Source organism: Prunus dulcis, chromosome 4, assembly GCF_902201215.1.
Source record: "Prunus dulcis chromosome 4, ALMONDv2, whole genome shotgun sequence".
Classification (NCBI taxonomy): Eukaryota; Viridiplantae; Streptophyta; class Magnoliopsida; order Rosales; family Rosaceae; genus Prunus; species Prunus dulcis.
The window spans coordinates 9423571-9701760 of record NC_047653.1 but is presented as its reverse complement, the minus strand read 5'-3'; the positions used below and the strand labels follow the sequence as shown (position 1 = coordinate 9701760).

Sequence of the window (278190 nt, the reverse complement as noted above, 5' to 3'; positions counted from 1 at the left end):
ATTATCTTCTAATTTTAAGAATATTTATATATAAAAAAAGGAAAACATATTCACTTGAGGCTTGTTTGAGAGTGATTCTGGATATGCCAAAATCACTTATAGGGTGAAGTTTCCCCATATAATCACTTTAAGTGATTTTGGGGAGAACCATCTCCCATGTGCTTCTCCATAAAATCACTTAAAGTGAATACATAGAGAATTACTTCTCTGTAGAAGTGCTTGTCGGCCTATTCAAAATCACTCTTAAACGAGCCCTGCTGATAATAGATGGGCTGTATTGAAAGGAAACTAGGAAACAACCAAACCAAAATAAATTATTGCTCACTGAACCAATTACCAGTAGGATGAGTATGTAGGTAGACCTAAAAATTACTTTTACAAGATCGGAAAAACAGAAAGAATTAAGGTTACAAGGATTGATTTGGCTCTAGAAAGGTATAAAGGTCTCTTCAGAATGACAAAAGGCCACTGTTGAAGGATTTAAAGATGAAAACGAAAAGTCTTTAACAACAAAGAGTCCCCACTGCCCGCTGGTTTGGTTTCTAAACATTCCTGTCAACCTCACAAGTCACGTTGAGATAGATAGATAGATAAATAGATAGACAGATTAGAAGCATTGAGAGTTTAGTCAAGCAGCAAATAGAAGAGGGAGATTAGATGGTGGCATAGTGCCAGGTTTATTTAAATATTGAATTATCGAACAAAATACTTCCGGCCGAACTCATCATTAGCTTCTTTGAATATTTCGTCTAAATAGACGGTGATGAAAATATTTCGTCTTCAAAATGAAAATAAAATGTTGAATGTCACCAGAAATACATGCACAATACATTACATTCACATGCTACATTATAGTTTACCAATACACAACTAAAAAATAGCGCATATAACTATTAATATGTATACCACATTTATAATATATTTATTTTTGGGACTCACCTAATATAAATACTAAATGAAAAAAGTTTGTGAACACGATTGACAAAGTGAGAGATGAAATAAGCAGAAAGATAAATACATGAGAATTCATTGGGTCGATAATAATTACTAATTGAATTTTTTTTTATACAGAGCATCTCTACGAGGAAGATGCTAAAAAGTAGGTAAATCTCATTTGTCTTGCTATATCAGCATTTTCATGTTCTAAAAGAAGAGGTAAATGGGTAGGTGAAGTATACATACTCTCTCCAATAAGGTAATATTGCATACTTCAAAATGAAGAGGTATACTGAGCCCTACTTGCTTTTTATAATAAAATATAATCTCTACTCTCTCACCTATTTTTTATAAAATATAATAATAAATGTAAAAAAATAAAAAAATAAAAAAGGTTTGTAGACTTGCATTGCCTAGTCTTTTGGAGTGAACTAACTTTTTTCATGAAACAAATGGGTATGCAATGAGAATAACACTATTTTACTATCACCGATCAATAATACTATACAAAATGAAAGTGTTATCACTCGTGTCATAATGTTATTGGCATGAGATATCAAAATAGTGATACTTGTGTCTCATGAAAGTATTTCCCTGAATCCACACTACACCAAACATTGAGACAAATCCAACTAACACTCTATTTGTAGAAAAATATTAAAATATTTTAAAAAGTAAAATAAAGAAAAAGTAGAAGATGTTTCCTGTCATTCGTATATAATTGAGCAATGATTAATTAAATCATAAATACATTAAAAAAAAATCTAAAAAAATCTAAAAAAATCTAATAAAGCCTCCGACTTTTACTATTACAACTCTCGATCTGTCACCGGAAAAACCGCAGGCTCTCTGGCCGGAAGTCAGGACGGGTCGGGTCTATCCACTTTTGACTTTGCGTCTTCACGAAGCTGAAGCTCGAAGCTCAAAGCTGCTTGCTTGCTTCTTCTTCTGCTTCTTTCGGAGCTCTCAATTTCTCTCGTTTTCGTTTATCTCTCTCTGTAGAATGGGTTGTGCTGGATCGTCACAGACCAAAGGAGACGGTGAGGTCACTTTATCATTCTTTGCCTCAGTTCGTTTTTCTTTTGGGTTTGATGCTTTGGCTTCCGTTTGGCTGCTTGGAAAACGCAGGAAACGAAAGTTGAAATCTTTGAAGTGATTGTAAAATAATGATATGATTTACAGAGAAAGGTTGAGCTTAGCTGAGCTGAGCTGAGTCAAGCTGTTGAATTCTTTGTTTTCCCTGAAATTTTGTTCATGCAATTGGGGTTTATGAATTATTGTTATTTTAACTTCAACAATCAGTTTCTAATATGGTTTGCAAGATTCATATGCTTTGTTGTTTGACAATGCTCAAAAGGATGAAGCAGTGGAATTCTTTTGAGAAAAAGAACAGGGAACCTTCATTGCATTTTGGTAGATAGAGTTAGAAAGAGGATTAAGCAGTGGCATTCCGTTTAGCTGAAGAATCAAACATCTGAAATTTGCGGTTATAGAGATCGATGTAGGCCTTTAAATGTGCTTTCAACCATCAAGCTGTGCATTAAAAAGCCAGACTTAGAATTTATGCCGAAGATGGTATTGGGCATTCTTTGATTCAGACAATTTTGTTACTGTTATTATCTTTCTGATCTTAACATCGATGTGTGCATGTTGACATTACAGGACGTTTATGTGATCATAAATGAAAAACATTAGGTGGTTTTATTAGTTTAGCCCCAAATTCAGAAAGTCTTGTATGTATCTTCCTCTTCTCTCTTACCCTTGTGTTCATGCCCATGTCTGCGTGTGCCTGAATGTATGTGTGATCTGTGCTTTTTTATAGATCGCAAGCTGAAAGTTGTGCAATGATATGCGTTAGATAAAATTTTAGTTTATTATGCCATCTGTTATATTGTGAAGTACTACCGGAAAGAGAATTTAGGTCTTATTGAACTTATGAATGTCATAGTTGGAAGGCATACATAATCCAGAAAAAATCATGAGTTTTCCTTTTCTAGACTAGTTTATTGAACTACTTCAGGTTATTATTGGATGAGGATTTGTGGTTATACTGCTTAAGTATTTCTTTTTAGTTCACAGAAGAAAATAAGGGAAAGGAAAGAAGTAGGTTCATCTGTTGGGGGCTTCAGTTGATGGAATAAAGTTGTCACTGTTTTGTAGTTCTTTCTATTAATAAATCCTTGATTATATTTGGATCATTTTCAATGCGCTGAAAAAGTGGTTGATCATTGGAATTTAAAAGCACTCGTAATTTCAGAGGCAATAATTAGAACTTGTATATCAAGCAGGGGCTTTGAAAAAGGTTCGGAAGCCAAAACCTTGGAAGCATCCTCAGCCATTAACAAAGTCTCAGCTCTTGCAGTTGCGCGAAGAGTTTTGGGACACTGCTCCTCACTATGGAGGCAGGAAAGGTAATATTTCCTCTGAATGTATATATAATGACAATGAATAATTACAGAAAATCTTTGGGGTTCTTTTTGTTTTCTTTGGATTGAATTTTGGGCTCTACCTAAGGTTAGCTTACCTGGTATGAAATTACTTAGTCATAATGTTTTTTATTTTTACATTTTTTAAGTTCCTACTGAGATAATATTTTTCTATAACACAAACAGATCTTTCACATTTGTGAAAATCATAGGAAAACCAAGGGGTGGCAACTAAACAAAGGAACAATAGAATGTGTTCATATATGGAAAACCAGGGAAGATATCTGGAAATCTTTGCAATTTAGAATTATATCTTTCATCATAATCCGCCATATTTAATTCATCAGGACAGCCATTTTCTTAAACCTATCAGTAATTATTAGCGAGCTTGATTGTATACACACACAGTAAGAAGGGTAATAGAAGCTCTTATCATGTGAACATTGACTTGAGAAAACAGGATGAAAACTATACTTTATTGCTTTTCTAGTCACCTTTAGATATTCAACAGTTGGTTTGAGACGGGTTTCCTTTCAGTTGTTTGAGTTCAATCCACAAAATAAATTGTAGAACTCTTAGTTTTTATTCTAATTGTCTGTTGATGCATCAATTCAACCATTATATGCACTCATTTGAGATTGAATGACCATTAAGGTGCATAAATGTTCTAGAGAACTTGAGTATGAGATTTTAAACTATAAAATTTTGGTAAGTTTATGATCATCCTGAATAATTCATGAGTTCTGTATAGAAATGAATAGTAAAGATACCCAAATCTTGGTATTGACCCTGAGCATTCTTAATAGTATAGGGGAATCTGATTTTCATATACTGTTGTGTGCTCTGGAGCAGCGCTCCAAGCATGTTTGTATTATTATCTGTATAACTAAGCAGGCTTTGGTCTTGTGCTGGTTGTGTTTCCCTTTTCAGTTTGAAAGAGGGGTGGGTGGAGTTTATCCCTTTAAAGTGTTGTTCTTATGACAGTTTGGAGTTTCTCTCACCATTCTAAAGATTAAACTTCTAGTTCAGTTTGGGTATCCTATGACGGCTCTATCTGTTTTATTCAGAACTAGCATTTGCCTAAGAAGTGTCTTAATTGGATAGAAGGTGTTTGTTTTTGGGCGGTAATTTTAGTGTAAGGTATACTGAGTAACCCAGGAACTTTTCTGTAGAAGATTTTGTAGCTTAAATGAGGGTTTGTTAGTGGATAAGGTCAAGACGAGTGAGGATAAACTGTTAAATGAATGCAAACCAGGGTAGGAATAAGGGGGAACCAATATTGGAGATGATCACATCATGCGAATGCAACGATAGCTAATGGCTGCATCAATATGGATTCTGACATTGAACAAACTACAACGTCATGGGAAGGTTAAAAGAGTGTGGGTTGTCATGGGAAGGACATGATGGCTTATTATTAAATAAAATACAACCTATATGGGGTACTATGGTTGAAAATGATTGTGCTTCATCTTACCCAGATGAAAAAAGGATTAGCATCTTGTCCAAATATCTAAGGGTGGGATTTGTATTTAGTTGAATAAGTTCTTCACTAGTGGGCACCTCTGACCTTCTGATATTACCAATGTAATATCAGAATGTTGCAAATATTACCAATGATCACATGCCACCCAGCGATGGTTCACACAAGTCTTCTCAATATTTTTTTCCCTATATTTTGATGTGTTTGTTTTTGTAATAGGAAGTGGTGTTGTAGGCTCATGCTTCTGACAGAAAAATAAAAAAGGATATTTTCAAAAGAAAAGTGATTATCGTGATCAAGTATTTATTTGACTTTGCATTGCAACTGCGGTTTTTTTTTTTCCCTCTTTTTGAAGTCACATTATTCACACATGTTATATCTGAACCATAAATTTCACTTATACTGGACTTTAGAGATTTGGGATGCACTTCGAGCTGCTGCTGAAGCAGATCTAAGCCTTGCACAAGCGATTGTGGACAGTGCTGGGGTCATTGTTCAAAGTGCTGATTTGACAATTTGCTATGATGAAAGAGGTACTTATCCAATTTGCATTTGTCTTCACAACTATTTGCTGCCTCCAAAACACTCCTATCTATGCAGGTTTTATTTTTTATTTTTAAAAATTACCAAAACTGTATCTTTTTCAAGGTTGTTAGGATTCAGTGGTGCTAAATTACCAAATTTACCTTCATAAGTTCTCTTTATTTTCAAATCCTCTTGGCTTGCCCCCTTACATGACTTCTCGCAGGTGCAAAATATGAACTACCCAAGTATGTTTTGAGTGAGCCAACCAACTTGATTCGAGAGAGTTGACTCAAGGAGAGGATATGACAAACTTTGTTCACAAGATTGAATGTAAATCATGTATATTTTTCTCTCATTCTCTTCCATATCTTTAATAGAGTTGGTCACTTTTTATGCTTTTCCATTTGCATTCACTTGGATTCTTCCTAGTTTGCTGTAATCTTCAGTTGGACAGGAATGCTTGGACTTATTTTATCTCATTTGTTCCTTCTCCCTCCCTCTCTCTCTCTCTCTCCCCCCCTCCCCCCGAAAGAAAACCCCCAGGTTGTACCAAATCTTTGGAACCAACAAGATGCAGATAAACGTATTTTGTGATATTCAAAATTTCATTTTCTGTAAGTAGTTAAGACTCTAAGGACTCTTGTTGGAGCTCTACGCTGTCATAAGCCAAAGGTTATTAGGCTTTAGCGCCATCCTTTGTATTCGAAGTTTGCTTTTGTTTACTGCTTCAAATTGTGTCATTATGAGATCCTTTTACATGAATTCAATTCAATGAATAGTGTGAGTGAACCCCATGAGTAGAGATCATTGCTACTTTTGTAAGTACCCAATAATGACCAAAATATAATTAAGCCCAAAAAACAGATAATCATGATCAGTGGCGGATGCAGGAATTTTTCAGGGGAGGTGCAAATTTTAAAAGGCTAAAAATTTACAAATGACTCAAGCAAGGCCATGGGTTCAAGTCCTAACATACGTGTAGTGTGTTAAAAAAATAAGGCTAAAAATTAAAAAAAATATATATATATATACAACCAAATGCCCTTAGAATTTAACCAATACTAATGTCATTCATAATTAAAACAATAAGAGTTTTACATTTACAACTAATTGATTATAGTCTATATGGATATCAATTAATATGAACAAAATCCTTATCATTGACACAATTAGTTTACTAAAATTCATATCAAATATGAACAAAATCCATGTCGATTACATATTTAATCTAACAAAAGTCAATACCAATTAATCTAACCAAAAGCACATGTAAATTGGAGGTCATGAAACAAAAGTACACATGATTAAAAGTTTGGGGTAATTTTTGGTGATTTTTTTGGCACACATATGAGTTTTTAATGAATTTTTTAATTTAGGCCAATTAGAAATAGACATGTGTCGACTTGCTATTGAACAATTTTAAAAAAATCAAAATCAAAAGCGCTGATGTCTGACGCACGCGGAGTCTTCTTCTTCCTTGAACTGCCTCTGCAACTTAACTTCAAATATTGTAGAAAAACTTCGAAAATTCATAACTTTGGTTGTGGAGCTCCGATTGATGAGCCATTTTCTCCTACATGCTCGTGAGATCGAGCCCAACAATATAAGGTAAATATTCAGGGTCTCACAATGCAGCAAACAATACAACGTCTTAGAGGCATTTAGTTGAACAATTGGTGGGCACTAGCAAAGGGGCAAATTCTGGCATCCCTAAGGAAGTTTCCGGCGAGGGGAGATGCAGCTACACCTCCTTGCGCCTTTGTGGATCCGCCATGATGTTACTTGAGTGCACCCTTCTATTTACACTTCTGTAACTTTGTTGTTGATGCTTCAGTATTAACTCTGCTCAAAATCTTTTTTTATTTTTTATTTAAAAAAAAATTATAACAACATTGCCCAAATTGTTACAAATAACAAAGCCTGTAGACCAATGAACCTGCAAAATACTCGGCCACGTTGTCAGTCCAATTCTACATATTTGGCTAAGTCATCATTACTTTTATCCCCAAAACTAGCTGTTATTAGAGCTATTGGGACAAGAAAAGTATGTCCTTTGACATCATGTAAAGAAATTTTGAAACCGAAAACATTGAAAAGCCAAGGCTAACTTAAAAAGGTGGCCAAAAAATAAAAAAAACTTAAAAGGTGGCCACCCTAGTAAGCTGGACGACACACCTTTCTAACTTCAAGATAAATTCTTGAAATCGAGGGGTGGATCATATCACTCATCTATTCACACACACAAATAAGAGGGAGCACACTGGTCCCACTCAATGAAAAGATCCCCTTTTTTGTGTGTGGCTAGATGAGTTATGTGACTGTGTCAAAGAATCCCTGCTTGTAGTTAAGGTACGCAGAAAATCCCAATTTTGGTTTTTGGTCATAAAGAAACAAGGCAAATACTATTTGTTCTAGCTTCTGTTGGAGTCTAGCTGCCCAAAGGAAAAAAAAAAAAAAAAAAAACCTTCAGTTGGAGTCGAAACAGTTTATTCAATGTGATGAAGTTAAATGCTTCACTGCAACAAATCTTTCAAATGGTGGTCAAATTCTTAATAAATAAAATTTTCATTTATGTCGATGGTAAACTTGAATGGCCGGTGAACCACAATGTGGAATATGCCATCCCTACCTGCATTCATGATCCAAGGTAGAATATGAACACAGGCACATTTAAATTTGAAGTAATCAGACTATCCAAATGGCCCCATGTCTGCACTCTGCTAGTACAAAAATAAACCATGATGGTTTAATGCTGAAATTAAGAGTATAAATCCAAAAGAAGAGAATATACACATTCGAGAACTCGATTAGCAGCAGAGAAGAAAAGCAAACACTCTTCTCTCTGTCATCTTTGAAAATATAACAAGATGTAAGAACCATTATAATCAAACACTGCTGCAGGGATCCTTGGGGTTTGAAAAAGGGCTTAGACCTTCTTGAAGAATGAAAGAATATTGCCTTGCTTAGGGTCCTTGTTTCCACCCTTTTTGCTTCCTGCTTTACCATTTGTTGGAGCAGTGTTTACCACTGACTTCTTAGCTGCAGGAGGCCTGGATTAACAAATCCAACATTAGAGTTCAGGCACCAGGCACAAGCTAAAACTTCAGCAAAAAAAAGTCAATGAAAAGAAATATTTTGGCACAAATGAAGTATAACAAGACTGACTCATCCAAGCTAGGAAGTAAAAGAAAGCACATGAATGCCTCAATTACTAGTACAAGTATACAAGGCCAACTGTGATGATCAGAATTCAAAACAATTGAGATATACAGCATCGGATCTACATGTTTTTCTAACATCTCACTATTTGATGCAGTATATCCAGAACATGATTATTCAATATTCTAGCTGTTTAAGCCTGCACTACCTGGTTGCAACATCAGATACAATTACCCGTCTCTAACACAAGGCAATGACATTTGCCACATTGTTTCAACCCACAAATTTACAGGGAGTTGGAATCAGCACAGTTGAATACGATGTGAACTTTTTTGGTATGTTTATAATCCCACTGATCAAGAATTCACATGATGTGAAAAAGAATAGAGCGTGAAAAACAAAGAAGATGTTGTTTCTTTACAAGCATCCTAGACAAGTAACATGGAAACTTGCAAGTTAAGCAGACTGGTCCTTATCAATAACACAAGTAACATGGATAAAACGGAAATAATAATACCACTAATAAAAAATATAATAATAGTAATAGTAATTGTAACGAATTAAACTAACCTGTTAACAGCACTGGCAACTGTATTATCAACTTTCTTCGTTATACTAGTGTCGGCTTTCTTTGCTTCTGTCTCCTCACCCTCCCAGATTACCTCAGTCACTGTATAAATTAGATTAAAAGTAAATTAGTAATAGATAAAAAATAGACATATATGTCTTGTTCAGAGTGATACAGGAGAAGATTACCTCACAGAGTGAGAAAATATTTATTTTTGATTGATTTCAACTATATATAACCTAAAAGGAAACTAATATTAAACAGTTACAATAAGTTGCAAAAGAAAAACTTACTTATAAACAGTTACTATGAAGTCCATCGTAATTTACTATATTTGGTTGAATAAGAGCAAAGGTTAAATTTTACAGCAGAAACAGCCATGCTAACTTGCCAAGTAACATACTGCAAATGGGACTCTTTGAAAATCGAGGCATCTAAACCACAGCGTACCTTCTCTTCCACGTTCATCAATCACTGTCTTCAAAACTTTTCTTCTTTTAGGTGAACTTGAAGCAGTGGTGTTCAGTTTATCCTTTTTGTTAAGATCTTTTTCGGGAATACAGCTATGTGTCTTCTCTTTCAGGATAATCCCAGCATTTCTCCCTTTGCTGATGCCTGAAACTGAAGAATCTTCTCTGAAAGATTGGTTAGATTTTCGATCAACAGAAACCTCTTCCTTAACCATGGGTTTATCCTCTACCTTGGGCTTATCTTCTACCTTGGGTTTATCTTCTACCTGCTCGTCAAAGTTCAAACTGGTTCCCTCTGGAACCAAAACTTTGCTACTTTCTTTCAGATCTTGGCATGATTGCTCTTTTTGATTATCTGGTGATGCTAAATTAACTGCACCTTCATCTTCGTCATCATCTGAGAAATCAAAGACAACCCTCCTTTTTCTAGTGCCTTCCCCGTTGGAAGCTCTCTTGAAATTGACTTCGTGACCATCATCGTCGCTGCTGACACTGGCTACTGCTTCTTGGGCACAAACTTGAGCGTCTGCACTAGCTCCTGAAGTGGGAGGAAGGACACAAAGATACATTTCAGCCAGCAATACAATTTTTTAGCAAAACAAAACCACCCGTATTGCATCTAAAATGTTTCTCAGAGAATTTTAAATTCCCAACTTATACATCATGGCAAGAGGTAAAAGGATAAAGCAAAATGAAACCAACCAGTATGATTAAGAATAGAATTATTATTTTCTGACAGAGTATTTGACTTTGGCTTGACAGATGCACGACCCCACAAATTTGCCAATGAACCTCCAGAAGCAGAAGAGCTTTTATCATTTTGGACTTTCTTTTTGTTAGCAGGCACAGGAGGAACTTTATCTTTGACTGCTGGTGGTTTGTTAGCCTGATCAAAAGCTCCTGTTCCATTGCTTTCACTTTTGACATCTTTTACCACATTGGGAGCCTGTAAACCAACTTTTGGGCTAGATTGTTGTCCTTTATTCTGGACATGTTTTGGAAATGCAATATTTTGATGAGCTAAATTGCTTTCAGATGGCCCTACAACTGCTTTGGTTTTAAGTTGTGGAGCTTCAATGCTCAATGGCATTCCCTCCATATTACGCTTAACAAAGGAATTGGAAATCCCACAAAACCTGAAGAAGAGGAGCATCGAAAATCAAGGAAGCCAAATATCACATATATAGTTGTATAAATATGTCTTATATCTCTCAAATAGATTAAAGTCCTGTGAAAATAATACATTAAATTCTAGCAAAGAAAACAAAAATATGAATGGAACAATTCCCTCTCAGCTGAGTACACTACCATGCATGAGTGCTGAAAACATAAACTCTAGTATTTTGCAAAGTATAAAAGCCAAATGTCCTCTCCTAGAAGTTTCAGAATTTTAGGAATATCTGATGCAAAACAAAGAATGAGGTTTTGTAATTTCCCATCAGAGAAAAAAAGAACAAAATTTGATTAAGTTCTTTAACCTTGAGATGAACAATTTCATCTTTAAAAATCTAAGAGCAATTTTTCTTTTTTTTTGGGTCTGAATCTAAGAGCATATAGTGATAGATCATTTTGAACTACTAATCTGAGCCTTTTCTTTATGATAACTAAAATGAAATACTGTTAATAAGCAGAAAATAAGTCAAATAAATTAAAAACTCAGAGTGATAGATCTTTTTCATTCACTTTTCTTCATCTTTCTGTGCTTTCTATAAAAGGTTCCAATGAATAAACGGTCAAACTATTAAGTAATCATCACTGAGCAGAAGAATAAATAAAAAAATCTGTTCAGATTCACCAGACTTGGTGCTTTACAGCACCGGAACTTCCTAAATTTTAAAGAAAAAGCATACATTTTATATACAGATGTACAATGAAATGAAATATACCTGTTATCCCTCAAGCAATTTTCAACCGATGGAGCCTGCTTGAAGAGCTCCTCTGCTTGTACAAATTCAGCATTCCACAATGCAGCTGGATCCTTTGGGATGCAAGCTTGCACACTATAAACCTCGACTGAACAGTTGCCTTCAAATTCTTCTTTTGCTTCTGCATAAAAGCTGAGAGACATGAGTTCCATAATATTTCCACTTACCTGATGTTTAATAACAAGACGGACCAAGTCTTATTAAAAAGATGATGATACACAGACGGAAAAGTTATATTAGATTCAACAATTACATATATTTTTTAAAAAGTGAAACCAATGTTGGTATATTGCTCATGAAAGTATGAATAAGTTCAAAAGATATAATAGCATCTATTCCAAACTGCGGAACCATAACTCAAGTACTATGTGTGTACTAGTTATATAATTCTACGCTGCGGAACCATATGCTGTGTATATAATCCTATGTGTGTACTAGTTATAAGGTTTGCGGAAAAAGTACAAAACATCCTATTGGAAATCTCTCTCTCTCTCTCTCTCTCTCTCTCTCTCTCTCTCTCTCTCTCATGTTGCATCGAATAAAACCAGGATGAACATCAGTGATATCAGCATAAGTATATGTGCACACTATTCTATAATTAAATGTTACCTGCAAGTTTAGGCCCAGAAACAAGCCTTATATGGTAGCTCGAAGGATTGCTCTTCAACCAGCCAGCCAAAACATATACCACTTCCAACCCATTTCCATGTTTTTCAACAAACTCATGGAGTAACCTATATATACAAACTGTCAATCACATGTAAACCAAAAAAAAAAAAAAGAAAAGCAAGCCAGAAGCTTTTAAGACAGTTCCCTACCTCTTCGCAGCATTGGAAGACACCAAGTAATTCCGACTCAGCCATTTGTAGGAAACCTGCCCATCAGCATTGAAAGTAGCTTTCTTTAGACAATATTATGAATTCCTATGAGGTTCCTCAAATCTCAACTCAAGTTCTAGTGAAAATTTTCTTTGTTCATCTTTAAAAAACTTCAGGATTATCTATATTCAACTAAACATGCAACTCACAGTTCAATCTCCAAATCAAAATGAGAGGGTTTCCTAGCTTATTTCATTTCTGCAACAACCCATTATCATATCCTTAAAAAAAATTACTTTAAAAAGTAAACTTTTTCAGCTTGCTGAGGCCAGTACAAGATTCGTATAGCAGCAGACATCAATATAGGCACTATATAGCAAGATAACAGTAAACTAGTTGAAACAAAGCGAAATTCAGCAAAACCCTTGTCAGAGCTCCATAATAACAGAGTATTCAGCAGCAAAAAATTCTAAGTAAAAGAAACTCGAAGCGAAATTCATATTGCAAAAACGATGGGCCGTATCAATATCACAGTGAATTAAGATAATAGTTACAAAATTGTGAAATACAAGAAGAAAAACGAGAGATTGAGAAAGGGTGGATTGTTACCACTTGAAGTTGATCGGAGACGAGGGTTTCGATGTCTTGGATGATTCCTAGGGTTTCGATTTGGGCCATTTTTTCAAAAAAGGAAAAACTTGGGTCGTTAATTTTCTCTACGAATAACAATAAGAGCCCGTGAAAAATAGATCTTCAATGATTTTCCCTCCCAAAGCTCACCTCTTTTTCCCGCCATTCTCTGAGTGGTTACAACTTACAACTTACAAGCTATAACTTAATGTTACGTAGTTCGCATAGGCACGTGCTCTGTGGATTGGCACGTGCTTATTTGGGAAGCCATAGTCAGGGTTTGCTCTCCTCTTTTTTTTTTTTTTCTCCTTCCCTACTTTGCTTCGATTGATGCAATCATGCAAATTCCATTTTTAGGTCATGAAAATTCCAATTTACTTATACTTCAAAAAAAAATTTTGATCGACGGTGCTTGTAAAAATATCCCATGTAATTTTACCGTTTTTGTTAAGCCAAAACTTGTAAACTTCAAAGGTAAAACATTTTACCTTCACATTTATGGGCAAGAATTTAGCTCTTGCCTCATCTCCATTGAATAGAATAATAACAGGTCTTCCAATAATATGACGCTAAACAGATGGTTATTTTCTTCATTCCAAGTATTGTATGTTTACAAAGCTGAAATATAATGGGGAAGATAGCACAAGTAAAGGTGCCAATTCTAAATGAAAGCTGTGCAAGAGCCTTGCAGACACGCCGGCCAACACACTGGTGGCGTGGCATAGAAAAGCAGAGACATTTTTAGACTCATAAGAGCACCACTGTCTTATAAATACAATATGTTTACATTTCAAACAGTCTTTACCCAATCTCCATAAACAATCTTCCATGTACATGTTTGATTTACAGATGAGCGAGTGACGGTTGAGTAAAGATGTAAACTTCATCGAATCCGTTCCTACAGTCAGAAAGCATGTCACAATTAAGCTAATAAGTTCATGCACAAATCCAAAATAATAATGTAGTCTCAAGGGCACTTCAGGCTTACCCAGCCTTCCCACAGAAAGTTGGACTGTAATTGTAGATGAGATTGTCAAGGACTTTACGAACAGGCGGCCTGTTTAATGACTTTCTTGCCTCACTGCACCACAAATTCAATTTGGAGTAAGTTTAGGCTTCGCTATCATTCTGGTTGAATAAACTTTGTGGGGTAAGTTCTAGAGGTAAATTCTAAAGGGAGTTGATTTTCCCACTCCTCTTGTCCACTTACACTCCCTTGGTTAGAAATTGTGTTCCCACTCCTTTTTTGTCCACCTAAACTCCCTTTTTTGTTATAGTAAAAACTATTAAAAAACAAAAGGGAGTGTAAGTGGACAAAAGGGGAGTGGGAAAATCATCACCCTATTCTAAAATATGACATCTTTGAAAGTTGTTAGACATAATTCCGCATGTTGTTAGACATAATATCCGCATGTTGAATAAAGGAATAATGTGATTCTCTGAGGCTAACTTTGCAACATCTTCGCGCTCCCAAAGAGTTTTTCTTAGTGCTCCTCAATATTTCAGCCAAAGTTCAATTAAAAAACCATAGTGGTTCACTTGGAGCTAAAAGAAACAGATACAGAAGGATAAAGCATCAGCGCTAACCTGACCAAAAAGTTTGCGACGTGCTGGGTCACTTGAATGGCATCTTCTGAGTGCGGAATCATTGGTGAGCCCCATTCAAAAGCATTTTTCTGCATTGCATTTGGTTAGTCTTCACAATTAGAAACAGATCCATTGGAATTGGCAATAGGTACAATACACCCAGTCCTAGATGACCTTTTTTCTATGCAAACTCTAGTCCTTTTGCTTTTCAATTTTTCTTAATTTACCATTCTTCACTCAATCTGTAGAATGTGCCTAAATATTTCTGTGCAATGCAAATCCTTTTACAAGTTTATGGAAATAATTATCAAAAAAATTTCTTAGACCCCAAATATATTAACATTACAAATGTCTTAAGTGGAAATAGTTATTGTGGTCTTTGTCTTAAATCTTTCATATAAAGATGGATAATAAAGCAAAATCCATTTGTTCATGATTCCACAATAACAGCTTATCCTTCACAAGGTTGTGAGTTATACAGTTATACTCTTATAGCAGAGATCCTTGATGACACCTATTCAAATAAGAGCCTCAAGATGTTTCCATTTTCAAGCGTTGTTTTACTGTGCTATTTGCTTGTATTGCTAAATTTGAAATTAATAGTAACAGTTTAAGACAAGACTGAACAATATTACAGTAATACCTCGGGATGCCATTGGAAGGCAGTCACAGGATAGCTGTATGCATGAACGGTGGAGACATAGACCTGGTATTAGAGTAACTGCAACAATTAGAATCTTCAGGGGAAGAAAAAAGAGATTGAAACTTGATACAAGAGAAATGTGTAATGAATTGATGAAACACATAATGAAGTGAGATAGTTACATTCAGTACCTTATTATCTTTATCAGTACTAGTCGTCAAGATCTTAAAGAAACTTGACAGATTGGGATTCTCCTGCAGCCTCTCTGGTGAGATACCATACTGTTGCATTGAATTGTTAAAAAAAACTCAGGTTAAATTAGAAAGCCTATTCTTCTCTTTGTACGCTAAGGATTATAACCACATAAATTAAAGCATAACTGACTAAACCCAAAATTTCTTAGTTTAAGAAGCATAATATAAGACATTCTCAAAATGGAGCCATTTGTCTCATCAATTTTGTCAGATGATTGGCCAAACCTCAGAATCACAATGAAACAATCTAGACTTTCTCAAACGAAGCTAATGATGTATGTTTTGAAGTGGTTTGCCTTTGGAAAAAGAAATGAACAATGGTAAGATTTAACCAAATAAATAATTTTGAATTGATTGTTCAGGATCAGGCCATGCCTGATTACAATTTACAAGCATGAAGGATAAATTTGTTAACTATGTTTAATACTTGAATGAAAGAGCCTTTAGATTAGAACTTACATGATGGTTTTGCATTACAATACAATCTGTACTCAACTTTTTAAGCAAGTCTGGAGGAAATCTGCAAAAGAATGTGCTTACGTTAGTGGCTGCAGAAATTAAATCACCCTTTGATAAACAGTAACATGACATGACACAAACTTCCCTACCAAAATAAATTTTATAAGTAACAACTATAGATACAGAAGGCAAACTTACACAACTCAGAGAATATCAACCATCCTCCCTTTTAGTACAGATGTCCAAAATATCAAACAGTGATGACAAATATAAATACATTTCCATCATATTTATTAAATTTGATAAATGTGCCATTTCAGTGAACAATTTTCTTATAAAAATATTACATACATCTCTAGCAATAAAACAGAAATGTAGGACTCTCTTCAAAAGAAAATTGTTTTACACAAGAGAACTAAAGTCCTCATCAATTACATACAAATTGAATTGGAAAACCATATTACAAGTTATATGTACCTTTGAAACACAGTTCCTTCAATAATCGTGTTCTCAGTAAACTGTAAAGTTGACGCCATATTTTCTGCACTGAAAGACTCGAGAATTTTCTTGTTCTAGAAGAAAGAAAGAAAGTTGCATCAATCATAAAATCGAGACAACTATATTAGCAGGAATTGTTGAAACATCTATAAGGATAAGAGATTGAAGAGTTTAAAAAAAAAAAAATACTACCTCTAACTGACAGGAAAGGTGATTCAAATTGAAAGGGTGACTATGACAAGCAATCAACTAAGAAAAGAGAATGAATTATCATTCCATAATTCAATGTTCAAGGCAAAGTTGTAAATTCATCTCCATGCTAATTAACAGAGTGTTTATATAATAGTCTCAAGTTGTATGCCAACCTAAAAAACCAAGAAAGGCCATTCAAAAAAGCAGGACTAGCATACATGCAATAAAATAGTTAGAATATCTGATTGGGCATGTCCGCAAATAACATGGCATCCTGTTTTACTTCTTTTAACAATTGAATCATTTAAACCACCTTTGGGAAGAACAAAATTGACTATATTCATTGTTGAAAGTGACAACTTAGACATTCAAGTATTGAAAAAGGGAGAAAAAATATGCACTTTGAATGACAAGAGGCTGAATGCTGTTGGAAAAGCAGTGAATTGTGGGAGGTGGTAGTTTACCTTGCTGATGATCATTGTTAGAAGTTCAAAACCTAAGCAGGTGGCATATAAAGGAAAATGGTCCCCTGCATCATTCTTCTCTATAATTTTCTGCACAAAAGTGGGAACAGAATAGCTCATAAACATGGAAGTATTCTTCAGAAAGCAATGAAACTATCCTGAGTAAAAGTCAATTTACTGGATATCTCTATGATGCAAAACAGCCTTGAAACCTTTGATGTTAGCCAACAATGACAACTATGCCATGGTTGCAATACACAGTCCTGGACTTTGACCTCTAAAATCCCATTTAACTTTTAGGGTTACCACTCTCTCTAACCTGTACCTGTCAAATTTCTTTGGCTCAGTGTTGGCTAGAGTACATGGAGAATGATACTTGATGCTGATGATCTTGGACAGTTACACGATACTAAGCTCAGTATCATGTCAATGCCTTATAAGCATCATAACACTTATCCCTATAACAATCTAGATCGATCCATTTTGCGAATGGTATCTTAACCATTCACCCCATGATATTGCATGAAAGGGCAGCAAGTAGTAGTATTGCATAATGCTGGGCCCAGATGAGCAACTACAAGTGCATCAAGGAGTACAGTCTTCTGTTTGTTGGGTAGAACACTAGCCCCAGAAAATATAAAAGTTTGACTTAACTGGGCTGCCTGGAAAGCCAGGACTATATGCCCATGAAAACTTACTTAGCACAAGTCAGCCTGTATATCATGGACTAAAATGATTATATTGCAAAGATTGTATCATTACCTGAAATATTCTCTCCACAATGTCATAGTACAAACCACTTTTAGCCCAGCCTCCAGTGAAAAGCACGCCATTGACCAGATTGAGCTTCTGCAATGCAGCTGTATATAGTAAGCAACATAACAAAATCACTGGGAGAGGGCAGATTGCTTTAGTGATGAAATAAGAAACTCAGCCTCACATTACTAAAGCAAATGATGGCTAGTAATACATATCTATTTATTGAAAGTTGAAACAAAGCGTATATAAAATATTCACAGCCTTTACTTGAGAAAAAGAAAAAAACCCAATATCACAAAGACCAACTTTAACTTTTGATGACAATGCCAATATAAAAGCACAGCCTTTACTTTGTATTTTTTCTCTAGCTTATGAAGAAAAAAAGCCAATTTTCAGCACTTGCTTTGGCTTTTGAAAAGTTATGATCTTTTCCAAGATAAGAGTAAAATTAACTCAACACATAACGTAACGTACATCTCTTGTTCCGTTCATTCTCAAAAAAGCTAACGTAAAGAACACAGAAGCAACTTCTCCAAACAGCTCAAATTCTTGTCAAGAAAAAAAAAATCATTGTAAAATAAAGTTTCCAAATTTAAAATTTTGGGTGATCACCTGGAACAGAACATCAGGAGGCTCGTTGTAGATGAGAGGAATAACACGAGCCCCAGCAGATTCAACAAACTTGACATAAGAAGCAGCGATATACGACGCCGTCGAGGCGTTGCTGAGCCGACCAGAGGCGCCGTCGCCGGGATGACTGAGGATGCCGATCACCGGCCGGTAATTGAGCTTGGGGTCTAGAGCCGTACACCTAGTGGAGGGGGAGTCGGAGGGGCCGACTCCGAGTTGACTCGGCAAGAGAATCGGGGACTGGGCCTTGGCCAAGCTGAGCTCCTTGGACAAGGAAATCAGGAAAGGAATCCAGAGGTAGTTCCACATCTCTGACGGTGTCGTTTTGGGTGATCGGGCGGCGTTCGGGTTGTCGGAGGAGGAGGTTGGGTCGTCGGAGTTGGGTGTTGGGGTAGAAGTGGGATTAGTTGGGAAATGGGAGGGCATATTGGGAAAGAGGAAATGGGGAGGTTGGGGTTGACATGGAGGAGGAGGAGGGGAAAGTTAAGTTGAAGAAGTGTTTGTTGAATTGAAACGTGATGGAGGAGCAGCGAGGGAGCTTAGCTCAGTGCTTTATAGTACGGCAATTTGGAAGACTGAAGAGGAGGAAGAAGGAGGGTGGATTGTGAAGTTACGTGACAAGGAACCCAACAGAAAAATGTGGAGGCAAATCGTCAGTGGTCACATTATGAATTATGTTTCACAGGGGGGAAATATTTCTGACCGCACGATCACGATAAGAACTTTCCATCGAACGAGAGATATAGACAAGTCTTTCTCCATAATCCCATGTATGTACATTAGATTATGCTTTTTTGAAGACCTTTCATTGACAAAATTGACGCGAGATTCATAAGTGGTTGTCGTCTTGATATTTGATTACCATTGGGTTAATGTGATTAACATTAAGTTTTACCGACTCATTGTGCTTTTACGAAGGGTATTACTATTCTTATGCTATGCCGAGTAAGGGGCTTCTCGAGGGAGTTCAATTTATTAGTCCAATAAAGACTCTGTACTTGATCAAATGACTACTAAGGACTCCTTCAATATAACTCCTCATTGTAACATCTATGATGCCAAACTCGAACAAGTTAGATGGGCCAAAGTCGCAAAAAGAAATCATGTAAACGCAATGCTATTTGCCCAAAGATTATTTATCACCTTAGTCCATGAGCCCAAAGAAACACCAACTTGAGGAGAAGCCCTAATTACCCTCAAATTCCACCGCCGCTTGCCCATTTGCTTCTTCAAGGCTTGTTTGATGCTGGAGAGACAGAGAAATGGGACAAATCCGACCAGGAGGTGGTATGTGCACGACTAAAGGCTTCTGATCATTAAAAAGAGAAGAACAATACATCTTCTAAGTTTGAAAGAATGTTACGATCGGTTGGACATAAAAAAGAATGTTACAATCGGACGCCCATAACGCACACAAGGGAGCAACTTACCTTAGCACTGCTCATTAGGACATGGATGGACCTCAACAAATTATGTCACAGGCCCGGTTTGTCCACTCCAACCTGGCCCTTTTTGGGTAGATGGGATAACATGGATTAGAAGAAAAGGATCGGACCCATTTAACATAACAAAACCCAATTATGACTTATTCTTTTTGGATGAATATCTTAAGTAATTGGATTTGGCACCGCCCAATTATAAACTATAGATTTCTACTGCATATTATAATACTAGGCGACACATCATAAATTTTATTCAAATACAAATGGGCTAAGTAGCTTTTTTCAATCCATGTGTTTTGTTCGAATTTTTAATTTGGTCTATGCATTTTAATTTAATAACCACGTTCGTCAATTTACTCTAATTTTATTGTAATTAATGAGATTTTAATTTGTAACACCATGTCAGTATGTGATGTAGTGTTATTTTCAGTCATAATTTTTTTTTTTATAGTACAAGAGATAGTTTAAACTATAGGGGAGTGAGATTTCTCACACACACACAAATAATGCCATAAAAATTCGAATTTGAGACCTCTTATCTGCAAATCGAGACCTATACATGACATCTTGTGTCAGGGTCAAAGTTTGCAATGCACTTAAAGTGAAAGGTCTTACATCTACGGCTCATCTTTTCCTCAACTATAAAATTGAAACCATGTGAACAACAACTCCATTAGTTCCCCAAGTCCCAAGGTTCAAACCCAAATCCATGGAAAAGCCAGAAAGGAATATATACCAACTTTTAATTTATCACAAATGTCCACAACACTATGATACTCGTTTCAGCATTAAAATTACCAAAAAGGAAGAAGTCATATTTTTTAAGATTTTCCGGGGTGTTAGTTTCCTGGCTGTCTAAGTTTGACCAGCTCGAAGAAAGAGTCACCCGCCACACGTATGCACACTGAGCTTATAAATTGAACCATGGCGCCCTATTTTATAACTCACAAGCTACTAGCTATCAGGCTTAATTTGATTTACTTAGCAAATTAAGCTGTAAACCATACATATATTTCTTCATTAAATTTGCTAGCCATGGCTCTGGTTAACAGCTTCATCATGCCAAAGACCATGCTCCAAATGCCCATTAATTCCAAGCCCTGCAGCCTGCACAATAAGATTGTGATTATGTGAGTGATATATGAATATATATATATATATATATATATATCTCTAGACTCTCTCTCTCTCTCTCTCTTCTTTCAAGCTAGGTTTGATTTCTGACAAATATGAATCTTTGATTATCAGAAGATGCGCAGCGGCGAGAAGGAAAATCACTGAAGGGCCTCCTTCGCAAATTAACCAGGTACTTAGCGTCACTAGCAGGAGTTTGGGAACTGAGAAGGTGAGCCTCAGGAGCAGCAGCTTGACTGGAGAAGATGGAAAAACAAAGGAAGGAAATGCCATTGTTGATGAGGTTAACAATACAACCAAGACTGCTGATGATGCCACTGTTTAATAATATATGCATGGGTTGTTAATAGGTTAATTAATCTGCAGGGAACGTTTGTAGTTATAATATTATGGTGGCTAAGCATGTCTTTGTGGCTGAGTGTGTGACTTGTTAGCACATTATGTACTTGATCATATATATAAGTTCTTCTTAATAATAATATGTTATGTGTTAGTTTTCCATACGGCATATGCTATGAATCTATACGTGCAGACGATTTGGTTTTCATGTAAGCAAAATGTGGGCCAAATTAATTAGCCAAAGGAGCCACTCTCTAGTTTAAAGATTTGTAATTTTAAGGTTGTTTTTGTCAATTTCTAAACAATAAAAACTAAAATATAACTGATGCCATATCAGAGAAGTTGCAAAACAAAACGATTAAACGTGTGTTAGACAAGTTGGTCAATCCTTGCCCCTAAACCCAATTCACTATAATTAGCACAGCAACATGTTACCGTGGATGTCATAATCAATAATTTTTTTTTATGATAAAAAAGTAGTACTGAAGCAATGTTTGATAGTAGTTCAATCGATATGTACAGATCAGATGGGGACAGGTCTCCACCATTAGCAAATTAAAACAAAGAAAATGTGAATGAACCACAACCTTTTTCCTATATATATTTGTTTACTATCCTATTTGTCTCATTTTCTTTTTTGCCTCTGGCTTGAGTACAGAGTAACTCATGAACATTGATCACCACATAATGAGTAATGGTCAACTTATTTATGAATTAGACCAATATATATATATATATATATATACACAACGAAATTTTTTATGTTAAGTAATTTTTTGGTGTGATTTTATATACGATCAGTTCATCCATATTATAACACACATCTTACATGTAACATTATGTGACGGTGTTTCAATCACCATTTGTTGCAATTTTGCCTATAAAAATTAGCCTCTTATGAATACTTTTGAGAAAATAATTGATGCACTAGCTCTTTTGTTCTTTATTATCTACAAGTTTGTTGCTTCTGCAAAAGAAGGTAACATATACCATGCATTGCATTCTATAGTGATAAATTTCCAAAAGAAAAGAAAAACCAACAAAAGGGAGTTCATCATTGCAGGGGCAATGATGAAGTTAAGATAATCCTGAAATAATTAAGAAGGAAGCCCCCTAATTGTTGTTAATTAATTAACAGAGGTGGCCCATGAACAACCCTAGAAAATTAAGTACTATGAGTCATGGATTAAATCAACGGTCAAAGTCATTCTTTGTTTGTTTGTGCTAGCAGTGAGATGACTAATGATTCAATCCAAGTTTGACTGCCACGGAGCAAGTGGCAGACAGTCAATATTTGAATTAGTTATAAACCAACCAAAAGGGTGGGCGGTAACCTCACATTGGTTGAACTAAGTGTCTAATTAGTGTAATTATATATACTTTTCTATTGAAGCATCTTCCAAAATACACAAGATGTGATGAATTATGATCATAAAGAATTCTCATAATCTTATATAGGAGAATATATACGTACACCCTGTTTAGCTAATGATTAGAATCAGTGTGCCACGTGTTTGTAATTGGTTATGTTAAACACGTGAAGGCACGTGAAGGTTGTTAGAGGTTGTTAGCTCAGATGCTTAACTATTAAGCAAAGTCTAAGTATAAAGGCTCTACTGTACGTGTATAGTGGTAATGAGAAAAACAGATTTGATTCCCACCATTCTAGAATTCTCAACTTCTATTTTTCTAAATACTTAGCACACCCAACTCAATCATAGAGAAAGAACATACAGGACAGGACCTTATCTTTCTGTGTCCAATAGGGGAAAAAAGGGAAAGGAAAAGAAAGCAGAACGAAGGGTCCCAGTTCAAGTTGCATTATTGCAGCACCTAGCTAGACTAGAAGCCATGCATATTCACTTTGGCCCTCTCTATAAATCCGAGACTTTCTCTAACTTAGAATATCCACATGCAATTAGTAAGCTGATCACTCTAAATTACTGAGAAGATCAGCAGAGATAGGGAGTTAATTTCTTCAAACATCGATCGATCCGCGGATCATGGCTCTAAGTATGCCTGGCTTAATCGTCATGCCAAAGATGAACATGGTCCAATCAATTCCCAGTTGCAAGTCCTACCAACATCAACCCATGATTATGTAAGTGATCATCTTTAATTTGTTTTCTAATTTGTGCGTTTACCTTCATATATAATATATATATATATATATATATATCTCTGAAAGATTAAATATAAATAATTTTAGTGTTTGTTGCTAATTATGATTGTATTGGTTTATATATGTGCAGGCTGCATCCTCACCACGACCGTATGCATGCCAGGAATATTAGTCACTCCATAATGTATGGTGGTTTCCTTAATTTGCATGCATATATGAGTTATTTAGTTTTATTTTTCCTGGTTACCGTCGCACTAATAAATTACTGCACTTAGACCCTTTTATCTATAAACTAAATATTATGATGATGATTTGTGAAAATATGTGTTATATTAGAGAGAAATAAACATCGTAATTTGTTGGTTAATTATTGTATTTGACTGATCACTGATCTTGGATTGTATATTGTTGGTCCATAAGATGTGGAGCTAAAAGGCCAGGGGGGATCAGCACAGGGAGTGGTGGACAAATTAATGGGACGAAGGGGTTGAGGGAGCAGAATGTTTCTGATCTCACCAGCTCAAGGACTGATCAGAAAGATGGCAAGAAAAGCAAAGAAGATGTCACCGCTACTCCAAAAAAGACTGGTTCTACCAATTGAAAACATATTATCGACAATGATATCGACACTTTATGATAATCCGTCTTCTAATAAATAACGGACGTGCTATGCAAAGAAGAACTGGGATATATATAACATTCTAAAATAGCTATGCTTTTTAATAGAGAGAGTAGCTTGTGAGTAAGATGCATAAGTCTTCCTTCGATCCGGTCTCAACGCGAAGCTCAAAGATGTCTGAGAAGGATATGGCAATTAAAGTAGATGTCATGTTAATGTTAGAAAGCATATTGTATGCATAAATAATAATCATATTAATGGTAGATGTCATGTTTAATGGTTCCTATAAATAATAATCATATGATTAGTGAAGTGTTTTAGCCTGAGTACAATGAATTAAGTTAAGTCGGCCCACCTTCCTCTCTCCCAATGATATATAATTTTTCGATAGAGGAATTTTTAAAATAAATTTATTTGAAGAACACCTTGTAGGATTGAAATGTCAAAGTCGGAATTTTCATACTTTAAAAAGGGCCTCACAGAATATAAAAACTTTTTTGGACTTGACTGAATCGTCCACGCACAAAGATACGATCCAGATTTAATTATCTTTTAACAGTCAAGTCAATGTTATGGGGCTTTTGAAAAGCTTGGGAAAGACTAATCAAAACAAACCATACAAAAGTCACACACATAGGTGATCATGAATTCGCACATTAAAATTCCACACATATACAACGATAATATGCAACCTTGGAATGCAAGTATGTCATAATCATAAATAAAAACAAATAGGATTACCACTGAATTTCTGTTAATGAGTTCCCCAGTCCATGCATGGTTTAAAAAACTTTGGTTGTCAATGGGAAAACAAAGAGGACCGTAGGATATGCCAACTTAATTATGTTGACTTGGATCGATCTGTATTTCAGTAGTTTACATTGAATATGAAAGTTTTGAAAAGTTTTCCACTAACCCCGACAGAAAATCAAAAAGCAAAAATTATTGGATTAAAGAGGGTCATCCTCATCCACACGTTGACTTGGTTTAACATTATTAGTATTACTATCAATTATGAAAAGTTACGTGCCAATTTCTACATATTTAACTTTGAAGAATGAAAATGAAAAATTAGTAGTTTAATTAGTAAAATACGGAATAGGAAAAGTATGAATAAAATACACACATGTTTTATTTGGTAAAATTTTGGCGAGATACAACTAAAAACTTCGAGCAATGTATAATATTTTAATATATATATATTTTAATAATATGTGAAAAATACGTGTATAATATGTGAGTTTAATCTGTATAAAAAAAAAGTGTAATAAAAGTGAAAAATATGTATGTACGTGTTTAATACGTGTATTGTATGTTTGCTTTTAAAAAAAGTGTATTTTATCGAATCTTTAAGACGCGTATGGAAAACGAAAATATTATTAAAAAATACGTATGTACGTATATAATACAAGTATTAAATGGAAAAGAAAAAAACTAAAACAATCTTTTACATATATGTAATTTAATTTGTTGCTCTTGACTTCTCCAAAGGATTGCAAACCAAATTTGAGAAGTCAGAGCTACTCCTCAAGTGACTTTTCTTTTTACATAGATATAAATAATAGCTTTCTAGAAATATCATATAAATAATATGAATGACATATATAGCATAAATATAGTAATAAGTTCTCGATGCATGTAGTTATCAAGCTAGCTAGACACAAACATATATTACATATAAGCATGTAATCTAACACAAGTAGGAAAGTTTCAAAGTCGTTCTTGGCGTAGGACCTCAGTTGACGGGAAAACAAAAGAGGAAATTAATGGATTAGGATATGTTTAAGCTCTTTAATTACCGTAAACTTTAACCGTCAATATGGGACATTCTCAACATATATAATTTTTAAGAAATAGTATAATTTTTAACAAATAAGATACTGACATATGTAACGATGAAGGTCATTTGATAAACCAAGTCATGAGACTCCAAGATTACTGTAGTTGTAATTGGCAAGACAACATATAAAAGAGGCTGATCAGCAGATTAGTTGTGAACCTTATATTAATTTCGAGCAGTGTGGCCTTGTGACTTGACTTAGTCGTCCATGCAAAAAAATTAAGACGGTCTAACGATCAGTAAGTAGATCAAATAATTAATCTCTTCAACAACTAAGTCACTATTCCTGGTCATTTAATTTATTGCGCTTTGTCTTATTAGTCGACTTGGCTAGTTGCCGCCCCAAGATCTGCTACAAATCATTCCAAGTAGCGGCCTATAAATCATCCCCTCGGGCTCAACTGAAGATATAGCAAACTTTGTATATCTCTAATTAGTTGCTAACATGGCTGTTGTTAGAGGCTTCATGTCAAAGGCCATGCTCCAAATGCCCATGTTGAAAACCATACAATGGAAATTTATGACTCTGTAAGTTGACTGCTCTTCCTATACGTAGTCATTTTTCCCACATCTTTTATTTTATCTTTTGGTGATGAATTTTCCCCTCTTCTTTAGAGTTTGGAAAACCATAATTTTTTTACACGGTTATTTATAATTAAAGGTCATATGAGTAAGAAGGTTGATATTTTTTATCCCGTTTGGACTAGATTGGAGTTGAGTCCAAACCAGTCCTTATGAGTCTCACTCTGTGAGACTTACAAGGCACAATATGTTGGATTGTTGTCCAATTTAATAAGTTCGAGTCTTAATATTTATAAGTTCACTAAACAGTGGCCGTTACACACTAATCCACTCCAATTCCAACCACAAAACATGTAATTCTCATTTCTTTAAGTTCCATTTTACATATAATTATTTACACAATATTCCTTTTTCTGTTTCTTTTTCTTTTGTTTAGAAGATGTGCTTCTGGACCTACAAGGCGAGATATTACTGAAGGCCCCCCTCCACAAATCAATGGAACACCTAAAACGGAAGCTGTGACGGACGAGGACAGGCCAGTTATTACCACAGGCCCCCCTCCACAAATCAATCAAGTACCTCAAAAGAATGGTGTGACGACGGATGAGGAGCAGCAGAACGGTGCCAATGGCTCAAATCGAAAACCGATTCCAGCACAAGTTCTGAAGAACCTCTGATTAATGAATAAGCTTATAGTTCTCTTGCTATGCTTGTGATATTGGTCAACTTTTAAAGTCTTGTGTTACAAATTCAATGGTAATCTTATATATCCTTGAGTTTTTAAACTCTCAACCGTATAAGAGAACATTTGGATATGTAATATGCTGACTCAAATTGAAAATCAAGTCATGCAAGACAAGCAGAAATCTCAAGAGTTAACGGAATCCTCTTGTAATAGCTGTGACTAGCTAAGAATAATATCTCAAGAGTTAACGGAATCCTCTTGTAATAGCTGTGACTAGCTAAGAATAATAGTCTTTCTTTCTTGTTTTATTTTCTCTTTGCATCCTTTTGTAATTCCCCCAGTTCATTTTTATGTTTTTTTTTTTTTTTTTCCATTTTGTTTGCCAATAAACTTTGTATTTCTTGATTCCGTTAATTTATGATGATTTGAAATAAAGATTGTGTATGCTGGATGATCGGAGCAAAAACTTTCCATTATTTAACTTTGACTTTTAAAATTTATTTTATTTGCAAAGTCTTCCTAAAATTTTACTCGAAACAAAAGATTGTGGAATTAAATAGTGAAAAGCCAAAATTATCGGAAGCTCTTTTTCTTGTCTGGCTACCCTAACTCTCTTCACACGCTACGCTACCACCAAATCAAACAGGAAACATTTGTCGCCATACGCTTGTCGCCACAGCTCAGGCCGCCAAAAAGCTGATTTTGTCGCCTCATATTCTGGTATTTGACGCGACAAAACTCTTTGTCGCGAGAACCGGCGAAACTTCGTCGCCGAAAGTCGTCGGGACACTATTGTTGTGTTCGTTCATGCTATTTAGGCGACAAAAGATTCGTCGCTTGAATGATGTTGCCTGACGAAGTTGTTCGTCGCCGCTGCATGCCTTCATCTGCCGAGAACTCGAAGACGAATTCCTTCATCACCTCTTTGATCTCTGCTGACAAAATGTTCGTCTACTACCACACTATTCTTTTTTTTTTTTTGGTGCTTAATATTTATTAATGCTTTATATTCCCCCTCATTTGTTTATATTATGTACTTATTATTACTTCATATTTACCTGTATACATTTATCTAACATGAACTTTTGATAAATATGATAATAAAAAACACCACAAATTCTGAATATCCCAACTTTGTATATAAGTAAAATATATGTTGAAGTATATTGCAAAAGAACCTATTTCTCTTTTCTTTCATCCTTGATGCACTTGAAAAACCATCCTAGAATTCCCCTTTCAATTCTATTGTGTTTAGGGTTCTCTCTTAAAAATTATTTCTCGAATTTTCCTCTCTATAATTTAACCTAGCCCTAAAAATCCTATTTATAATGTATATGACTTTTGCTACAAGTTAATTAGGAATAGGAAACTAAAACCCTTTTAAATAAACCCCAAAATAATAGGAAAAATTATCCTAAAATGCAAAGGATCCGCTCTAGATTCACAACGTCCGGTTGAGCGGCTGGGCTTGGGCAGAAAATAGTCTCTCTGCCGCTCAAGCGCCTGTAGCTTCCGCTCGAGCGCCAGAACCCAGAGCACTGGTTTGAAATTCATTTTTCTACCATTTCTTCTTCCTCCTTTCACATCTATATGGCGAGCCAACTTTAACAATCCTATCCCAAAAAAAAAAAATTCACAGCATAATCAAACAAAAGAGATTCACAAACTTTCAAGGGCAATGAACCAAGAACAATATACCCATTTTTTTTCAGAACAAGATACAATGAACCAACAACAATATACCCATTTTCAGAACAAATGCAGAAAAATTCATCAGGAAACATATTTAAAGAAAAAACAAATTGGCGTCTAGGAATTGATAGAAACCAAGAGCGAGAGGGTTACTGGAACGAAGAGAGAGAGAGAGGAGACAAACCAACCCAGATTCTGCAAAAATAAAAATAAAACTTAGAGCCCAAATACGAAATAAGGGATTGAATTCTTGAAATGGATACTTACAAAGCAATCATACTTCTTTTTGGAGACCATGTAGCCACACAGAGAGAGAGAGAGAGAGAGAGAGAGAGAGAGAGAGAGAGAGAGAGAGCAGAGAGTGGGTGTGGGAATTTTAGTGTTTGGGTCTAGAAAAAAGATAAGGAGAGAGGAGGAGGAAAGTAGTTTCAATTACCGTAAACTTTAATTGTCAAAAATAACATAATTTTTAAGAGTGTTGTTAAACGAATCATAAAATTAACTGAATACACCATATGATCTAAGTATATCATAATATTAAAATTAAAATATAAAATTAACTAAGTTCACCATATTTAAACCCTTCTTAGCACACCCCAATACACTTTATCAGAAGTCATATAATAACCATCAAGCTGGAAACTGAACAAAGAATATAAATATAATAAAGAGAATAGTAGAATTGACTTTATCCTAAAATTTCAAGTCTCGTTCATTGTGGGTGTGGCCCTTAAACTTTGTATACCGTCACTTATCATGAACTTGATCAAGGAAAGAGTGGAGGTGTTTCACCCAAATCTGGGGCAAATCCTCTGTCACACCAAATTTGGAAGAAGTAACATGATTATCTCAGCTATCATCTTGTCCATCACATTGTAGTGTTATATGGCCTCAAATAAACTTGGGATTTCCAGGACATGAAGAACCAGCAAAACAGAAAAGTCATATTGGATCTATATAGACGTTTGTCAATGGTGGAATCATGGCGGATCTAGTACTGCAGCGATGACAGTGGTGCGGCTAGGATGATGTTAGGGTTTGGTTGTTAAACTAATTAATCAAATAAATTTTAAAAACATAAAAAAGCTGATTAAATTAAAATAGATGATCCATGTCATGTGACACATCAGTTGGTAATAAAAAGTTGGTGTTTAAGTTGGTTCCCGTGGCATTACTGCTATTAAAATTATATTTTTTCACAATTCAATATATCTTTTTTTGTCATTTTATATTAGAGTAAATTAGTAATTCAATAAATAATTTAGTAGTAAAGTGTACTCAGTTAATTTTAAAGTTTGTTTAGCAGCACTCATTTTTTAATAAATAAGATACTGACATATGTTAAGGAAGACAAATGTCAGTTGATAAACCAAGTCATGAAATTGGCAAGACAATATATAAAAGAGGCTCAGCGGATTAGTTGTGATACGTATAGCACTGTGGACTTGTGGCTTGACTGAATCTTACGTCCATGCAAGAGAGAGTCGGTCCAACGATCACATCAAATAATCAATCTCCTTAACAATCAAGTCACTATTTGTGGGATTTAAAAAGCTTGGGAAAGACTAATCAAAGTCACAAACACATGCCATCGACGAGGAACAAGAATTCACATTAGTTTCACCATTTGACTTTAAATTAATCAGTTCCCAAGTCCATGTGGGTTTAGAACATCTCCGTGGTCAATGGAAAATCGATTTAAATCGATTTATATTCATGTACTCTTGTCAGATTATAAAAATACTGAAAATGCATATTTGAGATGGTATTCTAATTACTGATGAGTTGGTTTTTGTATTTGGGATAGCAATGTTTTTACCACAAGATCTCTGATGCCTATAAATCATCCCTTGGGCTCAACTAATAGATGCCACAAAAAGATATAGCAAACTTTGTGTTATTCAGAAAACTGCAAACTTTGTGTTATTCAGAAAACTTTGTGCTACAAAATCATTCAAAGTATATCTCTAATTAGTTGCTAATATGGCTTCTGGATCCAGAAGGCCAGGTATTACTTCAGGTCCTCCTCCACAAATCAATAAAACCTCTCAAACGAATGCGGTGACGGATGAGGACAGGCCAGTAATTACCACAGGCCCCCCTCCACAAATCAATCAAGTACCTCAAAAGAACGGTGTGACGACGGATGAGGAGGAGCAGAATGGTGCCAATGGCTCAAATCGAAAACCGATTCCAGAACAAGTTCAGAAGAACCTCTGATTAATGAATAAGCTTCTAGTTCTCTTGCTGGTTGTGATATTGGTTAACTTTTAAAGTCTTGTGTTACAAATTCAATTGTAATCTTATATCTTTGAGTTTTTAAACTCTTAACCGTATAAGATAACATTTGGATTTTGTAATATGCTGACTCAAATTGAAAATCAAGTAATGCCAAGACAAAGCAGAAATCCCAAAGTAACTGAATCCTCTTGTAATAGCTGTGACTAGCTAAGAACAATAGCCTTGTTTTTGCATCCTTTTTGTAATTCCCCCAGTATCATTTTTATGTTTTTCTTCTTCTTGCGTTTGCTTTTTTTATTTTGTGTGCCAATTAACCTTGTAATTCTTGATCCAAGTATGATGATTTCGACTAAAGTTTGTATGATTTATTGGATGATAGGTGTCAGGTTTGATAACACAATTAATCACAATTAAGGACCGTGGCAAAACCGACCTTATCCCACCAAATATGATCCCCGCATCAGCGATTTGTTGATCATCGGTAATAAGTTGGTCGTCAATAAGAACCGTGGTGGAAAGGTCCTTTGCCCGCTAGAGATGGTTCCCCTTGGCCGCAATACGATTACGTCTTCACTTTTGAAACTCGGCTGCCCAGTTGGTATCCTTTTTCATTTTTCGTTCAATTTAAGGGTTTGTGACAAAGATTATTTGCAATTTAATTACTTGGACATTATTTTATGTCTTAGCTCAAAGACTGATCTCACCAGCTCAGAGGGAGTGGCAGACAAATTAAGGGGACGACGAGGTTGAGGGAGCAGAATGTTTCTGATCTCACCAGCTCAAAGACTGATCAGAAAGATGGCAAGAAAAGTAAAGGAGATGTCACTGCTAGCAACTCCAAAAAAGACTGGTTCTACCAATTGATAAAATGTCGGTATATTTGTCATAATCATAAATAATAAAAAATAAGAAAACCTCTGAATTTTTTAGAAAAACTTTGGTCGTCAATGGGAAAACAAAGAGGACCGTAGGATATGCCAACCTAATTACGTTGACTTGGATCGATCTGTAATTTAATTTGCTGCTGTTCACTTCTCCAAAGGATTGCAAACCAAATTTGAGAAGTCAGACCTACTCCTCAAGTGACTTTTTCCTTTTGTTTTTTTGGACATCTATATATAAATAATAGTTTTCTAGAAACATCATATAAATAATATGAATGACATATATATATCCTAAATATAATAATAAGTTCTCGATGCATGTAGCTTTCTAGCTCGCTAGACACGGAATATGTACACAAAAAATATTTCAGTAACTTTCAGCAAAATAAGAATGGGAGATTCTACAATAAGTATATGTTAAAGATTAGTTACATATTTCTAATTTTAATTGTTGGATTGTATTTATTAAAGGTATTGATAGTCTCTTAGACACAAATCAACTTAACTGTAAGATCCCACATCAACCAAACGGAGAGGGGGGTGATGTGCCTTATATGGCACACCCGCATCCATCTAGCACGAGGCCTTTTGGGAGCTCACTGGCTTCGGAGTTGTAAGAACTCCGAAGTTAAGCGAGTTAGAGGCTGGAGCAATCCCAGGATGGGTGACCACCCTGGGAAGTTGCTTCGTGAGCTCCCAGAAACAAAACCGCGCGGGCTGGTGAGAATGTAAATAAAAACAAATAGCTTTGGCTAACTGAATATCCTGTTAGAGCCGAGCCGTTTAAAACTTTGGTGTGACAAGTTTGGTATCGAGCCACTGCAGGGTGTAGTTATGTGTGCACGCGGGGCGCCGGATCCCTTTGTGGATTGGAGTTACATCGATAAACGGAGGGGTAAAAGCCTTTATATGGCAACCCGCGAAATCATAAGCGAGGCCTTTTGAGAGTTTCACTTGGCTTGAGTTGTAAGAACTCCAAAGTTCATGAAAAGTTACGGTGAGCCAATCTCACCACCCTGGGAGGTTGCTCTGTGAGCTCCCAGGAACAAATCCGTGAGGGGGGGCGTCGGCCCAGCCCAGAGCGGACAATATCTTGCTAGGTGGAGTTGGGCAGTCCGCTGCACCACTCTGAACTTAGAAGAGGCCTTTTGGGAGCTCACTGGCTTTGGAGTTGTAAGAACTCCAAAGTTAAGCGAGTTGGAGGCTGGAGCAATCCCAGGATGGGTGACCACCCTGGGAAGTTGCTTCGTGAGCTCTCAGAAACAAAACCGTGCGGGCTGGTGAGAATGTAGCCAGGCCCAAAGCGGACAATATCCTGCTACGGCGGAGCCGGTCCGGGGTGTGACAATTTGGTATCAAAGCCACTCTGCCGTGTGGTGCGAGTGTGCCGACGAGGACGTCGGATCCCTTAAGGGGGGTGGATTGTGAGATCCCACATCGACCAAACGGAGGGGGGGTGATGTGCCTTATATGGCACACCTCGCATCCTCATAGCGCGAGGCCTTTTGGGAGCTCACTGGCTTTGAAGTTGTAAGAACTCCAAAGTTAAGCGAGTTGGAGGCTAGAGCAATCCCAGGATGGGTGACCACCCTGGGAAGTTGCTCTGTGAGCTCCCAGGAACAAAACCGTGCGGGCTGGTGAGAATGTAGCCAGGCCCAAAGCGGACAATATCGCGCTACGGCGGAGCCGGTCCGGGGTGTGACAGGAACGATATTAAAAATATGGAAAGGGGTTATCAAAATATTGTCTTTGAAAGTGATGCTCTCCAGATCGTTACAGCACTTCGAAATCACTCCATAGATAGGTCCGTCATAGGATCTGTGGTGGAGGATACCAAGAGCTTGCTGACACAGATCACTGGGGAAGGTTTTACCCATATCCGTCGTACTGCTAATGGTGTGGCTCATCGTTTAGCTCGTTTTACCTTGCATATTGGGGGTTCTTTATACTGGTTCAAGGAACCTCCTGATTTTATTTCTGATATATTGTACGAAGGTTGTAATTCGTGACCAAAGAATTTCTTTTGCCCTTGATACGAGTTCAAACTTCTTGTATTACCTTTTTTACATCAATAATATTCTATCGCTTATCATAAAAAAAAAAAAAAATTATTATTGGAGAATCTCCCAAATAAAAAAATATCGAAAAGAAATAGTTGTCTTATATATGTTGACTAAGCAAAAGGGAATTGAAGAATCTCCCAATTCACGAGACTTCAAGATTATTGTAGTTGTAATTGGCAAGACAACATATAAAAGAGGCTGATCAGCAGATTAGTTGTGATACTTAAATTAATTTCCAGCAGTGTGGACTTGTGACTTGATGAATTATAATCGTTCATGCAAGAGAATTATTAAGACGGTCTAACGATCAGTACGTAGATCAAATAATTAATCTCTTCAACAACCAAGTCACTATTCCTGGTCATATAATTTATTACGTATTGTCTTATTAGTCGACTTGGCTGGTTGCCACCCCAAGATCTGCTACTAATCATTCCAAGTAGCAGCCTATAAATCATTCCCTCGGGCTCAACTGAAGATATAGCAAACTTTGTATATCTCTAATTAGTTGTTAACATGGCTGTTGTTAGAGGCTTCATGTCAAAGGCCATGCTCCAAATTCCCATGTTGAAGACCACACAATGGAAATTTTATGACTCTGTGAGTAGATTGGTCTTCCTATACATAGTCATTTTTCCCACATCTTTTCTTTTATCTTTTGGCGGTGAATTTTCCCCTCTTATTTAGAGTTTGGAAAACCATAATTTTTTTACACAGTTATTTATAATTAAAGGTTATATGAGTAAGGAGGTCGGCATTTCTTACTTCGTTTGGACTGCATTGGGGTTGAGTCCAAACCAATCCTTATGAGTCTCACCCTATGAGACTTACAAGGCACAATATGTTGGATTGTTGTTCAATTTAATAAGTTCGAGTCTCAATATTTATAAGTTCATCAAACAGTGACCATTACACACTAATACAGTCCAATTCGAACCACAAAACATGTAATTCCCATTTCTTTAAGTTCCATTTTACATATAATTACTTACACTAATATTCCTTTTCTATTTCTTTTTCCTTTGTTTAGAAGATGTGCTTCTGGACCTATAAGACGAGATATTACTGAAGGCCCCCCTCCACAAACCAATAAAACACCTAAAACGGAAGCTGTGACGGATGAGTACAGGCCAGGTATTACCACAGGGCCCCCTCCACAAACCAATCAAGTACCTCAAGCAGAAATCTCAAAGTAACTGAATCCTCTTGTAATAGCTGTGACTAGCTAAGAATAATAGTCTTTCTTTCTTGTTTTATTTTCTTTTTTGCATCCTTTTGTAATTCCCCCAGTTCGTTTTTTATGTTTTTTTTTATTATTATTTTGTTTGCCAATAAACCTTGTATTTCTTGATTCCGTCAATTTATGATGATTTGAAATAAAGATTGTATGTGATTGATTGGATGATCGGAGCAAAAACTTTCCACTATTTAACTTTTAGACTTAAAATTTATTTTACATTTGCAAGGTCTTCCTAAAATTTTACCCCAAAAGGAAACAAAAGATTGTGAAATTAAATAGTGAATAGCCAAATATATCGGGTGCTCTTTTTCTTGTCTGGCTACCTTAACTCTCTTCACACGCTACGCTACCACCACACCAAAACAAACAGGAAACCGCAGCCTGGTAACCCTAAGTCTTCTATTTATTCTTCTGGTTATTTACGTACAGAGTCTTCTTCTTCTTCTTCAGGATTTCTTATTATTTTCTTAATTTTTGGTTATTTACTGAGCGCTCTTCGTTTACTGAGTGAGGGTGTACTTGAGGCTCTGATTTATTCTCAGGTATCAATTCTCTTTTTGGCTTCAAAAACATATTTTGGTTTTTCTGTGAATTTTAATTTTACTCCCGATATCTGCAATTCTGCTGTGAATTAGCATATTTTGGTTTTGCTGTCAGAAGAGCAAGAACCCATCTTTCCAGTTATAAAAACAATGATTCTTATTCATCTGCATGTATGTCTAGGTTACTAATAGAAAAAATCAAAAGAATTGACATTGGGTGCGTGTTAAAATAATAAAGATTAAGAAAGAATTTATATGGGCTAAGTTGTATGGCGCACTTAATTTTTGTTGCTATAAAACAAATTTTTATTGGAGTTGGGCTCCTAATTGGAGTAGGCTTTTGATTCTTTCTTGACCAAAGATGCTCATCCATTATAAATACATGGCTTCTTCTTGTCTTGAGATTTGATTTGTGATTTTCTTCCCTTTTTGTAGTTGCTCAGCCACCATGTCGTCTAATGAGGGAAGTAGGTCGTTGGGTTCACAAGTGCCTTTGTATTTGTGGGGCGGTTCTCAGGTTCATAAGAAGAGGTTTGTAGCCAATCTACATCGCATCACAACTGAGGCGCAATTCCAAAAGTGGTGCGCTAGTTTTGCTTCTGCCATACCAAATGATGTGCATGTCAGGTTGGTGGAGCCTTCGACTGATGATGTGGCTCGCAAGGACCCGAACGATCCGGACGCGAGGATTATCACCTTTCGCCCATTTTAATTTTCCTTGGGTTTTAAGTTCCCCATGTCAAAGTTCTTCAGGAAGGTGTTGCATGCTATAGGTTGTGCTCCAAGTCAGTGTACTCCGAATGTCTACCATATTGTAATATGCTTTGACAATCTGAATCGCTTCTTCAGGTTGGGCTTAACTTTGAGGGAGTTTTTCTACTTCTTCGAAGTGAGACGCTGTAATAAGTATGCTCAACTTTGCGTACACAAAGAGAAGATGTTCGACATCCTTAGCGACGTTGATCATGCATGGAGTACTGACGTGCTGGAGGTTAGTGGAAAATGGGAAGGCGTCGCAGATGATGGTCCACAAGTTCCCATCACTTAATGTGATGGTATGCCACGATCTATTATTCTGCTTCACTTTTACTTGAATTTTTTGAATGTGTGACTGACTGACTTTCGTCTCCTGCAGGTGACGACATCAGAAAAAAGATTGATCTTGAACCGGATATGGCTAGGATCCACCAAGCCATGAACATTACTGTGAAGTTCCGCGAGTGGCGTTGGCTATTGAACGAGTATCGAAGGAAAGATTGTGGTTTGCCCCCTGCCAGAGACATTGAAAGATGGAAGCGGTATGGTCCCAACTCAGATGGTCAGCCTGATGAGCAGGATGAGTCCTTGACCAAACTTTCTGGAAAGAGGAAGGTTGCTCCTAAGCTTTCCAGGGATGAAGTTGCAACCTCACGAGCAAGACATGTATCCTCCTTGAAGAAGAAACGTCATCTTCCTTCTGCTGTGATTAAGCCTTCTTCAAAAGAGGTCTCATATACTGAGAAGACTCAAGTGAGCCCTGCCCCTTCATCGTCTGCCAAGGTCAAGTACGCTGTAGGTGCTGATAGCAAAAAGGTGCATGACATGCGAGATATTATAGATGCAATGCTCAAGTCTTCAGTTGAGAGGTTCAAGATCAGTGATCTTCCTTGCAAAGATGTCTGCGCCAAACCTGGTTCTTCTGCTGAGAAGCAAAAAGCCGCTGACTTTCCTCATAGAAGTTTGAGTCGTCTGCATCAGTCAAATGATGAGGATCGAACTGAAAAGGCTGCTACTTCACTTGGTAAGCATGAGCCACTTGCCGAATTGCAAGAAACCAAGGGTAGAGCTGATGCAGCATTGTTGACTCCTTTAGAGGCAAGGATCGCGGTGGTCAATGTGGAAAAAGAGTTTCCTGCTTGTTCTAACGATTCAGATGATCTACCTCAAAGGACCAAGTTTTGCCTACTAGGGATGTGTGCATGTCTGACCTGCTCAAGACTAACTTCCTGGCAAGTTCGTCTGCCTGTGCTGGGCTGGTTGATCATCTGTGGCAAGCTGTAATCTTGGTACTTTTCCAAGTCTTAGTCCAGAAGAGCAAAAGAATGAATCCATTGCTTTGCTTCAAAAAGGAATAATTTTTGACGTTGAGACTATCCGAAACTCGTCTATTACTGCCTCATTTTCTGCTGAGTTTGAAAAGCTAGAGAAAAAGAATGCTGCTTTGTCTGACTTACTCTCAACCGAGCAAACTCGCCAAAATATGAAGATTTTAGACTTGAAGAGACAGGTATCCCTGCTGAAAAGCTTCATTGCTTTGAAGGATGGCAATCTCGATTCCTTAGCTACCGCCCTTAATGAACGAAAGGAGGCATGCCTTCGTATCGAGCATGAGTTTGCTTACTTGTCTCAAAGCTATGATAAGCTGCTGTCAAAGTTTGAAACCTTCCAAGAAAACACTAAAGAGTTAGAGCCGTCGAGCAGGTAACCGAAGCTAATAAGTAGGCAACCGAAGCTAATAAGTAGGCAACCGAAGCTAATAAGTAGGCACTCGAACTAGATGAAGTTGGGAAGGCTTGGATGGCATGACTGAAGCTGAAGACAAGGAATTGCATGCTGAAACTTCGCAGTAGATGAAGATTTATTTATCTTTTTTAGCTTTGTAACTTTGCTTTATTTTTCTTCTAAGTATTGGTCTCAGTTGACCATATTCTTTTTTTTGAACTTAAGCCAGTTGGCCACTTCGTTATGGAAATTTTAGTTAACTTTTTAACCAAAATTTGTCTTGAGTTTTGTGAACTACCTGAGTGGCCTACTGGAGCCTTGGTTGGGCAACTTGCGTGAACTGTTTCTTACATGGACATGTCGGCCTTTTGGTTGAACATCTCTCTTGGAATGCTAGAATGTTTATCAACCACTTACGTAAAGGGTGTCATTGAACATCTCGGTTAAATGCTAGAATGTTTATCCACCGCCACTACTACAAAAAAGCAAAAAGACGACGGTAAACCACCGTCGTGTATTCGATTTTTCAATGGTCGTGGAATCCACCGTCATCTTTTCCCTCATAAACCACGACGCTAAATCACCGTCGTTGTTAACATATACAACGTCATCAACAAATAAAAAACGACGTCTTTGTACTGCAAAAAGAACTAAAAAAGCAGTCGAGGATGAGAATAGACGACCAACTCTCTAAACAAACCGTCGTAAAAAAGGAAAAATATAACACATATTAACAGAACAAGGCCGCAAGATAGACATACAACGACGAAAACTAAAATAAGACGCCGTTAAATATCATTTTCACGACAATAAAAAATATGACGTCTTTAAATACATAAGAAGACGACGTTATTTAATCCTACTACGTCGCCTATATACAAACAGCCGTCGTAAAATAAATTTTTCACTTCGATTTTTCTATAAAATAGTTGTCGGTGTCATTATTTACGACGTATGTATTTATAGAGTAGACGTTGAAAAATGAAACAACGTCGGTTACAAATATATGGGAGTCGTATTACAAAATTTATACGTCCTATCTTCAGAAACAAACAACGACGATAAATATTAGACGTTGTTAAATAAATCAACATCGAAAACAAATAAAAACAGACGTGTTTAGTCTGCTAAAGTTTTAAAAATTTGTCGAGGATGAGAATAGACGACCAACTCAAACAAATCACCGTCGTTAAAAAGGAAAAATATGACACATATTGAAAGAACAAGGCCGCAAGATAGACATACAACGATGAAAACTAAAACACTACGCCGTTAAATATAATTTTCACGACAAGAAAAAATATGACATCTTTAAATACATGAGAAGACGACGTTATTGAAATCTACTACGCCTCTTATTTAAAAATAACCGTCGTGAAATAAATTTTCCACTTCGATTTTTCTAAAAAAGATGACGTGTAAATAGTTGTCAGTGTCATTATATACGACGTATGTATTTATGTAGTTGACGTTGAAATGCGAAACAACGCCGGTGGCATTTATATAGTGGACGTTGTATTTATATGTATTCATTACTCACGACGCACTTATTAATGTAGACGACGTTGAACTTCTAAACAACGCCATTATTTACGACGCACGTATTAAACAACGTCGGTTCCAAATTAATGTTCAGATAATTTATCTCGCTTTTTAGACGTCGGTATTATGGGATTGGAGTCGTGTTATTTTGAATTACATGGCGGTTCTTAATCCTTCCCCGCCGTGATATCCTGGATAATTGCTCCACAATAGCGTCGTGGTTCTTCATTGTTACGTTGCTTTAAGACGTCGGTAAATATGCTGAATAAATGGTTAACCATAACGTCGTGTTTTATTTGAACAGACGCCGTTTTTTATGCAGAATATAATGATGTAATCTGGATCCAGTATTTTTTGCACTGATTGTTTTGTGGCCAAAACCTGTATAATGAAAGTGAAGAAATGACATTACAATATATTACAAAATTAATGTCATACACCGCCAATTACATAAGCATCATTCAATCCATATATCTTCACACCCACCGCGAATATTTTGACCACCTAACTCACCCACCAGTTCATCAAATGTGTCAACATTTGGCATCCCTCTAGTAAATGGCTCACACTCAATTATCACATCACCTAAGACTTCATCACCAATAACATCATTATATTCTCTATTAGGCATTGATAACACTACCGACCAACCACGATGCATCGGGTCGTCAACAAAAAAATATTTGTTTGACTTGAGAAGCCAAAACAAATTGGTCATTCCTATGTCCAATTTTACTCAAATCTACAAGGGTAAATCCAAGTTCGTCGACTACAAGACCAGAACTATCTATCCAATCACACCTAAAGACTGGGATTGTAAACTTTTGGTAGTCAAGGTCCCAAATTTCTTGAATGACACCATAGAAACCCATATTTGAGAGAATTGGGTTTTTATCCTTGGCACTAGCAACTTGCATGGTATGTGCAAGTAAATAAACTCCACTATTTTGAGTTGTCCGCACATCATCTTGTGCCTTGATATTGAATTTAATACCTTTAATAAGATAGCTCCTATATAATGGCACTGCCATGTTTGGACCAGCTGCTAGCCACCTTAAATTTTCTGATACGCCATGATTGTCTTCCTCAAGTTCACTTTGAACCTGCAAATTAATCAAATCTTAATTCAATCTAACATAGAAATAAGAAGAAAATTAAAAGAGAAATATGTTATTCAACAACATATACCTTGAAGCGTAGCCATTGAATGAAAGTGCTATTGTGCTTATCCTGCAGCCACTTTGTTCTCTTTCTAAATTTTGGATAAGCAGCCTTGATGTGGATCATATGTTGCCTACATGACACGAAAAATTCAAGCATTACGGTCCCAAATATATAAGATAAACATAAGAAATAATTTAAAATGGAAACTTAAAGAATAAAACTCATACGTACTCGATATAAGGTAGGACTTCCTCCGTATTCTCCAAGACATATAGATGTGCTTGATTCAACAGGTCCTGATCAACTACGCTCACTGTGCAACCTGATAATGGCTTTGAAACTCCCATCTTTTGGCTTGAAGGCACTCCAACTGTACTAACATCAGATAAATGCTAAGTACAAAACTCTACCGCTTCTTCAGCTATATACCGCTCAGCAATGCAACCTTCGGGACGAGTACGATTCTGAACATACCCCTTCAGCACTTTCATATATCTTTCAAACGGATACATCCACCTAAAATATACTGGCCCACATAGACGAACTTCTCTGACAAGATGTACTACTAGATGAACCATGATATCAAAGAATGAAGGGGGAAAGTACTTCTCAAGCAAACACAGAGTAACTACTACATCTTCTTCCAACTTATCTAGCTTGGAAACATCAACAGTCTTTGCACATATAGCATTGAAGAAGAAGCACAAACGAGTTATTGCATACCTTGCAGGCTTCTCCAAAACAGAACGAATTGCCACAGGGAGCAATTGTTGCATTAAGGTATGACAATCATGTGATTTAAGGCCAAGAAGTCTTGAATCTTGTAAAGATACAAGATTTTTAATATTTGAAGAATAACCTTCAGGGACCTTCATACCATAGAAAGAATTGCAAACCTCTCTCTTCTCTGCTCTTGACAAATTCCAAGGCCCAGGAGGCAAACGAGTACGTCTTTCTCCATACTCGGGTTGCAAATCAGTTTTGACCCCCATGTTCAATAAATCTAATCGAGCAGCAATCCCATCTTTATTTTTTCCAGGGATCTCCAGCAATGTACCAATGATACTATCGCAAACATTCTTCTCAATGTGCATAACATCTAGGGCATGCCTCACAGGAAGGTATTTCCAATACTCGAGATCAAAGAATATTGATTTCTTCTTCCAACAAACTCTGTCACCATTTTCAACCATATGCAGCACTTCTTCTCCGGTTAATGGCTCGGGAGGTATGCCATATTCAGGTTTCCCATTAAAAGCTGCACGTTGCCTCCTATATGGATGATTGATTGGTAACCATTTTCTATGCCCAATGTAACAAATTTTGTGGCCATTTTTCAACCTGTGACTAGGTGTATCATCGCCGCATATTGGACAAGCTTTATATCCTTTAACAACACAACCAGATAAGTTTCCATAGGCGGGGAAATCATTAATTGTCCACATTAATGCAGCTCTGAGTGTAAAGTATTCTCCATTATGTGCATCATACACTCCTCTAATCCCAACCCACAAAGATTTTAAATCATCAATCAAAGGCTCCAAGTAGACGTCTATATCATTTCCGGGTTGTTTAGGACCGGAAATCAATAAGGTTAACATCATGAACTTTCGTTTCATGCACAGCCATGGAGGGAGATTATATGTAACTAAGATAACCGGCCAACAACTATATCTGCTACTTAGAGAACTGTGGGGATTGAATCCATCAGATGAAAGAGCCAATCTCAAGTTTCTCGGCTCATTACCAAACTCAGGCCATTTATCATCAAGAAGTTTCCAAGACGGGGAATCCGCCGGATGAGACATCTGACCGTCAATTGATTTTCTAGCAGCATGCCAAGTCAAACTCTTAGCTGTCTCATGTGATTGAAACATCCTTTTAAACCTTGGAATTGGAGGAAAATACCACACCACCTTCGCTGGCACACCCTCTTTCAAGATTGAATCTTTGCCTTCCTTCCACCTTGAGATACCACAAGTAGGACAATTAGTTGAATCCTCATACTCCTTCCTATACAAGATGCAATCATTGGGGCATGCGTGCATTTTCTCATAACTCAGCCCCAATGCACACAAAGTCTTTTTAGCCTCATACATAGAGGTTGGTATTGTATTTCCTTCTGGAAGCAAATCGCCTTGAAGTATCAATAATTCTGTAAAACAGACATCACTCATCCCATGTTTTGCCTTCAAATTATACAACTTCACTAATGCCGATAACTTCGTGTACTTTCTACAACCAGGGTACACTGGTTGATCTCCATCCCCAATCACATTGGCAAACTCATACGGATCGGAACCAAAATCACCAAAATCATTATCATCCATATCAATTTCTTCAGACACAAAACTGTACCTACTATGGCCATCATCTTCTTCAACATTTCTACTAGCATTAGTAGTTGCTTCCCAAGGTTCTCCGGTAGTCCCAGATTGAAGCAAGATACCACACCCAACCACCAAATTTATCTAGACACCCAAACTACCATTTTGCTGAAACACAAGAGTCGACCTGACGAAGAACATGGGGTCACGAAAATTACACACTTGCCGGCAAGGATGGTGCTGTAACTTCCGGAGTCGAATTTTTGATCGTTGAAGCTTGCCCTACAGCTCTAAAACTTCCCAAACCAAACCTGCCGTTCGGCAGGGATATGCTACAGTCTGCTTCCCCATAAAATAATCCCCGCACCGGCCTCACGATCCCAAAGGTGCCAAAGTGGGAAACTCACCTTCCTTTCAAAACACCCTTGCCGTACGGCAAGGGCTGAGCAGAAGCAAATGGGAGCTCGCAAAACTGTCTTACCGAATGCAACTCAGACCGTACCCAACCAAAGTCAACAACGAAGCGACAAAACCCAAACCTCACGGCGCCCAGCTCCAAACCGGTCCGATTCGTAAGCCCAGAATGGTTTCTTACCGAACGTTACAAGGGGCCAGCTCCAATTCCCAGCCCAAGCTCTTGCCGACGATGAAGCCCAGCCCCAAGCTAGACCACTGAATGGTAAACACCGTGCAGAAACAATGGGGACTTACACTACGAATTAAGGGCTCAAACCGACAGTACGCTGAACCCTCCTTCGACAATAGCCCAGCTCAAGGTGATCCGTGACTCAGCCACCTTGCCAACACCTACAAAACATGAGGACTCAGCCAACCTGCCGAAGATTCAACAACAAACAAACGGGCTTGCACAAAAAAAAAGAAAAAAAAAGAAGAGGAAACTCACCCTTGCCGAACGGCAATGGTTGAGCAGCAACGAAATTGTGGCCTCCAAAAATAAAAACTTACCTCAACAAGAGGCCCAGCTGCACTTCAAAAACGGAAAGGCCCAGCCCCAAGGATTCCGAATTTGCCTTCAAGGCCCAACTCCCAGCTCCAAATAACACCTGCCGAAGATATACATATGAAGCAACAAGCACACAAAAACTACTCAACCCGCCCTTGCCGTTTGCCAAGGACTGAGCAACAGAAAAGAAAAGCTTCGCAAAATGCCTACCTCAACACTCACCGAATCCGATCAGGCTCTCCTTGTCGAACGGCAACGCTATACAGTAGCTCCTCAAATTCTTAGAAGCCAACCCTTTTGGTCTTCTCCTTGGAAGCATACCAAAGGAACGACAATTTACGACCGCAGGGGCATGCCAAAAGGTAGGACCCATGAACCATCATCTTGGACTCATAAAAACAACATAGCCCAACCTATTTGCCGATGAACACGAGGACTCACAAGTGCTCCCCAAGACACCCTTGCTGACGCTTCAAGACCCCAGCCCCTGCCGAAGGTACCCAGGCCCTAGAGAAAATCATTTCCACTGGACCATGCCGAACGGCAAGGCCCATGTTCAGGAAATGGCTTACATCATGAAAAATTTATCTTGCCTAACCCCTTGCAGCCCAGCTCCACAAAGCATAAACCCTATGCATTTGTCAAAGCCCAGGTCACGAGGCCCACCTACCAAGAACTTGGAAACTTGTGGGATCAAGCCCCTCAAGTTCTTGTCGAAGCCTTGAAGGCCCCGCTTCAAGGACCAGCCCATGCCGAAGCCTGGAAGGCCCAGCTCCAAAGACATGCCGAATGCCCAAATGTCCACAAGCACCCTCGTGCCTTCGGCATCTCCTTTGCGTTCGGCACCTCCGAGCCTAGCTCTATTGTCTTGCAACATGCAATTCTTATGCCTTTGGCACCCTCGTGCCTAGGCACATTTGCTTGCGACATGCAAGCTTTGTGTCTTCCGCATCCTCTTTGCCTTCGGCACCTCCGAGCTTAGCTCCATTGCCTTGCAACATGCAATTCTTATGCCTTCGGCACCCTCGTACCTAGGCACATTGCCTTGCGACATGCAAGCTTTGTGACCCTTCGGCATCCCCTTTGCTTTCGGTACCCCCTTACCTAGGTCTAATGTCTTGCAACATGCAAGTCTTATGCCTTTGGCACCCTTGTGCCTAGGACCATCACCTTGCGACATGCAAGCTTTGTGCCTTCGGCATCCCCTTTGCCTTCGGCACCCTCGTGCCAAGTTCTCTCCCTTCCAAATGTCCTTCTTACCCGGGGACTTAGGGGACTATGGACAGTGCACTATACAGCTTGGAAGATGAACTATGGTGTTGCTCGGCGAGTGCACTTAAAATTACAAGTCCTCAACCAAGAAGTACCTTCTTACTCGAGAACTTGGGGGACTACTGTTTGTACCATAACTGACCGAGCAACTAGCTAGGCTAGATCATTCGAGTGCCGTGCTTTGAGAGGTCATCACCTTAGCCAAAGAAGCATCACCACAAATCACAACTCTAAGCAAAGCAAGAGGAGTCCCACATATGAAAACTACAAGCACCCTCGTGCCTTCGGCATCCCCTCTGCCAGTGCTCACCGATGCGCATCGCAGACATGGGAGTTTCTCAAGTCACTTACCCATCTTTCGAGTTATAGAAACAATGATTCTTATTGATATGCATGTATGTCTAGGTTACTATTACTAATAGAAAAAAATCAAGAAAGAATCGACATTGGGTGCGTGTTAAGATAATGAATTTAAGAAAGAATTTATATCGGGTAAGTTGTGTGGCGGACTTAATTTTTATTGAAACAACCTCCTTCTATATCGGGCCCTTTACTGAACGTATCCTCCACTACCACCAGGAGAAAGATATCCAGCCACTCCCCATCGCTTTCTACACTGGCACGGAGGACCCTCTCACCCACATCCACTCCTTCTAGTCTGCCCGTGGGTGCAAAGGCCTCATTGATGAAGGCATGTGCCTCCTCTTTCCTTCCACCCTCAGCGGCGCGGCCCTGAATTGGTTCTATAGGCTCCATCCCCGCATTATGAACTCATTCGATAGTCTCAAGCAGACGTTCCTGGATCATTTAATGATCCAGACTGATCGTCTATACTCTGCCGACGACTTGTATACGCTTCGGCAGGCTGAGGACGAACCCTTTCGGAAATATGCAGCTCGGTTCAGTCACGAATACTCTCGTTGCCCGAACACTGACGACCGCGCTGCCTTCGGCGCTTTTAAGAGCGGCCTCCGCGAGTCCAACTTCTGCTACCTGGTTCATAGCAACAATTGGAACACATATACAGAGCTAATGAAATAGGCAGCGATCCATGCTAAGGCTGAATACTTCAATTCCAAGCGTGGCCCAGCCAACCTGGCGCGCAACACTTTCGCCAATCCTCCACCTGCTTCAGCACCCGCCTCAGCCCCACCTTAGCATTCTACCTCTGCCCCGAGTACCCAGGGTAACCAACAACAAAAACGGAAGGATAGCTACCAGCATCCCTTTGGCAATAACAAACGCGGCAGACATGGCAACCACCACCACTCTAACAGAGGCAACCCTCCCAAGACTGGTGATCGGGCCCCTCTTCCCTTCACACCCAGGCACAGGTTCGAGGTTTTTATTACCCTCAACACCACCTATGAGAACGTCCTGGTGCGTGAAGCCCCCACCATCCCCAAGCCACCCCCTCGGAGACCATCCAGCAAGCCTATGCCAAACACGGGGGTCTTCTGCCGCTTTCATCAATTTAGCAGCCATGACACCGAAACTTGTGTTGCGTTGCGCAACATAATTGAAGGGCTCATCCGTGAGGGAAAGCTGGACAACTATGTGCACAAAATATCACCCCCGCCTAACCCTCACCAACGGCAGATCAACATGATCTCCACCATCAGTGGAGGTCCTACCCTGGCTGGCACCTCCAACAACTCCATCAAACATTATGTCCACTGCCACTTTCGTGCTCCCCCTTATAATGCCAGCTACTGTCAAAACAAATAAAACAATTACATTAGTCACAACACCAAAAGGCTCAGCACACAACTAATAAAGATAACCCAGGTACTTACTTCCTTGAAGAAGCCCGGACTCCAGCAAATTCTTCTGAGTGACTAGGTTCTCGCACTCACGCTCGGTCTCCGACAGCTGCGCCCTCACCCACTCAACCTCGTCTTCCTGCTCCTTGGAAATAGGGCCCCACTTCACTGAACCTGCATCAAAGGTTAGATACTACTTGGCCATTTACACTAGCACAGACAAAATACAGAACCAAGAATAAGAGCCAAAGCAAAACACAATCAAGCATTAGACAGTCTGAAGGGATGGGGCCAAGGACCTATAGACTGGAAGTGGGTAGGAATGTGTTGGGCAACGCTCTTCCCTGGCGGACTCTCCCAGTCCCCATAAGCCATGCACCACCTGTTCTTCCAGGACTTTTGCGTAGTTGGCTTGTGCCTAATAAAATAACCCCTCTCCTTCGCCTTTCGGTAATTAGCCTGTACCCAGCCAAAATTCCCCTGCTGCTTTGAAATGGAGTACAAGTACATAAACTGCTCAAACGTTGGCTCCCCCAACCCAGCCAACCACCAAGCGATGTACTCCCATGAAGAAGAATCCAGAAGTTGGGATTATACTGCCCCGGCGCATACCCCAACTTAGCCAACATCATCTGCACCCACGGATGAAAGGGTTGTCTGAAGCCATGCCGATACATATCCGTAAAAATCATCACGGAGCCATCCGAGGGATATCTGACTACATCAGCCGCAGTGGGTAACCTCAAGCCCACATAGGTCGGCACACAAAAGTCTGTCTGCAGCTGGGCCAATTTCGCTTCTGTAAGCGTATTCTGCCTCGGCAACGAGACACCAACCTGAATGTCTACTCCCTCTGAAACCGAAGACACGGCTATACCCACAGACCCTGATGGTGATGCCTAGTTGCTCGAACCCACCTCTTGCGTATGAGGCAAGGCTAGAACCCGGTTTGCTATAGCCTCTAACTCTATATAATTCCTCTGCATCTCCCTATATGCAGCCGACCCAGAGTCTCCTGATGGCTCACCCCTCTCACCCCCACGCCCTATCATCCTACTTTCTATAATGCCTTCTACCATACCCTCTGTCTCTGAACTCTCCTCTTCAGAACAAAAATATTGGCTGGGCTCTTCACTCTCAGTGTCATCCCCACCAAAGGCAGGGGGTCAGGACTTTCTCTATCAGAACTTTCAGACATCTACAATATGCAAAAACAAGAAAAAGGAACTAATGCACATGCAAGGAGGATCGAACCACAACAACAGAAAAATTTGGCAAATCTTCATGCTTGTTCATACCAAGCAAGAATTCAACATGTTCATACAAATGTTCAACGTGTTCATCATATTCATGCTTATGTTCAATGTGTTCTTCCTAGCCTTCAACATGTTCATGCAAAGCAAGACATTTCAATTCAAAAGTTCAAGCGAAATAAGGTCTAACCTTGTTCGTACCACCACGTAGAAGTCGCCGGAAATCACCTCAGCCACAAGCACCGCCACAAAACCTTCGCCGGAAATCTCTTCCCCTCATCCTCAAGTTCTCATAATTTCTCTCCTCAACTCAAGTGTGGTGCCTTCACCACTCCAAGTTCCTATTTATAGCCAACCAAGAGTACCCACGCCTCGATTCACGAGCAAATCCTAGCACCCTTTCATCTTCCCCCTTAACTGTCAACTGTTTCTCTAATGTTAATTGCAATTTAACAAATATAATTAGACATTGGCCCATTTCTTAATGTTTTAATTAATTGTAATCTTCGCAACTCTTGTTTTACATTTTATACTTATTCCGCCGGAGAGAATATTACTCTCATGTATGCTGCTGAAACAAAAGAGACAAATGTGGCAAAATAATAATAGTTAAGGGACATAGGGCCGCATGGAATTTACATTGATCATATGCCTAACATTGAGAATTGACAAGAATCAGAAGCCAAAGCCAAGGAAATCTCACAGAGGCTCCCTCTAAATTCTAACATGGAGCAAAGGAAGGGTTTGAGATTGATACTGTTTCCAATGCCCCTTCAAGGCCATTTAAACCCCATGCTAGAACTGGCCAACCTTCTTCACCACCAAGGATTCTCCCCATCATCCACCCCCAATTCAATCCTCTCAACCCTTCAACCTATCCACACTTCACCTTCCACTCAATCCCTGTTGCCTTAACTCAAGCTGAGGCCTCCACAAGCGATATTTTGGCGTTTATTTCTCTTCTCAATATTAAGTGTTCTGAACCTTCAGAGAATGCTTGGCTAGGTTGCTATCAGATAATCAGGAGCCTGTTGCTTGCTTGATCTCTGACCTTCTGTTTCAATTCACTCAACCTGTTGCTGAGAGCCTTAAGCTCCCAAGGATTCTATTAAAGACTTCAGCTGCCTTTTCCTTTGTTGCTTATGCTGCATTTCCACTTCTGCTGGAAAAGGGTTACCTCCCCCTACAAGGTGTGGTTTTTTATTAAGCTTCTTTCTTTACATGTTTCGTCACGGATTCAGATCCTCTGCTTATCTTTGTTCAAAGTACATAAATTTCATACCAAGAATACGTAAGATGTTAGGCATATCCGCTCAGTATCGATAGGTTTTGAGCTAGATGCTTTAATTTTATCAATTATTGTTTTAAATCTAATTCGCTTATTAGAATTCTAATAATTATATTGTATTTTTATTTAGATGGAAAAAGTCCTTTGATTTTAATAAAAAATTCAGTTAAAAACAAAAATATCCAGACAGAGAAAGTCCAAATTCCCTGGCTGTTTGCTACAAAATCTACATGCATTGTTATTTGCTGTTACACTTGACAATTACTTAAATTTTTGGGTGACAACAATTACCTATACTTTCAATTACTTCATATTTTGGGCACGGATCCAGATTCTCTGCTTATCTTTGTTCAAAGTACATAAATCTCATATCAAGAATACGTAAGATGTTAGGCATATCCGCTCAGTATCGATAGGTTTTGAGTTAGATGCTTTAATTTTATCAATCATTGTTTTAAATCTAATTCGCTTATTAGAATTCTAATAATTATATTGTATTTTTATTTAGATGGAAAAAGTCCTTTGATTTTTAATAAACAATTCAGTTAAAAACAAAAATATCCAGACAGAAATTCCCTGGCTGTTTGCTACAAAATCTACATGCATTGTTATTTGCTGTTACACTTGACAATTACTTAAATTTTTGGGTGACAACAATTACCTATACTTTCAATTACTTCATATTTTCATTACTATAATTTTTTCTTGGCATCGTTAGATTCTCGACTAGAAGAACCAGTTATAGAGCTTCCACCTCTCAAAATCAAAGACCTTCCGGTGCTCAAAACTATGGACCCAGAAAAATACTATGAACTAGTGTTAGCCCTGAAGAAGGAAACTGAGGCCTCACATGGGATCATTTTCAATACTTTTGAAGACCTTGAAGGAAGTTCACTGGCCACAATTCGCCAAGAATTCAACATCCCAATTTTCCCAATAGGCCCATTTCAAAAGTGCTTCCCTGCAGCCTCTGCTTCTTCTTCAAGTAGCAGCTTATTATCACAAGACCAAAGCTGCATTCCATGGCTAAACTCCCAAGCACCAAAATCTGTCATCTATGTCAGCTTTGGAAGCATTGCTGCAATAAGTGAAGCCCAATTTTTGGAGATGGCTTGGGGCTAGCCAACAGCAACCAACCCTTTTTGTGGGTGATCCCACCCGGATTAGTACATGGGTCGGAGTGGCTTGAACCACTGCCAAGTGGGTTCTTAGAGGCCCTGAATGGGAGGGCCCACATTGTGAAATGGGCTCCACAAAAGGAGGTGCTTGGCTACCCAGCTGTTGGAGTGTTTTGGACTCACAATGGTTGGAATTCTACATTGGAGAGTATTTGTGAGGGGGTCCCTATGATTTGCATGCCATGTCTCAGTGATCAAATGGCGAATGCAAGATGTGTAAGTGATGTTTGGAAAGTAGGGTTGCAGTTGGAGCATGGGATGAAAAGAGGTGAGATTGAAAGAACAGTTAGGAAAATAATGGTGGAGAAAGAAGGGGAAGAGATTAGAGAGAGAATCTTCCAGCTAATGGAGAAGGCAAATGTTTGCATCAAACAAGGTGGCTCTTCATACCAATCCTTGGAGGGCTTGGTTAAGCACATTTTGTCATTAGAAAAATGATAATTTGCTTTCCAAACTCGGAGTCAATGACTCTCCAACTTGGTGTTTTGAGGGCATTGGGAGGCCTTGTGTTGTTGTGTGTAGTCTAAAATTTTTACTACTTGTAATTTAAACCTAGAGATTTTAACAACTTTGTGCCTTTATTGGAGGGGGATTGTGTATCGCCTCAATAATCGATTCTATGTGGTTTTTTTTTTTTTTTTTTTTAAATAAATTTTTTTACAAGCCATTTGGGGAGGGGAAATATTCATTGGGTGCCTAGGAGTTTCAAACCTCTGCCCATAAGGATATATGTGGAAGAACTCAATTAACTGAGCTATACCCCACTTGCTTGACACCATGTAGTTAAAGGTTATTTAGATAGAATAGTTTCAAACTGGTTTTTTTTGGGCTGATTTTTTAATGTTGATTTGAAAGCTCAAACGGTAGAGCCCAATAAGGGAGCCGAAAACCGAAATAACACAAAGGCAAAGCCAGGCCCACAATAAAGACAAAAGTAGAGGTGAATAAGGATTTATAGGCCCCACCAAATCTATTATGACATGTTTACGAATTCTTAATTGGATTAGGATGAATTGAATTGAGGATAAGTTGGATCAATGAGAATTAGATTCCGGATTCCTATTAAAGTTGTTTATTAAACCATATGAATTGAGGAAAGTTATATTCGGGATTCCTATTGAAGTTGTTTCCTAAACTATATATGGAATTGGGGTAGAAGTGGTGCTAATTATTAAAATGTCCTCATTGTTGGGTTAAAGTATATGGCAAATTTGGAATTTTTAAAATTGTGTGAGGATATAATGGGTAAAAAAGATGAATTTCTAATGCCCTAGTTCTCCAGGAATTAGAATACCATCTCCCACCCAAGAATTGAATTCCTCCGAAATTAGGAATTCAATTCCTAATTTTGTATGGGCCCCACTTACTTTTTAATTTCTTGATGTGAAGTAAACACATGAATCCTGCATAGATGAAATTCAATTCCTAATAAGAATTCTAATTCCTGATTAGTAAACACACCATTAATAGAAATTAAGGAGGCAACCAATCAAATCAAGTTTTCCACAAAAAATGTCCTTTTGCCAACCAGCAAGAAACTAGGAAAATAATAGCTTTGGTTTTTATATGACCCAAATTGATAAAAACTCAAAACGAAGTTGGAGTCTCAAGCCGTACTTGTCTCAGGTTTGCAAAGAAAAATTTATATTTGTGGTGTTTGCTCAGCTGTTATTTTCCTACAACTTGCTTCAAGATTTTTATTTCTTTACAAGTAAGATTTTCTAATGTTATAATTTTTCCCTTCTTATTACTTATGGTTCAGTATAACTTTTTTATGCATATATAATTGCTTTGTGCCCTGTTAATGCTGAAAGATTGTAAAATTTTTTATATGCATTTGGTGCACATGAAATCCTAGCTCGGCTAACAACATTCATGATTTCTTTTTCTCAGATTTTCTCACTGTTTATCAGCAACCAATCACAGTTCGGCCCCTATACTGTATTTTGGCACATTACAACTTAAAAGTTCGGCCCCTATACTGTATTTTTTAAATATATATTATTTTTAATCAATAATATATGAGTGTATACAAGTGTTAAACATGAAAAACACGTACGTACATGTATAATACGTAACCTTCGAGGTCTCTAAATGTATTCATTAAGCCCTTCAAGACCTTAATTAAAGTAATTCTAGGGCTTCAAATATATTTTCACATTGAACTTCAAGCACTTACTAATTAAAGTAATTCAAAAAGGCTAAGATATAAATTAATTACATATATGAAATTAAAGAAGTTGGCAAAAAAAATCAAAAGTAAAGAAACTGATTTTATATTTTCAAAATTCGCTAGGTTAGCAGGGTACAGCCGAGCGGCTATACTATTTTTAAAAAAAATTAAGAAAATCTAGTATTGCTGTGCGGCTATACTATTTATATACATAATAGGGATCCAGCCAGCACCTAGGCGCCACGTGTCAAACCATGCGGCTGTACTGTTCTGAACATTTAAAAAAAAAAAGTTTTAAAAGCGAGAATAGCCGCGCGGCTATACGATTTTTTAAACAATTTTAAAATTTTAGTATAGCCGCGCGGCTATACTATTTATATACATAATGGGGATCCCGCCAGCACCTAAGCGCCACGTGTCAAGCCATGTGGCTGCGGCTATACTATTTTTAAAAAAAATTAAAAAACTAGTATAGCCGTGCGGCTATATTATTTATAAGCATAATAGGGATCCAGCCCGCACCTAGGCGCCACGTGTCAAACCATGCGGCTGTACTGTTTTTAAAATTTGGGAAAAAAAAAAGGTTAAAAGCGAGTATAGCCGTGCGGCTATACTGTTTTATATTTTAAAAAGGGTCAATAATGTTTTTTAAAAAAAAAAGGTTATTTTTAGTAATTAAACAATATCTTAGCCTGATTTAATTACTTGAATTATTAATTATGTTACAACTATTATTTATCTAGTGAATAATTGGTATTAATTAAATATTTTAATTAACTTCATAAATGATATTACTTAATATATATCTTGCATTTTTGTTAGAACAAGTAAGCTCTCATATTAATATATTACTTAATATATATCTTGCGAGAGTTTCAAGTCGGTGATTCGGTTTATCTGCGTCTGGTAACTTATCAGCACCTTTCCTTGGCTTCGTATCCTTTCCATAAGTTGCAACCGAAATTTTATGGCCCATTTGAAGTTCTTTCTTGGGTGGGCACTGTTGCTTATCGTTTGAAGTTGCCCAGCTCTTCTAAATTGCATCCTGTCTTTCATGTTTCATGTCTAAAGAAGCATTTGGGATTAGATGTTACTATTTCTCCAATTCTGCCCGTGATCATCGATACTTGGATTGTGCAAGATCATCCCATGGCTATTTTGGATCGTCTTATATATGGTTAAGCGCGGTAATGCTGCAGCAACTGAAGTTTTGATCCATTGACAGCATCATTCCAAAGGATGAAGCTACATGGGAAGACTATTATGAGATGCTAGCTCGCTTTCCTGATTTTGATCCTTAAGGACAAGGATTTTGTTTTAAAAGGGAGGGTAACTGATAGGATTATCAGGGTTAATATGGTCTTTTTGTATGTTAACTAAGCTGACAAGGTTTGTTAGGCAATTGGTTAGTTAGCTGGCAATTTGTTTTGTTAGTTAACAGTTGTTATTGGCTTAACTGGAAAGCGATTATATTACTGGGCTTATGCTCATTCCAGTTTCAATAAGAAATAATAGTTCTGATTCTTTAGCATTGGGTTAAGGTTGAAGGGTTCCTATCAATATGATTTTCCTTTTTCCTTTAATTTAAGGTTTTGTAACGAAGATTTTTTGCAATTTAATTATTTGGGCTTTAAATTTTGTCTCAGCTTTTGTGTGTACGAAACATTCTCTTTTTACATTGAAAATATTTACTTTTTGGTGCATTTATGAATTTCGTCCCGCACAATATCCTAGTTTTAATTGATTTGGAAATACTTTTGCTAATTGATCAAGTTAAGCTATAACTGATTTTGGATTGTTGGTAGACAATGGTTAATTACTTTAACTCGGTTTTTTAGACCAGTTTTCTAAAAAAGCTTTTTTATGTTTGCAGTATTTGAATAGTAAAAGGGCCTTATTTAAATGTTTCATCATGCCTTACTAGCCCTTTATTTAAAACCAAAGGCTGCTGCTGCTCACACTTATTCTCCTCTCTTATGTCCTTGTGCTCCTGGTATGCTTTTGACTTTTGTTTTTAGGGTTTGAGAGGAAGATTATCTGGAATTTGCTTGGACTCTGTGTACTTGGAAAAAAAGAAAGTGTTTTTTCTTTTAGTTTAATTAATGCATAAATATTTATACATTCAAGTTATTTTGGTGTGTGCATATTGGATAACCGACATTTAATATTATAGTTATTTTTCACAGACAAAGCCAAGCATTAATTTGCCAACAACAAAGATCGTGTTCATACTAAAACCCAAAATATATAAAGTCATTCTGGTTGGTCCAAGAGAATAATTAAAATAAGCTTTTTACTTGAAGATTTAATTCCAAACAAGTGATTTTACATGGACCTCTATATTGAAAAGCTCAAGGATATATCTCCAGGAAATGAGGTGCAGGTCCAGTCCAATGAGTAAAGAAAAAATAAATTACAAAAATCAATCAATGAAAGGGGCTAGATGTTGGGTTTTAACATGTTGAATATTTCAAACTTTTGGGGAGTTTTGCAAGGGAACTAATAACGCACCCAAGATAAAGGGGCTACACGTGCAGTAAAGCTCCCACCAACTCATGTGTTAGCTTTACCAAACAAAATAGGAGACGTACCAAGCTCATCAATTATAATCCACGGTAGAACTTGAACTTGACTAGGCACATCATGGTCATCAAGATGTTGCGGTCGCATGTGACGATTTTGAGCAAATACTTCATGTTTTCTTCTCACTTCCTCATATGGTTCATCACAAATTGAGCGATGAAAATGTACGAGTCGTACAACGAATGTTCCTTTTAGCCCTATGACAACATTGTAGTTATAACCTAGCAACTTTTCTTTGAACACACCATCCACAAGCACATTAAACTCATGTGTATAGCCCTGATCACGCCTGTACCACAAAAAGATCAATGAATGGGAAAGACACGCAGCGAATTCATCGCAATGATCAAAAAGCGCTTCTAGGACCGATTTGTAATATTCGGTATTAAAGCTAGATTGTGTCAACTTAACCACACGCAGAAATCCACCGCTCATTTCATCAAAAAGGGATGCATATAATAAAGCCCTTTTCATTTTTTCTAGTACGCCTTCAATATATTCTGGCCTCCAAGTCAAAAAATAATCCCAAATATGTGCACCACCGGATCCATTCAAAATTGCGTCGTTATCATTGGATGTGTGGACAAATCTAGAACTACGAACGACGTATGTATGAGGATAAAAGCTTCCATCCTTTTTCTCAAATCCAGCTAAAACAATAGACCCCTGAAATTCCTTTCCATACTCCGATTCCCATTTGCCAATATACTCACGGGCTTTGTTTGCCGCAAGATGGATGTTGTCATCTACTGCCCCATTTGTTTGCATTGCATTTCTTAACTCTTTATTCACATCCATTAACACTTCTACACTTTGCGCGGAATCTCCCGCCATGGCAACTAGGATGTTGCAATAATTGATTAGACATAATTTAGTAGCTTCCTCATTCTCTATAAATCCTTTTTTGTCACCACTTGTACCCCTCGTATCGACGCCAACAAAGATTTCTTGACCACAAATGATGGCGATGTTTGTTGTGCCCCATCCCTCTACCTAAAAACAACAAAGAGGAAGATGCATTTGTATGAGGTTGTTCGGAAAACAAATACGGGAAAATAAGATGACAACAAATGTTATATAACATTACGAAGATATACCAAATTAAAGAATCAGTTAATTATGCAAGCATCCTTCCTCCTAAAAGGAAAATAAACTGTATTTTTGTAAAATAGTGGTAATGTCATAAACCTTCAACTTCTCCTTGGGTTTCTCCAAGTATGCATGTTCTGAAACTACGTTCTGCAATTTTTTGATGATCATAGAATATGCCTCAGTCATTCCCATGTTCCACTGCATACGTGGACAAGTGTACGTATTAGTGCAACAAATAGTATATTGCAAAACATAAGTGCAACCCGACTAGAATCACCAATTTCTTGTTGAAAAAGAAAGGTCAGCTGTTTTGTAAGTCCAAAATAAAAGATATTTTCAACGAGTTAACAGCAGCAGCCAACAATTGTCCAAAAACAACCATATGAAATGTCAAACTTTTAGATCATTATACTATCACGGAACTAAGAGCAAACTATAAAGCAAAGAAAATAGTTAGACTTTGATATAATAACATAAACATAAAGCAAAGAAAATAGTTAGACTTTGATACATCAAATACGTTAACAAGAGAAAGCAGAAACATATTGCTACCCTTTGTTACTGGCGTGGTTACTTTGACGCAGCAGGAGAGAAAGCGATAGAGAGTGGCTGCTGGCAAATAAAAAGAGTCAGTCTTCAACTGATAAGAAAAATAACAAAAAAATAAAAAGGAAATAAAGAAAATAAAAAGGGCAGTCTTGTGCTCACAAGTGCAGTTTCGTGATGGGTGAGATGCAGTGCAGAAAGCGAAAAACAAAAACCAAAACCCAAAAGCTTGCTGTAGTTCGCTAAAAAAAGGAGGTACTACTGCAGTTGCTATGTCTTTTTGGCTCATAAGCCAGAGTAGTCCGTCTATGTGTGCAAGAAAGTGCCGTGTGTGGCCCCTTTACTGCGGGGGGAAAAAAAAGAGTTATTCTATACATGTAAAACGAAGAAGGAAAAAAAAAGTGAGAGCATAGCAAATAGGTGCAGTTTCTTACGTACCCCCAGGCGATTCAGTTTTGTTACAGGCCAGGATGTAGCAAAGAGAGAAAGAAAGCTTGATGATGTCTGCTGCAAGCACGAGCCTTTGATTGTGTAGTTGGGTTAGGAACAAGTACCATGCCACCCTTTTATAAGAGCAACTAGCGTTGTTTTGTTAACTAGGAAAGTAACTCTTCCTACCGTTTGGACTAAGACTTTCCACAATTGCAATTCAAGAAATCATAGAACAAAAAGAGAAATATCAATATTGATACTAGATTTGTCGTAGGTGCAAATCATGTGGGGACCACTTCGAATATACTTTGGTTATCTGGAAGCAGAGTAATGCTCCTCTTTATCATTATATATGTGGTGTCAAATATGTTGAATCACACTGTTAGAGCATCCAAAGTGGGGGTAATATTTTCAAGGGTGTAAAGCTATTTTTACCTTTCTTTTACATATTAGGATGTAAATATTGTTTTTCCTCCAAGGGAATATGTAAATTCAAAGATATATATTCGATTTTTTTATGTTAATCCAAAGAAGTTTATTTTACATTTGCAAAGTCTATGTGTGTGTATATATTTTTTAATTTAGGAAATTCTTGGCTGATTTCATGAAATCGATGATTTTCAAGTGATTACCCATCACACTCAAATTGATTTATTTTCTACTTTTCATCGTTGGGTTTGTTAATTTCAATCGCAGTCGGAGGTGGTGGTGGATGACAAGAGGTGCAAGAACGAGTTCTTAGTTTTCTTTTGTTTTTTCTTTCTTTCTTTATTAAAAAAAAAAAACAAACAAACAAATCAAGTTTTCTGGGTTTTCTACTGCGTGTTTTGGTGTTGAGCAATTTTTTTTTATTTTAAAACTTTTAGTTTTTGTTAAATTATTATATAATACCATAATCGAAGAGAGAATGAGAGAAAAAAAGAGAGCACCAAAAGAGAGAGAGGAGAGAGAGAGAGAGAGAGAGAGAGAGAGAGAGAGAGAGAGAAGGAAAAAGAAAAAAGGAAAAAAAAAAAAAGAGAAGAAGAAGATAGAAAAAGGAAAGAAGAGGAGAGGAGAAAAAGAGGAAAGAGAGATGATGGAGAGTGGAGTGGTTGGGCTTGTTGAAGAATATAAGTCCGACATTGGAAATTTAATTAAATAAAATAAAATATATAATGAATGGTTTCATTATTAATATCATTAGTAGTAGTTAAGTTGAGGACAATATCGGTGTTATGAGTAGTGGGCTGCTGACTCGTCTCTCTAAAATTTAACAGGAGTTATGAGAAATGGCTGACGAAGAGTGTTACAAACAAGGATTACACAAACAAGGATTAAAAACATTTTACTCCTTCCAAATTTATGTGCCATATCAAAATGGGCCCTAAGGTTTCAATTTGAGACTCAACGTTTCTAAACCTGACCAATTAACATAGTTCGAATTGACCACCTCCAATGTGGGATCCGCCACAAAATTAATTTAAATTTAATAAATAATATTAAAATATTAAATAATGAAAGGGAAAAAAACAACAAATTCTCTCCCTTTCTCTCAATGAATGTCAAACTTCTTATTACAACAGCAATACTGATAATGTGCAAATTCAGGGAAATGATCCTGTGTGCTTGCGTAATTTTTTTAATTTTTTTTGGTGCAAAAACTCCACGGAAACTCCTCATATGTGAATTCATGATCCTTCCCATTTTGATGAAGCTTTTTGTGGTTCATATCTTTCTTGCAGATACTTGAGAAATTATAGAATACTAATCACTCCAGATACTTGATAGGAATTGGGTGCAGGGTGAGACCTTTTCTCCTTATTGCTAGCAACAGCTTCTTCCTCCCTCTACCCCACTCTCTGTCCACCATATCCATGGAGACCGAACCAGCCGCTCCACCTCCACAACCAAACTCACCCACTGTTTCGTACTCTCTCTCCCCTTCATCATTTCCCTTCACCCTCACTCCGTTTTGATTCTCGAATATATTAAACATAACTCCATCAAATTACTTAAAATGTTCATAACTTTCTCAATAACAATTACCTACATGAGAAAATTAAGCATGAAACTAACTAGGTTGGATTGGATTGACTTCTCACAAGAAAATCCATCATCCGATCAAATCATGTCGGTTTTTGAAATTAAGGATATCCAATCCAATCCGTCAAATCATCAACACCGATTAAAATTGAATTGAATCAGTCAATTTGGGCTGATTGGATTGGATCTTGCACACCCTTATAAGTGATGGTCCATCCTTAATATTTAAATTTTTAGACTTTTTAAATTTTATTTTACATTTGCAAAGTCTTCCATATTGGGGGAGGGGGATAATGGGCCCTTGCGTCAATCCAACCAGCTCTAGGTCGCACGTTTACTCTAGCCCTGGGTGTGGGAGTAGCCTCTCCCTCCCCTAAACTTTTGTTCATTAAAAAAAAAAAAAAATTTGTTCTAAAAAGGAAACAAAAGATTGAGGAATTAAACAGGGAAAAGCCAAAATTATCGGACGCTCTTTTTCTTGTCTAGCTACCCTAACTCTCTTCACACGCTAGGCTACCACCAAAACAAACAAACAAAGCCTTCACCTTCTACCAGGAGGAAACCGCAGCCTGGTAACCCTAAGTCTTCTTCTATTTATTCTTCTGGTTATTTACATACAGAGTCTTCTTCAGGATTTCTTATTATTTTCTTATTTTGGTTATTTACTTAGCGTTCTTCGTTTACTGAGTTAGGGTGTACTTGGGGCTCTGATTTATTCTCAGGTATCAATTCTCTCTTTGGCTTCAGAAACATATTTTGGTTTTTCTGTGAATTTTAATTTGACTACCCGATATCTGCAATTCTGCTGTGACTTAGCATATTTTGGTTTTGCTGTCAGAAGAGCCAGAACCCACCTTTGGAGTTGTAGAAACAATGATTCTTATTGATGTGCATGTATGTCTAGGTTACTAATAGAAAAAAAACCAAGAAAAAATCGACATTGGGAGCGTCTTAAAATAATAAAGATTAAGAAAGAATTTGTCTAGGCTAAGTTGCATGACGGACTTAACTTTTATTGCTATAAAACTAATTTTTATTGAAAAACCTCCTTTTTTAATCTAACAATTTACAATCTCATCTCTATGTGAAGCTTGAACCCTAATAAATCCAACGCTCTGCAGGTAGGCATTCTTCTCTTTCGAAACAGACTCATCCATGGACCTTGTCTCATCCTTAGATTGCCAGAAATCGAATGCTCAGTCGGTGGGGTTCGTTGAGGACCACGGCGGAAAGAAACTTTTCGCACCAGATATCCCCCGCATCAGCGATTTGTCAATCTGTGGCAATTCAGTTGTCGTCAATAAGAAAGGTGGCAGAAAGGTCCTTTGCCCACCAGAGATGGTCCCCCTTGACTGCGATACTTCTCCACTTTTGAAACTCGGCTGGCCAATCGGTATTATTTTCTTTTCTCCTTTAATTTAAGGGTTTCTAAGGAAGAATTTTTGCAATTTAATTACTTGGGCTTTAAATTTTATGTCTCAGCTTTTGTGTATGACAATTTCTCTTTTTACATCGAAAATATGTACTTTTTAGTGCATGTATAGAATTTCGTCTTGTACAGTATTTTAGTTCTATTTGTTTTGGAAATACTTTTAGAGGGAGATTAGTTTTGAGTTCGTTGTGCATTTGGTTATTTGGGTGTATTTTTTAGACAAATTTTTGTGTTGCACGTTGTTTCTTTTTTATTTTTTGGAAGTAATTGAAGAATGGTGCCATGCCTTTGCTAATTGATCAAGTTAAGCTATAACTGATTTTCGATTGTTGGTAGACAAATGGTTAATTACTTGAACTCAGTGTTTTGAGACTAGTTTTCTAAAAAACCTTTTTTATGTTTGCAGTGTTTGAATGAGAGAATAGAATAGTAAAATGGCCTTATTTAAATGTTTTATGCCTTACTCGCCATTTATTTAGAATCAAAGGCTGCTGCTGCTCACATTTATTCTCCTTTCTTATGTCCTAGTGCTCCTGGTATGCTCTTGACTTTTGTTTTTACGGTTTGAGAGGAAGATTATCTGAAATTTGCTTGGACTCCCTGTATTTTGGAAAAAAAAAAAAAAAAGTTCTTTTAGTTTGGTTGATGCATTCAATTCTGTTTTTGAAGACAATTTATGCATTCAAGTTATTTTGGTGTGTGCATATTGGATAACCGACATTTAATATTATAGTTATTTTTTTATGGATCATAAATCTCATACCTTCTAACTTCTCTGACATCATCGCCTTTTTTTGTTTTTTGTTTTTGTTTGTATTTAACAATATAATTGCAAATAGGTAGCAAAGTTGAAGAAACAAAGGCTGGTCCTGATGGCACCTACATTCCTTTCTTCCAGCTCCCTCGTCTTGATATTGGTATGCCTTTGAGTTTAGAGAGAGAGAGAGAGAGGAAAAAAAAATTATATAGCTCCTCCTTCCACCTCCTAACCAACCCTTGCCTCCCCTTTCGTCTGTAGCTTCTCTATTTACAATTTTACATATATTTCATCAAAGATTCTTGTTATTCAATATCATGTGCTCACAAGACCCATATTTGGGTTTTTTCATCCTCATTCATTCATTTATTTTTTCTATAAATAATTATTTTTATTGTTTTTGTTTTTGTTGTATCTAATAATAGATTTACAAACTGCAAACAGGTGAATGCGAGTATTGTTTAAAGGTGGGTGAGCACATTCCACAACGATGCCCTTACAAGGATCGTGTCCCAAAGAATGCAATTCTTGGCAATGGTTGTGATGTAGTTTGTAGGGTATGTGGTTGGTTCTTTAGAGGGTCCTGTTGTGGCCAAGATGAAGGACGTGCGATTCTCAAGAATTGTGGTATCTGTTTGACCACAGGTAAACACTGGTCTGCATCATGCCCGACTCTTCCACCCGCCAGGAGGAAAGATATTCCTTCTGAACCATGTTTTTCTATCAAGTTTGTCTGAAACTGAAATAATAGAGAATAAAGAGTTACTGTTTCTCTAACGTTAATTACAATTTAACAAATATAATTAAACATTTTATATTTCTTAATGTTTTAATTAATTGTAATCTTCGCAACTCTTGTGTTACATTTTATACTTATTCCGCCGGAGAGAATATTACTCTCATGTATGCTGCTGAAACAAAAGAGACAAATGTGGCAAAACACTAATAGTTAAGGGACATAGGGCCACATGGAATTTACATTGATCATATGCCTAACATTGAGAATTGACAAGAATCAGAAGCCAAAGCCAAGGAAATCTCACAGAGGCTCCCTCTAAATTCTAACATGGAGCAAAGGAAGGGTTTGAGATTGATACTGTTTCCAATGCCCCTTCAAGGCCATTTAAACCCCATGCTAGAACTGGCCAACCTTCTTCACCACCAAGGATTCTCCATAACCATCATCCACACCCAATTCAACCCTCTCAACCCTTCAACCTATCCACACTTCACCTTCCACTCAATCCCTGTTGCCTTATCTCAAGCTGAGGCCTCCACAAGTGATATTTTGGCGTTTATTTCTCTTCTCAATGTTAAGTGTTCTGAACCCTTCAGAGAATGCTTGGCTAGGTCGCTATAAGATAATCAGGAGCCTGTTGCTTGCTTGATCTCTGACCTTCTGTTTCACTTCACTCAACCTGTTGCTGAGAGCCTTAAGCTCCCAAGGATTCTATTAAGGACTTCAGCTGCCTTTTCCTTTGTTGCTTATGCTGCATTTCCACTTCTGCTGGAAAAGGGTTACCTCCCCATACAAGGTGTGGTTTTTTATTAAGCTTCTTTCTTTACATGTTTCGTCGCGGATCCAGATCCTCTACTTATCTTTGTTCAAAGTACATAAATCTCATACCAAGAATACGTAAGATGTTAGGCATATCCGCTCATTATCGATAGATTTTGAGTTAGGTGCTTTAATTTTATCGATCTTAGTTTTAAATCTAATTCGCTTATTAGAAGTCTAAGAATTATATAATGTATTTTTATTTGACTATATCAAACCTATTTAACTAAGATGGAAAAAGTCCTTTGATTTTTAATAAACAATTAGTTAAAAACAAAGATATCCAGACAAAGAGAAAGTCCAAATTCCCTGGCTGTTTGCTACAAAATCTACATATTACACTTGACAATTACTTAAATTTTTGGGTGAGAACAATTACCTATACTTTCAATTACTTCATATTTTCGTTAGTATGTTTTTATCTTGGTATCATTAGATTCTCGACTAGAAGAACCAGTTATAGAGCTTCCACCTCTCAAAGTCAAAGACCTTCCGGTGCTCAAAACTATGGACCAGAAAAATACGATGAACTAGTGTCAGGCCTGAAGAAGGAAACTGAGGCCTCATACGGGATCATTTTCAAAACTTTTGAAGACCTTGAAGGAAGTTCACTGGCCACAATTCGCCAAGAATTCAACATCCCAATTTTCCCAATAGGCCCATTTCACAAGTGCTTCCCTGCAGCCTCTTCTTCTTCTTCAAGTAGCAGCTTATTATCACAAGACCAAAGCTGCATTCCATGGCCAAACTCCCAAGCACCAAAATCTGTCATCTATGTCAGCTTTGGAAGCATTGCTGCAATAAGTGAAGCCCAATTTTTGGAGATGGCTTGGGGGCTAGCCAACAGCAACCAACACTTTACATTTGAAAAATATAATGTTGCAGAGAGAGAGCATATGAGAAAAGTGGAAAAAGGAATAAGAGAGGTATCAAAAGGGAGAGATTAGAAAAACTTGCCTGGGAGCGGTCAATGTTGAACGAAGGAGTGGCAGAGTCATGAACGCAAAAGAGAGAGAAGTGGAGTTGCGTGTTCTCAGTTTAGCGAAGGACTTGTTTTGCGAACCGAATTTTAGGCTCTCTGTATAAGGAGAGCGAGTGAGGAGGTTTTTCTACTGTTGGACTCCACAATCTCATTTAACTTAGTCCTCTATCTTACCAAACACGGGCTTAGTCCTATTTAGCACAGTCCAAGGGAGTGAGATTCCCCTTAACACATTGACCTTATGATTAAATTTTTCGGAAACAAAATTCAAAACACATTCATCAAACCCAAAAGCAAAATTAGTCTTTTACGCCATGTTTGGTGGGCTGGATTGAACTGGATATGTCAATTAAAATGAACATGGGTCCAGTATGTTGTTTGGTGAGTTTAAAATACATAATCATGGATTGAATATGTTTATTGGACACCAATCCAAAATAACAGGGTTTTTAGAACCCATCGATAGATTATGGATTTAGAACGAAGCCTTCTCTTCTCTCACCGAAAGTGAACGATGGGCCTTGTCGACTTAGTTGAGGTACTGTGCGTCGACGGGCCTTCTCTCATTGCAAGCTTTTCAGATCTGGAACTCATTCACATCTTGGTTTCGTTTGTAATTTTCTTCTTTTGAAAATGTGCAGTCAAACCTCTGTGATTCCTTGCGGAAAATGGTTCTCTTTACAAGGGCTGGCGATCAGAACCAGAAATTTGATCTTCTTTTTGCTTTAGTTGTTGGATGGGTTTTGCTTTTGAAGTAATGTTTTTGTTTTTTGCTTTCTTGGTTTTCTTCATAGCTTCATACTATCGATTTTTTTTTTCTTTTTGTTTCAATTTAACTTTTTTTTTTTCTCTTCTGTTTTGCCAAGCTACAATTTTGTTTTGTGAAATTTAATAAATAAATATAAATTTTCAAAACTACTATGTTTTCCAGTCCAGTCCAAAGTTAAGTATAACACCAAACAACATACACAAAGTCTAATCCAGTATCATCCAGTCTAATTCAAAATATAAAGTCTAATCTAGTCTTGTCTAATCCAGCCCACAAACGGGGCTAGGATATCCTTAAATAGGAGCATTATTCTGCTTCCAGATCCAAGTATATTTGAAGTGGGCCCTACATGATTTGCACCTACGGCAAATCAAGTATCAATATTGATATTTCTCTTTTTGTTGTATGATTTCTTGAATTGCAAGCATGGAAAGTCTTGGTCCAGTAGGAAAGAGTTTTAACTTTCCTAATTAACAAAACAACGGTAGCTGCTCTGATAAAAGGGTGGCATGGTACTTGTTCGTAACGCAACTACACATTCAAGGGCTCGTGCTCGCAGCAGACAACATCAAGCTTTCTTTCTTTCTTTGGTACATCTTGGCCTCTACGTAAGAAATTGCACCTATTTGCTATGCTCTCACTTGTTTTTTTCTCTTCTTTTTACAGGTATAGACTAACACTTTTTTTTTTCCTCTGCAGTAAAGGTGCCACACACCGCACTTCTTTGCACACATAGTTGGACTACTCTGGCTTATGAGCCAAAAGACATAGCAACTGAAGTGGTACTTTTTTTTTTTCCCAGCGAACTACAGCCGGGTTTTTTTGTTCTTTGCTTTCTGCATCTTAGCCATTGCGAAACTGCACTTGTGAGCACAAGACACCGCTTTTTTTTTTCGTTCTTTATTTTCTTTATTTTTGTTATTTTTCTTGCCAATGAAGACTGACTTTTTTTATTTGCCTGCAGCCAAACTCTCTCTCTCTCTCTCTCTCTCTCTCTCTCTCTCTCTCTCCCCTACTGCGTCGAAGTAACCACGCCAGTAACAAGAGGTAGCAACATGTTCTGCTTTCTCTTGTTAATGTATTTGATGTATGTTTATGTTATTATATCAAAGTCCTCTATTTTCTTTGCTCTTTTAGTTTGTTCTTAGTTCCTTGATAGTATATATGACCTAAAAGTTTGACATCTTATCAAGTTGTTTTTGGACAACAATAAAGCTTACCTTTATTTTTCAACAAGAAATTGGTGATTATAGTCGAGTTGCACTTGTGTTTTCCAATATTCTATTTGTTGCACTGATGTAGGTACACTTGTTGACATATGCAGTGGAACATGGGAACAACGGAGGCATATTCTATGATCAATCAAAAATTGCAGAACTTAGTTTCGGAACATGCATATTTGGAGAAAGCCAAGCAAGAATTGAAGGTTTATGATATTACCACCACTTTACAAAAATATAGGTTTTTTTTTCTTTTTTTTCTTTTTTCTTTCTTTCATGAGGAGGAATGCTTGCATATAGTTTACTGATTCTTTAATTTGGTGTATCTTCCTAATGTTGTATAACATTTTGCCATCTTATTTTCCTGTATTTCTTTTCTGAACAACCTCATACAAATGCATCTTCCTCTCTGTTGTTTTTTTGTTTGTTTGTGTAACGTCTTTAATGTCTTTTGAATTACTTCATTCTAACTGCCTAAATATTTTTTAATTTTCTGACAAAAATAAATTATTTTTTAATTTAGAAAAGACAAGAATACTCAATAAAATTCAAATTTTACACAGGTAGAGGGATGGGGCACAACAAACATCGCTGTTATATGTGGTTAAGAAATCTTTGTTGGTGTCGATACGAGGGCTACAAATGGAAATGGTGACAAGGAAGGATTTATAGAGAATGAGAAAGCAATTAAATTATGTCTAACCGATGATTGCCACATACTTGCAGCAATTGCGGGAGATTCTGAGAAATGTGCAGAAGTGTTAATGGATGTGAATAAAATGATAAGAGATGCAATGCAAACAAATGGGGCAGTAGATGACGCCATCCATCTTGCAGCATACAAAGCCCATGAGTATATTGGCACATGGGAATCACAGTTTGGGAAGGAATTTCAGGGGTCCGTTATTTTAGTTGGTTTCGAGAAAAAGGAAGGAAGCTTTTATCCTCATACATATCTTGTTAATGGTTCTGAATGCGAACACACATCTGATGATTATGACGCAATTTTGAATGGATCTGGTGGTCCACATATTTGGGATTATTTTTTGTATTGGAGGCAAAAATATTTCGAAGACGTATTAGAAATCATGAGAAGGACTTTATTATATGCAGCCCTTTTTGATGAAATGAGCGGTGGATTTTTGTGCGTGGCTAAGATGACACAATCCAGCTATAATTTGGAATATTGCAAATCAGTTCTACACGCGCTTTTTGATCATTACGATGAGTTCACTGAGTGTCTTTCGCATTCATTGGTCTTTCTGTGGTACAGGCGTGATCAAGACTATACACATGAGCTTAATGTGGGTGTGCATCAAGTGTTCAAAGAAACGTTTCAAGGATATAGCTACAATGTTGTTGTAGGGCTAAAAGAAACATTCGTTGTACGGCTCGTACATTTTGATTGCTCAATTTGTGGTGAACCATATGAGGAAGTGAGAAGAAAACATGAAGTATTTGCTCAAAATTGTCACGTGCGACCGCAACATCTTGATGACCATAATGTGCCTTGTCAAGTTCAAGCTCTACCGTGGATTATAATTGATGAGCTTGGTATGTCTCCTATTTTGTTTGGTGAGCTAACAAAGGAGTTGGTGGGAGCTCTACTGCACTTGTAACATCTTCACCTTGGGCATGCACTCCTTTAAATAACTGCAAGAATGCTAATTAATTTTTTTTTTTTTTTTAAAGACTAGTTGGTGAGATAATTATGGGACGTAATTATCGGTTCCCTTGCAAAACTCCCCAAAAATTTGAAATACTCAACCTGTTAAAACCAAACATCTAACCCCTTTCATTTATTTACCTTCTGTAATTTATATTTTGTTCATTAACCACTGGACCTGCACCTCATTTCCTTGAGATATATCCTTGAGCTGTTCAATATAGAGGTGCATGTAACTTCATACTCAAGTAAAAAGCTTATTTTAATTGTTCTTTTGGATCAACCACAGTGACTTTATATATGTCGGGTTTTACAAATTAATGTTTAGCTTTGTCTGTGACACTAATTTTATCAACCCAATCTAGTTTTATCTTCTTTCTAAGTTTTCCTCTCGCTTTGAATGCGTGAGTGAGGTCCATAATGGTACTTTTTCTTTGTTTACCTGCTGCATGCCTATAATGAAGTGTGTAATTCCCTTTACATTTTGGAAATAAAATAAATAAATAAAAAATGGGTGATTGTAATCAAATTTTAAAACCACCATACATATATAGGATCCACAATGGCAAAGAAGTTTCTCCAATTTTGAAACCAACCATAATACACATAGGATGTAAATTTAATATTGGGTAAAATCATAAGACCCAATCCATGATCCAAGATGTTGAACTTCATGATTTTCACAATAGCATTAGGCTGAAATTCAATTAGACTTAATTACATACATACCTTGAATGATTAGTCTTCTACCATATCAAGATATTTGTCTTGAGCGATCCGTAGGCGAGCCGTCAGTGTAGAGGAAATAAATTTCTCTTTATAGCCTTTTGCACGTTAGAAAAATCCTAATACGTGTTTTCATTAGCGTACACATAAGATGGGTACGTATGTGCACTATTATAGGCAGAGAGATGACCGTTTCCTAGTGAAATCCATAATCAATTACCACCCATCACAATAATAACATAAGAAACTGCTTCTCTATATTTGACCAATATAATTATTCTAAATAATATTTATTAAACCAATTAAACAATCTATTTACCACATAGATCACTTCATGTGGGCCACACATAATATTTATAAAATATTTTTACATAGGATCCACAACAGTAATATTACGTAACAATTCAAAGGAAATACTCAAATATAATGTATGTTGTAGAATTTGGTTCTGCCATGATGAGCAATTTCTTGGTTATCCACTCCCACTAATTTCACCATTTAAAATGAAACTGACGTTACTGATTTCAATAATCTCATACCCTGGTTAGGATAATAAAATCTATATCATTTGGACTTTTCTAGGTAACCAATAAGGTAAGCAGAAAACATTTTGAAGGTCCAATTCCTTCTCATGTGAATAGTAAATTCTTACTCCCACTAAGCAATCCAAAACATAATGGTGCCTCAAATTGGATTTCCTTACTATAAGATGTTCATACCCTTGGAGCGAATTTTGAAACCAAGAATGGTGTTCAAGTAGAGGGAATGGTCCCTTTGTTGTTGGCTCTCCCTTTGATGTTGATTCTCCACCTTGTAGCTCTCCAAATAGGTACAAAGATATGCACCTCCCCAAAGCTCTTCACCAATGATTGAATGGGATGAGAGAATGAGTAGACAATAAGTGAAGAGTGGTGCTAGTACCGTCACTTGACGTGACCGATTCAAGGGGTTAGGGAGAGAAAGCTTGATGTTTTCTCTTTTCCAATTTCTCCCATTTGAAAACCCTAGGATGATAGGATACTATAGCTACACACTTAAAGGATAAAAAATGTCACAAAAGTAACAAAAATATCCCCAAGCCCTGGTAGCCACACCCCCCCTCCCTTCTGTGTCATTTTTTTGCTATCTTGGTTCAACACATTAATCCTATAATGTCTCACATATGTGCCTAAGTCCATATTGTCAACTCCCTTTTGAATTTCCAAGTCATATGGACATTTAATTAAAGTTTCATAACTTTAATTGAATAATTAAATTAATCTAATCAATTTAATTACTCTAGTGATTTAACTAATTTAATCACTCACTTGTCTAACGAGTGTTAGTCTCAGTCATCCTTAGTTGACCGCGTCAAGTGTCGGGTCAACTATTTGACCTTTGACCTTTGACTTTTGACTTTCACATTGACTTTGACCAAGTCATAAAATCATTCATTCTCTTCTTAATTTCTCAATCAATTCCTTTTCGGTGTGCGATCTTATAAGTTCTAATTAGCAAGGCAGTGGATATGAATGATTCACTATGAATCAAGTGTGAATTGTATCCCTCCATATAATTCTCCCTATTGGTGAAAGGCTAATTATAATTAGTTTTTACACGGCTTCTACAAGCCATGAGTGACACCTAGTAGTATGTCATGGCTACCAAAGCTAAAAAGAATTCATTTAGAGAACCTAGTCAGTTTGTGATTATAATGCAATTCGATCATTCTCTAATTCAATACTCTATGTTATATTCTCGAGATATGGTAAACTTGTGTCAAAATCCCTAATATGACATCTTTAGAATTCTTTTTTTTAACACCTGTGAGTAAGACTTCCATACAAGAATTCTAGAGTTGAACACATTCAGTGGACTCCATCTTCTATAGAGCACCTACACATCTGTCTCAGTGTCTCTACGCGAATGACTTGAGACTAGTCATCCTCCCAATTGAGCAGACATAATGTGTACCAGTTTTTGTGGGTCACCATTGTCCAATTAGTGATCCTATGACCAGGAACATTTTAGGATACGGTATTCACATGTATGGAATAGTCTCGTGCATCTAACTTCTTTAGACCACTTTCCATTTATGTCTTAATCTATGGACTTGTTACTTTGTGCACGTTATATATCTAAAGCAACGTTCTTGCCCCTTTAATTATTATATATTATTTCCTTAGAAGTTTTCATTTTTATATTGGCTTCTAGGGCATATATCTAACAGTTTCCTAGTTGCACGTAAAGCCAATTAGCCACATAATGTGTTTGACCTGAAGTCGCTTATAAAGCTATAGCCGATGTGTTCTAGACTTTTATGATCTTTGCCATATCAACTTTCTTTTGCCACTTAGAGACAATCAACGTCATGAGTAACCAACTCATTTATATAACGTTTTCTCTGAATTTTAGATGCCTGATGAGACTTGAGTTCCTCAGCTTGAGCTATTGCCCCATGAGACTCTAGAACAGCTTCTTAGAGTTTGTTTCCTGTAATATAGGAATTAGGATCCGACCAGAGTTACTCAGGTGTACGCTTCCACTCCGATGCTCTAATACTATTCTCTTCGCATACTTCGCATTTTGTCTTATAAAAGACATACTTATCAGTTGTCCAAGTTCTGATCCTGGGTTATCATCTTGTTGTCCTTAATATACTTTTGCATTAAGTGCAACTTGCTATAGTATCTTGGTCATATCACACAGTTTCTGTATGACTGGTCATCCTGCCTATCATCTCTAGACTCAGATTCTCCCTCATTAACTACATGAACTCTAGCAAGGAGTTATGAACAGAAACATCAAGGGCAAAATGATTTGCCTTTTCATTAGATGAAGTGATAAACTTGTTGAAATCATCACAATCATTATCACTCCATTGTACACTAATTGACTGTTCTATCCCTTTAGTTTCTGTCATGTGGTTATTTGCACATTCCACACCAGCGCCACCATGTATGTAGCATTTTACAAGACCCTTCAAACTTTTGTTCTCCATAAAGCCATAAGAATCCAAAAAATTCCTCTACTCAAGAACGTTGTCTTGAGACACACATGCAAAGGAACAAGGAGGATTTTAACAATTCCTAGTGACTTTGGTTTTATTTTTTACAACCCTTATATATTTTTTAACAAACAAACTAAGCTCGTCATGAATTCAAGGAGCAATTTGATCCATTTTTATGTTTACAGACCTAGTACCAATTAGCACCCAAAGGATCTCTCTATTTATATTAAGAGCTAGTGCTCTGATACAAATTGAAATTGGTACTTAGGTGACGAGGGGTAATTTAAATCCTATTCAAGCAGACACAGTGATCTTCACACACTTTAAACCTTGACCAAATATACTTATGACTAGTCAACTACTAGTCTTGAGAAACCATAACGAAGAACACACACATAGAGCATAACAATCTTTACATGATAGCCTAGCAGATTACTAGTGACAACTTAGGCACTCAGAAGGACCCATCAATCTAGGCATACCCTGTGAAAGCAGCAACTATGGTGAAAGTGTGTGAAAAACATCATAATCAAGTAAATAGCAAACAAAATATAATGATGACTAGTCAACTCCATGAACACAAACCCAGAAATGCATGAATATCATGCGATGACTAGTCAACTATCAAGAACACAAACCTAGAAAATAACGAAGCTGCAAATCAGAAATTGTTCACCCAAAAACCCACCACTGGGAAAAACTGGGGTCATCAACCGACCAGGCAATCCACTAAGCAAATAATATTCTTACAAAGAAACACAAGCAAGCTCAAGAGATCCTAGATCTATTTTTAGGAAGATAAGCTATACCTTCTTTGTGCAATTTTATCCAACTTAGCAAAACTAGCAAGTTAGTTCTTCTGGCAATGAGAGCTCATTCTTTAGCTCTTTCATCCTATGGCACCAGCTAGCCAGCTCAAACTCGAATAGAAACCAACAATTTGGATTTAAGGAGAAAAGATCAATTTCTTCAAGAAACCATACTCTTGAAGAAACCTATCTTGAATCTGACCTAGATATATATGAGAATGTGTTTGTTCTAGCTAGAAGCAGATTTCATATTTCAAAAGCATTTTTCGAAAATTAAATTAGAAAACTCATAGATGAAAATGGTGGTTAAAAGAATGGAAGAAATCTTTTCAAAACCTCACCTCAAAATTCACGACTACCAAATGAGGAATCATTTGGTTTTTACCCAAAAATTCCTAAGTTAGAATAGTACATATGGCAGCTAAGAAAATTCATAGAATAATACCAAAAGTTTGGTAGGATCCAGCTGGAAACCATTGAGCTAGAAAACTTACTGATGCAAAAGATGACTAGTCATACGAAAACAAGATGACTAGTCATAATCTTAAGAAATGTAATGAATGCATTGATGCAATGCACAAATTACCTTTGTCAATATGATTGATCTTTCAAAAGATAGCAGCCAAATAAGAACACTTAGAGAAACTATTCTTAAACTAAACTTGAGCTCGGATGTTTACAATGTATGTCATATTACAATATTGTCAAGGGAAGTCAAAAGAAAATTTTTAAAAGCATACACTCAACATATCTGGAAACAAGAAGAACGAGTTGTAGATAGTTTTGGATGTTTTGTTGTTTTAAAAAAAAAAAAAAAAAGCTAAGAGAGTGTTTCTTTCTTGTTTTTTTTGCTTGTAAAATTACAATGTAAATTACTTTGATTTAAATAAAAGTTTATGTTTAGTTTTCATGTTTCTTGTTGTTTGAATATTTAGTCTCAGTTTTTCTTTTACCTCACACTTCTATAAAAAGGAAAAATTTGGGGTGTGATAGTAACCTTCTTACATGGAGGAGTAAGAAGCAGAATGTGGTTGCTCGATCAAGTGCAGTAGCTGAATATAGAGCTATGGCATTGGGAATTTGTGAGATCCTATAGCTTAAACTATTACTACAAGATTTCGGTTTTGCACTACAATACAACAAAATGTTGCTTTAGCGAGGATTTTTTCAGCTGAGGAATTATATTTTCTAGTAGAAGCAGTCTTTCAGCAAGGAAAATGTTAAATTCCTGTAGAACGTGACTTGAATTTCGTTTCCAAATTGGACCAAGTATAGCGACGATATGTTGGATGCAGCGACAAACAATGTGGGCGTTGTAGATTTTCACAGCGAAGAAATTATTTTGTGATAATCAAGCTGCTCGTGAGAAGAGGGGTTGCGGTTTGGCTAGATGGGATGGGTAACCAATTTGGTTGGGTGGGTAGGTGATTATTGGTGCTCAAAAGAGAAGGGATGGGGGTGGGCGGGTGAGAATTGGTGTGGCTAAGGATGGGGGAGCTGGGCGAGCGTGGGTGGGTGGAAGGATTTGGGCGGCTGGGGGAGTCGGTGGGGGCTTGTAAGGTTTTTTCTGATTATTTTTAATTTTTAATTTTTAGAATATTTAATTATGTTTTTATCTATGCTTGTTGGTTGACTTTTAATCTAAGTCTTGTGCTACAAATTCAATGGTCATCTTATATATCCTTGAGTTTTTAAACTCTGGACTGTATAAGAGAACATTTGGAAATGTAATATGCTGACTCAAATTGAAAATCAAGTAACGGAATCCTCTTGTAATAGCTGTGACTAGCAAAGAATAATAGTCTTTCTTGCTTGTTCATTTGTATGTTTTTTTATTTATTTATTTAAATTTTGTTTGTCAATAAACTTTGTATTTCTTGATTCCGTCAATTTATGATGATTTGAAATAAAGATTGTATATATATGTCACTGATTGGATGATCGGAGCAAAAACTTTCCACTATTTAACTTTTTTAGAGTTTTAAAATTTATTTTACATTTGCAAAGTCTTCCTAAAAGGAAACAAACGATTGTGGAATTAAATAGTGAAAAGCCAAAATTAACTCTCTTCACACGCTACGCTATCACCAAAACAAACAGGAAACTGCAGCCTGGTAACCCTAAGTCTTCTTCTATTTATTCTTCTGGTTATTTACATACAGAGTCTTCTTCTTCAGGATTTCTTACTATTTTCTTATTTTGGTTATTTACTGAGCGTTCTTCGTTTACTGATTGAGGGTGTACTTGAGGCGCTGATTTATTCTCAGGTATCAATTCTCTTTTTTAGCTTCAAAAACATATTTTGGTTTTTCTGTGAATTTTAATTTTACTACCAGATATTTGCAATTCGGCTGTGAATTAGCATTTTTTGGTTTTGCTGCCAGAAGAGCAAGAACCCATCTTTCCAGTTATAAAAACAATGATTCTTATTGATCTGCATGTATGTCTAGGTTACTAATAGTAAAAATAAAGAAATAATTTATAAGGGCTAAGTTCTATCGCGCACTTAATTTTAATTGAAAGAACCTCCTCCTTTTTTAATCTCACAATTTACAGTCTCATCTCTATGTGAAGCCTGAACCCTAATAAATCAAAGGCTCTGTAGGTAGGCATTTCTCTCTTTCCAACAGACGCAGCCATGGACCTTGTCTCATCCTTGAAGTGCCAAAAATTGGATGCCCAGTCGGTGGAGATGGATAAGGACCGCGTCCAAAAGGACTTTTTCTGGCCAGATATCCCCTGCATAAGCGATTTATCAATCCGTGGCAATTCGATTGTCATCATTAAGAAAGGTGGCGGAAAGGTCCCTTGCCTGCCAGAGATGGTCCCCCTTGATCGCGATAAGTCTCCACTTTTGAAACCCGGCTGCCCAGTCGGTATGCTTTTTCTTTTTCGTTTAATTTAATTGTTTGTGATGAAGATTATTTGCAATTGAATTACTTTAAACATTCTCTTTTTATATTGAAAATATATACTTTTGGGTGCATATATAGAATTTCGCCTTGTACAGTATCCTAGTTCTATTTGATATGGAAATACTTTTAGAAAAAAAAAAAACAGTTCTAAAAATAGTTTTGAGTTTGTTGAGCATTTGGGTGTATTTTTCAACAAAATTTGTGTGTTGCACGTTTTTATTTTTGGGACGTAATTGAAGAAGATGGTGTGGCATGCCTTTGCTAATTGATCAAATTAAGCTATAACTGAATTTGGATTGCTGGTAGACGAATGGTTAATACTTGAAGATGTTGTGCTTTTTATGTTTGAATGAGAGAATAGAACCAAAGGCCGCTGCTGCTCACACTTATTCTCCTCTCTTATGCCTTAGTGCTCCTGTTATGGCATTGATTTTCCTTTTCAGGGGTTTGAGAGGAAGATTATCTGGAATTTGCTTGGACTCTCTGAATTTTGGAAAAAAGAAAGTGTTTTTATTTTAGTTTTGTTGGTGTAATTAGACGATATGTAGTATGTCAAAAATTTGAATCCAGTCAAGTTAATTTGGTGTGTGCATATTAGATAACCGATATTTGATATTATAGTTATTTGTTTATGGATCATAGATCTCATTTCTTCTAACTTCATTGACATCATCATCCTTTTTTTGTTTTGTTTTTTGTTGTCGTTGTTGTTGTATTTAAAAATGTAATTGCAAACAGGGAACAAAGGTGAAGAACCTGTTGAAGAAAAATGTGAACCTCCCAAGTCAAACCTCAGGGTGCCTACGTATCCTTCACGGAAATCAGAACCAAAGGCTAATCTTGATAGCACCTACATTCCTTTCATCCAGCACTCTCGTCCTATTGGTATGCCTTTCATTTTAGAGAGATAAAAAAAAATACAGATTTATATAGCTCCTCATCCTACCTCGTTCCCCCAAACCCTTGCCTCCCCTTCCACACCCAGACAATTTCATTCAACCCTTGTGTCTGCAACTTCTTTATTACCAATTTTACATATATTTCATCAAAGATTCATTTTATAATCTTCTTACGACATAATATCTATAGATTTGTTATTCAAAATCATGTGCTCACAAGATTATTATTTGGGTTTTGTCATCCTCATTCTTCTTTTTAATTTATTTTTAATTTATAAATAATTATTTTTATTGTATCTAATAATGGATTTACAAACTGCACACAGGTGAATGCAAGTATTGTTTAAAGGTGGGTGAGCACATGACGCAACTATGCCCTTACCAGGATCGTGTCCCAAAAAATGCAATTCTCGGCAGTGGTTGTGATGTAGTTTGTAGAGTATGTGGTTGGTTCTTTAGAGGGTCCTGTTGTGGCCAAGATGAAGGACGTGCGGTTCTCAAGAATTGTATTTCTGTCAAGCGTTGTCTGAAATCGTAGAGAATGGAGAGCTACTGTTTCTCTGAAGTAAATTATGATTTAAAGCATAATTAGACATTTTATTTTCTAATGTTTATTAACTGTAATCTTCTCCAACTCCAACTCTTTGTGTTACAAATTCAATAGCTGTTGTTTGTTATTCTATATGTCATAACTTTTCTGTGTTACAAATTCAATGGTTATTTTGTATATGTTTAAGTTTCTAAACTCTCAACTGTGTAAGAGAACATTTTTGGAATTGTAATATATGCTGACAGAAATTAAAAATCAAGTAATGCCTAGAGAAGCAGAAATTCCAAAGTAAGTGAATCCTTTTGTAAAAGCTGTGGCTCGCTAAGAATAGTCTTTCTTTATTTTAATTTTTTTTTCTTTTTGTATCCTTTTGTAATTCCCCCAGTTCATATTATTTTTCTTCATCTTGCGTTTGCTTTTCTGTTGTGTTGTAATTCTTGATCGATGTATGATGGTTTATATTAAAGTCTGTGTGATTGATTGGATGATAGATGTCCCGTTTCATGATGATGATGATGATATATATCAGGTAAAGGTAAGAAAGATTATTTATTGTTGAAGAATATAAGTTCCACATCAGAAACTTGACTAAAAATCATACATGGTATCAGAAGGTGTTGATTGAGTGGGCCTAGATTACTGGGCATTTACCTTTACCTGTCACATGCCCCACACCTATTAGACTTTGTAGGTGATTAAGTTTGGGGCAATATCAGTGTTACGTGAGTCATTGACCGGTCTATCTGAAATCTTGACTATACACAAATAAACCTAATTAAATCTCAATTTTCCAAAAGCAAAAAGACAATCCAACGAAATGAAATCTGACAGTGCTCACCGATGCCCATCGCAGACATGGGAGTTTCTCAAGTCACTTGCCCATCTTTCGAGTTATAGAAACAATGATTCTTATTGATATGCATGTATGTCTAGGTTACTATTACTAATAGAAAAAATAAAGAAAGAATCGACATTGGGTGCATGTTAAGATAATGAAGTTAAGAAAGAATTTATATCGGGTAAGTTGTGTGGCGGGCTTAATTTTTATTGAAACAACCTCCTTCTATTTTAATCTCACAATTTACAACCTCAACTCTATGTGAAGCCTGAACCCTAATAAATCCAAAGCTCTGCAGGCAGGCATTCCTCTCTTTCCAACAGACTCATCCATGGACCTTGTCTCATCCTTAGATTGCCAGAAATCGGATGCCCAGTCGGTGGGGCTCAACGAGGACCGCGGCGGAAAGGACCTTTTCACGCCAGATATCCCCTGCGTCAGCGATTTTTCAATCTGTGGCAATTCGATTATCGTCAATAAGAAAGGTGGCGGAAAGGTCCTTTGCCCACCAAAGATGGTCCCTCTTGACTGCGATACATCTCCACTTTTGAAAATTGACTAGCCTATCGGTATGATTTTCTTTTTTCCTTTAAATTAAGGGTTTGTAACGAAGAATTTTTGCAATTTAATTACTTGGGCTTTTATGTCTCAGCTTTTGTGTATGACAATTTCTCTTTTTATATCGAAAATATTTACTTTTTGGTGCATGTATAGAATTTCGTCTTGTACTGTATTTTAGTTCTATTTGATTTGAAAATACTTTTAGAGGGAGATTAGTTTTGAGTTCGTTGCGCATTTGGTTATTTGGGTGTATTTTTGTGTTGCACGTTTCTCTTTTAATTTTGGGAAGTAATTGAAGAATATGGTGCCATGCCTTTGCTAACTGATTTTGGATCGTTGGTAGACAAATGGTTAATTACTTGAACAGAGTGTTTTTAGACCAGTTTTCTAAAAACGCTTTTTTATGTTTGCAGTATTTGAATGAGAAAATAGAATGGTAAAAGGGCCTTATTTAAATGTTTCATCATGCCATACTAGCCCTTTATTTAGAACCAAAGGTTGCTGCTGCTCACACTTATTCTCCTCTCTTATGTCCCTGTGCTCCTGGTATGCTCTTGACTTTTGTTTTTAGGGTTTGAGAGGAAGATTATCTGGAATTTGCTTGGACTCTGTGTACTTTGGAAAAAAAGAAAGTGTTTTTTCTTTTAGTTTGATTGATGCATCCAAGTTATTTTGGTGTGTGCATATTGGATAACCGACATTTAATATTATAGTTATTTTTTTTATGGATCATCGATCTCATTCCTTCTAACTTCTTTGACATCATTACCTTTTTTTTGTATTTAACAATGTAATTGCAAATAGGTAGCAAAGCTGAAGAAACAAAGGCTGGTCCTGATGGCACCTACATTCCTTTCTTCCAGCTCCCTTGTCCTGATATTGGTATGCCTTTGATTTTAGAGAGAGAAAAAAAAAATTTATATAGCTCCTCCTCCCACCTTCTTCCAAAAAACCCTTGCGTCTGTAGCTTCTCTATTTACAATTTTACATATATTTCATCAAAGATTCTTGTTATTCAATATCATGTGCTCACAAGATTGATATTTGGGTTTTTTCATCCTCATTCATTCATTTATTTTTTCTATAAATAATTATTTTTATTGTTTTTGTTTTTGTTGTATCTAATAATAGATTTACAAACTGCAAACAGGTGAATGCGAGTATTGTTTAAAGGTGGGTGAGCACATTCCACAACGATGCCCTTACAAGGATCGTGTCCCAAAGAATGCAATTCTTGGCAATGGTTGTGATGTAGTTTGTAGGGTATGTGGTTGGTTCTTTAGAGGGTCCTGTTGTGGCCAAGATGAAGGACGTGCGATTCTCAAGAATTGTGGTATCTGTTTGACCACAGGTAAACACTGGTCTGCATCATGCCCGACTCTTCCACCCGCCAGGAGGAAAGATATTCCTTCTGAACCATGTTTTTCTATCAAGTTTGTCTGAAACTGAAATAATAGAGAATAAAGAGTTACTGTTTCTCTAACGTTAATTACAATTTAACAAATATAATTAAACATTTTATATTTCTTAATGTTTTAATTAATTGTAATCTTCGCAACTCTTGTGTTACATTTTATACTTATTCCGCCGGAGAGAATATTACTCTCATGTATGCTGCTGAAACAAAAGAGACAAATGTGGCAAAACACTAATAGTTAAGGGACATAGGGCCACATGGAATTTACATTGATCATATGCCTAACATTGAGAATTGACAAGAATCAGAAGCCAAAGCCAAGGAAATCTCACAGAGGCTCCCTCTAAATTCTAACATGGAGCAAAGGAAGGGTTTGAGATTGATACTGTTTCCAATGCCCCTTCAAGGCCATTTAAACCCCATGCTAGAACTGGCCAACCTTCTTCACCACCAAGGATTCTCCATAACCATCATCCACACCCAATTCAACCCTCTCAACCCTTCAACCTATCCACACTTCACCTTCCACTCAATCCCTGTTGCCTTATCTCAAGCTGAGGCCTCCACAAGCGATATTTTGGCGTTTATTTCTCTTCTCAATGTCAAGTGTTCTGAACCCTTCAGAGAATGCTTGGCTAGGTTGCTATCAGATAATCACGAGCCTGTTACTTGCTTGATCTCTGACCTTCTGTTTCACTTCACTCAACCTGTTGCTGAGAGCCTTAAGCTCCCAAGGATTCTATTAAGGACTTCAGCTGCCTTTTCCTTTTTTGCTTATGCTGCATTTCCACTTCTGCTGGAAAAGGGTTACCTCCCCATACAAGGTGTGGTTTTTTATTAAGCTTCTTTCTTTGCATGTTTCGTTGTGGATCCAGATCCTCTACTTATCTTTGTTCAAAGTACATAAATCTCATACCAAGAATTTCAAGTTTTGCACTATAGTATATGTAAGATGTTAGGCATATCCGCTCAGTATCGATAGGTTTTCAGTTAGATGCTTTAATTTTATCGATCATTGTTTTAAATCTAATTCGCTTATTAGAAGTCTAATAATTATATTGTATTTTTATTTAGATGGGAAAGTCCTTTGATTTTTAATAAACAATTCAGTTAAAAACAAAAATATCCAGACAAAGAGAAAGTCCAAATTCCCTGGCTGTTTGCTACAAAATCTACATGCATTGTTATATGCTGTTTCACTTGACAATTACTCAAATTTTTGTGTGACAACAATTACCTATACTTTCAGTTACTTCATATTTTCATTACTATAATTTTTTCTTGGCATCGATAGATTCTCGACTAGAAGAACCAGTTATAGAGCTTCCACCTCTCAAAATCAAAGACCTTCCGGTGCTCAAAACTATGGACCCAGAAAAATACTATGAACTAGTGTCAGGCCTGAAGAAGGAAACTGAGGCCTCACATGGGATCATTTTCAATACTTTTGAAGACCTTGAAGGAAGTTCACTGGCCACAATTCGCCAAGAATTCAACATCCCAATTTTCCCAATAGGCCCATTTCACAAGTGCTTCCCTGCAGCCTCTTCTTCTTCTTCTTCAAGTAGCAGCTTATTATCACAAGACCAAAGCTGCATTCCATGGCTAAACTCCCAAGCACCAAAATCTGTCATCTATGTCAGCTTTGGAAGCATTGCTGCAATAAGTGAAGCCCAATTTTTGGAGATGGCTTGGGGCTAGCCAACAGCAACCAACCCTTTTTGTGGGTGATCCCACCCGGATTAGTACATGGGTCGGAGTGGCTTGAACCACTGCCAAGTGGGTTCTTAGAGGCCCTGAATGGGAGGGCCCACATTGTGAAATGGGCTCCACAAAAGGAGGTGCTTGGCTACCCAGCTGTTGGAGTGTTTTGGACTCACAATGGTTGGAATTCTACATTGGAGAGTATTTGTGAGGGGGTCCCTATGATTTGCATGCCATGTCTCAGTGATCAAATGGCGAATGCAAGATGTGTAAGTGATGTTTGGAAAGTAGGGTTGCAGTTGGAGCATGGGATGAAAAGAGGTGAGATTGAAAGAACAGTTAGGAAAATAATGGTGGAGAAAGAAGGGGAAGAGATTAGAGAGAGAATCTTCCAGCTAATGGAGAAGGCAAATGTTTGCATCAAACAAGGTGGCTCTTCATACCAATCCTTGGAGGGCTTGGTTAAGCACATTTTGTCATTAGAAAAATGATAATTTGCTTTCCAAACTCGGAGTCAATGACTCTCCAACTTGGTGTTTTGAGGGCATTGGGAGGCCTTGTGTTGTTGTGTGTAGTCTAAAATTTTTACTACTTGTAATTTAAACCTAGAGATTTTAACAACTTTGTGCCTTTATTGGAGGGGGATTGTGTATCGCCTCAATAATCGATTCTATGTGGTTTTTTTTTTTTTTAAATAAATTTTTTTACAAGCGATTTGGGGAGGGGAAATATTCATTGGGTGCCTAGAAGTTTCAAACCTCTGCCCATAAGGATATATGTGGAAGAACTCAATTAACTGAGCTATACCCCACTTGCTTGACATCATGTAGTTAAAGGTTATTTAGATAGAATAGTTTCAAACTGGTTTTTTTGGGCTGATTTTTTAATGTTGATTTGAAAGCTCAAACGGTAGAGCCCAATAAGGGAGCCAAAAACCGAAATAACACAAAGGCAAAGACAGGCCCATAATAAAGACAAAAGTTGAGGTGAATAAGGATTTATAGGCCCCACCAAATCTATTATGACATGTTTACGAATTCTTAATTTGATTAGGATGAATTGAATTGAGGATGAGTTGGATCAAGGAGAATTAGATTCTGGATTCCTATTAAAGTTGTTTATTAAACCATATGAATTGAGGAAAGTTATATTCGGGATTCCTATTGAAGTTGTTTCCTAAACTATATATAGAATTGGGGTAGAAGTGGTGCTAATTATTAAAATGTCCTCATTGTTAGGTTAAAGTATATGGCAAATTTGGAAATTTTAAAATTGTGTGAGGATATAATGGGTAAAAAAGATGAATTTCTAATGCCCTAGTTCTCCAGGAATTAGAATACCATCTCCCACCCAAGAATTGAATTCCTCCGAAATTAGGAATTCAATTCCTAATTTTGTATGGACCCCACTTACTTTTTAATTTCTTGATGTGAAGTAAACACATGAATCCTGCATAGATGAAATTCAATTCCTAATAAGAATTCTAATTCCTGATTAGTAAACACACCATTAATAGAAATTAAGGAGGCAACCAATCAAATCAAGTTTTCCACAAAAAATGTCCTTTTGCCAACCAGCAAGAAACTAGGAAAATAATAGCTTTGTTTTTTATATGACCCAAATTGATAAAATCTCAAAACGAAGTTGGGAGTCTCAAGCCGTACTTGTCTTAGGTTTGCAAAGAAAAATTTATATTTGTGGTGTTTGCTCAGCTGTTATTTTCCTACAACTTGCTTCAAGATTTTTATTTCTTTACAAGTAAGATTTTCTAATGTTATAATTTTTCCCTTCTTATTACTTATGGTTCAGTATAACTTTTTTATGCATATATAATTGCTTTGTGCCCTGTTAATGCTGAAAGATTGTAAATTTTTTTATATGCATTTGGTGCACATGAAATCCTAGCTCGGCTAACAACATTCATGATTTCTTTTTCTCAGATTTTCTCACTGTTTCTCAGCAACCAATCACAGTTTTTTTTTTTTTGCCATTCGTTTCAACTACTTTTTCTTCATAACCCTATGACTTTGTAAAGTCTTGCCCCTTGCGTTGTTTATCTGTGAACAACTTATAATCTTTCTTTCAGTTGTTAATCTAGAAGATAGCTGTGACGGTATGGTTTAGAGTTTCTAACTAGAAAAAATGTACAGGGACATAAAAATGGGTACGAAATCAAAGCCTGTCAGACTAAAAAAGAAGCCAAAGCGTCAAGACAGTGTTAAAGATAGGATCTGTGAGTTACCAGATGCTTTTAAAAAGGGTCAATAATGTTTTTTTTTTAAAGAGGTTATTTTTAGTAATTAAACAATATCTTAGCCTGATTTAATTACTTGAATTATTAATTATGTTCTAACTATTATTTATCTAGTGAATAATTGGTATTAAATATTTTAATTAACTTCATAAATGATATTACTTAATATATATCTTGCATTTTTGTTAGAACAAGTAAGCTCTCACATTCATTCATAGTTAGTAAAATACGGAAGGGAAAAAAATGAGAATTAAATGCGTATGTGTTTGATTCGGCAATATCTTGGCACATTATAACTTAAAAGTTCGGCCCCTATACTGTATTTTTTAAATATATATTATTTTTATTCAATAATATGTGAGTGTATACGTGTGTTAAACATGAAAAACATGTACGTACATGTATAATATGTAACCTTCGAGGTCTCTAAATGTATTCATTAAGCCCTTCAAGACCTTAATTAAAGTAATTCAAGGGCTTCAAATATATTTTCACATTGAACTTCAAGCACTTACTAATTAAAGTAATTCAAAAAGGCTAAGATATAAATTAATTACATATATGAAATTAAAGAAGTTGGCAAAAAAAATCAAAAGTAAAGAAACTGATTTTATATTTTCAAAATTCACTAGGTTAGCAGGGTACAGCCGAGCGGCTATACTATTTTTTTAAAAAAAATTAAGAAAATCTAGTATAGCTGGGCGGCTATACTATTTATATACATAATAGGGATCCAGCCAGCACCTAGGCACCACGTGTCAAACCATGCGACTGTACTGTTCTGAACATTAAAAAAAAAAAAAAAAAAGGGTTAAAAGCGAGTATAGCAGCGCGGCTATACTATTTTTTCAAAAAATTTAAAAAAATCTAGTATAGCCGCGCGGCAATACTATTTATATACATAATAGGGATCCAGCCAGCACCTAGGCGCCACCTGTGAAACCATGCGGCTGTACCGTTCTGAACATTTTTAAAAATTAAAAAAAAAAAAAAAGAAGGGTTAAAAGCGAGTATAGCAGCGCGGCTATACTATTTTTTCAAAAAATTTAAAACGCCGCGCGGCTATACTATTTATAAACATAATAGGGATCCAGCCAGCACCTAGGCGCCACGTGTCAAACCATGCGGCTGTACTGTTTTTAAAATTTGAAAAAAAAAAAGGGTAAAAGCGAGTATAGCCGTGCGGCTATACTTTCCTTCATTCCAACAAAATATGCTGTGAGAACTAGCATTCTGTCTACAAGATGGAAGAGGATATGGGCTTCTGTTCCCGTTCTAGACTTCGAATATAAAGCTTTGTCTGTTTTGTTTCCGTGGACAGAGGGATATAAGTCTGAGTCCTATGGTCTCTTTTTAACTTTTGTTGATCGTGTTCTTTCCTCCCGTGACCCGTTAGATATTCAAAAATTTCGTCTTCATTGTTACTGCAGCGATGAGGATTTCTCTCGCATTGATGGTTGGATTCGAACCGTCATTAGGCATAATGTTGTTGAACTTGATCTTCATGTTGAAATAAATAATGATGAAGGTGGCCAGATTGTGGAGTTGTCTCAATGCGTTTTCATGTGCAAAACACTGGAGGTTTTGAGGATGAAGTCAAATTGTATTGCATATGCTCCTCCTACATCAGGGTGTTTTCCAAGTCTCAAATTCCTACATGTCAGTGTTGATTATCCTGATAATGACTCAATGGAAAAGATTTTTTCTTGCTGCCCTGTTCTTGAATGTTTGACTATAGATGGACTTCTTGGATTCAATGATGTTTTGAATTTCAACATCTCTGTGCCTCAACTAACGACGTTGAGACTGGAATTAAACCAAAGCTGTTTTGGTCAAGATAGTAAGCACACTTTTTTTATAAATTGCCCAAAGCTTGAAAGCCTTGATATCAAGCAGGATATTTTGTCAAAGTATTCATTCGAGAATGTAAAATCTTTGGTCAAAGCAAATGTCAATCTCTGGTGCCATTATGTGAATCACCAGCATGCCTTTTCTAACAGAGCAACTGCGCTTCTGGCTGGATTTTCCAATGTGAAGTACCTGTCTCTTTCAGCTCATTTTTTGGCGGTCAGTATGCCCTAACTCACTCCTTTTACTCAATGTTTAGTAGAGAGGAGTATAGGAAGGAGAGCAGGGTAGCATGCAAGCCCATATTTTGAATCCCTCTAAGTTGGACAGATTAAAGACATAAATGGTTATTTGGTTTTGGTTTAGGAAGGAAATAATTAAGAAATAGAAAGCAACTGAAAAATCTGTAGACATTTCCTTCCATAATATTCTAAACTTCATGATAAAAAAACATATCCCTAGCAGGCATGTCCCCCTCCTCTTGTAGTTTAGATTATCGCTTGTTTTTTTTATATAAAAAGGAGTGTGTGTACTGAAAGTAGTGTCTTCCATTTTGGTGTTTTATGATTTGCAATAGCATGCTGCTATGCATAAGTAAATGTTTAATTCATGCATGAGTTTATGTTTGATTAGTATTTTATCTTTCACGAAGGGTGGCTGTCTGCCTGCATTTGATAATTTGAGCGAATTGAAGCTGGTTCTTCATGATTGCTATCACTGGGATTTGCTAACAGAGCTGCTCAAGAGATCACCTAATCTGGAATATCTTGTCGTGGAGCATAAAGAAGTAAGATGCACTTTCACTCATGCTAAGTCCTACCAACATGCATCTCTTTACTATTCTCATTTCATTCATACTTTACAGAACATATCATGTTCTGGGGATTACAAAAAGCACGAAAACTACTCGAAACATGTCTTATACTCAGAGCATTGATGGAGAAAGCCAGAATCTGTGCCTGTTTGTCTGATATCACACCTCAAGACTATCACCATAAGGGGATACAAGGGATACCCGCATGAGAAGAAAGTGGCTAAGTATTTGTTGAAGAAGGGTCAAGTTTTGAGTGAGATGACTATCTGTAACGACTTATCCAAAGATTTTGCAATGTCTCGAAGGGCTTCAAGGGCTTGTCAACTTGAATTTATCTGAAGTTTCTATTTTGTTAGTCCAATATTGGGTTTTAGATGGATTCTGTTATCAAAGTTGTAAATCAGAGAAACCCCCTTTGTTGATCATAAGATGGATCGATTTGCCGATGTTTGTTTTGTATTTTGTACATTTCTTATCCACTTTCTAGTTCTATTAAACTTTTCAATGGAAGGGCCCGGGGTTAATTCATCTTCATTGAACCATATTTTGCATTTCCTTTTGTTTAGAAGGAGATATACAGGGAATTGAAGGTTTGCAATGTAGGAGCATTAAGCTGCTTCGAATTAATTGTCGTTAAATTTTTTACACAAGTCTTTCTAGTCAGAATAAGAGTATCAAATGCTATTCATTTTATTCACTATCCCAAAACGTAATTAAGTTGGTTTTGGTTTGAAGCGTAAACAAGAAAATCAACAGAGATGGTCAAATTGGTCAATATGTTTTACAAAGTTTACAATTTATAGACATTTTGTTATTTTTCATTAAGTTGAAATCAACAAGTTGCCAATAAAAAAGCCAAACCAAACTAATTTAAAATCAATAACTTGCCAATATATTTTAGTGTTTAATCACCTTGATTTCGACTCTTTGCCATATGAAATCTCAATACTAAACGTGCTTCTTTAAAAAAGTAAAAATAAAAACTGCACTTAAAAGAAAGATAACATAGTTATAAATTGTAAATTGTGGGAAATACAATGATCAATTTGGCTAAATTTCCTTAGTGATTAAGATGAATTTTTGTGCAAAACCCATTAACTATTTAACCCTTGAATTTAATGATATTCATTTCTTATTCCAATGTTACAAAATTCTCTGTTTAAATGAGAAAAATTGGGGGTGCAAAAACCGAAACAAATGCTCAAAGCCAGACCCAAACAGCTGTTATCAAGAGAAAAGTGCATAAAAGGCTCGAGATTTCTCAAAGAAGCCTTCACACACCAACACGGATGGTCAAAGCGTCGTCGTACCTGTGGTTATCATTTTATTAGCCTTTCCCGCCGTTTCTCGATAACCAAGCAGAGCTTTTACTATTCCCTCTCACTAGGGCTTTAATCAGCTCTCTCAGAACGTTTCAGGTACTTTTTCTTCATAACCCTTTGGCTTCTTCCGTACCATCTGTTTGGTTACAGAGAAACTGAGAAATGATTCATGGAAATTTCAAGTCTTTCCCCTTTGCGTTGTTTATCTGTGAAGAATATAATATTTCTTTCGGTTGTTAATTCTAGATTGAATATGGGTTCTGGAAAAATGTTGTCTTTTCTGGTTCTGTTTGTTTCCATTGAAAAACCTTCTATGGAAAGTAGAATTTCATGCGTAGATAGCTGTGAAAGTAAATGAATGGTTTAAAGCTTCTATGTAACTAGACGGGGTGAGCTGCGTGAACTAAGATTATTAGTATTTAATTTTTTTGAAAAAATGTACAGGGACATAAACATGGGTTCGAAATCAAAGCCTCTCAGACTAAAAAAGAAGTCAAAGCGTGAAGAAATTGTTAAAGATAGGATTAGTGAGTTACCAGATTCAATTCTTTGTCACATGCTTTCCTTCATTCCAACAGAATATGCTGTGAGGACCAGCATTCTGTCTACAAGATGGAAGAGCATATGGGCTTCTGTTCCAAATCTAGACTTCGAATATAGAGATGACTCTGTTTTGTTGGCAGATGAATATGATTCTGAGTCCTATGCTGGCTTTTTCACTTTTGTTGATCGTGTACTTTCCTGCCGTGACCCTTTAGATATTAAAAAATGTCGTCTTCATTGTGACTGCCGCAAAGAGGATTTCTCTCGCATTGATGGTTGGATTCGAACTGTCATTAGGCATAATGTTGTTGAACTTGATCTTATTGTTAAAATAGGACTTGATGAAGATATTGACCAGCCTTTGGAGTTGCCTCAATGTGTTTTCATGTGCAAAACACTGGTGGTTTTGAAGGTGAATTCAAATTGTATTACATACACTCCTCCTACATCAGGGTGTTTTCCAAGTCTCAAGTTCCTACATGTCAGTGTTGAGTATCCTGATAATGACTCAATGGAAAAGATTTTTTCTTGCTGCCCTGTTCTTGAATGTTTGACTATAAATGGAATGCTTGGATTAGATGATGTTTTGAATTTCAACATCTCTGTGCCTGAACTAAGGAGGTTGAGACTGGAATTGAAACTGGACTGTGTTTATAATGTAGATATTAAGCACACTTTTTTTGTAAATTGCCCAAAGCTTGAAAGCCTTGATATCAAGCAGGATATTTTGTCAAATTATTTATTCGAGAATGTGAAATCCTTGGTCAAAGCAAATGTCGATATCTGGTACCATTTTGAGCATGACCAGCATGCCTGTGCAACTGCGCTTCTGGCCGGATTTTCGAATGTTAAGTACCTGTCTCTTTCAGCTCGTTTTTTGGAGGTACGTATGTCCTGACTCACTCCTTTTACTCAATGTTTAGTAGAGAGGAGTATAGGAAAGAGAGCAGGGTAGCTTGAAAGAGAAGAAAGAGAGATATGTGATCCCTTCATCTGTAGGGAGACTGGAGGGTTGAGGCATGCATGCAAGCCCATTTTCGAATCCCTCTAAGTTGGACAGATTAAAGAAATAAATGGTAATTCGGTTTTGGATTAGGAAGGAATTATTAAAGAAATAAAATCACATACAAAACAACTTACGAAAAGTTTGTCGACATTTCCTTTCATGATATTCTAAACTGCAGAGGGAAAAACACATCCCTAGCATGCCACCTTTTCCATTCCCTTTACTTTATGTAGGATGCATGTATGTTTTCTATGTACCGAAAGTAGTGTTTGTATCTGAAAGTCTGCCTGTGTTCCAATTTGACAATATATGATTTGGAATGTTTTGCCATGCATAAGTAAATGTTTCATTCATGCATGATTTTATGTTTGATCAGTATTTTTTCTTTCACGAAGGGTGGTTGTCTGCCTGCATTTGATAATTTGAGCGAATTGAAGCTGGTTCTTTATGATTGCTATAACTGGGATTTGCTAACAGAGTTGCTGAAGAGATCACCTAATCTGGAGTATCTTGTTGTGGAACATAAAGAAGTAAGATACACTTCCACTCATGCTAAGTCGTACCAACATGCATCTCTTTACTATTCTCATTTCATTCATACTTTGCAGTACCGGGGATGTGATGAGGATTACGAGGAGCACAAAACGTACTCGAAACATGTCTTATACTCAAAGCAGCGATGGAGAAAACCAGAATCTGTGCCTGTTTGTTTGATATCACACCTGAAGACTATCACCATAAGGGGATTCAAGGGATACCCGCATGAGGAGAAATTGGCTAAGTATTTGTTAAAGGAGGGTCAAGTTTTGAGTAAGATGACTATTTATAATGACTTAGCGAAAGAATTTTCAATGTCTCAAAGGGCTTCAAAGGCTTGTCGAGTTGAATTTATCTGAATGTTTTATTTTGTGAGACCAATATTGGGGTTTAGATGGATTCTGTTATCAAAGTTGTAAATAAGAGAAACACCTTTGTTGATCTTAAGATACATTGGCCTATGTTTGTTTTGTATTTTGTAAATTTCTTATCCACTTTTTATTTCTATTTAACTTTCAATGGAAGGGCCCGGGGTTAATTCATCTTCATTGAACCATATTTTGCATTTCCTCTTATTTAAAAGGAGATATACAGAGAATTGAAGGTTTGCAATGTAGGAGCATTAAGCTGCTTCTAATTAATTGTCGTTTAATTTTTATACAAGTCTTTCTAGTCAGAATAAGAGTATCGAATGTGATTCATTTTATTCACTGTCCCAAAATGTTTAGGCCCCGTTTGGTTCATGGAAAAGGAGGCTTGGGAATGGGAATTCAATTGCTTTCTCATGTTTGGTAAGTCCAGGCATGAGAAATGGTTGCCTGGCACGTGGAAAAGGATGGGGGAAAGTGAAGCCCTTCTCTTAACTTGAGTTTTGTTTTCCCTTCTCATGAGAAAGTTTGGAAAAATGAGCCAACATTCAATGCACAATTTTCATGACTATTTTGTCCATATGAACAATTTATAATTACAATGTATCATTAAATGCATTCTTTTTTTATTTGATTTAATATGGGTGTAATTGAAACATGAGAAATGAAACAAAGTGAAATCTCCCAGTTACTTTTCCAACATTACCAAACGTGGGAAATGAATCTTTCATTCCCATTCCTTAGGAAGTAACATGGGAAGTTATTTCTCCTCAAATCCATTCCATGGACCAAACAGGGCCTTAACATGCAAGCATTAAAAACGTAATTAAGTTGGCTTGGTTTGGTTTGAATCCCAAACGCTTAACATGCAAGCATTAAATGAAAGAGACGGTGCATATAAGGCTCGAGTTTTCCTGGAGAAGTTTCACATTTTTCATTTCGTAGTCGCAACTCGCAACTCGCAACAGAGATGGTCAGAGCGGCGTCGTACCTGTGGTTACAATTTTCTTAGCCTTTCCCGCCGTTTCTCGACAACCAAGCAGGGCTTTTACTATTCGCTCCCACTAGGGCTTTACTCGGCCATCTCAGAACGTTGCAGGTACTTTTTCTTCATAACCCTTTGGCTTCTTCCGTACCATCTGTTTGGTTACCGAGAAACTGAGAAATGATTCATGGAAAGTTCCAAGTCTTTTCCTTTGCATTGTTTATTTGTGAAGAAAATGTAATCTTTCTTTTCAGTTGCTAATTCTAGATCGAATATGGTTTCCAGAAAAAATTTCGTTGATGATCTTTTTTCTTGGGTCTGTCTGTTTTCATCGAAAAGCTTTTCCCTAGAAAATAGAATGTCATATTTCTTCATACATGAATAGTTTAATGTTTCTAAGTAACTGAACAGAGACATAAAAATTAGGAGTTTTTAGTTTTAATTATTAATTTTTTAATCCAAATGCACAGAGACATAAAGATGGGTTCGAGGGTAAAGGGTCTCTTACTAATGGGTGGGAAGATACCAAATAAGAAGTCAAATCCTCCAGCAAGAGTTGAAGACAAGATCAGTAAATTACCAAATGAAGTACTTTGTCACATCCTTTCGTTCCTTCCAACAAAATATGCTGTGAGGACCAGCATTCTCTCTACAAGATGGAAGAACGTATGGGCTTTTGTTCCCAACCTAGACTTCAAATATGTAGAAGCCAAGTCTTATTTTTTCAACAAAAAGAAAGACAAGTCTACCTCTGCTGCTTTCTTGACGTTTGTTGATCGTGTGATTTCCGTTCGTGGTTCAGCTGATATTAAAAAATTCTGTCTTCATTGTTCCTGTGGTAGTAAGGATTTCGCACGTATTGATGGTTGGATTCGAACTGCCATCCAGCATAATGTTGTTGAACTTGATCTTTGTTTTGAAACAACAGATAAAGACCTGGCTTTTGAGTTGCCTCAATTCATTTTCATCTGTAAAACACTGGTGGTTTTGAAGTTGAGGTCAAACTGTATTACCAATGCTCCTCCTGCGTCAGGGTGTTTCCCAAGTCTCAAGATTCTCCATGTCAGAGTTGAATATCCTGTTAATGATTCGATGGAAAAGATTTTTTCTTCCTGCCCTGTACTTGAAGATTTGACCATAGATGGACTTTTGACTATAGATGGACTTCTTGGATCAGATGATGTTTTGAATTTCAAGATATCTGCTCCTGAACTAAAGACGTTAAGATTGATCTTGCCTCATAGAAAATGGGTTGGCGATCATGATCATCAGTACTGTTTTCTTATTAATTGTCCTAAGGTTGAAAACATTGATCTCAAGCAGGATATTTTATCAAAATATTTATTCAAGAATGCAAAATCCCTGGTCAAAGCCAGTCTTAATCTCTTTAGCCATGCTGTGGCGGATCTACAGCCCGACTTTTCTAACCGTGCAAATGCACTTCTGGCTGGAATTTCCAATGTTAAATATCTTTCTCTATCAGCTCATGTTTGGGAAGTAAGTATGCCCTAACTTGTTCCTTTTAAACTTTGTTTGTAAAGAGGGTTATAGGATGGGACGAAGGGATGGTTGGAAGAGAGGAAGGATATGTGCTCCTTTTGTAAAGAGGAAGACTGGATGGGTGAGGAATGCATAGGGGTCAATATTTTCAATCACTTAGAAGTTGGACATATTGAAAGAATGAAACAAATTAAATAGTAATTTGCTTTTGGTTTGTATAGGAAGTGGAAAAGATGTTGATCTGTAGTTACATGAGGAGATTCTCATTTTATCTCTTATTTTCTTATCTTCCTTTTGGGAATCATCTTATTCCCTTTTACGTACCAGAGAAATGAAGAAAATCTTTGCCGAGGGAAAAACACTTCACTTGCATGCCCTCTATTCTATTTCTTTTAAAAATTTCCTTACTTATCGATCTTTTTTTCACTTTGTACCAAACATAGTGTTCGTAACTGAAATCCTGTTTCCATTTTGGCAACTTATGTTTGATCAATACTTCATCTGTTATGAAGGCTTGTTGTGTCCCTGCTTTTGATAATTTGAACGAATTGAAGCTGGTTATTCATGATTGCTACAACTGGGATTTGCTAACAGAGTTGCTCAAGAGATCACCTAATCTGGAACATCTATTCTTAGAACATGAAAACGTAAGATGTATTTCTACTCATGTTATGTGATATCAACAGCAGATCTATAAGGTTCCCATTTCATTCATTCTTTTAAATGATTGTCAGGATGAAGAATGTATATGCTCGGACGAAGAATACTCAGAGGATGGATCCTCAAAGGAAGAATACTCGGAGGATGGATGCTCAAATGCTGAAAAATGGAATACCCCAGACTTTGTGCCTATATGTTTGGTGTCACACCTCAAGACTGTCTCCATAAGGGGATTCCAAGGGCACCTGCATGAGAGGGAAGCGGCAAAGTATTTGTTAGAGAATGGTGAAGTTCTGCGTAAGATGACTATTTATACAGGTGATTTTCTGCCTGCAAAAGAGAAGGTATACAAGGAATTTTCAATGTTTCAAAGGGGTTCAAGGACTTGCCAGGTAGAATTTATCGAAGAAGCAGGTTCTAGCTTTGACAACGATTATGTTTACTAATTCCAATTCTGGGTTTTAGAAGGAGTCAAATTTATACAAGTGCAATTTTTAGCTTTTGTAACGATTTTATTTTGGAAGTCCAATTCTGTCTTAGAAGGATTCTGCTATGAAAGTTGCAAATTCAAGAAACTTGTTTGTTGATCTTAAGATGAATCTATGTGCATTTTTTTTTTTTTTCCACTGAATTTCTTATCCACTTGTTTAGCTTCTTTGAAGATGGTTAATCTGCAATGGAGGAGTAGATGGTTAATTTCCATTAGTGTAGGAGCATCAAGTTGTCTCTGATGCCTCTCCTCATGACAAATCATTTAGGAGCCAAGTATAGACAAGCAGAATCAACAAACCAAATCTACAAAATAGCTATTGGTCTAGCGATATATTTATTTCCATTTTGTTGAGAGAGGTTCCAAATCTACATAAACAGTTTCAAAAATAAAAAGTTTTTTTGGCAGAGTCAAATTTATTTATTTTAATACAAGTGACTGTCTAAACTTAAGAAGAATAGTAGTTTCTCATACAGTAGTACTATTATTCAGGTGTAGTAAATTTTGAACCTAAAACCACCAGTCCGCAATCTACTGAACTAGACCTTGTTTACACAGTCAAATTTATATTTTGTCCAGAAAAATTTCTCAAAGAAAAAGGAGGTTCCAACCACAGTATTAAAAATCGATATTTTCGCCGAAATATCGGCGAAATTATCGTTTTTTTTGTCCAGCGATATTTTCGCACAAATCCATTCATATATCGTCAATATATCGATAATTTCGACGATATTTTCGTTCAATTGGCAACTTCAAATGGTCAATATATCGCGATATTATCGATAATATCGCGATATGAACTTTCAAAAATTAAACAATTAAACTCACTCACCCTCTTGCGCACGCTGTGGCTCGAACCCAGCTCCCCTCCGAAAATTGCAGCCTCTTAATCACCACACTGGTCATAAGTTTGTGGTTATAATCTATGTAATCTAATATATATAATACACTACTTCCGAGCTCGTTTTCAAGTTTCAACTTTTCAACTATTCACCACGTTTCAACTTACTCATTCACCCCACCATTCAACCACACACCTAACTAATTAGTTTTCATTAATTACTACATATTTTCTACACTCACAGTGTTTGTCAGCTCGCTATATAATCAACTTAAATTAATTAAATCCATCATGCAATGCATTTCCTTCCAATTTTTTGTGATAAACTAATAGACAATTGACTAAATAAGCATCCTCCAAAGTTTCAATAAAAATTTCCAAGTTTTTCTTACAATTTCCGTGGTTTTTATTCAATTTTTGTCGATATCGATAATATCCAGATATTTCCATCGAAATTTTCGTATTTTTGAACTATCGATATTTCCAATATCACCGATATTTTAGACCTGGGTTACAACAACAACAATCACCCAAAAAAAAAAAGCCCAAGAGGCTAGGCCCCTCCGCCTGGATCCCACATCAACCAAAAAACCAAAAGGTCATTTTAAAAAAATTAATAATAAATTAAACCAAAAAATTAAAAAAAGAGAGAGAACGAGCAATAGGGTGAGTTTTCAGAAAGAAGCCTGGAAGGTTCGCACTTCATGGTTGCAGCAGAGACTGCTAAAACGCTGTCGTTTCGATGCTCCTCTTGTTCTCATTAGCTTTTCCGGCGGTTTCTCAACGACCAATCACTGCTTTTATTCTTCGCTGCCAGTAGTGTACTACTGGACCATCTCACAACGTTTCAGGTACTTTTCTTCGTAACCCTTTGACTTCGTTACCATCTGTTTGGTTACCGAGAAAACAGAGACATGATTAATAGAAAAGGATTCAAGTCTTTTCCCTTTTGCGTTGTTTATCTGTGAAGAAAATATAATCTTTCTTTTCAATTGCTAATTCTAGGTAGAATATAGTTTCCCAAAAATGGTTCCATTGATTATTTTCTTCTTTGGGCTGTTTGGATCCCTTGAAAAACTTCTCTCTAGAAAGTAGAATTTCATGATATTTGTGAAGATCAATTAACAGAANTTGCATGCCTACATTACGAGTTTTTGTTTTTTGTTTTTAATTTTTCATCAAAATGTACAGTGACAAAAATGGGTTCGTCGCAGTCAAAGCCTCTCATACTGGCAAAGAAGCCAAAGCCGCAAGCAGTAGTTACAGATAGGATCAGTGAATTACCTGATGCAGTTCTTTGTCACATACTTTCCTTCCTTCCAACGAAACTTGCTGTGAGAACCAGCATTCTGTCTACAAGATGGAAGAACATATGGGCTTCTGTTCACAATCTAGACTTCGACGACGAATACGATCCCTGGATAGAGAGGGATGACTCTTTCTCGATGTTTGTCGACCGTGTACTTTCCTTTCGTGACTCAGCCGACATTCATAAGTTCCGTCTTCATTGTTCCGGTGTTAAGGATTTCTCTCGTATTGATGGTTGGATTCGCACTGCTATTGACCGTAATGCTGTTGAATTTGATCTTCGTGTTTACTCCTATTCCGATTTCCAGATTTTTGAGTTGCCTCAAAGCTTATTCATGTCCAAAACACTGGTGGTTTTGAAGCTAAATTCAGATTGTCTTAGATATGTTCCTCCTAAGTCAGGGTGTTTCCCAAGTCTCAAGTTCCTCCATGTTACAGGCGATTATCCTGCTGATGAATCAATAGAAAAGTTATTTTATTGCTGCCCTGTGCTTGAAGATTTGACTATAGATGGAGTTGTTAGACATGATGCAGATGTTTACATCTCTGCGCCTGAATTGAAGACGTTAAGAATAAGTTTAAGTGGTGAAGATTTTTCTCCTCAGAACAGTTTTTCTATAAATGCTCCAAAGCTTGAAAAACTTTATGTCATGGAGAATGGTTTGTCAAATTACATTGTGAAGAATCCGAAGTCCCTGGTCAAAGCCATTGTTAATCTCTATTCACATTATTCATGTTCACACCGTGACTTCTCTAAGTTTTCAAGTGCGCTTCTGGCAGGAATTTCCAATGTTAAATATTTATCTCTTTCAGCTCATTTGTTGAAGGTAAGCATGCCCTGACTTGTTCCTTTCATATTATTTGGTAGAAAGGACTGTAGGAAAGAAAGTAGGGATGGTCGGAAGAGTGGAAGGAAAGGTATGTATTCCCTTTGTTTGTAAAGTGGAAAATTGGAGGGGTGAGGCATGCATACAGGCCCATCTTTTAAATCCCTTCAAAGTTGGATAAAAGAGAGGAATGAAAGAAATGAATTTAGTAATTTGGTTTAGGTTTGGAACGAAAAATGAAGAAATAGAACAGTAATTATATACAGAAACCTTTTACCTACAAAACAAATGAGAAAAAGTTGTGCACCTTTCCTTCCATGATATAAACTATACTAGGGAAGAACCATCCTTGCATCTTGCATTTTTCCTTTCCTTTTACCCTATCCATTGATCTTATTAATCTTTATTTGTACCAGACATAGTTTGTAACTGAAAGCCTGTTTTTCAGTTTGGCAATTTATGATTTGAATTAGTATGTTGTGCACCAGCAATGTTTATTTTCTGCGAGAGTTTATGTTTGATCAATACTTTATCTTTCACAAAGGCTTGTAGTGTGCCTGCTTTTGATAATTTGAGCGAATTGAAGCTGGTTCTTCATAATTGCGACAATTGGGAATTGCTAACAGAGCTGCTCAAGAGATCACCTAATTTGGAGTATCTTGTCTTAGAACATAATGAAGTAAGATTTATTTCCCCTTGTGCTGCGTGATACTAACATGCAGCTCTTTACTGTGCTCATTTCATTCATTCTTTTACTGTCAGGTTGCGTGTACTATATACTCGGACGATGAAGAATACTTCGCGGAATACTTCGACCATGAATGGAATACACCAGAGACCGTGCCTGTTTGTTTGTCCGCCCACCTCAAGAGTATCACCATAAGGGGATTCAAGGGAGACTCTGATGAGATGGAAGCGGCGAAGTATTTGTTAGAGAAGGGTAAAGTTCTGAATAAGGTGACTATTTATGCTGGTGATTTGCTATGTAGAAGAGAGGAGTTAGACAAGGAACTTGAGTTGATTCGAAGGGGTTCGAGGACTTGTCGAGTTGAATTTTTCTGAGATGCAATTTCTAGCTTTTGCAACAATTGTGCTGTTGAAAAGTCCAATTCTGGGTTTTAGAAGGATTCTGTTGTCTTTTATTTCTTTTGGGCGACTAAAAGGATTATGTTATCAACAAAGTTGTAATATTTAGCAACCCTTTTTTTTTTTTTTTTTGTTGATATTAAGATGAGCCTATTTGCAGTTGTTTGTTTTCCGTTGCATAAATTTCCTATCCACTTTGTTTAGCTTCTGTAACGTTGAAATAGCAGAGCTCTTATATCGAATTGAGAGATAGACAAAAGGCTGGCTTCCTCAAGCTAGAAGTCCAAACCCACTTTTTTTTTGTTTTTTGTTACAAGCAATAATCTATTTTAATCTAATCTAAATTACTGGGGGCGGGATTCGAACTCAGATGCAGAGTGGGGTGCACATTCGTTCTAGCCAATTTGATTATGCCCACAACCACTTTTAATGTACTGTTGAGAACTTCTACAGCCGTAACTTAACTATCAAGTCATTTCAAATGATTTTTTCCGTAGATAAAACTCATAATTGGAATTTATGAATTCTTTCATGCTCGTCTCTTTACCATTTCATCACCAGTGAGACATATAAGTTTTAGCACTTTTATTATTTTTTTTTTAAAAGGTATATTTTAGTACTTTTCAAATCTTAATTCTTCAACCAGGGGTATGTCGGATTAATTTGCAGTCAAGAGCTCCTTGCTTTATGTTATATGCCCCAACGAAACCCTCCAAGGCCTAAACCCCAAAAACCCTTCAAATCCATCACCCATGTCTCCCTTCAGAACCCTCCTTTCCCACCACCACTCCTACTCTCTCCTTAAACCCCAAAACCCTCTTTCCATTTCCCAAATAACCCGCAAACCTTTCTCATTCTCCTCCATCTTCCAGAGATTCTATAGCTCACACCAGACTGAAAACCAAACCAAACCCAGAAAGCCTTTAGACCTTCTCTTCAAAGAGGCCGTAGAACTATCACCAAAACCCGAAAACTCCGAAAGCGAAGGTGAAACCGAAGACAGCCCATTGAAGAAGGGCTCGAGGGAGTTGGAGAAAGAAGTAAAGAGCTTGAAATCGAATTCGAATGGCGAAAACAAAGCGAAGAAGAGTGAAGTCGAACCTAAGAATTCTAAGGGTGAAACTGAAGACAGCCCATTGAAGAAGGGCTTGGGGGACTTGGAGAAAGAGGTAAAGAGCTTGAAATCGAATTCGAATGGCGAAAACAAAGCGAAGAAGAGTGAAGTCGAACCCAAGAATTCTAAGGCTATGGTCAGCTTGTACGAAGTGTTCACAAACAAGGCGGCGGCGGGGGATGAAAGGAAGTGGAAAGAGTTGACAAGAGAGAGATCAAATGTGTTTAAGGCTTTGTCGCAGGATATGGAAGTGGTTGTGAGCCATTTGTACAAAGAAGGGTACTTTAAAGATGCCAATTTCTTGTCTGTGAATGATGGTAGGTTGGATTTTAGTTGCTTTAACAATGGCTATGGCCGCGGTTTCGTAAAGTTTGCGGTGGAGAGGTTTGCCAAAGACAACCAAGTGATTGCAAAGTAAGTATTTTTATATGATTCTGTTTTTAATTCCATTCTCTTTTAGATTTATTTCTTAGCTCTATTTTCTTCTGTGTTTTCATGTTGGAGGAAAAAGAAGTGATTATGAAGGTCTACATTTTATAGTTGTTGTCCAATGTTCTTTCAATTCCTGGTAAATTGGTTTTCTTTTCCCTGTTTTCTGGTAATGTAAAATTCATCTCATATGATGCAAATGCAATCAATTGTCCCAGTTGTCTCTATGAGTGAAAGGCTTGTGTTTCTGAATCTTTCCGGTTGAAGCTTTAAACATTTTAATATGTAAATTATAAAGAGAGTAGAGAATGACACAATTTATAGCTTGATATTTTTAGCCACGGAGCTGAGCTTATGGGGATTTCCATCATTTCTCATTATTACACTTCTTAGTTTTCAATTTTCCAAAGGATATGTAACTTATACACTGTTATTAGTTGGATGGGCAATGCTGGGACTTATTTTGCTGGCCACTGCTTCACTAGAAGAGGAGCTGTGTTTTCTTTTTTCTTTGAGGGGGAAAATTGCATGAATGAAACATGGAGCTGGCAGAAATGCTATTCGTTGTTTCGATCTACATATGTTTGAAAAGGCTTATGTCAATGTTCTACTTTTTTGCCAAGGAAGCTATGCTAATTCTTTAGAAGTCCACGGGTTCATGATTGGCATTCAGTTGGCTGTACTATGAGTATGAAAGTGTACTCCATGATGTAAGTATGTTGGGATCAATATGGAGCTATATCTTCTAGCACATTGACTGGGAGAAACCACAAATTATGTGATTTCACTACCAATTTAGGACTACACTTTACATACAATGTCTAATCTTCACCAGATTGTCTTTAGTGAGACTAATTTGGTACTGCTTGATGATTGAGTTGAGAAATCGTACAGTGGAGGCCTAGGAAGAAAGAATATAAAAGATGATTTCAAAAAATCTTTTCGTTTGCCTACACGCACCATTCCAGCAGCCTTAAGAAGTACAGGAACCATTTAGACAATCTGACATCCTGCTTTAAACTTCAAGATTTACATTTGAGTTTTGTGGATTCAAGTTTATGAGTTCATGGTTTCATGGTTTCAACAAGTTGATTTATTTTTTGAATGTGTAATTTTTTTTTCATTTTTTTGTTGGTATTTCTCTTAATTTGATAGTCTCTTAATCAGTAATCTCCATCTGCTCTTGAAATTTTGTTTTTCAGATGGTTGTCAGGCTCTGACTTGAAAAAGGTGGCCCTTGTTGGTTGTCCTTCCCTTGCAAGAAAGAGTGTTTTCAGTGCTAAAAGATTGCGTAAATTTTTTGATATTCAAGAACATACTGTGAGTCAATTGTCCTATTAGTTTTTCTCTCTCACACTGACTTCATTTCACTCAATAAATTTAAATATTGTATAAATTTATTGTTTTGTGTTTTGGTCACCTTTAGGTTTGTAGCAAATGTGTCTTAAAACAATCATGCAACTTTGCGAATCAGAATGTGTGGAATAGAGGCGCCAAGAATTTGGATCTGGCTGATGTTATGAATACTATCACTTTATATGCTCTGGATGCTGTGCCTCCACAGCTGGTTGTGTCTGATGAAGTAAAGTCTTCTGTTAGTCGATTGCTCAAGGAGGTGTTGAGGCTAAGTAAAACCACTTCATGAGGCAAATTTACTATTTGCACGACATTGTTCAAGGTAGGTTGAGGCTTATTATTTTCGGTAATTGCGTTTTTTGGTTCCAATTTAGACTCCTTTTCTTCTGAACCTTGTTCCTTTTATATAGGGTGCACATGTGGGGGATCTGAAATAATCCAACCCAATTTGGGTAAAGTTTTCACTCTCCGTAGCGGGTTTGCACAGGTCCTGGAATTCGATGAAAGAGACTGTGTGGGGCTTCATATTCTATATCCTTGTCTTGATCAATGCTCAACCTGATGCCAAGAATAATGCATATCTCCAAGGTGACTTTCCCCATATTAATGTGAAACTGTTATCTTGGATGAACCATAAATCCTTAACACATTCTTAAATCCCTCAACAGATTTTGTATACCACCTTCAGTCTTACATTTGGGTTTGCTTGCACACAGTTACATTGCATGCATTTTTACTGGTTTTATGAATTTAGTTTCATCTAAGTTCTTGCTTGCTTCCTCTGGTCGCCAGTGCGTCCTGGAATCTCATATCTCACCGACCATATATTCTGTTCAGAAACAGCAGTTGAGTTCTCTTGAGCGCTAGACTGTCTTTGGTATTATATTTTTAAAAGGGTAAATTACTCAAATGGTCCTCAAATTTGTACCCGGTTTACATTTTGGTCCTTAAACTAAATTATTCGTTCAAATGGTCCACCAACTTTTTATTAATCGGCGCTTTAGTCCTACCGTTATATTTTCTGTTAAATTTAGCTATGTGAGCAACGCATGCTAGGAGTGGGCACAGTTCTGTTTGGACCAGTTTTTGCCTCAAATTAGAACCGATCCGGTACTATTCATCCAGTTTGGTTCGGTTCGGCTTTAATAAAAAAAAATTTCAAAAATTGTTCGATTTGGTTTGAACATGTTTCGGTTTCGGTTCGATTTTGAATTGGATTATAAAAATTATTTTTTAATACAATTCTCAACTGAAATATTATTTTTTTACTTAAAAATTAACAAATTATTCAATTTCATATAAAAATAAATATTAAAGTTAGAAAAAAGAGGTATTTTGAAATTGAACTTAGATAAATATTAGTTTATTTTTTTTGTGAAATTAAAAATATAGCTTTAAATATAAATATATTGAAATTATATATTTTTTTAATTTGACCGGTTCGGTTTGGCTTGGTTCGATTTTTGAAGACATGGAACTGGATCTGAAACAGGTCCAAATAGGTCCGGTTCAGTTTTTGACCAGTTGTTGACATTTTTGTCAACTCGATTTTTTTCTGGTGCGGTTCGACACGGATTTTCGGTTCGTCGGGTTGAGTGCCCACCTCTAGTGCATGCTACATTTTTTAGGGTAAATAAGACTTTTGACTTATGTATCACCCATTTATCACCACTGTATCAACGAGGTACCACTATTTTATCACCTATGTGTGTATCATTATTTTATCACTTATGTATATATCACAACTTTATCACCTGTTTGGGGAACATAGGATGGTTATAGACAGTTTTACCCTTACATTTGACGGTAACATTAACATAATGTAACGGTAGAATCAATGAAGTGATTAATATAGAGTTAATGAACCATTCGAACGAATAATTTAATTGAAAGACCAAAATGTAAATTAGTTATTAGTTTGAAGGTCATTTAAGTAATTTATCCTTTTAAAAATGTTTAGAGACCAAACCGCAGGATCAGTGCTTCCCCTCGGAGATGCATGAATCAATGAGGAGTATATTAATTTAGGCCGTCTGACAAATTTCTGTGATGTCATAATGTATTTCAATAAGATTGTTTCGAACTTTGTGTCCAAATGTTGATTTGATTAAGCATTACATATTGGGGGGTGGTTGACTCTGTCCCTTAACTACTCTTTTTGCAAGTCAAAATGCTGGTTTTAATAAGTGGGGTAGTAGAGTAGTCAGCAAGTTTTATCATTGTCAAATGTAATCTCTGAATGAATGATTTGGACTTGTGGAGGGCTTCGTATGTCGTAGTTATGCAAGTAAATGATCATGTTAGTGCAACAATCATGTGTTGAGGCCTAATTTAGTGATTTTGATTAGATTGGATTAGATTGAATAACTTGCTATATTCCAAGCATATTAAATGAAGAAATGGATTAGTGACGTAAGTAGTTTATCGTTTCCAATTTCAACAAAATATTATAATTTATCGATTTCGTACTACTTCATACTTTGAATTGTGTGAGTTAAACAATCTAATTTAATCTTAGGTACCAAACACGATCTCGGTGAATTGAATTTGAAGTCAGCTGTCAAGCCTCCTTATTTTGGAGAGTAGAATTGCTGGTTATTTTTCCTTAATTTAGCAACCAAAAGCTGAAATTCAATACAACTAAACGAAATTGTTATTTGACATGGTAATGTTTGTCAACAAAGACTTATAAGATTAATTAATTAATACAAATTAATTTAAGAAAAAGAACACTAGGAAGGAAGAGCGCTGACTGGTCTTAGCTCTATTTTTACACGTGCTCCGTTACAGAGTGGGGCCCTCAGGGTGGTGTTGTTGGCGTGGGGCCACGTGAAAGTGCTGTCCTCTCATGACGCATACTCAGAGGCTGGTCCCAGATCCTGACACGTGAGCCGGACTCTGACACGTGCAAGATTATATGCTCATTTGAAAACGAAAAATAATGAATACAAAAACGACGACTGGGTTTACTGTCGTAGACAGAGACGGTTAAGGGACCCGAGCGCAGAGCCTGGACACGTGTCGAGCGATGCAGCGTTTGTCACAGAGGTTGTAACGCGTAATCGGTTTTTTTTTTTTTTTTTTTTCTCTTCTCGGAAGGTAACGCTCCTATAACGTCATCGTTTTGGGGTCGACGTAATTGTCATGTATGAGAAGTGCCATGTGCATGCAGGTGCCAGGTGTTAACCTCCGATCCGATGCTGAGTAAATTTGTTTTGTACCCCAATCACATTGACGCTCATTTTTTTTTAACCTCTTTAGCTTCTTTTGTGAATACATAAAAGAATTTTAAAATATTTACGTAAGTAAAACAATAGTATCTGTATCGTTATCCTAGAAACACTCGACATTATATTTCAATAATTCAAATTGTCTCTTATCGAATTTGAACTTTAACAACACTATTGCTGCTGTACTATAACGTTCTATCTCTGTCAATTTTGTACACAACCTAAACAAAATTAAAGAAAATGAGCCAATAAATTATTAAAGGGCCCCATTTTTTTTTCCTCCTCAGATAAAAAGGGTCCCATTGTAAAAAATTACCTTCAAATTTCAGAATATTTGGGCAATGAAAAAATGTGTACATTTCCATATTTCCTTTTTGCGTTTCTTTTTCTTTTTCAACTAATGCATGGACCAAAAAGCCAAATACCCTCGTCCTTCCCTCCCTTTCTCTCCGTCTCAGAGCAGTAATGGCAGAGTCGTAAAATAACGATTAAATAGGACGAAATACAAGTCCTCCCCAAAGTTCTCTCATTTATATAAACCCCACACATATTCATGCTGCTTTCACTTCTTATTTTCCCGGGGTTTCATCAAAAGTAAGAAACACACAGCTTCTCCCCTTCCGATTTCGACACCGCTTTCCCGTCAGCCTCCTAACCCGACCCGATCGCACAAATATCCGATCCGATTCAGTGATCCTCCACGAAATTCAAGTCTCCGGCGGAGTGGAATTCACTCCAATTCTTCCCCCAAACGTATCGTCCGCGCCGGAGCTTATCTCAGGTTCCGAAGGCTCCGAATTCACATACTTTCATCTCAGCTCTCAGCTTACATTCTCCGCGTAACGGCGTCGTTGCGGTGCGGGGGGCGTTGGAGAGACGAGAGACTGATCGGAGATGACGTACGGGACTCGTATGCCGACGTGGAAGGAGAGAGAGAACAACAAGAGAAGAGAAAGAAGGCGAAGAGCTATAGCGGCGAAGATCTTTGCCGGTCTGAGAATGTACGGGAACTACAAGCTCCCCAAGCACTGCGACAATAATGAGGTCCTCAAAGCTCTCTGCGACGAGGCCGGTTGGACCGTCGAACCGGACGGCACCACTTACCGCAAGGTAAAAAAGGAGAAAAAAAACTCGATTTCTTATTTTACCGTTGTTAAATTGTTCATTAGCAGTATACACCATCAATATCTTTTCTTCTGATAAATTTTTACCGCGGTTGATTGATTCTTAGATAAACTTAAACAAACAGCTGAATTCGAACAGTAGTTATCGTTAGGCTTTTAGCTCCGGCGGACGGCTCAGTTAGCGGGAGTGCTAACATGAGCTGGCGAGCGATGCACGATAACAGGGGTTGGTTAGGAATTTTGATCATGCTGCCTTAGTGGCGCATTTTAGCAGAAGTATCTAACGTAAGCCGGACGCGGCGGCCCACGCTGGCCGGGGCGCTGTCTGGAGTCGAAGCAAAACGGCCTGTTTTGCTAAGATGCGCTGGTGTTACCGGCCCACATTAGCCGGGGTAAACAATCAGTGGGGTTAGATTCGGTCACCGGTGTACGTTACATCTAGTCAGCTCTGTTATTTTGTTTGTTGGCTTTAAGCCTTTAGCTCTTCTTTCTTTTACTTTTGCTTTCTTTGTATGATCGCTTTTCCGCGTGGAGCACTAGAGAAGCACTAGATTCTCTCTATGATTTCTTTGGCTCCCGATGACTCTGTTAATCTGCAACCCCTGTACCTACGTAGATCTCGAGGCGACGAAGATACCCTTTTTAATTCTTCTTTTTCAAAATTTGCGGCCCAAAATACCCACTTGGGTGTGGAAATTCGAGGCTTTTGAGGGGTACTTGTGTGCCATTTTAGTGAACTCTGATCTCTTTTTCTGTGTTGATAGATTTGGTTAGTAACCTTTTACTTTGTTTAGGAGAACACAGGCAGAGCCATTTCTGGGTTGTGCTCAGTTTTCCATTTTGGAGATTTCGTTTCTTATCACAAGTTCATAACTCACGGTTATTAAAAGTTAATAACTTCCTCTTTTTAGAGTCACAGTCACATTGTTTGTTTTTATATGGTACATTACAACTATACATCCTTTGTTAATTCCTCTACATTTAATAAAAGCTTTCTATTATCTTAAACAAAATTGCTTATAAATCTAGCTACTATTTTTCGTTTGGTGTTACGGTAATAGCAAGAGTTCCAACGGAAAGGAAAAGAAATGCCTATAAAGAGTACTTGGGTGTGTGCATATAATTGCACCTTACATGTGTAATTGAGTTCAGTCACCAAACCATCGAAAATGTTGGTTAATTGAAATGGTCCCCTAGAGGCAATACTGGTTAGGTGTTGAAATTTTCCCACTATGGTTTGGATTCAAGTCACGGTAGTGGTGTTAAGTCAGCAACTGGGGGTCAATTTTTCCCCTTGATTAATTCAATTTTAGATTCATGTCTCCACATCTGCCTTTCCAGCATCATAGGATGTTGCTGGTACATGGTTTCTAGAAGGTATCATGGTTGCTTTGGATTTTACATCGCTTGGGAAGTAAAGTAAATATGGCTGGCAACTCGGAGTGATCTGATAATGGTATAGTGACTGTTATACCTGAAATTTTTAGGACACCACTTTGCTTAGGTGTCCTCACGGTATTGCAAGAGAAATGAAGGTTGCCACCAACTGGGAATGTGTCTTATGACTTATCCCTGCATATGATATCATTACTTGATTCAGTGATATATTCCTTTTCTCCCTAAAAGAAAGCTGTAGCCTGTAGGTGCTAGCGCCCAAGCTGGCACCTTGATATGACCCTGAAGAATGGGAAAATAACTACGTGACAGAGCAATTTATTGTTATATTAGGTGAAACACAAGCAACAGATATATATGTATATGCATTTTCTTATGAATATGGACATACATTTAAGGCTGAAACAGATGAGGGTTCTTCTGTATTTGCTTTGTTATCAGCCTAATTTGTTCTTAATGAGCCTCTGACTATGGCTTTATGCAATTACTCTTGAACCTCATCATCTATTTTTGTTTTTTGTTATGTGCAACTTATCATCTTCAAATGTGTGCAGGGATGCAAGCCTGCTGAACGCATGGACGTGGTGGGTGGATCGACACTAGCTAGCCCATGCTCGTCTTACCACCCAAGTACTTGCGCTTCCTACAATCCAAGCCCAGGCTCTTCTTCCTTCCCAAGCCCGGCATCATCTTCCTATGCTGCTAATCAGAATGCCGATAGCAGGTCCCTTATCCCATGGCTCAAAAACCTCTCATCTGGATCCTCTTCAGCCTCCTCTTCTAAACTACCGAATCTCTACATCCATGGTGGCTCTATCAGTGCTCCTGTTACCCCTCCATTAAGCTCCCCAACTGCCAGAACACCCCGAATGAAAACTGACTGGGATGACCAGTCTGCTCGCCCAGGGTGGAGCGGGCAGCAATACTCCTTCCTGCCATCTTCTACTCCACCAAGCCCTGGACGGCAGATTGTTCCTGATCCAGAATGGTTTGCTGGGCTTCGGATCCCCCATGGACCAACTTCCCCAACATTTAGCCTTGTTGCTTTGAACCCATTTGGGTTTAAGGATGAGGCTTTAGCTGGTGGTGGATCTCGCATGTGGACTCCGGGGCAAAGCGGGACATGCTCTCCTGCCATTGCAGCCGGCTCTGATCACACTGCAGACATTCCAATGTCCGAGGTGATTTCTGATGAGTTTGCATTTGGATGCAACACAGCAGGGCTGGTTAAGCCATGGGAAGGAGAGAGGATTCACGAAGAGTGTGGATCAGATGATCTGGAGCTCACTCTTGGGAGCTCAAGAACCAGGTCTGTTGGTCTGTACATTTGATTTGCTAGATCAAATGGATTATTTGTTTGCTCACTTGAACCATATTATTTACAGGTAGAGGATTGCACAAAGTGACCGATCACTTGTCATCGAACTAACTCTGATTCCTTGTTTCTGCAATGCCAGATAAAGGAAAAGGAATCAAGGTGAGCACAACTGGTAGCTCCCTTTCATTTATTTTTTAGATTGTTTCTTTCTAGTTTTTAGTCATATTTAGTTAGTTATTTCAAGGAGTGGGATAGTTTTTTTACAACCTTTTCGTCATTGTCTCTCATTACCTAAATTTCACTGGAAAGGAGTGGTATGGCTCAATGATCAAAGGGGATTGAATTGGGCTTAATAGCTGCTCAAAATGGCCAAACCTTTTCCAACGAGTGAATAGATTATAGAGTGTCTCCTCTTTACCATTGGCTTTTGTACATTCTTTGACAGTATTGGTATGTGTTTGGCATGTTTTCTGTATGACAATTTGTTATTATAAAAAAAAGAAAAAGAAGTGCCTCTTACAATTTTATTAATATGAGAATTTGTCTGTTTGCCACTGAGAATCAAAGATATTGGAATGACCACACAGAGATATGTCGCTTTGAATATCTTCATTTTGTTATCTTTTGACCAATGAAAGCCCTTGGGGTTTTGGGAAAGTTCACCATGACATCTGGATGCGGTAGAAAAAAGCTTTCGTTGGGAAAAAAAAAAAAAAAAAGAGACACAAATTGAGACCCCATCCAAAGTTCATGGTCTAGCAAATTCTAATGTACAAACGTTTATACTCATTCATCAACCACACCACATTTGGCGACAAATGTAAATCACGACTTGAAAATATCAAGGCAATGGCATTTTTATTTTTACTTTTTTAAACTTGGTCTCAAATCCCCAAGGCACTATTAACTTGCCAAAGAATGCACTGGCCATATTAAGCGACGCAGTCAAACTGTCAACATGCATAAAATCTGCGGCTACATAACAACATTAATATTTCTACCAATAGCCCTTTGCCCCAATAGAAGAGAACTTCTGTGTAACATGTTTTATACACTTCTCAAGCGTTCTACTTGAAAGAAAACCATTACACTTCTCAAACGAAAAATATTAAAAAGAATATTTTTATATATCATCCCTCTAATAAAAGCAAAATTCATAATATTTTTATATATCACCCCTCTAATAAAAGCAAAATTCATAATATAATACACAATACGTAAATTTCATAATATGATATACAATTCGTTACGTAAATATGATACCCATAACATTTTCAGAACAGAACTTTTTCCCAAACAAATGTTCAACCTTAAACAAAGGGTCACCATGTATTTTAAATTTTAAAAACTTTAAATCTTTATTAAATTTGTCATTGGTCGGTGACGGCCTCTACATCCACCAACGGTGGGGACCAACATTCCCCCCTCTATCCTCAACTCCACACATCCCCACAACACAAATGACACATCCTTTTACCCCCTGCGTGGCATCAAAGGAAGCTATGTGCGCCCTACGCACCCTGCGCATTTTTCAGGCCACCAATCTCCTTTTTATTTCCTACTACTCCACACTTATTTGTTAACTTGCGATTCCCAAATCAAAAACCCTAATGGCCCAGCCCTTTCATTTTATATTTAGTTGATTCTTTAGAGCTTATAGAAGATTCAAGTTCTAATTTCCCCCTTCACAAACATCGTTTTCTCTTTTCAAAATCAGGATTTTTTTGACAGAAAACCCTAAAAGCTCGAAAGCTTTGATTTTCAAGCTCGGAATTGTAATTTCACGGTTTTGGGTCTGGTTGACATCATCAGAAGCTCGAAAAGATTTGTTTTTTCCATTACAAATATCAAACAGGTGGGGATTTTTTTTTACGATTTAAGATTGAAAACTCAAGTTCGAAAGCTCAAATTTCAAGCTTAAAATTGTTATCAAAACTCAAGAAAGCTCTGGTTTTCCATTATTAGAAGCTCAAATCAAAATCCTAATCTTACTGTTTCTGGGCCATGAAGAACTTGTGACTGTTTCAGAGGAACAACACAAAAAGCTTTCAACTTTTGCTGAAATGTCTGTGGAGAGGCCCTTCGAAGCTTGGGAGGAGGTTCAGCGCCATGGCCAGGACTTAGCGGACCGCCTCGCTCAGGGCTTCACGGGTTTGATTCAGTCCCACATCAGTACGCCGTCGTTCGCTTGGCCTAACCCTAACACGTCGAAGCTCTTCGATCTCGAGTTCCCGAACCAGAGTTTCGGCAAGAGAGACTTTGTTGGGTTGGTGGCCGAGAACTCCGGGATTAATGGGGTTTCCGCGATTCTCAATATCGGTAACAGGATCGGGCAAGTCGGGGCGGATTTCGGGGCGTGCTTGAATGGGATGGTTCAACAGTTCTTTAGGACCTTACCGGTACCGTTTAGGCATGATGAAAATGCTGCTATAGCGGCTGTTCGAATTGATTCGGATAAGGTTAGGCAGAGAGCAGATGCGAGTTTGAGTGGTAAGGAGGATTTGGGGCCATTGAAGGAACGCTTGAAGGATTTCAAGGTTGTGGAGAGTGATGGTGTCTCTGATGGTTTGGTGGATGAAGAACTTGCTGGCTTGAATCTAAGGTCCGCTGGTCTTCTGGGTAGACCACTGGTAAGTTTTTCATCTTAGCATTTTCATTTTGTTATTATTGTTGTTGTCATATGTATGATTATGATCATCATCTTTGTTTTTATCACTTGTTCCTCAAACAATTAGCTGCATTTTTTGGAGTTTTATATGTTTGTCTCGTTATTCTCTCGTCAAATTTCAAGCATAGATAAAAAGGAGTGCCTGAAATTTATATATGTTTGTCAATTTTGTTATTGCTGCAATAACAGGCTGCATTTTTTTTATTTTTTTTTGGGGTTGGGTGATGCTTGTCAAACTTTTACCATAGGCAAGGTCTAAAGAGCACCCGAAACTTCTACATGTGCATTTTTTTTAATTTGTCATTCTTATGGAGTGCAGGGGAGCATAAATACCTCAACAACTTATGATAGTAGAACACGTCAGCTAGAAAGTTCTTTCCTTGCAAGGGGAGATCTATGGAGAGTAGAGGCTTCGAGTGGCAGTTCCACATCTAGAAATGACAATTCATCACTCTTCCTTGTCCAGCTTGGGCCTGTACTCTTTGTTCGTGATGCGACACTTCTTCTTCCGGTGCATTTGTCAAAGCAACACTTGCTTTGGTATGGCTATGATAGGAAGGTATGATTAAATTCATTTGACTAATGGTTTTCTGTTACGTGACAACCAGTTCTTTATCAAACATAATCATAAACATGAATATGAATACTATCTATCTAGAATTAGCATTAAAGTTTGTTTTATGTTTGAGTTGTGCTCTACTTATCTCTTTTTTTTTTTCCCCAAAATCGTATGATCCGTAAACTTGACTGTTTGGAATAGCTTTTCTACCTTGCATTTATACTTGATTGTTTCCATGCATCATTTTTTTCAATGCATCAGCAACAGCATAAGAAAGGAATATTCTTTTACGTAACTGTTTCTTTTGTAAGTCAAAGTCTCATTAGAAGGGACCAGAGGGACACCATCCAAATGCACCAGAAGTACTGTAGAAGAGGAAAACCATGTAAGTATAAAAAAGCCTACAAGAGAGAGAAACAAATTGTGTGGACTATGTGGTGGGACTAATCAAACTGGTTCTCAACAATTGCCAATCAAAACCTTAAGAGAACTTTTAGTTCCTTCAAAAGCCCAACCGTTACCCTCCAACCTGCCAGATTGGTTCTACAATAGAGAGGATTGAATCTGGTAGTCTCTTAAAAGAGCACACAAAGTGACTTCTTAATTGTTTGCTCCTCAATATTAAGGAATGTTTAGTTTCTTAGAAAGCCGGACACTTATACTCGAACCAAGGGAACTACAAAAGATATAAAATGCAACATCTAATGCCTTGTGCTTATTTTCCCCAACAAAATGACAATGCACCCTACTGCATCTTTCCTTGGCAGCACGTAATATTTCCAAAAATTTAAGACAATTAGGTCTTTCAAATAGTACATTAAAGTCGATCATACTTAGCTACTAATTCCATTCTGTTGATGATTTCTTATCCTTCGGATGCTTTTTATGATTTATTTTGCTGATATTTTCACTTCTTTTTTTATCCTTAGTGTTGTTGTCATGGTAGGTCTATATCATGTATAGCAGCTTGATTCTTTCCTTGCTGTGTTCTCATATGCACATTTGTTTTAATTTTTAGAATGGGATGCATTCCCTTTGTCCGGCCGTGTGGTCAAAACACAGAAGGTGGCTCTTAATGTCAATGGTCTGCCTGAATCCATTAGCCTGTGTAAGTTGATTTCTGCGTCTTCGTATATTTGTTTTTCAGTGTCAGCACTATTATCAGGCTTTTGGGGTTGATTCTCATACGCTCTCTCTCTCTCTCTCTCTCTCTCTCTCTCTCTCTCTCTCTGTGCAGTCATTTGTTGATTTACAGTTTCCAAACGGGCAATTTACATTTATATCTGGTGAAGGGCTTTCCACAAGTGCTTTCTTACCTCTGTGTGGAGGCCTTCTACAAGCTCAAGGTCAATATCCTGGAGAAATGAGATTCAGTTTCTCTCGCAAGGTTAGATTGCAAACTAGTAATCTTCTTTAACAAATCATTGTAGTAGTGTTCTCATTTTATATCAGAATGGTCTTATACACACTAGTATTCTCATTAGTTAGTCTTCTTGCTTTAAAAGAATTAAGATAGTTTAAATGTTTCTCAGAATAAGTGGGGAACACGCATCACCCCAATGATACAATGGCCAGACAAGTCTTTTACACTGGGTCTATCACAAGCCTTGGCTTGGCAGAGATCTGGTCTCATGGTGAGGCCTACAATTCAGTTCAGGTTAGGTTTTTTTGCCGTCTCTCTATTAGTAAAGCTGTACATTATTGTCTTTCCATTATTCATTGTTAATACTTGTCTCTAAAATGTTTAACAATGCAGTGAAATGAATGTAACTGTTAATTTTCTGAATCTCATTTTAATATAATGTTAACCTAGAGTACTACTATATGCTTCTGGTCTCGGCGCACTTTGTCTCACAAATAAAAAGCTGCGCTGAAAAAAAAAAAGAGAAAACAAAAAAGAAAAAACACAAACGTAATATTTTTTCCTAAGAGGGCTAGGAGGTCTGGAGGAGTCGGTCTTTGAAGCCACTGATTGGTCCTAGGAGGTATTTTCCTTTTGTTCTATGATTTTATGGGTGGGTTGGTTGGGCCAAAGCATATTCTCAAGTTGAATTGGGGCTAACGAGAGTAATTTAGTGATATTTCATAGATAACACAGGTGATGTATGCATGTGTTGCATGTCTAGATACTGTAGGAAATTGATTGAAATTTTGGGATTTTTGACATGGGCACGTTCAGCATTGGAGGAATAGATGAGGTAAAATTGGTATTCAGCAGTCTCTCCAAAGTCAAATTGTTTAGTGAGCACAATTCTTTTACCCCATAATATTTTAAGGTCCCTGTTGCACTTCTAATGCAATGTGTGAATATTTTAAATCAGCATGTTGTAAATTACTTTCTTACATCCGTGTCGAGCTTGTGCACATCAATTGTATTAGCATCTTGTAACTGGGTCAAGTAGTACATGCACATCCTTCCTGCGTCTTCACTTGTGCTTCAACAGTCATCATACTTGGTGTTGACTTGTTTCATGAAATTTTACAATGGTCAGTTTATGCCCCACTTTTGGTGGAAGCAATCCTGGTTTGCGGGCAGAACTCATTCACTCAGTGAAGGAGGAGCTCAACCTGATATGTGGTTGTGCATTCACACCACATCCTTCTGTGTTTGCTTCAATATCTGTAAGTTATTACTGGCACCAGTGTATATTTTATAATTTTCAGCCTTTACCTATAGGTCTCTGGGCTCATTTGTCACAATATCTAGAACAAGCTTTGTGGCCTTTGATATACTGAAGTTTTTATTTTTATGTAAACATCTCAAAGAAATTTTTTTTCTTTTCATGATTTCCAAGTAAAAAACAAAAGTTATTAGGAGGTTCTAGGATTTTTTTTGTTTCTTACTGTCTTCTTCTTCTGCTTCTTTATGTGGTCTGGCATGTTCAGGTTGGCAGATCCAAGTGGAATGGAAATGTTGGGAACTCGGGGCTAGTTTTTAGAGTGGATACCCCGCTTACCAATGTTGATCGACCTTCCTTCTCTGTTCAGTTAAACAATGTCCTTGAGTTTTGATTGTTTTGGCTCCATAGTCTGCAAATGCAAGTGTATATAGTCTCAAGCTCTGAAATACAATACCACATGTGAATATGTGAATGTTCTGCTAATTATACAAATGTTCCCTGTTTTTCCTGTATTTGGGAGCGGTTTTTTTTTTTTTTTTTTTTTTTTTTTTTTTCCTTTCTTTCTGACCAGCTGCTTATTTTCTTTTGTAATTTTTGCTGTATAATTTTTTCTTTGCATGTAATTTTTATAAATTTAAAATTCGGGCCGCCTCCTAAAGAAAATATTTTTTTCATTATGGTTGTCTTCAGATATGCCTTCGTACCAGAAAGATGAATTGAAATATTCAGTAAAGTAATGAACTGAAGTATTCATTAAATTGCAAGATAATTAATCTGAGTTCGAGTTAGGAACTATTTACACACTACATTTGAACTCGAGTTCGAGTTTTCCATTTCCTAATATTCTTTGATGGAGTTTCCCATTTTTTAGTGTTATTTTCTTTTTGGCAAGGTAATTCCCAAGTCAGTATCTTAGGTTGGGCAATGATTAATTTCATTCAAAAAGTTTGAGAAAATAAAAAATGAGAGAGAATTCAGAAGACGCTTATTCATGCTTGCATTTCCATTGTAATTAATGGTACATATTTAGAAACACTTAGCTGCTATATCCTCATAATCTTCCATGGAAACACTTCGCTGGTTTTGTGCCAGAAGATGATGTTTGAGTGATTAACTTTTTAAACCAATTTTGGGTCTTCCCCTTGGGACAGTTATAGGTCTAAAGAAGGCTAGGATAAACACCTACTCTGTCAAGAATGGCATAATGCTTGTCCACAAATATTGTTCTCCTCCAATACCATACAAACCTTCTCAGCTGAGGATTCTCAGATTGAAGCACTAATGATCCAGCATATATTTGAGGTATGCCTGCAACAGATTGGAACTCTGCTCTTTGTTCTAGTATCACCTTCAAGCAGGCAGTTGGCTCAAGTCCTTCAATGTGATCCCTCATTTTTATGTCCAGAAATTGGGTTTCTGATTGTAAACCAGCAATAAGAGGAGCACTTCTAAGAAAGGTTTCGATGACACGAATTGGCCCTCTTTTGAATTGCAGCATGCAGGGATAGCTTGAACTAGCAGTGACAATACCATTTGCTGACAAGAACTCTTACCCTTACCTTGATGCACAAGAAATGGTAAAGTCATAATAATGGATTTGCAATTAGGTTACAAAAAAATGAGACATAAGCATTGCAATATTGGCTATACAGATTTTAACGGAAGCTCAAGGTTGATCAAAAATCATACCTGAAAGACACCTAGTTTGTGATTGTATTCGGATTCAGGCATGGTCAATGAAACAGCAAGCTGCAGTTTGCGATTATAAGTTATAACACGGTCACCATGGTCACCTGAAAACGACATGAGGGGAACAAAAGCTACAGGACTTGATTTGGTGTAATCAGAGTTCAGGGTCTCCGTGGTCTGAATTGAGTTCTGAACTAGGTGTTTCATAACAAATCCACTCAGTACAAACCCAGAATGCCAGAATTCCAAAAAGCATGGAACAAACATAGATTGACCTGAAGAAGGCCAAACCTACTTTCACTGCAAGTGACTTTTGGGCTTGCAAGCGCTCAGATACAGCTAAAGTGACATTTGTAGATGTGACACTCCACATTCTCAGCAGTTTTTTCATCAAATACCCTCTAATGAGCCTCAAGAGTTTGAAATGGAAACAACAAGAGCATGAAGGAAAAATAGAATAACCGAATTGGAAAAGTGAAGAGGCTGACCATTAGACTAAGTTGAAATCCTATGATTTTCATCAGAAACACCACAATGAAGGCCAAAATGTTCAAAGGAAATGGATTATAGCTTCCTAATAGAGAGTTAGCAAAATCCTTGCATACCCTGTCATCTATGTGAAGCGAAGGAAATGGATTACCAGATTTTCTGCATACCCTTTCATTTTCTGGCCAAGGACTTTTAGCTTCATATCTTCTTTCTTCAATTGCATTGTTGTCACTTGAATCCAAACTAAAACTCCTTACTTCTCCATGTTCACTTAGCTAACCCCGAGCAAGATTCGCATAAAAAAGGATAGTTTTCGGCGTTCTCCGGTCCTTGATCACCTTGTCAGGCCCCATCTAGAGCCAATTTGAGAATAGAACATTTCAACATATTGAACAATCTTTGTGGTTCCACATCACATTTGGGTTCAAACCCCACAAAAACCATCCTGGGTCTGTGAGAACCCATGATCACCATTATCAGCAAGTTCAGCTTGAAGAATTCTTGGCTCTTCTATGGGGATGAATTGGAACAAAAGATTACAACAAGGCAGAGGCACTGGTGAGTGAAAAGGACCGCAACCTACTTGACTGTAGGAAGGACAATTTATAGGCGGGAAGTGATGACTTGGCACTAACTGTTATTTCTCGGGATGCTAAAAACAAGTCGGCTGTTCAGATTGGATGGTGCAACAACCAGTAGGAAGAGCTTTTGGGGTCTAATTCTGCAAAGATAAAGTTGCAGCGTGACACATTCAACACTACACTTGTTTACTGGCACACCTACCCAGGTGTATGCCCAACTAGCTAAATTAGCAATCTCTAAATTTTATTTTGGGTTTTTAGTTCTAATGGTCTTTGAATTTTGACCCAATTTGCATTTTAATCCCTCAATTTCCAAAATCGTTCCTATGGTCCTTCAACTTCAATTTCGTTAGGACAAATGGTCTTACCGTCAATTTTGTTAACTTTTCCTGTTAAATGCAAAGACAAAATGACATTTTTGTATTATTTTTAATTTCCACATTTTGAATATTACTTTCACCCAAAAAATAAAAACTAAAAAACCTTCTTCCTATCCTCACTCAAACAACATGACCGTGGCTACTGTGGCGAGGATAGGAAGAAGGTTTTTTAGTTTTTTCTTTTTTATTTTTTGGGGGAAAAGAATATTCAGAAAGTGGAAATTAAAAATAATACAAAAATACCATTTTGCCCCTGCATTTAATAGAAAATATAACAAAATTGACGGTAAGACCATTTGTCCTAACGAAATTGAAGTTGAAGGACCACGGGAACGATTTTGAAAATTGAGAGACAAAAATGTAAATCGAGTCAAAAATCAGGGATCATTAAACCTAAAAACCCTTTTATTTTTCATCAATTTGATTGGAGTAATGGAACATACACCAAAGCAAATCTTGAAAGTTGGATCTCAAACTGATGTAAGGTGTTAAATTTGTTGATATTTTAGACTTACAAAAACAAAAAGACTTTACTTTTTTGTATAGTGCTTTCTACAAGTGAGTTGTTCAAAAATGGAGAAGGGAATTGAGGTAAACATCAACAAGCATAGCTGCCTTCTCATCTCACCTTCCTCAATCAATTGCTCCACTCATCATCACCTCAATGCTTTCATGTTTAAATATCTCATCTAGGGTGTAACTTTTGTGGCTGTATTTGTGAAGCAATATGCACCCATTCGGAGAAAGAAAATCCAAAATACATAGCTGCCTCAGCTTTCACAAATATACATGAATGAGGCAAAGTGTTTAATTTATTGATATTTTAAGACTTAACAGAAACAAAAAGACTATAAATGTGGGTACAGTTGGAGGAACATAATTTACACATTAACTCTTGTTCAATACTTTCAGAAACATATCTCCTACTCTCCTAGTACAAATTTTCCACTAACCCCTTTAAAAAAATATCTCTGGACTAAATTCAATATAATTGAGTAAAAGAATTTGAAAAGCTTTATTTCATCAGCTTTTCATCACTGTAAATTTACATCATACATATCCTTGAGTAGCTTGGTTGACGAAGAATGTTCCATGGTCTCATCCTTACTCGCAAGAGAAACCGAGGAATCCACCCATGGACCCTCCATTGATGCGCCTCGTACATGACTATCTTGAGAGAATGTGGAAACGTGTGTTTGGCTGTCTTGTGATAGCCTCTCAAAGGCTTTGAACTTTGCATCCTGTTCGGCTGAACCGCGCTTGATTGTTGGTGCTTGAACTGGACTTTTGCCTTCGAGCATACTTACTACAGAAGACATGGGTGGTCTGAGAGTGGGAGATGGGTTGCAGCATAAGAGCGCCAAGTTAAGCATTGTCATGGCCTCCTCTTTAGAGTAGTTTGAACCAAGACTTGGATCCACGAGTTCTAGCATGTTTCCTTGCTCTTGTAGGACATAGGCCTTGAATTACATGTAGAGAAACAAAGACATTTACCACCTCTTGAACTATTCCAAGTGAAAATTGCAAAGCTAACATGCACTTAGAACACACAATTTTTGAAGGTCTCTACTGAAAACCATTTAACAAAATATTTAATCACTTAGAACACAAATTTTTTGTTCATACTGAAGAAATTGTGAATGCGTAGTCTTCAAAAGATCACATAACATAAGATAAAGCTTACCCCATCAAGAAGATACACGAACTCCTCCTTTGGCCTGTAATTTGTGTTGCTCTTTCCACTGACAATTTCTAAGGCAACAATACCAAAGCTGTAAACATCTGCTTTGTCTGTCAAGTAACCTCTCATTGCGTATTCAGGAGCCATATAGCCTCTGCAAAAATAGCAGATAGCTCCAGATCAGTGAGTATGGTGCCATTAATCATTAGCAAACAAAGGCTAAGAGAAGCATATAAGAAATTTCTAAATGAAAGTATCAAGATATCTTTCAATTCATTAGCCATGCTGCATTCATGACCCCGCAACTCATTAACACTAATATTATACAGCAATCTGCTTAATTCAGGGGTTCAAACCGTATACTATATCTTCGCAAATCTGACTCAGAATAGTCATAACAGATACATGTTTCCATATCCCAGCTCTCTATATGCATTTCTTATTATCATTGTCCGATAAACAAGCTCTAGTCCAAAAAATTTCAATTGGCATATTAATACATCTTAGTGAAGCTAAAATATGCGAGAGAGAATGCTCACATTGTTCCAGCTACTCGTGTGCTGATATGCGTGTTCTCTTCTTCATCTAGCTTAGCTAAACCGAAGTCAGATATCTTTGCATTTAGATCCTTATCAAGCAGCACATTGGTTGCCTTTATATCCCTATGAACAATTTTCAACCTTGATTCTTCATGAAGATAAGCTAATCCCCTTGCAATCCCCAAGCATATCTTCTTTCTAGTTTTCCAGTCCAAATTTAGCCGTTGTTCGTCACGACCTACAAAGGTTTGGGGGAGAGAGAGGGAGAAATAAGATACAAGACTTTTTCCAAATTTAGGACATTCTGCTGAAGATGTTGCAAGTATTTACCAAAAAGAGCACGGGCAAGACTATTGTTTTCCATGTACTCATATATAAGCAACAACTGGTTTCCTTCAATACAGCAACCAAAAAGCTTCACGAGGTTTGGGTGCTGCAAAGCAGATATCATGCCTATCTCATTAACAAACTCACGGTTCCCTTGCTTTGATTTGGAGGAGAGCTGCTTAACAGCAATGACAGCACCATCTGCCAGAACACCCTGAGAATCGAGCAAGGTTGTTTCAGAATCACATCTATACAAAGAATATTTCTTTCACTAATCATCAATTATTTCACATTTGTGCAGTGAGTTAGTGCCAAATTCACATGTGGCAAAATAAATATTGTCATGGTAATCATTACCTTGTAAACAGGCCCAAAACCTCCTTCACCTATCTTATTTGAAGGATCAAAGTTACCAGTGGCAGCTTTAATTTGTCGTAAAGTGAAATAACCTGTTTGTAGTTCTAGCCCACGACGCAGCTCTGCCACAAGGAAGGATTTTAGATATTTACCATACAATGAGACATAGTGAAAACAAGAGAGAGAAAACTAGCTCATTTTGTCTCCTATTGTGATGTTGAGGATCATGCAGAATACAATTCACTGTGCTTGGCTACACATCCCCTACTTGCAAGAATTGGTGCAGCAAAGAGCAACTTTATATGCAGAGATTATCCTTACCTTTATCCTCATCTTTTCCCCCTAAGAAACCACTCAGTCGGAGGACTACCAAAACCAATACAAGGGACACACATGACGCTACTACAATGCCGGAAATAGCACCAGCAGATAGCCCCCCAGTATCAACCTTAAAATCTGAAAAGAAAGTAAAAGTTTTAATGAAGTTAAGATGCACGCAAGTAGAAAGAAAAAGTAGAAATCCTAGAACAGGGGTGAAGCTTACTTGGTGTCACAGTAATTGCAGATATGAGAGGTCCATAGACACCTCTGTCAGGAATGGCAGTAGTTCCTTTTCCTGCCCAGTATAAGTGGATCTCTAGAGTGCTACCGTTAACAAGAACATCATATTCTCTGACAATGCCCTTTCCAACGCCTCCTGCTTCCTCCATAATATTGAAATCCTTCAAAACCAAATTCCCCTGTGGAAAAAGCAAATTACAACTTTACAAGCTTCAACCAAATTTACCATATAGCCAAACCAAATCTTGTAAAGAAAAAAGAAAAGATTACCAATCATAAATGAAAATTTGACAATAATACAAACCCACTTTTACTCACTTGAATTGAGACATCAAATATGCGCTTCCCAAGGCTGCTGAATGTCTCGCTATCAGAATACATTATTTCAGAAAAGTGGAGCTTTACTTTGTAACTGCCCTTTATCATGCAAAAGCCATAGTACTTGAGTGAGAGAGGGGCAAGGCGGGCTGTTTGATAAAACTCTGGACCATTCATATTCAGAGACAATGTGTTTCCTGCTATGTAATCTGCACGAGACTTGCCCATGTAAACCCCCGTACTGCTATAACCCCACTTATCAGATGATGAAACGAAGTGTGATATCCCCACACGGGTTAAGTCCTGCTCATATTCATTGCCCTCAAACTCCATCCTTTCCCCTCCACAATTGATAAACAAGGAATGGTCTGCAGGTGTTACGGGAATTGTATTAAAAATTTAGACATGACACCTATCACGTCCACTCAAAAGCTGTTGCATGTTCATGAAAGCAAAATCTCATATGAATCAAAACTTACATCGGGGTTTTGAGGGGCAAGGGAGGTCCTTCTCTAAGCACCATCTATTTGTTGAAAGGATTAAGGCTCAGTCATACATGTATTTTATGAAGTTTGATGAAAAAATAATTATAAGTTTTAGTAAACTCACGATTGTTGTGGAGACGAATAACTAGAAACTAAATTCCTGTTTAATAATAAAAGGAATTAGTAGAGAATATAGGGCAAACAAGGAGCACATGATAAATACAAAGAGTTTTGCGAGTAATGTAGGAGGAATGTACTTAAGTTTGTGGGTGCCTTTGCACAGGCGTGCATGTGTATTCTCTATTAGGAAAAGCTTTGGATATTAAAAAGCTTACACAGTTAACTGTGGGCAACTAACAGAAGGTGATCCCGTAAAATTGTTGTAAGACAAATCCCTGCATCAGAAATTTCATGGCATTGATGACAACTCTAACTCCACATTTTGTGCGTAAAGAAATAAACACAGATGAGCAAAACTTCATAGATTAGTAATAGAATAATAGACTAACAGGTTATTTTTGTTGTTAATTATCCAACTTGGCACTTGTCCGGTCAGTAAGTTGCTGGTCAAAAACCTGCATCCATAAAACTTACAGTAAATGAAAGATGCAGATAATAGCTAATTCAAGGAATAAATAAAATGCAAAGCATTTGCACAACTAAACTAATGCTTGCTTTATTTAATTGACTTACATGTAATCTAGACTATCAACACCCTGAATGTTCTCTGGAATTTCGCCAGTCAACTTGTTAAAGCTCAGGTCTCTACAAGAGAGAAGGAACTATCATATATCAGATATTTGTCTTGATGGGTTGCAAAACATAATTAGAATCAAAATATAACATGAATCTACTCCATTTTCTGAACAGGTTTTGAAAAACCTGCAAGTTTTGTAACAATAACTGATAGCAATTTACAAAACTGAAAATTTCATTTTGGTTCAGTTTGACGATGGTAAATTTAAGCTAAGCACTCACAATGTTGTCAATTTTGTCAGATCGCCAATGTAATCTGGGATTAGACCACTAATTGAGCAATTTCTCAGAGTCCTGGGCCACAGAGATGCAATCAAGAATTAGCAGAATTGCGTTAATAACTACACAGAATCGCAGTTTCAATAGGGTTATGTGATTTTGAACTCACACAGTCTCCAAATTCTTCGTATCTGTCAAATTAGGAAAAGGCATACTTGATCCATTCAAATCAGAAATCCTCCTGATACAAAAGAAACGTCAGAAATACTTATTTGTTTCATTGTAATTACAAGATAGAGGAGCGAGCTCTTACAATTGAGTTAAGTTTTTCAACAAAGAGATGGTGGAAGGAATGGGGCCTTCCATGGATGTGCCTTGCATATCACTGCAACAGATTTAAATTTATTGTTCAGTGCACAAAAATATATAAACATTAACCAACATTCAAAAACTTGATTTAAAGGAGTAAAAGATGGGAGATGAATAAATGAAGAGCAGCACTCACAGTCTTTCAAGATTCGTCCAGTTGCCAATAAAACTAGGTATCTTCCCTGATAATCGGCTCCCATCTATCCTACTGCAGGCAGTAAAAGAAGATGTGAAATTCTCTGTTAAAAAATACTAGACATCCAAACAATTGGGTCATGTTGCATCACTTACAAATCATCTAATTTCTTTAGATTTCCCAATGATTCTGGTATTGTCCCTGTAAAGTTGTTCGCAGAAAGAAGGCTGTAGAAATAAGGAGTAGGTTACATTTACCTCAAACCAGGTTGACAAAAAAATTTCAGGTATTCTATAGATAACAAGGTACTGATATCAATCATACATATAAGTTGCATGAATAAAATTCCAATATATATAGAATGCAAACTCTTTTTCAGTGGATCAGAAAAGGTCACATAGAATCAAAACTGACTTGTCGAAAAGCTAACACTAGGGAGCCAAGAAAATGAAACATCTAATGCATAAATACATTTTACTCGTGAAACAGATGAAAAGAAACTTAGTTAAATGAAAAACAATGACATCAAGAATGAAGTCTGGCAGGAAATTTCTGATTGATCAACAAAAGCTTCCACCATTGGCTGCAGTGGTTGCAGACATAAATGAAAGATTTGAATGAGGAATAGCAAGGCAGTCTTACAGTCTTTCCAAGTCAGTCAACTTCCCGAGACTTTGCGGAAGAGGCCCGTCAAACTGATTATCTTCCAACACCCTGGAAAATGGAATTTGGCAATGACGGTTATGCATGCATATTCCTTCTTTTTATCATTTAGAAAAAGAACATGAATGCAAGACTTACAGCTCTCTGAGCATAGTAAAGTCACCAATTGCCGCAGGAATTGAACCACTGAGTCGATTTCCCAAAAGAGACCTGCAGCATACCAACAGTTACATGCTAATAGGCCTGACAGATATTAAAGAAAACACATGGCGATCAATTAAGTTCCTCAGTGATATGAAGGCATATTAATCACTTACAGAATGCGAAGAGGAGCACGAGAAAGGCTTGCAGGGATTGATCCATTGATGTAGTTACGAGTGAGATCACTGTTTAACAAAAAAGCTTAGTCTTCCCACATTCTATATGGTTGTGATCATTAAACAAAAGAGGTACTATTTCCTGAAGGAGATTCATAATGCATGGAAAATAGGCTGAAATCTCAACTCAATACTTGTTTATCTTTATCTGAAAGAACCATGAATATGGCAGGGCGTCTGAGAGACTCAGAGTCAAATGTTCCACCAAAACACCAATAACAATTCATCTCTATACTCAAGTTATGCACAAGAAAATTCAATAAGCTAAGGAACCAACAAGCCAAAATACGTATCACTTACATTTCTTCCAGATGAGTAAGATTTCCAAATTCATCAGGTATAACTCCCGTTAAATTGAGACCCTTCAGCTCACTGCAATGCCAAAATTTAAGCAAAGGAAACTTTGACAGTGGAATTCAAAACAATAAAACTTCAAGCCAAAAAAGTCGTACATGTTTGTGACATGGCAAGTGTTGTTTGCAAAGGAACAGTTGCAAGTGACATTGCTTAGAATATTGTCAGTGAAGTATCTGTAAAAGCCTGATCCACCACCTTGGCAAGAACTTCGGCTGATGTTCCAAAGAGTGTTGTGTAGTTTTGTGGAAATTGTTTCAAGAGTTCTCACTGTCACGTACAAATCAATTAATAATATGAAGCAATAGGTTCACTATAGAAATAACTAAATAAAGAAGAAGAAAAAAACCTAGTATTTTCAACAGCCAATAAATGCCTCCTTCCGGGGAAGGAGGGAAGCAGTGTCCTTATGCTAAAGAGTGCACGTACTATTGGCACCTATAAAACTACTAAATCAACCCAAGTTTTAAATTTTATGTCAAGTTTAATCTACACAAAAATTACTAAAACGGACCAAGCGTTTCTGAAAAACTTGTTCATTAACTCATCCATTTGAAGTTTTATTAGTCAATGGCATCAAAACGGACTTTGAACATATATTCATAATATACTGAAGAAAAAAAAAAAATTCCAGCGGATTTTTCAGGAAAAAAAGAAAGCAGATTCTTAAAGGCTTCCAAAGCAATAGTCAAATGTCATCTCAGATTAAAAACTGCCCATATCAAGTGTCAGGCTCATCTTTGACACAACTTATAGATCACATGGTCAAAATTCATATGCAGAAACAATGGTCAATTTTTTCATACTAATTAACAATATCATTTTCCTTAGGTCTGACTAACCATTTATTAGTATTCTCAATTCACAGGCGGCAGAGGATATGGTCAAAACTACAAGTAGCCCACGTTCACACTACAAAGCATTTATGTAGCTGTCCCAGTCAACCCTAAAGCTAAAACTAATTCCAGTCGACCAAAACTCATAATAAACAACGAGCTATTCTTATCACATTTGTATACTATATTTTCATATTATTTTATATAACAAATGAAGTGAACAATCATATCAATTAAAAAGTGTTAATAAATCATAAAAGAAAAGAAAATTTTAATTTTAATTGATGTATTGTCCACCTCATCTGTCATGATATAAGAATGTGACATATAAATATGGTAAGAATAGCATTATTCATAAATCACATGCCGTAAAACCATTTGTTTTTTAATTAGGACTCTCTCTATATCCTAAAAAAATAAAAAAATAATGCTAAATATGGTTAAAACCAATTTTAAAAGGGGTCAAAATCATGCAATTATTGGTGCACTTTTAGTAAGAGGCAATCAACACACAACATTTGCTATATGACAAACCAAACAGATAATCATGATAAAAATTTAAGATTAAAATTCCAAATATATCAAATTTGTAAATAAATTTCATGACTTGTAACATCAACGCAACCAGATAGAGCTGCCCACTCTGCAACTTGCATTCATATAAACTGTTAAGGACCATAATGTCCCTCATCACCATTTTTTACTCTCCCCATTGATTGCAGAGCCAACTGGGAGGAACTTACTGAACCAATAAGGCCTGTGATCCATACACCATCACGTGGAGATTTCTCCATCATCATGTGGGCCCCAACTACAGCAACTCTTCTGGGCCCACAAATACATAAATCACTAAGATGAAATGAAAATCAACAACCAAAACTCATTTTCCTCTCTGACCGTGACGATCCTATCAGTAAAACAACAAAAACTGGGGATATTTTCTTTAGCCAAAAAGATTATGGCTTATGATGCGGGCTAGTTCTATCAAGACTAAACTCAATTCTGTACTTGAGCAAAAAGCAGAAGACATTGATAGTGATTCAGAGAAGAATGACAAATCAGATTATACGAATCTCCCGGAGAAAATCTTCAAACTAATTGATAAACTGTGAACTATATGACTTTAACATCGGATTATAAGATCAAAACTTGAAGTGGGTACTGTTTGACTACTGAGAAAATGTTGAGAAAAAAAACTGATGGAGAAAAGATATAATCAATTTCTAATAGATTCTAGAAGTGAAAACACATGTAGTTTCAAAAACGAATACCAGAGAGAAATAAAGTCAGGAACTTTACAAACAATAGAAAACGAAAAAGAGCAGACATTGATGCAGATGAAGTCCAAGATCATTAAGAAAATTCAAATTTCTTTGCTTTCCTAGAGTTTTCTCAGGAACCAAACAGAGTCGTTTTCACTACAAAGTGTATAAACAAACCAAATGCAACGCAGTGCCCAGAACTACAAAAGCATCACAAAATCCGAAAACCCAGAAACGTTTCGTAGCCAAAATCAAAAAATTTGAAGCGAAAATGATTAATTATTGTACTTACCTTCTTCCAAAGGCAGAAGTTGAGCATTCGATTCAAACCCAGTGAAGCAATTCAACGCCAGAAACCCCAACACAAGAGCAAAAACAATCTTAGAGGTCGAAATCACGAACCCCATTTTGCTCTACAACAAAAAGAAGAAAAGAAAAAACTGTTTTCGATGTCTCCAACAAAACCAAAATCTTAGCGTCCTACACTCAACAAAAAGACAACAAAGCAGAGACAGAAGCAGAGAAAAGAAACAGAGGGAGTGGTTAGTAACTTGGTGTGGAGGGAAAGGGACAAAGAAGAGAGTGATTCATGAATGAGATAAAATGATATAAAGGCCAAGCAAGAGAAAAGCGTTCCTCTTGGTTTTGGAAAATGCTAGGAAAGAGATAAACACGAAGAGGTAGGAGAAGAGAGGGGGCCGCCGGTAAGAGGGAAATTTTCTCTGGTTTTTGCTTTTTGACTGTTTTTTGAAAGCGTCAAACTGAATGCCTCCCCCGTGAAAGGACACTGTCATGTCGTCAATAATATATAACGCTACGGTTCGTAGTTTGCCAACTTTATGCATCGCCCCTCACTAAAATCAAAATCAAAATAAATTATTACCCTACTTACTAGTAACTACAGATATCAAATACCTTTTTCCTCCACATATTTCAATTTTGTTTCAATTTTGTTTGTTTATCATAATGAATTTGTTTATCTATATAAAATTTCTCGTTTGACTAATCCATGAGTAAAATGATTTTAAATAAAGAATTTGATAATTTTATTCTTGTGGTAGGATGGTGACGATGAGAGTGATGATCATGGTAAGGTGGTGACAGACAGTTATGATAGTTGTTGAGGAAATAATGATCACAATGGTAGTGGTAGTGATGGCTGGGGATTAATTTCATCATGTGGTTTATTTAGAAAATGTGAATGTAATAGGTTAATTACTGCATGTTTAATATCAAATGACCTTTTTAAACCATTTGAATTCGACATCATTTCTCTTTCAAAATTTCTAAGTCTTCAATTATTATACTCTGTTTTTAAACTATTATTCAATATACAGTATGATGTTTTGTATGATATACGTAAGAGAACATAAAACCTTCGTTCAATTGTTTACAAAAATAAATTGGTTGAATCAAACTACTCACTTAAATGATTGGTTTAGTTCAATTACAAAACCAATTTGAATTTCACTTATTTAAAAGAGCACACGTGATATTGACACAATTGGAATATTAATTTAATGTAATGTGACTCTATAGGAGACTGCTCAGCCATCCAGCACCCTTTCACCATTTTTTTGACTGAAGCTTATGTTTCTTTGACCTGGGACCTGAAGCTAAGCCTATGATTCTTATCCCTGTTAATAAAAAAAATAGATGGGGTTTCCTCGATGAATTTAAAATGGGAAACATTGATAGCTATTTGTCTTGGATTAAGTGAGTCACATAGTCACATAGCTCTCATACAGAGTTAAATATGATTTTTTAACTAATGATATTGTTTTAGTATTTTCTAGAAAGCAATATTTTTTCTTTCAAATTATTGATTGATATATATATATAAATAATTCATTAAAAATACGAAATGAAAATTACACATTAAAAATCAGAGTAAAAAATGTTCCTCTAATCTCGACTTATCTTTTTTGAATAAAAGTAAAAAATAATTCTTTTTTGACAGCTGTGAATTAAGAACCGTGGTTTTTACCTGCGGCTTCAATTCAAAGTCAATAACATCCCGCTTCTGTGCCAATGACTGGTCGATTGGAATGCTGTAAAGGGAATGCTGTGAAACTTTTATGTATAGATTATTATATTTTTGGAAACCTTTATTCGGGTGATTACGTGCGTGTTTTAGTCAAAACAGCTTTTTCCTTTTTTTTGGACGTGTTTGCATGGAGATTTTGGAATTAAAATAATTAATGATTGATGCAAAAGTATTCTGGAAATATATATAAAAAGAAAAGAAAAAAAAAGGATGAAAATTCCACGAGAAATATTCCGCTGGATGACTTGGATTTTTCCACACCGACGTTGGAGAAAATTTAAAACAATATTGAGTTATTTCTACATGCCCTGCATAATGCATTCAAAGTTCAAATTGTATTAAACATATAGAATTTACGTAAGCTTTAGCATACATGGTTTTGATGTTATTCAAAGTTCCAAAGTTCAAATTGTATTAAAAATATAGAATTTACGTGTGCAGATTGGTCCAAGTGTACCCAATTGATAGGGTAAAACTGTTGATATACATGACTGGTGAACCAAGCATCAAAGTTGCATATGGGTTGGGATCACAATGAAAAAGTAGACCTAATTCTTCCTCTTCTTCTTTGAGTGCATTGAAATTCGATTCATATAAAAGACAATCTTGGCGCAAATAAATATAATATTTTCCCCTCCCGTCCCTAGCAAATGAGGAAAAAAAGAAACTAAGCATCTAAGTTTACATGACTAGTTAAATTGGCCAGAAAATGTTAAACAAACAAAACAATCTCTACAGACAATGAAAGGAAACCAGCAAGTTGACACGAAGACTAGACCTACTAATTAATCGTACTATAATTTAACAATCTGATGAACTGGAAATTAAAATGATCATAATGATTGTATATAATAACTAATCTAGATTTATCAATTATTGAACACTCGTTGGAGCTTATTAATTATCTAAAATATTTGTCCCAATTTTTTTTATTAGTACTTAGGTCATGAAATATATTGTACTCTATTATGTCAGTTAAAAATTAGTAAACTTAAGCAACTTGCTTGAAATATTATTTTTTTTTCTGGAAAAAAAAAAGGGCAAACTCATGCAACTTGATTGATAAAGCATATACCAGAACCGCACTCTTCATGCAGATCATCAGATTGTTAAATTATTGTACAATTAATTAGTAGGTCCAGTCTTCGTGTCAACTTGCTGGTTTCCTTTCATTTTCTGTAAAGATTATTTTGTTTGTTTCCTTTCCTTTCATATTCCTATTAATAAGATATGAGGTCATATCTTAAACGTTAGATAGTATATGATCGTTGAGATGGATCCTATACATTCTCAACCACCATCTATGTTGTGATTTAACGCAGAAAATACAATAAGTTCTCAAATTAAGTCAATAATTTAGGTTAGGTGTGTACATACATATATGTTTGAGTTTTCAATTCAAATCTAGTGTGTGATGTATATGCATCTAGCGAGGCCATCCTATACATGGGTTCAAAAAGTCCGGTCTCTTGTCTTTAATTAGTAGTTTGCATGGAAGGAACTTCTGAAGTTGACACTCCAAGTATTCATTTATAGATCATTTCTTAAAAAACTCTGCAAGGTCAGATAATATTCAACCATCTAATTAAATGATGGTTATTTTAGTGTTGTTTTTTTTTTTTTAAAGCATCATATTCATCTATTTATGTAATCACAATTTTATATCTTAATATCTTACGAATTGCCTAATGTTTGTTTTTTCAAAAATGGTCTATGAATGAAGTCTTAAAAATCCAACAGTTCGGATAATTGAAATATAATATAAAGTAAGTCCCACAAAATGTCTCATAAATTTTATAAAAAAAAACCCACATATATTGTTAGAATTCATAGTTTCAGTTTGACTATTTTGGATGTTTGGGAGGAAGGAAGAGATCACAAAGAGAGTATGAAGAAGAGAACGTTGTTTTGATATAGAAAAATGGAGATTACTATTCATTTCACTCCACTAGCCAATATATCGTTAGCAGAGAGAGAGAAGTGAGAGATGCTTCTCTAACGGATTTACATCAAAATTGAATCCTAGCCATTGCTTCTATCATCCTATGAGATGCTTACATTTGTCACTAGCTGGCACTCAAGTCTTAGGTTAGAAAAAGAGTCCACTTGGACTATGATCCAATGGCTCACATTACAAACAGAAATAAAAACATATAAAATGAAATTAGGACAAACTTTGTGACTTTTGGCTCCAAGGTTTTCAGCTCAAGGGTTACACATCAACATATAGGGATAATGCGTATGTATGTAAATATGATGGATAATGCTTATCAACAAATATATTCCTTACTGATTATATTCCACAATTTACACAAATTTTTTACTGATCATAATCTCTATTTTCTAGTTTACCAATTTTTCCCAAGTTCACTTTACATGCCTACTGGAATCAATCCCTACTGAGTTTCATTCACTACTTACCAATTCATCATCAAAGCTTTCTCCTTTTCAAGGTTAGTATGTTGATGGAGCTGTGAGGTAACAAAGGCCAAAAGAAGACACAGCTAGCTACTTGCTGCTGTTGCTTGAGTCACGTGCGAAGGAGGAGATGAATAATCAAGTCAACCGATCATATGTACCTTTTTGATTGTGGGAGAGTACCTGCTCTGCTCATTCAAGTCCTATATTTATATATTCCTTTCCAATTAGAAAAAGAAGCTAAAAACTATGCACTTAATTCAAACCAAAAAAATAATGTGTAGTGTGATTTTATGTAAACGTAAATTTATTAGAAGGCGATTAGATGAGAATAATAATTTTCTATACTCTCGTATATAATTTGAAGTATTTGACTTCAGTTCGTGTCCTTCGAGGTCTACTCCCTCTCCCACCACCCCTCTCTTTCCATAAAAAGCTGTTTGCTGTAAGCACCAATTCTCCTCACAACACAAACCCATTCTCATTTCGGGCACTGGTTTCCTCTTCAAATGTGAAAAGGTTTCCCATACAAAATTAATTGATGAATATGTTCTTCCTCCCACGACTTTTTCTTCATTCTCTCTTGGTGGTTTGCTTTGCAAATTTTGCTTTTGGAGTTACTCGATTGCCACGAGATGAAGGTATACGTATATATGATGCTTGGATTCATGACTTTGTAGTTGTTGTTTATTTAGACATTAATGGTAGTAATTGTATGAATGTGCAGAAATTGAGTTTTATGCATGTGGTGTTAAATTGTTGCACTTTGTTTTATATATATATGTAGTACAAACTTTAGCTGACATAGCAAAGACACTGGGGAAGACGAACTGGGATTTCAGTGGAGATCCAGATCCATGCAACAATCAAAAACCATGGACTGATACCAATCCGGCCAAAGGATTTGAGTATGGCGTCACCTGTAATTGTTCCTTTGCCAATTCCACTGTCTGCCATATTACCAGCATGTAAACCTCTCTCTCTCTCTCTCTCTCTCTCTCTCTCTCTCGGTGAAGAAGTACTACTGATGGTTGTGAGCATGCTTGAAGGCAGGGCTGCTGTTCAGATATTGGTCTCAGATCCAAATGCATCAAATAATGAGATGGATGCAATGAGGAAACATTTTGAATCCACTTTGGGAATGAACACCAGTGAGTGCCAGATACAAACTGCATAAAGTCAAGGTCTCTTGACCGGTTCATCTACATCTGTTCATGATCTCTATCCAGTCATTCCTGATTCAACCTACTAGGACAACAGAAATGAGAGAAACTGAGCAAACTGTCTTGACTCTCGAGCATTTATGTTCATATTGAAGGAAGTTGAGATTCTACCCCAAAACCAATTGGCAATGGGAGGAGTAACCCAACTCCTTTTAAGCCCTTGCAAGGTTTTCTAAATTTCCAATGTGGGACTCTTTACCTTCATATTCTCACACCCCCCCACACGTGTGACGAATTTTCAAGCCTAATATGTAAACAACACATTTTGGGTGACGTGGAGGACGTGTGACCGTTGGGCTTTCACACGTGAGCAACCAGCTCTGATACCACGAAGGAAGTTGAGGTTCCACCTCAAAACCATCATCTCTACTCCCTCTCTATAACACACACATATGAGATATATATTTTTTCTTCGACCTTTTGCTTTATAGAGTTTGTAGCAAGTTTGGACTGAAGCTTATTTTTCTTCGACCTGGACCTGAAGCTAACCTTAATTCCTATCCCTGTCACTATTTTGAGAGTAAATTTGGTTTTATGGATGAATTTAAAATGGGAAACATTAATTGTTTCGTCAATTAGGTAAGTTACATAGTCACATGGCTCTTTACACAAGTTAACCCTATACATATATAAAAGAAAAAAAAAGGATGAAAATTCCACGAGAAATATTCCATTGGCTCCATAATCCATTGGACGACTTGCATTTTTCCATACGTACGTTGGAGAAAATTTAAAACAATATTGAGTTCTTTTCTACACTAGCCTCTCACGTGCCTGCGAGAGGTTTTTTTTAATAAAAAATTAAATTTATTTTAGAATTAAAAAAAGATAATGGGTGGTTGTATTCCATACAAATATGATCTATTATCTGATTTTTCTTTTAATTTTAATTGTTTAATATGAAAAAGTGAGAATTTACCATATTGTCCTCATTTAATAAATAATTTTAAATTTTCTGGTATTTTGAATGTTTTACCATTTTCTACCTTTTGCTTTATATATATATGCACTACATTTAGACACATATAAAGAGTTTTGAACTTTATTAATTTTATATGAATTAACACATTAGTTAACTCAGAGTATGAGTTGACCATGTTATGAGAGTGTCTTGACCATGGACACGACATTGATTGTTGGCAATGGCGAAACCATGAATTTTTCGACTGGTTCAATGGTGCATTCTCTAAAACCACTCCAGCCACCTCATCATTAAACTTTGCTGTGTTCTTTATTATTTCAATAAAATTTCTATGATTTTTAGAATCCAAAGATTCATCATGACCCCTAAAAGCACATGCCTGATTGTAAGCCAATGAACACACTCTATCGTTGTCTTGAGCCGTAACCGGTTCTTCAAAATTTCTTCCTTTGATTGTCTATTAATAACTTTGTCGACATATTGAGATGGGTTCATTAATCCTCCATACATCTTTCACAGATGCAATGAATGGACCTCCGACGTGAGTCAAAAATATACAATTCTTCCATCATTAACTCTTTTCCAATTCTTAAACCCCTCAGTAGTTAGTGCGGGACGACCATTACCAAAAATAAAACATGAAAAACGATAGACTTTATCTTCTAAAGGGGAATACTCTAACCATAAAAATTGGGGGAACCTCAATTTATTTTGTTTAAAGATTTCTTAAAACAAAGAACAAAGTTATCCAATATTGAATTTCCACAAATGTAAAAGAGTACACGTGATCTTGATACAATTGGAATATTAATTTAATGTCAGGTGACTCTAAAGAGACTACTCAGAAACGTTCCGTAGCCAAAATGAGAAAATTTGAAGCGAAAATGATGAATTATTGTACTTACCTTCTTCCAAAGGCAGAAGTTGAGCATTCGATTCAAACCCAGTGAAACAATTCAACGCCAGAAACCCCAACACGAGCAAAAACAATCTTAGAGGTCAAAATCACGAACCCCATTTTGCTGTACAACAAAAAGAAGAAAAGAAAAAACTGTTTTCGTTGTCTCAAACAAAACCACAATCCTAGCGTTCTACACTCAACAAAAAGACAACAAAGCAGAGACAGAAGCAGAGAAAAGAAACAGAGGGAGTGCTTAGAGCATCTCCAAGGGAAATGTCAAATATCAAACGTCAAATTTAAATTTGATGGCTGATGTGGCAATTTGACATTTGCATACTTTTACACTCCACTCGATATGTCAAATAAATAATTATTATAACAGTCAAATTATTTAAGATAAAGATGAAAAATAAATAAATAAATAAATGAAAGAAATAGCCACTTGTCTTTAAAAAATAATAAAATATTCATTTGACATATCTTGCTTTTAGGATGTCAAAAATAACATCTCAACCTCTATCCTTCATTCCACAACAACTTTGATACATCGGTTGGAGATGCTCTTAGTAACTTGGCATGGAGGGAAAGGGACAAAGAAGAGTGATTCATGAATGAGATAAAATGATATAAAGGCCAAGCAAGAGAAAAGCGTTTCCTTTTGGTTTCGGAAAATACTAGGAAAGAGATAAACACGAAGAGGTAGGAGAGAGAGAGAGAGGGCCGCCGGTAAGAGGGAAATTCTCTATGGTTTTTGCTTTTTGATTGTTTTTTGAAAGCGTCAAACTGAATGTCTGCCCTGTGAAAGGACACTGTCATGGCGGCAATAATATATAATGCTACGGTTCGCATTTTGCCAACTTTATGTATCGACCCTTACTAAAATCAAAATCAAAATAAATTATTCCCCTACTTACTAGTAACTACAGAGATCAACTACCTTTTTCCTCCACATATTTCAATTTGGTTTCAATTTTGTTAATCATAATGAATTTTTTTATCTATGTAAAATTTCTCGTTTGACTAAGTAAAATGATTTTAAATAAGGAATTTGATGATTCTATTCTTGTGGTGGTGGTAATGTTGGTGGTAGGGTGGTGACGGTGAGAGTGATGACCATGGTAAGGTGGTGATAGTGAAGGTGTGACAGACAGTGATGATGGTTGTTGAGGAAACAATGACAATGATGGTGGGAGATTTAGCCGGGGTATGGCTTGGGGTTAATTTCATCATGTGGTTTATTTAGAAAATGTGACTGTAATAGGTTAATTACTGCATGTTTAATATCAAATGACTCTTGAACCATTCGAATTTGACATAATTTCTCTTTTAAAATTTCTAAGTCTTCAATTATTATACTCTTTTTTTCAACTATTATTCAATATACAATATGATGTTTCGTATGATATATGCAAGAGAATATAAAACCTTCATTTAATTGTTTACAAAAATAAATTGGTCGAATCAAACTACTCACTTAAATGATTGATTTAGTTCAATTACAAAACCAATTTGATGTATAAACCAAACTATAAATTGGATGGTACACCTACCTTACCCCCCATTTTTATTCTTTACCCATCTTAGCTAATGCCACTTGAACTAAAACTCTTGTCAAAGAGCAATTCCACCTCAATTTATGTCGTTTAAAGGTTTCTTACACAAGGAAACAAAACAAAGGACAAACTTATCCAATATTGAATTTCCACAAATGTAATAGAGTACATTTGGAATATTAATTTAATGTAATGTGACTTTAAAAAGACTATTCAGCCAGCCTGGGGCCTGAAACTAAGTCCATGATTCCTGTCCCTGTCAATAAAAAAATTAGATGGGGTTTCCTCGATGAATTTAAAATGGGAAACATTGATAGCTATTTGTCTTGTTTTGTAGATTAAGTGAGTCACATAGTCACATGATTCTCATACACAGTTGAATATGATTTTTTTACTAATGATATTGTTTGTCGTATTTTCTAGAAAGCAATATATATATATATATTTATATATAAATAATTCTTAAAATTACACTTAGTTTAAAAATAAGGGTAAAAAATGTTCCTTTTACTAATCTCGACTTATCTTTTTTGAATAAGAGTGAAAAATAATTCAATTTTGACAGCTGTGAATTAAGAGCCGTGGTTTTTACCTGCGGCTTCAATTCAAAGTCAATAACATCCGGCTTCTGTGCCATTGACTGGCCCATTGGAATGCTGTAAAGGGTATGCTGTGGAACTTTTATGTATAGATTATTATATTTTTGGAAACCTTTATTCGGGTGATTACGTGTTTTAGTCAAAACAGCCTTTTCCCTTTTTGCGGACGTGTTTGCATGCAGATTTTGGAATTAAAATAATTAATGATTGATGCAAAAGTATTCTGGAAATATATATAAAAAGAAAAAAAGAAAAAAAAGGATGAAAATTCCACGAGAAATATTCCGTTGGATGACTTGGCTTTTTCCACACGGACGTTGGAGAAACTTTAAAACAATATTGAGTTATTTCTACATGCCCTGCATTCAAAGTTCAAATTGTATTAAAAATAATAGAATTTACGTAAGCTTTAGCATACATGGTTTTGATGTTATTCAAAGTTCCAAAGTTCAAATTGCATTAAAAATATAGAATTTACGTGTGCAGATTGGTCTAAGTGTACCCAATTGATAGGATACTGTTGATATACATGACTGGTGAACCAAGCATCAAAGTTGCATATGGGTTGGCACCACAATAAAAAAGTAGATCAAACTCTCCCATTCCCTCCTTGAGTGCACTCGAATTCGGTTAACGTAAAAGACAATCTTGAGACAACTAAATATAATATTTCCCCCTTTCATTCCTAGCAAATGAAAAAAAAAATTGGCCACAAAATGTTAAACAAACAATCTCTAGAGACAATGAAAGGAAACCAGCAAGTTGACGCAAAAATTGGACCAACTAATTAATCTTACAATAATTTAACAATCTGATGAACTGGAATTAAAATGATCATAATGATTGTATACAATAACTAATCTAATTTTATAAATGATTGAATACTCGTTGGAGCTTATTAATGATCTAAAATACTTGTCCCAAATTTTTTATTAGTACTTATTAGGTCATGGAATAACAGCCGATAATGTATATGTAGACATAATTGCTTGCAAGATATTACTCTATTATGTCAGTTATAAATTAGTAAACTTAATCAACTTGCTTGAATTTTTTTGTCCTAAAAAAAAAAAAAAAACAAGCAAACTCAAGCAACTTGATTAATAAAGGCATATATAAGAACGGCACTTTTTATGCATATCATCATGGAAAACTTTATACAATGGGTAGCTCATTTGATTGGCTTAGTTGAAGTTGTATATAAGAAAAATAATCCAGGAGGAATCCAAGTACACCAGTGGGTGTTTAAATATTGTAAATTTCGTAATCGGTTTAGAAAATTAGTAGCCTACTCTTGTCAAAATCACATTGAGAAAGAATTATTTTCTTAATTAGGTTGGCTTCAAATTGTACTATGCAAAGTATATACGTCTTTTTGACATGGGACGAAATTTTGGAGTTTTTGATGTATGATTGGAGTCCATGATACCTTTCCGAAAAGAAAACAACAAGACGAACACTACTGATCACTTTGCCACGATATAAGGGCAATTTGGGTGTTTTAATATCTTTAATTTTTTTTATAAAAGTTTTATGGGTATTTTCATAATTTTCTTTTTGGGTTCTTTCTTAAAACCTAGTTTGGTAGAACTATTTAAATAATCTTTCATCTTATTATTCCTATTAATTTAAAATTAAAAAAAAAAACGAGAGTTTCTCTCAATTATTGGCTGGTGGATTCCATAATTTTTAAAGGTGATCACTTGAGCGTCAAATTTTTTTTTTTTTACTAACCCCATGTAAGGTCATATCTTAAATGTTAGATAGTGTATGATCATTGAGATGGATCTCATACATTCTCAACCACCATCCATGTTTTGATTTAACGCCAAAAATACAATAAGTTCTCAAATTAAGTCAATAATTTAGGTTAGGTGTGTACATACATATATGTTTGAGTTTTCAGTTCAGATCAAGTGTGTGATGTATATGCATCTAGCGAGGCCACCCTATACATGGGTTCAAAAAGTCCGGTCTCTAGTCTTTAATTAGTAGTTTGCATGGAAGGAACTCCCAAAGTTGACCTCGGCATGTGTTCAATATATACACTCCAAGTATTTATTCATAGATTATTTCTGAAAAAACTCAACAAAGTCGAATAATATTCAACCATTTGATTAAATGATAGTTATTTAGTGTTCAAAAAAAAAAGAAGCTTTGTGTTCATCTCTTTATGTAATCATAATTATATATCTTAATATCTTATGAATTGCCTAATGTTTGTTTTTTCAAAAATGGTCTATGAATGAAGTCTTCAAAATCCAACAGTTCGGATTATTGAAATACAATGTGAAGTAGATCCAATAAGATGTCTCATAAATTTAAGAAAACCATACTGAGTTCACCTTACATGGCCCCAAGTACACCTTTTATATAACATACTGAGTTTCATTCACTACTTACCAATTCGTCATCAAAACTTTCTCCTTTTCAAGGTTAATATGTTGATGGAGATGCGAAGGAGGAGGTGAATATATTCAGAGATGAATAGTCAAGTCAACCAATCATACGTGCCTTTGCTTTTGACAGAGTACCTGCTCTGCTCATTCAATAAGTCAAAGTCCTCTCTCTCTCTCTCTCTCTCTCTCTCTCTCTCTCTCTCTATATATATATATATATATATATATATATATTCCTTTCCAATTAGAAGAAGAAGCTGTAACCAATAAAGTGCCACTTGCTTGAGCTAAAAACTATGCACTTAATTCAAACCAAAAAAATAATGTGTAGTGTGCTAGACAGGGACAAAATCCAACAGTGACAATTTAAAGTGATTTTATATAAACGTAAATTTATTAGAAGGAGAGTGGATGAGAATAATAATTTTCTATACTCGTATAATTTGAAGTATTTGACTTCAGTCTGAGATCTTCGAGGTCTACTCCCTCTCCCACCACCCACCGCCCACCACCACACACCCTCTTTCTCTTTAAATAAAAAGCTGTTTGCTGTAAGCACTAATTCTCCTCACAACACAAACCCATTCTCGTTTTGGGCACTGGTTTCCTCCTCAAATGTGAAAAGGTTTCCCTTAAAAATTAATTGATGAATATGTTCTTCCTCCCTCGACTTTTTCTTCATTCTCTCTTGGTGGTTTGCTTTGCAAATTTTGCTTTTGGAGTTACTCGATTGCCACGAGATGAAGGTATACGTATATATGATGCTTGGATTCATGACTTTATAGTTGTTGTTTATTTAGACATTAATGGTAGTAATTGTAAGAATGTGTAGAAATTAAGTTTTGAGCATATGGTGTTAAATTATTGTTGCACTTTGTTTTATATATATATGTAGTACAAACTTTAGCTGACATAGCAAAGACACTGGGGAAGACGAACTGGGATTTCAGTGGAGATGCAGATCCATGCAACAATCAAAAACCATGGACTGATACCAATCCGGCCAAAGGATTTGAGTATGGCGTCACCTGTAATTGTTCCTTTGCCAATTCCACTGTCTGCCATATTACCAGCATGTAAACTTCTCTCTCTCTCTCTCTCTCGCTCTCTTTGTCGGTGAAAGCTTTCTCTTGAAAATCTCTCTTGTTCTTAGACTATCTTAAGATGGTATCGAGTGAATATACGCATGAAGAATCATATCGAAAGTATTTCACATTAGAGATAAAAAGCGTAACATAAAGTTCTTAAATTTTTTTTTTCATTTTTCGCTAATTGATTTTGAGTAGGATGCTCGGATTCTGATATGGCGTAAGTTACTTGAGTTTTGATGTGAAAGAAATAATTAGAGTTTAGGAGGATAAGATACAAATAAAACCAAAAAGCACAACAATTATTACATCAAAGGACAATGTCTAGGAGGCCCATGAGCTATCTCTGACACTGAAATCAGTGCATGAGCTCAGCTGTGATTGGACATTTGGTATTCTGGGGCCTATCAATTATTTATCATTTTCACATTGGCCCCTCAATTGACTTAAAATATCATCCTGCCACCTCCTCTTCCGTATTTTGGCAATGGTGTTTTCCAGAAATAGTGTTTTCAAGACTGGGCTCAGGCGGCTTTGGGTCATGGGTTATGGGTGGTTCATGAGTGGAAGTGGCCTTGAATGGTTTTCCTTTCAATTTTAATTCAAGAAAATGCAGAAGAATTTCTGGCAGACACACTTGATGAATTGATACTCGGTTCTATGATGAGTTAGTAGTTGGTATTACTGCTGTATGCAGGCTTGCCTATGTAACTGTTTGGTTTTGAAAGAGTTGGCTTTCTTATTTATCACTACAGAACAAAGTGCACATGAACTGTCTGCGTAATTGCATGTTAACTATTTTCTTTAAACTCAAAAACAATTTTTGAGCCTTAAACCCATAATTCACGATTGGTAAAGCCGATTTTTCAGAAGTCAAAGTATTTTCTCAAAATAATTTGTGTTTTAACTGTTTTGGTCTCCTTTATGATTTTTCAGAAGCATTTCTTTTTAGTCACAGTATAGCTGCGAGACAGGTCTTTGTTAAATTGCAATTAAGATTTGAAACCTTGTTTTGTGATGAAGCACAGAGTTATGAAAGCTCAGGATTTGCCAGGAACACTCCCAAAAGAGATGGCTAGGCTCACCTATCTCAAAGAAATGTAAGCACGTTGTTACCTTACATGTATGTCTGTTGTCAATGAGAAAATGACTCATTTCTTTCTCCTGCAGCGACCTCGCCCGCAACTACCTGAGTGGTACCATCCCTCCAGAATGGGGCTCCCTTCCACTTGTCAACATGTACTGTCTTTTTTTTTTTCACACTGCATACATGTGTGTGTGTGTGTGTGTGTGTGTGTTGATGTTCTTGTCGTGTTCTTATTGATGGCCATATAATGTTATTGAGCCATTTATTTGATAAAAGTGATCATAAATTGCAGTTCCCTTGTTGCAAACCGTTTGACCGGTTCTATCCCCAAAGAGATTGGAAACATCACAACCCTGAAGAGTTTGTGAGTGTTGATTACGCATTTGTTTCTTCTTTCCTCCAATTGATTTTTTGGAGATCCTTAATGATGATCTTTTTTAACACAATGGAATTGAATTTGCTTTGTGTAGGGACATCACTATGAATAATTTCTCTGGAGTGCTCCCTTGGCAGCTTGGGAATTTGCTCCTCATAGAAAGAATGTAAGATTGTCCTATTCCGAATTTTATTGTGATGAAATAATATTTGGTTTATTATAGCTTGGGAATCGCTTTGCTGTAGACAGGTGCTGGATATTTTCATCAGAAATCATCGACTTCTTTATCTTTAATATAATTGTTATGTCTCCTTCATGGTTAGGCTTCTTACCTCAAATAATTTTACCGGGGAGTTGCCAGATACATTTGGAAATCTTACCACACTAAAAGACTTGTAAGCTTCTGTTGTTCTTTTCTCTTAAAGGTTTCCGAAGCACCCAAATACCGCATTATAGGATTAATTGGTACTGTTTTCCTTTTGCCAATCATTATGCAGCCGGGTGGGTGACAGTCACTTTTCTGGGCAGATACCTGATTTTATAAAGAACTGGACAAATCTTGAGAAACTGTGAGTTTTTGTTGTTTTTGTTATCTTTGCTGCTACTTGATTCTGAATATTATCACTAATTCAAATGTTATGACTTGTTAAAACAGACTGATTCAGGCTAGTGGTTTGACGGGGCCAATTCCTTCCAGCATTTCTCTTTTGACAAAATTAACTGACTTGTTAGTATGGATTTTGATTTTGTATCTACTTATAAATACAAACAGATTAGCAATTCTGTAATCTAGGTTCATTGCTCAATTTTAACATGCAGGAGAATTACTGACTTGAGTGGGCCTGAAGCACCCTTTCCTCCACTTGAGAATATGAAAAGCATGAAGACACTGTGAGTTAATGCTTGCATGACACACAATGTCTGTCTCTACCAGAAGTCTTTTGCAAACTCAAAAGTTTAGTTTTTCTGTTACAGGATGTTGAGGAGTTGCAATATTATTGGACGGCTACCTCCATATCTCGGGGACATGAAGAGTTTGAAAACTTTGTTAGTACAAATGTCCTTGTCCATGTTTTATTTACTGTCTTCAGATAAATTATCTTCTTTCTAGATGCTATTCTAATAACTCAAGGATTATTGAATGACTTTGAGGATGTTGGAGGGGGCCACATGTTTCTGTATGTACAAAGAGAACATGCGCTATTTTTAAGTAATCAGATCATGGCATATATTTGACACTAATAACTTATCTTCTTTCTAGATGCTATTCTAATAACTCACACACATGTATACACGAGCAGATCATGGCATATATTTGACACTTACCTTATTCCTGGAAAGGTTTTATTATTATTTTTAATTTAAATAACGTCTTTCTCTAGGGGAGCATATCTGAAATGCATTTGTAATTGGTTTGTGCAGAGACCTCAGCTTTAACAAGCTAACCGGGGAAATTCCAAGCAGCTTTGTTGCTCTAGCAAAAGTGGATTTTATGTAAGCAATTTGAATTACAAATCTTGGCTTTCTTACAAGAAAACTCAAGCAGACATTCTCCAATGGTTTTGTCACACCCCAGCCCTACAAGCTGGACGTGTTAATCATGCTTACTATATAACTAATGACTCACAAGTTATACTGGAATGAATTGATTTTTTAATTCGTTAATACTCAAGCAAACAACAGAAGATATATATATATATATATTTTTTATCTAGTAATTCATTGCTCATGTCTATACCCCCTTCTAGTAATTTATGCCCTTTTTCCTGTATCAATTATGTTTAGATTCTTAACTGGAAACTTGCTGACTGGACCCGTGCCTACTTGGACGAAAGAAAACTTGTAAGCTTCTCTTCCAAATGCTAATATTTAGTTACGTAGTAAGGAAATTTATGATGTCTAATACTGGATAAAGCACCGTACATGCGTTAACATGACTTTTCATATTGGAGCTTCACTTACAATTATACTCATGAAATAGGCATTAATGTACATTCTTTATTTTCTCATGATCACTGATTTTAAAATTGTTGATAGCATTCTTAGATAGTAGCTATTCCTTTTCATGTCAGATTTTGAAGCCTCATTTTATTTTCTGTCTCATACTGCATTTGGAAAGGAATTTACATAACAGCCCTTTTTGTGCAGTGATCTTTCATATAATAACTTCACCATAGGGGACACAGGTTGTCAATCACAAGGCGGCTTGTAAGAATGTTTTCATTAGCTTGAGTTTACTTTGTTTGTGTCTTGTAGAGAAAATTTAAATTTTCAATTTGTGTTAATTTCTACAGGAACTTGTTTGCAAGCTCTTCAAAGGGAAATAGTTCGTAAGTTACAACTTAATCCTCTGAAAGCATGCGTAGATAAATTTACCTGGCATTCCAATTGAGTATTCTTATTTTATTTTACAACTTATTTTCATTTATGATGTTATCTTGCTGACTTCTTCTGGATCCTGCATTATTCTACCAGAAAAACTGTTTCATGTTTCAGAACTGCAAAATGTCCAAAAAGTAAGTTGGGTTTCCACATATTGCTTCAAGATATATTTATTTATCTTTGAATTTTTTTTTTTGGGGGAGCTATGATCCAAAAGGAAAAGTACCATGTGAAAGAAGACCATTATACACTTGCCTCAACCCATCATGAACCTGCATGTGCAGTCATTCATCGTACCCCTGAATCTTCTAATGCCAAAATGGAATAATAGAAATAATTGCCTTTTTTTTTCTTCTGGGGTTGATTCTTTTTTGTTTTCCTCCTCAATGGCCACTAATCTTTTGCTTTCTGTTGTAGCTTGGTACTCTCTCCATATAAATTGTGGTGGAAAAGAAGTAACTGTTTTTGGGGAAAAAAATACAACATTTAATAGTGACACAGATTCAGTTGGACCTTCATCATTTCGCCAGAGCTCAACAAATTGGGCTTTAAGCAGCACTGGTTACTTTACTGATGATGACCGTCCTCAAGACACCTTTATCCAAAATAATGAATCGATACTCTCCATGGCCAACCCAAAACTGTACATGAATGCACGCCTTTCTCCCATCTCTCTAACTTATTATGGGTTTTGTCTGGGAAATGGAAACTACACTGTAAACCTCCATTTTGCAGAGACAGGGTTTACAAATGGCAAAACATATAAAAGCCTGGGAAGGCGTATATTTGATGTTTACATTCAGGTAAAGGTCAACAGACACTGTTTAGTTCCTGCTTAATTCAAATTTTTATGAATTTCTAGTAATAACATGTAAAAATAGGTTGTCAAGGCTGAAAAAATAAACCACATTACGGTCATGAAATGTTATGTAACAAAACTAGGATATTGCAGGGGAGACTAGTGCAGAAGGATTTCAATATTGTCGATAAAGCTGGTGGGATTAGTACTGCAGTCATAATGAACTATACTGCTGCCGTAACTAGTGGTACCTTGGAGATCCGTTTTTATTGGGCTGGGAAAGGGACGACCGGTATCCCTCTTAGAGGAGTTTATGGTCCTCTTATATCAGCTATTTCTGTAGATCCTGGTAAGTTTACAATGTTCTGAGCTTCTTCTACTTGCTATTTGTAGACCATTGGGAGCTTCTCATATGTAAATATCATGTTAGGCATTAATATTACAACACAATTAAGAGATCCGGCTTTAGGTAGCTGTTTGAATAATGCAATCTCTTATCTATTACATTCGCATTTACTCTAATAAAGCTATTCTTCTTCCGGCAGACTTTGTACCCCCACCAGAACCTGTAATATCACCTGCATCTGGTGGAAGTGGCATATCTGTAGGTGCAGTAGTTGGAATTGTGGCTGGGGGAGTCTTCATTATATTACTGATTTTTGGTATTCTTTGGAGGTGTGGCCTCCTAGGACAACAAAATACTTTGGAGGATGGTATGTGCAGTTTAAGCTGTTATTTTGTATGTACTTTTCATGTATATTTAGGCACACTCCGTAAGTTGATATTTATTTAGATATTGAACTTTCTAACGCCTTCATGCTGCTAGAATATATTATACTGTTGAAACCTTTGATGCGAAGTCTGCCTACCTATAGATCCAGTTACTTGTTAAATTCTAGGCCTTGAATCAGTCGCATGATATTAAGAAATAAAAATGCTACCATTATGAAATTTCTTATATGAGTTTGCTTCTTACACAGATTTAAAGGGCGTGGACCTGCAAACTAGTAAATTTAGCTTCAGGCAACTCAAAGCTGCCACAAACAACTTTGACAAAGCCAATAAGATTGGAGAAGGTGGTTTTGGATCTGTTTACAAGGTATTCTGCAGAACCAATATTTCTATTTATTTATTGCTGTTGGGCTAACTTGACTAATTGTAAGCATTCTTACTAAAGTTGCTCTGCTTTTTAGTGAAGGGATTTTGACTTTGTTTCTCAAATGCAGGGCCTTCTATCAGACGGCACCGTAATTGCTGTCAAGCAGCTTTCTTCCAAATCAAAGCAAGGGAATCGTGAATTTGTGAATGAGATAGGCATGATTTCTGCTCTGCAACACCCTCATCTTGTCAAGCTTCACGGATGCTGTATTGAAAGAAATCAACTATTGCTTGTCTATGAGTACATGGAAAATAATAGCCTTGCTCGTGCTTTGTTTGGTAAATATTACTCTTGTATGCCTAAACTTCACTTGGTTCATGCAGATGGGTATAAAAGATCTTATACATAAAAAATATGTCCCTTATAACTAACTTTGAGTAATTTGACAAATTGAAGGACCAGAACAAAGTCAGTTGAAGTTGGATTGGCCAACAAGGCACAAGATCTGTGTTGGTATAGCAAGAGGTTTGGCTTACCTCCACGAGGAATCAAGATTGAAGGTCGTTCATAGAGACATCAAGGCTACTAATGTGCTGCTTGATAAAAATCTTACCCCAAAGATATCTGACTTTGGATTGGCCAAGCTTGATGAAGAGGATAACACACACATTAGCACCCGTATTGCTGGAACTTAGTGAGTCCCTGTGATATATATTTTTTTTCTTCTTATACTTTTATTTTGATTTCTTCCACCCCGACGATGGGTCCATAGAAATAGGAAACAGATGGTGGTTTCTCTACTTTTTATAAGTTTCAAACTTAACTAGATCTGTACTCTTAAAGAAACTTTGTAGTATTTTTAGTATTTCGCTAAGCTAAATATGGGGAAATGATGAGCGATTTTTTGCAGTGGATATATGGCGCCTGAATATGCAATGCGGGGTTATCTGACTGATAAAGCAGATGTTTATAGCTTTGGAATTCTTGTATTGGAAATTGTTAGTGGGAGGAACAACACTACTTACAGAGCAAAGGAAAAAAGCTTTTATCTTCTTGATTGGGTAACATGATTCTACTGCTTCCTTATTTAAAGTTAAATTTAATCTGATACTGTTGATCTCTATTCTATGTTTGTGGCTGAGAGAAAGTGACTGATACTGCAATAGTTTTAATGATGATCCAAATCAAGCCTGGCTTCATTTGCCATTATCTTTCCCTGACAATATATGTAAGCTCAGTGAAATTATTTGTAAAGACAAATTATCTCTGACAATATATGTTTCTAGGCACAACTACTAAAAGGGCAAGGGAAATTGATGGACCTAGTGGATCCAGGGTTGGGCTCAGACTTCAACAAAGAAGAGATGATGCTTACAATCAATGTGGCTCTCCTCTGCTGCAATGTCACTTCAACAGTTAGGCCTACCATGTCTTCAGTCGTGAGCATGCTTGAAGGCAGGGCTGCTGTTCAGGAATTGGTCTCAGATCCAAATGCCTCAACTAATGAGATCGAAGCAATGAGGAAACATTTTGAATCCGGTTTCGGAAGGAAAACCGGTGAGAGCCAGACACAAACTGCGTCAACTGAAGGGCCTTGGACTGGTTCATCTACATCTGTTCATGATCTCTATCCAGTCAATCCTGATTCAACTTACTGGGACAACAGAAGTGAGAGAAACTGAGCAAACTGTCTTGACTCTCAAACATTTATGTTCATATATCATCTCTACTCCCCCTCTATATACACACGCATACATATTTTTTGTTTGGCAAGATAGCTGAAAGAATAATATAGATGTTTCTACAGCATGGTAAATTGGTAAATGTAAATTATGAATCCCTTGGATCAACTTTGCTACAGCACAGAAGCTGGTATATTATATCTTCTAAGAAGATTGCATTACGATGACATAATTTGCAATACAGGGCAGAGGTTTAGAGTCAGGAAAATTGAATAAATTACTTGGAAGCTAAGCTTTGTTACTGTTTCTATTTGAAAGAGAATGGTGGAAATCAGCATTCTGCTCAATGTGGTTTTGAACTTGTCATGCAATATCAATATGAGTGTTGGAAGGCATGAACTGGCAGATTCGGCTTAGACAGATACAGGAGATGAGAATAAGTCATCTTCCAATGCTCCAATCCAACGACCCCAAGTGGACGGTAGCCTTTTTTTCTGTAACTTCAGAAATCTAAATTCCAAGAGAAATGCGCATTCAATTTTCATGTGTATAATATATGTAGAGTGCTGCTATTTTCACTCACCTCATATTTTTCCACCCACCTTATTTTAAAAAAATTAAAGACAAATCTATCCCTATGTACAATGACTTCTAAAACCCTAAAAAGAAAACAAATTTTAAAAAGAAAATAAATTTTTTATTTTACTCTCCATATTCTTTCCATCTTCCTGACCTCAACAAATTCAGCGAGCATTGATCTACCCATCCCAATCCTTTGAAAAGTTTTTAAAAAAAAATTTCAAATCAAATTCTCAACTCCACCTTTAATATTGTGTCAGGGTTGGTAGGTGTTGATAATAGAGGCCAAATTGTCCTTTAATTTTATTCCATTTTAAAGATTTTTTTAGTCTGATTAACCCACATACGGGTCCTTATTCCATATAACATCACTTCAATTAAAAATCCATTGTAGTCTTGTTGGTTGTATGTTGTTGTGGTGGTGGTGTTGCGGTCGTGAAGCCACCAGTAATGCTAAGGGGTTGATGAGAATATTAATATGGTAGGGTAAGGTCGTGATGTTGAAAACACATGAAGAAGATGAAGAATGTTTTTTTTTTTTTTTTGGGTTAAAATTTTTATGTTTTTAACTTGGAGTTGATGGTGTTTAGTCGAATTAATAATTAAAGGGTATTTTAGGAATAATGGTGGGTGGAAAAGTAGGATTTTAATTTTTCAAATTTACATAGTGGGTGAGAAAATAGGACAGATGGGTGAAAATAGCAGCACCTATATGTATAACAAATGTTATATATATACAGAGTGAGCAAATTGTTGACACAAAGACGTTTCTAGTTGTGTTGGTTTGTAGGGCCTCAACTTCTATTCAGGACTCGACTTCAAAACCTGCTTGTGTTAAAGGCTTGTCCGATGTCAACACCAACATTCAATATCCCATCTACTTTCACAACCACAAACTGAAATAATAAATACCCGATCACAATGAATTAGTCAGTAATTATGCTCAGATATTCAATTTCGCAAAAATAATGCATCCAACTAAGTCAACCAAAATAATTGCATCAAATTAATGATGTTCTTGGAATATTGATACAAAATAAATTAGGTGTTAAAAAATATTTAATATCTGAGTATGACCTATGATGACAAAGACTCATCGTCACAATCATGGTGATTATTCAAAAGGTGTAACATCTCTGACCCAATGTAATCGATTTAATCAAATTTAATTCTTTTGTGAAATTTCAATTTTGTCCTTGGGAGTAGGGGTACCTTGATCACTTGAAGAAGAAAAAAAAACATTTATTGTATGGCATTATATAATGGTGTAAGTTTGTGTTAGCTTATGTGAGGCTCCAATTTAAGGTTTGCACAGGACCTTCAAAATCTCAAGACCGGCCCTGGTTGTAGCCACCCTTTTTACCCAAAAAGAAGTCTGCCCTAAATTTCCCCAGCTGGCAGCCAAACATTGGCTTCACAATGAGACAAAGAACATTAGAATAGAAAGTTTACAGCTGACAAAGGTTGGACTCACGTGAGAATAAAATGTATGATTTTTACCTTCAAGTATCTTGATTCTATTTCAGCTATAACAAGGTTGATCTGGATTTCTATAATCATTTTGAATGCATACTTAAATTAGCCTAAATTTTTTGAGCTTAATTGATTACATACGAGATTACAAGTTTGTTAAAGAAAGCTAAAAACATTAAAAGAACGAAAACTAACAATCCTAACTTAGCAGTAGAGGAAATAAAATATAGCTCCCAAAATACATTGCAAAAACTGTAAAACAATTGTATGATCGGTGCTACTTCCACAATTACATAGTAGATAAATAGACTGTACTTAATGATTTCTGATAGATACAATAAACAAGTAGTCTCCGGGCACATTAAAATCACCATGTGCTTTGTAAGTGCCTGCATCACCAACCAGGAAAGTTCATTGAGGTTATATAAAATTTTTGATAAGTTCTTAGACGAAGAAACAAAGAAAGGACAAGTCATCCAATATTGATATTGATAGAACAGAATTGGAATATTAATTTAATGTCGCTGTAAAGACTCAGTCAGCACTCAGCAGCAGCCTTTCATCTTTTTTGGACTGAAGCTTATTTTTCTTCGACCTGGGACCTGAAGCTAACCATTTAATTCCTATGAATCCTGTCCCTGACATTATTTTGAAAATAATTTTGGTTTTATGGATGAATTTAAAATGGGAAACATTAATTGTTTGGTCGATTTCACATGGCTGGCTCTTTACACAAGTGGCTCTTGTTTCTTTATTTTTTATTTCTTTATACAGCTTCAATGCATTGACTGGTTGATTGGGAAGTTGGAGTCCATCCAAAAGATGAAAATAATGGACACCTGATGAAAATAATGGACACCTGAAAAAGGGATTGCTGTGTAACTTTTACGTATAGATTATTATATTTCGGTGATTACGTGTTTAGTCAAAACAGCTTTTCGATGCAGATTTTAGAATTAAAATAATTAATTACTAGTTTGACAGTCAATTTTGCACGAACACAAATATGACGACACGGATGCACAATACAAAGACAAGGGAAATAATAAATTTCAAAAAATCAAGACACGGAGACATGAGAATTTTTTTTTTAAAAAAAACTTGTATATCTTTTTTAAAAGTAAAAATATTGATGTTCATACTTTAATTTTACAATACTACATAGTGAAATTCAAGCCTTCCAAACTTTTCAAATGTAGTTTATTAATTTTATATGAATTATAATTGAATTAACACATTAGTTAATTTAGAATATGAGTTGATCGTGTTATGAGAGTGTCTTGACTATAGACACAGCGTTAATCACTCTGACACTTAAACTTAATGAAGTATCCATTAAGTTTTCCTTTATAAAAAATATATATATATAGAAAAAAAAAGATGAAAATTCCATGAGAAATATTCCGTTGGATGACTTGGACTTTTCCACACCTACAACAGGGACCCTTTTATTGGAGACTCAAATAAAAACAGTCTCTATAGAATGTTATTAGGGACTGATAATAGAAATAGTTTCTATAAAATGATAATAGGGACTGATTCAATAATTTCCCATGACTAACAATTTTTAAAACTCGTAAAATCCGTGCCTTCAGTATTAAAGAAATTATATGTAATACTTTCATGTCAAATATATATTAGAAAATAAGGCACTGACAAATTAATCAGTGCCCAAGTTCTCCACCATTTCCAGTTGTGGGCACGAATCAACACAAAAACTTAATTAAAATTTTGAAAATATATAAATAAAAGACTCATTATACCAACTAAGTGAAATTATACGTAAACCAAAATGGCTTTCCTCCTTTTTCTCATCCCAAGATTCCTACCTCTCTCTCTCTCTCTCTCTCTTCAATTAACCACACTCTCGTTTTACTTCCCAAGATTGCTACTGTTTCCTCCTTTCTCTCCTCTTTTCCTTTCATTACTCTCTCTCTCTCTCTCTCTCTCTCTCTCTTGTATTTTCTTAACAACTTTCTTGAAACTTCCCTCTTTTTCTGCTTCAAATCTTTACGCACCCCTTTTGTCTATTTTTTTTTTTTTGGTTATAACTCTCGTCTTTTTCTTGGTATTGTGTTGTGTCTGGATTTCTTGGTCTAGTTTTAAATTTAATTCTTGGTATTGTGTTTGTAAATCTAACCCATTTTCTGGTTTGGGCTAGATCTGTGTTACAAATCTTTCATTTGAATGAGTTTTGCTTAGCGACTCATGGTTTTTGTTTGACTGGTAGAAATATGGCACGGAATGATTAGAGGACCCATATAAAAGACACTATTATAAGTCAGTGCCTATTACAACGTTAGGTACTGTTTTCAGTCTCCAAAAATGTATGATTGCCCTTAGTAGTGTACCGTGTACGTTGGAGAGAACTTAAAACAATATTGAGTTATTTTCTATATGCACTGTATTCATACAGATATAAAGAGTTTTGAACTTTATTTTTCTAATTAAATTCTCATTAAGAGTAAGGATAGCGACGGGCCGGTTAGGGGTCGAGTATGACAATACCATTCTTGTTTTCGCTCTCCATTCCCGTCCCCATCCTTGTCCCCGCCCCAATCTCCGGTTTAAGCTTTTCGGGGAATCCTCATCCCCGTCCCCGTCGGGAAAGTGCCTCCCATACCCGTCCAAATTCATATATGACATACTTGATGGCGTACAAAAACTTAGCTTTTTTGTAAACACTTCTGATTTTTAACCTTCCACTTTTATTTCCTCATCATTCATGGTTTGTTTGAGGATTTTGGTTTTCCTAACAACTAATAGAAGCAGCAGCAAGTGGCCAACCCCTCATCTTCATTCTTGTCTATTCATGATCCTCACCATATTAGACCAATCCACTATGTTGTTGCCAAGTTTGGTTAAATAATGTATCAAATAAGCTCATTTGACTATGTCGATGTGCGTGCTAACCCTATGCAATATATCAGGAATAAGGAGCGACGTTAGGGTAACTTCGTTTATTATATTATATTAATATATTAATTATAAATAAATATATTACTTATCGGGCCGGGTTCGGGGATGGGGATAACAATACCATCCTCGGCCCATCCTTGACAGGGGATTTTGCAAATTTGAGAATCCCTGTACCCGGCCCCGATTTCTCCGCGAAAACTCCCCTTTAGGGGCTGGGACCCGACAGGTATTATTGTCACTCCTAATTGAGAGCAGTTCCAGCAGAGAAGGCAGGGGGCGGGCTAGGGGCGTTATGAGCCCAAATCACGTTTCCAGCAGCAAAGGTTTGCCTAGGCAGGAGGTGGGGGCCACGAGCCTGGGCTGGCCCGAGGGGGAGTTTAGCCCGAGCGTGAGCTTTAGTTTTTTGCTGATGTCATCGCTGACGCTAGGCTGGCGCCAGCCCACGCATTTGATTTTTTTTACCATTGCCACATGGTGTCATCTGGGCTTTCAGATTGGATTTTTTCCTCTAATCCAACGACAACCAATTTTTTTTGCAATAAAATACTAAAAAAATTCAAAATTTTCTTTTAAAAAAACCCAAAAATTTATGAATTTTTTTCTATAAATACCAGCCAATTTTTTTTTTAAAATTTATCTGAAATTTGAAATCGAAAATTTTATTCGATTATGAGATATGAATAGTATTGACAAGTAGTAACCCAAAAATCTTGTTGAAAATATTATCCAAATTAATTGTTTAGGTAAAAAAATTTGTGAAAAAAACAAAAAAATGAATAGTATTTGTCCTGGCAAAGGGCGACTGGTGCAAATACACATTACTTTTTGTAATGACAGTCACTGTTCACGTAAATAATAGTTGCCCTAACCCCCTTTACCATGACAAAAGATAAACTGCAGGAAGTGCTCTGACGACATTTAATTTTTAAACTCAAAAGATGTAAATAATGGAAAACTGAGAAAGGGGATGCTGTGGAACTTTTATGTATTGATTATTATTCAAAACAGCTTTATGTACAGTACGTGTGTGTTTGCATGCAGTGTCTAATCTCCTTTTTTTCTTTTTTTCTTTATATATTAAAAAAAAAGGAGATTAGACTATAAAGTGAGTGGATGAGAATAATAATTTTTTTAAAAGTATTTGACTTCAGTTTCAGTCCTTGAAGGTCTACTCGATTTTTCTGTGTCTATAAAAAGCTGCTGTAAGCACCAATACTCTCCTCACAAATCCACCTTTCATACACACAATCGTACGATACCTCTTCATTCAAAAGCTCTCATTTTGGGCACTGTTTTCCTCTTCAAATGTGGAAAGGTTTCCAATAGAAAATTAATTGATGAATATGTTCTTCCCTCGACCTTTTCTTCATTCTCTCTTGGTGGTGGTTTGCTTTGGAAATTTTGCTTTTGGAGTTACTCGATTGCCACGAGATGAAGGTATACGTATATATGATGCTTGGAGTCATGACTTTGTAGTTGTTGTTTATTTAGACATTAATGGTAGTAATTGTATGAATGTGTAGAAATTGAGTTTTGAGCATATGGTGTTAAATTATTGTTGCACTTTGTTTTATATATATATGTAGTACAAACTTTAGCCGACATAGCAAAGACACTGGGGAAGACGAACTGGGATTTCAGTGGAGATGCAGATCCATGCAACAATCAAAAACCATGGACTGATACCAATCCGGACAAAGGATTTGAGTATGGCATCACCTGTAATTGTTCCTTTGCCAGTTCCACTGTCTGCCATATTACCAGCATGTAAACATCACTCTCTCTCTCTCTCTCTCTCTCTCTCTCTCTCTCTCTCTCTCTCTCTCTCACCACCTAACACCAAATGATCTTATCGGGTTTATGTGGTTTACATGGATATGGTGGTGATGGTGTCACCCCTAAACAAAACTTTTTTGGGGAATATTAGATCATTGGCGATATATATATGTATTATGTATATTATTATTTTTTTCCCTTTCAGAATTATCCCATATATATATATATATATATACTCCAAGAAAATTGCTATTTGTATAATACTAGTATACTCACGGTGGCCAAATTTTGATGACTTTAAATGAGCCTTTCTCATGTTGTCGGTGAAGAAGACAGTCGCAGCATTTACTTACTCTAGTCCATATATCTGAAGTCTCAAAATTTAAAGTCCTTCAAACTTTTGTGTTATATACATGGAATCCAACTTTTTCTTTTGATTCTAACAGATTGTCTAACTTTCTAAGGTAGGAGAGCCTCTAATGTTATGCAAGTTACGCAAGTTTTAAATAACGAGAAATTCTTATGTCCACCTGCCAGATCTAGTGGATTGTTCGTCAACCTTCACAAAAGTAAGGATATCTTCCGATTTTAGTTCCACCCAAGGTCTAAAATATCGGTGGTATGAAAACATGGCAATTTCAATGGAAATATCGGAAAAGTGTCAATATCGGTAAAAATTGAATAAAAACTATGGAAATTGTAAGAAAAACTTTGAAATTTTTATTGAAACTTTGGAGGATGTTTATTTAGTCAATTATGTATTAGTTTCTCCCAAAAAAATTGGAAGGAAATGCATTATATGATGGGTTTAATTGATTTAAGTTGATTATATAGCGAGCTGACAAACATTGAGAATGTAGAAAATTTGTAGTAATTAATGAAAGAATATTAAACACACCATAATCATTTATTTATAATGATTTACTATAATATTTTACACTTTATACATCGCATGGTAAGAGACATAAGTGACTTAGTACCACATAAAGTTTCAAAATTTTCACTGTCTTCATCATCTCGATATTTTGGCCAAATGCTGTTGAAGCATGTGAGAAATTATCAATGTCGATATTTTCTAATGTTAATTATATTATATGTGTATGGATATGTTTCAAAATATCATAGACCCGAAAAAAAGATAATATCGATGATATTTCATCAATATTATCGACATTTGAGTCCTTGGTTCCACCTAACTCCACGCTAACCACCTAACTCCACACTAATTCTATCACTATGAGAGTATACTATTGCATACGCTCTTAAAAGCTCCTCTTAAATTAAGTGACATGAGTAGTGTTAGGGTATAGGTTATTTACATATGCTTAAGTTAATTTTGAAGTTGATACTGTTAGGACTATTAGACTAGTCAGTCATATCATCTCAGAATTTTTTGTCTGAAAGTGAAAGTGAAAGAAGAATCAGTGCATGAACCTTCCTTGATTGATTGACCCATGACCATTAGCTCAGCTGTAAGTTTGTAAAGTTTGTAGAGAGAGAGAGAGAGAGAGAGAGAGAGATGCTGATTTGGACATTTGGTTTTCTGGGGACTGCGTCTATAGCAATTAAGTATTGATCATTTTCACATTGGCCCCCCAATTGACTTAAAATATCATCATGCCACCTCCAAAATAACTGGGAATTAAAAGGGACTGTCGGCTTTTCCAAAAACTAAAAAAGGGACTGTCGGCACCGCATGGAGTTGGCTGTTGCCACGTTCAATTTTTGTGAGATTTCTCACGCACGCATTATTAATGTGTAAGAGCACTGGGGCAGGGAGTTGGGTAGGTTTGTTGGTTTAGGCCCAAAAACCATTTCTATCAGCAAGGGCTGGCCAGGACAACTGCTGGGGCTCATGAAACCAAGCCAGCCCTCAAGTGGCCATTGGGCTTTCATTTGTGAACTGATTTGGTTCTGATATTATGAAAGAAGTTGAGATTTCACTCTAAAATCAATTAGTAATGGAAAGAGTAGCCTAACTTTTTATAAGTCTTTGTTAAATTTCTCAACTTTTCAATGTGAGACTCTTTACCTTCACATTCTCACAGTTGACATTGTTTAGGAACTTGTTGACAAAGCTGGCTTGCTAATTATCACTACAAAACAAATGCACATTAACTGTTTGTGTAATTGCAAGTTTTATTCTTCGTGACCAAAAAATTGCAAGTTTCATTCTTTTTAAGGACATTGCCTGAGTTAAAGTCCAGTCTTTACCCTCTAAATAATTAACTGTTTTGGTCTCATCTGTGTGGAAGCATTTCTTTTTAGTCACAGTCAGGTCTTTGTTAAATTGCAATTAAGATTTGAAACCTTGTTTTGTGATGAAGCACAGAGTTATGAAAGCTCAGGATTTGCCAGGAACACTCCCAAAAGAGATGGCCAGGCTCCGCTATCTCGAAGAAATGTAAGCACGTTGTTACCTTACATGTATGTCTGTTGTCAATGGGAAAATGCCTCATTTCTTTCTTTCTCCTGCAGTGACCTCACCCGCAACTACCTGAGTGGTACCATCCCTCCAGAATGGGGCTCCCTTTCACTTGTCAACATGTACGGTCTTTTTACGCTATGCATACATGCGTGTGTGTTGATGTTCATGACATGTTCTTATTGTTTTAGTGGCAACTTCAATATTCTTTAGCCATTTCTTTCTTAAACTACAAATCTACTACATGGATTTTGTTCATATTCATGGCCCTTGAGTGGCCATGAGCCATTTGAATCATAAATGTTGAATCTAACATATTTGTTGCATTCATCTTGATGGCCAAACACATGAGTTTTGTTGCAGTTCCCTTCTTGGAAACCGTTTGACCGGTCCTATCCCCCGAGAGCTTGGAGACATCAATACCCTGAAGCATTTGTGAGTGTTGATTATGCATTTGTTTCTTCTTTTCCCCACTTGATTTTATGGAATGATCTTTTTTAATCAATGGAATTGAATTTGCTTTGTGTAGGGACATCAGTATGAATAATTTCTCTGGAGAGCTCCCTCGGGAGCTTGGGAATTTGACCCTCATAGAAAGCATGTAAGATTGTCCTATTTCGAGTTTTATCCTGATAGACAGATGCTGGATATTTTCATCAGCAATCATCGACTTCTGTATCTTTAATATAATTGTTATGTCTCCTTCATGGTTAGGCTTCTTAACTCAAATAATTTTACTGGGGAGTTGCCAGATACATTTGGAAATCTTACCACACTAAAAGACTTGTAAGCTTCTGTTGTTCTTTTCTCTTAAAGGTTTCCGAAGCACCCAAATACCGCATTATAGTATTAATTGGTACTGTTTTCCTTTTGCCAATCATTATGCAGCCGGGTGGGTGACAGTCACTTTTCTGGGCAGATACCTGATTTTATAAAGAACTGGACAAATCTTGAGAAACTGTGAGTTTTTGTTGTTGTTGTTATCTTTGCTGCTACTTGATTCTGAATATTATCACTAATTCAAATGTTATGACTTGTTAAAACAGACTGATTCAGGCTAGTGGTTTGACGGGGCCAATTCCTTCCAGCATTTCTCTTTTGACAAAATTAACTGACTTGTTAGTATGGATTTTGATTTTGTATCTACTTATAAATACAAACAGATTAGCAATTCTGTAATCTAGGTTCATTGCTCAATTTTAACATGCAGGAGAATTACTGACTTGAGTGGGCCTGAAGCACCCTTTCCTCCACTTGAGAATATGAAAAGCATGAAGACACTGTGAGTTAATGCTTGCATGACACACAATGTCTGTCTCTACCAGAAGTCTTTTGCAAACTCAAAAGTTTAGTTTTTCTGTTACAGGATGTTGAGGAGTTGCAATATTATTGGACGGCTACCTCCATATCTCGGGGACATGAAGAGTTTGAAAACTTTGTTAGTACAAATGTCCTTGTCCATGTTTTATTTACTGTCTTCAGATAAATTATCTTCTTTCTAGATGCTATTCTAATAACTCAAGGATGTTGAGGATGTTGGCGCCGCATGTTTCTGTATGTACAAAGAGAACATGCGCTATTTTTAAGTAATCAGCGTACTCACACACATGTATACACGAGCAGATCATGGCATATATTTGACACTTACCTTATTCCTGGAAAGGTTTTATTATTATTTTTAGTTTAAATAACGTCTTTCTCTAGGGGAGCATATCTGAAATGCATTTGTTATTGGTTTGTGCAGAGACCTCAGCTTTAACAAGCTAACCGGGGAAATTCCAAGCAGCTTTGTTGCTCTAGCAAAAGTGGAGTTTATGTAAGCAATTTGAATTACAAATCTTGGCTTTCTTACAAGAAAACTCAAGCAGACATTCTCCAATGGTTTTGTCACACCCCAGCCCTACAAGCTGGACGTGTTAATCATGCTTACTATATAACTAATGACTCACAAGTTATACTGGAATGAATTTATTTTTTTAATTCGTTAATACTCAAGCAAACAACAGAAGATATATTTTTTTTTTATCTAGTAATTCATTGCTCATGTCTATACCCCCTTCTAGTAATTTATGCCCTTTTTCCTGTATCAATTATGTTTAGATTCTTAACTGGAAACTTGCTGACTGGACCCGTGCCTACTTGGACGAAAGAAAACTTGTAAGCTTCTCTTCCAAATGCTAATATTTAGTTACGTAATAAGGAAATTTATGATGTCTAATACTGGATAAAGCACCGTACATGCGTTAACATGACTTTTCATATTGGAGCTTCACTTACAATTATACTCATGAAATAGGCATTAATGTACATTCTTTATTTTCTCATGATCACTGATTTTAAAATTGTTGATAGCATTCTTAGATAGTAGCTATTCCTTTTCATGTAAGATTTTGAAGTTTTGAAAGTATCCTAAAATGTTTCCTAAGTTTACACAATATCTGTACAAAATGGAAAGAACTAGAGTCATAATAGACTAGGAAATAAATCTCTTAATTAAGCTAGAATCTCACTAACACTCCCCCTCAAGTTGGAGCAAAGATGTCACGCATGCCTAACTTGTCACACGAGTTGAGAAAGATGGTAGTAGACACAACTTTCGTAAATACATTTGCCAGTTGATACTCAGATGATATAAACGGAAAGAAACAATCTCATCCATCTTCTCTTTAATAAAATGTCGATCAACCTCCACGTGCTTTGTATGATCATGTTGCACAGGGTTATGAGCAATCACAATTGCAGCTTTGTTATCACAATACAAATCCATTGGTTTCTAGGGCGCAAACCCAAGATCTCTCAACAATCTCCTCAATCGTAATAACTTGCACATACCTTGAGCCATCCCATGATACTCGGCTTTGGCACTAGACCGAGACACTACTTTTTGCTTTTTACTCCTCCAAGTAACAAGATTACCACCAATAAATGTAAAATACCCAGACGTAGAACGTCTATCAGTGACTGAACTATATCCTTCTAGATCTATATGACCATACTTGAAAAACATTAACCCATTGCCAGGAGTTACTTTCAGATACCTCAAAATACACATCACATCATCCATATGATCTTCACTAGGAAAATACATAAATTGACTCTATTCACTCATTGTATATGCAATATCGGGACGTATATGAGCTAAATAAATCAATTTACCCACAAGTCATTGATAATGTTCTTTATCAGTAGGGGCTTGATCAGGATACAACCCCAACTTATGATTCTATTCACTAAGGGTATCAATTGGTTCACAATCCAACATTCTAGTTTCTACAAGTAAATCCAAAACATACTTTCTTTGGGACAAAAAGATATCATGTTTAGATATGGCAACCTCAATTCCAAGAAAGTACTTCAAATCACCCAATGATTTTATCTCAAACTCAGAAGCGAGATACTCTTGAAGATTTTCCATTTATGCCTGATCATCTCCAGTTACAATCATATCATCAACATAAATAATTAATGCTGTCAATTTACTTTTATGACGCTTTAGAAACAAAGTATGATTTGAGTTACTCTGCACATACCTAAATTTCTTCATAGATATTACAAACCTCCCAAACCATGCTCTTGGAGATTGTTTACTAGGAGGAACATTTATATATATATTTCTTCCTTGAGGTCACCATGTAGGAACGCATTCTTTACATCAAATTGTAACAAGGCTAGTCACGATTAGCAGCCAGGGACAAGAGCACACGTACAGTATTGAGTTTTGCTAGTAGAGCAAAGGTCTCCAAATAATCAACTTCATAGGTTTGAGTATAACCTTATGCTACCAATCTAACCTTGTAACGATCAATGGAACCGGTAGCTTTATGCTTCAAAGTAAACACCCATTTGCACCCAACAGCTTTCTTTTCTCTTGGTAAAGTGACTAAATCCCAAGTTTCATTTTTGTTCAATGCTTCCATTTCAACATTCATAACATCCACCCATTTGGTGTCAGAAAGAGCATCTTGCAGCTTAGTTAGCACACATATACTAGATAATTGACACAAATATGATGTATATGACTTAGACAAAATATGAGTTGACACATAATGGATAATGAGATATTTAGACTTGACATGTATATTAGGAGAATATTATACTTTGGGTTTGCCACGAGTGGTTCATGGCAGTAATTGATAAGTTGACGTAGATAGATCATTAGAAATTACCTCACTTGATGCACTATCACGAGTAGACTAGGGCACTGGCAGGGCAGAGAGGGGTATGGCATCGAGCTAATCCATACAAGAATCACTGTCACTATTTTTAGATAAAGGCAACCGGTCGCTTGCTTCAATGTGACCGGTTATTTTGACACCGAGAGCACTTGCTTCATCTCCAAATATGGGCAATCGGTCGAGTTCTAAAGGACGACTTGTCGTTTCTTCACAGAGACCACATGTTTCATCACAGAGACCACATAATTCAAGACTCTCCAATTCACTTCTCATCTCCCCTTGAATTGGAAAGGAGGGAGAAACATAATAAGGCACTTCTTCATGAAAAGTCACGTCCAAAGTAATATGCACATTTTGGGTAGATAGATGATAGCACTTATAACCCTTATGAGTAGAAGAGTAGCAAATAAATACACAACGTAGAGCACAAGGATCAAGTTTACTCCAATTATGAGAGTATACATGAACATAGGCAACACACCCAAAAACTTTAGGGTGCGACTTGGAGATGGAGACAGGGGAAACATGTTCACTATACACATCATGCGGAGTCTTGAAATCAAGAACTCGGCTAGGAATACGATTAATCAAATAGGCAGCAGATAGAACAGTATGCCCCCAAAGATGATGGGGAACAGATATATCCAATATGAGTGAGCGGGCAACTTCAAGCAATTGTCGGTTCTTTCTTTTAGACACACCATTTTGTTGAGGGGTAAAAGAGGTTGTCGCTTAGTAAAAAAATACGTTGAGCACGAAAGAAATAAACCAAAGTATTATTCACATATTCTCCTCCATTATCAATCCAGAATACTTTGACCCAAGCTTGAAACTGAGTAGACACCATAGTATAAAACTTTGGAAGGATGTAAGCAACATCATATTTATTTTTCAGCAAGAAAACCCAAGTAAGTCAGGTACAAACATCAATAAATGTGACGAACTAACGAAATTCATTCGAAGTAACGCGAGCCAGATCCCACACATCATAATGCACTAAATCAAAAGGTTTTGCAGCTTCACTATCACTTAAAGGAAACACAGTGCGATGACTCTTGACCAAAATACATGTCTCACACTTAAAACTAGACTCATCACAAGAGCAGAATAAAGATGGAAAACAGACGCTGAAAATAGTCAAACGACAGGTGGCCCAAGCGACGATACTATAACCAAATTTGTTGTTTGTCTTTGACATTGCAAATTTGAACAGTACTAACGACATGATCACAAACTGGTGCAGAATGCAATGTCAAATAATATAACCACCCTTATCTGTTTTCCACCCAATCGTCTTATGAGTCTTGAGATCCAAAGTAATGTGTAGGATAGAAAATAGCATAAGCATAAAGTGCATCAAGTAATCGACCAACAAATAACAAGTTATAATGGATATTGGGAACTAGTAACGCACGAGACAAAGACAGAGTAGGAGTGAGAGAGATTGTGCCCTCACCAGTAATTGGAGAGCACTAGTTATGTATGAGTTACAAGTGTTACTAGACAACTCATCAAAAAATTTAGCATCATAAGTCATATGATCAGAAGCACCAGTGTCAATTATCCAAGTATTGGAGCTAGTACCTGGAATATAGTTAGAAACACACAAATTTGTAGAAGCAGCAACAACAACACCAACAATGGAGTTATCACCCGTGATTGCAGCAAAAACTCAACAGATCATGACAGAGTAAATAGTGGAACACAGCAGAGGCACAAATACGATAGATGCACGAAGGCATGCCGAGTACACAGCAGAACACAATAGAGGCATAAATACGGCAGATGCACCAAGACAAGAATGACACGAACATAGTAGAGGCACGAATACTACAATACAACACACAAACCCATGAGGGCACACATGGCACAGGTAGAAAAAAAAAATATGGGGCTAGAACACGGGTGGGCACAACACATAGGTCACTAGAAAGTCGGCTCTGATACTAAGTCAAACAATATGGGTAGAATATTTTCAGATATATTTCATTCTCCAAAAGGAGGTATTTATAATATAAAGTTGTAACCCCAGTAGGGTTATACAAGGAAATAAAAATAAAATCATAATTACACAATATCTGTAAAAAAAAAAAAATAGAAAAAAATAGAGTCCTAATAGACTGAGAAATAAATCTCCTAATTAAGTTAGGATCTCGCTAACAAATACTTACCTCATACTACTGCATTTGGGAATTTTATTTTCTGTTCTCATACTGCTCCTCATTTTATTTTCTGTTCTCATACTGCTCCTCATTTTATTTTCTATTCTCATACTGCCGCATTTGGAAATTTTTGTGCAGTGATCTTTCATATAACAAATTCACCATAGGGGCTACAGGTTGTCCATCACAACGCGGCAACCTGTAAGAATGTCTTCATTAGCTTGAGTTTACTGTGTCTGTGTCTTGTTACCAATTTTTCAATTTTTGTTAATTTCTACAGGAACTTGTTTGAAAGCTTTTCAGAGGCCAATAGTTCGTAAGTTACAAATTAATCCTCTGAAAACATGCATAGATAAATTTACTTGGCATTCCAACTGTGTATTCTTAATTTTTATTATACAACTTATTTTCATTTATGATGTTATCTTGCTGACTTCTTCTGGATCCTGCTGCATTCTCCTATCAGAAAAACTACATGTTTGGAAATTCCAACATGTCCACAAAGTAAGTTGGGTTTCCACATATTGCTTCAAGATATGCCCATAGTCCTTTTGCTTAAGATGTCGACTAATAATCTGACAGTTCCTTTGAAATGAAATAGAAGAGATAAAGAAGAAATCTCTCTGTATGGCCACTAATCCCCTTTTGCTTTCTATTGTAGCTGGGTACGAATTCCGTATAAATTGTGGTGGAGAAGCAGTAACTGTTAATGGGTTCAAGTTTGACGATGACAAAGATTGGGCTGGACCTTCTTCATTTCGCAAAACCTCACCAAATTGGGCTTTAAGCAGCACTGGTTACTTTATTGATGATAAACAACCTGAAGACACCTTTATCCAAACTAATAAATCTATACTCTCTATGGCAAACCCAGAACTGTACATGCATGCACGCCTCTCTCCCATCTCTCTAACTTACTATGGGTTTTGTTTGAGAAATGGAACCTACTTTGTAAACCTCCATTTTGTGGAGACAGAGTTTACAAATAACAAATCATATAGAAGCCTGGGAAGGCGTATATTTGATGTTTACATTCAGGTAAAGGTCAACAGACACTGTGTAGTTCCTGGTCAATTCAAATGTTTATGAATTTCTAGTAATAACTTGTAAACAACATTACGATCATGAAATGTTATGTAACAAAACTAGGATATTGCAGGGGAGACTAGTGGAGCAGGATTTCAATATTGTGGATAAAGCTGGTGGGGTTGGTACTGCAGTCATAATGCACTATACTGCTCGTGTAACTAGTGGTACCTTGGAGATCCGTTTCTATTGGGCTGGGAAAGGGACGACCGGTATCCCTCGTAGAGGAGTTTATGGTCCTCTTATATCAGCCATTTCTGTAAGACATGGTAAGTTTACACTGTTATGATCTTCTTTTAATTACTACTTAGACCATTGGGAGTTTCTCATATGTAAATATCATGTTAGGCATTAATATTTCAACACAATTAAGAGATCCGTCTTTAGTTCTGCAGGGGAACTGATCAGGACTGTATGGTGCTCAATAAATTGATTGCATCCCATCATTGGAGCTCTAAGTCTTCATAATTTTTTCCCTTGTATTGCCATAGAAATGCATCTATGTATTTTCCCCCTTTCTTTATGTTTTACCTAGTTCGAATCAAGTCTTGAAGAAATGATCTCTATTCAAATTTCCGATCACATAACTGATTAATGCAGTTCTTTGTACGGGACTGGTATGTGCTTTTAAATGGAACTTCAAGGATTTTTTATTTTTTACATTAAAATTGTCCTTTTCACCTAAGCAAACATATAATATTTACATGGCAGCGGAACAATTTCGTTTACTATCTACTTAACGTTTCCCAGGACAGTGCATGCAATTCCGTTGAATCTTTTTTTTCTTTGCGCATTGCTTGAATATTGCACTCTCTTACCTATTACATTTGCATTTACTCTAATAAAGCTATTCTTCTTCCAGCCGACTATGTACCTGGTGGAAGTGGCATATCTGTAGGTGCAGTAGTTGGAATTGTGGGTGGAGGAGTCTTCATTATATTACTGATTTTTGGTGTTCTTTGGAGGAGAGGCCACCTAGGACAACAAAATACTTTGGAGAATGGTACGTACAGTTTATGCTGTTATTTTCTATGTACTTTTCGTGTATATTAGGCAAACTCTGTAAATTGATATTTATTTAGATATTGAACTTTCTGACGCCTTGATGCTGCTAGATTATATTATACTGTTGAAACCTTCGATGCAAAGTCTGCCTACCTATAGATCCAGTTACTTGTTAAATTCTAGGCCTTGAATCAGTCGCATGATATTAAGAAATAAAAATGCTACCATTATGAAATTTCTTATATGAGTTTGCTTCTTACACAGATTTAAAGGGCGTGGACCTGCAAACTAGTAAATTTAGCTTCAGGCAACTCAAAGCTGCCACAAACAACTTTGACAAAGCCAATAAGATTGGAGAAGGTGGTTTTGGATCTGTTTACAAGGTATTCTGCAGAACCAATATTTCTATTTATTTATTGCTGTTGGGCTAACTTGACTAATTGTAAGCATTCTTACTAAAGTTGCTCTGCTTTTTAGTGAAGGGATTTTGACTTTGTTTCTCAAATGCAGGGCCTTCTATCAGACGGCACCGTAATTGCTGTCAAGCAGCTTTCTTCCAAATCAAAGCAAGGGAATCGTGAATTTGTGAATGAGATAGGCATGATTTCTGCTCTGCAACACCCTCATCTTGTCAAGCTTCACGGATGCTGTATTGAAAGAAATCAACTATTGCTTGTCTATGAGTACATGGAAAATAATAGCCTTGCTCGTGCTTTGTTTGGTAAATATTACTCTTGTATGCCTAAACTTCACTTGGTTCATGCAGATGGGTATAAAAGATCTTATACATAAAAAATATGTCCCTTATAACTAACTTTGAGTAATTTGACAAATTGAAGGACCAGAACAAAGTCAGTTGAAGTTGGATTGGCCAACAAGGCACAAGATCTGTGTTGGTATAGCAAGAGGTTTGGCTTACCTCCACGAGGAATCAAGATTGAAGGTCGTTCATAGAGACATCAAGGCTACTAATGTGCTGCTTGATAAAAATCTTACCCCAAAGATATCTGACTTTGGATTGGCCAAGCTTGATGAAGAGGATAACACACACATTAGCACCCGTATTGCTGGAACTTAGTGAGTCCCTGTGATATATATTTTTTTTCTTCTTATACTTTTATTTTGATTTCTTCCACCCCGACGATGGGTCCATAGAAATAGGAAACAGATGGTGGTTTCTCTACTTTTTATAAGTTTCAAACTTAACTAGATCTGTACTCTTAAAGAAACTTTGTAGTATTTTTAGTATTTCGCTAAGCTAAATATGGGGAAATGATGAGCGATTTTTTGCAGTGGATATATGGCGCCTGAATATGCAATGCGGGGTTATCTGACTGATAAAGCAGATGTTTATAGCTTTGGAATTCTTGTATTGGAAATTGTTAGTGGGAGGAACAACACTACTTACAGAGCAAAGGAAAAAAGCTTTTATCTTCTTGATTGGGTAACATGATTCTACTGCTTCCTTATTTAAAGTTAAATTTAATCTGATACTGTTGATCTCTATTCTATGTTTGTGGCTGAGAGAAAGTGACTGATACTGCAATAGTTTTAATGATGATCCAAAATCAAGTCTGGCTTCATTTGACATTATCTTTCCCTGACAATATATGTAAGCTCAGTGAAATTATTTGTAAAGACAAATTATCTCTGACAATATATTTTTCTAGGCACAACTACTAAAAGGGCAAGGGAAATTGATGGACCTAGTGGATCCAAGGTTGGGCTCAGACTTCAACAAAGAAGAGATGATGCTTACAATCAATGTGGCTCTCCTCTGCTGCAATGTCACTTCAACAGTTAGGCCTACCATGTCTTCAGTTGTGAGCATGCTTGAAGGCAGGGCTGCTGTTCAGGAATTGGTCTCAGATCCAAATGCCTCAAGTTTTGAGATCGAAGCAATGAGGAAACATTTTCAATCCAGTTTCGGAAGGAACACCGGCGAGAGCCAGACACAAACTGCGTCAACTGAAGGGCCTTGGACTGGTTCATCTACATCTGCTCATGATCTCTATCCAGTCAATCCTGATTCAACTTACTGGGACAACAGAAAATAGAGAAACTGAGCAAACTTTCTTCATTCTCAAACTTATATGTTCATGTATCATTTCTACTCCCTCTCTAAATACACACACATATAGCTGAAAGAATAATATAGATGTTTCTACAGCATGGTAATTTTAAATTATGAATCCCTTGGATCAACTTTGATACAGCACAGAAACTGGTATATTATATATTTTGAAAGAGAATGGTGGAAAATCAGCGTTCTGCTACAAAACAGTGTGGCTTTGAACTTGTCATGCAATATCAATATGAGTGTTGGAAGGCATGAACTAGCAGATTAGGCTTAGACAGCTAAAGGAGATACGATGAAGTCATCTTTGGTAGCCCTTCCAATGAGCCAAGAACCCCAAGTGGACAATAGGCCTTTTTCTGTAACTTTTTGCGTCTCTTCAGAATTCTAAATTCTATGTTGTACAGCCAATAGAAGGGCAATAATGCTAGAAGGAGCATTTGTGAACTAATTTAGAATTGAACCCTTTTGGTAAAGGCCTGACAAATCCAAGTTCCAACCCATTTGTGATCTTAATTATTTTTGTTTTGAAACGTCATTTGTGATCCCAATTAATACAGATGGTGCAACCTATATGTGCATACAGAATCATTTACATACGTAACCATAGTGACAGATCCATGAACTTTTTTTTCGTGAGGGAAGAAATACAATCAATTGCAAGAAACTCCATCAAACACCTTATTTCCATGTTACGAAAAATATCAATGGATGGAATTTCTTGGCTAGATTAATACTCACCCTAACATGAATCCTTCGGTATCTAACCTTCTTAAAATCACATTGTCTTAGGTCCTTGTTTGGTGATGAAGCTATTATTTATTCTCACCAAATTCATATGAACTCTTTTTTTTGAGTTATTTACACAAACACCCCTGAGGTTTTCAGTGTTTTTACAAAACCCCATGAGGAGGTTTCATATTGTTTTTTTTTTTTTTTTTTTTGGGGTAAATAACATGACGTGTCCCCACTCTTAAAGAGTGGGATTAATCCCCCCTCGGAGTTCGGCTTGCCTCTGACCCCAAAGTGCTTCCAACAAGTTTCGAACCCCTGTCATTGAAGTACTAAGTAGCTTGTCAGTTGGATGTGGCAATTTGCCAAAGTGCTTTCATATTGTTTTCACAAAACCCATTTTCGTTGATTTTTTGTCCAAAGATTGATGATTTTATATACAAAAAATTTCTCCAAATGACAATGTTAGCTTGTAAAATTAGATTGCACATGCATTCATTGAGGTTAATTTTGTCATTTGCATAAGTTTTTTTTTAATGAAATGAAATCATCAGTATCATGGGGTTTTCATGTAATTTTTGAAACTTCAGGGATTTTGTCAAAACACCGAAAACCTCAAGGGCTGTTTGTGTGAATAACTCTTTTATTATTTATTATTTATATAATATACCAAGAGGATTAAACTTTAATAAAGTGAGAAAAACGTACAAGGCATAAACATTAGCCAATTTGCTCGTCAAGGCAATAAAGGAAAAGTGAATAACCACCAAATTAGTTATATATAATGGAAAAGTTCTCAAAAGGGAGATTAATTTCGTTCATGTATTTATGGAAAGGAGAAAAGGAAGAAACAGGAAAGTTCCCACCAAATCAGTGTTTCTTTCCGTTATGGCTGCGTTTGGTTTATGGGAAGAGTGCTGCTATTTCCATCTTACTGTCCTATTTTTTCACCTACCTAATCTTCTCACCCACCATTTAAATTTGAAAAAACACAATCATATCTTTCTACGCATCAATATTCTTAAAATATCCTTTAATTATTAATTCAAGTATTTATTCAGAACTCTCTCTTCCTATATTATTAATTTATTTTTTTTGGACGATAATCAAAATATTCATTGAAAAGGAGGCAAAAGCTCCTAAGCACAGCAAGGAATCAAACTACAACCAGTAGCAAATCTGGAATACTGGAAGAAAATAAAGATCCTAAGGTGAAGCCTTCAACACAAGATTAAGATTTCTTGGACTTCTGTTTTCATGTTCTATGAGATTAAGATTTCGATTAGCGCAAACAAACAATACAAAGCAATCTAATTGCCCTTTTAATTATTTGGTAGTTTTGTTGTCAATTCATCTAAAGGCAAAGGATTTCCACTTTTTCATGTTCTGGTGAAAAAGGTCATCAATTATGGGGTTTTTGTTTTTGTTTTTATTTATGGGAATGGTTTCGGATGGGAAATCAATTGCTGGTGAAAAAGTTCCCCACTTTTTTTCGGATGGGAAATCAATTACTTTCTCATGTTTGATAAATTCAGGTATGGGAATGGTTGCCTGACACGAGAAATTATTTCCCATCAAATCTTTTCTGCGAACCAAACGGGGCCTATATGTAAAGAACGCTAGAAAAACTTGTGCGAAAAGTAAATTAAAAGTGAAATGAGAGGCAAAGAGTAAATTGGAATTTATTTTATTTTTCTGATTATATAATAACACTTTTAATGGATTACTTACCCTATTAAAACAAAATAAGAAAAAAGGAAAAGCAAATTGCCAACTTTCCATATGCTCTCTCTCACATCACATGTATAACGAGACTTATAAATATAGGGGAGAGAGAGAGGGAGAAGAGTTTGTAGTCCCATTCCTAACCCTATACTTCTCTCTCTCTCTCTCTCTCTCTCTCAAAGACTGAATGGGTTCCTGGGTTCATAGCAGTTTTTGTGTTGCTAGAATATTAGGCCTGTTGCTTCTCGTTGGTTTTGTTCCTAATGGCGGTGCAAGTGAAGAGGCATCATGTGATTTGTTCAAAGGGAGATGGGTTTTGGACGAAAACTACCCACTCTACAATCCATCGTCCTGCCCCTTCATCGAGCGAGAGTTCAGCTGCCAAAAGAATGGCCGCCCTGACCATTTTTATACCCAATACAGATGGCAACCACATGACTGTGACTTAGCAAGGTACAATATTATTACCACCATTTTCTTCTTCTACTTATTATTATCATTATTATTAATTATTGCTACAAAGTTATTATTTTTGCATACTACAATATATATATATATATATATATATATAAAATAATATATATATTATTTTTGAGACAGAGAGCCCATCATAGACATAGGAATATTATATATATATATAAAGTAGTGCTTCTCTCTCACAATGATTTTCCTGGGAAATTTTGATGTTTGGCTGCATGGAAAAAGTTGGTGCTGGCAGCCTTTGATAGGTCACATTACATCTTTGGTTTGTGTGAACTGTGATTGTCTTCTTGATCATGTGATGACTATAGAGATTCTTTCTTTTTCTTTTTTTGTCAAATATAGAGATTCTTTCTTCAAGTCCCACTCAACTCATGCCCGCTACTCTACTCAAGTGACGATTAATCAAACTCTTTATTAAAGTAGTAATAATAAAGTTCACGGGCCCTTTATACCTACAGATACTGCCATGTACTATTTATGACGTGCACCTTCAATCATACCATAATGAGAAGAACAACCTACTTATATCGGGATGTCATTATTTCAAGTCAATTCAAAATTAATATATTTACGTTTTAATTTTTTTATATAACAGTATATGATTATCTTAAAATACAAAAATATATTCATCGGCCTAGAGGCCCTACGTAAGTCTTCAAAAAAGAAAAGATTGTTTAGGTTATAAAATAAGAAATTGGAGTAAATAAAATCCAAATTATTGTTTTCCTTTTTACATTATTTTTTGTGCATTTACTGAGCCTGCAGCCTGGCATTTTTCTGTCATTGAACTTTTTATACAGTTGTAAGTTGTCACGGAGGTCCCTCCATGATGAATAATAATTGTCATTTTCAACACATACACAAGTGGGCATGGCCACTACTAATTAATTCAGATGTAACATTTTAAAACGTAATTAGTAGTTTGGTTTTGTAGGTTTGACGGGGTTGACTTTTTAGAAAGATTTAGAGAGAAGAGCATCATGTTCGTTGGAGATTCATTAAGCCGAAATCAATGGCAGTCCTTGACATGTATGCTTCACTCAGCCGTCCCAAACGCTAACTACAATGTCACAAGAGTAGACGATGTATCTATCTTCACTTTTACGGTATGTACTCAATCCTGCATTATTTATACGTGCACACAAAACTCTCTTATTAAACTCAATCTTGCATTATTTATACTTGTACACAAAACTCTCTTGTTAAACATAACACTTGATACGTTATCTGACTTTGAATCTAAATTATATTAATCTAGACAAAGTAAAAAAGTTGTTTATCTAATTGCCACCTATATTCAACTGAAGTCACATCGTTTGGGTTGGGTCGGGTGAGATGAATCCATCTTGACATTTTAGACTGGGTTTTCAATTTCATCCACTTCTTTTATTGATTGGCCACTTGCAAAAGTAATGGGAGAATGATAGAGGGAAGATGAAGTCATCTTCCACCAAAAGTATTCATCGCTGGCCCATGTTTAGTCTCGCGTGAAATTAATTCAGCTTTCAATTCCTTGGACAACTTGACATGAACTTTTGTCAAGATTCTACCAAACATGAACCTTGTGGTCCTATTTTTATTAATTGGTTGTGGGTGTGGGGTAAATTTTGTGGTGAAAATTTATGATGGAAAATTACTGCAGGATTATGGACTGAAAGTGATGCTAGACCGCAATGTGTATCTAGTAGATGTTGTAAGAGAAAAGATTGGTAGGGTTTTGAAGCTTGATTCAATTGTGGGAGGCAAGTTATGGAAGGAGATTGACATGCTCATCTTCAACACATGGCATTGGTGGAATCGCAGAGGACCCTCTCAGCCGTAAGCCTAATAACTAAAATCTACAGTTTTCTTATGGTTATTTAATTCTATAAATTAATTTTTGTTACAAATAAAATTATTGTAACACTCAAAACTAATGTAATTTTTCAGATGGGATTATGTTGAAGTAGGAGGCCGGGTCAGCAAAGACATTGACCGGATGGTTGCTTTTGAGAAGGCACTCATGACTTGGGCTGGATGGGTGGATTCAAACATTGATCCTGCAAAAACTAAAGTTTTCTTCCAAGGAATTTCTCCCTCTCATTACAAGTAAGTCCCTTATTTAATAGATTCATTGAAGGTTAAATCCAATTCAACTTTTTCATTTAATTCCATCAACTCGTGAATGGTTGTCAATCTTAAATACGTACATCAATGATTGACAATTGTCCACGTGCACTTACATCAAAAGAAAAAAAGAGTATCTTACCTTGTTTTTGTGAATTGTGATTTTAGTATCTTACCTTGTTTTTGTGAATTGTGATTTTAGTGGGAGCCAATGGGGTGAGCCAAAGGCAAGAAGTTGTGTAGGGCAAAAGGAGCCTTTGCTTGGGTCGACATATCCAGGAGGTTTGCCACCAGCTCTGAGTGTGCTGAAGAACGCCCTAAGCAAAATCACAAAGCCTGTGACATTGCTAGATGTAACAAACCTGTCGCTCCTGCGCAAAGATGGGCACCCTTCAATCTATGGGTTGGGAGGCACCACAGCAATGGATTGTAGTCATTGGTGCCTTTGTGGAGTCCCAGATACTTGGAACGAGATTCTTTACAATTTTATTCTTTGAAACATTTTTCATTTAATTCATACCACCAAATTATAGAATTTGGCGACTTCTTAGAAAAAATAATAATTGATTTATAATGATATTCAGATTTTTCTATGCTACTAATTTTTTTTTTTCAAAGTTGGAACTGCGATATGCAAAATCCCGCTCCAGAAAAAATGTTTGTGACTCGACTGGTTTTGCTTGGACTGTTTATTTATACACTGAGAAAACTTAGGGGAACTTGGTTTGTATATTGAGAGATAGAAACATGTTTTGGTGGGGTAGTTTTTCTCCTATATATGGGATTTTATATAAAGTATTTAACACATTGGGTTGATGTTACGTTTAGTGGCTTGGCTTGGATTGAAAATTTTCAATTAATTTGAATGAACACTTCACATGTTGTTTAGTGAACTTATAAATACTCGAAATAAAAGACTCTAATTCCGGAGAAAACAAGCTCAACCGCCAAAGATGTAGAAGACCCAAATTCTACCGAAAGAGTCTAGCAATTAAAATTGTGGATCCCCTAATCTACTAGTAATTTTTTTAAAATTATTTTGTTACATGGATAAGGCCCAAAACTAATAACAAATTGATCTGGGCCTGGCAACACTAGCCCAATACATTTAGAAGGGTCCACAAGAGTACACGGGCCCAAATCTTCCTCCTAGCTTGCACACGTCGGCTACGCTACTGTGTTTCACATCCCCACCACTGTCTCATCCTACTTTTTCTTCTGCTTGAGCTAGTGGAGACCAAATCTAAATAAAATTGGTACCGCACTAGAGTATTTTCTTCATATGTGGGAGCAGGAACAAATAAAGTTATTGATACAAAAATAAAGTAGGGAAGGCTTTTCTTAGAAGGATGATAATACATAAATTAAGCTTTACTTTACGCCATGACTAACTAGAAAGCGTCCACACAACAGCTACACCAGCAAATGGCCGAACAAGGAAGAAGGTGTCTTTGTCCCCAAGTGAATCCAAACCCACTAGCTGATCACGGGTAACTTACATTACATATAGCTAGTTACTTGGTCTTTCAATCTCCTCAACCAGCTAGCTCTTACTATGGGAAAATTGTTGCATGGCTTTGGCTTAGTCGCTTATGGTCTTGTTCTAATTTTATGCCTTCATGAAGACCAAGTACATTGCTATGCTAAAGTAGATATCAGCAGCAGCTGTGACTTGTTTCAAGGGACTTGGGTTTATGATAATTCTACCTATCCACTCTATGACACCCCCAGCTGCCCTTTTATTGAGACAGAGTTTGACTGCCAGAAAAATGGACGGCCAGACAACCAATATCTCAAATATAGATGGCAGCCTGACGGTTGTGCATTGCCAAGGTAACATTAATCATATATTTTCAAACTTGTATAAATTATATTCTATAATGCAAAGCTTCCATCTTTCGACGTGAAATGAGTCTCTCAACAATATACAGATGCATACCGTCACATAAGTACATTTTATATACGTACTTCGAAACAAAAATGATTGGCAGTGACACCCATTATTGTATTAGTACTTGTAAAGGACTTAGCACTTATATATGTCATATTTTGCAATATATGGTGTGCAGATTCAATGGCCAGGACCTCTTGGGGAGGTTAAAGGGGAAGAAGCTACTATTCGTAGGGGATTCTCTAAGCCTCAACCAGTGGCAGTCACTAACATGCATGTTGCATGCTGCGGTTCCTCAAAACAATTATACCATAACAAGGAAAGGAGGCCTCTCTACGTTTTTTATGCCTGTGAGTTCAACACCAATTAAGTTATACTTTTTAACAAGATACATCTAATTGGGCAATTATACATTGATCAATAGATAAATCACCCCTTGGGTTTTGCAGGATTATGATGTTTCTGTTTTGTTATCGCGCAATGCGTTTCTGGTGGATCTAGTGAGAACAGAGGCAGGCATGGTTCTAAGGCTTGACTCCATTACAAATGGCAATGATTGGAAGGGATACGACATGCTCATCTTCAATACCTGGCATTGGTGGCTACATAAAGGAAGCCGACAACCGTGAGAACCCCAAATTACAATCATTCTGCACTGCAATTCGCAAGTTTATAATCACAAACCCCAAAGAGCATTAATATATATTTTCATATTTAAAAATATGTTACTTCCATCATTCGACGACTAATATATTGTAGATTGTCTTATGATGATTTCAGATGGGACTACATTGAATCAGGAGTACAGATACTCAAGGATATGGACCGCTTGGCTGCTTTTAAGGAGGGATTAACTACTTGGTCCAAGTGGGTGGATTCTAATGTTGATGCTAACAACACCAAAGTTTTCTTTCAAGGAATTTCTCCTGCCCATTACAAGTATGTCATGATTGCCTCTTTTATCAAAGAAAGACTGCGATTCGAATTTGGGAACTCTATGCCATTTTTAGTAGATCAGTAGGCTCTAAGAGCTAATCGGCCTTCTAACTATATATTTATATAATCATCTCTGAATACTAACTACATATATTATTATTATTTGCTTATTTTATTAAATTTTTGTATTGTTGGTGGAGCAGTGGAAAAGAATGGGACGATCCAAATTCAGCAACATGCAGTGGACAAACGCAACCCGTGACTGGTAGAACATACCCAGCAGGCTCACCACCAGCAGCAACTGTGGTCAACGATGTGTTGACTGCCATGTCATCCCCAGTAACCTTGCTGGACATAACTCTACTATCGCAGTTGAGAAAAGATGGGCACCCTTCTATGTACGGCAATGGTGGAAGAACGGGAAACGATTGCAGCCACTGGTGCCTTGCCGGTGTCCCTGATACCTGGAATCAACTTTTTTATGCAACTCTTGTGACCAGTGACTAAAAATGAATTATGATTTCAACTTTAGATTTTGCGGTGTATATTTGAAAATGACCTTTAATTCTATTCACACCCAATGTTTTTCTCATTTCACGCTCAAGAAACTATAGCACCTTTTTCGTTCACTTATGATAGGAGCATGTATAAAAGAAATTAATTTGAACAATTTGCAAGAAGTACAATACAAACTTGTGTTTCATTTGCTGCCGACAATTGTTGCAAAGACTATTTACTTATTTCTCTATTTTTTTTCTTGCATATGACAAGATTTGAAACTACTAGATAAAGAGGATCCAATTTCTCATACTTGAGCTAATGATGATCGACCAAGACTATTTATTACTTGCTACCATATTATTTTTTTCGCATTCTAGTTAATTTTGAAAGCCGAAAAAATATGAGTTATTCGAGAAACAGTAATGCTAGACACATTATGTTATGTACAGTATAGTTGATGTGTACATAACACCACGTGTGATTTAAATTTTTTATATTTATTTTAAATCAAAAAATAAAGAAACCTAATTAGCTCGTATCCGGCCCTGTTAATTGAATTCAATTAAAATAATAAAATTTAAATTAGATGTGATCTTATTAATTGAGATGCCCACATCAGCCGCCACACATCATGTTGTCAATTTAGTGTGTTCTAGGATGCATGATAATAAATATAAAATGGTAGGAAAATGAGATGGTGAGAAATTCAACTTTGCGCGTGACCATGACTAGAAAACGTCCAAACAACAGCTATGCCAATATGAAAGGACAAGAAATTGGGAAAAAGGTGTCTTTGTCTATCTCTCCTCTCCAAGTGAACCCAATGAAACAATTTAAACAAACACCCCACCTTACAAACTCAAACGTCCACCATATGCATAGCTATCTATAGAGTTTTCTGGGTCTTTCACTCTCCACATATTTCTCAATTTCTCTGTCAATAAATTATGGGGAAAATGTTGCATGGCTTTGGCTTAGTTGCTTATGCTCTTCTGCTAGTTCTATGCCTTCATGAAGACCAATTACATTGCTATGCAAAAGTACTTGCGACCAGCTGTGACTTGTTTCATGGGAGTTGGGTTCTTGATCAAAGCTATCCACTCTACGACACCTCCAGCTGCCCTTTCATTGAGAAAGAGTTTGACTGCCAAAACAATGGACGGCCAGACGATCGGTATCTCAAATATAGATGGAAGCCTGACGCTTGTGCATTGCCAAGGTAACAATTCATGTGACTTTTTCTCTCTCTATTTTCTTCTCATAAAGTGGCAAAGTTCGCCTGCTTTGTTTGGAAAACATGCTTATATATCCATATCCGAGATTTAAATCATCTAGTTGAAGACTGAAAAGAAATGATTTCCTGAAACGGTGCTCATTAATTATGCCTCTGTTTGGTATGAAGGAATTGAAAATTGTATAGAATTCTAAAATGACGGAATTTAAATCTCCATCACTTAAAATTCTGGAAATTAATAATTTAAGTATTTTGATTTATGTATGTCGAATTTTATAAATAAGAAAAAGATGAGTATTTATATGAGTAATGTTCTTTTGTTACAAGGACCTCCCATTAAAATTGAAACAGTATTTCGCCTAATTAATAGTTTGAATTACCAGTCTGACAAATATGGAAATATTTTTGCTCACCACTTTAACCTAATGTGTATCATCACCACTCTTTTTAATATTTGACATGCGTCCATAGGCATAACCATAGTTAATTTTTTACTTTGTATTTATTAAACCATGGTTATGCATATGGACGCAAGTCAAGTGTTGAGAATGATGATGAAAATACACCTTGGATTAAAGCGGTGAGCAAAAATATTATAGTATATAATAAAGTAGGTTGTCGTTGACTTTTATATTCAGCAGCTAGCAAGCATCGGAGACAAATAATTGATTCAGAAAGTAAGCTTGTACATACACTATGCGACACAAATACAAATATCTAATAATAATATCATGCACCGACACATTACACACTTCAGACAAATGCACATACAGATGTCATTTTGCAATATATGCATATAGAGGCTTTATATAGTAAAGATGTCCTTATTTTCCTGAACAGGAAATCAATAATCGAAACTGATCACTTTTTTTATTCTCTCACAAAAACTATCCAACTTTTTCATCTCTGTTTTATTTAATGATTGCTTCTTCTTCTTTTTACGCATTAATAGATTACTAAAAGACTTCAGATCTGAATGATTTTTGGCATGAACAGTCTAAAATATAGACGGTCCCGGTCGTTAAAATATATTTTTTTATGTAGTCTTAGGAAAGATGTGTGCACTATTCTTGCAATAAGACATCCTTAACATAGAAAAACTCCATATGTGGTGCAGATTCAATGGTCGGGACCTGTTGAAGAGGTTAAAGGGGAAGAAGATACTATTCGTAGGGGACTCTCTAAGCCTCAACCAATGGCAATCACTAACATGCATGTTGCATTCTGCAGTGCCCCAACCCAACTATGCCTTAACAAGGAAAGCCGACATCTCTGCGTTTTCTTGGCCCGTGAGTTTTTCTGATAATTATAATTAGTTAGCTAATTAGGAGACATTTCACCAACTATGAGTCCCACTTTCTAACAAAATGGGGATGATTAGTCTTATTAATTAGTATATGAGGACAAATTATATGCTCTTTTGGATGACCGTGAGTTTTTATAAGGAGAACATGTTCATCTTGAAATTAACCTTAAATTATTAGGTGTGGGGCCCAGTGAATAAATAATCTTATTATTAGGCACACTTTGGATTTTGTAGGATTATGATGTTTCAATTATGTTATCTCGCAATGCATTTCTGGTGGACCTAGTGGATACAAATGAAGGCAGGGTTCTAAAGCTGGACTCTATTGAAAACGGCAACACATGGAAAGGATACGATATGCTTATCTTCAATACTTGGCATTGGTGGCTCCACAAAGGAAGCAAACAACCGTACGTGAAACAAAAACCACTCAACACACAATTATTTGCACTGCAATATACGCAATTATATATCTAAAGAAATAAAAATGAAATAAAAATGATTATTATTATGCAGACATCGCCATAGTTAAGTTGGTTAGAGCGGATGTGCTCCCACTTTACACCCGAGTTCAAATGCCCCTCTTCGTAGTTTAGATTGGTTTAAAGTAAACTATCGCTTTATAAATTTTTATCTATTATAATTGGTAATTAGAAGCCTTAATTTGCATGCATTAATTAATTATGTTGTCTTATGAGTTTCAGATGGGACTACATAGAAGTAAGAGGTAAGATAGTGAAGGACATGGATCGTTTGGCTGCTTTTAAAGAGGGATTAACTACTTGGTCTAAGTGGGTGGACTCTAATGTTGATGCTGCCAACACCAAAGTTTTCTTTCAAGGCATTTCTCCAACCCATTACATGTACGATTTCCTCTTTTAACTCTCATCGCCAACACTACAAATTAACCTTAGACTTATTCAAATTCTTTGTCATTTCACCATATAGGATATGGCTACAAATTAACCTTAGTCTTATTCAAATTCTTTGTCATTTCACCATATAGGATATGGCTTGAAATTAACCTTAGTCTTATTCAAATTCTTTGTCATTTCACCATATAGGATATGGAAATTTTCATTTGACTTATTGCAATTTTACTAGTTCTAGTTTAACTTTTCAATAACTATATTATATATACAATCTAAGAGAACTCGATTCTTTGTAAATCGAAAAGGGTAAAGTATATCAATTATGTCTTTATTAAGTTTAATTTTTTTTTAGTATAAGTGATAGTCTAAACTATAGAAAAGAGGTTTCTCACACACACACACAACTGATGTCATGAGGGTTCGAACCTGAAATTTCTAGTTTGCAAGTGAAGACCCTTTTCACTGGGCTAGACCCTATTAGCCCTTATTAAGTTTAATATTTATAAAAACATGGTTAACTTAGTAATTTAATCACACACTTTTCTTCTTCCCTAACTTCCATCTATTATTTAAACTAGTCATACATTTAATAAATATAGTGTAAGCTTCAATCATTTTAATTATATAATAAAATTGCCAACGAAGTCTAGCCTAGAGAAAAATTGTATTGACTTGTAGACCAATGATTTCATGTTCGAACTCCTATTACACCTTAGTAATGTGTGTGAGAAACCCCCCTTTATAGTTTAGATTATCACTTGTATTAAAAAATATATATATTAGATAGCTAAATTATTGCATCTATCATGCATACACATGTTATATGTTCTTACTATTATTCTGCCTAACTCCGGAAATATTTAATTTACAAATATTATTTTGCGAATATATTATTACTGGTGGAGCAGGGGAAAAGAATGGGACGAGTCAGAGTCAGCAACTTGCAAAGGACAAAATCAACCCGTAAGTGGTTCAAAATACCCAGGAGGATCACCAGCAGCAGCAACTGTGGTCAACCAAGTGTTGACCGCCATGTCATCCCCCGTAACTTTGCTGGACATAACATTGCTATCGGAACTGAGGAAAGATGGGCACCCATCTGCATATGGTTTGGGTGGGGATAAAGGAAACGATTGCAGTCACTGGTGCCTTGCTGGTGTCCCTGACACCTGGAATGAGCTTTTTTATGCCAGTCTTATGGCTACTGGCTGAGAATTATTTACAATGGGAAACAAATACCTAAGTGTATAAATTACTTGGCTACAAATGAAGTGGGTGGTGGCCTCTATTGTATCTCGTTTATTTCAAACAAATTAATTCATCTAAAAGAACAATTCAACTTTCTTTCTTTATTTCAAGGTTTTGGAATTTCTCTTTTTCTGATTTTGAAAATTTTGGGTCACATCAATCGGAGAAGAAATCTGTTTTCTGTGATCATAATTTTAGCATCTATTAGTATCTAGAACAGAAATCAACAAACTTAACCAAACAATGTAACCAATTAAATAAGAAGATCAAGGAGTTAACGTGGTTCGGAAATGTACTTTTGTCTATAAGACATCAATATCAAAATAACTAGAAGCGGTCCTAGCATGATGCAAGTGGCGCCACTGCATAGGGCACCTGAATTTTTTTTACTTTACATTAATATTATAAAAATTGTATATTAACTCTAGTGTGCAGCACAGTGAAACAAAAGTGTATTTGGTGAAGCTTGTTTCTAACGCCTATTTATTGGTACAAAGCCCAAGAGTTCGAGTCTAAGTGATGTCATTCTAAAGATCCAACTAAACTAACAGCATATATCACACCTGAACCAAAAAAAAATGTACTTTCTTCCACTCAAAACAAAACCAAAAAAAAGTCTAGTGGAAGTTTAGGGTTTAAGTTTTGCACAAGACCCTTAGAATTTCAGGACTGGCCCTAAAAATAACGGGTACAAAAATTTATTGATCTTTAGCAAGCCATTCCCAGGGGCCAGGGCTTGATGTCAAGAACCACACTAGACTCACTCACGCACTCACTCACACATTTATATCCCTCTCACTCTCACTTGGTGTGGAATACTTGATTATATTCTTGAGGTGGATCACCTCACTTTTCAAATGAAATCAAATGATGAGAATAATGCTCCTTATATATAGGCATGGCAATGGTTAATTTGGGTGGCTTAATTAATCGTCACTTAATATCACTTGACATTGAAATTTGTAAATACAATACAAATGTTGTATTCTGGTAGGTGGTTGCAATCCCAGCATGCGCAAGAGAGAAGAAACTGCATTAACCAGTCAGATGCATGGTGTTCCTAATCCTTTCCCGGAGCGCAGGTGAAGCTTAATTACTTGCCCTAATGTGAATGTGAACCAAGTAAATCATATAGTAATACATCTTTGACGTATTTTACTTTGTATTTTATACTAGAGGTACAAGGAAAAGCCTTCCAAACTGCCTTGCGTGAAAGGAAAATACCATTTCATGTTCATGGAGTGGCTAACGGGGTTTATAAGATTTTCATCCTGAGCAGTGAGCTGGAATAAGAAGACATAAATACCCGCTCGCCTGGAATTTTAGCTAAACTGGGATACTTACTTTGATGATTTTATCCTTTTAATTCCAGTTTTGTTTTTATAATTTCACTGGTTGTTTGTGAACTATAATGATGTTACAACTCTCTATATACAGTTTTAAAATATTCGGATATATTCAAAGGGTAAAGCCGCGCGGCTGTACTCTTAAAATATTAAATTTAAACAGTATAGCCGTGCGGCTTTACTCTTAAAATATTATATTTAAAAGTATATCCGCCCGGCTGTACGCAGCGGCTATCCTCTACAATGCTAGAACTAGATACTCTACAATGCAATGTTTCTCAGATATCATAGCTGGCGGCGGTTCGACTTCAAGGCACTCTTCATCCCAGTAGTAGGGGAACTTTAATTTTGCTGCAGTGTGAAGCATGAACCAGTCCTCATATATGACCTGAAACGAAGGAAAGAACTTAGAAGCATCATTCAAACAAAATGAAAAAGTAAAAAATAAAACATAGAAGTGTAATAAAATTGAACCATCCTTAGCAATCCAAAAAAGAAGAAATAAATAAGCTAGAATGAGAAAATGAAAGAATGTGTCTGCATATCGTGGTCCTCTTTTTGGACAATGAACATGAAGCAATTTCAAGAAGTATAGATCGCATACACTTTAACTAAAAGACGCCTTTTCACTTGTACGCAGGCTTCAACATTGTCTTGCTTTATGTGTATCAGCTACCTGTGGAGTTTCCAGATATGTTTCAATGGATATAGCTGATTTCATTGGTCTGTTCAAGATAACTTTACATTCGGATTGGACTGAAGTTTGTTCGAGCTTCTCTTTTTTACTTTTCTACATCATGATACGTCTATCTTTTATCACATCTACAAATCCAACGCAGTTTATGTAGCAGGATACTTGAAAACCAGTGACTTCATGAGCTTCTCTACAGTGTAGGTTCTGCAAGTTGATCATGTAATAATTCATTCCTGGATGGTATGGTTATATCCTCCAAGCAAGTTGATCAGTTAAGAACCATGCAGATTTGGATTATGTGCAACAGAGAATCTTATGTTACTTATCAAATGTGTGTGTTTCAATTCTTAAAATCCTTGCCGCATTGCTTACCTTCTTGTGGTTTTTCTTTTATCTTTTCTTCTTTCTAATTCAGCTATGCTGTGTTAAATGCGATCTAGAGGAAGGATTTAATGTTAAATGAATGATTCAATAATTTGACTTGGCCTTACATGAAAATGCAGTTGAAGTTGGGTTTTAGAAATCAATTGCTCATCTCTCTCATGCGCAAGATCAAATAGAAAGGTTTACTATAATATTTAAAAAATTCTATTTAACGGGTATCGCCGTGCGGCTATACTCTTCGAATATGTTCGAATATTTTAATAGTATAGCCGAACAGCCGTACTCTAAAAATATTATATATTTAAATCGTATAGCCGATCGGCTATACTGTTCGAATATATTTGAATATTTTAACGGTATATTTTAACGGTATAGCCGCTCAGCTGTAAGCTACAGAGAGTATAGCAGGGCGGCTATTTTAACAGTATAGCCGCGCGGCTGTACTCTGAAAATACTATATTTAATGATATATTCACTAAGCATACCTTCTTTTTGGGGCAGTAAATAAGGTGGATCTATGGGCATTTCACATCAAAATAGAAAACGCAGCAGAAATACGTGCTCTATAAATCCTAATGAATTGAGCACTTGCTCGTTTTGCTTTATCTTTTAACGTAAACATTCTTATGATATAAGGATTCTCCTGATATTATTATTCATGTTGTATAGAAATCTTCGGGTATCATCATGCTTTTTAAGATCTTATGTAATTCATGCTTTTTAAGATCTTATGTAATTCATTTTTTTTCTTTTTTTCTTTTTCTTTTTTTATTAGTTTAAAAAGCGACTGATTAGGCCGTATGCAATGCAATGCAAGCCAGCTTTATGGAAAAGAAATAAATACTTGTCCAGAAAGGCAGGAGTGGGTGATAAAATATGTTATATAGAGGGAAGTGGGTAACGGAGAGTCTCACAAGGTACAACAGTCAACCTGACCACCACCAATTTCTTTTTACATATAAGAAAAGACACCCAACCATAATGCCCCACGTGTCAACACGTTTTCTTTAAAAAGCAAACATACAATAGTCATATTATGCATATACGTATGTATTTCTAATATTTTATATACGTATTTTTTACAAAATTTTCAGTAACACACACAAATTCACATATTATACAAACAATTCTCACATATTACTTAATAAAAATAACATACGGTATAAAAATTATATTAAAATATCAAATAGTGGATATTATCTACTTTGGATATGTTGCAAATTAATATCCATTAGGTACAAACTAATGCAACTAGGAGGGTCCTTTTTTGTATTTTTATAAATTAAAAAAAAACCAAAAAAGAAAAAGAAAAAAGAAGTGTACAGCCGCACGGCTATACTCCATGTTTTTAATTTTTTTAAAAGACATATGTTGACACGTGGCGCCTAATGGTTGGAGTCTTTTTTATATTTAAAAATAGTATAGCCGCCCGGCTATACTCAGTTTTGAAATTTTGTTATAATAGACATGTGTTGACACTTGGCTCCTATTGGTTGGGGGACTTTTTTTATATTTAAAAATGGTATAGCCGCCCGGGTATACTCAATTTTGAAATTTTTTTAATAAGAGACATGTGTTCACACGTGGCTCCTATTGGTTGGGGGAATTTTTTTTATATGTACAAATAGTATAGCCGCCCGGCTACACTCAGTTTTGAAATTTTTTTTATAAAAGACATGTGTTGACACGTGGCTCCTATTGGTTACAAAAGGAGACAAACCATCAACATTTGTGGAAAAAAAAAATTAAACAATTTACAAAAGGAGACAAACCATCAACATTTGTGGAAAAAGAATTAAACGATTTACAAAGGGAGACAAACCATCAACATTTGTGGAAAAAGAATTAAACGATTTACAAAGGGAGACAAACCATCAACATTTGTGGAAAAAGAATTAAACGATTTACAAAGGGAGACAAACCATCAACATTTGTGGAAAAAGAATTAAACGATTTACAAAGGGAGACAAACCATCAACATTTGTGGAAAAAGAATTAAACGATTTACAAAGGGAGACAAACCATCAACATTTGTGGAAAAAGAATTAAACGATTTACAAAGGGAGACAAACCATCAACATTTGTGAAAAAGGAGACAAACCATCAACATTTGTGAAAAAAGAATTAAACGATTTACAAAAGGAGACAAACCATCAACATTTATGAAAAAGGAGACAAACTAAACGATTTACAAAAGGAGACAAACCATCAACATTTGTGAAAAAGGAGACAAACCATCAACATTTGTGAAAAAAGAATTAAACGATTTACAAAAGGAGACAAACCATCAACATTTATGAAAAAGGAGACAAACCATCAACATTTGTGAAAAAAGAATTAAACGATTTACAAAAGGAGACAAACCATCAACATTTGTGAAAAAGGAGACAAACCATCAACATTTGTGAAAAAAGAATTAAACGATTTACAAAAGGAGACAAACCATCAACGTTTGTGGAAAAAAAAAATGAAGGACAAAAAGAAAATGAATGTTTGTCCACGAGTAAGCTAAATATGAATGGGCATGCAAAGACTTCAAAGTAAGTCATTTGACCCAAAAAATTGGAAAAGCAGAAAAGAAGAAATCAACTTCTGGACATGTCACATGACTTTTCATATGAAGACTTGTAAGTCTTTGGAGTCATATACGTTGGAAATTGATGGACGTAGACAGGATCAGCAACCAGCGCAATGCTTCCCTAGAGTTCTCTTGGCTTTTGTATGAAAATTATCCAAGAGAATAGTACTTCCCTTCCAATTAATTTCAAACAAAATAAATATGAAATTTTTTATTTGTATATTTAGTCAAACAATATGGGGTAGAATATTTTCTGATATATTTCATTCTTAAAAATAAGGTATTTATAATACAAGGTTGTAATCCTAGTAGGGTTATACAAGGAAATATGATAAAATCTTAATTACACAATATCTGTATAAAAAGGAAAGAAATAGAGTCATAATAGACTAGGAAATAAATCTCATAATTAAGCTAGGATCTTGCTAGCACTCCCCTTAAGCTGGAGTGAAGATGTCACGCATGCCCAATTTGTCAAGCGAGTTGAGAAAGACAGTAACAGACACAGCTTTCTTAAGTACATCTGCCAGTTGATACTCAAATGATATAAATGGAAAAGAAACAATTTCAACATCCACCTTCTCTTTAATAAAATGTCGATCAACCTCCACGTGCTTTGTACGATCATGTTGCACAGGGTTACGAGCAATTGCAATTGCAGATGTGTTATCACAATACAAATCCATGGGTCTTTAGGGTACAAACCCAAGATCTCTCAACAATCTCCTCAACCATAGTAACTCGCACACACCTTGAGCGTCATCCCACGATACTCGGCTTCAGCACTAGACGAGACACCACTTTTTACTTTTTACTCCTCAAAGTTACAAGATTACCACCAACAAATGTGAAATACCCAGACGTAGAACGTTTATCAGTGACTGAGCCAGCCCAATCATCATCCGTATATCCTTCAACATCTTTATTACCATACTTGGAAAACATTAACCCCTTACCAGGAGTTACTTTCAGATACCTCAAAATATGTATCACAACACCCATATGGACACAATAGAGACACGAATACTACAACACAACACACAATCCCAGGAGGGCACACACAGCACAGGTAAAAAAAAAAATGGGGCTAGAAGACTGGTGGGCACAACACATAAGTCACCAGAAAGTCGGCTCTCATGCCAAGTCAAACAATATGGGGCAGAGTATTTTTTGATATATTTCATTCTCCAAAAATATGTATTTATAATACAAAGTTGTAACCTTGGTAGGGTTATACAAGGAAATAAAATAAAATCTTAATTACACAATATATGTACAAAAGGAAAGAAATAAAGTCTCAATAGACTAGGAAATAAATATCCTAATTAAGTTAGTATCTCGCTAACATATTTGTATATTTTTTATTTAATTTTTGAGTACTTTTTGTCAAATCAAGTGTTCCTTTCTTTTAGGCATCTTCAGTTCAACGATGTCCACATAAATTTTTCTCTCTCCTTCTCGACAATAATTGGCTCCTGATATATCAGGAGCCATTCCTCCTCAATACAAGATGTGGCCTCTTACAAAATGACACCTGTTTTTTTTCTTTTTTTTCTTCACCGACTCTCTTTTTCTCTCTCTTCTCACCCACTACCCTCTCCTCTCCTCCCATGCTCTCTCTTCTCTCATCTCTCCATCTCTCCATCTCTTTCTTTCACCATCCCAATATTTCCAAAACTCCCCAATAAATAACCAAAAATTGTCCGTCTATAAATTGGTTGAGGCCAAGCCACATTAAGTTCACTCAACAATCTTGTCTTCACCGTAATTGTGTTGTTAAGAAACACATGGCATCATCCTCCCCCAAGACTTTTCTTCTTCTTTGCTTTATGTTTGCTCTTGTGATCCTCATCTCCTCTGAGGTCTCAGCTCATGAGTTAGTGGAAATTACTAAGCCAGTAATTCATATATGTATGTGTGGGTATATGTCGATGTTCATATTTATAATCTCTGCTCATGTTACTCAACTCATATTATTTTCGTTGTGGGTGTTGTATTATCCTTACAAAAAATTAGTCAAATAATAAATCACAAAAACAAACTAAAAAAATTTCGTTTACTATCTACTTACGTTGAATCTTTTTTTTTTTTTTTTGTGCATTGCTTAAATATTGCACTCTTTTATCTATTACATTTGCATGTACCCTAATAAAGCTATTTGTCTTCTAGCCATCTTTGTACCCCCAAAAGAAGCTCCAGACAACTCAGCACCCCTACTAGAAGCTCCGGTCGACTCTCCACCTTCACCGAAGCTCCAGCATCTCTATCCTCACCAGAAACTCTCAGCCGGCTACTCCATCCTTATTGGAACTCCATTGGGCTCTCCATATTTATTAGAAACTCTAATCGACTCTCCACCTTCACCCGAGAAACTCGGTGGCTCTCCATCCTCCACGAAACTCCAATGACTCTCCACCCACATTACTCCAATATCGACTCAACTCCTTCATCTCCTGAATTTAAATTGGTTTTATCTCACTGAAACTCTGCCAGGCACTCATCCTCACCCAGCTCAGTGTCTCTCCACTTGAAACCCCCTAGTTCTCCGTCCTCACCAGAAACTCGAGTCGGCTCTCCATCTCTAGAGGGGTGCTCCATCCACCAGAAACTCCAGTCGGCTCTCCCACTAGAAACCCTTGGCTTTCTCCTTCCTCACCAGAAACTCCATTCGGCTCTCCGTCCTCACCAGAAACTCCAGCCGGCTCTCCAGCCTCACCAGAAACTCCAGCCGGCTCTCCAGCCTCACCAGAAACTCCAGTCGGCTCTCCATCCCCACTAGAAACTCCAGCCGGCTCTCCAGCCTCACCAGAAACTCCAGCTGGCTCTCCATCCCCAACAGAAACTCCAGCTGGCTCTCCACCCACACCAGAAACTCCAACAGGCTCTCCACCTCCACCAGCAACTCCAGCTCACTCTCCACCCCCACCAAAAGCTCCTGCCGACTCTCCACCTCCACCAAAAGCTGAAATATCACCTACATCTGGTGGAAGTGGCATATTTGTAGGTGCAGTAGTTGGAATTGTGGCTGTTAAAGTGACTCTCCTAATTAATCAAGGAAATTTATTTACTTGATTAATTAAGGGATTTACTTTCCCATTTTATAATTATGAGATACTATCCTAGTTGATTACTGTATCTATTTCCCTGTAAAGCCTTATATACATTCCTATATATACCTCATTATGGAGAAGAATAAAATTCAGCCCAAAGTATTCAAACCTAATATCATATTTTAGCATGGTATCAAAGCAATCGATCCTCGGTTGTCTCTAAATTCTCATATCAAATCTCTTCAAACATAAATCCCTAATCCTCATATCAAATCTCTTCCAACACAAATCCTTATTTCTCATCTCAAATTTCTTAAAACACAAGCCCTAAAATCAAATTCCTCATATTTACAGCTTCATATTCAAATCTTCATACCCAAATCCTCATATCCTCTTATCCCAAAAAACCCTAAACACATCTTTTTTCTCTTATCCCAAAACCCTAAACACATCTTTTTTCACTTATTCTTAAATCATTCCGCTACCATGAATATCGTCTCATCTTCCCAAACTACTGCCTCCACTTCCTCATCCTCCAAAATTGCCACCACAGGTTCCCACTGTTACGTTTTGCCTAGTTCTTCAAAGAAACACACATGGGTCATTGATACCGGAGCCACTGATCACATGACCTTTGATCCTAGCCAAATTACCTCTCATACACCGTCTTCTCAATCGGTGGTGTCTAATGCCAATGGTACCCCCTCCCCAGTAATTGGGAAAGGTTCCCTCTCTCTCTCTGTGACTCCCTCACCTTGGATTCTGTGTTGATTGTTCCATCCTTTCATCATAATCTCTTGTCTGTTGCCCAAATTACTACAGCTTTGAATTGTACTATAACCTTTTGGCCTACTCACTGTGGCTTTCAAGACATTCTCAGCAACACGACGATTGGTTGTGGTACTAGAAGGGGCAAACTCCACTATTTGGACTTGGCATCTGACCGTGAAGCCAGCCTCAGTCAAACTTACAAAATTAGGGGTGCGAGTGTTGAGAAGCACACTTCCGAGGTATGGTTATGTCCTCGCCGTCTTGGACATGCTTTGTTTAGATATTTACATAAGCTATTTCCTTCCTTATTTTCCAAGTTAGATATTTCCAATCTTAAGTGTGACATCTGTGAACTAGCCAAAAGCCATCGTGTTCCTTTTACCTTAAGTACACATAAAATTTTGGTTCCCTTTTCTCTTGTTCATTCTGATGTTTTGGGCCCGGCTAAAATCACCACTCCAGGGGGAGCTCGATGGTTTGTCACGTTTATTAATGATTGCACACGCATGACATGGGTTTCCCTTCTCACAACAAAAGGGGAAGTCAGTTCCAAGTTTCAACAGTTCTATCAAATTGTGGAGACACAATTTCATATAAGAATTCAGGTTTTTTGCTCTGACAATGGCGAGGAATTCCTCAACCATGACCTTAATCAGTTCTTATAAGATCATGGCATCATACATCAACGCTCATGCCCTTACACTCCCCAACAGAATGGCGTAGCTGAACGAAAGAATAGACATTTATAGGAAGCTGCTTATGGACAACTGTATGACTATCCTGCCCCCCATAGGACACGGATAGGAACTTGGATACTTTCCTTAGGAAATTCCTGGCGCACCCTGCATCTCCCTTAGGACGCTTCTTTACTGGCTGCGTCTCCAAAAGGACGTTTCTGGTCGTCGCCCTGCGTCTCCCGAATGAGGCTGCTTATGGGCAACTGTGTATTTTTTTCTTCTGTTATGGCACATTCTGGAATTTGTAGTAGTTACTTTTCTTCTTCAAAAATGTGCAATGCTCAGTCATCTACTGGGGACTGAGTAGGTAGGAGAAAGCATCACAGATTGTATCTTTGGAGGTGGTAGGCGTTCCATTGTAGTGGAATCTCCTTCCCTTCCATGGTGTCAAGTGTATAGCTTCTTTTGGCCCCGGACCGGCTGATTACGTAAGGGCCTACCCAATTGGGTTTCATCTTTTTAGACCCTTGTCTTTGTGCAGTGATGAAGGCCTTTCTTAGCACAAAGTCGCCTAGTTGAAACTGTCTGATCTTGGTTCTTTTGTCGAACTAAGATTTCAACCGCTGTTGATAGGAGGCGACTCGGACAGTGGCCTTCTCTCACTTGCCTTCAAGTAAGTCAACATTGTCTATTATGTGATTGACAGACAACATAGCGGTTTTTATCTTTGAACGAAAACAATAAGTTTCAAAAAAACTAACCAAAATTTTAATTCGACCCTAATTATCATTATGGTGGTTTTGCTGCTAGCTAGGTCACATTTGCATATGGCTCTGTTCTTTAAAGAAATTTTACTAGTCCTGTACTTAATAAATTTTCAACTATAATTTTTATTCTACTTTTTGCAATTTGATCTTTTTTATTTTATTTTTGTCATTCGATAGGGAGGGAAATGGGGGAGTATTATATTGGGCTGCCTCAAGATTGTCTATTACGTGAATCGAACTCGGGTGCACTCAGGGCCAATCTTGAGATTTTGAGGGCCCATGCTAACCTTAAACTGGGGCTTCACATAAGCTAACACAAACTTACACCATTATGTAATGCTATACAATAAATTTTTTTTTTCTTCTTAAAGTAAAAATCATCATCAATTAGCATGCAAATTACAAATTAAATCATCTTTCATTATATAACCAATCAACATGATAATGAAGTAAGTCATTTAGTATATATAAATTGATATTTAGATACATACTTGAATTTGAATTTAGATTTAAATATGACTATTTGCTTTTGAGTGACATTTATCAATTTTTTTAGTCAATTTTTTGGATTGAAATCCTTGAAATTGAAAAAGGAGACAAACCAACTTTTGTGGAAAAAGAAGATTAAACGATTTACGAAAGGAGACAAACCATCAACGTTTGTGGAAAAAAAAAATGAAGGACAAAAAGAAAATGAATGTTTGTCCACGAGTAACTCCAGCCGGCTCTCCATCCTCACCAGAAACTCCAGCCGGCTCTCCACCCCTACTAGAAGCTCCAGTCGACTCTCCAACATCACCAGAAACTCCAGTCGGCTCTCCATCCTCACCAGAAACTCCAGCCGGCGCTCCATCCTCACCGGAAACTCCAGCCGGCTCTCCACCCCCACTAGAAACTACAGTTGGCTCTCCATCCTCACCAGAAACTCCATCATCACCAGAACGAGTCTCACTGGCACAACCGTAAATATTTTGAAGTTGAAATTATAAAAACAGCTCAGCCCCTTCTCTCTCCTCGCGCGATCTTTCTCTCTCTCCCCTCCCGTTTTTGCCCTGCCGCCTTCCAGGAGACGCCGGCGCCGCCTCAGGGCACCACCGGCCACGGGACCGGTGGCGTTCGAACCGCCATCGTCTCCCCTTCTTTTCCCGACCCTTCCCCGCCGGCGGCACAGCCTGTGCTGGCCGAAAAATGCGAAAAACTGACGGGAACTCATTGAAACTTCAACGCCGTCGATCTCCCTCATCCGGCCACCATTTCCGTCAACCCAGGTATGGATCTTGAACCTCTCGAGCTGTTCTAGCTGCCTGTTGAGTAGGAATAGATCGATTTTTAGTGTAGCTATTGGATTTTTGAGTTTGAAAATTCGGCCGATTTTCGGCCTCCGTGATCGGCCACTTCCGGCCACTTTTTGGGGTAGGTCCAAGAACAAAAGTGGCTCCAAATATGGTGTTTTACCTAGGGTTTGAAGTTTTTGGAGCCGTGGTTTGAAGTTTTTCTGGCAAGGCGAAATCGCTTAGGACACCCGTCACTGTCGGCACGTGCTGCGGCGCGTGGGTGAAGGTAGTGCAGTGGCACTGTGTCTTATTGCGATCCTTATGTTGTCACGAGCGCGTGGGATTTCACGGATCTCAATTTGGATACCGTTTGAGCCCTGAACGGATTTTTCATATTGTGCGATTTTCGAGTTCGATACTGCTGAACCGTTGGATCGCGCTCAATTTCAGATATGTTGTTCCATATAATTTCAGAATCGTGTAGGATTCGACAGATTGTGAATCGGAGTCCCGGATACTCCGAAATCGCGTACCCTGGGGCTAAGGTTTGGAAATTTTATGATTTCACGATCGTGGTCAATCCGATCGTCAGTTTCAGACCAAACTTGCAGGATATGGTTCCTTAAATGTGAGGAACTTAAAGGAACTCTCATTTTGGTCATTGGAGGTCGTGGACCCCACGGGGTTCCGTATCGACCAATGTGGAAGTTTATTTCTTAGTAAAGTCTCGAGTCTTTTCAGACGATTTTAAACATCTGAAATGCCTAAGTGGGCAGAAAAGGACTTTAAAGTTAGTGCACGCACTTTTAGAAGTTGGGGGTCAGGGTTTTACTTAAAAACTTATACCGAGCAGTTTTATTAATTAAATATTCCTGATGGTTTACCCAGGCATCCGGGACCAGGCAGACCCACAGAAGAGACCTACAGGAGGTCTAGCTAGCTCGGACCAGGAGTGAGTAGACTTTCTTGCATAAATGATTTTATATAATGAGTTTTATTATTTGATCTTGAATAAGTTTTATTAATTGTGATTTTTCCTAGTATGCTTGTGAAGTTACATATATTATTTATATGCTGTTTAGTTGATATGCTAAAGAGTTACAAAAAGCAGAGTTTGAGATTTACATCAGATAAAATAGCAGCATAGTTTCCGATTTAACAAAACTCAGCTATTTATCAGATTTTTCAGGAACTTTCTATTTTCTTATGGCAGCAGAGTTTTTGATTTAATGAAAATTCAGTTATTCTGCAGATTTTCCAGACATGTTATACTTTCTCAGAAATGTTATATTTTTTTAACCACCGTGAGTACCCAGCTACGGTTATTACCTTCAGTTATGCCGATGTCTACGGACATCCAGTTTACCCTCAGTTTTGTCAGTGCACTTGACATTTGCTTCACGAGTTTCGGGGACGCCCGGACCGTGAGTGCCAGGATTTGTGGCTTGGATAGACTGTGTGTCACCGAGACCTGCCAGGATTTGCGACTCGGATAGACTATGTGTCACCGAGACCTGCCAGGATTTGCGGCTCGGATAGACTGTGTGTCACCGAGACCTGCCAGGATTTGAGGCTCGGATTGACTTCGTGTCCCAAGACCTGCCAGGATTTGAGGCTCGGATTGACTTCATGTCACCGAGACCTGCCAGGTAGGTTGCTCCGGTGTTCTTCAGCCCAAAGGGCATGACTTTGTAGCAGTATGTACCTCTTTCGATGATGAAGAAGGTCTTTGTCTTGTCGTCTTCATGCATCATGATTTGGTTGTAGCCGGAGTAGGCGTCCATGAAGCTTAGTAGTTGATTTTCGGAAGTTGAATCGACGAGCTGATCAATTATCGGTAGTGAAAAGTTGTCTTTAGAGCATGCCTTATTGAGGTCCGTGTGATCGACACACACTCTCCACAGGCCTTTATCCTTCTTTGCTCCTAGAACAATGTTCGTCAGCCATTTTGTGTAGGAGAGTTCTTCAATGAAATTGGCAGCTAGAAGCTTGTCAATCTCAGCTTCAATTATGGCAACCCGCTAGGGGGCGAAGTTGCGTCTCTTCTACGCTACAGGCTTGATAGCTGGGTTGACGTGTAGGCGATGGCAGATGATCTGGGGATCGATACCAAGCATGTCGGATGGCGACCATGCAAATACGTCTTTGTTGTTCTGGAGGAAGGCTGCAAGCTTTGCCTTTTCCTCCTGGCTTAGGCGTGAGCCGATCCGTGCTTTTCTCTTTGGCTTGTCAGGATCAAGGGGTACTAGCCCGACGTCCTCCTCGGGATTCCATCCTTCTTCAGGAGAGACCTCCGAACGGATTCTCTCGACTTGGTCATGATTCTTTGATTACTATTGAGAAGTAGTTATTCCCTTTTCTTTCTGGTCTGCTCGGCCGTCAGGAACGTGATCTGCTTGTTCTACTCCCTTTAGATCTACTTGATTCACAGGGAGGAACTGTGTTTGCTTGCCTTTCTTCGGCCCTTGGGCTAAGCGTTTTCTCACCATTGCCTGATCGCTGTTGATCTGGCTAATACCGCCTCCAGGGATTGGGTAACGGATCTTTTGATGTGTCGCACAGGTGATAGCGTTGATCTTGCCGATCTATGGTCTGCCCAGAATGCCATTGTAGGGTGAGACTTCAGAAATGACCATGAACGTTTGCAAACTGATTATAGGTGGGGAGTAAACGTCGAGATCTATTGTGCCCACGGTAACCGTTGTTGCGCCATTGAAGCCAATCAGCGACTTAGCTGATTTATTGATCTTTATCTCTAAGCCCATCTGTTGGATGACTGCCAATTGTAGGATGTTGGTTGCATTGCCCTCATCTGCATGGATTCGGTCGACCATGGCCTGAGCGATTTGAATGCTGATCATAAGGGCGTTGTTGTGTGGTAGATCAAGGCCAATTAGATCTTTCTTTTGGAAGCCGATCACGGGATCGTCTTCTGCCAGTGGGAGACTAGTGGAGACCTGGGAGATCATGGTGGCATGTTTGATCTTTCTCTTGTTTTCTTTGTTGGTCAGTCTGGGCTCCTCGGAGTCGGCTAGGATTGTGTTAATCCTTATGACCTTCTGGGTTGGCTCATTGGCGGTATCGCAGTCCTCTATCTGCTGGATGGCCTGCTTTGCGATGAACTCCGTGTATTGACCTTCTCTCACGAGTCCTTCGAGGTGTGCTTTCCAAGCAAAGCAATTATTAGTATTGTGTCCATGCGTCGCATGGAATGCACAATACCTCCTGGTATCCCTCTTGTCCGGATCTCCTTTCAAGGGTGGCAATCTTTTTACCCAAGGTTTGTCCTTCACTTGGGCTAAAATTTGATGTATAGGGATGGAGAACTTGGTGTAATTCTCTTTTGTCGTAACGTCTCCTTGTGGGCACGACCTACATTTGTCTTTGTCCCTGCTGCCAAGCATGTCGCTTCTTTGGTCTGCCCGCTTGGTCGGCCGATCTTCCTGCTCAGTGGACTTTTTCGCGGCGATTCGATCATCATCCCAAAGTGCGTAGCATTTTGCCAACGCAAAAACCTCTACCAGAGTCTGGCTGGGAGTGATAGTTAACTCGCGGTAGAAGTCATGTTTTGTTGGAATACCTTTCTTGAATGCAGAGGATGAGATTTGGTCATCGCACCCTACGATTTTTGCCTTTTCTGCTTTGAACCTCTTGATGTAATCTCGAAGGGATTCGTCAGGCTTCTTGCGCAGGTTGAATAGATGGTCAGGGTTCTTCTTGATCATCCGATAAGAAGTGTACTCTTTTGTGAAGACATAAGCAAGCTCCTTGATGCTGTTGATCGACCCGAATGGTAGGGTATGAAACCAGTCTTGAGCTGCTCCCCGCAAGGTCATTGCAAACACCTTGCACATCAGCGCGTCTTCGGCTTTGTAAAGGATCATAAGGCTCTTGAAATGCTTTAGATGGCTTTCGAGATTGGAATCGCCTTTGAAGCATGTGAAAGAGGGCGTTGAGAATCGTTTTGGGGGAGCAGCCTGCTCGATTTCGGCAGTGAAAGGTGAGGAGTTTGCTCGGTCTACCTCAACACGTAGTGCATCTTTGAAATTTTCGCCAATCTTTAAGTCTCGAAGTCGGTTATTCACAAGCTTCTCAACGTCTTCTGCACACATGGCTGGTCGGTCACGTTGATGACCTTCACGATTTAGGCGATGTTGATTGACTTCCTCATTGGTTTGCGAGGGTCGTCCTTCTCGGTTGCGCTGCCTAGGCTGCGTGTTGATGGACTGTGCTTGCGAGGGATTTTCTGTAACTTGGCGACGAGAATGGGTTCTTCGAGAGCGAGTAGTGGAGAGCCTTTCTTCACGGTCCTCATTGTGAGGGTACCTCCTTGGTTACCTAACCTTTCGCGAACATTTCTCAGTGAGCAGGCAGCGGAGCGCCTTTCTTCTCGATCCTCACTGCGATGGTCGCCAAGTTGATCTTCTTGGGAGCCTAGCCTTTCATGAACATTTCCCTGCTGGCCCAAGCGGGTTCGGATGCCAAGTTGTGGGCCCAGCCTATCACGCACGTTTGTCCTTAAATTCAATCTAGATGGGAGACTTCGTCTGCTTTGAGTGTGACTTGCAGATGCTTGCAACATGTCGGCAAGCTGATCGCGTTGTTGTCCATTTCCTTGCATGCTTACTCCTGCTCGACCTGCTTGGTACCCATCGAACTGCCTATCGGCGCGTTTGTCCATCCTTCTTTCTTCGCCCTGTTGTCCAAGGCCAAGGTTTTCAGCCAAGTTTATTTGATTGAGGAGCTGCCTCATCAAATTGTTTTGGTGGTCCATTCTCTGAGTTAGCTGGTCAGCTCTCAGATTAAAGTCTACTTGACGTTGTGGATCGGGATGAGAGAAGTGTGTGGAGCCCATTTGCACACGAGCTAGGGTTTCATTGGATGTGTACGCGGGAGCGTGGAGGCAATGGAGGGAATGCTTGAAGTTGCTCCAAGATTGGGCCAAAGTCGGCGGTGGTAGTGAGCCCACCTTGATGTGAGGTTCCACCATGCTCGGCTACGGTGCTATGAAGGTGGCTAGATCCAGCCACGAGGCCTTGAGATGGTACGACAATGGCAGAGACCGGTGTGGTGGTCCCAGTTGTGAGTCTGGTAGGCGGCATGGTGGTTCCCGTCACACGAGGCGGCTATTGTGGTACGGCAGCAAGAGTTTACTGAGGGTTCATGGTGGCGAGAAGTGGTTGAGCCACCATGTCTATCGCGGGATAGTGGGGGGAGTGGCTTTGGGCCGTCACGGATTGAGCCATTACAGCGGTTTTTTGCTCCTCGTGCTCTTGCTTCCAACCATGGTTGTTTGGAAGGCTTCGGTGGATTGGAAAATAGGAGGAACGGATTCCTTGAGCACACGTTGAGTATAACTCGTTCACTCAATGAAAGCACCAAATGTTTGTGCAAATAATCTCGCGGGAGAATATTCGCTTCTAGATCCTTCAACCTTTGATCTTCCTTCTATCTCTTCCTCGATTCCTGTAAAAAAGACTGGAGTAAATAGACCACACCCGGGGAGTGTTGGCCAAAGGCCCTTCGATGCCTAAGTTAGTTCGAGTGTTTGTAGGAAAACAATAGCTAAGCAAATGGTACGGAGTTGTATATATGGTGTGAACCGGGCGGCCAGAGCTGTGTGTGGTGGCCGGAGCCATGTAGAGAAAATATGGAGAGTGGAGAGGGAGAGAGAGATTCGGGTATTTTTCTCGGGTATTAGGAGTAGGTTTTTTGAAGTACCTTGAATGATGAATGAAGTAGTCTATTTATAGGAGCCTCGGGGCTAGGGTTTCGTAGAGAATATGATGAGTTTATTCTCTACCCAAATTTGTAGGGATTGAGTCGGACTTGATAATATCTGAATAAAATGATATTATCTTTTTTTATAAAGATAATATATGAATTAATGCTATTATCTTCTGTTTATTAAGATAATATATTAATTAATGATATTATCTTATTAAATAAAGATAATATCATATTAATTAAGATATTTATCCCTATTAATTAATTGGCCAGATAAACTAGTTCAATTAATTAATTTAAGAGATAATCTTCTTTTCCACGTGGCGCGCTGTGATTGGAGACGAAAATATTTGCTCCCACAATCATCATCAACCATAATGAGTAGTCTGAATTATCATTTGATATGGTTATGAAGAAATTCTGGACACAGAAAACTTACTTATAGAGACTGACAATCCATGCGTGCTTAGTAACTGAGGTAAATGTGATAGCATGATTCTGCATTAGTTTTTCTTTTGTTTTCCTTGTCCAAAATGGTAAGCGTGTGTTTATGGATCAAAGAAACAGATTATGCAGTTATAGATTCCTTTTTAAGTGTGCTCAACTTTAGTTTTCTTAAGTAGCTATAACCACTTGGACACCAAATTTAGGCATAAATGCTGTGAACTTATTTTATACAATAAAGGAAAATTAAGTTTTGGAGATCTACTTGAGTTTAATTTAGTATCTCATTCAATGTCAAACCTTAGGTTTGATTGGATTCATGCAGAAAATGCACTTTGAACGATTTTTGTTTACAATATAACTTAGGAGACAAAAGAAAATGATTTTTGATGTTTTTGATATTTCTTCTCATTATATTAAATGCAGAAAATTTCTCTACAACATGACGGGGAGAGACTCGCCCGGTTTATTAGTCGAAGGGATTGATTCCCTAGAACCAAAGGGGTTGTAGAGAAAAGAAACCAAGAAGAAATGACAAAAAGGAGAAAAAGGGTCGAGAAAAGCGACTTTAGTATTATCTTAATTAGATTACAGTTGTATTTGGTTGGCCCCTCCCCGTTGGCAGTACGAAATTAGAAGCAGACAAAGTATCATAACGGCTAACGTAACAATAAACACAGCACACACTTGTTGAATTATCGTTAACTGTATTTGATTAAATGCATTATATTTGTGTTGGAAGCTGGGCATATTATATTCTAATATCAAAATATAACGCTATAAAATAAAATAAAAATGTTTAAGCCGTGACGAGATGCTTGCTGTTAGACTCAACTTGGTTAATCTCTTCCTCCTCATTCCTTTTTTCAAAAGAGATGCTTGCTGTTAGACTTAACTTGGTTAATATCCAATGCACTCAAAATTTCATGTACCTGCAGCCATATACCACTTCGATTAATAGATGCGGACCATAGGCAACTGAAAATTTGCTCCGTGGCATGCCAATTTTTATTTTTCCAAATGTATCAGTATACATGTCAATTGTGGAAACTCTTATTAGATTTTCATGCCCTTTTATATTGATTTTCTTCTTTTATTGTTTTAACTTATCGGAAGAAGGGGTTTTAACTTAACAAAAGAGAAGAAATTTGAATCTGAAAGATCTTCCAACTTTGGAGAGAATTAATTCCTACATAAATAAATACATGAACCTAAAAAGTTTAGCGAAAGTTGGCCAAAAAATAAGGAAAAAAGTCACGTGTATATATATATATATTTGGCATTCGTATCATTTTTCATCACCTCAATTTTCAGTCACATTTTTCTAAAATGGCTCTGTGGTTTAGTTTTATGGTAGGAATTGTAGCTCTTCTTTCCATTGTCATATTGCAACCCTACCAAGTACATGGAAATGGTGATGCAGGCGCAGGCGCAGGGCATGATAAACAATCAAATGGCTGCAATTACTTTCAAGGAAGTTGGATAATTGATCCTTCAGATATACATCCACTCTATGATTCATCGAAGTGTCCATTCATCAATCGAGCATTCGATTGCCTGACGAACGGTAGACCTGATAGAGAGTACCTCAGATATAGATGGAAGCCAACTGGATGTGATCTTCCAAGGTAAAACAGTTCCTCTTCTTACAAGGGTTTTATTCTTCTTTGATATCATTTCACGATCGTCATAAATAAAACTGTTTGCACCACATTACTAACTAAATCTCTCGAGACGCGATATGTAACGTTTAGATATATATGTGTGTGACATGTTTTGCAAATGGAGCGCAGATTCAATGGTGAGGACATGCTGAGGAGGTTAAAGGGGAAGAAGATATTATTCGTGGGGGACTCTCTAAGCTACAACCAATGGCAGTCACTAGTATGCATGTTGCACGCTGCTGTGCCCCAAACCAATTATACTCTAACAAGCAAAGCTGGCCTCTCCACGTTTTATTTGCCTGTGAGTTTTCTGCGTCCTAAATCAATCAAAAAAACTTATTGACTTAATCCATTCCATTTATCATACATTTTAATAATGGAGTGGATCTTTTGATTTTGTTGACAAGAGACCGACCCAGCTTTATAAGATGTGAATTTTGCAGGATTATGGAGTTTCTGTGTCGCTATCCCGAAATCCGTTTCTAGTGGATCTAGTCAAAACAAAAGTGGGCAGGGTTTTGAGGCTTGACTCCATTGAAAATGGCAAGACATGGAAAGGATACGACATGCTTATCTTCAATACTTGGCATTGGTGGCTCCATAAGGGAAGGCTACAATCGTGAGATACATACAAACCTCAAAATACTTTACTATACACTAACCATAAATCTAAATACACTAATGTTCTCCACCACACATGTCACGTTGTGCACATTCAAACATTATTCTACTTGAATAAATTCTTCAATCTAATAACATATTATACGTTAAATAGTCTGACAACATATGATACCTACGTTAAATAGTCTGATAATTGAATTGTTTTATGTGGGAGTTTCAGGTGGGACTACATTGACGTAGGAGGAAAGGTGCACATGGATATGGATCGTTTGGATGCTTTTAGGGAGGGATTAACTACTTGGTCCAAGTGGGTGAACTCTAATGTTCATTCCAACAACACCAAAGTTTTCTTTCAAGGCATTTCTCCAACCCACAACAAGTATGTCCCTCAATAATTATTTTCTGTTTTAAATATTAATTAATTATAAATTACAATTTCTTGGTTTAATTTCTCCCAGAAAAAAAAAAAGGAAAAGAAAGGTATTTAATCTTTTTCTTTTTTTTTTTTCTTTTTTTTGGTGGGTAGTGGAAAAGAATGGGGCTCAAATTCAACAACTTGCAATGGAGAAACTCAACCTATAAGTGGCTCAATATATCCAGGAAGCTCTCCACCTGCAACAACTGTGGTCAACGATGTGTTGAGTAAAATGTCAACTAGCACCCCAGTAACTTTGCTGGACATAACTTTACTTTCGCAGCTGAGAAAAGATGGGCACCCTTCTGTTTATTCCGGTGATGGGGAGAAGGGAAATGATTGTAGCCACTGGTGCCTTGCTGGTGTCCCTGATACCTGGAATGAACTTTTGTATGCAATTCTTGTGACTAAGTAAAGACTAGGGAGGAGATGATGATACAATAAATAACTTGTTCAATCAAAATAAAAAGTGTCAAAAACAGATTCTAAAAGTAATTCTTATTATATACTACATGTTGGGTTTTATTCTGCGGGCACAACTGTTTTAGTTCATTTAATAATAACCATATCTCATTGTTTCCAATAGAAAAAAGAAAGAAAAAACTATAACCATCAACATTATCATCTCCTCTCACTCTTTAAATTAGGGCTAGACACAATTTGGTCTAGTCGGTTATTTTGTATAAATCAGCCACCAAACTAATGTCCTCGGCAACCAAAAGTTGAGAATCGAGACTGACCCAACACAAGCATATACCGACCACTTCTAAAATTTTGGTTGGTATAAAACTCACTACAATACCAGAGGAGTTTCAACCTCAGTATAAGCTCATGTGTGCGGCCATATAGTCAGAAATATTAGTGGTGGGCTTGGTCTGGGTTGGTTCGGTTTTGGGTCCAACTCGGACACTGAATCATAGGTCTCGGTTTGGCTATTTTGGAAACCCGACCTAAATCATAATTGATGAAAACCGACCACTTCAGTTAACCGGACTTAGTGGGTTGGTTTGGTTTGAGTTTTTTGGCTTTCTGTGAGAGAGAGAGAGAGAGAATAAAAGCAATGGAGAGAGGGAGAGATAGAGAGGAGAAGAAGGGAAAAAAAAAAAGAGAGGGAGAGATGGAGAAGAAGAAGAAGAAGAGAAAAACAAGAGAGAGAAGAAGGAGGAAAAAAAAAAAGGGAGACGGGAAGAAGGAGTGAACATAGATGTAAGAAGAAAGAGAAAAAAAAATAGAGAGAGAGAGAGAGGGACTGATGGATACAAGATAGACGGATAGATGGAGAGACAAGTAAAAGAAAAAAGATTTTTTTTTTTTTTTTTTATAAAGAGAGAAGATAAGATGCATGCGTGTGTTAGGGGTTTTTAAAAAAATTCAGTTAGGCATGTGTGTTGGCATGCCCAACAACAAAAGCTAGCTTTTAATTATTTTTTTACTTCTTTAACCTATGTATTATATATAATATTTATTTAATATCATCGGTTTGGTTTGGTTAAACCGTAGTTTTGGATATTATAAATCGTATACCAAATCATATATTTAAGTTTAATTTGGGTTCAAACCAATGACCAAAATTTTTTTGAAAAAAAACCAAACCAACCATTATTTAATATCATCGGTTTGGTTTGGTTAAACCGTAGTTTTGGATATTATAAATCGTATACCAAATCATATATTTAAGTTTAATTTGGGTTCAAACCAATGACCAAAATTTTTTTGAAAAAAAACCAAACCAACCCAAACTATTGGTTTGGTTTGGGCGGTTTGACCGAGTTACCAATCTAAATGCCCAGCCTTAAGAAATATATAAGCTTTGAAATAATATCAACTAACCTCTCCGCGTGAGCTTCCTTGTCTGCGAGAGGCTTTTTTTTAAAAAAAAATTATTTTATTTTTAGAATTAAAAAAATATTATGGATAGTTGTGTTCCATAAAAATAGGATACATTATCTGATTTTTCTTTTAATTTTAATTTTTTTAAATATGAAAAAGTGTGAATTTATCATATTGTCCTCATTTAATTAATAATTTCAATTCTTGATGTTTGCATTAACCAATGGCATTTTCTAGTATTTTAAATGTTTCATCTTTCTCTGCCTTTTGCTTTATATATATAGATCAATGAAAATCCACCACATCGATTTGGATTTTTTTAAAATGTTGGGATTTTTTTTAATCACTCTAATCTAGCATTACCCAGAAATCTAGCACATTGTTAACTAATATCCGGGCAATCCTCCTCGTTAACTATTTTTCTTTTCCTCAATCATATTCATGTAAGTAATCCCCAATTCAAAGTTATGAATTATGGTAAACAAATAAACTGTATGTGATAAATGATGACCACATTATTGGCAACATCTGTACGTTTCCTATGTACAGAATTTATATTAGATTTTGAAGTGACAATGACAAAACTTGCAGCCTCTAAAATGATTTCCAATAAAAAGGAAATTATTCCAACGGAGAAGACAGAAAAGCAGGGGAAATGAAAAAGGAAATTAACAAATGGCAAAGGGCCAACCAAAAAAATCCTTATAATTTATTTATAAAGAACCTTTCAGTTTGTCTGAAAATTAATTTCAGCCTTGACAGAATCTGCAATGGCATTGTGGTTTCAGCTTCTTGCTCTGGTTGTCTCTTTGGTTCTGCCAATGGCACCCGAACAAGTGCAGGGAGATCCATTTTTTTATGCTGCCGAAATATCTGGCCTGAATCCATCCTCAACTGGTTGTGATTTTTTTCAAGGGAGTTGGGTTGTTGATAGTTTGTACCCTCTTTACAATGCATCAAGCTGCCCCTTCATTGGTTTCAATTGCCTCAACAATGGCAGACCTGATAAACAGTACCTCAAATATAGGTGGAAGCCCACTGGTTGTGACCTTCCAAGGTACTAAACATCTTTCCCTTGGCTAATATACTATTATTTTTGGACACTGTTTTCCTCATTGCTACCGCAAATAACATTTTTATACATATGCAAAAATAATTCATTAAAAACACAGTCATGGTTGGGAGAAATGAGAATTTCCGGCTTTTAGGAGAATGAAGCAGATATTTTCCTTTTATTTTTGTTCAATCAATTTTGGTTACATCCTACCAGTTCTTGTGAAATTGGCACAGATTCAATGGTCAGGATTTCTTGGAGAGAAACAGAGGCAAAAAGATCATGTTTGTGGGGGACTCACTAAGCAACAATATGTGGCAGTCACTGACATGCATGTTACATGTTGCGGTCCCAAACTCTAAATACAACTTAACCCAGAAAGGGCTGCTCTCCACATTTTACCTTGAGGTGAAGTTTGGCTAGGCCCTCTCAATTCATTTTGAACCCAGAATTTATGTTTTTATTTTTCTTGAATTTATTCAAATCAAATTCAATTCTGGTTAGGTGACGTTTGGCTTTCTTTTTGTGTTTGATATAGGAATATCAAGTGTCAATTATGTTTCTGAAAAATGGATTCTTAGTGGACTTGGCTTATGAGAAAATAGGCAAAGTCCTAAAACTAAACTCCATCTCCACTGGCAACCAATGGAAAGGAGTAGACACGTTGATCTTCAACACATTTCACTGGTGGACTCACAGTGGGCGCTATCAAACGTACGTATGAGTAGTATTTAACTTGCATACTATGTACAATAACGTCTTATTTCTAAACAGACAGTCTGGCATGTTATATTGCTAGACTGTCAATTTGAGTTACGAATTCAAAGAATCTTGTCTTTAATTTAAATTCGACAGCCTAATAAGACCACGTACCAGACTATCTTGTCAGAGGACATTTCCATACCAAATATGTATAAGCTACAATCAATTAATCATAATAATTAATTTAAATTGGTGATTAATTCTTTGATTTTGTTGCAGATGGGACTACTTTCAAGTCGGGGACAAGTTAGTGAAAGAAATGGATCATATGGAGGCCTACAAGATTGCATTAACAACTTGGGCTAAATGGGTTGATTCCAACATTGATTTTTCAAAGACCAAAGTCTTTTTCCAAGGAGTTGCTGCAGTTCATCTTGAGTAAGTTCAACTTCCCGTCTCAATCAAATTGTTCATAAAATTTGCACATTCAATGTTCTAAAATCTTAACACATTCCCTTTTTGTGGGCATCAAATCAATTGTTTTAGTGGAAAGGAATGGAAGGACCCAAAAGCAAAAGGGTGCATAGGACAAACCCAACCAGTCCTAGGGCCAACTTATCCAGGCCCAAGCCATCCAGGAGAAGCTATTGTAAAAAGTGTCTTGAGCATCATTGAAAATCCTGTGTACTTACTGGACATTACTTTGCTCACCCAGCTGAGAAAAGATAGCCACCCCTCCATTTATGCAGGCCAAGGTCCCAAATTTGTTGACTGTAGCCATTGGTGTCTTCCTGGTGCTCCTGATACTTGGAATGAACTTCTATATGCAGCTTTGCTATAGCCACCCTTTTTTTTTCTTTTTCTTTTTTCTTCTTAAAATTCTTCTTATAAACGTCGAAAGAAGGTTAATAATAATTTGGCTTAAATGCAAAAATAGTCCATGTGTTTTTAATTTAGTCAATTCGGTCTCTGTGTTTAGAACCATTAACTAATATTGTACATTCTGTGAAAATTCAACAATTGTCAAACTCATTATGCGACATCCAGTTTAATCTGAAAACAAATATTGGCGTCTAACAAAGACAAATTAATTGACTTCCCACTAAAAAGGTTAACAAAACTTACTGGCCACGTCTTTTATTAATTAAGAACATCATGGTAAGGAAATTATGAATGTGCCACCAAAAAGGAAATCATGGTGATTTAAATTACTTTGTCTTGCATAAAGTAATCTAGTTATAAATGAAAATGAAAATGAAAGTAGTGGATGCAACATTTAATTCGTGAGAAAAATAAAGAATTTTCATTAATTGTAATAAAGTGGAAGTAGTACAATCTCAAATAGGCCAGCACATAGGATTTTTTTTTTTTTTTTTGGGGTGTGGGTTCAAAACCTAGGTTCTAGAAGCTACAACAATGGCGACGACAACAGTGATGTCGTCGATCTTGCCTCCGACGTGCTCCACTCCGGCCTTTTCAGCAGCCATTTGAAAAGGGGTAACGTTGTCCTCGTCCTCGGAGTTAAACAGAGCCACGGCGGCTATGGTTGAAGCCAACTCATGACAATCACAATCCCGACCAACGCTTACTTTATTAAACGCTACCAAAACCTCCTCAATCTCACTCACAAACATGTTGTCCAGCAACCCATCTGACCCAAGTACGATAATGTCCCCAGGCATCATATCCTCCACCTCAAACTCCTCCGCCGCGTTGGGACGATCGCCGCGGACGTGGTTCCCCAACTGGTAGGGACAGTTGAACCTCCGCTGCTGAGTTGGAGATATGTACACACACATGGCCTCCCTGAACAACAAGAACCCGCTGTCCCCGACATTCACGGAGTGGAGGGACCCACGCTCTTTGTCGAAGCTGAGTATGCAAGCCGTCGACGAGCCTTGTACGTCGGCGTTGTTCTCGTAAGCTTCGTTCAGCACCTTTCTTGCATCCACGGGGGCGGCTCCGATGGCGGCCATATGAGTAGCCGTTTCTTTGGCGTGGTTCATGATTCCCCTTGCGTACTCACCGGCGTCGATGCCTTTCCTGGCCCAGCCGCCGACGCCGTCAGCCACGCCGATAGTCTGAGCGAAGTGGGATATGAAGTGAGCGTCTTCGCCGAGGGGCTTTTCGGGGTTGTCTTTGGGGCAGTAGCAGGACCCACAAACCAACTTCATCTTCTCATTCTGAATTTTCCTCCTCTTATTTGTATCTTGTAATTCTTGAACTTCATCAATAGGGTTATTCAACTTCCTCTTTTGATGAGGGGCAGGGCCACAGCCATAGCCATAGCCACAATCATCGATAGGCGTCTCCAGACCAAACGTAGGCGGCTTGTTCGCTGCGATCATCATCTTTAACAACAAACACAACACAACGAGAGAGTAGCAAGAGCAAAAACAAGAGAGAGAGTGAGTAATGAATGCGAGAGAGAGTGAATGGAATGGGTAGGGAAGAAAGAGTATTTATAGATTTTCATTTATCCTTGTCCCATCAGGTTTAGTTTTTTTTTTTGTTTTTTTTTTATTTTTTTTTTATTCATTTGAGAAAAGAGGCCCATTTCATTTCGGATCCCTAAAATTCCGATATTGCCCTAGATTTACAAGGAAACAACTCGTAGCCCACGCAGATAAAAAGGTCCATGCTGTACAGTGTAAATCAATCCGGTCCACTTTTTAAAAGGACGTTTTGCGCATTTTACTTGACCTTGAAAGAAAGAGAAATCACTAAATTACCATTCGCAAGAGTTCATCCATGTGGAAAGTTCTCGACTACTAGCAGCAAGCTCTATTTTGTGTTTAATAAAGTATAGTTTTTCATTGAAATCTCAAAACCCTATTAATCTAAATCTTATTTCTATTTTTAAAGGATAATTTTACCAAATCCCTAGATCCAAAAATTAAGGCCTACATAATTCTTTCTAAAGTATATAATTTGGATAGGTGATAGACTAAAATGATATTTACTTAATTTCTTTGATGTTATTGTTGTCACTGTCCAATAATAATATATCCGAAATTTTGAGGAAAATACATGAAGAAACATTGTTGATGGCAAAAGATCTAGTCCAGTGGTTATAACATAGACCAAAATCTCTTGTTCAATGCATAGGCTCCCAATTGTATAGTAATAGAGGTGTTAGGATAGTTGTGTCAGCCATGGTCAATTAGAGCCTTAAATTGTAATTGCATCATAATAAGATCAAGATTTAGTCAGCCACTTTCATATACATAAAAGGAAGAAAGATCAAGATTTAGTCTTTTTAGTATTCACATTGTCAAATGAAAATGAGAATTATTGGTATTCCCGAGTCTTATTAATTAAGAAACAAATATTTGCTTCTAACAAAGACAAATGAATTAACTTTCCACTAAAACGGTTAACAAAACTTACTGGTCACTTGTTTTATTAATTAAGAACATCATGGTAAGGAAATTATGAATGTACCTCCAAAAAGGATTGGTGATTTAAATTACTTTGTCTTGCATAAATTAATCTAGTTACAAATGAAAATGAAAATGAAAGTAGTGGATGCAACATTCAATTCATGACAAAAATAAAGAATGTTCATTAATTGTAATAAAGTGAAAGTGGTACAATCTCAATTTCAAAAACGTGTTTTTTATTTGACCCAAACTACTAGAACAGCACATTATCTTTCTTCTTCTTTTGTTTTTTCGTTGGGGTGTGGGTTAAAAACTTAGGTACTAGAAGCTACAACAATGGCGACGACAACAGTGATGTCGTCGATCTTGCCTCCGACGTGCTCCACTTCTGCCTTCTCAGCAGCCATTTGAAAAGGGGTAACCTTGTCCTTGTCCTCGGAGTTAAACAGAGCCAAGGCGGCTATGGTCCATGCGCAGCTACAGTGTAAATCAATGCGGTCCACTTTTTAATAGGTACGTTTTGCGCATTTTACTTGACCTTGAAAGAAAGAGAAATCACTAAATTGCCATTCGCAGGAGTTCATCCACGTGGAAAGTTCTCGACTAGCAGCAGCAAGCTCTATTTTGTGTTTAATAAAATAAAGTTTTTCATTCAAATCTCAAAACCCTATTTCTATTTTTAAAAGATAATTTTACCAAATCCCTAGATCCAGTACAGTGGTTATAACATGGACCGAAATCTCTTGTTCAATGTGCATAGGAGTATACAGTAATTTAGGTGTTAGGATAGTTGTGTCGTGTCACCTTGAAGTCCTCGTCACAACCGCAACACAAAATTGATTGTGCAATATTTTAAAATAAGGAGAATGCTAGCAATCTTCTCTATAACTTTCTTTTTTTTTACATAACATGTCATTTTCTTTACACTTAAAACAATATCATTAATACATCAAATAACCTAACTTTTGTTTTCCACATTTATCTTTATTTTGATGTATTGACTTGACTTTAATTTATTAATTTTTTTTTACAGCTTTCTTAATAACTTGTAAAAAATTATTATATTAATTTATTAAATATTTAATAATAAAAAATTTAATTTAATTTGTTTAAAAAACAAACCTTATCTCAAGTCGTCCCCCCCTTCTTCCCCAAAGCCCAGTACCTCCATCTTCACCACCATCTCCATAGCACCACCCATCTCCACCCCACCCTCTCCTCACCACCTCCCCATACTCTCTTCCTTCTCTCTTCCCCCAATCTTTCTTCAAAAAAAACCAAGCCCCTGCAAGTTTTGGCTACGGTAAGAAGACCCTCAAGGCCACGGCAAGCATTGGCCATTATACTAAATTTGGGTTTGAGGACCATTACCAAGCACCAACAACAATAGCCCAGCCCAAATTTAAAAATCTCACCTTAAAGTTGCAAACTTTAATATGATAAATAAACAAAATGATTTTGATGGATTTTGATTTTGATTTTTTTGTGGGAGATGTCATGTTGTTTCAGGTGTGAAGGTTTGGCTCTCTCAAAATGATAATAGAGGGTTGGATTTGGGGCTGCAAGTCTGTGATTATTCGAAGAGAGAGAAAGTTGTAAAAAAAATTTGAATGAATTGAAGTAAACATTAAAGTCAATACATCAAATAAGGGTAAATATGGAAAACAAAAAGTAGGTTGTTTGATTAATTAATAGCATTGTTTTAAGTATGAAGAAAATTACACATGTCATGAGGGAAAGGGAGAAGGTCCAAATGAGAAGGTTAGAGAGAAGGTTGCTAGTATTCCCCCTAATAATTGTTATTGATATTCATTATAAAAAAAATTATATAGTTAATGATATCCTGATGATAGAATGATTAAATTTGGCAGTCTTCATTCTGTTATTTTTAAATACAACTAAAAACATTTACGAGTAATATCCAGATTTAATCAGCTCATTAATTATAATGTACATTTATGAATTTAAAAAAATAAAGAATTGTATTAATTGTAATGACGTGGAAAGTACAACCTCGATTAGTCTTCTCTTTTTCTTTTTGTATTTGTTTGTTCAAAACCGAAACCTAAGCTAGCTGGAGTAGTGAAGGAGGTACCAGAAGCCACAATTTGGGCCACAACAACAGTGATGTCGTCGATCTTGCCTCCCGCGTGCTTCAGTCCAGCCTTCTCAGCCTCCATCTGAAAAGGGCTAACGCTGTACTTGTCCATCGAGTTAAACAGCGCTAGGTTGGCTATCGCGGAAGCCAACTCGTCACAATCCCGACCGCTGCCTCTATAAGCCACAAGAACATCCTCAATCTCACTCGCAAATATGTTGTCCAGCAACCCGTCTGTCCCGAGCACTATGATGTCCCCCGGGACTATTGCCTCCACCACAAACTCCAGAGCCGCCTCAGGACAGTCGCCGCCCACGTGGTTCCCCAATTGGTACGGACAATTAAACATGCGCTGCTGAGGCGGAGACTTGTACCAACACTTGCTGTCCCTGAACACCATGAACCCGCTGTCCCCGACATTCACGGCGTGCAGGACCCCACGCTCTTTGTCCAGGCTAAGGATGCAAGCCGTCGACGAGCCTTGTAGTGCGGCGTTATTCGCGTAGGCTTGGCTCAACACCTTTCTTGGATCGACTGTGGCGGCGGCATTGGCTGCTGCCGTTTTTTTGGCGTTGTTCATGAGTCCCCTAGCGTACTCGCCCGCGTCGACGCCTATCTTGGCCCAACCGCCGACGCCGTCCGCCACGCCCATGATCTGGGAGTCTTGGCACATGAAATGGGCGTCTTCGCCGAGAGGCTTGTTTGGGTTGTCTTTGGGCAGATAGCACGACCCACAAACCATCGTCGTCTTCTCATTATGAATCTTCCTCCGATTCTGCCCTAATTCTTGAAGTAGATCAGGGTTATTCAACTTCCTTTTTCTACCCAATTTATCATGTCTTGTTGTTGTTATAAATTCTTGACAACCTCCATAGCCATAGCCATAGCCATAACCACCGAATGCAGGCTTGGTGTTGGCGATCATCATCTTTCACAAAGCGATACTAGTATTGAGATTTGAGAGCCAAAGAGAGCGACAAATAAGAGTGAATAGAATGAGTGCGGACCAAGCAATATTTATAGAATTCCGCCTCTCCCTTTTGCCATTAGGTTTCCCACTAGGATACGGAAACATATTGCCCTTTTGGATGGAAGCAACTCCATGTCACTCAGTTTCAGACTTATTGTTGTGACAACAATTGCTTCTAGAAGAAATGCCCCACTCGTAGTTCACAATGTACGATTAATAAGAAAAATAGAATTAAACAAGTGAATTTACGAGTAGATAAATTTAACTTGATAAAAATCACCATTTACTAAATTTTGATTCACCTTGTTTTATAAAATTGTTTCACTGCAAACTAATTTACCCGCTAATTGTTGACATATATGAGTGTACTCGTATGTTTTATTTATTTTTCACATAAATGTTAGAAAAAGTTGACAAAAATGAGCAAAGTGAGACACGGAATAGAGTTGATATTTAGGGTTTTAATGAAGCAAATTGAGTTTAAAAGATAAAATTAGGCTGATATTAAGTTTTTTTTCCCGACCTTAACCTTTTTCTCGTGGAATTGACTAATGCATGTACCAATAATGAAAAAACTCTTTAAAACATCACAGCAATTGAACGTTCCAATCATGAAACACTAAAAATATGAACAACTTATGTAACAAAAAGTGTGATCATCCAAAACATGCTTTTAAAAGCACCAATTTTCATGATCCATAACAATAAAGTGCAACTTGCAACGACTGTTTTAATTGATGTGTTAGAATAACATACAACTTGTAATTCTTTTTTATTCAACTCTTTTGATTTGTGTGAAATATTGGAGTAAACTAAATATAATATGATAAAAATTACCAACAAATCTTACCCACAATCACATTTGCATCTTGTTGATGGTTTAATTTCTGTTCGCTTGGAGTTGAGCCAGCAGTTTGGGATGTATGGTGACCCGGCAGATTGGGATGTATGGTGATCCACATCTATCGTCAAAGTTTTGCTATGATTGGTTGTCTTGACAATTGGAGTTTCAATTTGGATATGGGTTTATTTTTTAAACCACTATTTCTTGGGCAAGTTATATAATTGTTTTGATAGAAAAGAAGTCCCTTATATATGTTTCATGATAAATTAAGGGTTTAATTTGTTTTGTTTTTAATTTATGTACTTATATTTTTAGCATTTTAATAGTTTAATTTCTATTTTGCTTAAAGCTACAAATTTCCCCTTACCACTATCAGAAAATTGGATGAAATTTAAAAGAAATTAAAGGTAATTCTCATATTGCCATCATTAATCTATCCTCGTTGTATTTATTTTGAGGTTCACATAGATCAATAATTGCGTCAAACACAACTATTGTTAGCATCTTACTTTTATTTATGTCTCATTTATCCCAAATACATATGATTTTTTTTTTTTTTTTTTTTGTTGGTCTGACAAATACATGTGAGTTTAACGTATCAATTCATGGGGTAAATCCGCCATGGCCCGAATGCACAGATATGTACCCTATGCACGAGCTTCCAATTTTTTGAAGTCCACCTTGGAGCATTTTTAGCAGTTTGTTCTTTGCCATGACAAGGAGGGGAGTTAAGGTAGCTACTATTCATTGAATAGTGGCTGCTCTTGTAAAAAGCAATGTGTGTTTCCAGCAATTGCCCTTTGCCATGGCAAATACTATTCATTTTTTTGTTTTTTTCACAACTTTTTTTACCTAAACAATTAATTTGGATAATATTTTCGGGTTCCTATGTGTCAATACTCAATACTATTCATATCTCATAATCAAATAAAATTTTCGGGTTTTAAATTTCAGATAAATTTTAAATTTTCAAATTTCAGATAAATTTAAAATTTAAAATTTTCAGATAAGATATCATGCTCCATGCCCCTCCGGTTTCAATAGAAGAAGCCATAATATGATAGAGAAAAATAAAACTTGAAAGTGAAAAAATATTTAGTAGAAAGTGAATAATAGTAGAAGGAGAAGAAAATATACGAGGATTTGGTATTAAAAGTAAAAAGTATTGGTTGGTATTTATAGAAAAAAATTTCAGTATTTTTTTAAAAAAATTTCTTTTTTTTTTCATTTTTTTATTGCACAAAAATTGGCTGAGTTGGATTGGTGAAAAAAAATCTGATTAGAGAGCTCAAAGTGCGGCACGTGGACTATAGCGGCACTGTAGACTGTAGCCCTATAGCAACACTGTAGCACGCTGACGTCATGGTAAAGCTCAGGCCAGCCCAGTCTGCTGGGCCCCACCATCTGCCCGGGCTTTGTTTTGCTGCTGGAAACAAGATTTTGGCTCAAAACCCCGCCAGCCCTCCCCTTGGTTGCATTGCTGGAAATGCTCTTAGATGGCACGCATGCAAAGTCATTTTAAGCTTTGCAACCCCCTGGCCCTTAGATCATTGCGACTGTCTTTCCTCTGCAACAAGGCCTGGATGGGTGTGGATGTAACATAGCCAGTAGTTTTGTTTAGGCCCTTAAACCTATGTGGGGTGGTGTTTATTGATTTCCAGGATCTATACCCATGACTTGTAACTAGATATGGATGCAATCTAGCCACCATTACATTCCCATACATCCACCAAGAAAATATATAAAGAGGTTTTTTTTTTTTTTTCTTTCCAAAATTAATAACTCTGAAAAATGTTAGACATTAATCGCATTTTCAGATACAATTACATAAAAGCAAATGAAACCTACAAGTGCTTCCATCTAGATTACAATACCACGTGCTCCTGATGTACTTGCAGAGTCAACTTGGAATTTACTTCTGTATCTGTATTCTTTTATCCTTTATAGGCAGCTCCACTGGCTTCTGAGCCTCATGTGGATGATCTGGGCCCTTGTAAACCTTTAGGTGGTTGAAAAGTGCTCTGCCAAGCTGCACAAGGGAATTTGTTTCAAAAGGTAACAGATGCACAGCTGCAGAGTTGCAAAGACAGAGTAATAGCTAGTTTTCTAAACAGCAATTTGTAATTGAAAATTGAAATTGTGACTGGTTAAAAACTCTCCTCCAGTGCAACTCAAGACTAGTCATGTACCATACTAATAGAAAAGGTAAGAAAACTATGAAGGAAAAGCCAAGCACACTTATCCATGCAGATAGCTTCAAGTGTAGTCTTAGTTTATCAACATTATGAATGAGTCCAGGAGTTGTAAGTTTCGTCTATTTCAACCCTTTGTTTAGCAGTCAATCATATATAATGTAAAATGAAAGATCTAATTTTATTTGTCTGTGTAGGAACTTACCCTCCCTTTTGGAAGCATACCCCGAACAGCATGTTCGATAATTCTCTCTGGAATTCTCTGCTGTAGCTGGTCAAATGTTTCCACTGTCATCCCACCTGGTCGTCCAGAATGCCTCCTGTAGAGCTTTTGGGTTCTTTTCTTGCCAGAAACTGCAACCTTCTCTGCATTTACCTATAAAGTTTGAAAGCACAACACAGTCATCCACCTGAGCGTGGAAGCATTTGCGAGCCAAAAGAAGAAAAAACATGCAAACAAGTAAAGTTAAAGCAAATGCCAGAACCTTGACAACCAGACAGAACAACAATAAACTACTTGAAAACATTAAGATGATCTACTAGAAAACCACAGTTTGACCAAACGCATTTTGGGACCTACCCAAATTGAATAAACCAACTAAAATAAATGATTTTAAGCTAACTCTACAAAACAATAAATTTTCAAGATTGCTTCAGAATACATTCAGAGTCTGTAGACTATACTTCTCACATTTATTATGATTTCAATAAGACTGGCTTAACTCCAAGAGTCCATCCTATTCTTCTTTGTTCAATCCCTGGTTACCTTCTTCGTGATTTGTGTGCGTGCATGTGTGAAAATTTCTAAAGAATGCCAAGGGGATGTCAGACAAATTATACAAAAATTAGATAACATAAACCACAAATGGTAGGAAAACATGAAGGGATATGTGGAGTCCACTCAAAAGCCAATACAGTAACTGGTCCATCAAAATCATTAAAGGCTGTTCTTTTTTCTTTTTCTTGTAGGAAACAGAATGGATATAATGAAAGAAACAGTGAAGTACAATGAGAGTGGACCAGCCATCCACACACGATACAACCTACAATAACCAGAATCTCAATAACACAACAGCCAGAAGGAAAAAACCATCTGCCAATCTATCCCAAAGAATAACAAAAAACAGAGAGAAAAATTTAAAAATAAAGGCAGTTTTCACTAGAAAGCTCTCTCTTCCCCCACCTTGCCTTTTATAAAAACCCATACCATTAGCAGTTTTAAAAATAAATCCGCTAGATCTCATCTGCAGTTGAGTTCTTTATCATTTTTATCATCACGCGGTATGAATGGTTATCATAGAACAGTTATTGCAGTAAAAGTTATTAAATTTTAATTTTAATCTCATACAAGTTCATATTTATAAAAAAATAATTTTCCCTTTTTATTTATTTTTGGTTGAACAGACAACTACCACAAATCCATCAGTTCATTATTTTTGCTTCAATGATGTTATGAACTCATGATTGGATTACATGGCACACATAGAATTAAATGAAACCTTTATTTTCTTTTTCTTTCGTCTGACAATAAAAAAAAACCTTTACCTCATGTAGAAATAATCTTGAAAATAATTAAGAAAAGAACAAGATATAAAGAGCAAAACATGGTGCTGGAGGCACCAATAGTTCACATGATGGCAATGATACAAGTAGAAAGGAAAAGATTGTAGATTTTTTTTGTAACCATTTATCTCAAAATTATTTCACTAATCCAAGCCATTTCTAAGATATCCCATATAATAATCTCACTTGGCATCTAACTGGAAGCATAAAATAAATACCAAGGATTTTCAGAGTCTATGCATTCTAATATTCAAGACACCCATGCAGCACCTCCAACACACACTCCCAAGCCTAAATGCCTTACAAAGTGATGAAGACAATTCTAATTTGCAGAGCTAAACTTGCAGATTAAACGAGCGAAAGACATCGCACCATGAGAGAATTCACCCATCAGCATCATATGTTCAATATTTTCATTAATCTAAATTCAGGACTAAACAGTGATAAAGACTCTAATTTCACACTATCCAAGAAACCTTAAGAACTACTCCTCAACCACTACCATATACTTCAAAGGAAGATCAAGATTTAGTCTGCATCTAGAGCAATGATAATGAAGAGAATGCTTTGGCATAAGTATTCTACATACCACAATGACAAATGCCCCCATGTCCACACTGGGGGTGTAGGTTGCCAAATTCTTCCCGCGGATGTAAATCGCAATTGTGGATGCCATTCTTCCAAGAATCTTGTCCGTGGCATCCACAATATACCACGGCTTTTCAGTATTCACATGGTCTGCAGCTTTTGGATACCATGTATTATTCCAAATGTCCTGAAGAAAGAGGGGGAAATAGAAAAACAATGTACCACTTCAGAGAAAACCAACTGAGTCAGTTAACCGAGTCAGGACCTAAGTACATCTAGGCATCAACAATTTGTAGACCAACATTTCATAAAGATGCATGTAATATAATACATATTCATATTCATAAACAGACCCAAAACATGTACTCGACAGAAGTTTCATGCATAGAAAGCCACCTAGTGTTCTATAAGACTACTCATTTGTTACAATTTTCACATTGGAGAACTGTTCAATGCTAAACAAATTCACAAAAGCCGGTGATTACATAGGATTCAAGCATAAAACACAACTCTTGAGCACACATAACGTTCAAATTTATTTCTTTCACTGTTTTGCTTTCTGGGTCTACAGTTCTAACTCAAAAAAATTCAAAATAAAAGTTAAAAAGTATTTAAATTTGACACATTTTATCAGAAAACAAGAACAGCACAAGATATGTATGGAGAGAGAGTGTGTGAGGAGTACATACAGGGCCGTCGACTTCGTCGTCCTCGAACATCCAGCGTTGATCTAGGGGGACGCGAGCGATTTCCTTTGTGCTGAAGACCTCGAAGCTTCGTCTTGGGTTGCTTCCATTGTCAAAACCCAGGTTGGTGGTTGTGGGAAGCCAAAGCTTTTGTGGTGGTGCCACGGAGAGCCCAACAAATGGGGTTTTAATGACATTCTTTGAGGAAGAAGAAAATGGGGGTTTTGTTGAAGAAGAACAAGTGGAGGACGATGAAAGCATAAAGGAAGAAGATGAAGCTGAGAGCGAGAGTATAGTCATTATGTGTCTCAGTCTCACACACTTTCTGGGTTGGGTTTTTCAAGTCTTTGTTGATAAAGAGGATAAGATGGTCTACTTGCAGATGGACAGAGATCAAAACGCACCGCTTCCCTCGTTGTTTCACGTTTTCATTTTTTTCCCTGACAAACAATAAAAACCTAACATTTGGAATTTACCCTCGCTATTGTCAAAGTTGAGCTTAGTGTAAGTAAAAAAGCTTACTTTTTATTGAAGAAAAAACTCTTTTTCAAATAATTATGGGTGTTGTTAAACGAACTCTAAAATTAATTGAGTACACCTTATGATCTAAATACATTCTAATATTTAGATTAAAATATAAAATTAACTAAGTACGCCCCATTTAATTACTAAAAATACCCATAATACACCTTAATAACACTCTATCACACAACACAAAATTTGAAAAGAATCAAATAACTTGAGGCTTATTTTTTTAAAAAAAAAAAATTCATATCATTCTAGAGCGCAAAGAAAGAATGGAATGGAATGGAAATTGTTGGATATAGAGAATAGTGTGATGATGAAGACAGCTCAGGTGGTGATAGTGATCTTCATTCCATTGAATTAAAAATGGACAATACCAACAGGAGCTACAAATGGAGTTATGCTTGTTGAGATGACACTGAAAATGATTCGAAAAAGACTTCAATTGATAAACAATTTAAAGGAAGAATATCTCTCTCTAAAAAAATGTAGTGGGAAAGCATATGCTTAAACAAAAATTCCAATGAAGTTGATCGGGAGTTTAGCATAAAAAGTCAAGGACATTCAAATGAGAATCATATGGAAAAATCCGAGCTTGTTCCTCAAACTCAAGTGCAAGAATATAAAGCTGAAATCAAGAAAAATGGATCTGCCAAGGGTAAATTAGGGTTGAATATGGTGAGTAAGGTGTACTTATTAAAATTACATTTGTTTCACAATTCAATATATCGTTTTTTGTCATTTTATATTATGGTAAATTAGTAATGTAATAAATAATTTGGTAGTAGGATGTACTCAGTTAATTTTAGAGTTCGTTTAATAGGATCCATAATTATTGGTGTACTTCTCTTTCTAATGTCGAAAAATGTTTCATTTTGTTATTAATTTAGGGCTGATTTGGGAGGTGTTTTTCTTCAGAAAATCACTTCCTTAGTAGTTGTAGCTACCTACCACAAAAAAGAAACATGATAGAGCTCTATATTATCACTTGATATTATTAATTTATGTGAGTTTGGGTTAAGATCCAAATAGAAATATCAAAATTGACACTTCATAATTTTAGTTTGAAGACTAACGATCTCATGTTTAAACTTTAATAACACATTATTTTTGTGTGTGAGAGAATATCATTCCCCTTCCTGATTTGGCCAACAAAAAAATTGACACTTCGTATGGACTGACTCTGCTAGAATCCAAATAGAAATCTTCTTAAACACTCAACCCGCATTCAAAATCCAAAAACCCACACAAAAGAAATGGCATTGTCAACTCATCTCCTATTAAACATCAAAGCTCCTCCAGTTCCTTCCTTATTAAAATCCCACCGCTCCTCCTCCTCCATTCTCCCCAGAAATTTCCTAATTCCAAGCCCTTGCCACAGGAAACCCATAAAGGAGATCATGATGAAGCCTCAAGCAGCCAGTGTGCAGAGTGCAGTATCAGAGGTAATGAGCCTGATCCAATCATCACCTCCCACGTGGCAGTCCGCCATCCTAAGCAACCTCTTGATCTTTCTATTGGGTTCTCCGATTTTGGTCTCTGGGCTCTCAGTCTCTGGCATTGCAGCTGCTTTCTTGCTTGGTACTCTCACTTGGCGCGCTTTTGGGTCTTCTGGGTTTCTCTTGGTGGCCACATACTTCGTCATTGTGAGTGAAAAATCTCCTTCTTTTATGTCTGTGAGTGTTTTGTGGAGATTAATTCAATATGGGTCTTCATCTTTTCTACTTTTTTTCTGGGTATAAATTGGTCAGTCTGTTAATTTCATAGAACTTATTCATAATGGGTATAAAGTTTTCTTCTTTATTTAAACAATTGTGCTCCAAAGTCTGTTCTTTTTTTCCCCTCATTTTTGGTTTTCTGAATTTGAGCGAGGGCTGCAAAACTTCAGATGCTGAACTTTCCTACTGGCAGTTGATAACTTTACTTAGTTAAACGGGGATTTTCATGAAATCTGTAACTTAAAATTAACAATTTCATGCCATGTGGCTCATTGAATTATTAAATTACAGCTAAATAAAACTTCAAATAATTTTTAGTATGTGTAATCCTTTTGCTGCTTTGGTGGACTATACCCTCTTCTACTGAACCGGTGACCATTCTTGCCACTGCAGTAACCATTCATGCTAAAAATGTGTAATGTCTAATTCTGATTTTGGTCAAAGTAACGTGTTTTGTTGCTATTAGCTAGTTCCCTTCTTCCCAATTTTTATGTGTTGGCACACTTTTTTGAGAAGCTGATTGGTAGGCAAATTGGCTTGATTGAAGACTAACTGTTAAGCAATCCTTTTTCTTTCTTTAATGGAACTAACTTCCAATTCATTTCTGCTACTGATATTTCGTAATGGGGTTTGATCAATATCTTATCAGGGCACGGCAGTCACAAAGGTGAGAATGGCACAAAAGGAGGCTGAGGGGGTAGCTGAGAAGAGGAAAGGACGGAGAGGCCCAGGAAGTGTTATTGGATCCAGTGCTGCTGGTTGTATTTGTGCTTTTCTTGCAATATTTGGAGCAGGAGGAATTGGATATTCTCGGCTTTGGCAACTTGGGTTTGTTGCCAGCTTCTGTACTAAGTTGAGTGACACTGTCTCAAGTGAGATAGGAAAGGCATATGGCAAAACAACGTAAGTTTCTGTGTTTGGTTTTAGTTGGGCTCTCCATGTAAATGTTGTTAGATTTCGTGTTACATTCTTATGATACCCAGTTGAGAATCGGTGGAATGTTTTAAACCTTGTTTTTTCTTAGATAAGCAATATTTTCTTTGGTCTCATAGCTTGCATGCAAATTTATTTATTGCTATTACCCCAGCTCAATACAAAATTTCAATTGCCTAAATTGTGCTGCTTGACCAGGTACTTAGTTACAACATTGAAGGTAGTTCCAAGGGGAACAGAGGGGGCTGTAAGTGTCGAGGGAACCTTTGCTGGACTTTTGGCCGCTATTCTTCTTGCATTTGTTGGTGGTCTCATGGGTGAGGTGCTGTTTCCTGTATAATCATTCAATTTTTGTATGTTTTATCTTTTTGTCTGTTTTTTTTTTCTTTTCATTTTATAACGTTTGTTGTACTTTTGGTCAAACAGATAACTGCCCCTGAAGCAATTATATGCGTAATAGCTTCCCAAATAGCTAATTTTGGTGAGAGCATTATAGGTGCTGCTCTTCAAGACAAGGAAGGATTTCGATGGGTAGGCAACCATTTCAATAATTTGATTCTTTTTATGTAACTTTTTTCTCCTTTATTGATTCTGTTCACCCAATCAGTTTGGTATGATTGGGTCATGGGCGTGGAAGTTTGCTCTTAAGAATATTCAGGAGTGCCAATGGTCAGCCAAATTCATGTTTTGGTGAATCAATGTTGAATTTGGGAAGTATGTGCTTTTTTATCCCATTGAGGTTGGGCTGATAAACGGGATGAGTAAATTTAGGAGCATGGAGGGCTCTAGGGGTTACATGTGTTTATAATTTTCTTTCTCAAAGGTCTTTGGTACCTTAAGAAGCATGGAGGGCCCTGGGGTTACATGTGTTTATTAAGAAAAATAGATTTGTATGATTTTCTCTCATGATGAATTAGAGATTGATCCGTGGTGGACCATGATCTTCTTCTTCAACCCAAAAGCTGCAGCTTCTTTCAACAGATTTCCCTATCTCTGTAGACATACCTGACTGCAACGTTCTGGATCTGCTACGTAATATAAATTTTTCTTGCTGGTTTGTTCTGTGTTTTAGCTCTATGTGCTTCTTACACGCTGTCTATGCTCTGTTTTACAGCTCAACAATGATGCTGTGAATGTCATAAACATTTCCATGGGCAGCATTTTAGCAGTCTTCATGCAGCAGGTTTTACTCCAGAACCTGCGTATGTAAATTCACGAAGGTTGAGATGCTTCTCCTCCTAAGTGCCAACCAGCTGTGCTAACAAAATCAAACATGATGCATGTGTTTTACACTGGTGACTGAAACTAGACCATTGCACTCTACATGGGAGCCAGATTACAATTTCAGCTCCTCTTATGGAAACATCATTCCTTTGCACGTCTGAGGTTCAATATTTTTGCCCTCCAATTTCTGGTTGACAACTGAAGAAGCTACATTTAATTACTCAATATATGTATAACGATGAAGAGATTGCGATACGCTCATTCAAAGTTATTCCGAAATTATTTTGGTGAACTATTTTCATCAAAATGGTAATTAAAAAAAAATGTATATACCATGGAAATTAATTTTAAGTAGTGACAAAGGGGATTATTTTGCTATGTTCCATGAAGAACATCATTTCTTTTTGAAATCTCTGAATTATGTTTGTGTACCATGCGTTACAGGACTGAACTGTATGATATTGTCCTATATTTGCTGCAAGTTCATGTATCAAGGCCCAATTATACCCTTTTTATATTAAATAATTTTCACAATTAATTTGGAAATTAAAGGGTACTATCGTAATTAAACTTTAATATTTATTTACCCATTTTCTCTATTTCATAGTGTCTTCTATAGGAGGCCTTCCATTCCAATCCAGGGGTCAAGTCAATTTGAATTGAATAAGATGGTCCAATTGGGTGGATTTCTGCAACTGAAAACTAATTAATTACCAGCTCAGGAGGATGTTAAAAATTAATGATTCAGTTATAATATGACAATATCAGATGCCTTAGAAATATTGCTTCATCAACCACCTCCATTTCTTGTGTCCAATTAGTGAATGTGATTCAGTTCTACTTGACCAATCACCCCACAGCCACAGTCCCATATAAACCATACCGTCCATTTTACTCTTAACAAAACAGAAGCAGCCAAAATGTGATGATGAGCACCTTGTTTTGAACGCCCCAAAAACCACCAGGAATTCCTCTCTTTCAAACATGCCCTCCTCGTTTTGCCACCTCTCATAAACCCCTTTGCCCTTGCATACCATGCTCTTCTACATTGTCTCTTACCCACCTCAAAAGCATGTCTTCTTCTCCACATGAAATTGTCCTCACCAGCTCTCCTGACGGCCCCATTATTGCCTATGATGCTTCCTCAGGCGCCGCCCTAGCACAATTCACAGGCAGCCGGTCACCACGCCGAGGCCTTGCAATTGTTGGGAAGAGTTATATTGCTGCCTCACACATATCACCAACCACTGCTTCTGGTTCAGTCCACCTTTACAATTGGTGGTCTTCAACTGCCTTCCATAACCTCCCTGTCCCGGAGCCCGTTGCACCCCTCACCGTCACGTCTGACGGGTTGTATCTCTTTGCCGGTGGCCTATCAGGCAGTGTGCATGGAATTTCAATCCCATCAGGGGATGTGCTCAAACCATTGCCTGCACATAGCAAGCCTGTGTCTTGCCTTGCAATCAGTGATGATGAGTCACTTCTGATTTCAGGCAGCGATGATGGGACCATTGTTGTTGTCCCTATCTTTCAGCTTGTAGGAGCCTCAGGATATGACAGTGTGGAAGAATTGATATTGCATAGGTTTGCTGCTCATTCTGATTCAGTGACTGCCATTATTTCTGGTATGGGATTATGCAACTCCCAGATTATCTCATGCTCATTGGATTGCACATGTAAATTCTGGAGTCTCTTGCGTGGAACGCTCCTGCGTACCATTGTGTTTCCATGCACTATTTCATGGGTTGCATTGAACCCAACAGAGCCTGAGTTCTATGTTGCAGGATCAGATGGTTCAGTACACAAGGGATCACTGAAAGTTGGAAGCAGGAAACTTGTGACCCAAGGCAGTGAATTGATCGCGTGGACTCCAAAGCACGGTGGAGCAGTTGTATCTGTGGTGATGGTGAATGGGGGAAGGAATTTGATATCGGCTTCGGAAGACGGGAGTGTTTGGGTCTGGGAAGTTGATGCGGGTCAGGTGATCATGGCTCTTGGAAATGAGATGGGGAGCATTAGTGATCTGGTGGCAGCTACAGGCATAAATTGTAGCAAAGCGTATGGTTTTGGAATGAGCAATGGTGCTTACGGATCTGGAAATTGCCACTTTGGGTCTTCTGGCAAAGAACTTATGAATATGCCAATAAAGAAAATATTAGAAATGGAAGATGTGTTGAAAGTGGCTGCAAATGATAGAAACAGAGCCATTGATATGCTTGAATCTGCTATTGCAATGTATGAGAGGCTCTTGGAACTCATCCTCAAGGAAGCCAAGAGAGGTAGTCGCAACAACAAACAGTGGTGAAAGGGAGAAACATAATCATACAAATTTCTATATGCAAAATCTGTTATAGTACATATATATTTTTATATAATAAATTAAATACATTGGTGGACACTAGTTTTTTATTTTTTATTATTCATTTCATATCTGCCCTCCTGAAAAAACTAGATGGAATGTTTGTTTGAACGGGCATGGAAATCTGGTGCTCACAAGTCACAAAATAGCTAATAGTACAATCAAATACGCAACATTCTGAAGACATTGTTAGAATGAAATGAAAATTCATCGTATACAGATCGTGTACATAATTATGAGGTGCAACAGACAACGGAAACTTGTATTCAACTTCTATGTAAAGCAAAATGTGTAAGAATCTGGTTGCTCTTACTAACTTCTTAGGAAGAAAATGGGGTTACTCTCGTTAGACAACCATTGGCTCCAAAAGTTTAAGTTGTCCGTCAACTATCAAGGAATGAGTCAACAATGTATATCAAGTTTTACGTTTTACTCCCCCCTCACATGCATGATGGGCCTGCATGTGGAGAGGCGGACAAACGGAGAAAGACATATGGCATACAAACATATAGGCGCAACACCACCATCCATCTTGCAGATCAACAAAGAAGTGGTAACATGAATCTCTAAACAAGAAGATTAGAAGGAAGCCTAGTAATGGATATTTCCTCCCTTGCATTCCTGTTTTTGGGCTCGTGCTATCTAGCAGGCCAACCATACTCTTGCCATGTGCAATGTTGTCCAACAATTCAAACATTTAAGCATATGCTATTGTCCAATTTTTATGCAAATTCAACATGTTTTCATCATTCAAATTGCAGATACCATTTGATTTGAAGCATTCCTAACATAAAAGGTTGCGTGGTATTTGAACCCTTAGTGAAAAACAAAAAGAAAACATGAAATGACAATACCATGACTCGAAACATAAAGTTGTGGTAGGCATGGGGCTGGGACTTAAATATCATGCACAAGTGAACAAGTACATAACTTTCTAGTAGATCATATCATAATACCTTGACATAAGAGACCCACAAAACATATAGACGGATAAACTTTTATTTGTGATGCTCAATGCATCTCAATGAGAACCAATGACATATTAGTTCAATCATACTGCTTCACAGTCTTAACCATATCAAATATAAAAAATGCTAGCATCAGCCCTTGTGAGCCTCTGTAAACTGCATGTGAAAGAGAGAAGCCAATGCACAAGACATGGGAGGCAAACAGTCATGGACAGGTCATCAGTTGTTACGATTGTCTAAGATGTCACATCAGCCCAGCTGAGATATTTGAACCAGCATAAAAATTTCAGAACTATTGAAGCAACCAAGGAGCCAGTAAGTGACCATAGCTTCAACATTTCAAAGCATCTGAAAAAACGACTACAGATTTATCACCAGGTAATTGAATTTATGACAACTTTGCAAGGTTCTCAGTATAGAAATATCAGAACATCCAACCACTAGGTCTGGGTTCTTGAATTCATTGAATTTTATGAGCATGGTAACAACTCTGACTTTCCTATCGAACAAAGGAGAACCTTGTAAATCTTAATGGGAAAAAATCAACTCCATATGATGCAGTAACCAAATACAACTAATTTATTTTTATTTTGTGAAAAGATGTTTACAGACACTACATGGAAAGTGGTAAGTAAGACAAATCTACTTTCAACAGATACCATAGCATAATATTACACTTATTCTACTCTAGAGAAGAAAGAACGGTACACAAAATGATATTATAAGCACAGTCAAACAAATCCAACATATGGTAACTTTTGTAGCAAGGACTAGAATTGCCTACGACGTTTTGAGACGGTACCATTATGTTGAGAATAAAGAGGGTTTTGCATTTGTGAGTGGCAAATGTCTGGAACAAACATTGCAAAATCAGATGAAATCTGAGAACTTCTAGGCCAGTAGAGTCCCGAGGCTGTAGGTGGGGAAGGTATCTGGGGTACCATCCAAGAGGTCTCTGGCACCTCACCTATGCACTCATAATCTTCCATTTCCTCCTCAGATGATTTTAAAGCTGGTGAGTCATACTCCCCAAGTTTACCGCAGTCAGCCTGATAGAAATAGCACAAAATAGAAGCACCATTATGCACTGAGATAACCATAAGGCCTAGAAAAAAATATGACAAGGAGTAGGTCATCAGTCACAAAGGGTACTTCATTTTTTTCTTTTAAGAAAAAAATAAAGGAGTCTTGAATTCTGTCTTCTACTTGATAGCCTAATTTAAGTCGGTTCTTCAATAAGCATAAGGGGTTTGCAACAAAACAGGGGTAAAAATGGGTCAGTGTGACCCAGAGCACAAGCCTATAAGACATTCCTGTTTGCAAATGCAGTGCAATCTTATGAATTGACTATTGAGAGTTTGAGACCAAATTGCAGTACTTTCTTTCCAAATTTCTTATTAAACAGAAAAATAGGTGCCACAATTTTGTAATATGAATATAGCAGCAGTACCATATCATAAATTCTAATAACAATTGAACATTGGACACCATGGCCACACACCTTGGAAGATCCATTTTCAGTGTAGCTAAAACTCTGATCAAAATCAGAGAGTCCCAGAAAGTCATCTATATGCCACTGAGGAACAGTCCCAGCTGAAGAACCCCCAGCAAAAGGCATCACATCAACACCGGCCGGTGCTACCTTGCACTCCACAGGCATTGGATTGTGCGTATCGCATCTCGACCCAGACCCAGACCCAGAACGTGACTTGACAGAAGAAGAAGAGGCACCAACACCAACACCAACAACACCACCACCACCACCACCACCACCTCCAGAATCAGGCTCAGTTGGCTCAGGGCCAACTTTGATTCCGGTGAGCAAAAACCTCCGGTGAGCTGACACCAAGCTATTAGCAGCGTGTATAGCAACATCACATGTTCTACAGAGCAAAGCTCGATCTTCTAAACAGAAAAAATACCCAACTGCCTCCTGCAAATCATGAACTCAAATTTCAAACAAAACCCATGTTGATTTTCATATTCTTAAGAAGAAAAAAAAGCAACTTTTTGATGTGGGATTTAAGTACCTGGCAGATATCGCATTTGGGCATGTGAGATGCAGACAGAGGAACCCTCTGGTGCTTGCTTGCGAGCTTGTTGGCTTTGTGAACCTTCTCATCACAAGCCCAGCACAGAGCTGCCTCGTCTGCACAGCATAGTACGTTGGCCTCAGCTGCCTCGCACACGTTGCACTGTATCTTCATCTCTTTCTCTCTTTCTAAACCCTTCAAAAATCTCTTCTTGGGTTTCTTCTCTCTCAACAGTTGGAGGAGGAGCTAGTAAATGAGTGATTTTTGAGGCCAGCAAGCCATTTCAATTTGTACACGTGGAGGTTTCTAACAAGTGTCGTGGCGTAGGAGGCCGCCGTTGCTTTGCAACTGTAAATTACAATACTCCTCTACTAACAAATATCTTAGCTCAATTGCTTGCACACTCCACTCGGGTCGGGTTTTGATTGATTCGGATCCATGGTGTGTTTTCTTTAATTTTTTATATAAATAATATTGGGAGAATCACTATTATACCCAATATGGGAGCCCAAATAGGACTTTAGAAACACACCCAAAGCCCATTTAGGCCATCAATTTCTTAAAACAAGAACCCCAAAATCTCATAAAAATACCCAAAGCACTCAATAGGGCATCAAAGTAATTTAATAATCAATATTAAATTCAATAAGGTTAGCTATCATTTTTTGGGTTTTTTTTGGGTTTGTTTATAGAAATTCAATTGTGTAGATATTATTTATAATATTAGTGCTAGAAATGGGTATATCACTAAATATCTTAATAATATTTTACTTTATTTTAATTTATAAGTAGAATAGGGATCACATCTGTTTTAATTAACTTGACTAAGTCTATATATCCACTATGTTTTTAGAATGGACACTGGAGCAACTTGGGGCGTTTTATTTCGGGTACAAAAATTAATGAGAGGGCTCACCCAAGGACTGGTATTGTTTGGTAGGCATGGGATGCCTTTATTGTTCAAGTCTTCAACTAAATGAGTTGTAGGGTAGGTGGTCCTAAATTGAAGGGTTAAGGCTCAACCTCAAAAATTATTACGGTGGTCTTTTAATTAAATATCGCGTTGCACCGTTCGTCTTTTCTGTCAACTCTAATAGTTTTTTCGTCAAAATTGATCATATGCGATGCGCCTGATATTTTTTTGAAGGGCAAATAAGACTTTTACCCAATTACCACCCTCACCACTTCTCAGCCCAGTCGCACGACCCTCCCCTTACCTCAGCAACTCAGCCTCTTAATCTGAGAACTAAACACTAATGTCCAAATGGAACGAAGCCAATCAACAACAATTCAAGAATGAAAAAGGGAAGTTCAATAAATAAATAAAATCAAGAAATTCAATTTTATATAGAATTGTACCAAAAGGGGATGCGGCAACCGAACTCTGAGAGAGAGAGAGAGAGAGAGAGAGAGAGAGAGAGAGATTGGGGTGGACTGTTGGTGGGGTGGAAGAGGGTTTGCTCATTTTGATGGGTTTGAGCCTGGTGGTGCTGAGCTTGAACTCGGTGATGCAGGGAAAAACGTAGAGGTGAAGCTGTTGAGTTGAGGTGGGTGGTTGTGGTGATAAATTTGGGTAAGTGGGGATGGGGATAAAGTGGCTGTTTTTTGGGTAGTGTCAGTGGTTTTTTTTTCTTTAAATAGTTTATTTATTTAATAAATATTTGACAAGAATTTCTCAATTTACCTTTAATTTTGACCGAAAATCTTACAGAATTGACGGAGTGACCAATAATGCAACACGATATCTAATTAAATGATGATTATAACAATTTTTGAGGTTTAAGGACTAAAAGTAAAGTAAGAAAGGACTATTGCTACAATTTTGCTTTTTAATAAAGAAAACCAACAACATATGTACAAGATAACTAGAAGAGTGCTCATTGAGGAAAGATAGTCATGATAGGTGTCTTGTTGCTTTCTTCTAGTGGTATTTGTGGGCTCCCTTGTACATGTTACTAACTTGAAACGGAGATATAGATTGAATGAATCATTTTCGTTACAAGTTATTTACGTGCAGTTATGAATTAAAAAGTAATGCGAGATATATACTTATTCTTGATTTTTCAATGAAGTAAGGAATGAGATTCCTTGGAGAGGACAGCCTAGCCTATACAAAATAAGGCCCTTTATGAAGAACCTTATGTAGTTCCCACCATTGTGAGTTTTACAATTAAAAAGCAAATAGCAAATAGGGTTGTGATCGTTTGGGATCTCCACATGTTCAAGAAGGCCAGGGCTACATGGTATGGAAGGTCAATTTGTACATGCCCAATTGGACCTCTGTTAATTGTGTACTTGTAGAAATTGGGATCCCTATGGTCTTGAAGCTCAGTATAGTATTGGTAACACTTAACTATTGGAGATGGAAACTATATGGTCTTTACATGTGATCCTTTTTCTTTTTCTTTTTAATTGATAAGGGAGGAGAGGAGAATTCGACTTTGGGATCTCTTACAACGTTGAGAAGAGAAATATCACTCAATAAGCAAAATAAACTTACATGTAACAGAAATAGCACTGTTTTGTTATAATGAATACATAATCCTAAGTTGACAATTTCACACAAGATGATTACCGTAGCAGCCCCAACTCCACCCCATAGTAATCTGACTTTGACCTTCTATTTAATGAAATTCGATTTCAACCAAAAAAAAAAAAAAAAACACTACACCCCATGGCCCACATATGGTGGGCATGTCTATACCTAAAAACAAATCAAAAATAAATGTACGCTTTTAGGGATTTTAGAATTCATAATCATTTTAGAAATATTAGGTTTAGGTGGTGGGTGAGTTATAGAAAACGTTCATAGACACGTCATTCTTATGGCTGCTGCAGATTGGACACAGGCCAATATTGAAAAAAACTAGAAAACTCACTTGCTCTCTTGCTGCGCTCTCTTAGCAATATCCAAATAAAGGAGTGATTAAAATCAATACCAACGGGTGCAGAAAATGTGAGGATAGACGCATTGCTGTTGAGAGTGTACTAAGAGATAGTTCTGGGCAGTGGATGAGAGGCTTTGCTGTTAATCTTGATGCAGGACAAGTCTTGGAAGCTGAGTTATGGGGCATCTATCTTGGACTGAAAATTGCTTGGGATATAGGTTGTAGTGCAGTTGTGCTTGAGTCTGACTCAGCAACCGCAGTACACCTTCTTAACAAAAATGTGGAAGACCTTCATCCTCTTGCTGGTATGTAGTGGGGATGCCAAAACTATATAAACAAAAACTGGGTTTGTTCTATTCATCATGTATATCGTGAGTGCGACGTGGTAGTAGATAAACTAGTTGAATTGGGTTCATGTCTTGAGTTGGGTCTGTCAACCTTCCATGACCCTCCTGACAGTATTAGGTCCTTTCTTAGTGAAGATTTATTTGGAGTCTGTAAGTCTCGAGCTATTGTTTAATTTCTTTGTTGGGCTTTAGCCCCGTTTCTTCACCCTAAAAAAAAAAAAACCGCTCATAGAGACTTGGGCTCGAGTCGGGCCATTCATATCAATTAAAACCGACCCGAATATCATATCGCCAGGCCTACATATCGCCACGGTTCTTGGAATTTAAAATCACAAAAAAACGTTTCGTTCTCATAAACAAAATCTCAAACCAGAGCTCGTGACTTGTCCCCGCCATTTCTGATTCGAATCAGAAGCTGTACACACCAATCTTCCAGAGCAAGAACATTTCCCGCCAAATCCATTCTCAAACCCCTAGGGCTTTTCTTCAGTTCTCTCCCTGCGTTTCCTCCGTATAGCTGAAAACTCATTTTTCCAATTGGAAGAGACAAAAGAACAAAGAAAAATTCAGCTTTTGCGATAAATCTCTGTAAGTTTTACCATGCCGTGATTTGGATTTCATCGTCAATTTTCTCGTCCTTTCATCTGTAATTTTTACTTTCCTTGGCGTTTTCAGGAAGTTTATTTTACTGATCGGAGCTTACACCGTGAAACGGCCAAGTTTTACGAGCGCAAAATCGCAATTAGCCTATAGTTCGAAAGCTTTCTTCGCAAGCAACTAAATCAAAGTTTTGGCGCAGAATTTTGGTTAACGTTCAGGTACGATCCTATTTTCAAGGTTAGAACGCTCTTTTCTCTGTTTGGTCGCTGAGAAAACGTTAAAATCAAAGGAATTTGCATATACGATGCAATAAGTACTTATTGATGGGTAGTCTTCGGTATTTTTATGCTTTTTATTTCTGAAATTATATTGTCAGTGAGCATGAAGGTATTTTCTTTCTCTGCATATTTTTGCCGTAGAAATGATGAACAAAAAGAGAGTAATTTAAAAAGAAATTTTTGTTAATTTGGACATAATTGATTTAACATATTTCTCATATATAAAATACTCAGTGAGTTCTTTACTTCTACTTCAGACATTGGTTCAAAGTTTTGGTGGAAAGTGAAAAAAAAACACACAACTATGGCTAAAATTTTATGTTAATAGTCGCATATGAAGCTCATGTCAATCTTCTCATTCTTCGAATTTGTGGCATATTTGATATTGCTGACCTAAAGTAGTTTAGTATTTCATGAGATGAATAAATTACCTAACATGTATAAGATTAAAACCTGATGGAATGGTTTTTTGTTGTGCTAACTGTTGTCGGTAAAAACAGACTTGAGTAAGTGATTTAAATAGAGGAGCATCCTACCCTTACCTGAGTTAACATACCAAGAGTGTTTTAACGTACACATAACAGATCTCTATGCTGTTTCGAAGTCTTGTAGTACGGAGTGCACCACTTGACTGTAAACTTCATACTTGTTGAAATACCTCATTATGTAATTTGTTAAATGCATGACTTAAGTGGAAAAACTTAAGGGTGAAGTTTTCTTCGCTCCAGTTTTGATTAGTTGTGATACCTGAGTTCGCAACCAGTTTTGTTAGCTCAATCATCCAACTTGACTGAAATTCATGAGGCTTCTCTATTATCATCAAAATATGAGATTAGCATCTTAGCTTTTCAATGTTTTTGAAATTTTCTAGTCACTTAAGACTTCAAAACTAAACTGCATTTTTGGGACAGGTTCTCTTTCATTGCTTTAATTTTGAATTCCCGTTTGTAAGTTGTAACAACTACTCTGAATTTCAAAACCATCATGCCTTTTGTGTCCATTATGAACAGACTAGTATCTTCTTTTGCTAATTTGTCTTCATGAGACGTCATTTGCGTTATGGTAGTTTCTTTGTATGTCCATGTCATTGAAGCATGACTTCACCTCATGCTTATATCTTCTCTAAATTGGAAAAATATTATGCTTCCTTTGTTTATTTGGCTACAAGCCTCTCTGGTTTCTCATTTGAAACCAATAACAGCAGGCATATAAATCAGTTGAGAAACCTTGAGATAGCGTTGTTGATCAACATGTTTTATATGCCGCAGACATGCCATTGCATTAGAGATTGTCTTTGAAGGCTAAAATGAGATGCAATGCGTGTTGGCGAGAACTAGAAGGGCGAGCTGTTTCCACCACCTGTGGCCACCTTTTGTGTATCCTATGCAAAGGAAAATTTTCCCTCTACAGTTTTATAGCTGTAACTTTTCTTTTTTCTTTTTTGTGGATTTAGGGTTGATTGGTATATTTGCATAGAAGTTTCCTTAATAGTGTGAAAAGGCACAGAGGATGCCAGCAAGATCCTTGGCAATGATGGAGCATGTCCCATTTGTGATCAAGTGCTCTCTAAGAGGTAAGAGTTGGTAAAGATCTTAGACAATCTAGCATTTGTCTGGGAATTTGTATTCTTTAAGCCTTGGCCTTTTTTAGGTGTGCAGGTCTGCTTAGCATCCATGAACATAAAATGAGAGGTTGTAGTTTTTTCTTTGTTAATAATAATAAGTAATATGAGAGTGTAAATATATGGACTACATGGAATGAATGCTGAAGACAAAATTTATTCTGTTTCTGGCATCAATGGTTGCTGCAGAATTATTTTCCTGTAAGAACCAGTTTAAGCAATTCTTTGATAGAACCCAAAAGGCAAGTTTTATTATCTTACCAAAAAAAAGAAAACTGTAATTTGACAGCTCCTGGCACCAATAATACTTGGGTTTTTAATAGAAACAATGTGGCAAACCTGTTTCCTACTTTCATAAAGCAGTTGTCTTATTTAATTCTGCCTATCTCATTGTTCTCTATTCTTGGCAGTCTTATGAAACCTGTGGATATCAATCCAAACGATGAATGGGTAAATGTAAGCAAGCATTCCTAAATGGATAGACTTAGCTTGTCTTCAAACTTTATATTACCTTATTCAATGGAATCTTCCCCCCTGCTTGGTACTATTACTTTTCCTTACATTCTGTATCCTTTAACTTGATTTCTTGCTAACGTTCTAACATATTCTGTTTCAGATGGCCATGGCTGGAGTGTCTCCACAGATATGTATCCTTTTCCATTTGCTCTGCAATTTAATAATCTGATACTTGAAAACTGCTCCATTATCTGGAAAGAACAGCATAAAATGGGATAGCACAAAGCCATTGGTGCATTTTTTATGAGGGAGTGACCAAACCAAATAAGTTGTATATTGTAAGCAATTTTTCTCACTGTTTTGTAACAGAGACAATGGTCTGTACATGTTTCCCTTAACAATGTTCTTAGTAATGAAGAGTGCACACAGGAGTATCATGTTTTACATTGGGCAAAAGGAACTGGAAATGCAGTTCAAGATGAACAGAATAGTAGCTCAATTCCGGCAGAAATGTGAAGCAATGCAAGAAAAGTTCACTGAGAAATTGGAACAGGTGCATACTGCATACCAGAAAATGGCGAAGAGGTGTCAAATGATGGAACAAGAGATTGAAAGCTTGTCCAAAGATAAGCAGGAGCTCCAGGAAAAATTTGCAGAGAAATCCAGGTCTTGTGTCCATTCCCCACCTACTGATACTATTTCCTGAGGCATATTTGCATTGTTGGGGCCCTAATATATTGATTTTCTTGACTTTTCATGTACCACCAGACAGAAGAGAAAACTAGATGAAATGTATGATCAATTGAGGAGTGAGTACGAGTCAGTTAAACGATCCGCCCTTCAACCTGCGACCAATTTCTATTCAAGAAATGAGCCTGATCTTTTCTCAAACCAAGCTAACATCTTGGATAACAGAGAAGCTGTTAGAAAAGGTAACTTTTATCCTTTTAAAGTTGCAGAATTACAGTTCAATCGACTAATTGTCAACACCGGGATAGTATTTCATGACATACTAGAAATAATATTGTATAAGAGTACAGAAAATCCATATACTAATTTTGAAAAATAACACTACAAAGTTTTGACGTTTGATGCTATCATGACACTGAACAGTACTTCATAGCATTATGTTTTTTTGCTGGCTCAAATATTTCGAAAACCAGTTGACTTATTTCTTGCAGATTGGCCGGTTCTCACTCCTGAAACTCCAGGGCCAAAGGAGGATATATGGCCAGCAAGACAGAATAGTTCAAACTCTGGTGGTCCTTTTGACATCTCTGTTGGCTCACCGGCAAAACAAGCTGCTATTCCAGTTGATGCTGTGAACAGAAGGGCTGGTGCTCACCCTATGTTTGGAACTGGAGCTAGCAACCCCTCAATGACCTTAAGGAACTTGATACTCTCCCCAATAAAGAGGCCTCAGCTCTCTCGTAACCGTCCCCAGATGTTCACGTAAGTTTCAATCTTGGTTCTGCTAAATTTACATTGCTGCCAATAATCCATTGCTGAATCTTCATGACCTGGATTTTCAGGTTCTAGGCTTGAAGTCGAGAGTTCACTGTTTGCTGAAGGTCATGCCGGATATGTTTACTATGACTATAATTTCTTTTTTAGGAAAAAAAAAAAAAAAAAAAAAGAAATTCTCGTAACATGCCTTCGTGCTGACCCTTTGCTTTGGGTGAAGCTGTCGAGAGTATCCCACATCAAAGATGGACGTGTTGTGTTAATAGTTTAAATGGCAAAGGGTTTGCATGCTGGAAACTGATTCACCTCTCACTCTTCCCCCTTCCCCTCTTCTCCACTGGAAATCCCTTATGCAATTTATGACGATCAGAAAATTTTCATTAAGTGGTAATAATTGGTAGGTGGGAGGGAAAAAAACGTAATATAGGATTGCAGTCTTAACAGATCATATAGCTGCTGTATGCAACCAATTAATGATGAGGAAACCAAAACAATTCCATTTGTATACATTCACCATGTCTACATAGCTATGTTGAACTTAGTAAATTTCTCCTGGAAATCAAAGAATCAAAATCTTACAAACACGTGAGGAGGCATGTTTACAAAAGTTCCGCACGTATGCACAGCTTGTATTTACAAAAAATGTTTAATTTATTTTTATCTAAATATGTCTCCTCACGTTTCTTCACTAATGTTCTGTAAATGGTGAGGCAAGAAAACCTTCAAAATTGGGGCCTTGGAAGATATCTCAATGGCATCCCCATTTTTTATAGTATAGGAAACATGAGAACCATCAATATATATGACCCCCTTTTTACCAAACCATGTAGCTTCTATGGACTGATGAGATTTGATTAACCCGTGCATTAAGCTTGAGGCCACTCCTGGTGAGATGGGCTCTCTTACCATATACTGGAGATCCTGGGATAATATGGGCATCAGAAACCCGCCTGCTGAGAGCATTGCAGCTGTTGATCCAGCAGCTGTTGAAACTCTGAGACCACTTGATCGAGAGTGCGCTAAGGGGGCGCATGTCTGGTCATCCCCTTTAATTCTGCAAACAATGATCTCTAATCTATAAATTTATTTTGCTTTGAGGTGGGGAGGGAAGTTGAGGAATTTAAAGAATAAAAGTTAGATGCATGTTAACTAAAGAAACCAGTTGAATATACAGCTATCTGACCATCAGATCATGAAAGAACGTTACTTGAATGAGAACCGTGAAAGTGCCGCTGGACATGGATGTGCAATTAAAATATCATTAAGAGCATAAGTTGAAAGCAGTTGTGAGTTTACGGATACGGATATCCTTGTCAATTTGGAAGGAATAGCTCGATCCTCGAGGATACTGTCCAGTACCTAAAAAGAACAAAAGAGATGCCTTTAACACAAGAGCAGGACGGATTCTGCACGCAAATGGATTTCCTTTGAGAACTCTTACTCTCCTTTAAAGAAGGTGGTTACTGGAGAGAAGTAGTACTAGGGATCATTTTGATGGAAATATTCCTCGTAACTAAAAGTTTGAGCATGACATAGAAACTTATGTTGAAGATGAATGCCTAACTCTTTTGTGAACATTAGATGTTTCCTTTCCTTCAAGTACTGACTAGTTTTAAATACACCCTCGAAATGAGGAACCAAACTGATTGTCTCCAATCAACTGAATTCATTGGCAGAGTTTTACCTGTTCAAAGTTGTTGACAGTTGCACCGCAAAGATAGCCTGTGCTTCTATTAGCATCAATTTCATTACTGAGCTTCTCAACCTAACGAAGTAAAATACAGTAGATAAGCTGCAATGATTTATATGAGTATCTGCCTCAAAAGCAGGAAAAAAATTAAAAAACGATGAACTGATTACGAGCAATTAAGTGAGACTTGGTGAAGTGAACTAATATGATGACATAAAGGCTAACACTCTATGGCTTAGCTAAACTAACCTCTTCAGGTTGTGTGGGGTCAGAATTCACTCCTAGAACTGGAACCGAGTCATCAATGAAATGGCTACCTTGTAACAGAGTGCCATCACCACCAACTGTAACAACAAGGTCCACATCACGGATGGGCTCTGATAGATTGTTGCGTACTATGGATTTCCACTCAACAGGCTTGTGGTGCAAAATGTTCTGACAAAAGTTTATTGCATCCTTGTGCACCTTTCGCCTGTTGTCCAAGTAATGTAATATCTGCAATTCCTTCAAAAGAAACTGAATTATAAGGGTGTTGTAAACTGACTCAACAAAAGGATATACGGTTAGGGTTTAGGGCAAAAACATAAAATGATGAATCAACAGGAGATGAATTACTTGTATGCCTCTGCAAAATTCACAAAGAGATGGAACCAAACCATCCCTCAGAAATAGCAAGGCAATCAATGTCTGGAACACTATGAGAAGAAGCAAGCCCATGGCTCTCTGCTCTTCACTCGAGGCTCCATTTAAGGGAAAATGTAATTGAAGAAACAAGTTTACAGAATAGTCTTAACTGTAATTTTTTTTTCCAAACTTCCCACAAACAAGACATACCTACAGAAGAGATATCGTGTCCTTAAGTTTATTTATCTATACGATGATAGAGTCAAAACTTTTTTGGGTACAACATTCTCTTGTTTACCGGATCAAACTAGTGACATCAACATTTTGTATTCCAACAGTTTTCTCAAACTTCAGTTCTGTTTGTAAAAGCCTCAATCATGCAAAGTGTGGGATGAGAAACTAGTAGCCGAATACTGGAGCTTTTGTGCAAGCAATCTTGAAGCATGGCATACTCATACAAGATTTTTTTTCAACACCACAAAATGTCATTAAAACATCTTTCAAATTGGTAAAACGTCCAAATCTCTTTATTTTTCTCACTTCTAATTCCATTTTCACTCGCATTATCGAGTTTTTCAATTCATTGAATATTTTCATAAAGAAAAGCTAATTTCTTTTTTGTTTCCTTTAATTTCCCACTTCTCATTTACAAATAAATTAAAAATCAAGCGGACCACCTATAAGTATCCAAACCAAAGTCATCAACTTGGGCATTTTAGCCAACAACTTGAACGCTAAGCTGAATATTTCAATTGAATCATCAAAACTAGCAGCGCTTTAGAGGAAGCAGTTCAAATATGAGGGTCCACAATAAGATACATGTTCTAGCGGACACTGAATCAGAAAGAAGCAAAAGCGTCATAGTACCTGAGGGTTGGTGATGCGAGCCAGACCGTCTGATTGGGAAACTGGGTAAACGTCGAACGGTTTTAACAGCAGCAACAATCTCTTTGTCGCCATTTCTCTCTCTCTCCTCTCCCTCTATGTGAAGCGTATGACGGTTGTTCAGCCAAAAGGTCGGCCAAGACTAGACTTTGCATAAACAGGCCCGCACTTAACAATTGTAATTTGTAAGGGTCCAGTGAGCAGTCATCAGATTTCATTCACATATGCAATGGTAACAAAAATTCAAGGGTCATAAAAAAGAAAGAAGTTTAAATTAAATTAAAAAATTATGGTAACAAAAATTAACAATAAAGAAGTGTAAATTAAATTAAAAAATGATTACTTACTGATAGGGTCTAACCCATTGAAAAATGATATTGACTTACCAGTGGACCGCCTACACCGAACTAACCCTACTTTCGTTTTTAATATGACCATTTCTTATTTGTTATCACCATTTATTATTTTTTTGATCATACACATGCATTGCAGTAACGGGTTGTTGTTGGTGTGTATTTGGTGATTTAAAAAATAATTAATCAATTAAAATTCTAAATAAAGATAAAAAATAGTCATTTTATTGACAGAAGAAATCATGAGTTCAGCACATACAGGACAGCTAGTATTTACAAAGTATTTCTTTTTTCTGTAAATATTCCTCCTCAAGTTTCTTCACTGTTGTCTGTAAGCGTTGAGATAAGAAAACCTTCAAAATTGGGGCCCTTGAAGATATCTCAATTGTATCCCCATTTTGTATAGAATAGAAAACATGAGAACCATCAATGTAAATGGCACCCTCTTTACAAAACCATGTAGCATCCATGGACTGATGAGATTTGATTAATCCGTGCATCAAGCTTGAGGTCTCTCCTGGTGAAATGGGCTCTCTTACCATAAACTGGAGATCCTCAGATAAGATGGGCATCAGAAAACCGCCTGCTGAGAGCATCGCAGCTGTTGATCCTGCGGCGGTTGACACTCTGAGACCACTTGATCGAGAGTTCACCAAGGGGGAACATGGTTGGTCATCACTTTTAATTCTGCAGACAAGGAGCTCTATCTATAAGTTTATTTTGTTTTTAGGTGGGGAGGGAAGTTCAGGAGTTCAAACAAATATAGGAAAATGTAGATACATGCTAACTGAACATAAGGATTTACTTGAATGAGAACTGTGAAACTGCTGCTGGACATGGATGTGCGATCAAAACATCATTAAGAGCATAAGTTGAAAGCACTTGTGAGTTCACACATATGGATATCCTTGTCAATTTTGAAGGAATTGTTCGACCCTCGAGGATGTTGTCCAGTACCTATGAAGAAAAACAAAAAAGAGCAAATTTTCAAAAGATCAATTCTAAAACTTGCAACCAAAAATGGAAGTCCTGCCTCAGACTCAAAAACACTGATTTTGCCACAAATCATTCACTTCCTAACTCTAAAACAGATAAATGGTATCATATTGAAGTTATGCAGAATAACCACACAGAGTTGGAAATAAAAAATCACTTAGCCTTACTCCCAAGTGATTGGGCTTGGCTACACAGATCCCCCCACTAATCAAACCCCATTTTAGAAAAGTCATTTTATGCACCAGATAGATGCCTTATAACACCTTATCAGGAAGGCTTTTGTAAGCAAATAAATATCAATTGAGTACTTTCCTTATGACTAGTTCTAAAGACACCCTAGGATAGAGCAACCACACTCTGACTGGCCTCAATTCTGCTTTCCTTTTGCATCAAATTCATGCCGTGGTCTTACCTGTTCAAAGTTATTGACAGTTACAGCGCAAAGATAGCCTGTGCTTCTAGTAGCATCGATCTCATTGCTGAGCTTCTCCACCTAACCAAATAAATATGGAAAATAAGCTGCTCTGATATATACGAGTCTCTGCCCCAAAAGCAGGAAAAAGAATAAAAGATGAATTCATTACAAGCAATGATTAAGCAAAACTCAGGAAACTAATATGGTAATATAAAGGCTAACACTCTATGGCTTAGCCAAAGAAGAAACTAACCTCTTCAGCCCGTGTGGGGTCAGAATTCACTCCTAGAACTGGAACTGAGTCATCAATGAAATGGCTAGCTTGTAATAGAGTGCCATCGCCACCAACTGTAACTACAAGATCCACATCATGGATGGGCTGTGATAGATTGTTAAGGACTATAGATTTCCACTCAACAGGTTTGCGGCACAAAATATTCTGACAAAAATTTATTGCATCATTGTGCACCTTTAGCCTATTTTCCAAATGATGTAACATCTGCAATTCCTTCAAAAGAAACTGAATTACAAGGGTTTAAAACTGACTCAAGAGTAGAGGGTGGGAGAATTTGTTAACAAGAGGGTGTAAAAGAAGAAAAGAGTTTGGAGAATAAGTCCAAGTTCTAACTGTAATTCCGGGCCAAATTTTACACAACCAAGAGATAAGCTATTGAACAAATATTGTAATCTGACCTTGATGCCAAAACTTCTGGTGGAACATTTAAATACTTCAAAATCAACCTATTTATCTTTTCCGGGTATGGCATTCTTATTTACATGGTTAAACTAGTGAAATCAAACGTTCACACACCGTTTAGTTTTAAAATTATTCCCCACTCCACTGATTCCAACAGTTTTCTCAAACTTCGGTTCTGTTGAAAAGGCCTCAAGCATGCAAAGCAGAGGGTGAGAGGCTAATATCCATATAACATGAATCCTAGGAAGAAATACTTGAGTTTTGTGCAAGCCTAAACACATGAAAACTTGACCATGTTTGGCATCTTGAAGCATGGCATACTCATACATGAAACTATTATTCAAAAAGTCAATATAACAAAGAAAAAGAACTAAAAAGACAAAATTTCACCCACACTAAAAAATCTTACAAATTGGCACAACGAACAAATCTCTTCACTGTTCTCACTTCTAATTTCATTTTCACCCTCATTATGGACTTGTTTCATTCATTGAAATTAGTTTTATTATAAAGAACTAAGCTTTTCTCATTTCTCTTCATTTCCCAATTCTTATTTACAAAGCTAAATTAGATCATACAAAATAAAGCAGACAGAGAAAGTGTTCAAACTAAAATCAACTTTGGCATTTTAGCAAACACTTGGAATGCTAAGCTGAATATATGCAAGTGAATAATCTAACTAAACCCTTATAGAGGAAACAGTTCAAATATGAAAGAAGCAGAGGCAGGGCGTCATATTACCTGAGAGTGAGGGTTGGTGATGCGAGATGGACCGTCTGATTGAGAATCTGAGTAAACGTCGATCGGTTTTAACAGCATCAACAATCTCCTCCTCGACATTATTCTCCCTCTGTGAAAGGTTTGACGATTGTCCAGCCAAAGCTCGGCCTAGACTTTGCATATAGTATAGCCCAGCGGCTATACACGAATTTTTACATTTTTTTTTAATAAATAGTATCGCCGCTCGGCTTTACTTGTTTGACACGTGAGGCCTAGTCGCTGAGTCCATTTTTCTTTATATCTATAAATAGTATAGCCGAGCCGATATACTCAGTTTTAATTATTTTTTTATATATAAATAGTACAGCCGTGCAGCTATACTCTTTTTTACTAATTTCTTTAAAAAATAGTATAGCCATACTGTGTTCGACACCTGGCTTCTAGGTGATGGGCTGGTCTTATATATATATATATATATATATATATATAGTATAGCTGCTCGGCTATACCTTTTTAAAATTTTTTTTTTATAAAAATAGTGTAGCGGCAACCTTTTGACACGTGGTGTCTAGCTTTGGGGTCCTAGTATAGCCGCACGGCTATACCTGTTTTTAAAAGTTTTTTAAAAAATGGCATAGCCGAGCGGCCTTACTCGTTGACACGTGGTGCCTTGGTGCTGGGCGGGTCCTTTTATTTTATATATATAGTATAGCTGTCCGGCTATACCTGGATTTTAAAAGTTTTTTAAAAAATAGTATAGCCGACCGGCTATACCCATTTCCCTATTTTTTTTTTAAGAATAGTATAGCCGCGAGGCGGTACATGTTTGACACGTGGTGCATAGGCTGGGGCGGTGCTTTATATATAATACAGCCACGCGGCTATACCGTTTTTAATTTTTTTAAAAATAGTATAGCCGTCCAGCTATACTCGGCTAATCTAGATTTCAGAGGTATAGCCGCGCGGCCTAATTTGTTTTTGTTTTATTTTGAAAATATAAAATTAGTTTCTTTACCCTTTTTTTTTGCCAACCTCTTTAATTTAATATATGTAATTAAGTAATATCTTAGTCTTTTTGAATTACTTTGAAGATTCTGAATCAAAATGCAATTTTGGCCAAATTATAAGGGTGTAAAATATAAATTAATAACCTAGGTAGGAGAAAACTCAAACTCAACTGTTCTCAAAAAGAAAAAGAAAAAACTTATCAATCAACTTGAGGCCCAAACCCAGATGCCCATAACCAAAACGGATCCAAGCTTGGGTTAGTTCACTTCAATCGGGTCCGGATCTTTCCTCAATTGGTTTTCGGTTGAGCTACAATAATATCCTAATGCGTTGACCCACTAATCAATCCGGGTATACTCTTATCGGACCCAACCCATATTCTCTCGCAGCCACATCGGGTTCAGACTCTCTCCTTCTCTCTTCAGGGTCTCTCACAATCCAACCCCAATTTGCCGGAGCACCGATCGGATTTCCTGAAATTCTTTGAAGATACAAAGTCATTACAACAATTACTCTGTAAGACCAATTTCGAACATTTCTGTGAAAATGTTACTTTTTTTGCCCTCTCACTCTGTTAGGTTCAGATTTTAATTGCAATTTCTAATGTTTGTGGGTGTTTCTTTGGTTGATTTTGGTGTTACCCAGATCGCACAATTTGATGCATATATGCTTGTTTTGTTGCTTAGGAAATTGAAGCTGAAATGTTGAAACTTTATTGAGGGAAATTTGAGATTTTGGTTGTCATTTCTTCGAAATTTGATTTCTCGACGTTGGTTTTTGGGTGCTGATGAATTTCTAAGTGATGAGGTTGTGGTTGCCTCGTGATTTTGTATGATATAGAGGAGCAGGATTTGACACTGATTTTATCACTTAAATTGTGATATGGGCCAATTTAACCCAACAAATGACTCAAAATGTTGACTCTTAATGGAATTTATTGTGTTGTCAAACCTCATTAAGTACATATCAGTTATATGTTTACCTTCTATGGCTTCCTATTCAATGGAATTTTGTGTCGGAAGATTTTGTGTTGGAATCAATATTCAAGTTGTGAGGTTTCATGGTTTGTTTCACATAATTAGTATCTATTGTCAGATTTAATGTACTTTTGCTGTTTTATTCACTGGTTTTAATGTTGTCTTTTTGGTATAATGTGGGTTGTGTTATAGATATGCTTCCAGGGCTTTTGAAATCTGTGGGGCAAAATTGATTCAATTTTTTGTATTGTGCAATGAAGAAAAAATGCTCGGTTATGTATAAAGATCCCATTAGTGAATTCAGAGTACACGTACCACTTTAGTATTCTGATCTTCTGCCTGATAAATGTCTCTGTCACTTTAAATGCAAAATAATGCAGTGTTTTCTCCCTGTAGTGATTCAGTGTCTATATGCACACAGGTGTCCATTTGTGTGTGTGTGTGTGTGTGTGTGTGTGTGTGTTATAATTGATTTATGGTTCACTGATTTCCAAGGATGTAAGCTTACCAAGGCTTTTGTCCGAGAATATTTTGACTTCTTGTAGAGTTTGTATTCCATGGGTTTACTTGCACCAGGATTCTATCAGTGTGGTTATTTTTGTATATATCTCCTGATTCAGTTGAGTTGTAATATCTCTATTAGTATTGGATGTTTATGTATTTATGCAAGTATATGTGCCCAAACATTCATATTTTCATTCAATTTTTTGTTGTTGTTGTACACCATGGCATAGGACCTTAATAATATTGTATTATTTGTTGAAGTAAGGATCTGTGTGCTCAGTGCCATAATGATGTCCCTGTAGTATATTTTTTGGAGCAATTTAAGTTTTTTGTTTTGTTTTTTTGTGTGACTTTATAAACATTATTAGTTATTGATGTTTGAGGTTCTGCAGATTCATCTTGTAGTTTTATGTGATTTAGTCATTATATCTTCTATGATGTGCAGACTTTGGTTGATTTCATGCCAATGTGATGGAAATACCCATTGAGTCAGCTATCAAGAAACCAAAGAGGTTGACATCTATCGTCTGGAATCATTTTGAAAGGGTTAGAAAGGCTGATATATGTTATGCTGTTTGTGTGCATTGTAACAAGAAGCTCAGTGGATCAAGTAATAGTGGGACCACACATCTGAGAAACCATTTAATGAGATGTCTAAAACGATCCAACTTTGATGTTTCTCAACTACTTGCAGCAAAGAGAAGGAAAAAAGATAATACCGTTGGCCTTGCCAATATTAATTGTGATGAAGCACAGAGAAAAGATGAATATATGAAGCCAGCACTCATAAAGTTCGATCAGGATCTGAAAAAGGATGATATCGTTACCATTGCAAGTGGCAAGTTTGATAATGACCGTAGTCGTCTTGATCTTGCCCGTATGATTATATTGCATGGTTACCCGTTGACCATGGTTGATCATGTTGGATTCAAAGTTTTTGTTAAGAACCTTCAGCCATTGTTTGAGGTTGTGCCAAATAATGACGTTGAGCATTTTTGTATGGAAATTTATAGGAAAGAAAAACGTCAAGTGTATCAAGCGATTAATAGTTTGCAGGGAAGAATTAACCTTTCTGTTGAAATGTGGTCTTCTCCAGAAAATGTTGAGTATCTATGTTTGACTGCACATTATATTGACGAGGACTGGAAGCTACAAAAGAAAGTTCTGAACTTTGTCACACTTGATCCTACTCATACTGAGGACTCGCTTTCAGAAGTAATCAGCAAATGTCTGATGGACTGGGACATTCACAGTAAGTTGTTTGCCTTCACATTGGATGATTGTTCCACCGATGATGACATTGTTCTGAGAATTAAAGACCGGATCTCCCAAAGTAGGCCTCTTGCGGGTCATGGTCAGTTATTTGATATCCGCTCTGCTGCACATCTTCTAAATTCAATTGTGCAGGATGTGTTGGAAGCATTGAGAGAGGTGATACAAAAGATTCGAGGAAGTTTCAAACACGTAAGAAGTTCACAAGTGGTACAAGGGAAGTTCAACGAAATTGCCCAGCAAGTTGGAATCAATAGTGAGAGGAGATTAATTCTTGATTTCCCAGTTAGGTGGAACTCAACATACATTATGCTTGAAACAGCCTTAGAATACAGGGGTGCATTTTCTCTCCTGCAAGAGCATGACCCTTCCTACGCTTCATCTTTAACCGATACAGAATGGGAATGGACGAGTTTTGTTACAGGTTATTTGAAACTTCTTGTTGAAATCACTAATGTCTTTTCAGGCAACAAATCTCCAACTGCAAGTATATATTTTCCTGAGATTTGTCATGTTCACATCCAATTAATTGAATGGTGCAAGAGCCCAGACGACTTTCTTAGTTGTATGGCGCTGAAGATGAAAGCTAAGTTTGATAAATATTGGAGCAAGTGCAGTTTGGCTTTGGCAGTTGCAGCAATCTTGGATCCCCGATTCAAAATGAAGTTGGTGGAGTATTACTATTCTCAAATATATGGTAGTACTGCTCTTGATAGGATTAAAGAAGTTTCTGATGGCATCAAGGAGCTTTTTGACGCATATTCAATTTGCTCAACAATGGTTGATCAAGGTTCGGCTTTGCCTGGCAGCAGCCTACCTAGTACCAGCAGTGATACTAGGGATCGATTGAAGGGATTTGATAAATTTCTCTATGAGACTTCTCAGAGCCAGAATGTGATATCAGACTTGGACAAATATTTAGAGGAACCAGTCTTTCCTCGTAATTGTGATTTTAACATATTAAATTGGTGGAAGGTCCACACACCAAGGTACCCTATCTTGTCGATGATGGCACGTGATGTTCTGGGAACTCCTATGTCAACTGTTGCACCAGAATCAGCATTCAGCATTGGTGGTAGAGTTCTTGATCAATGTCGAAGCTCACTGAATCCTGATATTCGGCAGGCTTTGGTATGCACACAAGATTGGTTGCAGGTGGAATTAAAAGGCATGTGCATTCTACTTGAATTTTACTTTGTCTTTGATATGAGCTGTACTTAGCAGCAATCTTATTGCAAGATTTTCTTCTCTCTTTTTGTATCAGATGTCAATCCATTCTCAAGCCATTCTGCTGCTAGACCACTACTTATTGAATCAAGTTAATTTTCCAAAGGTATGCATGTGCTACGTTTTTTGTGTTTCTCTATATATATTTGACTAATTATATGTGTCGGATTACCAACTTTGGTGTAATCTTGCCATGGAAGGTTGATGGATCAGATATTGGCCTCTATCCCGGTGGTGTCTACTCGCCGTTGACACGCTTAAAGCTGGTCTGGGCAGTGAACCTAATCTCTTTCTCCATGTCAATACATCACATGAGACCTGTTAATTGCTTATGGTTCTTTGTCAAGCTTAAATGTAAATTTTAGGGCATCAACTAGATTCCCAGATTTGTATTTAAATTAGAGGGGCCTCTTTTGTCATTGAAAGATGTCTCTTCGATTTGCCAGCGTGTGACACTTTCTTTGTAAGATGATTCATCAAGTTTTAGATTGAATAGAAGCTGAGTTTAAGAATGTGGGCTGCTATCCATCTCTGGTTTCTTACTAACCGCATGCCGTTTGTTCCACTCTTTTGGCCGGCATGACGGGATGAATATCAAATATTTAAAGAACTGGTTTCTGTTGCATGTATAGGTCGATCCAGAGTTCTGGTTTTACTTGCTTGCAAGCTTTTGTAAGAATGACACAAAATGCGAAGTGGGTTTAAATGACCAGGGCAGGGCACCATACAGATTATTAGCACAGTTGTTACCCCAACCCAAAGTGTGTTCGAAGGGATGCAAGCAACAGCATTTGATTTCTTTGTCTTAACATTAACTCATATACCACACCATGTACTTTCTCATATATAATAACCCCTAAATCCCAACTTCTTACATTTTTAGAGATTTAAAGCAAAGTATTTCACCACAAACTTAAGAGAAAATATCTACACGAAATCCTCCTGAGGCTGCCCATCAAATTTCTAATCAAATACAATGCTGTGTGCAAATCATATGGAGGTCACTGATCAAAAGCTCAACCTTCATTCACAACCACCTCAGACGCACAGCCTCTCCAAGCACACGCTTTTATCTGAGAGAGAGGACACTTACTGGTAAGCTTTTCTCCTTGCATTGGGACAACCTTCAGTTAGGTTTGTATACCAAGCTTAAATTGTAGCATTGTTTTATCAAAAATAAATAAGTAAATTGTAGCATTGTAGCAATGGTCCTTAAATTATACCCCAATTTGTATTTTTGTCATTGAATGTCAAAATAGTTGTTGTCATCCTTAAATTTGGACCGGCATTGTACTATTCATAATTTTCGTCAATAGTGTTGATTTTCTGTCAAATCCAAAGGCAGATTAGGAATTTCATTACCCATTTTAAAATAAATAAATAAAATAAAGAAGGAAAAAAAAAAAAAAACATGTGCTGCTCCCTTCACCTCGACCTCCTCCCTGAACATCCCCACCCCCGACATCCTAATCTCCCATCCCCAGCACCCCCCCTCTTCTCAACCTCGCTATTGAGCGACTCATGCCTGATCTCTATCTTCTCTATTTTTTCTTCCCATTTTTTAGTTTTTAATATATATTTTTAAATTTTATCATGGGTTAATGTATCCCAATATTTAACATAAAAATTTGCAAAATTAACGAAAAGGACCAAAAGCGCAACACAAAACCAAATGTGAAGACCACAACAACTATTATTGAAAATTCAAGGAAGAAAATACAAATTGAGGTATAATTCAAGGACTATTAACACAATTTAACCTAAATTCATTCATTCAACATTAATCCAACATATTTCCATTTCGGTCGCTTTGGAACTCGTAATGGGCTCATATGCCCTCGCTACTAATTCTGCCACAAGTATTCGGAACCCTTGTGCTGGAAAGTTTGCGTTTCTGCCTAGGGCTAGGGTTAAGCCAAACCCCCTGCGAGCTTGAGGTTTGGTCATTAGCCAGGAGCTCCTTTTAGTTCTGCTGTCGTTCCTGCGAACTTTTGGCCTTTAGGTCTTTAGATATCATAAAGATACAGCCAAGCTTTTGTTAATGGTTGCGGGTGGAATTACAAGGCATGTGCTTTTATACCTGAATTTTTACTTTGTCTTCAATGTCATCTGATTCTGTACTTGGCATAGTGATATTATTCTTGTTGCAGTAATTACTATTTCTTTTTTTTTTCTTGGTATTAATTAGGTGAAGAAAAATACACAAAAGTTTAGGTGTATTCAAAGAGTCATAGATTTTGAAGGATTTCTAGGGTTGTGGATCTGAGGGTGAGAGAGAGGTATAAATACCTAAGGTCATAACAAGTCCAGCCGTCCCCCAATATTTCATTTGAAGCTTCGACGATCTATTTTCTCTCTCTGCAAATTACGAGCATTCCTCCATCTCTCTCAAGGTACACTCATTTTTTCTCTCTTCAAATCAATTTGTACACTGCTAGTTTTTCTTTCCCGTTATTTTCTTGTTCATTGATGATAATCTGGTTGGGTTTTACTTGTTATTAGGGTTTCGGTTAGGGTTAGGGTTTACGTACGCGCCTTTTCTTGTTTTAGTTTTGGTATTTTCATATATATAGCAGTTTATAGCATATGTGATTTGTTGTTTCCTTGATTATAGGCTTCGATTGTTTTTTTAGTACACTTATAATCGTCCTAAATTCACATGAAACGCAAAAAAGATGAGAATAACATTTTATTGGAAATATAAGGATAGTGTGGTGGCTTAAACAGTGCGTTTAGTCAATTATATTGCAGCTTCTGTAAGCTTATCTGATCCTATTTTTTTCAGCCCTATTAGATTGCAGCTTCTGTAAGCTTATATGTATGTTTGCATATTTTGGCCTGTTTTGTTATGCATGGTCCTTTTGCTCTTGCATTAATAATCATTTGGTCCTTTTTTTTTTCTATGAGAAATATATATCATTTGGTCTTTTACTTTCTTGTATTATGAGTTGATTTTATGTATAATATTGTCAGTTAGAGAAGTTGTGTGGTTTTGTATTATATTAGATCAATAAGAAACTAAAAATTAGATATCTAATAATAATTTGCATATATAGTTACATTACAAATGGGAGATGCACGACAATTGCAAGTAAATGGAAAAGGGAAGGCCAAGAATGATTATAACAGTTGGAATATGGAAGAGAGCAAGATGTTGTTACAACTCATGGTCGATGCTGTGTCTCATGGATGGCGGAATCCTAATGGCGTGCTAAACAAGGCAACTGTAGAAGCTAAAATACTTCCAAAGATTAATGAAAAACTTAAGTGTCAAAAAAGTTATTCTCATTACCAGAGTCGGTTGAAATACTTTAAGAAAAAATATCGAAAGTATACCCAACTTGTCCATCATTGCTCTAGGTTTGAGTGGGACCCAATCAGAAAGAAATTCATTGGTGATGAAAAACTTTGGGAAGATTACTTTAAGGTGCACTTCTTAACTCTTCTTTAAATATATTATATTTGGTAATTTGAGTACATATTACTTCCTTTCTTAAATAATAATTATTTTCTTGTTTCATTTACAGTCCTATCCGAGCCACATAGGCCTTCGCACAGAAACTTGTGAGGACTATGAGGAATTGCAAATTTTATTTGGGAATGAAATTGCTATTGAGAGAAACTCGTTAGAATTGGATGATGATATTGATGCAAGATTTGATTGGGTCGAAGATAGACATGTTAGAAAAGAGGAGTTTGTTTATGATGATGGTAATAAGGCTTTTCTACCAAATGAAAAGGAACCATCACACCAAGATCCATCACCTGGACAATCTTCATCACCCTTACTCTTTCATGCCACTAGTCCGAAAGTTCCCTCAGAAAGCATCAACCAGAAGAAACGAACTAGAGCTGAGTATGAAGGGAATACTACCTCATTTGAGACCACCAATCAAGCTGGAATACTGGAAAAACTTTCTCTTAGCATTGATTCAATTGCTACCAACTTTCAGAGAATCTGTAACCTATTGGAGAAAAGGGAGAAAGATAGAGAGAAAAGGAAAAGAGAGAACCAAAGTTGTATCTGGGATGCTATTAAGGAGACCCCAAATTTAGATGAACGTGCTCGTTATAAAGCAGTTGCATTGCTTAATACTAAAACAAGAAGGGATGTATTTTTTAGTATGTCACTTGAAGAGCGCTCAGATTGGATAACCTACCTTTTGAAATGAGTGTTATTTGGGTGATGATACATCAGGCTCTATTGGGTATTTATGTTGTTTATCAAGCATTTTTGTTTTTGTTTAAATTCCTCAACTCCTAGTTGTAATTGTTCAGGGACCTTTTTCGTCATTCAGATTTTTCTCTTTCATTTGCCTGCATGTGACACTTTATTTTAAAGATGTTTTTCAAGTTTCGGATTGAATGGAAGCTGAATTTAGCAATGTGGGCTGATGTGCCATCTCATGGTTTTACTAACCACATGCCACGGCATGAAGGTGGGAAATTTTAAAACGAAAGAAATGCTTTCTGTTGCATAAAGGTTGTTTGGACTGAAATTGCTCTGGGGTAAACAAGGGTGTGCTTGAGCGCGTTTGGTTTTGCTATCCAAACAATGACACTTGGTTGTCTGAACTGAGAACCATCAATTGATTGTTTACATTAGCTGAGATAGGAAGTCTAAATTCATAGACGAATTCTGGTTTTTTTTTTTTTTTTCTTTTTTTTTCTTTTTTTCTTTTAATGTGGAAAAGAAAAACTTACAATAATCAATAGTCACGATAATAGGAAATTTCCTTCCGAGAGGTCAATGTGTAAAAGGTTAAAAAAATTTGAGCTTTGTGCTAAAATAGCCAATTTTCACAACTTTTGTTCCAAAATAGCCATTGTCCTCCATAGTGATCCCCATAGTTCCCTATATGTTGTCCCCATAGCGCTCCTGTAATTGAGCCACGAGGGGTCACAACAAGCCCCTTCTCAACTCTCTCTCTTCTTCTTCTTCTTCTTCTCTCTCTCTCTCTTCCCTGCCACTCTCCTTTTCTTTCTCTATTTCTCTCTCTATGCAAATAATTTAATGTTGTGTATGAATTGAATTGAATATTAAAAGAGGATGCAAGTGTTTTATATATACTACAATCAGAACTTGATCTGTAAAATCTATAATTTAAAAGTTTATTCTTGATTTTTAGTTTAGAGGATATTGGTCAGGGTCTCAAAATGATGCGCAAGATGCTCTACGAGAACTTGCAGTGTTTATGCTCTCATTCCCTTCATTTTTATATTTTGCAAGAGGGGTCCCTCTAACATCAATTTTTGGCTCCGCAACTACTTGTAATGCAAGGATGGCTATTTTAGAACAAAAATTGTGAAGAATGGCTACTTTAACTAATTTCTCAACCAAAAAAAATATATTACAAAATAGACTCATAAAAATTAAACATTAATATAATACTTCATAATTAATAGAAAAATCCACATAACAAACTACAATTTGTTCACGACGAGTTTGGGTATGGATGGTGGTTGTTTGGGTGTGTAGAGGTAGGGTTAGGAGTTGGGAAGGATATGGTTCTCTTTTGGGGGAAATCCAACAGGCATAACACTAATTTTGAATGTCATGACCATTTGCAAAACTGAATGTATGGACATCAATAATTTTTTACCGCTAGAACTCCATGCCCAACAGCCAATTGCAAATTCCCATCGAGTGTGTATATATGTTGCATATGCTTTTAGAGTGCAGAAGGGAAGTGTGTATATACGTTGTATATATGTTCATATCGTATTCACATGTGGGTCATGGAAGAGTTTGGCTTGGCTGAATCGTGGACTAAATTGCTAAATATATGCCTGGAAGCAACTTCAATCATGCCATTTGGTTTTAGAAAGAGCTGGTATCGGTGAACCCTAAGACCAAACAAGTTAAAAAGTTCGTAACTGATGGATGCAAGTACCAATTCATGGATTCTTTTGTAGAGAGTCTTGTTTTACTTGAACAACCAAATGCTCTTTCTTACTAATAAGAACCAACGACTTCCCTTCAATTCCAGTTTAGTGGAAACAACATACCTTATACTTGAAACAGCCTCAAAATACAGAGCTGCATTTTCTGCCCTGCAAGAGCATGGCCCTTCCTATACACACCAGCATCAAATGGACAAGCTAAAATGATATTGAATTCAATACAAGCTCGAGTTGAATAAAAGAGTACTACTATCTACGTAGATAAAAATGAAAGAGCTTAACCAACCGAGCTATATTCCCACTATCACAAATTTTATACTTTAACCTCTAAGAATGGACAGTCCAAATTCGAGCCAAACTCCAATACAAACTTGAGCAGTACAGCCAACGGGTTCTAAAGCCAATGAAAAAGTACATTGATTTTCATACTAACTAATAGTGTTCAAACCTGCCTGCGTTTTTGTCTCTATAAAATATGCCCTAGGCGCCAACCAACTACCAGACCTCTGTAACCCCGTAAACAGAAAGCACCCCCTAGGCTATACCTCTTTATATATATATATGAAGTAGGGGGATCAAACCCCAAACCAAACAGACCCATAGGCTATACTTTTTTCCATATATAAAACCCCCCAAATCCCATCTCTTGCATCGCAGGCATAATCGAAATTGAAAGTTAGAGGAAAACATCAGACAATCAAAGCCATGGCAGACTACTTCCCTGAAGAAGTCATACACGAAATCCTACTGAGGCTGCCCATCAAATCTCTAATCAAATTCAGAGCAGTGTGCAAATCATGGTGGTCGCTGATCAAAAGCTCTACCTTCATCCGCACCCACTTCAGCCGCCGCACAGCCCAATCCAGCAACCAAAACGACGGTCACCTCCTTCTGCTAAACGCTTTACCTGAGAAAGTGGAAGCTGCTTGTCAGCTTGGTGAGCTTTTCTCCTTGCACTGGGACAAACCTGAATTTGGTGAATACACAAAGCTTGTAAATCCATTCATTTGCCATAACACAGCTTATTTTCCAAAAAAGATCACATTTTTACTTCAGAATTTCCATGTAGTTGCCACTTTTAATGGGCTGATATGCCTCGCTGCTAATTTTGCAACAATAATCTGGAACCCTTCTGTTAGAAAGTTTATGTTTTTGCCTAGGCCTAGAATTCCTTTTCCCACAGATTACATCAGAAAGTCTATGATAGCAAGTTACGCCTTTGGCTACGATTCGCGTACCGATGACTATAAGGTTTCAAGAATTGTGAGCGGCCTTTTAAGCGAAGCCCCATGTGAGGTTGAGGTTTGGTCATTATCCAGGGGCGCCTGGAAGACTCTTAGTGCTGCTGTTATTCCTGCGGACTTTAACCCTGCAGGTATTAGTCTTAGATACAGACAAGTTTTTGTTAATGGGATTACGCATTGGCAGCAATCCTTGAAGAACGAGGGTAATTGCATTGTGCAGTTTGATATGATCAATGAGGTATTTGGAAAGATAACGGTGCCTGATGCTTTGAAAAGAAAGAATTGCTTTATGTCGAGATACGGGGAGTCCCTTTTTCTTGTTTGAGACATCTGATGAAGTTTCAGAGGGATCAAATGCTATTACTTGTATTCACATGTGGGTCATGAAAGAGTTTGGTGTGCCTGAATCATGGACTAAATTAATGAGTATATGCTTGGAAGGAACTTTAATTGCGCCGTTTGGTTTTAGGAGTTGTGAATTAGTGTTCAGAATGTATGGTGGGATGCTTTTATCGGTGGACCCTAAGACCAAACAAGTTAAAGAGTTTAAAACTGATGGATACAGGTACCACTTCATGGATTCTTTTGTAGAGAGTCTTGTCTTACTTGGTCAACCCAATGCTATTTCTTACTAAGAAGGACCAACAAATTAGAAGTCAGACAAGGTTGGATTGGATTTTGATTAGCACTTGCCTTCGCTTCCGGTTTGATGGAATTCAACACACCTTACTTTTTAAACAGCCTTAAAATACAAGGGTGCATTTTCTGTTCTGCAAGAGCATGACCGTACCTATACTGCAGCTTTAACCGGCAGAGAATGGGAATGTAGGAGTTTTATTACTGGTTATTTGAAAATTCTTGTTGAAATCACTAATGTCTTTTCAGGCAACAAACCAACTGGAAGTATATATTTTCCTGAGATTAGTGATGATCACATCTAAACTTTGAATGATGCAAGAGCCCAGACGACTTTCTTAGTTCTATGGCATTAAAAATGAAGCTAAACTTGATAAATGGTGGAGCGAGTGCAGGTTGGCATTAGCAGTAGCAGCAAATTTGGATCCCCGATACAAGATGCAGTTGCTGGTGTATTGTGATTCTCAAATTTACTGTGGTACTGCTGTGGATTGGATATAGGAGGTTTCTGACGGCATCAAGGGTCTTTTTGATGCATATTCAATTTGCTCAACAAGGGTTGATTAAGATTGAGTGAGCTTTTATTAGTCCTATGTCAACTGTTGCTCCAGTATCTGCAGTCAGTGTTGGTGGCATTGTGGTAGAGTGCTCGATCAACGTCGAAGCACACGAAATGCTGACACACTACAGGCTCTGATATTCACTCCAGATCAGATTGGTTGCTGATGGAATTAAAAGGCAGGTGCATTAGTTTCTCTTCTTTCTCTTGTTTTTTTTTTTTTCTATCAGATGTCATCTTTCTTCTATGTATCTATTTATGTACCTTGGACTCTTGATCAGGCAATTGATGTATAATTTCAAAGAAAATATATTTCTTAACCATCTAATAGGTTACTTATTCTTCTTAGCAAGTCTTTGATCTCTTGTGTTCTAACCTCTTAATTAATGGGTTGGCGTTTACAAATACGTTGTAGAGTTCTCCATTGATGGGCTAAGGGACAATTACAGGGCCACTTGGACCCACTATTGATGGGCTAGCTTTAAAATTGAGGTTTTAATTTTGGAGCCGAGAAATTAAACCCAATCATGCTACAAGCCCAACAACTTTTTTTTTTCGCTTTTGCTTTCCAAAGCTAAACCTCAAGTTAGACGGAGAAATTTATAGCTCAATTAGTTAAGAATGGTCTGCATTCGAGGTCATGTGATCGATTTTCCCGTCCTTACTACAAATTGCTATGACCCACTGGTACCTATCTGTTTTGTTTTAATTTTCTTAGTCATAGGTGTCCACTTGATATTGGTCATATGTCACATGTAAATTTCATGAGACCACTCATAATATATCATATCAGTGTCCAATCTGTTCTTTTGCAAAAGGTTTATGGATATTGGATATATAGGCCCCTACCGACTCCACTCTCCCAGTCCCTAGAAGATGAACCAAAAAGTAGCAAACAAATAAGGTGATATCTTAAAAGATACCCCATATGTTTAGGAGATTCTGAACCAAAGAATCGGATTCCAATAGTGCCCCCACTGATTTTTTTCTGCCTTTCATAAAGCCTCTCTCTCTCCATCCCTCTCTACCCACCAGACCAGGACCATGTGTTGATTCCCCCCTACAGCTTAACCTTAGGAACCCATGCCTGTCTCCAAATGCTATGCCACCTAGCTACCCTACCCTACTCTCTTTTAAATTTGTAAACCATGATGATGATGGCAAATCGCCTTTTCAGATTTCATGCACTTTGCTTGGTTTTTTCCTTCTTGGATAAGCAACTATCATGATGTTCATCGTGCTGCATCAGAATAATCCATATAGAGAAATCAGAGATGTTGTTGCCGATATTTTCCTCTCCGTTTTGTCTATTGTTTTTTTTTTCAGAGCAGGTTATGTATTTTTCTGGCCAGAGTTCTGCATGAAATTTTGTAAAAAGCTGTTATAGATTTGCAAATTATTGGATATGATACTGATAAATGGCATCCACACCACATGACTCTTATTGTGAAATAGATAGCGACACCATCTCACCTGGCAAACACTAGTTGTAAACTTTTTTTTTTTTTTTGGGGGACTTTTGAAAGTTAGTATAGTTAGCTTGTATAAGTATGGCTTAGCCTTGCTTAGCATGCATATATGTTATTTTAAAAATTAAAAAATAATCTTAGGGATGGACATAAAACATCCCAAACCGAAAAAACCAACCGAACTGGCTTTTCTTATATATATAAAAAATACAAGTTAAACTATAAGATGAATGAGGTTTCTCACACACACACTATAAACGTGACACGAAGTTCAAACTTGAGACTATTGGTATGTAAATCAAGTCCATTTTCTAATGGGATATATCGTGTTGGTAACAAAACTGGCTAGTTTAATTTAGCTTTTTTTTAATTAAATAGTATTTGATCTTTTGAGTTTCATTCCAACCAAATCGAATTGAACCGAATATAACTAATGCATAATTAATACTATGTTTATGTATATATTTTTTGGGGGGGCTATTGTATAGAATAAAGAATCATTTTAGGTATCAGTAGGATAAGATCATGAGATAGCAATTTTCTCTACGGCGGAATGATGGGGTAAATGTCTGCATCAACTGCATGCTTTCCCTGATAAGACAAGGGTATCTATAAAATCCCAAGCCATCGCACCAACTCTGTTTCCCCCTGTTTCCTAGTTTCTGAATTATACTAATTACCTAATTACTCTCTCTCTCTCTCTCTCTCTCATGAAAATTCTAGTCCCAAAAAACCAAAAGGAGTGAGTGTGTTTGTATGGATTTGCAACACTACACGTCGTAAAACATCTTTTTAATGCATGGTTTTGGTGGTCGTATTAGAGTTGACCTCCCATAAAACAAACGGATTAATTTATTATTTTTAAGACCAAAGTTCACAATATTATAACAACACTAAGAATTAATTAAAAGCACACACTACCAAAAGCTGATTTATATATGCTGCTGACACATGTCAAGAAAGAAGAAAGGAACAAATCAAAGTAAATAAATTAAACCAAAAGCATCTTATTATAATATGAGTTTGGAATCTATTTTTCTGAAAGTTTGTGAAGTGGTGGCAGAAAGCTCATCAAAGTGCATTTGCCAGACGCTTTTTAAGCCATTGATTTTGCTTAATTAGGTTATATTATGTAGCAGCCACGAAAAGAAAACAGAAAGTGAATGGGTCTAATGAGAAATGTGTAACCTCACGTGAAAGCCAAGTTACCAAAGGTTGAGATATAAAGGCATAAAGCCGAAGATTATACATGTACATTGAAACATTGGTGCAGAATCAAAATAGATCCCCGCAGCAGACAATATATTCGACAGAATAAATCTACTTTTTGGTGTTGTTTATGACACCAAAAACTATTTAGAATGAGCCTAATTGTGAAAAACTATTTATTTTACCCATCAATATTATTTATATGTGTTTATCCCATATTAGTTGCAAACCCTTTCTACCAGCAAGCAAAGTATTACTCACAACATTTGGGTACGTGGGGGGATGCGCGGGGGAGGGGGTTTACTTTATCAGGGAATTGAGGTTCTTTCTAATTGTCTTTGGCTACCACTGACAAATCCATGAATTTTTCTTCTCTGGGGCAAGAACTTGTAAATTCTGACCTAGTATGCATAGGTAATGGACCCTACCACAATCTGTAAAGTCTAGCCTAATGCAGCCCAAGTCTCAGCCATTCCTTTGCCCGTTGCCCCCTGCCTTAGCCTTCTTTGAGGCATTTTATGAAACAGCTTGCCCCCATTCAACATAAAATATCATGAAAGGTGTAGAACAAGACTGAATGGGGGTTATTACCTTCACTGGCTCCTTACTAGATCGGCCACTGTTTGGCAAGGTGAGGATAGGTTACTGGTAGTCCGACGACTCCTCCTTTATGTGTAGAGAACTTCACATAACTCTCTCGGTTCGAATCCTATTTCAGTATTAATAAATATCGCTTTTGATAAATAAAAATAAAATAAAAAAGGTTAGTCCCCTATCATTCTATAGTTGTTCAATAAAGATTCTATCGTCCTGTCGACATTCTTCAAAATAAAAAGTTAATTATGAAAAAAAAGAAAGCATTTGCAAATACGTATATCCAATTCATATCATTGTCAGTAAAGATTCCAATATTGTTCCTCATTGGCATAAAATCGATAAGAACAAAAATTATTTGTATTTCATAAATTGTTGAAATCTTGACTTCATTTTTTTTTTCTTGTGCTTTTGCTCATGCATTGTCATCACCCAATTTAACAAAAGAAAACACAGCATCGCTCTTTTTTTTGTTCTTTCTTTAACTGAAAAGAAAAAAAAAAATCAAAATAAAGAAAAGGGAACAAATTCCCTCCAAATGATTGGTCGCGACGTAAAAACTAAAAAGCCCCCCCTCTTATTCTCTCTCCCGCCATAAAAGCTATTCTGACGCTACCACTGTCTCCCAATTACTCTCTCTCTCCCCAACATTCATCTAGCTTTCTCTCTCTCTCTCACTCCTCTATAACACATTCGCTCTCTCTCTCTCTGCCTCTGCAATTGGACGAAGAAGAAGGTTAGTGTTCGTCAAAAGCTCGAGGCGGCTCCTCAAACCAACGGTTAGCTCTCTCTCTCTCTCTCTCTCTCTCTCTCTCTCTGTATTTGAATGCAAGATTAGGCGCGCCTCTGTATATCTGTAAATATATTTCTTTGAATCTCTGATTCTTGATCGAAATTTGCGTTTTTTTTTTTTGTTGAATCATCGTTGTTTGATTTCTACTTTTAATTTTCGTTTCAAGAAATCGTCATTATTATGTTAATTTTTGCACAATAAATCTCTCAGACATCGAGAATAGGCCAACACAGATTCGTGTATATATCTGTGTGTGTGTGTGTTTGTATATGCTTTTGTGATGTAACTGTAAAATACAAAGCATTCAGGAAGAATGAAAGAAAGTTTGAGAACTTTCTGAAATTTCTCTTTATTTTTTTTTCGTTCACACACTGAAGCTTCGAGCTACAATTAGTTATCAGTTAGATTTCTGTTAGAGAGGGTATTAGCAGATGGCAGTCCTGTCCACATCAGCCATGGGAGTTCTTACTAAACACTCCTTAGCTTTTTTTGGTAGTAACTTGTTCTCTCTCTGCTACTGTTATAAACAAGAAACCAAAAATGTATTTGTCGAAAAGTACCATTTGATGGACAACCAAATCTAAATGGGATATTTCTTGTTTTTTTGTTTTGTTTTGGTGTTATGCCTTTTAAAATAATTACTGTAGAACTAAGCAAATGCTTGGTTAAGTGTTTTAATAGAACGTTCTGCTAGATTCATATCACGATCTGTAAGTATAAAGTAAATAGTAAATAAATAAATAAATTCATTGAAAGAGTGATTATCCAATTGATTTGGCAATAACGAAAAGATTACTAGTAATCCAGAAAGCTCTCACTCGTGCGTATTCATATGGGTATTAATATATCACCCTCGCGACTTTGTTACAACACGCAAATTCTAATCTAGATTGAATCTAAATAAATATTGTGATAAGCTTTACATATGTTTCTGGATTGCATGCTTGTATGGTAGCCAAGTTGAATTTGGCCATATTACAATTGTATTAGAATTTAGAATAGATAAAAGAACAAACGTTGAGTATAGTAATTAGGCTAGAAGTACACGTAGGATGAAATTGTCATTTACAAAAAGATTAGGACAAAGGAAGCTTCAGGTATGCAGCTAGCGGGTAGAGTTCACCATCTTAAGTTTTCTATGTTGCAATAACGATGCTGCCTTAAAATGTATTTTGAAAGCCAACGGGTCTATCCAAGTGGAAAAAGTACATTAACTTGCAAATCATTGGTCTTAAGTTCGAACTTCTATAGAACTTTGGTTTGTGTAAGAAACTTCTATTTCCCTTATAGTTTATGACTATCGTTTGTATTCAAAAATATATATTTTAAAATGTTTTCCCTTGAATTGTAATGAGCCCATGAAAAGTTAGGATTTCAAATTTTTTTTGGTCCTTGATGAAATTTCACCAGCAATTCACCATGATGTCAGTTTTTTTTAACTCGTCCAAAAGAACTTGCCAGATTGGATGGATGGGATGTTGCTCAAAGTGGGACCCACACCATGCTGGCTGGGTGGCAATCCTTGCATGTGTGACAAATTTTAAGTTTTGCTGCAAATTCCCTGTCCTTGGTAGAGCCTCTCACGAGCTTCACACCATAGAAAGTAGAATCCCTTATCTCTGAGTCTGAGTCCGAGTCTGATACTGATGCTGAGCACAGCAATAATACCCAACTCCACTTGCCTCTTGCTCTTACAGAGAAAACAAACACTGCGCTGCATGCGTATCATATGACTTTCTTACATTTCCATTGGTCTATTCGTCCATTTAGCTACTCACATGTTTATGGTTCTTTGTCACTCTCTTTTTCTTTTTCTTTTGCTTTTTTCATAAAACAAAAAAAAAAAAGAGAGAGAAAAGAAGAAGAAAAAGCATATCTTTATCATTCAAAAGATATTTACAAAGTTCAGTGGCATTGTTCCAAGCCAAAAGGTTTCTTTCTCCTTTTTTAAACAAGTCAATCGATGAAGGTTAGTATTATTATTCTTTCTTTTCCTTCATTATTAAGTTCTTGTTTTGCCTAATTGTTAATGTTACTTTGATTGTGTCTCCATCGCTCTCTTTTCCGTTCTTCTCTTACCCCCAACTACCTTTGAAATCGGTCCCTAATTTCATGCTTCATGGGAGCTTTGATTGATAGAGAAATCTGACTTTTTGTTTCATTTTTTGTTTTAGATCATTATTGAAAATGTCCAAGTTCTTCTGATTGTTAAGGTTTTAATGTTCGCTTCCCAACAATAGAGGTCCTTTTTTTTTTGGTCGAACAATAGAGGTCCTTAGATTGCAGATTGGTGGTAATCTCTCAGACATTTGGTCCCTACTAGGGGACTCGCTAGAGCTTAGCTAGGTGAAAGAAGAATTGGAGTAATTTGTCGCTAGGTGAAAGAAGAATTGGAGTAATTTGTCATTGTCTGTACTTAATCATTCACAAATTAAGTTGTCTAAATACAAGCAATAGTCTATATTACACTACAAGAGGATGGAATTTCTCAAACAAACTACATAGTGTTATGAGAGTTTGAACCTGAGACTAATGATCTACCAGTCAATGTCATTTTTTACTGGGTTAGACCCGTTGGCAAATTGTTAATATGTGATTAGATGCTAGCTTAAGTGTCAAGGTAGGTAGGTGCGCTCGAGTGCTAAAGCATTGTAGCTGCTTTGTATTTTATATCTTTAGTCAATGTCCAACTTATCCCTAGATGAATTTGATGGCACTGCCAAGAATTTCCACCTAAAGTTGCCCCTAGCTTCTGCACTCTAAACCTAGTCTTTGCCTCAATGATAGTGTCCTCAAACTTTAGGCGCAGCCATGTACTTTTTTAGGTTATAAATCCAGAACCAAATGAATGAATTTCATGCTTGCATGTTCTGGCTTCTTGCTTTTGTAATCGCAACGACTAAATTGTTCCATGCATCTCCCAAACAACTTGATTAGTGATGGACCGGGTCGGTTGTGGGCTAGCAAAATTGAAACTCCATCATTGACCCAATGCGGCATTAGTTGCTCTATCTCCACGTTCTTTTAAGATATGTCTTTTTTTTTATTAAAAAAATAGTGAAGATATGCTTTTTTATTAGGTGACCTATACTTACTTTTGGTAGGTCCTCTAGGGGGATTCACCAATTGAATTATGGGTACAAGGAATAATTTGATTGTAGGATTTTATATCCATATAGGGAGGTGTACTAATGGCCCTAAGAACTGTTTCAAAATCGTAGGGGATTTCATAAATGAATAGGATCCGGAGAAGATTGATTAATTAGAAAGATTCCCTTTTTCCTTTCTTTCTGCTTCACAACAAGAATGCTCAGAAATAATCAAATGGGGAATAATATAGTAGAAGTTACCGAAATTAAGATTTCACTGAGATTAGATGCATGTAGGTTCCACCATAGAATTCGCATACTTCAACGAAAGAAAATTTTTCACGTGTCCATATGCGATTGAGCTTAAAAAAATCCTTCTACAATTGAGTAGATACTTAAAAATGATTTTTTTCGAATGTCATGAAGACTGTTATACATCAATACTTCATCGCGGGCGCGTAAAGACTCTTCAACCACTAAATAACACTTATTCGTGGTTGAAAAGCCTCTACACGCCGAGAATGCCACTAATGGTTGGTAGTATTTCCATGTCATGTATCATGCTACGTCCAGAATTCTAGGACGTGGGTCATGTTGCTGGCAACAATTAGCGACGTTCCTTGTCAATTGTCACTCCATGTCAACGTCTGTCGGGTGTGTTCTAATAAAGTAGGTTAACAATCAATATTGGTATATGATCACTTCCTTAGTTCCTTGGGACTCGGAAGAGACGAGCTGCACTAATTATTATAATTTGAACAAGTGACTTTTTGCTTTGCCATGCATGATGTGCGCCCATGTGTGACTTCCATATTGTGGATTTAAGTACTAACATAAATACACAAACTATTATTTTTCTTAAAACCTATCAATACATTTTATATACGTGCAAGTCTTTTCTTACTTTTATATATGCTGGTCTACTAGAAAATGTCATGTTGCACTACAACTAGGCCAAAGGACAAATAGTGACCTTCAAATCCTTTTTTTTTTCTTTATTATTTGGGTCCCTTGGCCCCGACCTACATGTAGCGCTATGTACTATTCTAAGATGTGTTTTAGCGTTGTAGACAATTTAGAAACGAAAATTTATGTACTGGCCCTCCCAATTAAGATATGCTTTGCCCTGTTTGGGTTTGATTTGTTGAACCTGCTTAGATCTTGTGACAAGAGTTAGAGACGAACACATATGGTTATTTTGCTATTGGTTTTAGGGAATAACTACTTAATAGGGCATCTATGTAGATAGAATCCAAAAGTTTCAAAATTTATTAGGACTATTAATAGGGCAATTAATTTGTCATATTCTTAAAAATAGGAGTACAAATCGTATGAGATATTATCCTAAATTCCATGCTTGTTTGGCATTCAATTGGATGGACCTTATTTCTGTAAATTCATAAGGTGGTTGTGTGTCTTTGTTGATATAATTTGTAATAAAGAAAATAACGAATGGAAAATATCAATAAGGCCACATCTTTAGTTATATCGTGTGACCGAAAGTGGGAAATGATGTAACAAAAAGGAAATGCAATAAAGTGATTTCCAGTTGTCTTCGGTTGGTCTTTAGCAAGAATTTGTTCGTTCATTTACATACAAAAATAATAATAATCTCATTTTCCAAAAGGAAAAGGACAATCGTCACATAAATGTGATGATTGAAAGTAGAATTATACAAGCGGCAGAAATTATCTTCATATTTCAGGCCCAAAGAAAAATGCCAAAAAAAAAAAAAAAACAGAGTTTATGTTGATAGAGAACTTACCTATACTGTGAATCTTAATGACCTTGTTCATCCAAGTTTGATCCCCTCTCCGATTATATTAATTTAGAGTAGATTATCGCTTGTATTGTAGAAAATTGCAAATATAGCAATTAGATAAGATATTGACAGTGAAGATACATACTGTGCACTAAAACAATTCCTTCTCTGAGTTAATTTAGTTGCTAATAATACAGCAGAGTATTTATGTATTGTTTTAGCATCACCCTGCTGCTTTCAAGATATTTGGACTACAGATACTCTGTTTGCTTCCTTTTCGATTCTTTGGGTAAAACCTTTTCTTTTTCCAATATCATTCTATCCCCTGCATGGCTGTAAGATTTTCTGTACCTTGTAAAGCTTACAAGAGGATTGTATTGCTTCCTCTTTTTTTCTCTCACTACGTTAATTCTCTACCGTTCAGATTTTGGAGATTGTCATGTCTCTCCCTTCCATCTTTCTTTCTAAACCATTGACTGGGGTTCAGTTGACAGCCATCTCCAAACACTGACATATTTGACTAAAACTCGAAAGGAGGTGAGGTCCTTGTTTCTTTAAAGACTTGGTTTTTCTAGTATGATTGAAGAAGTAAGTTTTCTATTTGTCTTTGGTTTATGCTGTTTCTGAACTTTCTGAAGATGATTAAGTAGACTAACAGAAATAAGCATATGGTATTGCTTTCTTAGTTCAGAAAACTGAAAGTTTCTGTACGTTTGTATTTTCCGTATTTGTTGATCCATCTGAGTGATGCTCAAAAATTTTGGCTGAATGAACCTGCCAGAGTTGGAATGCCGAACACCCGCTGAGAACTATGTCACCGGCTGTGCTGTGGATTTCTTTTCTGTCATTTCCTGTCTACCTACTTTCATTTTTAGTCTTTTACCTTTATGCTTTTTAACTTTTTCCATGTTGATTTTAAGAATGTGTGGTTTCAACTTTCTAGTTTAATAGACCAAGAGATAGTGCTAGACCCTATTTTCTTGCTATCCTGTTCTTTGCATCCCTATCACTTGACCTGCTTGTCATTTCTTGTGATGTTTATGCTCTAGATGCTTATCCTTTTAATTTCAGTGACAAGAGTAATATGTACTGCTGTAGAAATGTTATTATCATATTCAGACCCGTGTGTGTTACGATTTTTTGCTCTTAGCACCCAAATGTGAACTTTTGTTTGGTCAATGATGCTGATTGATGACTTAGTTTGCGTAATCGAAATGTAGGACACAGTTGCTCCAGGACCTTAGTGCTAATATTAGTAGTACCGAAGGTTCATTACTAGAGAGAGCATATGCCTGGGGATAAGTACAACAGTAATTCATCCCACATCCCAAATCGAGTTGAACGGCTCTTGAGAGAAAGGGAGCTAAGGAAGAATAGCAGGGCCTCCCACTTGAATGAAGCACATGATAACAATAGGGTGACTCAACCATTTGAGCCTGACTTACAGTTAAGAGAAGATGAAAACTCAAAAGTTGCCTATGTTGAACAATTCTTGGAAGGGGCTGCAGCTGCAAGGGCGCTTACTGATGGATGTGAAAAGCAAGAAGGGCGGCCTCTCAGACAACGACAACGACTGTTGGTTGTGGCCAACAGATTACCCGTCTCTGCAGTTAGGAGAGGTGAAGATTCATGGTCTCTGGACATCAGTGCTGGGGGTCTGGTCAGTGCCCTTTTAGGTATGTGATGTCTTTAAGTCTTCATTAAATATTGTTGTTCAGTTTAAAGTCTTCAACCCTTTATTGAAGTTTATGTATCCATGTTTGTCATTTTCTTAAGGGGATAGGATTTCCATTAGTGTTAATATATTTTTTCATTTTAATGTGGTATTTCTTTACCTGCAAAAAGACAAACCTAATTTGTACTGGATGGTTTTGCCAAAGGTGTAAAGGAGTTTGAAGCAAGGTGGATTGGTTGGGCAGGGGTAAATGTGCCAGATGAAATTGGGCAGAAGGCACTTACTAAAGCTCTAGCTGAGAAGGTTCAAATTTCTATATCTGAATTTTTTTAAACTGAAAGATCCAGCTCATTTCACTGATTGCTTATGTATATGGTTTTGTATCTGAGGGTAATGTGTATAAACTTTGTAACTTCACTGTCCAACTGATAATTGTTGTGTTCCTTGCAGAGGTGTATCCCTGTTTTTCTCGATGAGGAGATTGTTCATCAATATTACAATGGATATTGCAACAACATTTTGTGGCCCCTTTTCCATTACCTTGGACTTCCACAAGAAGATCGACTTGCCACCACCCGGAGTTTCCAGTCTCAGTTTGCTGCATATAAGAAGGCAAATCAAATGTTTGCTGATGTGGTCAATGAGCACTATTTGGAGGGTGATGTAGTTTGGTGCCATGATTACCATCTTATGTTTCTTCCAAAATGCCTGAAGGATTACAACAGCAAAATGAAAGTTGGTTGGTTTCTCCACACCCCATTTCCTTCTTCTGAAATCCATAGGACACTGCCATCACGATCAGAACTTCTCCGTTCAGTTCTTGCAGCTGATTTAGTCGGGTAATTATTGGTTACATTCTGTATCAATAACAAACATGTTATACGATTTACTTTGTTGAAGATATTTGGTAAAATGTTGTCCTGATAGATTATTTAATTCTGTTTACATCATAAAAACCTAATATGCAAACGATTATAAAGTTTATTATTGTTTTTTTTTTTCTTTTTCAGTTTTCACACTTATGACTATGCACGGCACTTTGTTAGTGCTTGCACTCGCATTCTTGGACTTGAGGGTACACCTGAAGGAGTTGAGGATCAAGGGAGGCTTACTCGAGTGGCTGCGGTCTGTATCTATCTAATTACTACCTGCTCCTTTTTTGGTTTTTGGTATTTTATCCTTTGAGGTTTCGTGTAATTTTCATCATTGCACAAAGTTTAGTGTTAAGCATTTTATATGATATATATATATACACTGTCTAATTATTAGCTGTACTTACTATGTTTTTTGTGCTTGAAATTCAGTTCCCTATTGGAATAGATTCAGAGCGCTTCATACGTGCACTGGAGGTTCCTCAAGTCCAAGAACACATCAGAGAATTGAAAGAAAGATTTGCCGGGCGAAAGGTAAATGTTCATTTGTTGTTGCAGTGATCAAAGACACGTACACAAATACGCCTGTTATTTCTGTCAATGAAATCTGCCAAAAATATGTGTCACTTTAGAGAACAGTAACATGATCAATCTGAAACATAGAACTTTAGTTCTGTTAACATTCTTCATTATAGGTAATGTTAGGTGTCGATCGCCTTGATATGATTAAAGGAATTCCACAAAAGATACTGGCATTTGAAAAGTTTCTTGAGGAAAACCCAAGTTGGCGCGACAAAGTGGTTTTACTGCAAATTGCGGTGCCAACAAGAACGGATGTTCCAGAGTGTATGCCCCTTCATGTGGTTTCTTGTCCCTTCGTCTTATCATAAGTATGACGTATAAACTACTTATTTTGCATTTCCACAGATCAAAAACTTACAAGCCAGGTTCATGAAATTGTTGGGCGAATTAATGGCAGATTTGGAACTTTGACTGCTGTCCCAATACATCACCTGGTATGCACTTGACTTCTTAAGTAACTGTTCCATTCCATGATATGATATATTATTCAAAGGTCATTGAAGGATGTTGATGTAATATGTGTGGGAAAATGGCAGAGCAGCAATAGGGTTGCAAGAATGTGGTGGAATAGTAGTTTAGCAGTGCCTGTTCCATAACCATAACAGTATTTTTATCGTTCATCTATATCAAGTTTCAAGAACTACCACATGAAATTTAATGTAATGTTTCCCATAACAATTCTTTCTACGTCTACAGGATCGTTCCCTTGACTTTCATGCATTATGTGCACTATATGCTGTTACAGGTACTATTATTCTACATACTCTGGATTTCCCTCTTTCTTTTGATCCAGAATTTTTCAGGCAAACCAAATTTTCAACATAAGCCATAAGCCTTTATGGCAGAAAATCCTTTTGTGCTCTTCCTGATTTCTGTAGTTTTGTTTTATTCAGAACTTAAACAATTTTAGCTGTAAGAGGTGCAATTTCATGGTTTATTTCTAACAGACAAATATCTAAGAAAATGTATATGTAACCCTTGAGCTAATAAATTCTTCTTCCCTGCTTCTTCTTTTTTTTCGCAATTTGCCCAGATGTAGCACTTGTCACATCCCTGAGAGATGGAATGAATCTTGTCAGTTATGAGTTTGTGGCATGCCAAGATGCAAAGAAAGGGGTCCTCATTCTTAGTGAGGTAATAACTAGAAACATGCATGTCTGGTTATGTAATATCTTCGTCTCTTTGCGGAAAATTGAGTTGGTGTTGAATTATAATTTTCAATGTTGAGAATAGTACATAATGTAAAAAGAGAGAGATCATGAATCAAATAAGCTTGAGATGCTGAACCTATGTTTAGTTGGTTCTCGTAAAACATCTCTTAATTGTGTTTAGCATTTATTTCGTTAAGGTTGTATCAGATGCGATGCTAGTTGTGCAATTGACATTCAAGGAACAGATAAATCGACTAATTTTTATTACTTGTTTTTCTTCTAGCTTTTCACACTTCCAATTCATTTTGCAGTTTGCTGGTGCCGCACAGTCTCTAGGTGCTGGAGCAATTCTAGTGAACCCATGGAACATCACAGAAGTTGCCAATTCAATTGCCCAAGCATTAAATATGGCCTCTGAAGAAAGAGAGAAGCGGCATAAGCATAACTTTATACATGTGACAACCCACACTGCCCAGGAATGGGCCGAAACGTTTGTAAGGTATGCATGCTTGAGTTTCAACATGCCATAATTCTTAGAACTTGACATTATTTTTGTGCTGTGTGCTAACAACTTAAGCTTTTGGAACTATGGTAAACCAACATAATTGACATGACAGACTAATTACTTACTGAGATTTGATATTCGCATTAATATTTTCCAGTGAACTTAACGACACTGTCGTAGAGGCACAAATAAGGACTAGACAGGTGCCACCACCACTTCCAAACAAGGAGGCTATTGAAAGATATTCGAAAGCAAGTAATCGATTGATCATACTGGTATGTTATGGGAATGTCCCAGTTAAGAAGTGTTCTTACCTCTAGTAAATTCTTCATTAAATATCATACATATCAGCATGGTTTTCATCTTTGAAGAGATCTGCATACTTTGTCAAATCTAGGAAGCCTGATGCACGTAATGGGCAGTTGTCATAGAAATGTCTTAACCAAGATCTCACTCCCCAACCGAAAGGTTTTTATATGCCTTTACTTTTCCCAGTATACCAGCAGTACATAAAAGTTGCTTCCATATAATTCAGGTCAATGACTAATACAGGCTGCTGATATGCTTGACATATTTAGTAGCTAATAGTACATCAAGTTGGTCTCACCAATTTGCATTTAGTTGATACCAGTTTCTCCCTGTTATTTTTAAGACTTATAATTGAAGGGCATTAGGCTCCCTCTTACCTTCTGTCAATAATATTTCTTTCGTGGATTCGACGTTGATAGACTTCTTCTTTTTTTTCTTTCTTCTGATCTTTGTGGTGATTTGAACTCAGGGATTCAACGCAACATTAACTGAACCAGTGGACACACCTGAGAGACGAGGTGATCAAATAAAAGAAATGGAACTTAAACTGCACCCAGAGTTGAAAGAACCCTTGTCAGCACTCTGCAATGATCCACAAACAACTATTGTTGTCCTCAGCGGGAGTGCCACAGAAGTTTTAGATGATGTATCTCATCCATCTCCACATCTTAATTTCTTTACCACCTTTAATTTATCCCCTTTTTAATTAGACTGTTTTTACAGAACTTCGGGGAGCTTGACATGTGGTTGGCAGCTGAAAATGGGATGTTTTTGCGCCTAACAAAGGGAAAATGGATGACAACAATGCCCGAACATTTGAATATGGAATGGGTTGAGAGTGTGAAGGTGATCTTGAGTCTTGAATTAAAGTTATATTCTGTTTGGTTGAATCATGACTCCTCCAACTTACAATGCTGATGTTATTTTTTCAGCATGTTTTTGAGTATTTCACGGAAAGAACGCCCCGGTCACATTTGGATGACCGTGCAACTTCGCTTGTGTGGAATTATAAATATGCAGGTACAAAAAATTTTTGATCCCTCAACTCAGAAAAAGAATGGTTCTGTTTTATCCCGTTTCCATTGTAAGATGGTATTTTGAACAAGTGCACTTTTGTTTATTATAATACTCTATCTGTTTCTTGTCATATTATCACAATTGTAGATGTTGATTTTGGAAGACTTCAAGCAAGAGATATGCTGCAGCATCTCTGGACTGGTCCAATTTCTAATGCATCTGTTGATGTTGTTCAAGGTAGCCGGTCTGTCGAGGTGCGACCAGTTGGTGTCACAAAGGTGAATCCATGAACGCTTAACAAAAAATATTACATTAATGAACTTTATATTTTTCATGCTACATTTTTTTGCTTGTTTTCTTTTCTGACAATTTTCTTTATCAACTCAGGGTGCAGCAATTGACCGTATATTGGGAGAGATAGTTCACAGTAAATCTATGACAACACCCATTGATTATGTGCTGTGTATTGGACATTTTCTTGGAAAGGTAACCTTCCCATCCCACAAGTCATGCTTTCCCTCATCTCTGATCCCCACTTATCTGAGTTATAAGTTTCCTTTCTGATCTGAGGAATTATACCATCACATTTTGCTTTAAATAAGGTTCTTCAGAAACTCAGAATCTGCTATTAATCCTTCATTACATGCTATACTATCATGGTCAAAACTCAAAACTCTCAGCAACTTTAAGTTACTTTCCAGTATTTTCTTGAAGGTTCTTCACAGGCTCATCAAAATGCTCCACTTTTGCATCGTCTGATCCTTAATACCAACCGACAAGCATGGGATTCAGGTGTTTGTTCATGTTCATTTCAGGATGAAGATGTTTACACCTTTTTTGAGCCAGATCTTCCGCCTGAGCCGATGGGTCTTCCAAGAAAGATGACTGATGGACAAAAGTTACCTAGTGAGAGAAGATCTTCATTGAAGGTTCCATCAAATAAAAATGCCTCAAAATCAGCTCAGAGCAAGACACAACGACTTTTACCAAATGGTGAGAAGAAGAATGCCAATCACAGCAATGGGAATCCACGATGGCCGTCTCCTGAGAAGATTTCATGGAATGTACTTGACCTGAAGAGGGAGAACTACTACTCTTGTACTGTCGGGCGGACGCGTACAAATGCTCGATATCTGCTTCAGTCTTCAGATGATGTTGTCTCATTTCTGACGGAGCTGGCTGGTGCCTCTTCGGCAACTTCTTAATCTCAAGATTGAGAGATATAATGCTCTCAAGTTTTCGAAAAGTGTACCTTCGCTTAGCTTGGTAGCCGTAATTTCGCTTTTGAATACTATTGCATTGTAGATATTTTACTGCTTCAATTGAAATATTAGATTTACTCTTAGATTAGGTACTAAAAAGGCATCTAAACCACAGTGATGGTCAAAGATTTAGGAAGAACAAAATGAGAAACTCAGAGCATCCTTCTTGAATATGCAGTAATTCCCTTATTATTAATCTAAACCACAGTGATGGTCAAAGTTTTACATAATTTCCACCATCCAAGTAATTATTCATTGAATTCTCGAGATGAACACTTTTGAGAAACTTGAGAGCATAATATCTCTCAATCTGGAGATGAAGAGCTTGCCGAAGATGCACCAGCCAACTCCTTCAGAAATGAGACAACAACATCTGAAGACTGAAGCATCTATCCAGCATTTGTGCATGTCACAGAACAGTCGAAATTTTTTCGGATCCGACGACATTGCATCTAGTTGAAGGCTTTGCTGAAGCTTTAGGAGTTTGGCTGCTGCCAGTGTTTGGGATAAATGGCAGGCATTATACTATCTACCATCTACAAGTGCATCCACATTACTATTGTGTTTTCTGAGAGAGGTTTCCTCAACCCTTATTTTCTTTTTTCATTTGTCCATTTCAAAAAAAAGTAATTCATCTCATCTTCTTGGCAAATTTATTCACACATCTAGCAGGAAGTAGTATTGCTATGACTGAAAAGAAATTGGCAAACTTTTCCTACCAATAAATTTACTTGGAAATTTTAGTATCATAAAAAGTACATTGATCGGAGCAGTGTTGAGTTGTTAACAGAAAAATGGTATACTTTCCCCAAAGTTTGAGTATTAAGACGAAAAAGCAAACAAAAATAGTATTTCGATTATAACAAACTCCAAAATTAATCTTATCTATTTCAACCAAATGCTATAAATAAAAGAAGAAAAAAACCAACGAACATTTTCAGCTATTTCAGATCATCTTTGGTTGACACTGTCAAAAACTCTTCTGAACGCTTTGATTTTGAAATTAAAATCCATGCATGAATAATTATACTACAAAGCTTTAGACGATTTCTCCCTGGATTTTCTTTTGGCTCTTGAGCTCGAAAGGACAGAATGCAACACCACATGTTCATTGAACTGAATGCAAAATTACAGAATCATCTATAGGGAACCTGTTCAAAGTTTCTTATAAAATGGAACACAAAGGAAACTAAGATACACCCAAGAAAACAGAAAAGAAAGAAGCACACTTAGTAAAATCATACCCAACACCTCTAGCACAGAAGAAATAATGAGACAAGGCTAAGAATGAATAATGACTGATACTGATTAAACTAAATTGAGGTAATCTATAGCATATCACCTAATGCGGAAGGCAGAGGTTAATCCTGAGGTCTATAACTGAGATTTGCTTATTGTGTGGAGTTTGTCTTGTTTGGTTCAAAAACATACTTAATCAGCGACTCCTTGACTGGTAGCAACTCAGGGAACTCTTTCTTCAACTTGGATGCATCCATTTCATTGTTGCTTCGAGCTGCAACTATAACCTTGGCTTGCTCTTCAATTGTGAAATTTGCCCATGTAAACTTTGGGTCAATGTATTGCTTGTACATCTCCAGAATCTCATTATGGCTAACGACCCCAGGGTTTGTAAAGTTCCATATACCTCTCAAGTTCCGCTTCGCCATCTCAATAGAGATGGGTAGTAATTCATCCAAGATGGTCAAGCTGTTAGGGATATTAACCACTTTGTTATAACGAGAAATCTTAGTGATGAAGTTACGAGGGTTGTTCAGGTCAGATGAGATGGGCATTCGCACTCTGAGCGTGCAAACATTGTCAAATTCTTTCAACAGCTCCTCAACCTGATTAACAAATTTTTTTTTAAAAAAAAATGTAAGACTTAAAAAGAAGAAGAATAACGAATCAAACCAGGAAGTCTGAGTGAATTTACCATGGCCTTGGTTTTGGAATAGAACGAACCAAAAAAATTGGGTTTGTCCTCTTCAGTGAATCCAACTCCAGAACCCTCCGGATGTTTAGCATCATACTCAAATATGCAGCCAGTGGCAAAATTCATCATCAAGAGTCCATGCTCTCTGCAAACATCTGCTAGGGTTAAGGTTCCAGCAACGTTGGTTCGAATAGTTTCTGCTTTATGGGATTCACACCAATCAACATTAGGTCTACCAGTCACACCAGCAGCATTGAACACATGGGTTGGCCTGACATTTTGAATATCTGCCAAGAGTGATGATCGATCCTGTAGACGCCCTTTGCCATATTCAAAAGGAATCCCTTGTTTTTCACATAGCTTTCCAAGTACACCTCCAATCCAGCCAGTCTTACCATAGATCAAGAACTTAAAGGGAGGTTTACGAGGAGAGCTACAGCTTTTGGAAGGTGGAACCAACATTCGGGTATTACTTGGGACAAAAGATTCAGATTTTTCCTCTTCAGACCCTTCCAGATGTCTCTCAATCCCACCAGGCATCATCAGCATTCGTGGATGAGGCAGCAGTGCCCCAGATACATCACCCCACCAATTAGGATTCTTAGTGTACCATTCTATAGTCTTCTTCAACCCCTCTTGCCATATAGTTCGCTCTGACCACCCCAAAATCTTCAGCTTCTGATCATCTAGGAAATACCTCTGATCATTGAAAGGTCTGTTTTCAACAAACTTGATGTTTGTCTCTGGGTCCACTGAGAAAAGTCTGCATATATCTTTGGCCACGTCAATAACTCTCCTTTCCTTCTTTGTTCCAATATTGTAAACATGGCCAACTTCCCCCTTGTGAAGAATGAGTTCAAAAGCTTCAGCAACATCCTCACAATATAGATAGCTTCTCACATTAGAGCCATCCCCATGAATTGGAAGAGGCTTCCCTTGCATGGCCAACAGAATGAACTTTGGAATCAATTTTTCAGGAAATTGATTTGGTCCATAAACATTGTTTCCACGGGTCGTTATAACAGGCAATCCATATGATCTCCCATACGCCATGACAAGCATTTCTGCTCCCGCTTTTGTTGCAGAGTATGGATTTGTTGGGAGGAGTTGAGATGCTTCATGGTTTCCTACAACAGCATCTTCATCAGTCTCACCATAGACCTCATCTGTGCTGACATGGATGAACCTCCTGATTTGGCCAGTCACTTTGCATGCTTCTAGCAGAACATGGGTGCCATAGATGTTGTTCTTTGTGAACTCAAAGCTGTTACCAAAGGAATTGTCGACATGGGTCTGGGCTGCAAAATGCATTATGGTGTCAATCGACTCAGTGATGAGGAGATAGTTGACAAGATCAGCACTCCCAATGTCCCCCTTAACAAACTTGAAATTGGGTGATGATTTAGAGGGAAGGAGGTTTTTCAGATTTGAACAATAGTCAAGCTTGTCAAGCACAACAATGTTGTAGTCAGGGTAACTGCGGATGAGCCGGTTGGCAACATGAGATGCAATGAAGCCAGCAGCCCCAGTTATGAGGATGTTCTTGGGGGTATATGAACCCATGTCAAGGAACCTTCTACAGAAGCAATATGAGAAGACTAAAATGAGAACACGAAGTTACATAAAAACAAATAAACAGGTGAAAATCGACCACACAGTTTGACAAACATGTAAACAACTTTAAAAAATCCCATAACCCTAACTGCAATTAAAATGGCACTAGTAGGACATTGTCAAACCACAGGTAACAGATCAGTTCAATGACAGATCCCCTTGGTTTCTCACAAAACAGAGCAAAAGAAAAGTGAAATCAAGCATTACATTTACTTTAAGTTGGTCGTTAAAAGCTCTAAAGCATCAAATCAAGCACATCCTGTACAATGAATTTCTTAGAAATGACTCATCAGTATCCTAAGAAGTTACCAACGTGATATGCTAGCATTAACTTTTTTTAAAATGTTTTTTCCTTCACCTACAAGCAAGTAAACAGACCCAAATCGATATCAAACACCAGACAACAAGCAAGACCAAAATTCAGGACAACATTCACTAAATCTAACAGACCCAATATATCAAATATCAGATCATGCATATTCAGGCATAAATGACAATACGAAATCACCCACCCATTTGGATTAAACACATGAAGATCTGATCCCCATTCATGAGAACCCATTTCTTGTTTCACAGATCCCAGATAAAAAAATAAGCAATGTCATGATAGTAAATCAAAGCTAATTAGTATACAAACACTGAAATTCCACATATCTATCACAGATCCACCAATTCACAAGTACCAAAATCATAAACACAAAAACTAATGCAGAAATGCAATTCTTAGGCTACATGAAATAAAACACGCAATTTGCAGAAAACAGAGTAGTAAGCTGACTTACGGATTTTGGCCTGGATCAAAATCGACCAACCCCCAGACAGAGAAATTCGGATGAAGAAGCCTCAAGAGGCTAGCGAAGAAAGAGAGTGAGAGAAATTCAGACAGAGAAATGAGAGAGAAAAGAGAGAGCCACGGATTGATTTGTGAAAGACCGGAGGTGCAGAGTCTCTACGTATATATATATACGACTCTCTGAATCTCAGAATCAGTTGAGGAGAGCCGTAGAAGAGACTGAATGACCGAAATACCCTTTACCGATTCATCGAATTACAGCGGCACACGTTTTGTGGGCCCGCCTCTTTTGTAGGGGTAGGTTGGGCGCAAAAATTTGGTTTTCAAGTCTTTACTAAAAAAAGAAAAATAGTTTGCAAGTCAAATTTGTTATCTTATGAGGTCAATATCATTTGAAGTTGTGGTCTGCCTAGTGGACTTCTTAACAACACCCAATAAAATCTGGACACGTATGTTGACCGGTTGATCAGCCTAACAACACCCAATAAAATCTTTACATTATGAGCTCTTTTTGTTCTTTTGAGTGAACTTACTTGTTGAATGTCCTCTTTTTTTTTTTCTTTTTTTTAATCTACTTTACATTTTTCCAAATTTTAAAACCTTCTAGAATTTTAATTTCCAAAATAAGCAATGCTACCGACTGTTGTTCACAAGTAAAACAGTTTTCCAAAATCGAAGTTATTTTAAACAATTTTCAAAACCGAAGTTATCGATATATATATATATATATATATAGAGTAAAAAGAAGAAAATGATGAAACATTCAAAATGTTAGAAAATGCTCTGGTTAATATAAATATTAAAAATTAAAATTATTAATTAAATGAGAATAATATGATAAATTCACACTTTTTCATATTTAAAAAATTAAAATTAAAATAAAATTTAGATAATAGATTCTATTTTTATGGAACACAACTACCCATTATCTTTTTTAATTCTAAAATAATTTTAAAATTTTTTTAAAAAAAACCTCTCTCAAGAGCGCGGAAGCACGTGCAGAGAGGCTAGTTTCAATTATTAACGTACATGATTTGGCTTGCGTAATGTGGGAAAAATAATCAGGAAATATCATTTTATTTTCTTTTCAATATTTGGTTTGCATAGGAATGTAAAATAAAGTTTGTTTAATTTTCCAATTATATCCATAATAGATTTAAAAAAATTTAAAAATGCATTTAATATTATAATGTAATTCTAAATTGTTAATGGGGTAAAACGGTCATGAAAAATATGCATTTAATGTTGCCTTAGTTTCCCATGAAAAGGGAAAATGAAACCCATAGAGATGGAGGGTTGCGTTTCCTCCCTCCCCTCACTTCCTCTATTTTCTTATGGGCTGTGTACCATCTCTCTAATAGAGGTGAAGTCCACCAATACAATGGGTCTCATGTTCTATTAGAGAGATGGTACACAAGTTGGTATCTAAAGTTTGCCTCTCAAGCATTTTCCTTTTCTTATATACTAGACAATCATTTCCCATATTTGGACTTACCAAAAATGAAAAATCATTTCATTTTCCAATCCCAAGTCCCATTTTCCATGAACCAAACGACCTTGGTTGTTTTCCTTTTATTTATTGTATTTTATTTATTCCAAATTTAAATAATTGATATGATTGTGGCCTTAATAATAATTATGATTACCATTAATTTGTTCGATATGATTCCGAAATAAGCTGTACACAAAAAGGTTCCATTTGGGGAGCCTCAACATAATAGCTGGTCACATCAATAGCATATTCTGTATATCACACAACACGGTAAGTCATGCGTTAGCGCTTAGCTGGAATTGGTCATTACGTACTATTCAAAATTTATAAAGTTGGAAATGTATTTCGAAATTTTGAGGTGGATCAATTATCTGCTCCTTGTGGACCAGCCAGTTGTTGGGCCACTGAAGGCCTGTAATGGTTGATTAGAGTCCCAAATGACCCTTTTGGTCTCTCCGGTTACTTAACAATTATCGTTTCACTAATGAGGTAGGATTCGAACTTAAAACAACTTCCAATATCAAGAAAAAAGTATCATTAAACTAAAAACTAGTTGATTATAAGATTTGAATTCATAATCGCCTTTAAATTGCTACGTTTTTGTATATAGTAGACCAAATTATCATTTTCTTATTGTTTTATTGAAGTTGATCAGAGCGGTCACTTTGTGATGACATTTCTCTAGTACTGCAATGAGACATGGTCGTGCCTATGTGAAGAAAAATTCTTGTTAAGCAGTCATTGTTCCTTATAAGTTGGCGTGGCATATAAATTATCAAGTTACTTGTCAATTTCTAAGGAGCTCACATAGTTGGCGTGGCATATAATTTATTTTTATTGTAGAAAAAAGTCATCTTTTTTTTTTTATTTATTTATTTATGTAAGATCAAATATCAAATTACGTTGATCTCACATAAATTTCTAAGAAGAACTGACTACTTACATAAAAACGTAATTTAGAAACAATGAATATTCGTAAAAAACACATGCCAATCACAAAATCAGCCTCATCATCATCCAGATCTAGCATAATTGAAGATGAAAGCATGCAGTTGCAGTATGAGTATGGCCGGCAACGTGCTGAAGTGAAAGGCGGAAAGTAATGCAATATTGAAGTGAATTGCGGGTCCACCACGGCATCTTATATTAGACAGATCAGCTGTAAACAGATTATATACTTTGATTAGCTACAACGTACCACGTAATCATTGACCCAAAACTTAGTACGTGCCGATTATCAACCAAAAGAAAATTGCAGAAGCCTGGCATTATTCCTGGTTTCCAGCATAAATTACGGGCAACAGAAGAGCACCTCTTTTTCTTTCTTTTTTGGTTTAAACTATAAGCTAAATAGCTGCAAGTAAGTTGTGGAGGGGGAGTGGAGGAATTTCTTTTTTTTTTTTAATTTATCAATATCACAGAGAAAATAAGAACAGTTTGACCATATTTTTTTAAAATAAAGTACTCTGATGATCTTTATCTGTACATATTGCTCGTAAAATATATTTGACTGGCTAATAAAAAAATATAGCAAATGAGGAGAATATTAATAATGATTTCAAAGGATAATTCCGTGTATATACAAGGGCGGTTCTGACCTAGTATAAGTGGCGCCACTGCACAGGGTCCTCGAAATTTTTTTACTTTGTATTATATATAATAATATTATAAAAATTGTATATATACTCTAACATGCAATATATATCACATCCATATGCTTTATCCTTAAAAAAATAAATAAGTACTTTCTTCCACTCAAAACAAAACTAAAAAAAATTCATGCGTTCTTCTTTCTCTTGAACTCTTATATTTTTTACCGAACATACTAATATTTAACCTTATCAAATGTAAACATTAAAAAAAAATTATGAATTTGATTTGTGATTGTTATTATGTGCTAATTGATGATGAATTTTAATTAAAAATTTTGATTTATGACATTAAGTCATGATAAATTATTTTTTTAATATGTTCACATTTAGATTATGTGAGAGCTCCAATTTAAGTTTTGCACAAGGCTCTTAAAATCTCAAGACCGACCCTGTGTACGTGATAAAAAATCCAAGGAATTCCGAAACAACAAATGGGGTACTATTGATTATGCCAAAACTTTGCAAATGCAACACCGGAAGCCTTTTGTTTTTGTTGGCAATCGGTATCGAACAACCACACAAACATGATATCGTTTGGAAAGGATGAATAATAAGGCAAACAAATCACATAATGCAAACAATAAGGCACAAGACATGCAGTGGCGAACCCATTATTTTATCTATGTAGGGGCTTGGTTAATGACTTTGGGTTGCATATGCTTGAGTTAAATTTTTTATTTATAAGTGAGAGGTTAAGATTTGGGCTAAAATAGACAGAATTTGGCCATAAGGGGGTTAAAACATTGAAGAAACCACAGTATAAGCAGAGAGTTTGACAAGGCATTAGGCTGAATTCTTTTTAAGTTTGGAAGGAGTTTTGAAGATATGGGAATGATTGGGTGGGTTAGAATGAATGAAATCAACTTAGAATCAAATATGGAAATTTTCAGTCCATGAGTTTGGCTCTAGTTTTCTCTCAATAATTTAGAGTTTATAGTAATCCGTTTGTTGGGTATACTATTAGAACTGTCAAGCAACAAAACACAATTGATTTTATCAAATGTGGTTAAGATTTGATAGGTAAAATACGGATGGAAAGTTTTTAAAAAAATAAACAATTCTGCAAAAAAAAAAAAAAACCAGCCACAAGCTCAAATTTGGAGCATGGTTTCTCTTTCAGTATAGCTTTGTTTTGAGTGTTGTTTGTTGGGTTAGAAACTAGAGATAACAGGCTTTAAGACCTCTATAAGTTTGTCCAATTCCGAAGACATTTGGTTAGTCCAACTGAAGCACAAAAATGGGGAAAAATAAGAAAAATTGCAGAATTTTGGAGAAGATTGTACCAACAGAAGACCTCGTGTCCTTGGTGCTTTGCTGAGTAGGTCTTCGGTTAGTTGTCTTAGAGCATCTCCACCCATAAGGGCTAAGGCAAGGGCAATGGCAAGTAAGGGCTGCCATTATTCATGTGAATAGTGGCAGCCTTGCCTTTTTTGGTTCCA

The 278190-nt window shown here is 36.9% G+C and overlaps 36 protein-coding genes and 3 pseudogenes across 66 annotated transcripts; 27 read left to right on the top strand and 12 right to left on the bottom strand.

Annotated features, from left to right (window-relative positions):
- The first annotated feature begins 1639 nt into the window (after positions 1 to 1639).
- LOC117626414 (ubiquitin domain-containing protein 1-like) lies at positions 1640 to 6032 on the top strand. Its single transcript, XM_034358092.1, has 4 exons — positions 1640 to 1976; positions 3225 to 3347; positions 5259 to 5378; positions 5594 to 6032. Exons 1-4 carry the CDS (start codon positions 1940 to 1942, stop codon positions 5656 to 5658), a joined length of 345 nt encoding a protein of 114 aa, XP_034213983.1. The 5' UTR covers positions 1640 to 1939; the 3' UTR covers positions 5659 to 6032.
- A 2007-nt stretch (positions 6033 to 8039) lies between these two features.
- LOC117624796 (DNA polymerase delta subunit 3) lies at positions 8040 to 13105 on the bottom strand. The gene is made up of 8 exons (XM_034356247.1): positions 12920 to 13105; positions 12311 to 12366; positions 12102 to 12226; positions 11454 to 11613; positions 10270 to 10703; positions 9548 to 10105; positions 9100 to 9199; positions 8040 to 8420 (listed from the first exon to the last, which is right to left on the bottom strand). The coding sequence occupies exons 1-8, from the start codon at positions 12986 to 12988 to the stop codon at positions 8297 to 8299; spliced, it is 1626 nt and encodes a 541-aa protein (XP_034212138.1). The 5' UTR covers positions 12989 to 13105; the 3' UTR covers positions 8040 to 8296.
- A 397-nt stretch (positions 13106 to 13502) lies between these two features.
- On the bottom strand, positions 13503 to 19068 carry LOC117624639 (gamma-glutamyl hydrolase 2-like). Its single transcript, XM_034356015.1, has 10 exons — positions 18409 to 19068; positions 17800 to 17886; positions 17038 to 17127; positions 16361 to 16455; positions 15884 to 15944; positions 15362 to 15451; positions 15171 to 15233; positions 14528 to 14616; positions 13929 to 14021; positions 13503 to 13838 (listed from the first exon to the last, which is right to left on the bottom strand). The coding sequence occupies exons 1-10, from the start codon at positions 18850 to 18852 to the stop codon at positions 13784 to 13786; spliced, it is 1167 nt and encodes a 388-aa protein (XP_034211906.1). The 5' UTR covers positions 18853 to 19068; the 3' UTR covers positions 13503 to 13783.
- Positions 19069 to 20832: 1764 nt separating this feature from the next.
- LOC117626399 lies at positions 20833 to 21443 on the top strand. The gene is made up of 2 exons (XM_034358074.1): positions 20833 to 20998; positions 21117 to 21443. The coding sequence occupies exons 1-2, from the start codon at positions 20904 to 20906 to the stop codon at positions 21325 to 21327; spliced, it is 306 nt and encodes a 101-aa protein (XP_034213965.1). The 5' UTR covers positions 20833 to 20903; the 3' UTR covers positions 21328 to 21443.
- A 1765-nt stretch (positions 21444 to 23208) lies between these two features.
- On the top strand, positions 23209 to 24434 carry LOC117625809. The gene is made up of 3 exons (XM_034357373.1): positions 23209 to 23442; positions 23594 to 23647; positions 23884 to 24434. The coding sequence occupies exons 1-3, from the start codon at positions 23345 to 23347 to the stop codon at positions 24062 to 24064; spliced, it is 333 nt and encodes a 110-aa protein (XP_034213264.1). The 5' UTR covers positions 23209 to 23344; the 3' UTR covers positions 24065 to 24434.
- Positions 24435 to 49253: 24819 nt separating this feature from the next.
- On the top strand, positions 49254 to 51461 carry LOC117625303 (annotated as a pseudogene).
- Positions 51462 to 74978: 23517 nt separating this feature from the next.
- On the top strand, positions 74979 to 77228 carry LOC117626106. Its single transcript, XM_034357758.1, has 4 exons — positions 74979 to 75046; positions 75385 to 75655; positions 76433 to 76579; positions 76920 to 77228. Exons 2-4 carry the CDS (start codon positions 75418 to 75420, stop codon positions 77129 to 77131), a joined length of 597 nt encoding a protein of 198 aa, XP_034213649.1. The 5' UTR covers positions 74979 to 75046; positions 75385 to 75417; the 3' UTR covers positions 77132 to 77228.
- A 3056-nt stretch (positions 77229 to 80284) lies between these two features.
- On the top strand, positions 80285 to 82154 carry LOC117625302 (UDP-glycosyltransferase 76B1-like). Its single transcript, XM_034356886.1, is given in 3 exon segments — positions 80285 to 80783; positions 81254 to 81655; positions 81658 to 82154. Coding segments are annotated over 3 exon segments (1368 nt in total). The 5' UTR covers positions 80285 to 80314.
- Positions 82155 to 84861: 2707 nt separating this feature from the next.
- On the top strand, positions 84862 to 86918 carry LOC117625301 (annotated as a pseudogene).
- Positions 86919 to 87806: 888 nt separating this feature from the next.
- LOC117626186 (F-box/LRR-repeat protein At4g14103-like) lies at positions 87807 to 90401 on the top strand. The gene is made up of 4 exons (XM_034357840.1): positions 87807 to 87997; positions 88346 to 89327; positions 89846 to 89980; positions 90059 to 90401. The coding sequence occupies exons 2-4, from the start codon at positions 88356 to 88358 to the stop codon at positions 90344 to 90346; spliced, it is 1395 nt and encodes a 464-aa protein (XP_034213731.1). The 5' UTR covers positions 87807 to 87997; positions 88346 to 88355; the 3' UTR covers positions 90347 to 90401.
- Positions 90402 to 91305: 904 nt separating this feature from the next.
- LOC117624997 (F-box/LRR-repeat protein At4g14103-like) lies at positions 91306 to 94121 on the top strand. Its single transcript, XM_034356549.1, has 4 exons — positions 91306 to 91454; positions 91811 to 92837; positions 93353 to 93487; positions 93575 to 94121. The coding sequence occupies exons 2-4, from the start codon at positions 91821 to 91823 to the stop codon at positions 93944 to 93946; spliced, it is 1524 nt and encodes a 507-aa protein (XP_034212440.1). The 5' UTR covers positions 91306 to 91454; positions 91811 to 91820; the 3' UTR covers positions 93947 to 94121.
- A 1376-nt stretch (positions 94122 to 95497) lies between these two features.
- LOC117623787 (F-box/LRR-repeat protein At4g14103-like) lies at positions 95498 to 98190 on the top strand. Its single transcript, XM_034354765.1, has 4 exons — positions 95498 to 95682; positions 96023 to 96966; positions 97511 to 97645; positions 97729 to 98190. Exons 2-4 carry the CDS (start codon positions 96031 to 96033, stop codon positions 98026 to 98028), a joined length of 1371 nt encoding a protein of 456 aa, XP_034210656.1. The 5' UTR covers positions 95498 to 95682; positions 96023 to 96030; the 3' UTR covers positions 98029 to 98190.
- A 519-nt stretch (positions 98191 to 98709) lies between these two features.
- Positions 98710 to 101715, top strand: LOC117625009. The gene is made up of 4 exons (XM_034356562.1): positions 98710 to 99580; positions 100798 to 100915; positions 101022 to 101273; positions 101362 to 101715. The coding sequence occupies exons 1-3, from the start codon at positions 98805 to 98807 to the stop codon at positions 101238 to 101240; spliced, it is 1113 nt and encodes a 370-aa protein (XP_034212453.1). The 5' UTR covers positions 98710 to 98804; the 3' UTR covers positions 101241 to 101273; positions 101362 to 101715.
- A 2973-nt stretch (positions 101716 to 104688) lies between these two features.
- On the top strand, positions 104689 to 108551 carry LOC117626629 (BES1/BZR1 homolog protein 4-like). The gene is made up of 3 exons (XM_034358407.1): positions 104689 to 105291; positions 107255 to 108009; positions 108086 to 108551. The coding sequence occupies exons 1-3, from the start codon at positions 105076 to 105078 to the stop codon at positions 108087 to 108089; spliced, it is 975 nt and encodes a 324-aa protein (XP_034214298.1). The 5' UTR covers positions 104689 to 105075; the 3' UTR covers positions 108090 to 108551.
- Positions 108552 to 109502: 951 nt separating this feature from the next.
- LOC117625691 lies at positions 109503 to 114378 on the top strand. Of its 3 annotated transcripts, none has more exons than XM_034357223.1 (8): positions 109505 to 109873; positions 110029 to 110648; positions 111006 to 111245; positions 112264 to 112353; positions 112483 to 112632; positions 112778 to 112902; positions 113738 to 113867; positions 114132 to 114378. In XM_034357223.1, the coding sequence occupies exons 2-8, from the start codon at positions 110082 to 110084 to the stop codon at positions 114255 to 114257; spliced, it is 1428 nt and encodes a 475-aa protein (XP_034213114.1). In that variant the 5' UTR covers positions 109505 to 109873; positions 110029 to 110081; the 3' UTR covers positions 114258 to 114378. The 3 variants fall into 3 exon arrangements, with proteins under 3 accessions (XP_034213115.1, XP_034213114.1, XP_034213113.1); XM_034357222.1 differs by having other exon boundaries at positions 109984 to 110648; XM_034357224.1 differs by lacking the exon at positions 114132 to 114378 and having other exon boundaries at positions 109503 to 110648; positions 113690 to 113774.
- A 3413-nt stretch (positions 114379 to 117791) lies between these two features.
- On the bottom strand, positions 117792 to 127031 carry LOC117624637 (probable LRR receptor-like serine/threonine-protein kinase At1g53430). Of its 2 annotated transcripts, none has more exons than XM_034356012.1 (24): positions 126538 to 127031; positions 124246 to 124417; positions 124094 to 124165; positions 123734 to 123802; positions 123555 to 123626; positions 123396 to 123467; positions 122909 to 122980; positions 122754 to 122825; positions 122562 to 122633; positions 122418 to 122489; positions 122252 to 122323; positions 121967 to 122038; positions 121783 to 121848; positions 121609 to 121668; positions 121398 to 121433; positions 121268 to 121311; positions 120789 to 121156; positions 120454 to 120649; positions 120231 to 120365; positions 119910 to 120031; positions 119556 to 119766; positions 119226 to 119463; positions 118690 to 118840; positions 117792 to 118465 (listed from the first exon to the last, which is right to left on the bottom strand). In XM_034356012.1, the coding sequence occupies exons 1-24, from the start codon at positions 126650 to 126652 to the stop codon at positions 118040 to 118042; spliced, it is 3057 nt and encodes a 1018-aa protein (XP_034211903.1). In that variant the 5' UTR covers positions 126653 to 127031; the 3' UTR covers positions 117792 to 118039. The 2 variants fall into 2 exon arrangements, with proteins under 2 accessions (XP_034211903.1, XP_034211904.1); XM_034356013.1 differs by lacking the exon at positions 126538 to 127031 and adding an exon at positions 124497 to 125195.
- An 11657-nt stretch (positions 127032 to 138688) lies between these two features.
- Positions 138689 to 147112, top strand: LOC117624636 (probable leucine-rich repeat receptor-like serine/threonine-protein kinase At3g14840). Of its 6 annotated transcripts, none has more exons than XM_034356006.1 (24): positions 138689 to 139053; positions 139203 to 139383; positions 140424 to 140495; positions 140566 to 140634; positions 140775 to 140846; positions 140953 to 141024; positions 141182 to 141253; positions 141356 to 141427; positions 141514 to 141585; positions 141678 to 141749; positions 141834 to 141905; positions 142281 to 142352; positions 142644 to 142700; positions 143007 to 143066; positions 143153 to 143188; positions 143334 to 143374; positions 143658 to 144043; positions 144193 to 144388; positions 144585 to 144752; positions 145020 to 145138; positions 145266 to 145476; positions 145595 to 145832; positions 146049 to 146199; positions 146425 to 147112. In XM_034356006.1, the coding sequence occupies exons 1-24, from the start codon at positions 138954 to 138956 to the stop codon at positions 146818 to 146820; spliced, it is 3057 nt and encodes a 1018-aa protein (XP_034211897.1). In that variant the 5' UTR covers positions 138689 to 138953; the 3' UTR covers positions 146821 to 147112. The 6 variants fall into 6 exon arrangements, with proteins under 6 accessions (XP_034211897.1, XP_034211896.1, XP_034211899.1 ...); XM_034356005.1 differs by having other exon boundaries at positions 138728 to 139053; positions 144582 to 144752; XM_034356008.1 differs by lacking the exon at positions 141514 to 141585 and having other exon boundaries at positions 138728 to 139053; positions 144582 to 144752.
- A 5886-nt stretch (positions 147113 to 152998) lies between these two features.
- On the top strand, positions 152999 to 166619 carry LOC117623981 (probable leucine-rich repeat receptor-like serine/threonine-protein kinase At3g14840). Of its 3 annotated transcripts, XM_034355059.1 has the most exons (24): positions 153000 to 153228; positions 153378 to 153558; positions 155900 to 155971; positions 156046 to 156114; positions 156356 to 156427; positions 156522 to 156593; positions 156707 to 156778; positions 156881 to 156952; positions 157039 to 157110; positions 157203 to 157274; positions 157359 to 157430; positions 157737 to 157808; positions 158093 to 158149; positions 162468 to 162530; positions 162610 to 162645; positions 162796 to 162833; positions 162991 to 163367; positions 163489 to 163684; positions 164278 to 164418; positions 164685 to 164803; positions 164931 to 165141; positions 165260 to 165497; positions 165714 to 165864; positions 166091 to 166619. In XM_034355059.1, the coding sequence occupies exons 1-24, from the start codon at positions 153129 to 153131 to the stop codon at positions 166475 to 166477; spliced, it is 3012 nt and encodes a 1003-aa protein (XP_034210950.1). In that variant the 5' UTR covers positions 153000 to 153128; the 3' UTR covers positions 166478 to 166619. The 3 variants fall into 3 exon arrangements, with proteins under 3 accessions (XP_034210951.1, XP_034210950.1, XP_034210952.1); XM_034355060.1 differs by lacking the exon at positions 157039 to 157110 and having other exon boundaries at positions 152999 to 153228; XM_034355061.1 differs by lacking the exon at positions 153000 to 153228 and having other exon boundaries at positions 153521 to 153558; positions 155895 to 155971.
- Positions 166620 to 169083: 2464 nt separating this feature from the next.
- LOC117623983 (protein trichome birefringence-like 41) lies at positions 169084 to 172160 on the top strand. Of its 2 annotated transcripts, none has more exons than XM_034355062.1 (5): positions 169084 to 169407; positions 170372 to 170543; positions 171080 to 171255; positions 171367 to 171525; positions 171746 to 172160. In XM_034355062.1, exons 1-5 carry the CDS (start codon positions 169142 to 169144, stop codon positions 172038 to 172040), a joined length of 1068 nt encoding a protein of 355 aa, XP_034210953.1. In that variant the 5' UTR covers positions 169084 to 169141; the 3' UTR covers positions 172041 to 172160. The 2 variants fall into 2 exon arrangements, with proteins under 2 accessions (XP_034210953.1, XP_034210954.1); XM_034355063.1 differs by having other exon boundaries at positions 169298 to 169407; positions 170359 to 170543.
- A 926-nt stretch (positions 172161 to 173086) lies between these two features.
- On the top strand, positions 173087 to 175073 carry LOC117624788 (protein trichome birefringence-like 43). The gene is made up of 5 exons (XM_034356237.1): positions 173087 to 173376; positions 173613 to 173784; positions 173884 to 174059; positions 174215 to 174373; positions 174574 to 175073. The coding sequence occupies exons 1-5, from the start codon at positions 173099 to 173101 to the stop codon at positions 174875 to 174877; spliced, it is 1089 nt and encodes a 362-aa protein (XP_034212128.1). The 5' UTR covers positions 173087 to 173098; the 3' UTR covers positions 174878 to 175073.
- A 521-nt stretch (positions 175074 to 175594) lies between these two features.
- On the top strand, positions 175595 to 179641 carry LOC117626620 (protein trichome birefringence-like 41). The gene is made up of 5 exons (XM_034358394.1): positions 175595 to 176090; positions 177223 to 177394; positions 177646 to 177821; positions 178116 to 178274; positions 179192 to 179641. Exons 1-5 carry the CDS (start codon positions 175819 to 175821, stop codon positions 179493 to 179495), a joined length of 1083 nt encoding a protein of 360 aa, XP_034214285.1. The 5' UTR covers positions 175595 to 175818; the 3' UTR covers positions 179496 to 179641.
- A 7252-nt stretch (positions 179642 to 186893) lies between these two features.
- Positions 186894 to 193561, bottom strand: LOC117625300 (LWamide neuropeptides-like). The gene is made up of 4 exons (XM_034356884.1): positions 193407 to 193561; positions 190538 to 190749; positions 187089 to 187423; positions 186894 to 186986 (listed from the first exon to the last, which is right to left on the bottom strand). Exons 1-4 carry the CDS (start codon positions 193559 to 193561, stop codon positions 186894 to 186896), a joined length of 795 nt encoding a protein of 264 aa, XP_034212775.1.
- A 96-nt stretch (positions 193562 to 193657) lies between these two features.
- Positions 193658 to 195184, bottom strand: LOC117625299. The gene has a single exon (XM_034356883.1). It carries the CDS (start codon positions 195182 to 195184, stop codon positions 193658 to 193660), a length of 1527 nt encoding a protein of 508 aa, XP_034212774.1.
- Positions 195185 to 198448: 3264 nt separating this feature from the next.
- On the top strand, positions 198449 to 200358 carry LOC117625297 (annotated as a pseudogene).
- A 2185-nt stretch (positions 200359 to 202543) lies between these two features.
- Positions 202544 to 204412, top strand: LOC117625978 (protein trichome birefringence-like 42). Its single transcript, XM_034357585.1, has 5 exons — positions 202544 to 202830; positions 203064 to 203235; positions 203366 to 203541; positions 203809 to 203967; positions 204076 to 204412. The coding sequence occupies exons 1-5, from the start codon at positions 202544 to 202546 to the stop codon at positions 204368 to 204370; spliced, it is 1089 nt and encodes a 362-aa protein (XP_034213476.1). The 3' UTR covers positions 204371 to 204412.
- Positions 204413 to 204923: 511 nt separating this feature from the next.
- Positions 204924 to 205880, bottom strand: LOC117625296 (probable protein phosphatase 2C 55). Its single transcript, XM_034356882.1, has one exon. It carries the CDS (start codon positions 205878 to 205880, stop codon positions 204924 to 204926), a length of 957 nt encoding a protein of 318 aa, XP_034212773.1.
- Positions 205881 to 207226: 1346 nt separating this feature from the next.
- Positions 207227 to 209938, bottom strand: LOC117625295 (probable protein phosphatase 2C 55). The gene is made up of 2 exons (XM_034356881.1): positions 209008 to 209938; positions 207227 to 207372 (listed from the first exon to the last, which is right to left on the bottom strand). The coding sequence occupies exons 1-2, from the start codon at positions 209936 to 209938 to the stop codon at positions 207227 to 207229; spliced, it is 1077 nt and encodes a 358-aa protein (XP_034212772.1).
- A 2624-nt stretch (positions 209939 to 212562) lies between these two features.
- LOC117624641 (50S ribosomal protein L13, chloroplastic) lies at positions 212563 to 216211 on the bottom strand. The gene is made up of 4 exons (XM_034356016.1): positions 215857 to 216211; positions 215169 to 215354; positions 213222 to 213392; positions 212563 to 212853 (listed from the first exon to the last, which is right to left on the bottom strand). The coding sequence occupies exons 1-4, from the start codon at positions 216151 to 216153 to the stop codon at positions 212737 to 212739; spliced, it is 771 nt and encodes a 256-aa protein (XP_034211907.1). The 5' UTR covers positions 216154 to 216211; the 3' UTR covers positions 212563 to 212736.
- Positions 216212 to 217437: 1226 nt separating this feature from the next.
- LOC117624644 (protein VTE6, chloroplastic) lies at positions 217438 to 220663 on the top strand. Of its 2 annotated transcripts, XM_034356021.1 has the most exons (5): positions 217438 to 218024; positions 218746 to 218999; positions 219228 to 219351; positions 219456 to 219560; positions 220144 to 220663. In XM_034356021.1, the coding sequence occupies exons 1-5, from the start codon at positions 217635 to 217637 to the stop codon at positions 220237 to 220239; spliced, it is 969 nt and encodes a 322-aa protein (XP_034211912.1). In that variant the 5' UTR covers positions 217438 to 217634; the 3' UTR covers positions 220240 to 220663. The 2 variants fall into 2 exon arrangements, with proteins under 2 accessions (XP_034211912.1, XP_034211911.1); XM_034356020.1 differs by lacking the exon at positions 220144 to 220663 and having other exon boundaries at positions 217537 to 218024; positions 219228 to 219346; positions 219456 to 219566.
- A 277-nt stretch (positions 220664 to 220940) lies between these two features.
- LOC117626228 (protein ROOT INITIATION DEFECTIVE 3-like) lies at positions 220941 to 222641 on the top strand. Its single transcript, XM_034357887.1, has one exon. The coding sequence runs from the start codon at positions 221326 to 221328 to the stop codon at positions 222556 to 222558; it is 1233 nt and encodes a 410-aa protein (XP_034213778.1). The 5' UTR covers positions 220941 to 221325; the 3' UTR covers positions 222559 to 222641.
- Positions 222642 to 223593: 952 nt separating this feature from the next.
- On the bottom strand, positions 223594 to 225888 carry LOC117626229 (B-box zinc finger protein 22). Of its 3 annotated transcripts, none has more exons than XM_034357891.1 (4): positions 225611 to 225888; positions 225082 to 225513; positions 224383 to 224629; positions 223594 to 223838 (listed from the first exon to the last, which is right to left on the bottom strand). In XM_034357891.1, the coding sequence occupies exons 1-4, from the start codon at positions 225785 to 225787 to the stop codon at positions 223825 to 223827; spliced, it is 870 nt and encodes a 289-aa protein (XP_034213782.1). In that variant the 5' UTR covers positions 225788 to 225888; the 3' UTR covers positions 223594 to 223824. The 3 variants fall into 3 exon arrangements, with proteins under 3 accessions (XP_034213782.1, XP_034213780.1, XP_034213779.1); XM_034357889.1 differs by having other exon boundaries at positions 223817 to 223928; XM_034357888.1 differs by lacking the exon at positions 223594 to 223838 and having other exon boundaries at positions 224137 to 224629; positions 225611 to 225878.
- Positions 225889 to 229203: 3315 nt separating this feature from the next.
- Positions 229204 to 233558, top strand: LOC117623912 (E3 ubiquitin-protein ligase CCNB1IP1 homolog). Of its 7 annotated transcripts, none has more exons than XM_034354954.1 (10): positions 229204 to 229436; positions 229524 to 229666; positions 230995 to 231102; positions 231227 to 231299; positions 231758 to 231803; positions 231964 to 231994; positions 232214 to 232469; positions 232572 to 232735; positions 233015 to 233255; positions 233336 to 233558. In XM_034354954.1, the coding sequence occupies exons 3-10, from the start codon at positions 231033 to 231035 to the stop codon at positions 233340 to 233342; spliced, it is 888 nt and encodes a 295-aa protein (XP_034210845.1). In that variant the 5' UTR covers positions 229204 to 229436; positions 229524 to 229666; positions 230995 to 231032; the 3' UTR covers positions 233343 to 233558. The 7 variants fall into 7 exon arrangements, with proteins under 7 accessions (XP_034210845.1, XP_034210843.1, XP_034210842.1 ...); XM_034354952.1 differs by having other exon boundaries at positions 232985 to 233255; XM_034354951.1 differs by having other exon boundaries at positions 232967 to 233255.
- A 183-nt stretch (positions 233559 to 233741) lies between these two features.
- On the bottom strand, positions 233742 to 257064 carry LOC117623910 (NADH kinase-like). Of its 4 annotated transcripts, none has more exons than XM_034354948.1 (6): positions 257036 to 257064; positions 236449 to 236554; positions 235207 to 235461; positions 234952 to 235032; positions 234475 to 234626; positions 233742 to 234321 (listed from the first exon to the last, which is right to left on the bottom strand). In XM_034354948.1, the coding sequence occupies exons 2-6, from the start codon at positions 236539 to 236541 to the stop codon at positions 233943 to 233945; spliced, it is 960 nt and encodes a 319-aa protein (XP_034210839.1). In that variant the 5' UTR covers positions 236542 to 236554; positions 257036 to 257064; the 3' UTR covers positions 233742 to 233942. The 4 variants fall into 4 exon arrangements, with proteins under 4 accessions (XP_034210839.1, XP_034210840.1, XP_034210841.1 ...); XM_034354949.1 differs by lacking the exon at positions 257036 to 257064 and adding an exon at positions 255136 to 255151; XM_034354950.1 differs by lacking the exon at positions 257036 to 257064 and having other exon boundaries at positions 235207 to 235452; positions 236449 to 236639.
- On the bottom strand, positions 237023 to 239820 carry LOC117623909 (NADH kinase-like). 4 transcript variants are annotated; one of them, XM_034354943.1, is made up of 5 exons: positions 239669 to 239820; positions 238484 to 238750; positions 238228 to 238308; positions 237625 to 237776; positions 237023 to 237506 (listed from the first exon to the last, which is right to left on the bottom strand). In XM_034354943.1, exons 1-5 carry the CDS (start codon positions 239765 to 239767, stop codon positions 237086 to 237088), a joined length of 1020 nt encoding a protein of 339 aa, XP_034210834.1. In that variant the 5' UTR covers positions 239768 to 239820; the 3' UTR covers positions 237023 to 237085. The 4 variants fall into 4 exon arrangements, with proteins under 4 accessions (XP_034210834.1, XP_034210835.1, XP_034210836.1 ...); XM_034354944.1 differs by having other exon boundaries at positions 238484 to 238738; XM_034354945.1 differs by having other exon boundaries at positions 238484 to 238729.
- LOC117623907 (zinc finger BED domain-containing protein RICESLEEPER 1-like) lies at positions 240886 to 245149 on the top strand. The gene is made up of 4 exons (XM_034354939.1): positions 240886 to 241171; positions 242582 to 244576; positions 244673 to 244741; positions 244836 to 245149. The coding sequence occupies exons 2-3, from the start codon at positions 242608 to 242610 to the stop codon at positions 244729 to 244731; spliced, it is 2028 nt and encodes a 675-aa protein (XP_034210830.1). The 5' UTR covers positions 240886 to 241171; positions 242582 to 242607; the 3' UTR covers positions 244732 to 244741; positions 244836 to 245149.
- Positions 247703 to 248807, top strand: LOC117625294 (uncharacterized protein At2g29880-like). The gene is made up of 2 exons (XM_034356880.1): positions 247703 to 248062; positions 248163 to 248807. The coding sequence occupies exons 1-2, from the start codon at positions 247703 to 247705 to the stop codon at positions 248805 to 248807; spliced, it is 1005 nt and encodes a 334-aa protein (XP_034212771.1).
- On the top strand, positions 251018 to 253179 carry LOC117623913 (F-box/kelch-repeat protein At3g23880-like). Its single transcript, XM_034354959.1, has one exon. The coding sequence runs from the start codon at positions 251245 to 251247 to the stop codon at positions 252106 to 252108; it is 864 nt and encodes a 287-aa protein (XP_034210850.1). The 5' UTR covers positions 251018 to 251244; the 3' UTR covers positions 252109 to 253179.
- Positions 256905 to 269497, top strand: LOC117623906 (alpha,alpha-trehalose-phosphate synthase [UDP-forming] 1). Of its 4 annotated transcripts, none has more exons than XM_034354935.1 (19): positions 256905 to 257029; positions 262319 to 262431; positions 263115 to 263570; positions 263775 to 263872; positions 264020 to 264408; positions 264580 to 264694; positions 264874 to 264975; positions 265137 to 265287; positions 265369 to 265457; positions 265720 to 265768; positions 266057 to 266157; positions 266486 to 266673; positions 266837 to 266954; positions 267458 to 267634; positions 267712 to 267834; positions 267921 to 268008; positions 268153 to 268283; positions 268393 to 268491; positions 268821 to 269497. In XM_034354935.1, the coding sequence occupies exons 3-19, from the start codon at positions 263183 to 263185 to the stop codon at positions 269208 to 269210; spliced, it is 2796 nt and encodes a 931-aa protein (XP_034210826.1). In that variant the 5' UTR covers positions 256905 to 257029; positions 262319 to 262431; positions 263115 to 263182; the 3' UTR covers positions 269211 to 269497. The 4 variants fall into 4 exon arrangements, with proteins under 4 accessions (XP_034210826.1, XP_034210829.1, XP_034210827.1 ...); XM_034354938.1 differs by having other exon boundaries at positions 268720 to 268834; XM_034354936.1 differs by lacking the exon at positions 256905 to 257029 and adding an exon at positions 258866 to 259012.
- Positions 269498 to 270352: 855 nt separating this feature from the next.
- On the bottom strand, positions 270353 to 273787 carry LOC117623908 (trifunctional UDP-glucose 4,6-dehydratase/UDP-4-keto-6-deoxy-D-glucose 3,5-epimerase/UDP-4-keto-L-rhamnose-reductase RHM1). Of its 2 annotated transcripts, none has more exons than XM_034354940.1 (3): positions 273597 to 273787; positions 271201 to 272776; positions 270353 to 271111 (listed from the first exon to the last, which is right to left on the bottom strand). In XM_034354940.1, the coding sequence occupies exons 2-3, from the start codon at positions 272761 to 272763 to the stop codon at positions 270659 to 270661; spliced, it is 2016 nt and encodes a 671-aa protein (XP_034210831.1). In that variant the 5' UTR covers positions 272764 to 272776; positions 273597 to 273787; the 3' UTR covers positions 270353 to 270658. The 2 variants fall into 2 exon arrangements, with proteins under 2 accessions (XP_034210831.1, XP_034210833.1); XM_034354942.1 differs by having other exon boundaries at positions 271201 to 272773; positions 273597 to 273698.
- Between the last annotated feature and the right edge of the window lie 4403 nt (positions 273788 to 278190).

Coding starts and splice junctions, on each gene's coding strand:
- LOC117623787 (XM_034354765.1), top strand. CDS start 96,031: ATGGGTTCGTCGCAGTCAAAGCCTCTCATACTGGCAAAGAAGCCAAAG. Junction 96,967..97,510: donor TTTCAGCTCATTTGTTGAAG/GTAAGCATGCCC, acceptor TCTTTCACAAAG/GCTTGTAGTGTGCCTGCTTT. Junction 97,646..97,728: donor TTGTCTTAGAACATAATGAA/GTAAGATTTATT, acceptor TTTTACTGTCAG/GTTGCGTGTACTATATACTC.
- LOC117625009 (XM_034356562.1), top strand. CDS start 98,805: ATGTCTCCCTTCAGAACCCTCCTTTCCCACCACCACTCCTACTCTCTC. Junction 99,581..100,797: donor GACAACCAAGTGATTGCAAA/GTAAGTATTTTT, acceptor TTTGTTTTTCAG/ATGGTTGTCAGGCTCTGACT. Junction 100,916..101,021: donor TTGATATTCAAGAACATACT/GTGAGTCAATTG, acceptor GGTCACCTTTAG/GTTTGTAGCAAATGTGTCTT.
- LOC117623910 (XM_034354948.1), bottom strand. CDS start 236,541: ATGGCGACAAAGAGATTGTTGCTGCTGTTAAAACCGTTCGACGTTTAC. Junction 235,462..236,448: donor CTCGCATCACCAACCCTCAG/GTACTATGACGC, acceptor TTTCTTTTGAAG/GAATTGCAGATATTACATTA. Junction 235,033..235,206: donor ACCCCACACAACCTGAAGAG/GTTAGTTTAGCT, acceptor TTACTTCGTTAG/GTTGAGAAGCTCAGTAATGA.
- LOC117626228 (XM_034357887.1), top strand. CDS start 221,326: ATGTCTTCTTCTCCACATGAAATTGTCCTCACCAGCTCTCCTGACGGC.
- LOC117624637 (XM_034356012.1), bottom strand. CDS start 126,652: ATGGGGTTCGTGATTTCGACCTCTAAGATTGTTTTTGCTCTTGTGTTG. Junction 124,418..126,537: donor ACTTCTGCCTTTGGAAGAAG/GTAAGTACAATA, acceptor TGTACGTGACAG/TGAGAACTCTTGAAACAATT. Junction 121,849..121,966: donor GTTGATAGTCTAGATTACAT/GTAAGTCAATTA, acceptor TTATGGATGCAG/GTTTTTGACCAGCAACTTAC.
- LOC117623981 (XM_034355059.1), top strand. CDS start 153,129: ATGAATATGTTCTTCCCTCGACCTTTTCTTCATTCTCTCTTGGTGGTG. Junction 156,115..156,355: donor TCCCTTTCACTTGTCAACAT/GTACGGTCTTTT, acceptor GTTTTGTTGCAG/TTCCCTTCTTGGAAACCGTT. Junction 165,142..165,259: donor CCTTGCTCGTGCTTTGTTTG/GTAAATATTACT, acceptor GACAAATTGAAG/GACCAGAACAAAGTCAGTTG.
- LOC117624796 (XM_034356247.1), bottom strand. CDS start 12,988: ATGGCCCAAATCGAAACCCTAGGAATCATCCAAGACATCGAAACCCTC. Junction 12,367..12,919: donor TCTCCGATCAACTTCAAGTG/GTAACAATCCAC, acceptor GCTGATGGGCAG/GTTTCCTACAAATGGCTGAG. Junction 8,421..9,099: donor GTTGCCAGTGCTGTTAACAG/GTTAGTTTAATT, acceptor TTGTTAATCCAG/GCCTCCTGCAGCTAAGAAGT.
- LOC117626106 (XM_034357758.1), top strand. CDS start 75,418: ATGGACCTTGTCTCATCCTTGAAGTGCCAAAAATTGGATGCCCAGTCG. Junction 75,656..76,432: donor GAAACCCGGCTGCCCAGTCG/GTATGCTTTTTC, acceptor AATTGCAAACAG/GGAACAAAGGTGAAGAACCT. Junction 76,580..76,919: donor CCAGCACTCTCGTCCTATTG/GTATGCCTTTCA, acceptor AACTGCACACAG/GTGAATGCAAGTATTGTTTA.
- LOC117624997 (XM_034356549.1), top strand. CDS start 91,821: ATGGGTTCGAGGGTAAAGGGTCTCTTACTAATGGGTGGGAAGATACCA. Junction 92,838..93,352: donor TATCAGCTCATGTTTGGGAA/GTAAGTATGCCC, acceptor TCTGTTATGAAG/GCTTGTTGTGTCCCTGCTTT. Junction 93,488..93,574: donor TATTCTTAGAACATGAAAAC/GTAAGATGTATT, acceptor AATGATTGTCAG/GATGAAGAATGTATATGCTC.
- LOC117625296 (XM_034356882.1), bottom strand. CDS start 205,880: ATGATGATCGCAGCGAACAAGCCGCCTACGTTTGGTCTGGAGACGCCT.
- LOC117625691 (XM_034357223.1), top strand. CDS start 110,082: ATGTCTGTGGAGAGGCCCTTCGAAGCTTGGGAGGAGGTTCAGCGCCAT. Junction 111,246..112,263: donor GGTATGGCTATGATAGGAAG/GTATGATTAAAT, acceptor TTTAATTTTTAG/AATGGGATGCATTCCCTTTG. Junction 113,868..114,131: donor CTGTGTTTGCTTCAATATCT/GTAAGTTATTAC, acceptor TGGCATGTTCAG/GTTGGCAGATCCAAGTGGAA.
- LOC117623913 (XM_034354959.1), top strand. CDS start 251,245: ATGGCAGACTACTTCCCTGAAGAAGTCATACACGAAATCCTACTGAGG.
- LOC117623909 (XM_034354943.1), bottom strand. CDS start 239,767: ATGTCGAGGAGGAGATTGTTGATGCTGTTAAAACCGATCGACGTTTAC. Junction 238,751..239,668: donor TCACCAACCCTCACTCTCAG/GTAATATGACGC, acceptor CTTGTAATTCAG/TTTCTTTTGAAGGAATTGCA. Junction 238,309..238,483: donor ACCCCACACGGGCTGAAGAG/GTTAGTTTCTTC, acceptor TTATTTGGTTAG/GTGGAGAAGCTCAGCAATGA.
- LOC117625295 (XM_034356881.1), bottom strand. CDS start 209,938: ATGATGATCGCCAACACCAAGCCTGCATTCGGTGGTTATGGCTATGGC. Junction 207,373..209,007: donor GGCCCAAATTGTGGCTTCTG/GTACCTCCTTCA, acceptor CATGGACCATAG/CCGCCTTGGCTCTGTTTAAC.
- LOC117624644 (XM_034356021.1), top strand. CDS start 217,635: ATGGCATTGTCAACTCATCTCCTATTAAACATCAAAGCTCCTCCAGTT. Junction 219,000..219,227: donor AAGGCATATGGCAAAACAAC/GTAAGTTTCTGT, acceptor CTGCTTGACCAG/GTACTTAGTTACAACATTGA. Junction 219,352..219,455: donor TTGGTGGTCTCATGGGTGAG/GTGCTGTTTCCT, acceptor TTGGTCAAACAG/ATAACTGCCCCTGAAGCAAT.
- LOC117623912 (XM_034354951.1), top strand. CDS start 231,033: ATGAGATGCAATGCGTGTTGGCGAGAACTAGAAGGGCGAGCTGTTTCC. Junction 231,995..232,213: donor TGGAGTGTCTCCACAGATAT/GTATCCTTTTCC, acceptor CAATGTTCTTAG/TAATGAAGAGTGCACACAGG. Junction 232,736..232,966: donor CAGAGAAGCTGTTAGAAAAG/GTAACTTTTATC, acceptor TTCGAAAACCAG/TTGACTTATTTCTTGCAGAT.
- LOC117625299 (XM_034356883.1), bottom strand. CDS start 195,184: ATGTGTGCAGAAGACGTTGAGAAGCTTGTGAATAACCGACTTCGAGAC.
- LOC117625294 (XM_034356880.1), top strand. CDS start 247,703: ATGGGAGATGCACGACAATTGCAAGTAAATGGAAAAGGGAAGGCCAAG. Junction 248,063..248,162: donor TTTGGGAAGATTACTTTAAG/GTGCACTTCTTA, acceptor TTTCATTTACAG/TCCTATCCGAGCCACATAGG.
- LOC117624636 (XM_034356005.1), top strand. CDS start 138,954: ATGAATATGTTCTTCCTCCCTCGACTTTTTCTTCATTCTCTCTTGGTG. Junction 141,750..141,833: donor ATGAAAAGCATGAAGACACT/GTGAGTTAATGC, acceptor TTTCTGTTACAG/GATGTTGAGGAGTTGCAATA. Junction 144,389..144,581: donor AGCTATTTCTGTAGATCCTG/GTAAGTTTACAA, acceptor TTCTTCTTCCGG/CAGACTTTGTACCCCCACCA.
- LOC117625300 (XM_034356884.1), bottom strand. CDS start 193,561: ATGGTGAGAAAACGCTTAGCCCAAGGGCCGAAGAAAGGCAAGCAAACA. Junction 190,750..193,406: donor GGAATAACTACTTCTCAATA/GTAATCAAAGAA, acceptor CGGTTGTGCCAG/TGAGACTCGTTCTGGTGATG. Junction 186,987..187,088: donor AGAGCCGACTCGAGTTTCTG/GTGAGGACGGAG, acceptor ATTTAAATTCAG/GAGATGAAGGAGTTGAGTCG.
- LOC117626629 (XM_034358407.1), top strand. CDS start 105,076: ATGACGTACGGGACTCGTATGCCGACGTGGAAGGAGAGAGAGAACAAC. Junction 105,292..107,254: donor ACGGCACCACTTACCGCAAG/GTAAAAAAGGAG, acceptor AAATGTGTGCAG/GGATGCAAGCCTGCTGAACG.
- LOC117624788 (XM_034356237.1), top strand. CDS start 173,099: ATGGGAAAATTGTTGCATGGCTTTGGCTTAGTCGCTTATGGTCTTGTT. Junction 173,377..173,612: donor GACGGTTGTGCATTGCCAAG/GTAACATTAATC, acceptor TATGGTGTGCAG/ATTCAATGGCCAGGACCTCT. Junction 174,374..174,573: donor ATTTCTCCTGCCCATTACAA/GTATGTCATGAT, acceptor TTGGTGGAGCAG/TGGAAAAGAATGGGACGATC.
- LOC117624641 (XM_034356016.1), bottom strand. CDS start 216,153: ATGACTATACTCTCGCTCTCAGCTTCATCTTCTTCCTTTATGCTTTCA. Junction 215,355..215,856: donor ACGACGAAGTCGACGGCCCT/GTATGTACTCCT, acceptor CTCTTTCTTCAG/GACATTTGGAATAATACATG. Junction 212,854..213,221: donor GTATGCTTCCAAAAGGGAGG/GTAAGTTCCTAC, acceptor TCCCTTGTGCAG/CTTGGCAGAGCACTTTTCAA.
- LOC117626620 (XM_034358394.1), top strand. CDS start 175,819: ATGGGGAAAATGTTGCATGGCTTTGGCTTAGTTGCTTATGCTCTTCTG. Junction 177,395..177,645: donor TCTCTGCGTTTTCTTGGCCC/GTGAGTTTTTCT, acceptor TGGATTTTGTAG/GATTATGATGTTTCAATTAT. Junction 177,822..178,115: donor CACAAAGGAAGCAAACAACC/GTACGTGAAACA, acceptor TATGAGTTTCAG/ATGGGACTACATAGAAGTAA.
- LOC117626229 (XM_034357888.1), bottom strand. CDS start 225,787: ATGAAGATACAGTGCAACGTGTGCGAGGCAGCTGAGGCCAACGTACTA. Junction 225,514..225,610: donor CCAAATGCGATATCTGCCAG/GTACTTAAATCC, acceptor CATGATTTGCAG/GAGGCAGTTGGGTATTTTTT. Junction 224,630..225,081: donor CTGAAAATGGATCTTCCAAG/GTGTGTGGCCAT, acceptor TATTTCTATCAG/GCTGACTGCGGTAAACTTGG.
- LOC117626399 (XM_034358074.1), top strand. CDS start 20,904: ATGGCTCTGGTTAACAGCTTCATCATGCCAAAGACCATGCTCCAAATG. Junction 20,999..21,116: donor CACAATAAGATTGTGATTAT/GTGAGTGATATA, acceptor TTTGATTATCAG/AAGATGCGCAGCGGCGAGAA.
- LOC117625809 (XM_034357373.1), top strand. CDS start 23,345: ATGGCTCTAAGTATGCCTGGCTTAATCGTCATGCCAAAGATGAACATG. Junction 23,443..23,593: donor CAACATCAACCCATGATTAT/GTAAGTGATCAT, acceptor ATATATGTGCAG/GCTGCATCCTCACCACGACC. Junction 23,648..23,883: donor AATATTAGTCACTCCATAAT/GTATGGTGGTTT, acceptor TTGGTCCATAAG/ATGTGGAGCTAAAAGGCCAG.
- LOC117626186 (XM_034357840.1), top strand. CDS start 88,356: ATGGGTTCGAAATCAAAGCCTCTCAGACTAAAAAAGAAGTCAAAGCGT. Junction 89,328..89,845: donor TTTCAGCTCGTTTTTTGGAG/GTACGTATGTCC, acceptor TCTTTCACGAAG/GGTGGTTGTCTGCCTGCATT. Junction 89,981..90,058: donor TTGTTGTGGAACATAAAGAA/GTAAGATACACT, acceptor CATACTTTGCAG/TACCGGGGATGTGATGAGGA.
- LOC117623906 (XM_034354935.1), top strand. CDS start 263,183: ATGCCTGGGGATAAGTACAACAGTAATTCATCCCACATCCCAAATCGA. Junction 263,873..264,019: donor CTAAAGCTCTAGCTGAGAAG/GTTCAAATTTCT, acceptor TGTTCCTTGCAG/AGGTGTATCCCTGTTTTTCT. Junction 268,284..268,392: donor GACCAGTTGGTGTCACAAAG/GTGAATCCATGA, acceptor TTATCAACTCAG/GGTGCAGCAATTGACCGTAT.
- LOC117623983 (XM_034355062.1), top strand. CDS start 169,142: ATGGGTTCCTGGGTTCATAGCAGTTTTTGTGTTGCTAGAATATTAGGC. Junction 171,256..171,366: donor CGCAGAGGACCCTCTCAGCC/GTAAGCCTAATA, acceptor GTAATTTTTCAG/ATGGGATTATGTTGAAGTAG. Junction 171,526..171,745: donor ATTTCTCCCTCTCATTACAA/GTAAGTCCCTTA, acceptor TTGTGATTTTAG/TGGGAGCCAATGGGGTGAGC.
- LOC117625978 (XM_034357585.1), top strand. CDS start 202,544: ATGGCATTGTGGTTTCAGCTTCTTGCTCTGGTTGTCTCTTTGGTTCTG. Junction 203,542..203,808: donor CACAGTGGGCGCTATCAAAC/GTACGTATGAGT, acceptor ATTTTGTTGCAG/ATGGGACTACTTTCAAGTCG. Junction 203,968..204,075: donor GTTGCTGCAGTTCATCTTGA/GTAAGTTCAACT, acceptor CAATTGTTTTAG/TGGAAAGGAATGGAAGGACC.
- LOC117623907 (XM_034354939.1), top strand. CDS start 242,608: ATGGAAATACCCATTGAGTCAGCTATCAAGAAACCAAAGAGGTTGACA. Junction 244,577..244,672: donor GTTGCAGGTGGAATTAAAAG/GCATGTGCATTC, acceptor TTTTTGTATCAG/ATGTCAATCCATTCTCAAGC.
- LOC117624639 (XM_034356015.1), bottom strand. CDS start 18,852: ATGCCCTCCCATTTCCCAACTAATCCCACTTCTACCCCAACACCCAAC. Junction 16,456..17,037: donor TAACAATGATCATCAGCAAG/GTAAACTACCAC, acceptor TCTTTCTTCTAG/AACAAGAAAATTCTCGAGTC. Junction 15,452..15,883: donor TTGTAATGCAAAACCATCAT/GTAAGTTCTAAT, acceptor TCAATGCAACAG/TATGGTATCTCACCAGAGAG.
- LOC117623908 (XM_034354940.1), bottom strand. CDS start 272,763: ATGGGTTCATATACCCCCAAGAACATCCTCATAACTGGGGCTGCTGGC. Junction 271,112..271,200: donor ATTCCAAAACCAAGGCCATG/GTAAATTCACTC, acceptor TTTGTTAATCAG/GTTGAGGAGCTGTTGAAAGA.
- LOC117626414 (XM_034358092.1), top strand. CDS start 1,940: ATGGGTTGTGCTGGATCGTCACAGACCAAAGGAGACG. Junction 1,977..3,224: donor GTCACAGACCAAAGGAGACG/GTGAGGTCACTT, acceptor TATATCAAGCAG/GGGCTTTGAAAAAGGTTCGG. Junction 5,379..5,593: donor AATTTGCTATGATGAAAGAG/GTACTTATCCAA, acceptor GACTTCTCGCAG/GTGCAAAATATGAACTACCC.